Below are 232,376 nucleotides of genomic sequence, written 5' to 3'. Positions count from 1 at the left end.
ATTGCCACTCACCGGACCTTCTCTGGCACCTTGGGAACGTAGTAATCAAGTTGGGCCTGTGGTATGACAAGTCTGGTGGGCTATTCCTCACGTAATATGATGGTTGAAATAGTAGAAACTGAAGAGAAGCCAGCTCTGTACAACAGGTTTTAACTTTTCCTCGTTAGTCAGGTTCCTTGTTTGGTGTGTCCAGACACTGAGCCTCGGATTTAGACCACACATAGAATAACACATGTACTAATATAAATATGAATAATCTCATTGCTTCTATTAAATTATGCAAACAATAATCAGTACAGAAATGTGGATTAAGGATTGGTCATCACATACTTTGCACAACTGTATCATAGCAACAGGACTGTTGTGCCCAGTGGTTGCAGCGTTACTGCACAGACTGTGAAGGTGCATTCACTCAATGGCAGAAATAAGGAACGATTTAACTGCAGCTTCGAACAAGCTGGATTCTTCTCACAGCGCAATGATCACAGGCCGAACATCAAACGCTGTCTGACGATGGTTTGAGGAGCAAAAAAGAAACTATAAGGGATGAGGAACGTGCTCTCTGATCACCCGCACATCCAAACACGTGGTTTTTTTTAATGGGCAGAGCTGCAGTGGTGTAAACAGAGGCGAAAGTACAAACTATTTCAAGCTGTGAGTCACTGTGTCTGAGTCACACACTTGGACCACGGTCATGATCAAACGCAACAAATGTGTTTTCCCCAGGGTCACTGTTGAACCAAAACCAAAACCAGAAATGTTGTCCCTACTGAAAGGTTCAATAATCTGCTCCTGTTCTGACTGCAAGTTTACTGTTTTAATATGTAGTTAATTTTTAATGTAGAATATGTAACCCTTCCGATCAGGCATAACATTATGACCACTTTCCTAATATTGTGTAGGTCTCCCTTATGCCTCCAAAACAGTTGTGACTCATCAGAGAATGGACATGGGCCTTCTGAGGGTGTCCTTATGGTATCTGGCAACAGGATGTTGTTAGTGGGGGGGCTTTGGGTCCTATGGGTTGAGGGGAGGGGCCTCTGTGGATCATCCCATAGATACCTGATCAGTTTGAGATCTTGTGAATTTGGAGGCCAGGTCAACACCTTGTGCTGTTTGTCAGGCTGCATCCTGCTGGGGATGGCTGCTGCCATCAAGGAGTGTCATTGATATGGGGTGGGGGTGCCTGGTCTGGTCTAGGTGGGTGGGTCATGTCTGAGTAACATCCACATGAATGAATGCCAGGTCCAAAAGTATCACAAGATGGTCAATTTATTACACAAGATGGTCAATTTACAGTTATTTACTTCTCCTGTAGGTAGTCATAATGTTGTGTCTGATCAGTGTATATGTACAGTATTGCAAAAATGAAGGTTTGAGAACCTAGAGTGACAAGTAAGAGTATAATAGTACAATTGTTTGGTTTGGGAGGCTTACAACACTGCACTCCAGCATCAGAACCTAATCCCGTCTGTGAAACGTGGTGGTGGTAATGTCCTTGTTTGGGCCTGTTTTTCTGCAGGATGGCTTGCCATCAATGACGGACCAATTGATTATGAATTATACCAGATAACCCTAACAAAAAATATGAGGACGTCTATCTGTGAGCTGAATCTTAAGAGAGACTGGGTCATGCAGCAAGACAGCGACGCCAAGCACATGCGACAAATTTCAATGATACTAAATGAGCTCAAACCTGTATCTTAGTTCTTTCTTGTTGACAATCAAGGCTTGACAGGAGGTCCTCCCAGAGAGCATCAGGTTTTATAGTCAAACAGCGCACCCATGTGGCAGATAACCACACAAGCATGGAGGTTTATGGTTAATAGTAGGGGTTGGACGTCTTCAGAATTTTTAAAGTCGACTTTTCATTAATAATAATAATAATAATAACAATAATAATAATAAAAATAATAATAGTAATAATAATAAACGCGTTCCCACAGCAAAAATAAGTATTACTATCGTTTAATGATAATAATAATTAGGCTACTGTTGTTGTGGTTACAAAAATAAGTCTTATTGTTATCTTCATGTTATCTTATTGTGCAGACATGAGGAATGCCAGTGGTGACACTAACATTGTTACACTAACCCTCGGATCATTTCCAGGCTCCTTTCCCTTTAAAGCGTGACGCATTTCAACCACTGCTCCACTTGGCCGTGCGGAGGAGAGGCTGCAGTCTGCGGGATCCTGCGCGCCTTGTTGTTGGATACGGCTCGGCCCGGGGACGTCGGCGCTTCCCCTCACCGCCCTCACCATGGAGTTTTTAATGGGGAACCCGTTCAGCACGCCGGTGGGACAGCGCATCGGTGAGCTGGTTCACAACAAATCATTGCATTATTAATAACGAAAAGCAAAAAAAAAAAAAAAAAAGCTTCACTGGTGCTCAGTCACCTCTGCTCAGACGCTGCGCCTCAAACTATCACATCCCTGCCGCCGAGCTGGTTTTAATTCACCTCTTATTGACAACTACTGATTAGTTAAAGCGTTTGTGGTGTGAATGCATTACAATATAGAAATCAAGTTAAATTTAGAAGAACGACGGCTTAAGGTTTGATTGACGCGTCCACCGCACAATGAGTTGGCAGAGAGGCGGGAGGAAGAGGCCGGTTGGTTGAATTTGATTGGCTGCTGTGGTGTCCGTTAAAGTGGCCCACATCCTCCTGACCCACATTTGATTCGGGTTTGGATGTATCCAGGGACGGCACACGTTTCATTGATTGATGGAAATAGAGCGTTAAAGGAAATAGATCATCAGCAGATTAAATTAGAAGCTACATTAAAATGTATAAGCTTGTTACCATGTTTAATCAGAAGAATTGTTATTCTATTGTCAAAAACACGCATAAACGTTAATATGAGACACAAGCTTTATAGCAGTTACTACATGGTTGCGATTACCTTTTCTTAAAGAATACTCCAACACTTCGAAATTTCGAAAGTGCAGATTTTGTGTATCATATAGGAATCACTAAGGGCCCCAATGTTGATCCCTGTGGGACGCCACATGATCGCAAACTTAATGCTTGAGCTAAAAGAAAGAAAATAATACTGTGAAATGTAATGTTTACAAAGAAATGATTGCTAAACTGTTAGGAACGTTACTGAAAAGCAAAATCATTCTAGTAATTACTAAATTACTGCATCTTAAAAATCTACAGCCCTAGAAAGGACATAGGAAGCCGTACTACCGAGAAGGACTCCAATGGCATTTGTTTGCTTGTGAGCATGGATAACTGTCACTGGCATTTAAAATTTAAATGTTTTCTGTAGTAAAATTTGGATACTACAGTTTGTATTAGTTTGGAAGTTACATCATTAGAAAGAGCAGGGGGCCCCAGCATCGATCCCTGTGGGACACAAACTTAATGTTTGAACTTAAAGGAAAATACTGTGTGCTGTGGCTACTGTTAGCTAAATCACACAGTATTTCTGTAATGTTATGTTTAAAAAGAAATGATTGTATTGTTAGAAACATGTCATATTCATAAATAATTAAAAGAAAAACATCTTACTAACAATTATAAAGACATGCATGATATACAATTCTTCCATTTTCACAGAGCGTGCGACCGGCTCCAGCTTACCATCTGAGGACTGGGAACTCAACATGGAAATCTGTGATATTATCAACAGCTCAGAGGAAGGGTGTGTGTTTATGTGTTATCTGTCTGCATCAGGAACAAGCTTGTCCTCTGGAAGCTGCATGCCTCTGACCGTTAGAAATTCTCTGATTACAGACCCAGAGATGCAGTCCGAGCCTTAAAGAAGAGGATTGTGGGGAACAAGAACTTCAAGGAGGTTATGCTGGCGCTAACTGTGAGTGTCAGATTTTCTTAATGTTCCCATCAGTAGCGTGTAATCTGTGAGGTCTCTGATTCTCGGTGTCTCCGTTTGATTGCAGGTCTTGGAAACCTGCGTGAAGAACTGTGGCTACAGGTTTCACATCTTGGTGACGACGCGAGATTTCATCGAGGGAGTTCTGGTGCGGTCGATCATTCCAAGGAACAACCCCCCGTTAATCCTGCATGACAGAGTGCTCGGCATTATACAGGCGAGAGCGTGCGAAGTGGCTGCACATGCATAACAAAAACAATAGGTTAGCATTCCTTCTCATTGTTGTCACATTGTTGGTAGTAATTTGTGTTTTTCTCTTGTGTAGGCGTGGGCTGATGCATTCCGCAGCTCACCAGACCTGACAGGTGTGGTGTCTGTGTACGAAGACTTGCGAAGGAAAGGACTTGAGTTTCCCATGACTGAACTTGATGGTTACTCACCCGTTCAAGCGTCAAAAAAGGTTCAAAGAGGGCAGGGCACTTTGTCTCAGCGCCAACACTTTTGTGCTGCTTAACACGTGTGGTATTTTTTCTTTCTGCTCACACTTATTTATGCCTTTGCCTGTCAGACTTTGCCTGGGAATGGGCCTGCTGTTACTACTCTTCCCGCTGCCGTCCTATCCTCTAAACCTCCGCTCATCCCATCTCAGACTTCTGAGCTAAAACTCGCTCTTGAGGGAAGCAATGCCTTCACTCCCAGCCAGGTGATGGGACTAAAAAGGGATATATTAATATTTAAATTTCACTGCACTCCTGTTACTCACTGGTCTTTCTCACGACTCCTTTCTGTGTCTTTATGTTTTTAACTCATTTTCACGTCCGGTCCTCATGAAATCAATATTTGTCTTCCTCGAGGAGTTTCTCTAGAGCTGTTTATTCAGTAAGTACTGTTGATATTCCAGGTAAAAAAGCTGAAGATTGAACTGGGAGTGGTGCGGAGCAACCTCACCATGATGTCCGACATGATGAGTCAGCTGGATCCAGTCACGGTAAAACAAGCAGACATGGAGCTGCTGGAGGTAAAAAAAAAAAAAGAATCAATTTTTAAAAACGAAACTTGTATTGTGAATTGTCCTCTGTTCTTTCGGTCGCAAGAAATTCATTTTCTTTCCGTTCATGTTGAGTAACCCTGTTTGGCCCTTAACTGATCTCGTACTTTATACATTTTGTGTTGCATCGGCCCCTTCAATCCCCCCCCCACCCCACCCACACATTCTTTGTCTGATTGTGTCATTAGCAGTTATACACAGTGTGTAAGGAAATGCAAGACAGGATAGTGAAGATCGTCCCCAGGCTCAACGAAGAGAAGCTGATCGAAGAGATACTGGCGACTAACGATGAAATGAACACCGCCTTCAATCGCTACCACAGGTATTATTATAACATTAACTTATTTAATAACGAAATAAGGAGGGCATTAATAGATAAGGCAATAAACTGGATGATTTTGTTCTGTTAACAGGTTTGAAAGACGATTGACAAATGGTCAAAATACAGCACAAAAGGTAAAGAAAAAGAGTTGTTCCATACTTCAGCTCTCATAAATATGTAAAATGGATAATTATAGACTTTCAATGTGTTGCTTTCAGAGCCACACATACGTCAACCTAGCAGACCTTGATCTGAAAACCGAGTCTGTCGGCCAATCAGGGTTTGCATCAGTTACCAGTGATAGCTCACTCAGCTTGTCAAAAGCCGACAGTTTGTCCAGTCAGATGGCAAAACTAAGTAAGTTCTCCGGTTTACAACAATTTCCGCCTCATTATTATTCAAACGTCATTGATAAATTAGGGAATTGTGCACATTCCTTTATATAAACTGTACGTACTGCTTCTTATGTGTTGCTTTTTGCTGTTCTTCTTGCAGGTACAAGTGAATCAGATGACTTGTTATCACAGAAAATCGGTGACTCTACTCAACAAAGGCCAAGGTACAAAAATTGATTTGTGATCTTGAAGACATTAACAGAATAACTCAAATGTGTACAGGACAACAGCTGGGACAGTTTCTGTAGCTGCCAAAAAGTAATAATAAAAGTAAGTAATAATAAGCATTTTAAATAGTTGGCTATAAATAATGAGCAGTCAAAATAGTTTGCTAAAAGTAAACTATTTTGACATAATAAACATTCAAAATTGTTTGCTAAACACTTAATAGATAAACATTTAATAATAATAATAATAATAATAAATTTTATTTATAAAGCACTTTACATCAAATATCTCAAAGTGCTACAGGTTAAAAAGAAGAAGAAAAGGTTTTAAAAAAGAAAAAACATCTAAAGGGGACCAAAAGCTTTGCTAAAAAGAAATGTCTTAAGACCTTTTTTAAAACAGTCAGTGGATTGTGGTGCCCTCAAGGTGTCAGGGAGGGCATTCCACAGACGTGGGGCAGCAGCACAGAAGGCCCTATCTCCCATGGTCCTCCGTCTGGTTCTGGGTATGTGGAGGAGGTTTGATTGAGTGGAGCGGAGGGAGCGTGTTGTGTTTTGTGGATTGATGATTTCTTTGAGATAGGGGGGTGCGTGTCCATGGATGCATTGGTGAGTGAGGAGGGAAACTTTGTACTCAATCCTGGTGGAGACAGGAAGCCAGTGGAGTGAGTGGAGAATGGGGGTAATGTGCTCATGTTTCCGCACTCTCATCAGGATCCTAGCTGCAGAGTTTTGGATGTACTGAAGCCTCTGCAGACTCTTGCTAGGAATCCCGATGAGAAGTGCGTTACAGTAGTCCAGTCTGGAGGAGACAAAAGCATGAACCAGCTTTTCAGCATCTGAGAGGGAGAGAATGGGGCGGAGTTTGGAAATGTTACGGAGGTGGTAGAAGGAGGTCTTGCAGAGGTGATTTATATGGGCTTCAAACGTGAGTTGAGAGTCCATTTTTACACCAAGATTAGTGACTGTTGATGAAAGGGGGATGTTGGCGCCAGAGAAGGTGATGCTGGTTATGGATGATGATTTGGTCTGGTGAGGGGTGCCAATCAGTATGGCTTCGGTTTTGGAGCTGTTTAGTTGGAGGAAATTGTGCTCCATCCATGACTTTATCTCCTCCAGGCAGGAGGTGAGTTTTGATGGGGATGATAGTGAGGATGGGGTTGCAGCTGTGGCATTTACATAAAGCTGCGTGTCATCAGCATAGCAGTGGAATGAAATTTTGTGACGGCTGATGATTTGGCCAAGGGGGGTGAGGTAGAGGATGAAGAGGATGGGGCCAAGGACTGATCCCTGGGGGACACCGCAGGTGACTGTGTGTGGATGTGATTTGGAGTGACCCAGGGAGATGTATTCTGTCCGGTTTGTGAGGTATGACTTGAACCAACTGAGAGCAGTGTCATTGAGTCCAGTGGTGAGGTGGAGCCGGTTTAAAAGAATGCCATGGTCGACAGTGTCAAAAGCAGCAGAAAGATCCAGGAGGATGAGGAGGGAGGGAGAGCCACCATCAGATGACATGAGGAGGTCGTTTGTGACTCTGACGAGGGCGGTCTCTGTGCTGTGAGCGGAGCGGAAACCGGACTGGAATTTTTCAAAAAGGTTATTATGTTTGAGGTGGTCCAGAAGGTGGGTGGCAACTGCTTTCTCAAGTACTTTCGATATGAAGGGGAGATTAGAAATGGGCCTATAGTTGGATAGGACGTCCGGATCAAGAGTGGGTTTTTTGAGTAATGGTCTGATTATGGCATTTTTTAAGGCAGGGGGAACGTGACCAGTTTGGAGGGAATGATTTATAATAGCGGTGATCAGGGGGGTTAGGACAGTGATATGGGTTTTCACCAGGGAGGTTGGGAGAGGGTCCAGAGGACAGGTCGAGGATTTCATCTTCCTGATGAAATTGTTTGCTAAACGTAATGAAAAGGCGGAATAGTAAGCTGATGAATAAGCATTCAAAATAGTTTGCAAACTGCAATGAACATGCAAAATCTTTAGCTAAAAGTAATAAACATTTGAAATAGTTAGCTAAAAGTAGTAGACAGTCAAAATAGTGAGCTAAAAGTAACGAGCAATTGAAATAGTTAGCTAAAAGTAGGCTACTGTTCGGTCGTAATAGTTAGCTTAAAGCATTAAAAGTTGAAACAGTTAACTAACGTAACAGTTGAAGTAGTTAGCTAAAAGTAACGAGCAGTGTAAATAGTAAACTAAAAGTCATGAATAAACATTTGAAATAGTTAGCTAAAAGTAGTAGACAGTCAAAATAGTTAGCAGTTAGCTAAAAGTATCAAATAAACGTTAGCTAGCTAGTTAGAAATAGCTAGCTAAAAGTTGACAGAAAAAATAGTTTGCTGAAAGTAAAGGATAACTAGTTGCAATAGTTAGCTAAACTTAACAAGCAGCTGAAATAGTTGTTAAGGCTCAAAATAGCTAGCCAAAAGTAAAGGATTAACAGTTGAAATAGCTAGCTAAAAGTAATGGAAAATACAAAATACTACTAAATAGTTAAAACATACATGACTCTTGTGTTTCAGTGATCAGACTGATGCTGCAGTGGACGGCCTGGCTCAATCTCAGGACGGCACACTACAAAATACTGGAGCGGTAAGCAAGGATGCCATGTAATTTAAGTTATGTACAGTTTTAACAGGTTTAGTCACAGATTTCATCAGCTGCCATGATTCAATTTCTCCTTATTTGTCCTGTGACCTTTGGAAACACCAGAAATCTCAAGGCTTAAGAAGCTCAAAAAACACCACTCCTAAGTTAAAGTCTGAGGTTTTTGTTTGCAAATGATTATAGGGTTAACATATTCACGGTACTGTACATGAAATCAGTTCGTTTGTATGAATGCTTTCTCACTGTAACTCTTTTCCTCTTAAATGAACTCTCTATCTGTGCATAAAGGATGACAGTCCAGCCTCATCCCACAGCTCCTCACCAAAATTAGATTGGATGATTAAAAGGGGAATGGTGGGTCTCAGTCTAAAAAATGTGTCAGCTTCACACTGATTTCACCCTTCCACACCTCATTGTCTCTTGATTTTGTCATCAGGTTGCAATTTACTTTTGCTGTGGTCTGGATTGCTTTTTGTTTAGATCACTCTATGGGTTTTGGTGGTTCAGGTCTTGAGCTGAAGTGGTGATTTGCATGTTGGTTTTGGAGTTGAAGAGCATGACAATGTTTGGTTTGCACTGTCATATTAAGCCACATTGTTGTCATTCCTGAAATCCTCTTCATTTATGTGTATGGATGTGGTTTTTTTTCTTCCGTTTGGTGGTTTGGTAGCTCTACTACTATGTTTTTTTTTCTCCATATATACCTACACCAACCAACCTGTTCTGTTTTCTTTGTTAGATTCCTATCAACCAGTCCACTGTGATGGATGATATCGAGAAGTGGCTTGCATTGGATGATGAGGTATGAGGCTGTATTACTTTAAGTTTAATCAAGAGAGTAAATATATCTTGTGTGGACTGATTGCGCACGTGTCTGCATATTAACCATGTCGATGCATGTTTTTTTAAAACATGCTGCACTCTCAAATGTGCTAGCATTTCTGACTCTGGATCATTTTGGTCTCCGTTTCATTCTCTTTGGCGCCCCCTATGGCAACAAATAGTAATTGCAGATGTGTTTTCTAACCCGACTTCTCAAAGGTACAAGCAACAGAACATTAGCTCCGCCTACTGTCTCTGGCAGGGTTAGGGCTTATGAATTTGCCGGAAATGTTTCCACAGACACCCGGTTACAAATACTGTAAATACAAGAACTTTTATATCGTTGCATCATTTGACGATAGGCTCAGTCATCTTTTTGTTCCCTAAGACCTGACTCTACCTAATTGATTGTCCATTGCTTCAAACTTTTAAAATATTGTGTTAAATGCCTTTTTAAAGTTAGCTTGAGTTTGTCGGTGTTCACTTACAGTACTGAACAACCATAATTACATCCTATTCTGTAAATCTAAAGTGATACTTGGACAGTATTTTCACGCAAACCCCCTTGTAGTAAAAGTTTAAATGCACCATCCTCTGGCAGAGAAAGTAATTACACAAACATTATTGACACGTGCATTTAATGTATACCGACACTCTTCATGCAACAGTGTCCTTAGTTCTATGTAACTAAGGAATTCATTACATTAGTAACTGCCCTATTCATGGTTGCTCCTAATTGCCTAGCTACTCAGCAAACAATAATTGCCGGTTGACGTAAAACACAAAACTACTGTTTTCCATAAACTGTCGCCACAGACACTAGATTTAAAACTTATGTATACTGCAAAATTCAGACACATTTAGCTAATGCTGGTTAGCCTGATCAGCATTGTGTAAACTTGTTCTGCATTGGCTTGAATGACAGATGTTCATTTTTAAGCCTGTTACCTACCTGATGCCCTTAAATTAGTCAAAGATACAGTCATCTTGGTGTCACAGATGTCTGAAATTAACCTTTAACCGTGTTTTTTCTTTCAACAATATCATAAAAATATGTAAATCTGTCTTTTCTTTTTGCAGTATGATGACTTTGAGGACTCTGACGGTGTGACCAGTGAAGGTGAGGCTCTTTACATTTCCTGTTATGAAGAAGCAGCTGTTATTATCTGTTATTTTACTTTGCAGTCATGTCCACCTGCAGCACCTAAATTGTTATTTTAAGTTCAATATCTGTACTGAATTAACCTCCTGCTAGAGTTTAAGGTTCTTGACAAGATAATTTTTACTGGTCTCATGTCAGCTGCTAAATATTTTTTTTTACAAATCACCCATAGGTGGCAGCAGAGGTTTTAATAATGGATAAATGGTCCCTCATACAGTTTAACTACTTCAAGGACTATTTATGTAACATGAAAGATGTCTGCGACAAATCCAAGATTGTAACTTTACTAATCATGCTTCTCTTCCTCTGCAGAGTTCGACAAGTTTTTGGCAGAAAGAGCAAAAGCAGCCGAGCGCCTGCCGTCGCTGAGAGCGTCCTCGCAAGACGCAGACCACTCCGAGTCTTAACCCGCACTGAAACACGCCAGACTAACACTAACTCATGAATCTCCTGCACGGGAAAATGGAGATTTGTCATTGATCAGTGGTTGAATGGAACATTTGACGTGGGAACCGCGTCCCGCGTTTGAAGGAAGGACGTCAAAAATGTGTCGTCTGCTGTTTTGCTGAAGGGCAAACCTGTTTTTAACCGATAAAAAATTATGCTTTGTGACAAAGGACAGAGGTTTTTACTTGTGATGAGGGTTTGTCTTGAGCAAACGTTTGCACATTTTATATGGTCACATTCCTGCTGATGAAGGAGAGGAAAAAACTGTATTATATTGCTGTTAAATATATATATATATATTGTTAAACTGGATGGTTTACAGGAAACTGCTGCTGTCACATAAGCAAACACTGTAACATTGTAAGAGAAGCTCAGCTATAATATACTGTAATGGTTTGAGGCTTCACGTGCTGTCGGATGTTGAAGACGTGTTTTTTTTACATCCAAATTTTCCCTATGAAGATGTTTTACTTGAAGTTTAAGAGGAAATGATGACAGACTGCTGTCATATAATAAACTAAAACTATTAACTGTATGTTTTCCTTCTTATTTCAAGGTGCATTAAGTTTTCCTTTTACTTTTTTTGTGGGTGTTTTTATGTCTTTATTTGACAGGAAGTAGCAGAGAGACAGGATGTAGTTCCAGCTCAGAACTTACATCATAACAGATTTGACCCTTGACTTTGATCCTGAACATGTCTCACCTTGTAAGTGCATTCAGTTTAGCTTAGAGTATATTTAGAATGGACTACTTTGCAGGTTTTAAGTTACCGACAGTAGATTTAGTCATAAAGCAAGTAAGATTTATAGTCAAGTCTAATCGGGAGAAATTTCATCTTTATGCGTGTTGTAATTTTATCCAAAATTTGTTTACTTATAAGTAAAAATACCAATGTGAAAGTACCTAAACCCCGATTAAGTAAAAGCACATTAATATTAGCAGCAAAGCAGCAAGCATTTCTTTTTTTTTTTCTCAGTGTTTTTGGTGTTTTTTTTTGGATTATCTGAACATTTACTGAAATGAATCCAGAATTTAAAAGGGGGGGAAATAAACATTATTTGTTGGAGGTGTTACTGACTAACAGAAACTACCCGTGGAAGCTCTTTGCAATAGAATAGTCATAGTCTGTGCCCTATTATTGGGTTAATTTTGCACCTACTTCTATTTGCACCTCTGGTTAGATATACAATGTCAATAAAGTTTAATCTAATCTTAGTATTTTCAAAGCTTGCTATATTCTGCTTTGGTTTTAATATGAAATTACAAGATGAAATTATAATATGTCCCTCTGAAATATAGTTGAGTGGAAGTAAATTGCATAAAATGGAAATAGTCCAGCATAAGTACCTGGAAATGTACTTAAATACAGTACTTTCCATCAGTGTTTGGGCCTGTGTGTGTTTTCAAGTTGTAAAATACTCTATTATTATGATTTACTAACAATAAAAGATATAATAAGTTGTTTTAATGTGTGAAATATTGCTAAAATTAAGTCAAACACTGTGTTTTGTGTTCTCCGTTACCACGCTAGCGCTGACTCAATGCGGAAGTGCTCTCTAAATTTTGATTGGACGACGCGCTGGTCGTGTCCCACTGCCTTGTCCTCTGATTGGTCCGCCACATATACGCCTCCCAACTCTTTTAGAGTGACGCAACCACGCCAGGTCTTTTACAATCTTTTGCTGAGGGGCAACGTTTGACACGTTTTACAACGCGTTCACATTTCCTCGGACATGTCTCTCGGAAAAGCTGCCCGGAGTTTGGCGCAACCGCTTCGGCGCGTGCTGCGGTGCCCGAGCAGGAGCTACGCCGCCGTCGCCGACGCCAGAGCGGTGCTGGAGGACGAGCTCGAATCGATCCGAGCCGCGGGGACGTGGAAAGGGGAGAGGATCATCATCTCCAAGCAGGGTCCCCACATCAACGTGGACGGCAGCCGTGGCAGTAAGCGACAGTAGTTTATAGGGACAGCTGGTAATTTAAGACACTGCAAGATGTCATTAAACGCACCACGACATAGAGGGGTTTGCACAACAGTAGCTACTGTTTCTGTACATTGAAGTAGGGATCCGTACCCACAAATAACATAAACAAACACACTACATAACATGATGCAACAATTTGCATTAAAACTGTGTTATAAAATCAAAACTAAGCAGCTTTAAACATTAAAACTATACATAATCTCACTACAAAGTGCACAGAAGCAGCCAGTCCCTGCCTTGTTTCCTGTTCTGCCAGCAAAATGCAGATCAGTATTTACATTTCAGCATGAACTTGAGCCAAAGATTGACTCTGCTGATTTATGAATGGCTGCTGGCTCCGGGCCATGACCCCTGACTGTGTGTGAAAGTGAATTCATCTGCATGTGCATGTCCAGTGCATTGTTGTTGTTTTTTGTCTTTTGTGGACGTGTCTTTGTTCACTTTTTTTATTGTTCTGCCTTTTGCCAAAAAAAGAAAGAGGGGGGTGAAAAAACCTGGCAGCATTTGTCCTGGCAACACATTCTAGCTCTACCTGGCCAGACTAGATAAGATTAAAGCTGCATGCAACAGTTAATTATTATTTTTATTCAGACGTAATGAAATATGAATGAAAGACCCATTTCAAACTTCACGTTTTACCAAATGATACTCTTCCACACATGCTAAACGTTGCTTCCACCCACTTGAAGTCATTAACACTGACTGAAGATCTGCAGTGTTTTCATTTCATAGGTCTATATGTGCGGAATTCGTTTACAACTTGTGAACGAACTGGAAAGCAGCGCTGTCATACCAGTGATTAGCATCTGCTCTCGAGTCTCTGATAAGGACCCAACGACGACTCCCAGGCTCTGACCACCAACTATCCAACCACCACCTGCTACAGTTGGGAGTAGTTTGAATTTTATTAAAGGGGAATTACTGTTTTTTTTACAACCTGGACCTTATTTCTGGCATAAAATGTAATCTTTTACTCACCCACATATCTTTGGTGTCATTTGGAGTCATTCGGACGATATTTAGATCTGCGTATATCCATATAGTGGGAGTGACTGGGGCACCGAAACGCAGCCTCTAAATAACGCATTATCTGCCGCGAAACTCCTTCATTTCACCAATATTTTGTTATGATACCCTAGTGTTATTCCCTGTTGAGTCCAGAGTTACCTGTTATCTATTCGCGGACGTGCAGCTGTTTGTTGTTCTTTGGCCAGCTGTTCCTCTCTCTGCCTCCGCATCCTCCTTTCAACGAGCTCCTCATCCGTATACTCTGGCTCAAAATGGTAAGGACGTCCATCATAAATAAAGTCGTCGTCCACAACCTCAGAATCGGAAAAATATTCAGCCATGTTGCAAAAATCTAGCAGTAGCAAATTACACGTAGCACATACCCCTCCAGCTCAGAGATGACATCATCCAGGTCAGAGGTTAGTAGGTCAATCTACAGACCCCGGATGATGATAACAGGTAACTCCAGACTCAAAGGGGAATAGTACTAGCATATCATAACAAAATATTGGTGAAATGAATGAGTTTCGCGGCAGATAATACGTTATTTAGAGGCTGCGTTTCGGTGCCCCAGTCACTCCCATTATATGGATATATGCGGATCTAAATTTCGTCCAAATGACTCCAAATGACACCAAAGTTATATGGGTGAGTAAACTGATGTGCACTTTGCTTGTATTTTATGCCAGAAATAAGGTCCAGGTTGTAAAAAACGATAATTCCCCTTCAAGTGCGCCACCACATCTTCCTCTTCTTCTTTAGGGGTTCTGACGTCATAACGATGAGTTGTTGCAGCCTTATACGAGACATATAAACCCCCAACAGTGAATTCCCGGTGTACCCAGCTGGCCGTGCCCACTAAATCTCCTAAAGGAAACGTCCAGCAAGCATCCTCACCAGATATTTGAACCACCCCAAGTTCCCTCTGCCGCCCAACGAAGGAACCTAATTGCTTGTATCTGTGATGCCATTCTTTCAGTCACTACCCAAAGTTCATGACTATAGGTTTAGGGTTGGAACGTAGACCGACCGGTACATCGAAAGCTTTGCCTTATCGTTCAGCTCTAGTTTGATACAGCACTCGCGTTACTGCAGCCGCCGCACCAAATTGCCTCCCCAACTCCTGTTCCATTGTACCATCACATGTGAACAACACCCCAAAAGATACTTGAACTCCTTTGCTTGGGGCAGAAACTCACGTAGTTATATATCACCGGGGAGGTGCATGTGCATGTAACCCTAACCCTAACCCTAGGGTTGTGGATTACTCTAGTAATAGTACCCAAATTAAATTAACCTTTAGTGCTGATGGACACACTAGGTTATGCAAGGATTGGCTGGTACACAGCAATGGCCCCATGACCCGATACTCCCTTAACACTCCCCACAGAGTTCCAGAACATGATCATAAACCTTCTCCAAATCCACAAAACTCAGACTAGACTGGATTGTCAAAGGAGGTTGTGAGAGGGTAAAGACCTGGTCGCATTTTACTTCATTCATCCTCTCATCCCATCTTTCTCTCAGGCATATTGAATTTCTGCGCCAACAACTACCTCGGACTGTCCAGTCATCCGGAGGTGGTGCAGGCGGGCATCGACGCTCTCAAGACCTACGGTGCTGGATTGAGCTCTGTCCGATTCATCTGCGGGACACAAGTAATGGACCACCATCATCATCTTGTTGACACACGGATAACGTGCTTGAAACCGATTCGTTAATTTAGGTTTTTCTACGTGTGATTTGCAGGATCTGCATAAAAACCTGGAGCAGAAGCTGGCAGAGTTTCACGAGAGGGAGGACTGCATCCTGTACGCCAGCTGCTTCGATGCCAATGCTGGACTTTTTGAAGTATGACACAATTTGATCAGATCATTTCAGTTAGCATCCATGTAAACGGTTGAAAACTGTAATCTCTAATCAGATATGATTGATCGGGGCTGATATATTTGGTAAAACATCAAATTCCTCCACCTATAGGTGCTGTTGGGTCCAGAGGACGCGGTGCTGTCTGACGAGCTAAACCACGCCTCCATCATTGATGGGATCCGCCTTTGTCGAGCGAAGAGGATGCGCTACAAACACATGGACCTCGGTGACCTGGAGCAGAAGCTCAAAGAAGCTCAGGTATGTTTGGACCCAGATTTACTTGTGTAGGAACCATAAAAATTGACAAAGGCCAGGTCAGTGGTGCATTCATTCCATATCCCTGGTGTGACAGGGTCAGGTGCGGGTTACAGTATTGATTAGACTTTAATAGGATGGACATCACTGATCATCAGTGCTGTGTTATGTCCTCCTCAGTCTTCTCGCATGCGCCTGGTAGTGACAGATGGAGTCTTCTCGATGGACGGAGACGTCGCTCCCTTACCAGGAATCTGTGACCTGGCTGAACAGTACGGAGCCATGGTGTTTATAGACGAATGTCACGCCACCGGTTTCCTAGGGCAACGGGGCAGGTGGGTAAGATGCTAATTTAACCGAAATTGCTGCGTGCTTTACATTTGACTGTCAGGTGCACTAGTTTAAATGAATGCTCTCTAGTATAACTATAACTAATGAGAACTGTATTACGGCTTCCTTTAATTTGCAGAGGAACAGACGAGCTGCTTGGAGTCATGGACAGAGTTCATATTGTGAACTCCACTCTGGGAAAAGCACTGGGAGGTGCAGCAGGTATGTCTCCATCGGATCCAGTTCTAACTTTAAAGCTGCGTTGATTGAACACAAGAGCACCAACTTGGAAGCCAGACCAACTTTCCCCGCCATCCCCCTTTTTTCTCTGTATTGGTTGAAACACACTGTGAATTAAATCCAAATTGTGTTTTAACAGACTTACATTCTGGTAAGAATTCAGTCTGGCTACACTTCTCTATATACACAATTTAAGCTAGGAGTGTCAAACTTAGTTTGGTTCAGGGGCCACATTCGGCCCAATTTGATACCAATTGATACGGACCAGGATCACAATAGCATAAAAACCTATAAATAACGACAACACCAAATGTTTCCCTTTGTTTAGTGCAAAAAAAGTAGTAAGTACATCATGAAAATGTTTACATTTAATGAACAAGCCTGTTATAAAAGTATGAACAACCTCAAATTTCTTAAGAAAAATAAGTGCAATTTTGGCACATTGCTGCCATCTTCTGGTTTGTTCTGGGTCTGCAACTATGTCAGAAACTCTTACTAAAACAGTGCGACCCCTAGTGGACAAATTAGGACTTCGTGACAACTTTAATTTTCGCACTTTGCAAGATTAGACCCTCTGGCGGGCTGGTTGGTCCCCAGGCTGTATGTTTGACATCCTTGCTTTCAAGCTGTGACACTAATACGCAAGATGTGATGTAGCTGTTCACAGTTTAATCGTTTTTTTTTCTTTCAGGTGGCTACACAGTTGGTCCTAAGCCCCTCATTGACCTGCTGAGGCAGCGCTCGCGGCCCTACCTGTTCTCCAACTCCCTCCCTCCTCCCGTGGTGGGCTGCGCGACCAAGGCAGTGGAGCTGCTGCTCGCCTCCAATGAGATTGCGCAGAGCATGACGGCCAAAACCATGAGGTGCGTTTGTTCCAAGGACGGGTGGGGCTTCCTGTCTTTGCCGTGTTATGTTATCAGAAACACCCAGTTTCTTATCAGTGGGAATGTTGGGTCATATAAACTCCTCCAAAGCTGCAGGACTGTTTTTTTTTTTTGTTTTGTTTTTTTTATGAGTTGAAGATATGAGTTTGGATTTTAAATTCTGTTCTGGATTTTACTTAATTTTTATTTCTGTGCTGTCCAATTAGGTTCAGGAACAAGATGACGGAGGCCGGCTTCACTATCGCAGGCTCAGCTCACCCCATCTGTCCTGTGATGCTCGGCGACGCAAAGCTGGCCTCTCTGATGTCCGACGATATGCTGAAGCTCGGTGAGACTATGATCATGTTTTATTCTGGAAAAAAATGTCCTAAAATCCTGAGAATATTTCAGTTTCAATGATTCTGTTATCTCCACAGGAGTGTATGTGATTGGATTCTCCTACCCAGTCGTACCAAAGGGCAAAGCCAGAATCCGCGTCCAGATTTCGGCTGCGCACACGGATGAAGACATCGACCGTTGTGTCGACGCTTTCACCCAGACGGGAAGAAAACACGGGGTCATCTCCTGAGTCCAAGAACCGCTTTCCCTTTCAGATCACGCTGCCTGTTACTAAAGACTTATGAATGATATTGATGGATTTATCAGTTACACTTGCAGGTCAGAGGAGGTGAATGTTATTGTTGCGTTTGCTCAGCCAAATAAAGCACTTAAAGTGTAGGTGTTCGTAATAGAACAAAAAGGGCTATTTAAACCCGTGTTTGCCTCAGTTTATTAGGCTTGAAATGTTTCTATTGAGCTCTTAGATCCGTCTAGTAGAGATAAGTCTGTTTAGACCATTCTAATATTCTACAGATGTGATTTTAACAATGATTGTGAGGATAACAGTGACATGTTTAGTGATGCTGCACACATTAAACTCCTCCTTAAATTAAGAATTGGGTTTCTGGGTTTTGCCTATTAGTGAGAGATTTTTATGGTTGGTTTCATATTCATCTTCTGAAAGAACTCACCTGAAATCAAATTTTAATACGTGACAACACAAGTTTGTGGCATCGCAGCTAGTTTGGAAACCTGGCCAGTAGTGGTCGCACTACAGTCACTATTCTGAAAAATGTTCTCACAATGATTACTATGTAAAACATTGCAACTTAGTATCTCAATATAATGAAAAGTTTTCCGTACATGAGAAACCAAATCTGCAAGGTTCCAAGTCGTTATTTTAAGATATATCATCATTTTGAGATACTATGTCAAAAAAATGTACAATACCAAGCCATTATTTAGAGACGCTGTCAATTTTTGGGGATGCTAAGTCACTTTTTTGAGATATTGTGCCAAAAATTTGGATGCTATGTCCAAATCTTGAGATGTTATGTCAAATGTTTGGGATACGATGTCATTATTCTGAGATACTAAGTCATTATATCGAAATATGTCTTTATTTTGAGATACTATGTCACTATTGTGATATACTAACTTATTATTTTGATATTCTGACTCATTATTTTGCGATACTATCTCACTATTTTGATATACTAACTCATTGTTTTGAGATACTATGTCACTATTTTGACATACTAACTAATTTTGAGATACTATGTCAAAACCTGAGATACAAAGTCTTTATTTTGAGATATGAGTCATTATCCTGAGAAGCTAGGTCATTATTTTGAAATACCATGTCAAAATTTTGAGATACTAACTCATTATTTAGAGATGCCATGTCAAAACCTTGAGATAATATGTCAAATTTTTGAGATACCAAGTCATTCTTCGAGAATATTCCTCACTACTTTAAGAAGATTTCTCACTATAATGTCGCTCACAGGATCTTTCTTCATCTTGTTGGCAGAAATGTGCTTTCACATACATTAGTGTAACTTTCAAAATGAGAAACATTTGCATACACTGGATTTTACAAAGATGAAAGTGGAGTAGATGCAGTATAAGACTTTTGTAAAAAGATAACTGAACTTATTTATGTGACCTTTGTCATTTTACATAAGAAAAATAAACTTAGAAGACTTTAAACTTTACTTTTGACTTAAAAAAAAACTACACCGACTATTTAAACGTTTCATCTTTGTGGCACCCATGCCTCTTCCTCCCCTCCCCTCGTTGTCTTTTTCGCGCCACCAGTGCTCACTAGCCCCACCTCCACAATGTTGACACGCCCCCGGTGAGCCTCTCTAACCAATGGCAACGCTCGCTCTTTACGCTCAGCCAATCAGAGGACCGGAAGGACGCGTTGCGTGATGCAAGCTCGCGGGAAACAGACGGGAAGGAGTTTAGTTTTTGCCGCGAACCAGACACGCAGCAGCTTTGTCTCCAGACAGTTTTTACCTGCGGTTTATTAGTCTTCCTTCTTTGTGCCGTTTTTATCCATCGACCTGGTTCAGCATGTCCGGCTTTGACGACCCGGGAGTGTACTACAGCGACAGCTTCGGAGGAGGAGATGGGCCCGGCGGCGTGGACGAAGGCGGACAGAAGAGGATCCAGATTAAGAAGCGGTTCCGCGAGTTCCTTCGTCAGTTCAGAGTCGGAACCGACCGAACCGGCTTCACATTTAAATACAGGTGAGTTAGAAACGAGGGGGACGTAAAAGTAGTGATTGTGTGTTCATTAGAGAGGAGCAGAGGGGTAAATCTTTAGAAGTCCACATCTGCCAAAATATCCAACTTAAATTAAAATAAGTCCTGTAAAATAAGTGTAAATGCAGCATCAAATAATACTTACACTATACAGGCTTCACATAAAAACAGAAAGGCGTTAACAGTGAGGACACATCTGATCAGTGACTGTCAGTTTATTAAGAGTGGGGAAGAGAGGTGAAATCTATGGAAAACAAAAGTGGGCAAAATAATAAAACTAAATATATGCATCTGCCATTAAATGTAACAAATATGCCTACGAAATGTACCTGCTTCACATATAAATGTGTCGAATGAATGAATGTGCATTGAATATAGAAGGGTAAAATTCTATGGAAGACCAAAGCGGCAAAAAAACGCTAATAAATAATTAAATGTATCTGCCATTAAATGTAACAAAAGTGATTCGAACTCCACCTACTTCACAAATGAATGACTGTGTATTTAAAAGAGAATGCTGGATCCTACGGAAGACCAAAGCTGCCAAAAATATTAAAATAAAGTACATGTATCTGTCAATAAATGTAATAAAAATACCTGCAAAACGCTCCTGCTTCACATTCAAATACATCTAATTAATGACTGCTTGTTTAATAGTGAATCCTAGATGCACTTTTTCTTTCATTAGTTATTTTGGGTGACTTTGATCCTCCGTATTTTCAATTGTTTATTGTAGTAGTTTATTGTTACTTCCAAAATTTGTTGTTAAAAACATACAGAGGTGTGAAATACTGTTTCTCCTAGTCCCACTCAGAGAAAAACTATGTTTTAATTAAACTATAGAATAAATCGGTCAGAATGAAATTTTATGAAACTTGAATTTTTCAATTTTAAATCCTTGACAGTAGCTAATAAATATTTAAAACTAGTCTTCTAGCTTGGAGTATTTCCTTTGTTCTATATTGTTTTGTTTTTTTCTCAACATCACATTCTTATGTTTTTCCTTCAATCAGAGATGAGCTAAAGCGACACTACACTATGGGGGAGTACTGGGTGGAGGTGGAGATGGAGGACCTGGCCAGCTTTGACGAGGATCTGTCGGACTGTCTTTACAAGCTGCCTACCGAGAATCTGCCTCTGGTGAGTCTTCTCCTTTGCCGTCTTTTAAATTTAGTCACAGCGCCTGTCAAAACGTCCTCAAACAACGTGGTCTTATTCACAGCTGGAGGAAGCTGCGAAGGACGTGGCCGACGAGGTGACTCGTCCCCGGCCCGTAGGGGAGGAGACGGTTCAAGACATCCAGGTCACGCTGAAGAGCGACGCACACCATGCCTCCATTCGAGGCCTTAAGGTACCTACACAGCTCTTTGTGAATGATGTCGTACTCACCGGTGGCAGTTTGATCACAGCGTTATTTCTCCTCTGCAGTCTGAGCAGGTGTCTCGTCTGGTGAAGGTGCACGGCATCATCATCTCGGCCACAGCTGTGAAGGCGAAGGCTACCAGGGTGTGTCTGCAGTGTCGCGGCTGCCGCTCCGTCATCAACAACATCCCTCTGCCTCCGGGCCTGCAGGGCTACGCTCTGCCACGCAAGTGCAACAAGTGAGTATCGCCCACAGGAAATCTCAACTCCACTCATCGAGCTGCTTTTACAACAAACTCTCTCTTTTGTCAGTGAGAACGCCGGCGGCGTGAAGTGTCCCGTGGACCCTTACTTTATCATCCCGGACCGATGCGTTTGTGTCGACTTCCAGACGCTGCGCCTGCAGGAGTCTCCGGATGCCGTGCCACATGGAGAGATGCCCCGTCACCTCCAACTCTACTGCGACAGGTAAGGAGCGTTCCCAAGGCAACAACCAACCCCGGATTTTCTGCTAATATAAAATTAGACATGTGAGCTCAAATGTTTTTATTTTCTCAGGTATTTGTGTGACCGTGTGGTCCCAGGGAACAGGGTGACCATTATGGGTATCTACTCCATAAAGAAGATGGCTGCCGTAAAGGCCAAAGGCAAAGAGAAGGGAGTTGGCGTTGGAATTCGTGCGTCATACCTGCGAGTTGTCGGCATCCAGGTGGACACAGAAGGAGCAGGTAAAGTTTTTGCACTAAAACTGCATATTTCTAGAAACTTTCAAGCCCCGGTTAATTTTTTTTATTTTTCCCGTTTTCTCTTCCAGGTCGTGGCGCTACTGGATCAGTGTCTCCACAAGAGGAGGAGGAACTGAGAGCTCTGGCTGCTTCTCCTAACGTCTACAACTCCCTTGCTCGATCCGTCGCTCCCTCCATCTACGGCAGCGACGATCTGAAAAAGGCCATCACCTGCCTGTTGTTTGGAGGTTCAAGAAAGAGGTGATGCCTTCAAAAGCAATGTGAGGAGCGTGTACATTTTCCTCCTTGCACGTTTTGTTAATGCTTGTATGTCGTCGTCCTTTAGGCTTCCCGACGGTCTCACTCGTAGGGGCGACATCAACCTCCTGATGCTGGGAGATCCTGGTACAGCCAAGTCTCAGCTGCTGAAGTTCGTAGAGAGATGCTCACCTATCGGGGTATTTAACCAGTCTCCAGAGCTAATCTTGTCGTGGGCTGTGTTTTGCTAACTTGTAAATCTGCTGATACTAAGTCTCAACTCTGTCCCCGTCAGGTTTATACCTCAGGTAAAGGCAGCAGTGCAGCTGGTCTGACTGCCTCTGTGCTGAGAGACCCCGCCACCCGTGGATTCATCATGGAGGGAGGAGCCATGGTGCTGGCTGACGGCGGCGTTGTGTGCATTGACGAGTTTGACAAGGTAAAACGAAACCGAGTTGCAGGACATTCATGTTTGCCTTCATTTATTCCTCAGGATTAAATTTAAAAACTTGTCATTTAGATGAGAGAAGACGATAGAGTGGCAATCCACGAGGCAATGGAGCAGCAGACCATCTCCATCGCTAAGGTATTACCCGTTTTTAAAGCTGACATAATGTCTTCGCTGTAGTTAGAGGAAACTTAACACGTGTTCTCCACTCAGGCCGGCATCACCACCACCCTGAACTCCCGCTGCTCGGTGCTGGCCGCTGCCAACTCCGTGTTCGGCCGCTGGGACGACACAAAGGGCGAGGACAACATTGACTTCATGCCCACCATCCTGTCCCGTTTCGACATGATCTTCATCATCAAGGACCACCACGACCAGCAGAGAGACATGGTGAGGAGGCCGCGTGGTTTGATGCTGAAATGTTTGGCTAAAAGAAGCTAAGTTAGCAAAAGCTAAATAAATAAAAACAAAATGTTTGACCAAGTTTTATAAATTAGCTATAATAGTTGGCTAAAAATGGCTGAAATAGTTAGTAAAAAGTAATGTTCCATCTTAAATAGTCAGCTAAAACAGAAGAAATGACTATAATTTGACTAAATTTTATAAATTAGCTGAAATAGTTAGCTCAAAATTATGAAATGGCTGAAATGGTTGGTAGAAAGTAATATTCTTGCTTAAATAGCTGACTATAGCTAAAAAAGATCGATAAAATGCTTGACTAAATGTAATAAATCACCTGAAATATTTCTACAATAGCTTAAAAAGTTGGCTTAAACTAAATAAATGACTAAATTTAATAAATTAGTTGAAATGCCTGGCTAAAAATGATGAAATAGTTAGTTGAAAGTGATGTACTAGCATAAATAATCAGCTAAAACTAAAGATATTGCTAAAACATTGGACTAAATGTAATAAACTAGCTGTAATAATTAGCTAAAGTTCAGAAATAGCTTAAATGGTTAGCTAAAGATAATGAAATGGCTAAAATATTGGACTAAATGTAATAAATTAACCAAAATGGTTGGCTAAAAATACTGAAATAGTTGGTTGAAAGTAATGTTAGCTTAAATAGTTAGCCATTCCTTTAGTTTTAGCTAACATATTGGACAAAATTTAATAAACTCGCTGAAATGGCTAACTAAAAAAAGTTGTAGTATTTTCCTGCTTTTATTTTTTTAAATCCTTCTGTCTGTTAGATTATTGAGTTTAACGTTGACAATTTGTTCGTAGACGCTGGCTCGTCACGTGATGAACGTCCACCTGAGCGCCCAGACGCAGACGGAGGGCGTTGAGGGCGAGATCCCCCTGGCCACGTTCAAGAAATACATCGCCTATTCGAGAACGTGAGTCCCGCAGCATGTCATAAATACGACAACCTTAACGATTAATGCTCTCGGTCCCGTCTTCATTAACACTGATCTGTCTTTGCAGTAAGTGCGGCCCTCGTCTGTCTGCGGCGGCGGCTGAGAAGCTGAAGAACAGATACGTGGTGATGAGGAGTGGAGCGCGAGAGCACGAACGAGAGAGCGACAAGAGACCCTCCATCCCCATCACCGTCAGGTAGCGTTTAACTCTCTTCATATTAAGTTCAGAGCGTTTCCCTTTGTCCCTCCACCTTTGATGCACCGTGAATAATCATTTATGTTTCTGCGTTTGCAGGCAGCTGGAGGCTGTGATACGTATCGCAGAGTCTCTGGCGAAAATGAAGTTGCAGGCGGTGGCCGGAGAAGAAGAGGTGGACGAGGCCCTCAGACTCTTCCAGGTTTCCACTCTAGATGCTGCTCTGTCTGGCAGCCTCTCAGGTGTGTGGTGTTTTTAAAGTTTTATCAAACAAACATCAAACCTGCACATTTTTTTTTTATTTTAATGTCTCCCTAGCTATCAGTCATCCTCACACTGAGTCGGCTGTGACACCCAACAAAACATTGAACCGTTGCAATAATCTCCATAATAAAGCTGTGTATTTGTGTTGCACCATTACAGTTGTCCTGTTGTTAACATCTCTCCAACCTCATTTTGGTTCTAGGGGTGGAGGGCTTCACTTCTCAGGAGGACCAGGAAATGATCTCCCGTGTCGAGAAGCAACTGAAGAGGCGCTTTGCTATCGGCTCCCAGGTGTCGGAGCACAGCATCGTCCAGGACTTCACCAAACAGGTCAGTGTGGAAAAAAAATCTGCACATTTTGGGACCAAATATCCTGAAAATTTAATTTCCGTTGAGTATAAATGGGACAACAAGTCCTTGACCAACAAAGAAGCTAAATAGATTTAGTTGTCGGTGCATTCAGTGCTGCAGTCTCCTACTTTCTCAACCTACTATTTGCTACTACAAAATAAATTCAATGCTTTAAATTCCTCTACAGAAATATCCAGAGCACGCCATCTACAAAGTCCTCCACCTGATGTTGAGGAGGGGCGAGCTCCAGCACCGCATGCAGAGGAAAGTGCTCTACAGAGTCAAGTAGAGGAAACTGAGCTTGATTCATTCCCATGTTGTTGATGTAAATAGTTTTTTTTTTTGCTGTTCTATCCTTCATTGAACGTCTTTGAGTAATAATAATATGCTAAAACGATGAATAAAAGGTGGTTATAATGTTTTCTGTGAAGTTAAAAATGTCTCCATGTTCTGTTTAAAGAAAAATAAAGTATTTGAAGTTGTATTAAGAGACTTGTTCAGATTCTTTATTGGACACAAATCATATAAAGATACAAATATATTGATTCATTACATAAATCAGGCACAAATTTCAGTCATTTGATTTGTTTCATTTAAAGGAGTAAAGTGCTGTTAGTGCGTATCATCAGTATATACACAAGTAAAGCCTACAAGGCATAGATTCCCATTCCAATAGTGGCCACAGCGACGCATAACCCCACGGTGACCTGCACAATGGGTGAAGATCCAAGCCCGACCGCTGGGAATCTGGCGTTTGATTGGTCCCCGGTTTCCGTTGTGACACTCAACATTTTCTGCAAGTCATCAAAAACCTGGGAGAAAACAAATTTTAAAGATGATCAGCAACTTGGGAGGTTCTGCATACGTTGGATTCAGTTCCCCTTTCTGGATCGGTTTGAGAAGCACTTCTGCCTCTAAGGGACTGTGGGAGCAGTAAATCTCACCTGGATGTTGAACTCGAAGGCCGACACGGCCTCCTCCAGCACCGCCGCCTTCTCCTTCTCCGTCAGCTCGATGCTGTTCATGCGGCTCCTGTACAGCTGCTTGAAGCGGTTGGGGCTGGACACGCCAGGGAAGGAGAAAAACGACAGGCCCTCTTTGCTGCTCAACCCGAGAGACTTCTGGGTGATTTTTCCCAGCACTTGTCCCCCTGATAGGTCCCCGAGGTATCGGGTGTAGGCGTGGGCCACGAGCAGCTCGGGGTTATCTTTGCCGACCTAAAAAATTTAGAAACAGAAGATGACGGTCACAGAATATCTTTTCTTTGCCTGTCCTTTTCCCTAAACGTCTAAAAGTAATGTACTAGCATAAACTTTTGGCTAAAATGAATGATGACACTGCTGGGAAAGTCTATGCTAGTGCATACATTTTAATCAATGGCTATAATGAATAAAATGTCTAAAACTGACAAACGAAGCCGAATGTTTGGCTAAAAATGACAAACTTACAGGAATGCTATCTTAAATAGTTTGCTAATAATAATACTTTAGCTAAAACAGGCGGCTAAAAATAAGGAAATGGTTGAAAAAGCAATGTACTAGTTTAAATAGTTAGCTAAAACTAAGGATAAACTGAAACGGCTAAAAATAAGTAACTTGTTGCAGGCTAATAGTTAAAAGTAATGTAGTGTAGGCGGCTAGCTTAAATAGTTAGCTAATAGTAATACATTAGCTAAAACAGATGGCTAATAATAAGGAAATGATTGAAAAAGCGATGTACTAGTTTAAATAGTTAACTAAAACTAAGGATAAACTGAAATGGTTGGCTAAAAATACGGAACTCGCTGCAGGCTAATAATCAGTTAAAACTAATGTAGCGCAGACTACTAGCTTAAATAGTTAGCTTAAACTAAAGAATTGGCTAAAGTATTGGATTAAATTTAATAAATTATCTAAAATGGCTTTCTAAAAATGTTTAAATAGCTTAAATAGTAGGTTAAAAGTAAAGTACTAGCTTAAATATTTAGCTACAACTAAGCAATTGACTAAAATGCACAAAATTTCACAAATTAACTGGAAAGGTTGGCTTACAATCATGACATTGCAACAACAGTTGGTTAAAAGTAATGTACTAGGTTCAATAGTTGGTTAAACGAAAGAAATAGCTAAAATATTTGACTAAATTCAATATATTAGCTGAAATAGTCTGCTATAAATGACGTTATGGCTGAAATGGTTGATTAAAAGTTAAGTACCAGCTTAAATAGTTTGCTAAAACTAAAGAAATTACTAAAATATTGAACTAAATTTCACGAATTAGCCAGAAAGGTTGGCTTACAATCATGACATTGCAACAATAGTTGGTTAAAAGCAATGTACTAGGTTAAATAGTTGGTTAAAACTGAAGAAATGGCTAAATTATTTGACTAAATTCAATATATTAGCAGAAATAGTCTGCTATAAATGACGTTATGGCTGAAATGGTTGACTAACCAACCTCCTTTTCTGTGGAAGTCTAAAAAAAAATAAGGAACAAAGGTCACAAGCAACAATCTTTTTGGCTTTCTCTGTTTGAATTATTTTTAAAAAGGCACTTTCAATTTGCCTTTCTCATTGAATATGCCGGGTAGTATTTCTGCAAAGACTCTGAGTCATCCAGGTCATTGCAAAAGAAAGCTGATACAAAGGCAACTTGACTTGTTAAATTTCCTCGAGGATGTTTTATCTAAGTCGCTTCTTTAATTCTAAATGTCCGGTGGAACATATCTTGTGAATGGTTCACACTTGAAACATGCATTAGGATCTGATGACCAGATATATGCAACAAGTCCAGTTTGTTTTAGTTTGGCTTTTTGTTAGTTTGGCGTACGTGAGTGAAGGATAGGTATGAAGACCATCTCTCTGTCTAGCTACACCAGAAAACTGCTGCTAAACATTTGGAAAAAAAAAACTCTTCAGAAAAAGGAAATGCGATAAACTTTTTCAAATAGAGAAAGGCTCTTTTAGAAAATCTGACAAGCCGCAGTGAGTCTGTTAAATTTAAGGTGATCTAACAGACTGAATTTGTCATAAGGTCAGCTGCTTTGTGTTGATTTGAATTTAACAGCTCATCTTTCCCACTCACCTTTCGCAGTCTTTGCTCGTATCTGTGCGTGGCTGCAGGGACTACCACCCTCTTCCTCCAGTCCGAGCCGAAGAAATGCTCCAGATCACTTTCCAGTGATTCCACACGGGCGAGTTCCTGAGGGAAATATATCGGAGCAACAGCTGGATGGGAGGAATTCCTGTCCAGCTCTTCTTCTAGAGCCTTGTAGATCTCGTAGAGGGAGCACAGCAGGACCTGGCGAAAGCAGAACATACACCGTGAGAGAAAAAATAAATAAAATAGAAGACGTGGTGGTGGTGTACGTAGTTCAGTTTGTACTCCTTACCTTGTACTGTTGCAGAGTGATTTGTCCCTTCTGATAACTCAGCATCAGCTGCGTGTTCTCTGCTCTCACGTGGTTGTCTTTAGTGGCGGCTTTTATCTGCTCTGATAAATCACTGAGGGCACAGAAAGAGAACAAAGACACTGTATATAAATATACACATAAAAACCTAAAAAATCCAGCTAAAACTTTTATTTTGAAATCTATACTGACGTACCTGCCAGCTTCGCCGGAGTCATTTTTCCTTGCACTCTTCATGTTCTCCATCTGTCCCAGGTTTAATAAAGATCTTAGTAAAAGTCACACTTAACACGAATAAAGACGTTTTTGATTCGTTTTAACTTACATTGAGCAAACTGAAGTCTTCGATGGTTAATGCTGGCTGGAGCGTCGTCTTGTCAGTTGTCACTTCCTCTGAGCGGTCGATCCACTGTGGCCTCTCGACTCCGTCCTGCCTCATATTTATACTACCGTGACGCTGTAGCTGCTGACTCAAAAGGGAAGTGTGACTGCCGAGTCATTTTACTAGAACTTGAAGCTGCTACACATGACGAAGCAGACTTTAATGTGGCAGGATCAGAAAACATGACAAGGCAGAAATCAAAAGGTCAACTTAAAGTTGTCTTGTATCCGTAAAGAAAATCCTCTGTGGTGAAATTAAACTAACTTGTGGAGTTTGCTTGAACCTTACATGTTATTAAGATGATAAAATATACTTCTTACACGCTGATGCTTCAGTATTAATAATCTAACGGTGCTATGTAAAATATTATATCACTCAGAAGGTCAAAACGTAGCCAGGGAGCAAGACCAACTTCCCCCGCCCACAAATTTCCTGTGGTGGAAAGTTGCTCTGTTGGTCACTCCCTTGGGAACTGATTACGCTCCTGCAAAGATCTTGTAGGTGTAGCTTTATGCGGTGAAGTTGCAGCGTCATCCACATAATCTGAGCGCCATGGTGTTGAATTTGCTTACAACAAAACAGATAAGATATCTAAAACATTCAGATAACAGCGATTGAGGCATTAAGGAGAAGGAGAATAAAGGCTCATTTAGAGTACTGCGGGACATAGCCCAACCTACGGACGTAGCCTACGATGATGTGAGCCATTTATATGTGTGCTCTAACTTTAGTCAGCACTGTGTCGGGTTTGTCTTCGCTTCAGTTTTCAACAATGGTGATACAAAATGTTTGTATATCCGAACCTCCTCAGGTAACATGTTCCATCTTTATTGATCTAAAACAATCGATTCGAATATTGCGGAGATGGAGAAGCAGCCGGAAATACTAAACTGGAAACACGCTGCTACCAAATTGATCAATCACAGCTCTTGTGGCTGAAGTTACATTTCCAGGGAGATGCACATAAGGCTACGGAGTTAGTGTCTGTGAAATTGACGCAGAAGCCTAAACTGCTTGTAAGTGGCTCTGATTGGTTGTAGGACTATCCAATTACGTGTGTAGATATTTTTTCTCGGTAGTGGCTGAAACACTCCTCATAATGAAATCCAATTTTGCCATTTGAAATCTGTTTTCATGTTCAAGCTCAGATTAATTAGTATATGTACGATTAAATAAAGAAAAAAGTTGTAATTTCCTATAGTATCACACTTTTATTTAAATAAATTTTATGTAATTGTGTATGTAATTTTATGTTTTGTATTTCTTCTATTTATTATGCAACTTTAATATATATATATATATATACATATTTGCAGTGTGTTGCCGTGCAGCTTTAACACAAATAAAGTCTCATCTTAATAAATCAAAGCAGTGTATATTAAATAAACCATGCACTTCTCTTTTCTTCTGGTCTAATTTTTATTATTTTTTTATTTTTTTTATTCTGAGGTATTTTTCTGATCACGCCCTCTGATGTAAGCGGTTCCTCCATTGGTGTTTCACCACGCAGAGGGGAAGTGGGTTGAGCTAGTGGGTCTTATTTTCCAGAGGGGACACACAACACAACCCAAACGGATCGCGTTTTTAAAAAAAAAAAAATAAATGTTGAAGAGGAAACATGTAGCGACCCTGGCAGACTTCAGACCCCGGATGGTGCGCACAAGGCATCGGCTGATATAAAAAAAAAAAAAAAAGGTAACGAAGGCTTCTCCGTGTTTCTGTGATTTGTTAGATAATAAACCGACCTCACATCTGCTCCGGGAGGCGGCGCATCCCCAGCACAGTGATATAACGTCGGCTGGATAGTTCATGGAGACCCGGGGGATTCTTCTTACCCACAGCCCGCTGCTGCTGCTGTCTCTCTCTTCACCCGGTTTGAACTCCTTTGAGTCGTTAATTTATCTCTTTAGCGTCTCATCAAGCTTGGATTTGCTCAGAAATGCTTCATAACACGGAATTGATTGCTGCTGCTGTTGGCCCATCATGGCCCAAATACCTCTGCAGGCTGGGAGTCAACTAAATAAATAATAAAACTTGACATAACTTGCAAACATCTCTTCTTTTTGGGGGGATTTGAAACAACGACCTAACACTACCATGTTTATATATTTTGGTTTTATAGTCCCAAATCCCAAATTGTGTTAAAATAGATTTTCAGGTGCTGTTTGTTTATTGTTAAGGCTGGTGCGGCTGGTTAACCAGAAGGTTCTGGGTTCTAATCCAGGCCAAGTTTGCATGTTCTCCCTGTGTCTACATGTCTACTTCCTCCCACCGTCCAAAGACATGCTCTTTAGGTTAGCCCTGCGATAGACCGGCAACCTGCCTACCCCGCCTTTCACCCAATGACAACCGGGATAGGCTCCAGTCCCATATTATATTCATGCGTTTCCCTAATCCCTCCATCTTGTGCGGTAGGTTATGGAGCCGACCTTTTCTCGTTTCATCCTCTTCACCCTGACTGGCTTCGTCGTGAGCTCCTCTTTCGATGACCGCTACCACAACGGGACGGGCCGCTATGACTACTGTGTGCTCGGAGCCGGGCCTGCCGGGCTACAGATGGGACACTTCCTGTCCAAGGCCGGGAGAGACTACGTTATCTTGGAGAGGAACTCGGGACCTGGGAGCTTCTTCAACAGGTAAGGAACTCATGTGAGAGTTTTTCATGTGGTGCAGTAGTGGGGAACTTTTGGAACGGCAGGAACTTTTTAGAGTATGTAGCTTGATTTATGGTTGCATGTCTACGACGTAGCTTCCAGGGGGGCCCTGACACGCACCTCCTCTAAATGTAACTACACATTGAGAAGATGCTTCATGATGGTTCCACGAGTTTCTGTAGCTGGACAAGCTCAGACAGTTCTCCCTCGCTCGGTGTCCTTAGACGTCTTCTCTATGTTCACAAGTGAGGTCATGCTATCCCTGCTCTGTTTCGTTTCGTCCCAAGGTATCCCAGGCACAGGAAGCTCATCAGCATCAACAAGATCTACACCGGGAGGCGGAACCGAGAGTTCAACCTGCGCCACGACTGGAACTCGCTGCTGAGCGACAAACCCGACCTCTTGTTCAAGAGAGTGAGCAGCGAGTTTTACCCTCCGGCCGACGCCTTCCCTCTCTACCTGTCCATGTTTGTGAAGGAGCTCGGGTTGAGGGTCCGGTACGGGGTGGACATCGGGAGGATCAGAGCCGTGCAATCAGGCGCTGGAAGGAGCTACGTCCTAACCGATCAGCACGCGTCCGACTACACCTGCGGGTATTTAGTGTCACACTAAACCTCAGATGAAAGCTTTTAAATTGTAGATTTCATTGTGTTTCTTGTTTCCCTCAGCGTCCTCCTGGTAGCCACAGGTTTGTGGGTTCCTCAGAAGGTCGAGTTTGTCGGTTCCGATTTGGTGGAAGGCTACGAGTCCATCTCCACTAACCCAGAGGACTACAAGGACCAGGCTGTGCTAATTCTGGGAAAGGGGAACTCTGCTTTTGAAACGGCCCAGAGCATCTTGGGACGAGCGAGTCGGGTGCACATGCTCAGTTCCAGTCCCGTCAGACTTGCCTGGCAGACGCATTACGTTGGAGATCTCAGGTAAAGGGAAGACGCTTTAAAAGATAATAACCAAAAAGGTGAGGCAAAGAGGTATTTTAAACTAAACGGACTTCTTGTTTTTGTTTCTCAGAGCTGTGAACAATGAGCTAATAGACACGTATCAGCTGAAGTCCCTGGACGGGCTGGTGGAGGCGCGCCTGGAGAAAATAGTTATCGCTCAACGAAAGGAGGAAGGCCGGAGGAGATCAGGTGGAAAGGAGAAAGACAAGAAGGGACGGTTGTATCTCACTTTAAACAAGTACGTGCAAAACAAAGAGGAGACGAATAGATCTGAAGTGACAGGCGAAGAACTGCCAGGGCATCATATCGACAACTTCCCGATGCGGAAACCGTACGACCGAGTGATTCGATGTCTCGGGTTCCGGTTCAACTTCAGCATATTCGACGGGTATGGATTCACTCGTGTATGATTAAGTCTACATAATGCCAAGTTGTTTCATTTATATATATGAGATAGATAATGAAAAAAAATCTCCTCAGCTCCTCCTGCCCACCGAACAGTGAGAATGCAAAAGGGAGGTTGCCGGGGGTGACGGCCTGGTACGAAGGCAAGAACACGCCTGGCTTGTTTGTGCTGGGAACCGCTGCTCACTCAAGAGACTACCGCTCGTCCGCCGGCGGCTTCGTCCATGGATTCCGTTACACAGGTGAGACGCTTCGATTTGTTAATAAAGCTTTCCGTTCTCTACCGCCAATGCATGAGTATCAGTGTGATATTTAAAGGGAACCGTATGGACTTTCTGCCTCAGTGCGAGCCGTGCACCGGGTGCTGGAGCATCGTTACCACGGCAGCCCGTGGCCGTCGACAAAGGTGTTGACGACGCATTTGCAGTCCTGGATCCTGAAGCGTCTCGGCGAGGCCTCCGGGCCGTACCAGATGTTTGAGGTGCTCGGGGATGTTATACTCCTTCGAGGGTAAGCGGACGCTAGTTCGATGTGGCCTGTAGTGATTCTGAGTAGGGCTGGGTGTCGCTACCGACTTCCTGAATCGATTCAATTCAGTATCGTTTCAGTTTTTAAACAATTTTACTTCAAGATAAACATTGGTTCCAGAGACTTCTGGTATTTCCACAATATTTTACCTCTTTCTTATTTAATTTCTCCACTCAGTTGGTCGACATTAAGACGTTTACTGTCTTTAGCCACCCAGACCTCCATAGCTTTTAAAGGATTAGTTCAGTTTCTCTGAGGTGTTGCGTATTATTTCCAAGAGAAGTCGGTCAGCATGCCCCTAATTTAAAGTAGCTCAACGGCTGTGGATGGGACCAGTAGCAAAACATGTTCTAACCATCTGAAAAGACTAATATCAGTTTAAGTATATTCACCACTTGCTGTCAGGTGGCTTTAATTATGGGAAGTGACACCTGACTCCAGACTCCATTGATAAAAACAGTGACTTTACCTCACGGAGCACAGATCTATCACTGTTTGACTTTGGGAATTATAACAGGTTAATTTGGATCTGAACCAACACACCAACATCAGGTTATCAGTCCTGATCGGTCTCAGGGATCTAGGACATGTTAGCGCTGGAGTTGACTTTACCTGACCTTTTTGCTAACCGACAATTATTTATTTGTTTGTCCGTTCCTCTTTTCCTGACCCGAAGCTCTTACTGCGAGTACCTGGAAGAGTTCCCTCTCCAGGCCTTGCCTCAGTTCTCCTCCCTAACCGGCCGAGAGGTCTCCAACCATGGCCTGATAGTTGTCGTCATGCAGTACGGGAAGGAGAAGATAGACTACCTGGGGCGTAACAGGGCAGAAACAGACTGGACCAAAGCTTGGAAATCCAACTTTCTACACCCTGTTTTATACTATTATGACACGCTTCCTTCTGGTGAGTAGAGATTCTGCTACATGTACCATCAGAAAGTTAATATACTTTTTTAAAAATTTTTTTTTTTGTGGCAGATGAAGAAATGAAGCTGCGCCCCCACGGCTGGACTTTACCGAGGCCCAAGGCTATTCATCACATCGTTGAGGACTTCCTCACAGAATGGGACGGTCCCGTATCGCACATCCAGCCTCTGCGGCGCTTCCTGGAGCACTGTGTCCAGGCCGACCTCAGGGCCTTCTATGCAGGTAAAACTGACAGCTGATGTTCATAAAGTATTAAGGCATTGCTAAAAGAGGCCCAGTTAAGATATTTATGAGGGATTCAAACTGGACATTTGCTGGAAAACAGTTAAGTCCGGAAGATTTTTGTTAATGGAGGCACAAATGTTCAACTTTGTCACCTCTGCAACTACACCCCCAGAGCAGATTGTTTCCCTCACTGATGCCTTTTTTCATCCTGTCTTTTAGAATCATGTTTCCGTTCATCTCTTACGCACCGCAAGCCACCGCTGTTCTGCCAGCAGGGATACTTGAAGCAGCAGGGCGTCACCCACGGCGCTCGGCTGTCGCAGCACGTTCATAAGTCCGGACCGATGCCAGCTGATCAGGATGCAGGCACATCAGCGGCTGACACAGCGTTCCCCAACTACCTGGCACCAGCTGGAGCCTCCGTGTCTTCAGGACTGAAACTTGACTTCTGATTGTTTTATTAAACGTGGGTCGAAGCTACATGATGCTGTTTAAGTCCCTCCGAACTGCTACCTCCTGCGCCCATAGGCATTCCCCCTGCAAGACAGAGTATTTGCACAGACTGCCATCCTACATATCACTGGCTCCCACCCTGTTTATGGCTTGTGCGACTGTTTCAACCAAAGACCGACTTCCCTTTCTTCATTTTGATCACGTCTAAGTGTCACAAAGAAGTACAATTATTCTGTACTTTACCAGAAGAGAGTCTGAAACTATAAGCTTAAAGTGGCAATCTCGAATATTTCATCACTGTGGTTGCTTCATCTTGTTCCGTTACTTCATGAAAACTGATTTTCTGGCAGAAGAAGTGATGAAATACTACTTTGTAATAAAAGCCAACTTGTGTTTTGCCGGTTAAATCATTTTAGTGTGAAGCCGCAGAATTAGCCATTAGCAGTCTATCAACTGTTGCCTGCATTCATGTCCAGACATCTGTAAATACAGATTATGCTAGCAGCAACGTAATGCAGCAATTTTGCTGAAAAACGTCTCCACAGACATCAAGTTTTTAATAATGCAAATGTATAAACAGTGCAATACTTTAATCTGTGGGCTGTAGGCTCAGTCGCCATTGTTTTACCTCATGGATAGTGACTTAACGGAGATATATTTAAGTGAAAATCTTCAAGATGGCCACTTTAACTTTCCTCTTCTGTCCCCCTGACTCATCGTGTGACGTCTAGGGGTCCAAACCAACACTGGAGATTTGTCTTATCCTTTAAAAGCACCTATATTGTTGTTATTCTTCACAAATATACATTAAACTATTTTCATATCGTAGAGAGCTGTATTATGTAAAGGTGTACAGGTGGAGGGAGGCTGTCATGGCGGATTGTTATGCATTTTATACGACGTTAAATGATTAAACATTCATCAGTGACGGAAGACAGGCTTTGTTTTTTATTTTATTTGAATGAATACAGTTTTTGATTTAAGATTTTCACGATGTCAGAGTACCAAAACAAGTGCGAGTCATGACGTGGGGGCATGAGACACATTTTGGAACAAGCTGTGACGTCTCCCTGGAGGCAAAAAAGCACTTTGAAGAATAATGTTACTACTGAGCGTTTTGGCAGCAGAGAAAGAAATATCTCCGGTAATAAAGATAAATAGACTTAGACTTAGACTTAGATAAACTTTATTGATCCACAAGCGAAATTGCTTGGTCACAGCTAGCTTAGTTGTACATAAAAAACACTCTAAATAAAGACATAAGTAATCATTGAGGAGCTGATAATTAACCACATAATTTTATATGATGTTAAACGATTAAACATACAACAGTGTTAGCATGCTAGCTTTGTGTTTTTTTGGTTTGTTTGTTTTTTATGCTACTGATTTAAGATTTTCACAGTGCGCATGCCCGGAGCAACCGCCGCCTCTAACAGGACGCCAGTCTGATTGGCCTAATTAGAACAATTAACAACGCTGTTTGTTGTGTGTCCGTCATGACATGAGGACATGATGCTTATTTTGGAACAAGTTGTAACAGCTGAACACACACACACGCTTTCAGTGAGTGTATATTTAAACGATTACGTTTTTTGATTAAGATTTTCACAGCGCGCATACCCGGAAGGAACTGTCACTCGTCCAACACAGGAGGGCCGTCTGATTGGCTGCTTGGCTGCGCTGATCCTATTGGACGGGAGCGAATTAACAACGCGGACTCTGATTGGTCGTTACCGCTCCGAGGCTGTTGACTGCACAATGGGTGTGCCTTTTACTACTAGTATCCGATGAAATGGAAAATGTGACATAGGGGGACATTTTGGAGGAAGGTATTTACTGTTTTCATACTTAAAATTATCCAGGTGTAGTTCAGTGGGGGAGTTGCTGCGTTGACGCGCCGTGCAATGGCCCCAGGTGTCGCTGAGGGTAAACAAGCCGTGTTCAAAGTTGACTCCAGCTCTTACTGACGGTTGCATTTCCCTCTGGCTTTTGAGCAGGAGTTGCAAGCGCCGTATGCAACGAGTGTGAAGCATCGCTTCCCCGTGTTGCGGTGAAGTATGGACGGGTGGAGCTCTGTCGTCGCCTCGGATCATGACCGATCCAGCTCCGAGGGGGAGTACGTGGTGGAGCACGGACCCGAAGCCGAAACCGGGGAAGAAGACGCGGTGCTGCGGGGGGACATGGAGAGCAGGATGGACGATGTGGGCACCGCCGCCGCCGCCGTCGGGTTCGGCATAAGCGGAATAGGAGAAGGCAAAGTGGTGCTGGGTAGAGTCGGACAGAGAGACGACAAAGAGCTCAGGTACCTGCACTTGTTGTGGGAGCCGGGGCGAGGAGAGCCGGGACAAGCGGAGCTGAGCTCGGCGTGCAAGTTGGGGAAGATGACGGGGAGCAGGGCCAGGCGGTACCACAGAGCCGTGCGGAACCTGGGTCCTATTGGTAAAGATATTTACGGTAAGGGGCACCTTCGTTGTCTCGTTAAAAATGAAATAACTCACTGTTAAAGGTGTACATGCGGTGAGGGAAGCAGCAAAAGCACATGCGTTACTATGAAAATACTACCTGTGGTGACACCTGCATGCTTCAGCTACCTGTGTGCAAATAAATACCGAGTACCTAGTAGGATATTGTAACAGCTGCTGTTTTGTTTTTTGTTTTTTTAAATATATTTCTACCTACTGCTTTATCAGAATAATGACTAGCGCTGTTTGTTGTGTGCGCGGCATTATGTGGGGACATGATGCGCATTTTGGAGCAAGCTGTGAAGTCTGTTACGCCTACTGAAGGCACGCAAGTCAAATTATTTATTTATCTCCACCTCTAGAGACACAGATATAAGTTTCTGGAGATATTTATCTGTTGCTTCTCTATCTTGTCCTTTAAAAGCACCCAAATTGTTGTTATTCTCCAAACATACACGTTAAAATTGTGTGTTATTTTCATATCGTGGAAAGCTGAGCAATGTAAATGTGTGTGTGTGTGTGTGTGTATATATATATATATATATATATATATATATATATACGTAGAGGGTGGCTTTCATCACAGATTATTATGAATTTTATATGTTAAATGCTTTAATACAAACACACAAATACACAATTTTCACAGTGCCAGAGCACCAGGACAATGAACAGCGCCGTTTGTTGTGTGCGAGTGATGACGTGGGGATGTGATGCATATTTTGGAAAGCACACATGTACAAGTTATTTATTTATCTCTGTCCTGAGATTAGTTATAGGTCAGATTATAACCTTAATTCCAGGAGCTTCCACGCGCAGAGTAAGGTCACTGCTGCGCTTTTTGAGATATCTTCAGTAATAATGGTAAATAAAAACACCGGTCATCAACATGACCAAATGCATAATAAACCACTTAAATGTACGTTTGTTTTTGTTTTTTATGACGGATTCACACACAGTGTAATCGTCTTTAATTTAATTTGTTTATTCACGTTTTGATTTACTTGATTTCACGCGTCTCAGCTATGTTCACACGTGTAGTTTAAGCTGGCCACTTGACTAATAGAATTAATAATAGCTGTATAACGCTGTTAAAACACATTTAAAAGCAGTGAAATGCAACTAATATTGCACAATATCATCTTTACATCTCAGTAGCTATCTGCTCATCTCCTATTATCAGCATGGGATTTCCTCTTCCTACCCAACATAGCGTGGAATGAACAGTGTGTAGCGTCAGTTTCAGTCGGCTAATCAGCCGCCACCACCTCATTTGAAAGTGTTCCTGTAAATGCATACATTCATAAAGCAGTTTTTCCATCCCCTGTCACTATGAATGTCTCGTCTCTACAGCTGTGAAGAGACTGAGGGAAGCGGCGAACAGCAACGACATCGACACAGGTACGAACAGTGAGGTGATTAGTTGCAGTTAATTGTTTTGCAGGCAGTGTGAGGGAGGATTGAGAGGTTGTGTTTTGTGTTCACAGTGCGAAAGCTCTTGCAGGACGACATAGACCCCTGTGCGGCAGACGACAAGGGAAGGACAGCTCTTCATTTCTCTTCCTGCAATGGCAATGAGAGCATTGGTAGGTTTCCTTTTGAAAGACTTCAGAATGAGCAACGGCAGATTTCAATTTAACAGTCATTCTTTAACATTAATTGTAGTGCAATTGCTACTGAGCCATGGCGCTGACCCCAACCAGCGAGACAGCCTGGGAAATACCCCCCTCCATCTGGGTAAGAGGGAACACTCATCATCACCGATAAACCCCGTAGCTCAGTGTTCGGTCATGCATGTGGCTGTGGTTTCACTTTACAAATACAGTGAATGTGCGGCTGCTTGTTGCCCACTTCTGTAAAAATGTAAAAAAAAAACAAAACTATTTTGTCCTGTGTTTCTGCAGCGGCCTGCACCAACCATGTGCCTGTAATCACCACATTGCTGAGAGGAGGTGAGACAGCTGTGTTTATTTGGTTGTTAGTTAGCTGAAACTAAAGGGGAATTCCTTTAAACGAAAAATGTGGAGGACTGTTCACTTTTTTCGCCATTTGTTGCACCGAAGAAGCGTACGTACGGGTTTAATTCTTGGTTCCTTGTAAAGGCTCCAGAATGGGACGGAGTTGGTGCTACGCAGACGCACTTGTAGTGGTTGTAGCTTGTCCCAATAATACGCGTAATCACCAGAAAATAAGGCTATTCTTGTCTCTGTTGTAGTGAAGTGAAAACAAGTTTCTACCTGCAGCTGTTATCTGTGCACCTCTCTTTCAACCAGTCGATATTTGACTTACACAAGCTACAATCACCCAGAGGCCACATCTGTTGGCTGGAGGACTGCATCCTGTAGCCTCCACATTGGTTGACTTCTCACAATTCCTCACTCTGTGTGGATGGAGAGCAACACAAACTAACACCAACATGCTACCAGAGATCTGCCTTGAGCAGTTGCACCGATCAGCCACATCATTATGACCACTGACAAGAGAAGTAAATAACATTCACCATCTTGTGACAATACAATGTTCTGCTGGGAAACTTTTGGACCTGGCATTCGTATGGATGTTACTTAGACATGTAGCACCCACCTAGACCAGACCAGGCACCCCCACCCCATAGCAATGACACTCCTTGATGGCAGCAGCCATCCCCAGCAGGATGCAGCCTGACACAGGCACACACACACATGAAAAAAAAAACATGAAAAACAGCACAAGGTGTTGACCTGGCCTCTGAATTGACTAGAACCCAAACTGGTCAAGTATCTGTGGGATGATCTACAGAGGCCCCTCCCCTCAAAGACCCTCTCTAACAACATCCTGTTGCCAGACACCACAGGACACCCTCAGAAGGCCCATGTCTATTCCTTGATGAGTCCCAACTGTTTTGAAGGCACAAGTGAGACCTACACATAGGAAGGTGGTCATAATGTTATGCCTGATCGGTGTTCATAAGTGTCACTAACTTGCTGCGTGCCGTTTTGAAATATACCACGATTATCTATGAAAACTGTGCAGCAACTATAAAGCTGTAAAACTTCTTGTGGGCAAAAAACCCATGACGTACTGTAACCTAGTTTAACTGTTAGTGGCTTTATCATAGCTCATAATGTAAAACACATTAAAATGCAGCAGCGTGCCTCTATTTTACTCCAGGGTGAGCATGTGTAACAGAGAGATTTGTGTCGTTTCTGTTCAGGAGCCCGCGTGGACGCCCTCGACCGAGCAGGCAGGACGCCGCTGCATCTGGCGCGCTCCAAGTTAAACATCCTGCAGGAAGGAGATTCACGCAGCTTGGAAACGCTGAGAGGGGAAGTCACTCAGGTAGCGTTGGCGTGAGCTCGCCTGTCTTTGCATATTACGCCTCGGGGTAGATTTTTTATGTCTGTCTGTCTTTCGCCTGCAGATAATTCAGATGCTGAGAGAGTACCTGAACCTAATGGGCCAGAGTGAAGCTAAAGAGAGACTGGAGCACATTTCTACACAGCTGCAGCACACGCGCACCAAAGAGCAGGTGAGACCTACACTCTAACTCGCATAGTTGCATATTCAAATGCATAAGAAGGAAGTTACGGTGTAACTATACTCTTATTTTTGCATTTACTGGTTTATTACACAGGTTTTTTTCTCAGTGTTGGATTGTTTGTCTTGCAGGTGGACGAGGTGACCGATTTATTGGCCAGTTTTACATCGCTCAGTCTACAGAAACAGAATTTGGGCGATAGGTAGAAGATGAAGTGTATGGAGAGCTCCTTTTTTTTCTTTTTCTTTTCTTAAACAAGCCTCTCCTTTGCGTCACTGGCCTCGGTCAAGACAAACGAAGGCCGTACCGTGATGGCGGGGCTCGTCTGCCCCAAACACAGCGTTCAGCCAAAGTACTGCATTAGAACACCTTGTGAGCTTAACCAAGATAAGACTGTTTTGTTTTTTTGTGGTTAGCATTTACCAGCTACAGTACTACAATAGATAATAAAAGGGAGTGTCACATGTTGGCTCGTAAAAGGCGTAAAATAAACATTGAGAACAGGAAGCTAGACGCTAATTCAGAGGTGCAGCGGGACCGCGGCTCTTTAATGCGACTGAGAAAGATTAGACAAGCTCTATGATAATTGTTTGACACGATGATTTAACAGTTTTGTGTTTTTGGTTGTCTTATCAGCAGCTATGTTGTATCGTTGCCTTTTTTTTCTTGTAATGCATGTTATTACGTGAATTGTACTGTAAAAAAAACAATAATTGATATATGTGAATCAATAAATCGATATCTTTGTGTATATTCGTGTGTTTTTGACTTTTATTAAGTGTGAGTAAGATTCATGTGTGTATATGTGTAATATATTCATTTAAATACAGGCATATTAAGTGAGAGTTGGTTGCCGTTGACATTTTGGATGTTGGTAGACTAACATGGCCACTTGTGCTCTACGCTGATTGGCTACGTAGGCAAAGCCCCGCCCCTACCCCGACACGTATTGTTGTCTCGCCGAAAATAAAGATGGCTGCCGGACCCGCGTAAATTGGAGATCCCATAGAGGTAGTAATATTTAATAAATTCACTATTCCTCACATCCCAGTGTTGGTAAACTACACACGATATCACTGTAGACGAGATTAAGCCGGGAGAAAAGTTGAACGAACGCCCCGCGCGGTGTTCAGCCCGCTTTATGCGCCCGCGGCCTAGCCGTTAGCGAAAGCCTCGGACTTTCCTTAGCCGCTCTCACCGGTCAGCGGAGGCCGCACTCGGCGGAAGGGATTCTAGCCTTGGAGATGGTCGGGAAGCTCGAGTGTCAAAGTGAATAGAGAGGGGGTGTGTTTGTGTATCTTTACAAAAGTAGGCGGGAATTTGTTTAGGTATCATTTTGGTTGCTCCTTTGAAGATGATAGAGCAGAATACACTACAAATATAACGCAAATGGTATTTTTTTCCTCAAGTAGCGGCCAATCGTGGAGGACTAAACCTTCTTTTTGAGCACGTCCAGGTTACCTGCAGGTCCGCTGCTTCTTGTAGTGCTCCATGCTGGACTAAACAGAGATAGTTTAAGAAAGTCATCATGTGTTTGGATGAATACATGACAGAAAAGTCAATGTTATCCCAGTATATGTTTTACTGCAATGTTGAACTGCACTAATCTGTTTTGTTTGGGCCCAGAATTTGTATTGACTTGCATTTCATTTTCTATTTTCTCTTGGTGTTTATTCAATAGGTCAGCCTTAATGTTGTCTTCTACATCCCACGACAAGTGAAAGCTTTGACAAAGGAGGCACCATGGCTTTCGAGGAGATCAAGGGCAAAGGAGGCATTGGTAAAGCACACTTGCAGTTTTTCTAACGTATAGACTTGTGTAGTACGCAACATAGGCCGCGTTCAAGACCGAGTATTAACGTACGTCCTGAGCGATCTGATTGCAGACGGCCAGATTAAAGATGTCAACACATGTATTTTAAGATCTGATCACGTTTTGAGGTTGTCTGGGCCACTAGTTGGTTGTGTGAACACGCAATGAGTCCCGGCCACATTGATGGGCTGCCTACTCAATTGACGTCTTGTTTCGTAACCACAGTTTCAGAGAAAAAAAAAACAACCGCAGTTTTGAATAATTGCCTGAAAAGATAAAATCCCCCAATGTATTAAACAAAATTATGTGTTTAATTAGCCAAAACCTCATGTTCTTCAGTAGTGTGAACACACAATGTGTCCCGGGCCACATTGATGGGCTGCCTACTCAACTGATGTCTTGTTTCGTAACCACAGTTTCATAGAAAAAAAAACGACCGCAGTTTTGAATTATTGCCTGAAAAGATGAAATCCACCAACATATTTATCTGTAGTTGCTGTTAGCTAGCAGAATAGTAAGTAAATCTGAACATTAATTAAAAAACTAAATTATGTGTTTAATTAGCCAAAGTAGTGTGGACTCACAATGTGTCCCGGCCACATTGATGGGCAGCCTGCTCAATTGACATTTTGTTTCATAACCAGAGTTTCGCTTCAGACTTTCACAGAAAATACCACCGCAGTTTTGAATTATGGTCTGAAAACATAAAATCCCCCAACGTATTCATCTGTAGTTGCTGTTAGCTAGCAAAATAATTAGTAAATCTGGACATTCATTAATTAAAAGTGTTGATTGTTGAACACATATGGGCTATGTGTAATTGTGATCGGTTAGTTAGCCAAAACCTCGTGTTCTTCAGTAGTGTGAACACACAATGTGTCCCGGCCACATTGATGGGCAGCCTACTCAATTGATGTTTTGTTTCATATCCAGAGTTTTGCCTCAGTTATGTGTAATTCTGATGTGTATGTGTTTAATTAGCCTCATGTTGATGTATGCAAAGTAGACATGTGAAATTAAGTTAGGAAATACCCGTGAGATTACTGTGTGTATGGTCATTTCCACGGTTCAAGTTATAATCTGAGGTTTGTTCAGGCCTGTAGAATAAGTAACGTCAGAATGGAGACGAATAAATAATACTTTAACATCACATGTGTGCTTTCAGGGAGTGAGAGGTTCTTCACAGCTCATTACTTTCTATGATTTGTATCATGTCCCCATACTGGGCTGTTACAGTATTCTACTAAAATGATGTTGGTGTGTTTGCATATAGAGAACAGAAGAGCTTAGTTTGTGCAAGAAAGGAGGAACTATTTCATACCCACAGTATGTTACGTAATGCTCTTGTGGTGAAGAGAATCAAGTGTTAACTGGCCAAAAAAAGAAAACCATGTGACGTTAATGGTTTTTGTGTGCTTTAGATGTGGGGATGGAGGGAGAACGGGGCCTTGTGGCTGGACGCAGCCAGAGAGAGAAGAGGAGGTCGTACAAGGATCTGTTAAGGGAGGAGGAGGAGATCGCCGCCCAGGTACGAAAGTCATCCAAGAAACGTCCGAAGGTAAGTTTATCCGTCTTCGTCTTCCTAGTCCGGTATCGCAGAAGCATTTTTAAAGTCTGTGTCCAAAAAAATATCAAAAATCAGTCAGTATTTTAGAGTTTGTCATTTCCTGGAAAACTATTTTTAAATATTGATGACTCATCCTGCACTTGGGGGCGTGTACTAATTTTGCGGCCAATGAAACTCAGGCTCAGGCCATCGGAGGTGATCGCACTCGGCCAGATGTTTCTCTGGGACTTTAAAATGTGCTGTTAATTCCCGTTTAAATATAATTAATGAAATTGTTTCGTGTCATTTCAAAATCAGGATTCAGAGCTTTTCATGCTCGGAGGAGACTCCCACAAAAAGAAGAAGAAGCATAGTGATGACTACTACTACAGAGGTGAGAGACATTAAACATTAGGTACGCTAACAGTGAAAACAAATGCGTTCTGATATAATATTATATTCTTCATCCCCAGACCACGATGGTTCAGGCCCACCTCCCCACAAGAAGAAGCACAAGTCCGCAGACCGCTCCCCTACTCTTTCTTCGCCCTCGTCGTCCCACCCGACGGACACGGCGATGGGCCTCCTGCAGGCCATCACCTCTCCTCTGGCCACGGGCTCAGACCCCAGCCCCCACCTGCACAAGAAGCCCTCCTACCCCTCCTTCTCCACGCACTCGTCCAAGGACCGCAAACGCGAGAGCAGCAGCGGCGGCGGCGGCGGCGGCGGAAGCAAGAGCGGCCACTCCTTCTCTCACTCCCGCTCCACGTCCTCTTCGTCGTCGTCCTCCAAGAAGCACTCGTCGTCCTCTTCGAAGTCGTCCCTCTTCCACGGCGGCGCTCCCAAAGAGGAGCCCCTGACGCTGCGCGAGGCCGACGGGCTGAAGATGAAGCTCATCATGTCGCCGGAGAAGGAGGAAGGGGAGAGCTTCCCGTTCACGCCGCACTCGTCCAAAGGAGGCGTGAAGAAAGAGAAGGACAGAGAGAGGACGCAGCCCTCGAAGTCGCCGAAGAAGAAGATGCAGCAGAGTAGAGATCCGCTTCCTGTCGTGGGGAAAGAGGTGGAGGTGGAAGGTAAGAAGGTGCTCGTCTTAGAATGAATTAACTGGTAATAATTGAGATATTCTTCATTCGATTTCTTCTCCGTTCTGCAGGTCATTACGGAGGAGGCATGGGAGACGATAGCTCTTCTTCCGGGGGAGAACTGGAGGCAGGCGAACTGGTTATAGACGACTCGTATACACACTTGTCAAAGAAGAAGAAGAAGAGCAAGAAGAGCAAAAAGAAAAAGGACAAAGAAAAGGACAGAGACAAGGAAAAGAGTGGGAAAGACAAGAAGCACAGCAAGGGATTCGGAGGTGAGTTCACGCACTTTAAAGTCGTCTCTCCACTGAAACCTAGAGTCAAAGATCACGTCGGTTCGTTCTCAAACCTGACTCCGCTCTCGTCAGACTCGTCGAGGAGCCACGGTCACTCCCACCCCACCGTCACTCACAGCGCCGTCGGCCCGATGTACGCCATGGGCACGCCCATCCCTCCGCACCACCACCACCACCACCATCACCAAGGCAACGACGCTGTGACGGAGAAGAAGAAGAAGAAGGAGGAGAAGGACAAGGAGAAGCACGAGAAGGAAAAAGAAAAGGTCATTTGCGGTCACGTGTGTCTTGTTTTGGCTGTCGTCAAACCGGAACGATGTTTTAAAATGTTTGTTTGTTTTTTTTTTAGCCCAAGAAGAAGAACACGACAGCGTATCAGGTGTTTTGCAAAGAGTACAGGGTCAATATTAACGCAGAACAGCCTGGACTAGGTGGGTAAAACTTTAAAGTATTATAACTTCAGATAAAACCAAAAGAAAGAATTTAAATAAACCATGTTTGTTTGTCTGATCTGCAGTGTTTGGTGAACTCAGCAAAAGGTTGGCAGAGGTGTGGAAGGCGATGCCCGAGAAGGACAAACTGGTACGTTTAGTAAAGTGAGGTTTATTCTTCTCCCAGAGAATACTTTCGCCTTTTTGGCTTTAAACGTTCGCTCCACTTTTAGTCTTTCTGTTTTGTTTTGCCATGATTTTGTGTATTCAAGATGTTTATAGTCCCGTGCGTAGTAACAACACTGCGGCTCAGACCACGCAGCGGCGTTCCAACTTCAAAAGAAAGAAAGAAAAAGATTTAAGAGAAGCTGCACGGGAAATCGGGTGAATTAGAGGCTTGAGCCGGGACCCACTTTGTTATTCAAACACGTAGCCGTTAAACATTTATTAGCTCCGACGTGAACGCGGTTAGTTCCAGTCGCCGTCGTTCAAAGTGCACAGACAAACTGGCACAATTACAGATCAGTGCCTACGATGTTGTTCTCAAAGCTTAAACAGAGCTTACAGATGTTACTCCTCCAAGTTGTGGTGGTTGCACTTTTACACCACCAGAGCTTTCACTGATTTCTCTGACTTTCTAACTTCTTTTTTCTTCTGTGCAGGTGTGGAGGCAGAAAGCTCAGTATCTGCAGCACAAGCAGAACAAGGCCGAGGCCACCACGGTCAAACACAAGACCTCCAACGAGAGCAAAAGCAAAGGTATGTTTGAGTCCAGCTCGGACGGTTCAAATATGTCATTCTGTGTTATATCTCATTACATTAATTGAAATAATAGTCTCTTGTTGTGGCCCTGGTTGGATCTCAATGCTGTTTTGTTTCGTTGTTTAGTCGTAGGAACAGGAACGGGCATGGTGTCGCCGAGCCGAGCGGCCGGCACCGTGTCCCTGTCCCCGGCTCGAGTCCCGGACGTCGATCCCATCGATGCAGCCGCTCACCTGCAGCTCCTAGGAGAGTCCCTGTCCCTGATCGGACATCGGCTACAAGAAACGGAGGTGAGTTTTTTATGCAGATATTCATTCAAACCTGCAGTGATTTGTTTTGATGATTAAACCGTTTGGCGTGTCCTCCTCTCAGGGGATGGTGGCGGTGTCTGGAAGTCTGTCTGTTCTTCTGGACTCCATCTTGTGCGCCCTGGGCCCGTTGACGTGTCTCACGGCGCAGATACCGCAGCTAAACGGATGTCCTCGAAACGTCCTGGTACAGATAGCGTTCATTCATTTAACCAGCTTCAAAACACCTCCGCTGTCATTTATTTCATAAACTAACGACGCTCTTTTCTTTTTCCTCTCAGTCAAACACGTTGGACAACATCGCCTACATCATGCCTGGACTGTGAGTAAAAAGGATCGATCTGGAGGAACTTGGCGTCAAAGCGTCAACAGATTTGTCCGGACTTTAATTTAAGCCACTGCTTGGCATCTGAACATTTGGATATTTCTGGCGTCGACCTGTTTTTAAAGTGTATTTTTTTAAAAAAGACAAACTTTTTTTTCCCCTCTCTTAATTTTGTAATTGCTGTATTTTTAAACAAAAAACATTTTACTGAACATCTTTTGCAGCACGTCGGCTCAGTTTTACTGTTACTGTACAGCGGTCTGTTTTATGAAAGGGTATCTACTGTATGTACTGATCTGGATGTGTGTTGTTTAGCTGTTTAAGGACCAACGTGTTGGATTAACTGGCCTCTCGGGCCCAGGTGGACGGATGATGGGTTGTTCAAAATAAAAAAAAAATCTGATCTGGATTAAACCTCCAGTACGACTTGTTCAAAACGTTTTAGAATAACTGAGAGAAATCTGGATTACAGGAAGAAAATGTAATAAACTAGTCAAATAATCACGTGTCTATGTGGATCTGTTCGACTTTTAACAGCCAAATAAAATCCCTTATTTACTATATTTAGTTTAATTTGTCACTAGATATTAATTAGAAAGACACAATTCACTTTTAAAGGACCAACCTTTTAAAAGCAGTTTCAGCTCCTCAACAGTTTCAACAGGTTTAGGTGCATGACGGACAGGAATACTGGACCTAGTAGTGATTTTTATTTATTTGTTGAGGATGAGATAAAGACTCTTTTTAAAAGAAATGTTAAATATTCTGCTTTGTGACGGTCCCTAAAGGCTCATTTAAAGTACTGCGGGACATAGACGCCGTAACCTACGTACGTAGCCTATGCCTTTTGCTCTCGCTCTGTAGACGCTAGTAGGCGCTGTCTCTTTTTTTGGTAGTTTTTGTTTCTACTTTCTGCTTCACTTTCAACAATGGCGACTGAAACTTTTGCTGAAATTTCGCCGAAGATGAGTCGTACAAATGTTTCTATCTCCGAATCTCTTCAGTTAAGCTTTCCTTGATGTGTTCAACCTTTATAGATCCAAAACAATCGATTCGAAAATTGCGGAGATGGAGAAGCGGCCGGAAATACGGACCAATCTCAGCTATGGCGCTAGGTTCTGCGTATGCTCTACGTTGTCGCCGTAACCTCTGCGTCAACTTAACGCAGAATTATAAACCGCCTATAAACCGTTGCGAGCCATTTATACTTTGCACTCTGTAACAACATCATCCAAACACTAGTCCGCGCTGTGTCTTTTTTTACTAGTCGGGTTAATTTTTGTTTCTACTTCCTGCTTCATTTTCAACAATGGCACCTGAAACTTTTGCCGAGATTTTACCGAAGACACGTCCTACAAATGTTTGAACCTCCTTAGTTAACCTTTCCTCGATGTGTTCCATTTTTATTGATCCAAAACAATCGATTTGAAAATTACGGAGATGGAGAAGCAGCCGGAAATACTAAAGCGGAAACACGCTACTACCAAGCAGACCAATCACAGCTCTTGCAGTCTGCGTTGCCACGGCGCATAGTTACATTTCTGGGGAGGTGCATGTCAGCTATGGCGCTAGGTTCTGAGTATGCTCTACGTTGTCGCCGTGGCCTCTGCGTCAACGCAGAATTATAAACCACCTATAAGCGGTTTTGAGCCATTTATACTTGTGCGCTTGCTCTGTAACAAAACCATACAAACGCTAGTCGGCGCTGTGTCTTTTTTATCAGTCGGGTTAATTTTTGTTTTCACTTTCAACAATGGCGACTGAAACTTTTGCCGAAATTTCACAGAAGACGCATCCTACAAATGTTTGAACCTCCTCAGTTAACCTTTCCTCAATGTGTTCCATCTTTACTGATCCAAAACAATCGATTTGAAAATTGTGGAGATGGAGAAGCAGCCCGAAATACTAAAGCCGAAACGCGCTGCTACCAAGCGGACCAATCAGAGCTCTTGCGGTCTGGGGAGGTGGACATTAGCTACGGCACTAGCTTTTACGTCAACTTAACGCAGAAGTCTAAACCGCCACCTGTTAGTCTCATTTCGTGCAGTCGCAATGTGGATTTTTTCTTAAAAAAGGAGTTACAAGCAAAACGAGCCTGAACCATGATGCTGCCACCACCATGCTTCACAGCTTCTTAAGCTAAAATTTTCAAAAAAAGTCTTGATACTATACATTTGAATATATATATTTAATTGAAAATTGCTTGTTTTTTATATTATTATATATGCACACTTTGAATTCATCCAAAATCTTAAAATTGAACTAAACATCTCAACAGCCTCTCTGTTGGATTGTCTGGTGCCAGGCTTCATTTCCTTATACAGTATAGCGCCACAACATGAGGTTGACCTGAATTCGGGTGAAACACTACACTGTTATTGGCTGCATTACAATGAGACATTCATTCCTCGGTGTCATCAACACATCCCCACAACAGATGGAGCTGTGTTCACCTCAGATGGAGTTAACTTTAGTGCAGCCACGGAGGCAGAGGCTGAGTCAGCCTGCAGGAATCAGGAAGTCTAGGTTGTTATCCCGGGCTGAACGCACTAAATACGGCAGCGAGCAGGACCAAAAATGTCCGCATCTTCTTCACAATCAGGTACGTGGACGGGTTGATGTTTTCAATCTTCTTATCTTTACATGTGCCGTCTCAGATCTGTGTCAGTGTGGCTCGATGGGAGGTGGGGTGAGTGGGTGCGTCTGCGCGTTTTCGTTATTTCTGCGGCTTTGAGATGCGAGCTGCTGCAAAGGGCGCTGTCATTTCTTAGAAATGTGTCAGCGATTCTGAGTAAGACAAAGACATAATGTGTTTAATGCAAAATCAAAAGCGAAAAATGAACAAGATATAGCCTATCTGTTGAAATGTGTGCAGCGGAGAAAGTGTGGATTCAAGTAACTTTACTGTGATTAAAGCCACTTTGTTTGCTCCCGTTATTTATTTTTATTTATTTATATATATATATTTTTATTTTTTATTGTGTGTTATCGGTTCCTGCCGATCAGAGCTGAGGCTGGTGGTGCTGGGGCGCCCCGGAGCAGGAAAGAGATCAGCGGTCAGCGCCATCCTGGGCCTGCAAGACCGCGATCAGGGCACAGACGCTCCTGCTGTCCGAGAGTGCAGCAAACACAGCGGGGAGGCTGCAGGCAGACAGGTAAGAGGGCAAAGAGCAACACATCGTCAGATCTTTAATTAACAGCTGATTGCAAGACAGTAGTTAACAGCTATCCCTTCTGATATCCTATCTCAGTTTCTGTATGCAAATAAACACCTGTCTAATTTGTATTATATAACAGCTGCTGTCTGTAATGAGTGTCTGCAGCTATTTTAGAACCAGGAACAGCTCTTAGTTGTGTGTGTGTGTGTGTGTCATGACTTGGGGAGATGAGCCATATTTTAGAACCAGCCGTGACGTATCTCTGACTCACTGTTATTTTAAGTAAAGTTACTTATTTAATATATACTTATTTATTTATTGATATCTGCCCTGATGTTAGTTATTTACAATTTACTTATGTTTTAGTTATTTATAACTGGCAGCTCCACAGATGAGAAACAATCAGCTCCACAGATCAGAAACATTCAGCTCTAAAGATGAGAAACATTCTGCTTCACAGATAGGAAACAACCAGCTTCACAGATGAGAAACATTGAGCTCTAAAGATGAGAAACATTCAGCTTCACAGATCAGAAACAACCAGCTTCACAGATCAGAAACATTCAGCTTCACAGATCAGAAACAATCAGCTCCACAGATAAGAAACATTCAGCTCTAAAGATGAGAAACATTCTGCTTCACAGATCAGAAACAACCAGCTTCACAGATGAGAAACATTGAGCTCTAAAGATGAGAAACATTCAGCTTCACAGATCAGAAACAACCAGCTTCACAGATGAGAAACATTCAGCTTCACAGATCAGAAACATTAAGCTTAAAGATGAGAAACATTCAGCTTCACAGATCAGAAACATTCAGCTTCACAGATGAGAAACATTCAGCTTCACAGATGAGAAACAATCAGCTCTAAAGATGAGAAATATTCAGCTCTAAAGATGATAAACATTCAGCTTCACAGATCCGAAACATTCACTTCCACAGATGAGAAACATTCAGCTCCACAGATCAGAAACACTCACCTCTAAAGATCAGAAACATTCATCTCCAGAGATGAGAAACATTCAGCTTCAAAGATGAGAAACAATCAACTCTAAAGATAAGAAACATTCAGCTCCAGAGATGAGAAAATGTCAGCTCTAAATATGAGAAACAATCAGCTTCAGAGATGAGAAACAATCAGCTCTGAAGATGAGAAACATTCAACTTCACAGATCAGAAACAATCAGCTCCACAGATCATATTTAATCGTGATGCTTCTGCCACTTCTCTGCAGGTGGTGGTAGTCTCCAGTCCTGCCTGGTTCGGCTCAGCCTGCAACCCAGAGGAAAGGAGAAAACACATCTCCTCCTTTATCGCCTTATCCAGCCCTGGGCCACATGCCTTCCTGCTGTGTGTCCCTTTGAACCAGCCAGCTGATGGAGAATTCAAGGCTCTGGACGTCCTAGAGAAGCTGTTTGGCCAATCTGTCATCACCAGAAACACCATCATACTCTTCACCCACACGGAGGAGCTGGGGGAGGACGAGCAGCTGGAAGAATACCTCGCCACATGGCGCAAGGACCTCCGGCAGCTGGTGGAAAGATGCGGTGATCGCTACCACACTCTGGAAACCCGCAACGGAGAACCGGAGGAGAGGGATGCTGTGGAAGAGCTGCTGGAGAAGGTGGAGCAGGCAACGATGGAGAGTGGGTTGCAGCACTTCAGCTGCCCTCTGTACGAGGAGGCAGAGGAAAGAGTGAGAGAGAAGCAGGCGGAGATAGTGATGCAGAGGAGATTAGAGGAAATGAATGACCAGGAATCACCAACAGACTCAGAGGAAAACGTGACAGAAGAGGAAATGGAAGCAGTCCGGGAAGAGGCGGAGAGGAGCATCGGTGATCTGGACGTGGATGTGGATGATATTTTCCCTTCCACCTGTGTGTCATCTTCCCCCGCGGCTCCGTCTTTTCTCTGGGGTCTGTGGGAGAAACTAACCGGCTGGGTCAAGTGGCTGCCTACTCTTGTGAGAAGGGAGGCCCTGCTGGGGGCCTTGGTCGGCCTCTTTGTGGGAGGGCCAGCTGGAGGTATGGTAGGGGCCACCGTGGGGTCTGTGGCTACTGAAGTGGGCAGAAGAAAAACTCAGAAAACCAAATGAAACGTGACCTCACATTAATATATTATTATGCAGTGTGTTGCACCATAAAGTCATTTAACTGTGTTCACGGTCCACTAGCTGTCAAATATAGTATTTATGCCTTATCTCTAAGACCTTGATTTAACATCCGACCTGGGCGATCCGACTTTAAGTACCTGCGGACTCTAAATGTGGTCCGAGATCAGATCTGGGTGCGTAACGCTGGACTCTTGAGGTCGGATCAGCCGGGACGGATGTTAAAGCCAGGTGTGAACGGGGGCCAAAGCTGCACTACTTCTGTCAGAATGGTTACCATTCTTGCAAAAAGCTTAAAATAATTAATAAATCATGCTTTACAGATTAGTAATAATCTTTTAATAAGAACAACTTAGCAAAAAAATGAAAATGTCCTTATAGTAAATTCTTTCACACCTGCAGTAATTGATAGTAGCGTCTTTTGGCCACTTGGGGGCAGCAGAAACAACACGGACAGATATTACCACCTTTGAACTTGTGATGATTGAAAACATTTTTATGCTTCTGGGTCAGATCTCTGCAGAGCCTCCAGCTGTAGCCTTTGGGAGCGGCATTTATATTTGGGTGCTGGTGTGTCGGCCATTGTTCTCTTAAAACAGCAGTTGTTGGTAGCGGTAGTAGTTTCTTTGTGCACTTGAAACAACAGTAACTGGATTCGACCAGCTCAGGTTGGAGTTTGAGCTGATAAACTTGGTTTGTCAGAGGCGGAATGAGGGAGAATTTTTGGAGCTTGTCCGGGCCATGTGATGAGGACGTGATGAGGAAATTGCATTTCAGACCACTCGCAGTTGATGCAATCTGTGTCACCGCAACTTGCAGTTACATTTCTGGAAGCATAAATCGAGCTTAACTGGTTAACTGTTGGGCGTTTTCAGGATAACATGAGCATAACAGAGGATCTCTCAAACCTCACCTTCATTTTTAGCTCTGTTTTTGGTCTCCACCAGATTCGGAGATAGAAATATTTTTAAATGTTGGCTTCAAAATGCTCCTTTTGTGTATTTATCTGGTGCCGTACGGGTAGTTTACAGTATTTGTCTTCCCTTCTGTGAATGTAAACGATGTGTTGAGAGAAGAAGCTACTTGGATGAGCGGTGAAACGTATTCGGAAAAGTTCTTTGTTTCACCTCAGTCTTGGGAAAAACAATATATAATATAATAATGAGAAGTGTGTAAGGGTGAACAAATACGTTTCATAAAATTTCAAAAAAGCTTGCAGAGATGAGGTAAAGGTTATAATAACAATACTTTTTGCTGTGGCCAAAATAATTTAATTCATTATCAATGTAAACGTTATATTATAGCTGCTTTAATTAAAACTAAAACACCATACATCCACTACATAGATTATTTATAACCTGGAAACCAAGTTGTTCTCATTATTGGATCGTTACCCATCTCTAAAGGAGTCATTTATTAACCTTTAAATTCGTTTTTTAATGCTTTATTTTATTTTATTTAGAAAGGCGCACAGGAGAAAGCAGCAGAAACACTTTTTTTGTTACGAGGCAATACCAAGAAAAATCCACCAGGTGGAGACATTGAACTTCATTTTGGGAGTTTAAAGTTTAAAGCTTAAAACCAAGAGATAATTGTTTACTTCTGCTCACCACGCAAATAAAAGCTGCTGATTTAAATAAACTCCTCAGGTGTTCTTCTTTTTTTTTTTTTTTTTCTTGAGATCCCCGATTGTGAAATTACTTTTTGCAGTTTACAGTGGACAGGGACGTTTGTGTAATTGAAGGGTACCCCCCCATCCTCCTCCCCCCTTTTCCCCTGTGTATTTTGGACAACATCAATTAGAGCAAAGTGAGTGGATATGGATAGATGCGGCGCAGAGGAACAAAAGCTCAGGATTCATCCACTGCTGCGTCTCCCAGACTCTGTCCTCCTCGCACAATGGCAGGTTACAGCTTTGACACTGATGTAATTGATACTCTGCTAAAACCGTCCGTCATAACCCATCCTTACATCTCCTTTAGTCTCACCCCCCTCCCTCTCTCTCCCCTCTCTCTCCCCTCTCTCTAAGCTGCCGGCGGCTCTTGCCTCGGGAACAGCTAGGCGTTTCCGAATGTGGGTGGTCCGGCCAGGGTGGGAGGGAAGGAGAGCGAGAGAGAGATTTAGCCGAGCTCTCATGTTTCCCAAAAGGAGAGGGGAGGGAGGGATGCGAGAAAGAGAGAGTGAAGGCAGCGAATGCGAGGGAGAGAGAGAGAGAGAGGCGGAGAACAAGCTGTGGGCCTACATCTGTCCTCCAGATGTGGCCTCCTCTTGTCTTGAAACAAGGAGAAAAAAAGAAGGTTTTAAAAGTAAAGGAAAATTGGTGCTAAACAGTTTTTTATTGTCAGGGATTACGCACACGCACAATACAGAGTACAGGACACAGCACAGGCTCCACAGCCCACCTTCATTATTATTATTATTATTATTATTATTAATTATTATTTTTTTAATGAAACTGAAGTGAAATGCGCACAGTAGACCCCTTGAAGTTATAGGAAAGGAACACCTGTCCAAATATTATTCAGCCTTTAGTGGATACGCGTCATGGATAAGATGGAGAGCGAAGCGATGGAGAAATTAATGTGGATTTTTTTCTTTTTTGGGGGGGGGAATCTTATTTCTTCAGGAAGATATGAGACACCAAAAAAAAAAAAAAAAAAAAAGCAGAAAATTAAGGCCGGTTCCAGAGTTCACGTCGGTGGCGGCCAGTATCAGCTCCAGCAGGACGCGGGGAGACAGAGCGTTGATTTGTGCCTGTACGAGCGAGAGAGGCCAAAATCTGAACAAACATGTGAGGGGGGAATCAGCAGTGAGCCATCATTAACTCACAGGCCGTAACTCCTGCTCCTCTCCCTCAGAGCAAAAAAATGTTGTTGTAAGGGCCTTTGTGGTCCCTCGTCGGATCGGGTCTTAGGAGGAGAGGAGGAGGAGGAGGAGGAGAAAGAGGAGGCTGCGAGACGCGGACGCCGCGCTATTTTTTTCTGTTATCATCGCGCCCTCTGGGCTTGGAAAAAAAAAGAGCAAACCAGAGGAAAATCAACAAGATGACACAGTTTTTTCCTGCTCAAAGCGAGTCTGTTGCCAGAAATATCATTAAACTCCACAGATGATGACGGTCTGAAGACGCTTTTTAATTTTACTCTCAGGTCAGCGCATCTTCTCTGAGGAAGAAGTGTTTTTTTCTTTTTTAAACAATAACAGGAAGTAAATTTAACATAAATGTGACATAGGTGCAGTTAAAAAAAAAAAAAATTTGGTGTCATAAATATAAATATATATATATTTATAGCTGGATAGAAAAGAGGCGTGCGTAAAATACTAACTTTAAGGAGACACAAATGCTGCAGATTGAATCGATGCGAAGTAACAACAGTGCTCCTATCTGACCCCGGTGTCCGACGGCCGGCTTTTCTCCTCCTTCCTCCTCTCTCCTCCTCCTCTCTCCTCCTCCTCTCTGGGTGTGCTCACTCCGAGCCCTCTCATCTTTTTCCCATTAGAGCTGTTTTCATGTTCCTTCCTGGCGTGTGTGGCTGCAGTTGTTTATGAAGCAACGCTCGCTTCCATCCGACTGTGTTTGTGTCTGGGTGAGTGTGTGCTCAACGAAAGGCCCCTGAAATATATATATATAGTAACAAATATAAATATATATATATATAGAGAGAGAGAGAGAAAAAAAAAAAAAACCCAAACCGTAATTTAAAAAGTGAGTATAAATATTGGGAAATCATTTTCAAGCTTGGATATAGGATGTGAAATTGACTGCAGTGATTCCCAACCTTTTATTTTTTTTAAGTTGCACTCTATAAGTCATTATTTGAGATGAATATAAACTTAATATTGTAGTTTTCATGCATTTTTTTGTAATTTCAGCCATTTATTTATTATTTAAAGTCAACATTTCAAGGTTAACACCTGATTTTATGCTGTTATCTAATCTTTTTTAATTACTTTTATCTATTTTGCATGCCTGCTTTCAGCTCTCTGCCTGCTTCTCAATCACCATCTCTTTATAAATATTCATTTTTTATTATATTGATATAAAAGCCAATAACGAGCACTAAAGGCTTGAGGCTTGTAAGAAAGGAGTAATCAGAAATTCACATGTGTATCTGGATAAATCATGTCTACATGATACTAGTTGATGCTTAATACATGTAAACTTATCCATAAGAGTTAATGAGTTAAAGTTTTTGTGCCCCCTTTTTTCCCATTTCTGCTTAAATCTGACTCAAAGCATCAGCGGATTCTCTTGAAAGCAGACAAAGAGATCCAGATCAAACAAATGAAGCTGAATTATTACACTTTATGTGTATTTGTTTACTCTGGAAACACTGGGAAGTACGAGCTGAATCTTCACTGAAGCTGCTTCGAGCAGCAAGAAAACGACCCAAAGCACGCAGGCCGTCCTACAAAAAGAGATTGATTAAGGAAGGACAAAAATTAATGTTTAAGAGCAGCCCAGTCAAAGTCCTGACCTCAGTCCAATAGAAATGTTGTGGAAGGACCCCGAAGCAAGAAGTTCATGTGAGGAAACCCAGCAACATCTCAGAGCTGAAGCGTTTTCTGTCCTGAGGAACGGGATAAAAAAAATTCAGCAGTTACCGGAAATGTTTAATTGCTGTTATTGCCGCACAAGGGTCAATTCACTTTCGCAACTCACAGATGAGTAAAATTGGCTAAATTTCTTCAATAAACAAATCCACAGTTGTAATATTTCACTATAATTTCACTCTTTTTCTACTTTTAGGACTTGAGCTGATGTTTGGAGTCATTTTTTTTTATGTAGAAAATTCTGAGGGGCACTTTATGCACTTTTCATTGATGCTTTCTAATCTTTTTTCTTTTATTAAATTAGTTTTTGTTATATAAAAGTTATATAAAAGCATTTAAACTCTCCCCAAAAAGTGAATTGAAAGAAATAACATGGATTATAGATTTAAATCCTGAAAAATGTTGATGTAAGAAGAAGAAAAAATTCTCAAATTTCAAATAATTTGCAAAAAAAAAGGGGAAAAAAAGATGTCTGTGTGTTATCTACCTTAAAAAAAATCTTAAAATTAAGCCTCAGGTATAGAAACACTGTGCCTGACCTGATCCCATCCCTAATCCGTCTGGACGGTGAACAAGGTGTCAGGACACGACAGGAGGAAACAAGAAAACCCAACAGGAACGAAGCCTCCAGACAACACCAATACACAATCACACCCAGCTGCTGAGGTTAGGGCTCATTGACGGACACGTTGAGCACGTGCACCAGCAGCTGAAGCGCTTTGGGGGGAACAGACGGCCGAACGGAGCGCGAGAGTCATCCCCCCTTTTCGTCCCTTCGCTCTCGAACCCGAGCCCACGTCCAGATGTGACCGAGGAAGTCCGGGAGAAGAAGAAGAAGAAGAAGAAGACTCAGTCGACGTTGTGTGGTCTGGTTCAGGTTTTGCACGCGCCCTGTGCCGCGTCTCCAAATATGGTCGCCACATTTGAGTCGTTTGCTTTTCACTCGAAACAACCTTAACACGCGTTCTGTTACTTGGATACCAGAAAGGCACTGGGGCTTAACTAATACCCCGTGGCAACATGTCAGAATCAGATGACGGCAAATGAGTTCCAGTTTCGACTCCGGCTCGCTTGCCAAGGGACAGGAGAACAGGGAGTAGGAGGGTAAGGTCATAGACTGTTTTAACAGGCGAGCAGATCGGCTTCAAAGGACGTGCACGAGGATGACAATTACGTTAGCGTCGGGAGGATAAATTTTACAGGAGGACGAGCTTCTTCTGTGAGAGAACGATGCATGAAAGAAGCCGGAGCGATAGCGGCCTCCTGCTACAGATTTGAGGACTCCGGGAGGGGGCTTCAGTCAGAGCAGGAGACAACTCACTACTTGTGGAGCTGCGGTGCGGGCTCTGGACGGCCCCCCGAGCTCGCCATAATTGATGAATAGTGTGGTCCACATTAAGTGACATGCGCCGTTGGCTGTAAGTGGGTGCGATGATTGGGGGGGCCTTTTGAAGCCGAGGCCGTGGGCCGTGTTTGAACCGTCAACGGAGACCCCTCTGCTCTGTAAGGGACACCAGCCTGTGGTTTGGTCGCAGGCCTCGCACATGAAACGCACACACAAACAAACACACAGACACACACATGGGGGAAACTTCAGTAGTCTTACAGGGTTTTGGGGGAGGTGGCTGTATTATTCCTGCTGCAACACTGACTTAATTCAAGGCAGATCTGACCCGAGCTCGTTCTCCTCCACTTCTGCTCTATTGGATCAAGTCTTAATCCTGCCCTCACCACATGAATGGGAGACGCAAAGAGGGAGCTGCACTCGCTCCTGCCACATACATCAAATGTCACTCAGGTCCATATGCTGTCATGCAGCTCATGATGGGTATCGGCGTGTCATGTGAAAGCAGAAGGAGCTTAATGGAGGCCTAGGAAGCCCAGACCCGGAGACAGACATGCAGGAAGATTGGAGCCACATCTCCGCCGTCAACCTGGAACCGATCTTCTGCCGCCCCTGTTGTTTTCACAGATCGTGACACATCCTCCGCCGGGAAAGCCAGCGCGAGCTGACCCGTGTCACCACTTCAGAGTCGCGGCGCACAAAGCAATCTCTAAATAGGGGCGTCTTAGGAGGCACTTCACGGTAAGCTACGTCTAACAAAGCACCTCAAAACAACACTGGGAGGCGTCCAGCTTCCACCGCCAGCTCAGCCACGCACATAATAACTCCTGCTCAAGGGCCCTTTATTGTCATATCTTTTCAAACGATGCCAAACCCAAAACACTCACAACTCCACTCGCACAGGACCTTGAGCTAACAAGGGATGCAGGGAAGGCTGCGCTCGCCAGACGGCGGATCGCGGGGCTGAGGCACTTGCGGTGGGTTCAGCGTTTCGGTGTGTGTCACGGTCCGGCTCCCACGCAGTGGAAACACAGAGGCCCCCGGGGCGGCGGGTGCTACTGAGGCCCCCTGATCCCCACTGACGCCCCAGGGGTAGACATGCCCTTCAATCTCCATCTGAAATGAGAGACAGGCCATCGGTGCACAGGGACGGGCCTCTGATTTGTTCTGTGGTCCCTTTGAAACCATGCATCCTGCAGAAAAGGGGAGAGAGGGAAACATCGAGTAAACATGACAGGCAGGATGAAGGAAAAATAAGATTAAGATGTGCAGCTGCAGTGGCTTTGCTCTGGCCCGGAGAGGGCAGTGGAATCAATGTGGAAATGATAAGGCAGTGTGAAGAAAGTCGATCTATCTCAAAAAAAAGCTCAAATAAATACGAAGCGTCAGAGAAGCGGAGCAAAAAATCAACGTCAGCGAGTAAATCACTCGGGTTTCTGAACGCTATTTTGGAACGAATCCGCCGTCGGATGAACTTTGATCAAAGAATATGTTGAATCCGACTCATAACATGCTCTTACACAAATGTGTTTCAGTTTGTGCATGGTTTGTAGCAGCGGAGAGAGAGAGAGAGAGGAGTGTGTGAGAGACAAATCGTGAGAGAAACAGACAGATTGTGGTGGCTTTGATGTGAGCTCAGAATAGATACTAGGTGGAAAAAAAAAGCAGTATCATAGGACAAATGTCTCTGTGCAAACCACTACAGTAGAAATAAGGCTTCTCGTGTGTGTGTGTGTGTGTGTGTGCGGTGTCATTACTGGTAAATGGCTTGCACACACTCGTCCATGTGCGCTAGACGATCGAGACGTCAATCACGAGGAGTGATGAAGTGGAAAGAAGTTTTTTCTCTCAAATGTCCTCAAGCGGGGCAGACAACTGACACGCCTTTAAAGGGAAACAAAACAGCCCCTACCACATCTAAATCTCGTCGTATTCTCGTCTCCTCGGAGGAAAACTTCTGTGATCACAACTCTGCCGCCAATATGCTCCCCACATGTCCGAGTCCAGTCTTTTGTTTGTAGGGATTTTTTTTTTTGTCTTTTGTGGTGGATCTGTTTATCTCTTCTGTGTGTCCCGTGTATAAAGAGAAGGCTGTCCGAGTGTGAATGCTGACAGACCGTCACTTAGCACCGAAGAGATGACTTGGGTTTTTAAAAGGTTGATAGTTTGGAGATGGGGGGGAGGGGGGAAATAAGGTCTCACAAACGTTTTTCATTAAAAAAATGTTTTCAATTTCGGTAATTTTACTTCCAGATTTGCACCATGTGAATATTAACAGCACATAATTCAATTTAGAGTTTGGCAAAGACATTAAATCGGTGCTGGCATTGGTGCATGAGTGAGAGACGTTTAAACGCGAGGGGACACTCGTCGCAAAGCTATGGACGTCTACACCAAAAGCTGAGGACGTGAGCCGCGTGTGAGGGGCGAAGGGCGCGCAGTAGTTTTTATTCCTCAAGGAAAACCTTTTGCTTATTTTCTCTGGATCTCGCAAAAATCTTTTCTGACCGTAATCTGATTTTTTTTCCCCGTCCCTTCCAGGCCTCTGGTGCTCGCCAGCATCCCCACGCTAGGAACTCAAGTACTTGTAAAAATACACAAGTTGTCTTTCAAATGTTCTCATTTAAATGGATGACATGTAATTCTTTTAAATACCCTGGCTATTATTTTACTGTTATTCAGCTGTGTAGGTCGTGTTTGAACGCTACCAATTGGTGTGTCAGACTCTGGACGTTTCAACCATTGCTTTGAGCTAACTAGCTAATCTGTTATTCTGTAACTTTTAAGTTTAGCTGACAATTATGTTTAATTTAATATTTTTAGCTATTTTAATCATGAATCTACTAAATTAGCAAAGTGTTTAAAATGTCAATTCCGTGGATGTATCCTAAAAGCTTGCAATTTGCAAGCTCGCCACTAGAGGGCACTAAATCAAACACGCTGGTCCTTTAAATAAGACCTTAGGCCAACTTTAATTTAAAATATGTTTAATCATGTCATAATGTAATATGACATGCTATTGTAACAGTATGTTGATTCATTAGGTAATTTATTTACATCCATAGGATCTTAATCGCTGGCGTCATAGTACAAGAGCAAAGATTCTTTTTTAAATTTTACAATTAACCTATTGCTCTTAAAGGGGAATTACTATTACTTACTTTTTTACAACCTGGACCTTATTTCTGGCTGAATATTTTTCCGATTCTGAGGTTGTGGACGCGACTTTGTTTATGATGAACTTCCTTACCGTTTTGAGCCAGAGTATACGGATGAGGAGCTCGTTGAAAGGAGGATGCGGAGGCAGAGAGAGGAACAGCTGGCCAAAGAACAACAAACCGCTGCACGTCCCCGAATAGATAACAGGTAACTCCGGACTCAACAGGGAATAGCACTAGCGTATCATAGCAAAATATTGGTGAAATGAACGAGTTTCGCGGCAGATAATGCGTTATTTAGAGGCTGCGTTTCGGTGCCCCAGTCACTCCCACTATATGGATATATGCGGATCTAAATATTGGCCGAACGACTCCAAATGACACAAAAGTTATATGGGTGAGTAAACGATCGTATTTTATGCCAGAAATAAGGTCCAGGTTGTAAAAAACGGTAGTTCCCCTTTAAGGTTTGTACACACAGGAAGAGACTAGCAGTGAAGAGAACTTGACCACATCAACCTACACGGCTAAATAACAGTAATATCAATTATATATGGTAGATGTTATATGTTCATGCATTTTTGTTTATTTTTTGTTTTGCAACACTATTTCTATTTTATTCAGAGAACTTTAGATACTTCTTGGGAACTGCAGAAATAACTTCTGTGCTACATACAAGAGCTGACCAAGGTTGGGAATCTCTGGCCTTAATGGGCTCACGGCTCGGCAGTGCAAACAGATCGTGCAGATATGAAAGCACATCAAGCAACGTCAATGTTTTTTCAATCTAAATTCCACGATTACTTCATTTTTTTAGCACAACGCCAGGCCCCAGTCACAGCCAACATCTGAATTCACCATCGCTCACTGAAATATTGCAGACATCACAAGCAGCGGGGATTTGAGAAATGAACCTGGGCATTCACACGGCCCGATCTAATAATTAACGGATGCTATGACTCAACATGGTCATAGCACGGTAATTATCTGAGGAGGCTGTCATATTTATTTTACTAGGAAGCTAAGACTGCTGAAGTCCAGCCATGTCATATGTTAGATCGTGTCAGATTGAAACCATGACACATTAAGCTGATTTTTTCCCCCTTTCCTCTCTCTCTCTGTTGCAGCAGGGTGGTCCTCACTCTGGCTCCGACGTCGGTGTGTATGTGTGGTGTGTTTGTGAGACTGTCACAACAACATGACCCCCAGAAAATTTCAAACATACCCGGTAATTCTGCTCAGACACGCACATGTTGTGTTTCCACACGCACCCACACCACAACCTCCATCCCGTCTGCGGGGACAGAAACAACAAGGCTGCCATTGACACTGACCCTAACCTCCATCCCATCTCTCCATCCCCCTGGCCCTCATCACCCTCCCACGTTGCCCGTACGCGGAGCTGGCCACGAGGCCCGAGAGTGCGGTTCAGGTGCAGGGCTCTGCTGTTTCCAATTAGCGTAGTATAAATTAGCATCACTCTCCCCTGTCCTCTCTCCAAACATTGCTGTCTCTTCATCCTTGTCGACCCTGCACACTTCACTCTGCCTCTGACCTCCGCCTTGTATCACTCCGACACATAAATTCACCTCCTTTATGGCTCTTGTCAGCAACCTCTGCACTCCACTAACTCATGCTCGGCGCTGTTAATGTGCAGTGCATTCGGTATAAAACCTTCCACTTTCAGTCAATGAGAAAATAAATCCAACGCCATATATCTGACTTTGAAGGGAATATAACTTCTGGTTTTACTGTACAGTCTGGTTACTGTAACTGAGATATTTCACAGAAGACAAGGACATAACCTGACACATGCGCTCCACATTGCACAAAGTCATGTGTTGATAAGGTTACACTGGGATTCAATTACCCCATGAGAGGAAATGCAGCCTTATTCCTCGACTTATCTACACAGTGTGTTTGCCAGCGCTTGCCTCCACGGGTCAGTCTGTTAAACCGAGTGTTATTTTTCCAGGGCGGAGAGATCAGCTGCAGTGTTGCCAAGTAGGACCTGAGGTCACCCTGGCACTGGGAGTTCACATCTGTTCAAATAAATCCTCCACTGTGCCATCAGCAGTAAAAACACACGCATGCAAGCAATGGTGGAATGTAACCAAGTACATTTAAGTTTTAGGCATGCAAGTGATGATTGGGTTTCTATAACTCAAAACATTATAAATGATTAACTTATTTGGGAGCTTTATGTAGTTGGACGTGCTAATGCTACTATATTCAAGATTGTACCTACAGCACATATAACCTTATAAAATGTCATAATCAGTAAAGTCTTTGATTCTGCAGATATTATGCAAGAGGTTACTCTGCAGAAAAGTAATAAAATGATGTAGAAAAAAAAGAGAAACCCAGAGCGTGCAGTCATAAAATAACCCAGACTCATATAACTAGATTATATGAAGATTTTACAGGTAGTCACTCAATATTTAATAGCAAGTGTTGGCTCTTACATTAACAGTAAAGGGTAAAAATCAAAGAATAAAACTGTGTGAGCAGTGGAAATTATTAAAAATAGCTTAATTGTGAAAATGACAAAAGTATTAGTTTTAACTGCTAACAGTTAAAATGTCTTGCAGTTAGCTAAGTGGCTAATTGGTGAAAAGGTATTAGACAAATAGAGTGGCTAGCTAAAAGTAACGTATAAACTAAAAGTAAACCATAAAACAGTTAGCTAAATGGCTTAATGGTAAACATGTTGGATAAATAGTCAAAACGGTTAGCTAAACGTACTAGAAACAGTTAGTTAAGTGGCTAATTGGTGAAAAGTATTAGACAAATAGTTAAAATGGTTAGCTAAAAAAAACTAAAAACAGTTAGCTAAAAAGCTGGACAAAACCTTTAAAACTGTTAGCTAAATGGCTAAACTGGTGAAAATGGCAAAAGTATTGCATAAACAGTTCAAATAGCTAGCTAAAAGTAATGTGTAGACTAGAAACATGTCGCTAAAAAACGAGATGAAGCCCTTAAAACAGTTAGCTTAATGGCTAATTAGTGAAAGTGGCAAAAGTATGTTTAGTATGGTTAGCTTAAAGAAATCTATAAACTACAAACAGCTAGCTTAAAACAGTTTGCTAAATGACAAAAGTATTGGAAAAAACAGCTAAAATGGTTAGCTAAAAGAAATGTGCAAGCTAGAAACAGTTAGCTCAAAGCTAGAGGTAATTATGAAAAGAAAAAGGTTTATATAACAATAAGCCAAAAGCAGCAGATTAAAATGTCAACGTGCAAGTAATGGATAGACTGTGAGTCTTAAAGTAGGAGATTTTGTTAAAATAGCTAGCTAATAGTTATGTTTAAACAAGAATCTGTTAGTTGAAAACCATAAAAAAAGGCTAAATGTAAAAATGGTTGATAGTTTGGTAAAATCTGCTGTTTGAACTTGACCAAATTAAACATATAAGAAATTAACATCCAGTTTAAATGAACGCATTTACATCGCTGGAGGTGGTCCATGCAAAACTATATAAAATAGTTTAAGTTACTACTAGCGTCACAAAGTTATTAATTAATGTGATTTATGGAGTAGCTACAGCTAATGTCAATGTTTTTATTTTACTACTAATAATCTACATTTACGGCAGAGCACACGTGTACGCATTATCTCAGAAAAATAAATAAAAATAAAAGGGAAATAACCAGCGAGTGGTGTGATAATATTTCATCATTCACAGTTTCCACATTCCTGACTTTGGCACCTGTCATGTGTGCGGTTTTTCTTTTTTCTTTTTACAAGCTGCTGTTACTGAGAACACAGCACACGGGAGGGAGGGAAATTTACAGAGCGTGTCCTCTCTCCGAGCCGAGCAGTGTTCACAGGGATCAAATGCTCCGAAGGTGTGGAGAGCGTGTACATAACTCTATATTCCTCTCCGATGCCGCTACCAGCGCCAGGGCTGCCGGCTTTTACAGAGCCCGGGACCTCAGCGTGCCCTCTGAGTTTTCCCTTTATGAGCTCCAGCTCATCCCTCGACTTGTTGAGAAAACAAGAGCCGAGCAGACTTTTATAGGACTCCTGGGGGAAAAACACACACACACAAAAAAAGAAGTTTTAAGCAGTCAGTTTAAGGCTTCTGTGAAGGATGGCAGGAGACTGATAGAAGAGGTTTAGACAAAATGTTGTGCCGTTTACAGCAGCCTCTGACCTCCAGCTGCCTGGAAGATGTTGAATGAAGAGAATGAGGAGGAATTGAGAGCAGGCGAGAGGAGGGTGTGAACTTTCTCCCACCGACAAGAGCTCACTTATGTGGCCTTCCTCCTCCACGGGAGTCCCCAAGATAAACACGGGTGTTTCGTTTTAACATCCTTCACCTCTCCCCCTGACCTCAGTCCATCCCTCCCTTTCTCACCCACACACTCTCCTCCCTCTTCTCTTTGTCACTTCCTCTCTGTTTCTCTCTCTCCTGCTCTGGTCCAGATGTTTGGCCCCGGCAGAGGCAGCAGCAGCGGCGGCGGCGGCCACAGCGGCCACGGCGGCTGCAGCGTGGACCCGGGGCTAAGCGGTGGGGATCTCCAGCGTGGACTGGAATGCTGACCCTCTATCCATCTCCATCAGCGGAGACACATTTGTTTGACTTGTGATGTGATTGTGTTTTCTCTTCCCCACACCTGCAGCTTCCTCTGAACCGTGCTCTCTCTCTCTCCCCACCTCCCTCTGCAGACCCCCGTCCTCCTTTTGGACTCTCGCTGATCAATTGCTTTAACTTGGAAAAACATTCACGCAGCTGCTACCGCTCCTCCTCGCGCTCCACATTTCCTCGGGGCCGACTCACGCGGGAAGGAGCTGCGTCCCAGCAAACGGCGTATTTTTTAGGGATAAAGCCGTGCTCTGTCTCATTGACAGCTCCTGTCACTTCTGCTTTGACTGTCTGCTGAGAAAGCAGGCCTCTGGGGGAGTAGCATCGCTATCAGAGGCAGGCTCATGTGGGATCTGCATGAAACAATAAACCTCCTCTCCGGGGTTACGACGGTGCTCTCTCTTCGCTGCAATGTGACTTTCAACAAACTGTGGTTTGGTGCGGATCAAACGTCCCCCCCTCCCCTCACCCTCACCCCCTTGTTTTTGAATTTATCATGCGCCATACCCGCCCCCATTAGTCAGCGGCACTCAGCAAGTTGTAGCGTCTAATTCGGCGGGGCCGCCCAAACTTATCACCCTTCATTTCAACATGGTGGGCTGCCCTGTAGCTGAAACCCTCTCAAGTTGTTCCAGACATCTGACAACAGCCACATTTATTTATTGACTTCATTTCGCTTACGGGGCAGCCTTTACAGCTCCCCTGAGTGATGCAGAGTTAATGTAGAACTGTTCATTGCTCGTGAGTGTTTTTTCACTCCTCCTCCTCCTCCACCGCCATTGCCGCCGCCGCCGCCACCTCCTCTCCCTCCTTTTAAACTGTTCTTAAGTGTTTAAACACTCGGGTAATGACGTGCTGTTGTGGAAGCGAAAAACCATGTGGGATAATAAAAAAGAAAAACATCCATGTGGGCTTTTCCCCCCCGGAGGAGGAGAGAGTGAACCACCGAGGATGGGATGAGAGCGAGGAAGGCCCTGTTAATCAAAATGAATGAGCACCTCTCAGGGCCCTCGTGTCGACGGGGCCACAGAGGAGCTCTCAGGCCCGTTCGCTCCGGGTGTAAAGAGACATCCAGACGTTGCAGCGTTTACCTCCTGTGTGCTCATCTCTGCAGCCGGTCAGAAAACATAAATTATCAAGATATTTAACCACAAAAATATTGTTGGCAGTATTTCTCTTGCAATCGGAGCATCTTTGTTTTGGCGGTTTGATCAAATTTTGCATTAACGCATTTTTATTTTTTTTTTTATTATTCCACTAACATAATAAAGTTACACATATACACTCACTGGGCAGTTTATTAGGTACACTAGTGAAAATGAATGCTGTCTAATATAACAGCCCTCCACTAAATCTTAGCTTCATGACTGTTGATCGTTTAATGATCATTTTGGAAGATGTAGTTGTGGTGCCGTCAAATTTGATTGAATTAACCACACAAAGGAGCTCTCTGTCATTTTAAACAAATGCCAAATACCATAACCTTCACAAAGATAAAATTTAGAGCAAAACTTTTATATAAGAATTCATTTTCACTAGTGTACCTAATGAACTGGCAAGTTATTGTATGAAAAAACAATGAGATAAGAGAGGATCAATACCACATTTGTGTCTTTGCGGTAAGGCAGCTACCACTCAGCTGTTGGCTACATTAGCTTAGCATAAAAGCTGGAAACGCCTGGAGTCAGCTAGCCTTTCTTTGCTAGCCTGCTCACTGAAAGCTCACTAAATATGAAGTGTTAGTTTAATGCATAAAAAGGTCTAAAAACGTTTCCTGCCTATCTGGGCTCCTGTTTCTTGTCTTTATGCTAAGCTAATAGCAGAAGTAAGCTAGCGGGTAGTTTCATATACATGAGAGTAGTACTGATCTTTTCATTTAACTGTGAATGAGAAAGTGACTACAACTATTTTTTCTTATAAAGGAGGGGCATTTATTAGCTAGCTATTAGTTTAAAGACTCATTGTAGCATTTTTTTGTTTTAGCATTACATCTGATTAAAATAAACTAATACAGAAAAGTTAAGTTCATCTTAGGGGGAAGGGCCACGGCTAATCGTCTAATCAAAACGCTTAATCGCCTGCATAACGATGAAAAAATGATCTATGTTCGGGAGAAAATAAAAGTGGGCCAAGTACAGAGCCTTGAGGCACTCCGCTGAACCAGTTTGAGCTGTTCCCATTGACCTTTACACACAACCTGAGAGATAATTGCTAAACCAGGACTCTGCTCCTCATTAAATGAACTTCAGGACTGTCCAGCTGTTTTCCCTTTTACAGATGACATCTCTTCTTCTTGGGAGTCGGGAGCGGAGAGAGAGTTTTTATCTGGGAAAATCTGCGACAAGACACACGAGTGAAATACGAGCATTAAGATTACAGTAAGAGTGTTTTCACGGGCTAAAGAGAAATCACATTAACTTGGGATAGAAGAGCAGACATTATCGCCATCATTTCATTGAAAGAGCCATAATTATTGGTGGCCGCAGCTTACATTACCCAACTGTTATTATTGCATTGCAGTCTTATCGTGTTTTTGCTGTTTTTCCTTCTCGACTGATTGGATTTAAGCTCCCTCGCTGCCTCTCCTCTCCCTACTGTTGCTCCTGCTGCCTTTCACAGAACGCCTTCAGCTCCTCAGCAGCTTTTTCAAATTTGGGGCTTGCGACACTCAGCCAAAAGCCGCAAATTACCCCCCTCTAGCAGCAGCGAATTAGGAACAATTTTGTGTTCGCTATAAAAAAAAGAGAGAGAGAGCGAGAGGGAGAGAGAGAAGTGAGGGGAAAATATAGCTTACACCAGGGACCACCAACAGAGGCAGCATGGGATCAACGGCTCGCTGGGCCGACAGTTTGGGTGGCAGGGCGGTGCTAGAAAGCAGCCTCAGTGATCTTCAGAGCAATCAATCCCATCATATCACATCTACATAGCGCGGGACAAACATCCATTACCAAACACAAAGGCCTGAATTAGTGGATTTATGTTGCTGTTACAGGATGTTTGCAGGCCTGTGAATTGGTTTTACAGTTCCCTGAGCACACAGAGACCTGCAGCAATGATAGAAATATATGTATATGTATATAAAAAAGGGTCTGTCGTTTAACTTTGACAACCTTAGAGCACCTTACAGCACCTTACAGCTCTATTCACTCTGGTGACACCAACCAAAAAAATGAAAGAAAAGGACTTCTCGTATTAGGTGACAATTCACCGGCTGGGATTTTCATTCTCTCTTTCGGACAGGGTGGGATTTTTTGATTTCCCCCCCAAGCTATGCGGTTGGTCCGTAACTCCAGAGCATTAATGTAAAAAAAAGAGTCTTTTTCTTGTTTCTTACAAAGCGTGAGGTTTGGCATGCCCACTTAATCTGCTTCCCTTGAGCCAATCCATGTTTTTCCCATTCTGGCAACCCCTTTTTTTTCTACTTGCCTTTTAAAATCCACTTCCAAGTTGTAATATGCCACTGCAGACGTTATTGAGGGGAGAAAACCCCCAAAAAATAAAAAAAAAGTAATGGGGGAGCGAGGTAGAGAGAGAAAGAGCAGACGTAGAAAGAGAGAGTAAGCGAGGTGGAGGCAGTGGAGGAGGGAGGTTTCCAGCTATTAACTGGCTGGGTTTTGAAGCGTACCCTGCTCTTCGTGGCGATGCCTGGTGTGGGAGGCAGACCACTTTGTCTTCCTCGGAGATCAGACGGAGCGGGCCGGCTGCAGCCAGGTTGGGGTTACTGACTCTCATTAGGCCGTACGCCCGACCCGCCAGGTTTTGGACCGTGCAGCCGTAACAAGAGCCTGCACTGTTACAGTCTGACCCCTGTGTGACACATCTTGGCCCAGATGTTAATTGGGCTTCCTGCTGAACCCTTTGATTAAATGACACCGAGTTTTAAGTCTTTGTTTGTGCGGCTAATGGCTCTCATTTAGTGCAGTAAGCGGTTTAGGGGGCCGCTGTGGGTGACATCACACTCCCACGACGTTTGATCTCCACGCCTGTGGTTGGTTGGTGGGTTGGTTGGTTGGAGGGCTCCTTACCTGCAGTGCATACCGCCGCACATGGTGACGTGAACGCAGGCACGTGCTGGCTCAAAATACCCAGAGGACGAGGAGGAGGAGGAGGAGGAGGAGGAGGGACGTCAAGCTCTGCGTGCAGGGCGAGGGCATGAGGCCGCCAGCTGGGCACGAACTGCAGGGCACCGCCGGGATGATTGAAAATAGAGACGTGCCACCCAGCCAGTGAAAGTACAAATTAGGGATTGCACGAGTTCAGATTTTTTTTTTTTATTTATTTATTTGTTCTCTGGTGACGTCACTAATAAAAACACAGTAAAAAAAAAGTAATGAAATCTATATTCTTGACCTGAATACATATATGCTGAGATGTGCTACATACTGTGTGCCACATATATGCATAGCCTGTATAAAAACAGGCAGCAAGTCAGCACCATCAATTTTTTTTAAAATGTGGTATTTCTCTGATTCTTTTTGTGTGTACTACAGCTAAAAGTATAACAAGTTTGACAACATAATCCACCAGTAAATCGTTGATGTGCAGCCTCCTTGAGTTTGGTGAAGTTGTTAATTGACTGCTGTCCAGAGGATTTGGACAGTTTCCCCTGCTAACGTTAGCAAACGCCTTTTCAGATGCACCGCAGTACTAATTTTGTTGTATTTCAGGGACTGACACGTCACGGCAGCATGGGCTTCATCTTTTAGTGAAGTATTTCCACACAGTTCGCTGCGACGACCCACTGGGAATCTTTTCCTTTAACGTCTTGAACGCAGCAGTGGATTTTTTTTTCTTATGATGCCTAATGGAGCAACGGTGCATTTCTTCCAGAGAGTCTGAGGGTAAGATTAGAATATTTAGGAGGTTTAACATAGTTTGGTTTATTTGGAAATTATTAAAACACAATGTTCAAGCTTGGCCAGAAGCCTGAGGTATTTGAATAAGACATATTTTTTGGTTTGCTTCCCCTGCAGATCATTGACTTTGTGTTTGTTTTTTTATCCTCTTTCTACCTTTTTGTTTCCCCTCGCGTCTCTTTTCATCTTGATTTTATTGTCCCCTCTACCCCCCAGCTGTAGATCTCTCCTTCCTTCCCTCTCTCTCTCTCTCTCTTTCTCTTCTCTCGCTCTGTTTTCTCCCACTCCCTACGAGCGCGTGGCTGAGGTGTGAGATCATTCTCCTTCTGGGTGGCTTTCCTGCTATATGTCACTGTCATCTGTTGGCACCCGGGCTCGAGGGGGGGTCCCTTTTCCAAAAACACACCGCACTAATAAATTCTTGGGCACGAGACTGGAGAGGGGTGCACCAGCGGAGCGGCGTGTTTTACTGGGCTTGGCAGGGGCAGCCCGTGGACCGGTGAGGGGAAAGCAAGACGAGGAGGAGGAGGAGGAGGTGGAGGAGGAGGGTTGGAAGATTTATAATTGAATAACTCCCCAAAGCAGGGCAGCGGGGATCGACCCTGCCAGGAAAAGCAAACGCCAAGGAGCGAGCGAGGCCCGTGGAAGTCAGCCATTAAAGTGAGAGGAGAGCTCAGAAGAAAAAGGTGTGAGATTTACTAATGATAACTGAAAAACCACAGCACCTGAAGGCCTTTCTGTTGGCAGAGCTCTGCAAGGACCTGCGAGCAAATAGGCTACACTGAGACTCCTGATTTGAGGTTATTGTTGCTTCTTGGGGGGGGTTTCTGTGATGGGTGAAGCTTTTCTTGTAATGTTTATTCGGGTTGTTCAGACACCCACGATTTGATCTGAGCCTCCAAAACTCTTGTTAAGAAACAGCAGGAAGAAATATTTTCAGGGGAACTTATTTCAAATTGTGCATTTCCAACACCAGAGTTGCGTCGACTTTCCTGTCCTGCCTGAACCTATCCCAGAATGCACCACTCCCCCCTCTTCTTCCCCCTCTTCGGAGGCGTTTGAGGCGGGGTGCTGAACCAATGAGTTTATCTTGCCTGTTTGGCTTGGCGTTTGCGAGCGGAGAGTGAAAGCATGGCACAGCAGCGCAGTTCGGCATGAATGGAGTCCCGACTCACTTTTCCCAGAGAGGCGAGCTCCACACATCAGAGGGCCGCCTCCGGTGCGGGGCCCGGATGACTCGTGGCTGATCCGTCCGGCCGAGCAGAAAGCGCCACGCACCGCTGACACCCTGACACACATCCACTTATGCCGTGAATCATCTTAATGTGACACTGATTCGGGGGCCCTCTGCGGCGACATGTCCTCTTGTTCCTGAGTGACTTAACAGAGAATCCTTCAAACAGGAACAGAGAGAGAAAGAGGGGAAAAGAAAAGTGGTTGGAAACAGGAAAATCTTGCTGCTGATGATTAAAAAAGAAGCTTTTACTTGTAGTACAAGTGCAGATTTAATAAAGCATGTCACACTTAATGAGGGGAAAAGGGAAAGAGAAAGAGTTAAAGCAGCACACTGGCGACTTCTACCTCCTCCAGGATGGAAAACTGATGTGCAGTCGCAGCTACATAAGCCCAGGGTGTCTGACTTGCTTATTTTATCAGGTGCACTGACTACTCACCCCCCCACCTCCCCCTCCACCCCCCAAAAAATGACCCTGACTCCCCTCCCTGGCTGCCAATCAGAGTCTCTCTGCGAGTGTTTGTCTGCTTCAGTTTTTTCTCCTCTTGCCTTCTCACCAGAAGAACATTACAATAAAAAGATCTCTTCTTCTTCTTCTTCTGCTGCTGCCATGCTAGAGGTCACCAAACATCCTGACTCGTTTCCTCCTCTGCCGTTCTCACTTTCCACGTCTTCCTCAATTCATCATAATCGGATTAAATCATTAAAAGCAAATAGCTGTAAACGTGGGGTTTCCAGCGGGATAATAAGCGGAGGGGCTGTGGTGCACGATATGAATCTTGTGTTGGATCAGTTTAACCACAGCTCTCGCCCGCTCTGTTTAAGATTAGCCGTGCAAATATTAGACATTTGGCTACGTGTGTGTGTCTGTGTGTGTGTGTGTGGTGGAAAAAAAAAAAGATGATGAAGAAGAAAACCTCAGCGCAGATTGAATTAAATCCAAAAAAACTAATGTAAAATTTCCTGAATGGAGACCCAGCGTGTGTGCGTGTGTGTGTGTGTGTGTGTGTGTGTGTGTGTGTGTGTGTGTGTGTGTGCTCGCCATCAGGTAACAATCTCTTTATTTGTTTCAGTCCCTGCTACAGGACTGAGTGTGTGGCGTGATCCATCAGCAGCCGGTCCCCCCCTCCCAAGTCCAAGAGCTTCATCGTGGCAATCCATCTAACCCAGAATCAAAAATCAAATAAATACTTGCATGCTGCGAAACCTAGGGTTATTTTTTCTTCTGTCTTCCTCGACCGTAGAGAAAATCTTAAAATGAACCAGATATTCTGAATTAGCAGCGTGGAATAATTACATTATTATTATTATTATTTGAATAGATTATAGTTATTACTGATTTATTCTGTGTATGTGAAGGTTCTGCCTGAAGAAAAATAGGATTAAATACTTCTTTTTTTTTAAATTAACTTAATTCACCTGGTTTTTATTCAATTTATAAGAAAAAAATATATATAAAAATAAACACTTGTGTGTAGGTATATTTCTTGATAGGAAATACATTAAAAATGTGTTATTATATATTATTTTAATTAAAATGTATTCCTTATTTATTGCCCAAATAGCAACACTTTTAGGAGTGGATTATTCCACATAATAAAAACAAAAAAACACCAACCATAATTTATAATATATATACATATATAACTTTCTCTGTGACAAAATATAGCTAGGGATATTTTGAAAGGCCTCCTTTGTGGGAATAAATGAGCAGAAAGCAGAGTGTGATCACTTGACATGAGAATGTGTTGCACAGATTTTTCTGCGGGGAGGAAACAGGACGCGTGTGTGGCCCCGCTGGAAAAAACAGTCAATTACAGACGTGTATATTTTCAAGGTTGCTGCTGAAAAACGACAAACACCTGACGGACCTGCGCGCTCGGAGCTGGATCGAGCTCGTTTAAATGCTCCTGTAAAAAAAAAAACCCTCAGCTGACATGACATGAGTGAACTGTCAAGCATCATCCTGTAGCATCCAAACTGACTGTGAGATTTACGCGCAGGATTTTATTTGACATGATTCACAATTTGGGGCTTTTTTATTCCACGTGTAATTTATTTATTTATTTATTTTTAAATATTACGTTTATTTTTTCTATAAACTCTTATTTTTAGGAAGATTATTTAATAGCTTCTGTAAATTGATTAGCTAACAAACCATCTTTGCGCGTCTTAATCTCCCCGAGCGCAATCTACCTGGATTTTTACGCAGAGGAGATGCACAACTTCTCAGGGAGGGAGTGAAGCTTTTAGGCCTGTTTGGAGACGATTTATTCCTCATCGTTGTTTTATATTTAGTTTCTTTTCACCTTTAACCCAAACTCGCTTTGTTATTGTTTTAAAATTGAGATTAAGGCCTTATATTAATCCAGAACAGAAATACCCAGAACCCAGAGATTAATATATTTTTTTTGATGAAATCTTTGAACCTGAAGTCTTTTCTAAACTCTTCATAAGCTCAATAAAAAGTTTCCACGTGGATCTGTGCAAAATACAACTTAATGCAGAGTTTAAATATTCAACTTTATTTCTTACCAAGAAGAAAAGGCATAGGAAACTCGTCATTTAAATATTTAAACAAAAAAAAATGATAATTCAAGATTAAAAAAAAGGCGTCTGTTGAAAGATTTCTTTTTTTTTTTTTTTATGCCACAAAGGGGAGAAGGAGGTTGATTATTTGTTTTTTTAAACATATCTACAACATTATTTCAAAGTCAGATCCATCCGTTTTTTTCCGCTGCTGGAGAAACTGTGGTCTTTCTGCTTCAAATGTCTCTGTTACCTGAGAAAACACGAGTTCAAAGTCTGGGTTTTAAAAGCTGCTATTCGTTGTTGGTGTTGATGTGTTTGACCAGGTCGCCGCTGCCTCGCTGTAGTTTCTGGTACTCCTGGTGTAAACTGAGGAAGTGCGGAGACGCCGCCGGGTGAAAGAGCGCGGGGGACGCGTAGGCAGCGCTGGAGGTCAGAGGAGAGGAGTACGCGGCGGCGCACTGGGCCGCGGAGAAAGCGTCCATGCCGGGCTGCGACTGGAGGAAAGCCTTGGCAGTGAGGGCGCCGCGGGAGAAGAAGCTGGAGAGAGCCGGTAGGATGCTGCTGACAGGTGGGATGGCTGCGGGGCCGCACGGCGACGGCGTGTGGTGATGGAGGTAGGGGTAAATCTCCAGACTCGGCAGCTGCAGGGCAGCCGCGCCGAGCCCGTAGGTGCCGTGCGGGAAGCCGTGCAGTCCGCTGGGCTCCAGGTGCTGCTCCTTGAGCGGGTCGAAGCGAAAATGCTGCCGCTTGAAGCGCTTCCTCCGCCGCAGGAAACTCCCGTTCTCGAACATGTCAGAAGAGTTGGGATCTAGCGTCCAGTAGTTGCCCTTCCCCGGGTTTCCGGGCTCCCTGGGCATCTTTACAAAACAGTCATTAAGCGACAGATTGTGTCTGATAGAGTTCTGCCAGGCGGGGAACTTCTCCCTGTAGTAAGCGAAGCGGTGGCTGATAAAGTCACATATCTCGCTGAGGGTGAGGCGCTTCTTTGGACTCTGCAGTATGGCCATCGTTATCAGCGCGATGTACGAGTACGGAGGCTTCACAGACGCGGGACCTTTGGTTTTGGGAGTCGGAGGACACGCCGGTGCAGGGCTGTAGGTGTCCCGCTCTTTGCTCGGGCTGCCGGGAGTCTCCGTGCTGCGGTCCAGCTCGCTGCGAGACACATCCAAAGGTAAGAGCTGCTCCTCTCCGCTGTCTTTGAGTCCTTCCCCCACCACGTCGATAACAATATCCTCCATGATTTCCAAACCTAATGTCATAGTAGAAGTCCGCGAGTGAAGCCAACACCACCTGGCAACAGGTGGGAGAGTGACAGCTCTTCTCTTAGATGTGATGAAAAGATATTTACGCACGACCCATATCCATCCACAAAAGACAGAAAAAGAAAGAGAGAGAGAGGGAGAGAGAGAGAGAAAAAATCCCAGCGCAGTCCAGCTCCTACTTCTCAAACATCAGACTCTCCAAACCGCAAAGCATCCGCGCGCTGATATCCTTGATTTCGGTGCCTTTGAGCGCAGAGAGCGGTCCGCGTGTGATTGCGCGTAAAAAAGTGCGTGCGTCCTCGGAGATGTCCAGCATCATCTGTAATCTGCTGTTGCTTCCCTGCGGGTCGGGTGGATGTGATGTCACGTCGAGGCACGAGGAAAAAGGGATCCTGACCAATGAAAACGGCGCAAAGGGTGCCATACCAAGAAGGCCTATAGGCTCCCAGGCACCCAGCGCACCTTCATCACAGCCATCATCATCATCATCATTATCATCATCAAGGCACCAGCGCTGCCAAGTCGACGCGGACACTAGAGGTCCATTCAGAAGAAGAACTAACAGGTTTTATGGGAAAGTTCGCTTTGGATAAAATGAAGTTAGTCAACGAGAAGAAAAGTTTCCAAACCTTCCACAACTTCAAGCTTAATCTCGAGTAATTCTTAATCTTTTATTCTAAAAAGAAAAATGATTGAAGCGATTGTGGAGAAAAGTTTGGATAAATTCTTAAAAGAAAGTTCGTAAAAAAAGTCAAATAACTTTAGAAGTGGATATATTTCTTCCTGTGGGACATAAGACAAGACAAGAGCAGGGCAAAGTCTTTAAACGCGCAGCTCTGGTGGGAAATTATATTAAAGGAAAACAACAATCAATTTTAATTTCAGAATATTCTGGCTGACGCGTTGGGGACCGGCAGAATTTAACAAGTGAAGGGGAAAATCCCCAAACACTTCTCCGACGAGAGGCAGGGACTTAAGCCTTAATCCCCCTGGAAGGCTCCCGCAGCCGCGCTCTATGCACACACTTGACTCTGGACAATTACACGTTTACAGACGTACAACAGAGGATAAACCTGGAATGACTGATTTTGTGCCGCTGCGAAAATAATAATTTGTCGCCTGCATGAGGGCCTCGCCGAACAAACTGATAAGAGCAGACTCGTTTTGTTTAAAAAAAGAATCTAAATGTCACCATGTGTGAAATGGAGAAAGAAATATTATTTCTGCGACTTGTGAGGAGAAACTCTACACCCTCTGTTCTCCATCCGAGCGCAAACCCGTCGGAGTCCGTCAGATTATCTTCTTTAATAACGGGCAGCTGAGAGCAGACTGGTGATATCTGGATGAAAGTAATAGATTTTCACTTGCTCAGACATAAAAGGGACTGGAGGAGCGGGGGCCGCTTTTGGTATTGTTGGGAGGCCTCTGGTTGTTTGTGTTTAATGATGGAGCCCTTTGTTGGGGATTCCCACATTTCCTGCCTCTAATCGTATTGATACCCCGGGGCAGAGAGAGGGGACCGAGTCCGGGCTGGGTGGGCTATACGGTACCAGCAAAGCTGCAGATGATTTCCCAAATTCATCACGCATGTCCTCAGATTGGAACCAGGCCCCGTGTGCTCGCTCTGCGGTTTCAATAAGGCGAGAGCAGGAGCGTCAAAGCGCTGCTAAGGTTGAAGGTACGGCACCGGGGGACGCAGACGCTTCTTGGGGACCAGTGATGGACAAGGTATTTTCAAGCTTTCCCCGCAATGCGCCATCCCTGATGTTAAATTTCCAAACCTGAGCTGCAAATTGTTGTAATTTTACAAGAACCATGAAATCATAAAAGTTATACAACATTACATTTTTTGGTTTTACGGTTCTTTTCTTTATATGAAACTGGCAAAACATGGAAATCAAACGGGCCTGTTTTACCCATTACCACACGTTTTACCAATAACAGACCTGCTATCGAACACAAACGTCCATTGTGGGGATCTTATTTGTTCTGTATCGCAGATGCGTAAAGAGGGAGAGCGAGCAGCCACCAAGGACTCGCTGTAATAACATCATTTGGCAGGAACTGAGCCGACCTGGGGGATCTCACTGGATCATTCCGGAGAAATGAGCACCCCGTATACGTGCGGGGTCAGAATCGGGGGGTGCAGATGAAGCTGTCACGGGCTACTTCAGTTAAAATGTTATCGCGTCGCAAGTGAAAACTTTTTACGCACGATTCGGTTATTTTAAAACGAAAAAGGAGAAGCTGAAACTGCTTCAAAGAGCCGACGCTGCCCCCCTCTCCTCTATCATCTTGATTCCCTTAAAATCTTGGCAGCGCGCTGGACATTAATATAACGCGTAATTTAAGGTGTCATGAATCATGTGAGGCAAAGTCACAGGACGCGGAGGTGCTGAGCCAAACATCTGAAACACACACATACACACACGCACCATTTAAGGGAGGAGACATGTGTAAATTTCACGAGCTGAACTGGTCATTAACACAATATTTATGGGCTGACAAAAAAAAACAACAACACAAAGACACAAAGCGATGCAACCTGTGCTCTGCATCGACTCGTGTCAGTGCGCTCTTCTTGAAACGCCACTCGGTCAGTGTTATTGTGCGTTGTCTGGATCCATTTACGAGGAGCGGGGCATCGGAGGTTCCTATCTGTCAGGGGACAGTGGCCCTCTGACTATGTGGCGACACCTTGTGGCGTAAAGGAGAAACGCATCTGCAGCTCAGCTCAGAAGAGAAGCACAGAAAACTCCTTCTGGACTTTTACGCTAAATTATTACAGCTGAAAAATTCTAGTTTGTATTTTCATCCCATGATGAACATGAGCTGTTCTGGAGACTCCTGCATCATCGAGATAACTTTCATGACTTTCATTATTTGGTTGGGCTCCACCTGCTCATCACTACTTTGTGCTTCATTTTTCAAATCCTTGCTGAATTGACTTTGTGTCGTCCATCCGTCCCTTCCTGACTTGTGTCTTACATTTGGGTTCTCCCTTTTCCTCCCACATTACGACAATAGCGCTCCGCTTTTTCTGCAGGATATTCTACATTTCTGCACAAAAATGACCCAAAATTTCAGTAGATTTTCACACAAGTCCTAAGAGTAGACAAAGAGAACCCAATTTAACCAATCATTTTAAGAAAACTGAGCCAATATTAGCCTACATATCAGTGAGATGCAAAAGTAAATGAACCATTATATATGTATATGAAAAGGTGAATTCAGTCCTTACCTGTGTGTACTTACACTGTGGTGGAGATTTCAGGTCGAAGTTAAGAAATCAGAAGTCTCTGCTCCTTCTGTGTAGATCTCATTTATACTTCTTGGCTCCCAGGACCTGAAATACTACAAGAATACCACAGAACATGTGACACACACCTCAACAGACGTATAGTTTAAAGCAGCATCTACAACATATCATTTAATTTAAAAAAAGGAAAAAAGCCTGAGAAGCGTTCAGGCTCCAGATTGGTTCTGCAGAGTTGTTGCGATCTGCTGCCACATGGGGGCAGTGTCAAAACGTACAATCATTAGGCTATCCTGGTCTGAGTTTTATTTATTTATTTATTTTTTTCTCTGTGATCAACTGTGCTTCCTCTTTCTTCATTTGTTTATTTCCTTTGTCATCATTCAGACCAACCTGTTGCATGCATGCATTAAAATATAAAAGTACCTACAATATAGATAGACAGATATTAAGGTATCAACCTAGATGTTACTGTCAGTTTTTTATATTGAAGTTTACATCAGCTACTTACCAGCTAGTCCTAATATCATTAAGTACAATAACAAAATGTGTTCAGACTGTCAGTTTTGTTAGCTTCAACCTTGCTAGCATAAAGCTAGCTGGCATCAACTGAACTAGCTCGTGTCAGCTAACTGTTACTCGCAAATTAGTCTTATCCCACATATTTGGACATACATCAGCTATTTTCTGTAGTAATACTGGGTAACGCAGTATTATAAAACATCCATGTTGACATTATCATATAAAAATATGAGTAACACGAATATTAAGGTTGTTAAAGAGTTGTTAGCCACACATGCTAACATTCAGACAGTTTTTTTAGCTGAAACTTTAACTAGCCTATCTTAAAACCAGCTGACTGACAGTAGCTAGTAAGTTACTGTACCTTACCATTAGCATACATATAAAAGTACCTATAATATAGGGTGACCAGACGACCCCGATTTCCGGGGAAAGTCCCCGTTTTGGATGACCTGTCCCCGGTTAAAGCTGTCCCCGAAAATGTCCCCGATTTTAGCATTTTATGAATGAGAAAAAAAAATGTTGCGTTGTTGTTAGTACACAAACCAGATGTAGCCTAACGTTTATAGGTGTTTGAGCACAAGTAGGCCAAATGCATCAGTTCAGGTGCCCACATAGCAGAGACACGTGGCCCAGATCTGGCTTGAAGCCGGCACAGGTGGCATTTACTCGGCACTGGCATACGGAATGTGAGCCGGACATGGCCCTGCATGCGGCAAAGGGGGCACTGTCTTGACTCTGTCTAGTAAGTCTAATGTGATATGTGGGCCAAATACTGCGCTCCACAAGTGGCCCACATCTGTCTGCCAGAGTTGCCACATTTGGGCCATGTCTGGTTCACATGCCGTATGCCGGTGCCAACTGAGCGCCTCTGTGCCGGCTTCAAGCCAGATCTGGGCCACATGTCTCGTACGTTACTACACAAACCAGATGTAGCCTAACGTTTACAGGTGTTTGAGCACAAGTAGGCCAAATGCATCGATTCAGGTGGTGAATGAAAGAACCAGTCTTCAATAATCTGATCTGATTTTAGCTTAAAACCCGATTTATGCTTGTTTATTTATAAATAAATGCCCCCAATTTATTTTATTTAATTTTTTTTTTGCTCGCTCACTGGAATGGATAGGGGCCCACTGACATTAAGAGTGTATAGGGCCCAGAATTTGGTGCTGCGCCCCTGTCCTGTAACTACCTTATTATAATTATAATTATAATTTTTCCTTCGTTCTACTCCAGAGAATCACTGCAATCTATTACTACTACTACTACAGCAACTACTATTACTTTATTCCTTTTATTCCTTTTAAGAAATGCTAACAACAATGAGAGTCGCATTCCTGCTGGTACACTTATTGTTGTTGTTTAAATATGAATAAATATGTCAAAAAAAAAAGAGAGAAAAAATGCACTTGCACTTCCTTTTCTTTTTTTTTTTTTTTTTATCTCCGAGCTGGAAATCTCCCCAGATTTCATTTCAGAAATCTGGTCACCTTACTATAATACATATATTAAGGTATTATCATTCAAGCCAACCTGTCAACCAGTCAGGAATTTGACCCCTGGGCTGATGTGCTTCTAGCTATCTATAGCTAGCCTAACCTTGGTGTAGCCAGACTCAATTCTTATCAGAATATGAGTATTACTCCATCTGGATTTCATTATGTTTCATACCGATACAGAGGAAAAACAAAATTGGATAGTTCTACAACCAATCTGAGTCATTTCCTGGTTAACAAATTCACCTACACATGGTTAAAACTAGTACAAATAGAAAATGGCCCATTTGAACTTTGAGTAAAGCACAAATTAAAGGAGCACACTTGAAAGCTGAGCTATATATTCATTAAACTAATGCATTTCAGAATCAGAATACTTTATTCGTCCTTCAAGGAAATTGTTTTGTTGCTGTTGCTCCCATAAAGCTCCCATTTAATTGGGTTTAAACAATGTCAGGGGGGAAAAAAATAGGCCAAGATTGGATAATATTCATATTTAAATATTACTCAATCCACAAATTCACAAACAAAATTGCAACTAATTATTTAAGAACCATCCAAAGTTGGGTTTTTATTGATTTAGAGATTTAAAGAGTTCCTTGATTTCACCAATAGAGGGAGCTCTTACACCAATGATCAACTTTTAGTACTTTCGTTTCAAATCTTTTGAAACTGACCTGAGACAAAACGTTCACATTCATACTTACTTGCTTCTTTATCTTTTTGAGACAAGCTTAGGAGCTGACTAAAAATCTGCTGTAATTCTGTCAGTCATCGTGAGGCTGTTAAGTGAAGCTGATCTCATAAAAGACGCTTGCACACCAGTGCCCTACTGACCTAAGACAAGGTTTTTCTGCATGCTTTAACTTGGAAAAACTCCTGCACCAAAGCCAAAATGCCTGAGGATCACAGGGCTGAAATGTTCAACTGTATTTTCTATTGGAACTGACAGCGGCGGTTTGTCTGCAGAGTTGAGAGCTGCTGTGAGAAGAGGCCTGAGGATGGAAGGAATGTGTGTTTTAAAGCTCAGCATGTACCACGGTGACTGATCTGCAGAGGTCAAGGTCCTGGCTGGAGCAACTGGCACGCTATTAGGGTATATTGAGAAGTCACTGTGGGGTGCCTGCTGTGTCTGCACCGTCTTGCGGGCTTTTACAGTCAGCCATGGTAGATGAAGAGTGATAAACTGACACAATTTTAGGTTAGACCTTTTTTCACTTCCTGTTTGCTGCAACCTCAGATAGGATGCAAATCTGTCGCCATCAGCTTCTTGACTGGCATAGCTCTGACGACATGTTACAGCTCGTCTGAAAGGGACGCAGAAGAAGTCATGTGGAGTTTGTTGAGACAAACATCTCCTGAGAAACTGAACCAAGAGACGAGATCTAGGCAGCTCGGTGCTGCGGGTGGGTGGCAGCGAGTCTGATACTGCAATGATACTCCTGAACCCAGTGTATAAACACGCCCAGCAGAGCTGCAACCACACACTTTCTTTCATGAGGCTTTCCAAAGTTTGGATGTGAGAAATCTCAAGAGGACAGCAGGGTTGGGCCACCTGGATTTGGTAATCCTAAACAAACATAACGATGAAATGGTTTAGACTCAAACTTGGGACAGCCAAGCGTTTCCATTTACTCACTGTGCACAATTTTCCAAACTGCTGTGAGAACGGGAGGAAAAAAGAAAGCTAGAAATGTTTTCAAATCAAAGCACTAAACTCGCATATGCTCCCACATCCTGTTTCGCTCAATAAGTTCTAACACTTGTCAAAGCTGTTGGTGGGACATCAGACAACCGCAGTAAATTATTTTCTGACATCCGAAGCAAGTGTTTCCGTCACATGCACTGACCCCACTGATCTCTCGTGAGCGGAGAGGGGCTGAACAGCAACTGGTCCCTGGACACCCTGGGGTCCCGACCTCTGGGCGCTCGGGTGTGCATTTACATTGACGCCTTGGTGCTCACCCCCCCAACACTGGCCCCTTCATAATTCATCTACAGCCCTCTGATAGTGTGGCACATACGTACACCTGTGCATGCAGACATTTTATTCTATTTTTATTTTATTTTAAACAGATCTGGATCTTGTATATCTTGTTATGAGCTTTGACAGTACACTAACCACAAAATAACATGATGAAACTAGGTTATGGTCTACGGTCTGATGGAATAGTTGTTGTTTCAGTTCTTTTTGTTGCTGAAATTGTAAAGTTGCTGCATTAAGCTAGCTGACGTCAACAGAACTAGATAATGTTAGCTAACAGTTACTAGTAACTTTGTAGCATTATGACTGTCAACTAGCAGCTTAGCTAACATTTTTGGACGTGCATTAGCTAGCTGTAATGCTGTAGCACAGTATTATAATTCATCAGTGCTGACACTGTAGAAAAACTATCATCAACATGAATATTAAGGCGTTCTTCTTGGTAATTGGCTAGTTAGCCAGACAAGCTAATGTTTATATTACACTTTGTGAGCCCAGCTTAAAACTAGCTTCTTGAACTGAATTAGCTAACATCAGCTCAATGTAGCTAGCTGATTTTAAAAGATGCTAGAAAGTTAGCCCTTATTAAGAGTATAGGAAAACTGTGACTGTGAGCTAACAGCTTATTTTTTGGACCTTTTAACTGCGCTGTTCTCAAGTGTAATCGTGGGTAATGCTGTGCTATAGTACCTTAATGCATCCATGTATATATCAACGTATAAAAGTACCAATAACCTGGATATTAAGGTATTCAGAGCTAATAGACTAGTTAGCCAGACTTGCTTCATTAACCACAAAATCAAACTAGAAAGAAAATTATGTCTTCGAGGTAATGTATGAGTCTGAGTGTACACAGAGTGACATGTGTGGTGCAGGTTTATGGTGCTGTCACCAATTTAGCCAACTAATCCCGACACCTTCAGCTGTGACACGAACACATTCCATACCAGACAAGTTCAACGCTGACGGACGCATTCCTCCACTCACATCCCATCAGCACCTGGTCTCCCTTTCAGCTTCCACATGTCTCACAGGCCCGTGACCTTTTTCCAACATCCTTGGATAGCAGCAGAACAGCCACTAAAGCACAGGTGTTGGATTGATTGAGATCCGGGATGTGTTGCATTTGTTTCATTTTGTGGTTCAAGTTTGTGCGCACGCTGCTGGTTCTTCACAGCTGCTGTCTTGTAGGTGTGTTTTTGTTGGAGTCTGCTTTGCTTTCTCTGTAAATGTGTGGGATGGTGAGGGATTAGAGTTGGTTCCAGTTTTCTAAATGTACAGTACTGCACCAAACCGTCTTCCATGCCAGGATGTCCTCACCACATGGACAACGTAAGACGTAATTAATGCAGACTGGTCCACATTGCTCAGGGTCTGTTGTTGAGTCTAATGGCATCTTGATGAGAGACTATTATAGATAAATGCACAGTGTTCTCACAGAGTGGAAATGACTCTTTTGGAAGATTTCCTCATTCTGACTCAAGAGTCTTTAAGTGTAAAGTCGGTGCTGTTTAAACAAATAACGCTTTCACCACAAAGTTGAGCTGTTCATATCCCTATCAAAACGTTGCATTGTTGCACTTGTAGTGTGAATTCGAGCATGGATTAACTGTTAACACTCACAGGAATCCTCTAAACAATGGGGCCTAGGTTTCAGACAGCGACAGATCAAATCTGGCTCCTTGATTTCTAGGTGTTGCTGTCAGTTTTTTCAACTGAAGCTACTAGCTAGTCCTAATGTCTTTAAGTACGATAACAAAATCTGTTCAGACTGTCAGTTTTGTTAGCTTCAGTGGTACCCTTCCGAGCATAAAGCATAAAGCTAGCCAACACCAACTGAACTAGCTCATGTCAGCTAACCTTTATTCGTAAATTAGTCTTATCCTACATATTTGGACATACATCAGCTATTTTCAGAAGTGATACTGGGAAACGCAGTATTATAAAACATCCATGTTCATCAGTAACACAAATATTAAGGTATTCTCCTAGGTGGTAACATTTAGACGTTAACTAGCCTAGCTTGAAACTAGCTGACATTAGCTAAAAGCTAACACCAACTAATATTAGTAAGTTACTGTATCTTACCATTAGCATAATGCATACATGTATATATTAACATATAAAAGTACCTATAATACAGATATTAAGGTATTATCTAGGTAGTAAGGCAGTTAGCTAGACATGCTAACATTCATGCTAACATGCTTAAAACTAGCTTAAACTGGGTAGTAACGGTTAAGTAGCCAGACACGCTAATGTTTGTAGGTTTCAGAAAGGCGAATAGTCTCTTAAAATGTTAACATTGCTAGCATATGTTATTGCTAGCTGATGTCAACTGAATTACCTTATATCAGTTACTAGTAAAACAGTGCAAGTATTATGGCATTTAAGTAGCTTCTTAGCTCACATCTTTGAACAGGTGCACCAGCTATTTGTGGAAGTAATGCTGGAATAACCTGGGTAGCGCTGTAGCACAGTACCTTAATACATCCATCCTTCCTGACACTACTACCAAGTAAAGCCAATAGCAATAAAGACTTTATTCAAAAAAAAAGAGAAAAGGAATGTGTTTGACTGTTTCACGACACAAAAGACAACATTCTTCTGTTTCATAACTGTTTTTCTTGGCTCATCTGTGTGTTGGACAGGCAACAATAGGCTTGGACATTGGAGCCTTTTGGAAATACACTCTTCATAATTGGCATATCTTTGGTCTTTTACACAGCCAAGTTCACCATTTTCCCACACACACAAAATGAAAGGCATTCCTTCTCTAAAGTCTACAGTCAATAAGCTGTCATGGCATGTCATAAATCGTTTTCTCTTCATTTGAAGACTGTTGGAAATGTTTCTGAGGTATCTTGTAAACAATACAAAGTCACTGTGCCAACCTGCGCGACTTGTCTGAACCTGAATGCCCTTTGTCACAGTGGAAGAAAGATGGATGGATACGCCTACTGGTTTCAGAAGAATTTGCTGATTAAACACTGAGGAAGGATTTATTTTTTATTTTTTTTAGCATTTCTGGTCAAGTGTTAGGTCTTATCATTCTCATGACATCTGTACGAATGCATGTGTGTGTTTTTATGTGTGCCTACGTGTGCGAACACATGCTTACATTCAGATTAGCACCGGGGGCTGAGTGGCAGGTGACCTGGATTTCCCATCGCTGGACACTCATCCCCAGGAAGGAGAAAGGGAAGCTGCTGTGGGTTCGTCAGCACAGATACCCATCGTGACTGATCATCGGCGCTGTGACACGCTGCTACCGCACATCAAGTGATTTCTTGGAAAAACACTGCTGGACACACCGGTGGATAAAGTTCACATGCTATTTTAAGAGCACAGATTTAACAGTGTCAGAGGTAATGCCCGTGGCATTGGATTGACATTTAATTGACTTGGCTGCTATAACAGCAGGATTGAAAGCTTTGGATGCTACAGAGGTGTAATTACAGAAAGAGTATTAGATTTTGGGCGGTGGTTATCTTTTTTGAATCTCTTTGAATCCAAAACATAAAAGGGCAAACATTACCGGCAAACATTAGCATGTCTGACTAATGAGCACCTTACTCATTTCAGTGGCATTTTTATACGTTCTATGGATGTTCTGATAAGTATCATGGCCTATCCAGCCCATTTCTGTAGTAGAGAACATAGGTTTTCACCGTCTGTTAAAACTTCCGGAGCCAAGGTAGGAGCTACCGTCTCAACTCTACCATGTCAGCCACAGCTGTACCTGACCTTTACCACGAGTTTGGGTTTAGACGTTACTATCGCATTGACTTTGACAGCCCTACTTACAAGTAATAAGAACAGTCTTTATGAATCGCCACTGGAGGAAATTTTTGTTTATTTTAATGGGAACTACTGTTTTTTACAACCTGGACCTTATTTCTGGTATAAAATACGATCATTCACTCACCCATATAACTTTTGTGTAATTTGTATTCCTTCGGGAGATAATTAGATCAGCGTATATCCATATAGTGGGAGTGACTGGGGCACCGAAACGCAGCCTCTAAATAGCGCATTATCTGCCGCAAAACTCACTCATTTCACCAATATTTTGTTATTGTACGGTAGTGCTATTCCCCGTTGAGTCCGGAGTCACCTGTTACCTGTTACCTGATGTCTTCTGACCTGGATGATGTCGATGATGTCGATGATGTCGTCTCTGATAGCCGCGCACACCCACGATTGTCGGCTTAATTACCTGTAATTTGCTTCTGCTAGTTTTTTACAACATGGCTGAATATTTTTCCGATTCTGAGGTTGTGGACGAACCAAGTATAGAGGCTGCATTATTATAATAATAATAATAATAATAATAATTATCTCCCGAAGGAACACAACTTACACAAAAGTTATATGGGTGAGTAAACGACTGTATTTTATGCCAGAAATAAGGTCCAGGTTGTAAAAAACAGTAGTTCCCCTTTAAGATCGGATCAAGACCGGTCAAAAAATAACATGTTCATGATGAAACAGGTCTATTAAGGTGCTGTACTTTACTGCTTTACCCAATGTTGCATCCGAAAACAGCTGTTAAACTGAACTACGCTGTTAGTAGAAAATCCAAACTCTCCTTAACTTACTTATAATGCTCGGACTGACTTAAAGTATAAAGACTGTCCATCTAAACTATTAGACTGGATTAGTGTGAAATTTATCATGGAGGGCCCAAGGTTGCCAAAGGATAATCCACTGGCAAATCAAAAGTTTTATTTACCCAGGGAGATGTCTCAATATCCCTCAACATGAAGAGATTGACACAGATTTTCTTTAATCCCAGAAGATGAATTCTTTTGTATGTGTTGACTCCCTCGTGACTCTTAATGTTACGTAGATAATTTCAGTCTCTTCAGCACTTTACTGGAGATATATGATAAATGTCACCAGAACAAAAAAAAAAAAAGCTTCCCCAAACCGGCATTTATTACGCCACTGTGTTACATGTACACTGCTGTTATCGTGTTCAGCGCTAGCGTTGCTATTTTTACGATGATGGAAATTGATTGCTCATACTGGAAAACAGATGCACAGTAACGTAGGCCTATTTGAAAGTTTTGGATTAGGAGTCTTTATTTTCTAAAGCAACACAAGTACTGTCCTGAATTCAGCTTTTAATTCTGATGTGTGAATGCATTTTATAAAGAGAGAGAGCCTTTATTTGTCATTATATTATACAAGTATCATATAACGAGATTGCATTGTCAGACATGGAGGGTCGGTCCTGAGCCGCTGCACTTGCGCGCGCCGCCACTGTGGGCCAACCTGACTGGTGCCTAACACCTAGCATGTTTTGATGATGGGAGGAAACCGGAGTGCCCGGAGAAAACCCACACACACACGGGGAGAACATGCAAACTCCACACAGAAAGGCCTTTGAACCAGCGACCTTCTTGCTGTGAGGCACCAACGACGTCCAGTTGCTCTTAAAGGGGAACTACTGTTGATTTTTACAACCTGGATCTTATTTCTGGCATAAAATACGATTGTTTACTCACCCATATAACTTTGGTGTTATTTGGAGTCGTTTGTCAGATATTTACATCCACGTATATCCATATAGTGGGAGTGACTGGGGCACCGAAACGCAGCCTCTAAATAACGCAATACCTGCCGCGAAACTCGCTCATTTCACCAATAGTTTGTTATTGTACGCTAGTGCTATTCCCCCTTGAGTCGTGAGTTACCTGTTATCATCATCCGGGGTCTGTAGATTTACCTAAAGACCCTGGATGATGTCTTCTGACCTGGATGATGTCATCTCTGAGCACCGCGTGCACCTGCGACGGTCGGCTTGTTTACCTATAATTTGCTACTGCTAGCTGCCACTAGCGTACAATTACAAAATATTGGTGAGATGAACGAGTTTCGCGGCAGATAGTGTGTTATTTAGAGGCTGCGTTTCGGTGCCCCAGTCACTTCCACTATATAGATATACACTAATCTAAATCTCCGCGTATATCCATATAGTGGGAGTGACTGGGGCACCGAAACGCAGCCTCTAAATGACTCATTATCTGCCGCAAAACTTGTTATGATATGCTAGCGCTATTCCCCGATGAGTACGGAGTTACCTGTTATCTATTCGCGGACGTGCAGCAGTTTGTTGTTCTTTGGCCAGCTGTTCCTCTCTCTGCCTCTGCATCCTCCTTTCAACAAGCTCCTCATCCATATACTCTGATTCAAAACAGTAAGGACGTGATGATAAAAGTCAATGGGGAATAGCACTAGCGTATCATAACAAAATATTGGTGAAATGAACGAGTTTTGCGTCAGATAATGCGTTATTTAGAGGCTGCATTTCGGTGCCCCAGTCACTCCCACTATATGGATATACGCAGATGTAAATATCTGACGAAGGACTCTAAATAACACCAAAGTTATATGGGTGAGTAAACGATCGTATTTTATGCCAGAAATAAGACCACATTGTAAAAAAAACAGTAGTTCCCCTTTAAGTGGGCATGTGTCTGGTTTGTTACTTTAATCTCTTTAGAAAGGGGATTGAGTATTGGCCTATATACCTCTTTCACTCTGAACCACAGCACGTGTTCACAGCACAATGAAGACATTGAGCAGTGGGATCACCCCCCCCGAACTCTATAAATGCTCCCTGTGGTTCAGAGGAGACTTCCTCTATAGAATCTATACCTCACTTTGGTTTCGTCCGATCATGATGGGTTTCAACACCGCCACTCTCGCCCACTCACAACACAGACGCTGGCGTCATTTTATCACCAACCTCGTGGTATCTGTTGAAAACAACATGTTAGCAGAGTGTCCAAATGTTGGCAATAAAGATGTCAGACGGGACCTGAGCTGGAATAAATCACAGGAGATGATCATGCCGACAGTGTGGGAAGCTGTTCGGCCTGTTCGAGTGGTCACGGTCTAAAACGTTTAAGCTTTCAGCTGTGTCTGGAGAAAGTCGGACGTCAATTCGAGCTACGCTTCTCAAATGAGACTTTTTAAACACACGGACCAACACACATGTGGCCATACGCACACATGACTAAAGTAAATCTGAGCTTTTATCCTCTTGCCCTCTCTGTGCTTGGCGGCAAAAAGCCTCAATCACACGATACCAAAATCCCTCTCACGCTGCTTCAGCTGTATGCCATCGACAACTCCTCTACTGAATTCTTTCTTTTGTGCAACTGGAGCTTTGTGAAAGTCCAGGTCTTTACAAGCACCTGACTTAACAAAAGGAGTCATGTGCAATGGAAGTAAAACAGACTAAAGTTCAAATCAAACCAATGGGTTTAAGTGGCTATAAATCACGTGTGCCAATGCAAAACATTTTTTCTGACAACAGTTTGCTGACATGTAGGTTATGTTTCACTCCCAGTGGTCTGTTTAAAGGCCTGAGCTCTGTCTTCACTCACTTTTAAAGAATGTGTTGTTAAAATGGTACAAATTTAGCCAGTGAGGCTTTCGGTTAGGTAAAGACCTGCATAGCTTTAGGACATACAGTATGTGGGTGCAGACGCTTGGTAACGTGTGAACAACTTGTGCACTTGAACACACCGCAAAGACTACAGTCAGTGTCCAACTAACACATATAAGTTCTGCTTCTTTGTGAGAGGAAATACCCCTTCACCGGCCTTCAAAAGGCCTACTATTAGCTAAGGAGGCTACAAACCTAGCAAGAGCTTTTTCACTGTTGTGTTGCTGGAGGTCCAACTAGAGCCAACTGCCAAAAAGCTCTAGATACATCGATCAGCCATAACATTATGACCAATGACAGGAGAAGTGATTAACATTGACCATCTTGTGACAATTCAGTGTTCTGCTGGGAAACTTCTGCATCTGGCATCCGTATGGGTGTTCCTTAGACATGTAGCACCCACCTAGACCAGACCAGGTGCCCCCCCACCCCATAGCAATGACACTCCTTGATGGCAGCAACCATCTCCAGCAGGATGCAACCACAAAAAACGGTTTAGGAACAACTCAAAAAAACATGAAGAACAGCGCAAGGTGTTGACCTGGCCTCCAAATTTACTAGGTCCCAAACTGATCAAGCTCCGTCTTCACTCACTTTAAAGGATGTGTTGTTAAAATGGTACAAATTTAGCCAGTGAGGTTTTCAATCCTGTGCGGGGAGCAGTAGACGTAAAGCTGGACTAAAGACCTGCATAGCTTTGGGACAAACAGTATGTGGGTGCAGATGCTTGGTAACGTGTGAACAACTTGTGTACTTGACACACCGCAAAGACTACAGTCAATGCCCAACTAACACATATGAGTTCTGCTTCTTTGTGAGAGGAAATAGCTCTTCATAGCAGCCTGTGTTTGTCATTCAAAAGGCCTACTATTAGCTAAAGAGGCTACAAACCTAGCAAGAGCTTGCTCACTGTTGTCATCGATAGCTGAAAACCCGCTGCCGGAGGTCCAACTAGAGCCAACCGCCAAAAAAAAACAAAACTGAGTCACAGACGTTTACAGACTGACCAACGCCAGCGACTTGCCAACCATCCGTTATAACAGAATACACTACAAATCACTTTGTGTACCACTAAGAAAAAAAGCTGTAGATACATCAGTCAGCCACAACATTACGACCAATGACAGGAGAAATGAACAACACTGACCATCTTGTGAAAATTCATTATTCTGATTGGAAACCTTTGGACCTGGCACCCTAGACCAGACCCCCCACCTCCGACCCCATAGCAATGACGCTCCTTGATGGCAGCAGCCATCCCCAGCAGGATGCAGCCACAAAAAACGGTTTAGGAACAACTCAAAAAAACATGAAGAACAGCACAAGGTGTTGACCTGGCCTCCAAATTCACTAGATCCCAAACTGATCAAGTATCTGTGGGATGATCCACAGAGGCCCCTCCCCTCAAAGGCCCCCACTACCAACATTATGTAGCCAGACACCACAGGACACCCTCAGAAGGCCCATGTCCATTCTCTGATGAGTCAACTGTTTTGGAGCCAACAAGTGAGACCTAGACAACATTAGGAAGATGGTCATAATGTTATGCCTGATTTTTTTAAGTGTAGATAATTTACCATTTAACACACACGGCTGTGGCTCAGTAGGTAAAGTGGGTTGTCTGCGAACCAGAGAGTTAGCAGTTGGATCATTTACTGTCCAAGCTAGAACTTATTTTAAAAACTTTCTTTAACTGTCACTGATCAACATTTCAAATTTCGTTTAACTTTACTTACACCACCGTGCTAATTTCGAAATTTGGTGTTATTAAAGCAGAATCTTTTTCAGGACGTTTGTGTGTTACACTGAATGTACTTTTTTCGTCCATATGTGAGCAAGGCGGCCGTGATTAGAGGGTGGCACTGCACTGTTCCCCTCGGGCCATTTCACCCTGTTATTTTCCCCTCGTCAGCCTGTGCTCTCTGCAGGGAGGGTGGGTCCGTGACCTCCCTCCCACGCACAACCACGAGCGAGGGAGGCACCCGTTTCACACACAACCCCCTCTTAAGTCACCGTTGCGGATTCAGAGAGTTCACAAGCCCCCCCCAAGGCCTCCACATCCCACTGGTAGAGCTCCACATTTCACATAAGGCAGAGCTTATCAAAGCCCCAGGCCTCCATCCTCAAACCCTCCTCACTGTAACACAGTGACAGCTCTCGTCACTGCTTTCCATCTGGACTCATGGAAGTCGTCAAAAGCAATGAACTGGTGACACTGAAGCAGGGTCGAAGCAAACCATTACGGATTTGGACTCGCTTCCCTTAAACTTTACAAACTGCAGCAGATGCATCAAAGAGACAAAGACAGGCCAAGTGGTGACACAAGCAATATGTCTTGCAAGCTTTCTTTGGCGTCTTTTCTTGCTTTTGCTCCCACTCTTTTCCTCTTCTGTTTTTTTTCTTTTCTTTTCTTCCCCCGCTGTCTCTCCCTCCCTGTTTCCCACCCACCACATTCAGAAACCCTGAAAGAAAAAGGCTCCACCGTAAAACAAACAGCCCAGGGCCTCGGTTTGCCCCGTGAAGTGAAGGCAGGGAACCGTTTGAAGGATGAAGAAGAATTAAAAACAGCCACTGGGAAGCACGTAGTGGACTCTGTTATGCTGAATGTCTGAGGTTTGGGTTCATTAAGCTTTTAAGACGGGTTGAACAGTACTGACCAGTAGGGAGACTGCGCTCTACAGCAGCACAATGATTGGCAAGAAAAGACTCGGCCCCGCTGTCTGCACTTGGCAGTCTGCTGCTTCCAGCCGAACAAACGATTCAAAATGTCACTGATTTTAAAATGACGTTCAGCGGCTTTTGGTAGGCAGGAACTGGAAACCACAAAGTCAGGTCTGGCAGAAAATGACTTTAGACAGAGCAAAGCGACGCATGTGGCAGAGCTGACGACGCAGGTGGATATTTCCAGCTTGTACAATTAGTAATCCTTGTAGTTTTAGCTGTTAAAGTTTACATTTAAATTCAAGAAGCACTCACCGTGGGAACTAACCCACACCTCAAACATCAGAGCAGGGTCGCAGGGTTTCAGTTTAGCTCTGAGGGACTGATTCACCCCCTGCAGTTAAGAATACATTACCATAGTAAATGCAGGGGTTTTCACCTTAAGGCAAGATGGCATCACCACAGGACCTCTTAGCCAGGCCATCAAAAAACAAGACACATATCGCCCTTAAACAGTTTTCTGTGCGTGGTTTCCAAAAGCAATTATTGAAGCTGCACTAACCATTTACCTAACCCTAACCCTAACCCAACAAAGCAAACAGATGGCACGAGTGTGAGTCAGTTGTGAGAAACAGAACTCTACAAAGTAGCTGGGCATCTTTCAGTTCACTATTCTGGTTTTACAACCCACAGCATCACCCTTTTTGGTCGAGTCGCGCTGTTCACATCAAACGTGTTTCCAATAACGGCTCATCGTGGAGATGGTGATAAACCCACTGTGCAGCGCCTTTGCAGCAACAAACTGTCAGACAAACTCAACGGCCCGCTGGTAAACACAGCAGAGCGTTTAGCTAGTAGTTGGCAGAGAACGAGACGGAGCTAAAGCGGTAAATATTGGGGTTGAATGGTGTTTATCAGTGCCAATCAGAGCTGTGTAAACTCTTTGCTATCGAGTTAGCCACATACGTTAAACAGTATTCTACATCGTGGACATGTGCTTTATTCGATGCCCCTAGTGGAAGTAGATATGTAGCTTTACTGTATTAGAAAGTCATAACCCACTGTTTATTATTATTTACTGGATTTAATTGGAACCTTTACCATCATATTGACTTTATTTGGAGTCATTTGGTCTGTTTTAGTAAAGTAAACCTAAGTAACAAAGCATAGCTGTTGTAAGAGTGAAGATGATTTGTGATGTTTTCCCCTTTTGAGCTCAAACAATGTAAATATTAGTTTACGGAGAGGATTTGACCTTTTTTTCCCCACTTCAGCTCTGGTTGCATCCAACATTTACTCAAGCACGCAGCCCACGGTCAGTCCAAACATTCTTGCCGCAGCAGTTCCCAGACAGCAGCTTCTGCAGAACTGTAAAACATCATAGGAAACACTAAAATACTCTCCACTACAAACACTCCTCCTCCCACTTGGCTGTCTGGTTTAAAAAAAAATAATTGCTGATCAAGTCAAGTCAAGTCACTTTATTTCGTCTCCCCAGGGAGAAATTTGTATCGGGTATAAGGGAAGTTACTGCATCAACTAACAATACATACACATACCACAGACAACAAACAGCTGATGATAAAGGAATATATTATGGTGCAGAAGAATGCGAGAGTGTTTTCGCTTTTACAAAGAATATCCAATATGAATCTGGTATTTTGACAATTCTGGTAGATCACAAACATGCAGAAGTGACAGCAGATGCCAGCTGTGGCAAAGAGAACGGACCGAAACAAAAAAACAACACAGACACGTACACAGAAGACAAAAACAAGATTGGGCGAGAGTCTTGCCACCTTCTTAAGAAAACCACATGGCAAAATGGCACGCCGTCTAGCTTCTGACGATCAGAATTGTGGCTGAAAGCTGCTATGTGACTAAAGCTGAAATATAAATCTGGGTCAAACCCCACCCGTGTTTCTCGTGCCCCCACAGTTTCTGCAAACCAACTCGGAGTACAATACATGCAGTCGTTTTAACTCTCAGTTTTAAGAAGCAGATTTGCCTGTGAGTGGTTCTCACAAGGACTCTATATTTATGAAGCCATGCCAGTCACCTCAGAAATGACAGTTATTAGTCAGTGTTGGACGTCTAATGTCATTAAACTGTGTTTTGTTTTTGTTTTTTCCCACAGTTTGCTACGCAAACATCTCCAAGGCATCAGTTCCTAATTCAGTTATCTAGATTAAATTGGAGGCATTTATGAGAAGTCTTTAAAGGAGGAAACATAGGGGCCTATAATATCACAATGAAGGGAAACCAAATACAGAGAGAAGCGAGGTGTTCAATTAAAAAAAAAAAAAAAAAAGTTCAGACCACAGATTTCATGTTTTGACACCAGCGCTTTGTTGTTCTTTTCACTTGTTTCCCCCGCAGATCGAGGGCCCCAGTAATCTCCCAGGCTTTGACTGAGCATTAATCTCGTACAGTTTATTTAAGAACGTAATTCCCATATTTAGCAAACTGAGAATCCTGTCATGCTATACGACTTGCGATTAACTATGACATAAGACAGAAGAAGTGATAGTGAAGAGGCAGAGGCCCTGGAGAAACATGACTTGTTTGCAGTTGGCTGACTTATCTTATCAGGAATCACATGCTCTGTGTTGTATCTCCAGCTAGAAATGCAGAAAACAGGTTTACAGTACGTTGCGGGAACTCTACAGCCCTGCAAGCTTGTACCTGTTGGCTGTAAATATATAGTCATCTTGATATCCTGATGCACGCATGTTTAACTCTCTGTTGTACACCACTTAACGTGACCGGATGGAGGTTAACAGTTAGCAGTGTTAGCTGAAATTAGTTGTTGAACTACTGAAAAATTGTGGTTGTAAAGAGTTAAATTAGCCAAAAAATATTAAAGTAAGTAAATGGATGTAAACAATTGCAATTGTTAGCTAAAATTAATGGAGATAAAAAGCTGAAACAGTTAGCTAAAATGCAAGTAAAGAATTTAAAGTAAAGAGCTAAAATAAATGAAAGCAGAAGAGTGAAAGGGCTAGAAAAATATTTGATATGAGCTGCTGGAACAGTTAATTGAAACTAATAGATGCACAGTTGAAAGAGCTAACAATGTTTGATATAAACAGTTGGATTTGTTAGCTAGAATGCATAAAAGTAAAGAGTTGAAACAGTTAGCTAAAATTAATGAAAGTAAAGAGTTGAAACAGAACAGTTAGCTAAAATTAATGAAAGTAAGGAGTTGAAAAAACTAGCTAAAATTAATGAAAGTAAAGAGTTGAAACAGCTAGCTAAAATTAATGAAAGTAGAGTTTAAAGGATTAGCTAAAATTAATGAAAGTAGAGAGTTGAAACAGTTAGCTAAAATTAATGAAAGTAAAGAGTTGAAACAGTTAGCTAAATTTAATAAAAGTAAAGAGTTGAGACAGTTAGCTAAAATTAATGAAAGAGTTGGAATAGTTAGCTAAAATTAATGGACGTAAATAGGTGAAACAGTTAGCTAAAATTAATGAAAGTAAAGAGTGAAATAGATAAAAAAATATATTGGATATGACCAGCTGGAACAGTTGAAATTGAAATCAAATCATGAATTGAAATTAATCAATGCACAGATGAAAGAGCTAAAAATGTTTGATTTAAACAGCTGCAATTCTTAGCTAAAATAAATGGAGGTAAACAGTACATGAGCAAACCAAATTAAACCCAGACAGTTCATAAAATTATATAACAATATCTACTTTTACATATTTGGTAACGCTGAATAACATGCATATTAAGTTAGCTAGGAGGAGCCTTATCTTTGACTGAAACCACATGGGTGAAAAAAATGTGTGATATTAATAAGCTTTTACGTGATAATGGGGTAATGGTGTGGCAAACTCATCAGACGCAAACAAGAAATGACTTGATAACCACCCTCATAGTTTTCTGCATAAGACTCGCGTGTCACCACAGTCAGCTGCTATAGGCATAAGCAGAGTTTGTAGGGCATGGTGTGGATATTTCTGTTCTCGACCTCTCACTAATAGAGAATTTACTTCTCTATTAGAGCCTATGTGGGCACTGCACAATTTTCTTACCAGTGTCATTTATTAGGAAATCATTTCAGTAATTCAACACAGCCGTCTCCAAACAAGATTCAACCATCAGGAATGTGAGTGGCTGCAGGCACCTCAACCACAGCAATAAAACATGTTGTAAAACAAACTGCTGCACTGGGAAAACCAGTGGAGACCTCTGACATTATGTAACTGAATTGAAGTTAGTTAAAAGTCACTCAGTGTCTTGTTTTAATCTGACTTCATCTAATCTCTTTATATGAAGTTTCAGGAAACAAAACAATCATGACCATTAATAAAGGAAGAGATGATGGATTCCTGAGGGCTAAGATGCCAGAGGTGAACAAGGACAAGCCAAGCAGAGCAAGTGAAAGTATACATTTAGAGTCTCTTGCTCCATGTCCATCATGCAGAAGAGTATGTTCTCCAGACCTGGACCTATGCCTTTCCAAACAACCCCCCATCTGTGTCTTCAACTGACCCCACAACTCATCCCCTGATCCCCCAGACGTCATACAAGGACACAGCTGCATCCCAAGACTAAGGAAAAGAGTGCGCCAGAGGTGGAAAAGACTTTCCCCCTTTTAGTTTCAAGCCAAAAAAAGAGTTTGTGGTTCAGAGAGGGAGCACAGTGTCTTGGCCCTGTCACCACATGGCCGTTCTTTATTAGAGGGAGGAGGGGAACATGAGGGTTGGATCGGGTTTATATCTACAGCTGGGAGGTCGGCTTTCCTCTGGGACAATGTGAGGATATGAGTGTTTGATGACAACTTACGATAAGGGACCTAGTGTATGTGTGTGTGTGGGAGGTGAAGGGTAATGGGTACACGGGTGACCAATCTTTTCTTCAATCTCCTTCTCTGAGATGTGTCGCCATGGGTCTATAAAATTTTTAATTTTATTTAAAGGACAATTACACTTATTTAAAGTGGGGTTGTGTGAGGTATTTATCCGACAGTAGATGATGGTAATTATGCCCCAGCTTTGAAGATGCTTAAAGAAATATAACTTGTTGACAGCTGAAATAACTAAAAATATTGGACAGAAAAGGCTTGAAATTAACAGCTAAAATTAATGAAAGCAAAGTTGGAAGTTATCTCAAATTATTGAATGTTAATGGTTGAAACAGCTAAAATTAATGAAAGTAAAGAGTTGAACTAGCTAAAAATATTGGATACATTGGAATAGTTCACTAAAATAAATGGAGGTAAACAGATGGAACAGTTGGCTGAAATTGATAGAGGTTAATAGTTGGCATAGTTCGCTAAAATTAATGGATGTAAATAGTTGAAACAGCTACAATGGATGAAAGTAAATAGTTAAACTTGTAAAAACATTGGCATACATTGAGCACTTGGCATAGTTAACTAAAATGAATGAAACTAAAATAAGTGCAGAAATACAGGCACTCAAACCAAGCAATGACGTCCTGTGGATAGATGTTCTTAGATTAACAAAACTCTAGACCCCAGTCATTTTTTTTTTGCTTGGTATTTTTTGAATTGTACTTATTGTTGAGCCTCTGTTCTTTGTTTTTCACACAGTAAATAACATCCTCTCCGTTTCTTTGTCCAGCTGAGTCGACTTGTCAGAGCTAAAGTGCGTCATACCAATGAGCAACAGAATTCCGTTTCCCAGCCGTGCTGTTTGTTTTTTGGACATAAACTGAAAATAAACCAGTAAGCTGACAATTTACGAGCTTCTCGATGAGTCTGCTCGCTCCTGGTTGACCTCAGGCCGCGGATATGCAAACTGTTTACAATCACTGGATACGTAGTTTTTGCTTGTATACACCCAAACGCTGTGAGCACTAAATAGCTCGTCATGAATTTTGGATGTGTGTTGCTTACGGTATGTACCTGGCCCGTTTCCTGTGCAATCAGAGGAAACGAAGAGGGCTCATCAGTGGTCAGAGGCCATGTGTTTCCTGAACTGCTTTCAATAATGAGCAAACACACATCCTTCTGTTGATATTTTATCTGTTCCCAGAGACCACATCAAGGCCTTGGACTGTCCTCCAAACAATGGGCTCAGGAATCCCACTCTCCACAAGAAATCAGGCAGTAATTTAGATAGCTGTATCTCTCTGTCTAGACACACAAGGCCTGTCGGTGGTATCACTTGTTGAAACAATGCAGTGTTAATTGCTATTCGAGTGACTCTGGGGCAAACAACAAACACTTTGAGGAAGGGACGGGGAATTTTAACATTACTTAAAGAAATTTAGTTGGTGTTTGCTCAGAGGTCTGTAAGCAGTCGTCTCTGTCGAACGTTTACAAAATTTACAGTGAGTAAAAAAGAAACCGGTCTACTGCGGAATCCAGCTTCCAACATGAGGGGATTTCTAAGATCAAATGTATCAGCAATAAAATCTTGCGGGGTGAAAGGACACCCACGCCATTCCAGCCCTTCGCAGACAGAAAGAAACTAGTAAATAATGACTTCCTGTTAAAATGCATTGCAAGATGTGTTACTTCCTTTCAGTTCCCTTCTCATCTTTCATCTGGACTTGTAATAATCCCAGTAGACAATGTCCAAAATCCCAAGGCAAGCAACGTTTTGGTCATAATTAGTTGGACTGGCTCCAAACTGTAACAGAGAGGAGGCGGCGTGGGTGGGAAAGGTTAAAAGTGGGCTATTTTTGAGTCGTGTTGTGGAGGGTGGGTAATTCTGAGGTCCACTGCTTTACTGTAATTTTCTGCAAAGTGAGAAACCTTATGTGGTTAACCAACCGCCTGCTGTTGCTACTCTTGACCTCTACTGATGGATAGAACAAGATGGAAAAAGTCTGTAGGTAAAAAGGTTCGTTTGGCACATTCGAACACATTCTGTCAGACGTAGTGGGAGACTGGGAGAGAAGAGAATGTAAAAAAAATGTGGCAGTAGACAGCAATGCAAATATATTCTCAGTAAAGCAAACCAATGTGTGATTAAGGGTTTTCTTCATGTGCAAGAAAAAACTGGTGCAACCCATAGAGGCTGAGACAATGCATTATTTCCGTTAAAACAGAAGTGTCTTATAACAGCAACACTGCCTTAAACATGACAGACATTTTGTTTTGTGGCTGATTCTAGCACACATAAATTATACTTCTATGATGTCCATTAATGCAGTTGGCACTGTTAGCTAAAATTAATGGAGGTAAACGGTTAGTCGTTAGCTAAAATTATATAAACAGGTGGAATTGTTAGCTAAGATTGGTAGACATGAACAGCTAAAAAAGCTAAAAATGTTGGATATAAACAATTGAAATGGTTTGCAAAAATGAATGGAGGTAAACAGTCGGGATAGTTTAGTGAAAAAAATAATGGAGGTAAACGGTTGGGATAGTTTGCTCAAATTAGTGGACATAGACTGCTGAAGAAGCAAAAAATAAATAAATAAATGGCTACAAACAATTGGGACAGTTGGCTAAATTTATCAAGGTAAACAGTTGGACGTTATCTCAGATCAGTGGATGTTAACAGTCGGCAACTGTTTGCTAAAATGAATTGATATAAACAGTTGGAAAAGCTAGCTAAAATTGGTGGACATAAACAGCTCAAATAGCTAAAAATGTTGGCTATAAACAGTTGAGATTATTTCCTAAGATTACTGGGCGTAACCAGTTATTAGTTAAAATGAATAAACCAACGAAACCTAAATTTGAATTAAAGTAACAAAAGCAAAATTGAAAGTAATTTGAAAGAGCTAAAAACGTTGGATATAACTGAACTTTGATATTATCCGTTCATATTGAAAAATGTTGATGTCATGGGAAAAACTAAAACAGACACACCCACCTCAGAGTGGACAGAATGACGCTAATCACGTCTTCTTTTCTTCAGGAGGAAGACATGCCGTGGCCAGGAAAGCCTGACTTGAAGCCTCAGCACTGAAATTCTCACACGCAATGTAAACAGACATGAAGCCACCTGCTGTGAAAATGTGACAAGAGGCAAAAAACCCAAAAAGTGTTAGAAACTATCCTTTCAAGTGCTAAAGTATTTAGTGAAAGGTGTCAAGTAACAAAACACTTACATCTTGCGTGGCTTGTGAAACCTCGCGTTCTCAGTCACACTGTAAGGCTGCGACTCAAAGGTCACGACCTGCGTCAGTCACCAGCAAAAATAGGAAAAGAAAAGAAAGGCGTGTTGTGTTTGAGATGGCAGAGACAGCCAGAACTGCACTGTGTGTGGGATCCTTTAAATAGTTTTTTATGACAGCCTGAAAAAAAACAAAAGAAAACACTGAGGACGGCACAGTTCTCTCAAGCTGTCTTGACTGAGCTCTTTGGGATTCGGGCTGTCAAATCAAAATAATCCTGTTCGTCGCTGCCAATAAACTAGTGTTTATTGATACAAACCGCATCTAATTAAATATACAAAGTTGTGTGTGGAGATGATAATGACTGTTTCCTGAACCTCTGCTTTGAACAGCTGTTGAACAGTCATGGTTTAGTAATGATTCATTCATTACAGGAAGTTGATTTATTTATTTATTTATTTATTTATATAGTGAGATATATTCTCATTTAACTGCCGCCTTTTAGCTTTTCTCAAACAATTAAACTGCGATTATTAGCATGTTCAGCTAACTAGCCTAATAACCATGCTAATAGCCGAGCTAGATGCTGAATAGATGATGCCGATCATTTGTTTGTGGGGTTACAGGTCATGTTAAAATAAAAATAATAAAAAAACAAATAGCTACAGAGTGGTAAAGTCCTGCTCCTTCTGTTGAGCCATTAATGTGGGTAAAATCTGTAACAAGAGATGAATGTGTTTTTGTTTTGAGCCAATACACATGTAATTCTTGTCAATTTATGTGACAATATTTTGGATCAAGAAAGTTGGAGTTTGTTGTAATACTAATTAGATAGTTTAATTAGAGAGTATTCACGCTAGCAGTGAGAGAGCGACGAGCTATGATACATTTCCAGTGAAAGCCAGCAATGTGAAATGAAAGTTAACATCTCACACTTGTTGCTATGTGTCGGGCAAGATGCGACATGAAAGTGGAGCTTTGTTGCGACTCTAACCTCAGGACGTTCTCTATCCACAATCTACAAGCTACCCACAGCCAAAAGAAATCTTTTAGATGAACTGCGACCTTCCTGAGTTTCAATATTATCTTTTAAATTGAAAAATGGCCCTATACATTTTTTGTAAAATTGTCTCTCATTGGCCACCGTATATATGATTTCAAATAAAAAGATCCCACGCTGACACCCAGAAGAGTCGGAATTTAACCTTTCTGTTATTTCCCTACTGTGTAGCCGATGGTGCTGGATGCTTTGTTAGGATTTGTTTGCTCTTCATCAACCAAAGCAAATGCTACCCGATAGTGGTGTGTGTACCATGGGTTCAGTCTCAACCTTTCTATTTTAGGATCAATTCTTGTATTTAACGTCTGATACCAAAACAGGTGACACAAAAAGGAGTAAATATCTTGAATACCTTCACCTCTCGTGAGGCTTCAGTTTGTGTGTTATGTTCAAACAATGTGAACTTTTCCCTGCGATATTAAAACTACAAAATGCCTTTTTATTTAAAATTATTAAATAAAAACGCCAGCGCAATATGGTTTTCAACTAAGTAATAAAATAAACAAATAGCTATATAACAAATCTGGGCTGAAACTTGGAGTGAGATTTGTTTCCTGATTAAGCCTAGGTGTCTCAGAGAGCAGAAACAGTCACAAGTGGCCTGGGAAATGAAATGGGTGTAGTCTACTATTTATTTCCCTTTTTCTGAACAAACTAAACTTTTGTGTACAAGTATCGGTATCAATATTTGTCAGCATCAGTGGTACCAAACTGGGCTGTAGTTGGTTTCAGATTCATTATTGTATCTTTGCAAAAAAAAAAAAATAGAAATTTGTCACTGAAATAAAAGTCTTTTTTTTTAAAGAAATAAAAAGATTTAAGATTAAAAGCAAAATGTGCATTTATTCTGGTAGTATTTTTCATCACTTCATTCTTTTATTTTGAAGGCACTTCCTGTTTAGATATATTCTTACGTCTAAGGGAAGGAAAACTGATGGTTTTACGGAATGAAGGACAGTTGAGCATGTTATTTTAATGTTTACATGTCTTCCAATCATTTATACACAATTTATTGTGAATTTAATGGTTGGAAAGTGTTCGAATATATTAATATTGTGAAAGTTTTGGTGAAGCTAGCATTAGCTTAGTTGCACGTGCCTGATGTGCGCGGTATATCGGAGGCTCTGTAAGTAATGCTGGTTCAAAACGTTGTTGCAGTGTACAGTTTTTTATGTTTAATGTTTTTTCTAACAAATGTTTTTTTACTTTATCTGTCCGTAAGTTCTTACGGTGTTTGCAGAAGAAAGGCATGAAGGCTGAACATAACTAAAAGCTTCTGACCATTGCTGGTGACGCCATATGTACAAAAAAATAAAAAATAGTGAAACAAGCACATTTGATTGGTTGGTGTGTCACTGCGTCATTAGATCATCAAAATAAAGTTGAGGCTAGGTTTAACTAGGTCAGCTTTAATATGTAGTGCAACTGCTGACGTAGCAACAATTGTTGGGCGCCAGTGTGACTTGACTTTGTAGCTTGTTGCTCATTTGCCGCGAACGTTAACGTAGCATAGAACATTAACAGTTACGGTCAGTAGTTTTGCATATAGACATTGTATATTTAGGTTATTAAAACAGAGCAGTCTTGAAAAGTCAACTGGACTAGAAAGTCTAGCTTAATTAGCTAGCTAGCATGCTTTTCCAGGAAATATAGTTCAAATAACTGCAAACTTACTCAAGTAATACATTTCTGTTTGAGTCTTACCACTGAGCTACTGTGCATTATCTGCTCTTGAGTGATGATATTACTACACCTGAAACTTAATACTTGTTTCAAGTGCTGTAAGTGGGCTTCAAGGGGACAGAGTCACTGTTCTGACACTAAACTGCTCAATTCAGAACCTGACGCACATTTAATGTTGTTTGCAGGAGGTAGGGTTTTCATGGGAAGAAGGCCAAACATATTGGCAAAAGAGGAAATACTTCAAAAGGGAGAAAAAACATGAAACCTTTACTTATGCTTGTTGACCCTTACACCTCGAGGTAAGCTAGGCTAATATTGGCAATAGGCTAATGCTAATATTGGCTTATCTAAATCCAGATATGCTGAGATATTGAGTGTAAGTCAATGGTTATTTTGTTTTGTTTTTCTGCATTCACGTAATTTTGTCAGAAAACACTTAACAATAAACTTTACTGCAACTTAAGAAATATTAAGACGGATCTTATTTTAGTAAGAGAAAACAACCTCTGAATTTAAACTGCATTGTCTGGAAACTGGTTTGCGGTTTCTCTCTCTAAAGCACTACGGCTGCTATCAAAAGGCACTGACACATTTTCATGATCGCAAGTAAGATCACCAGTGTGGGTCTAAGTGTGATAGTTTATTATTGCGCAAAATAAACACCTGCTCCACCCAGAACCACTGTTCCTCTGTCAAGTGAGATCACTGTTACTGAGCCACCGGCCTCCTGCGCTTGCAAAAAACCCCTCGTACTCGTAACTCCTGCGCACCCGTAACTTACAGCACACAGTGGTACACATTTTATATTTCACACAGTGTTGCAGAGAGGAAAGATAATGCCTCCCCCCGCCACGCTATCAGTTTAAAGCTCGAGAAATAATGCAGCGGTCTAAATCCCAACCCTACGAATGCATTGCTGTACCTCTTGATCTGACTCACGTACCCAAAACTTGTCCAACCTGTGTCTCCGCATCAGTGATCCTGCTGACTACTGTTTTCTTTCTACCTGTTCCTTTCTTTGCCCTACGGTCCAGTATGTAAAAGTAAAACCATTAGTCTCTGCTGGCGTTACATGGGGTCTGAGGTGACAGAAAATTTGTGGTTGAGAGGAAACCAGAGTACGAAAGCTTGTGTCTGCATAGCGCGGCATGGGCAGCCACAGTTGCTGCACAGTGTAAACATTTCACCCTTCATCGAAATACTGTCCCTTTTACTGGCACAAAGACTAGGCTAGGATTCTGAGAAACAAATCCTCCCTTTGTTTTCCGTCAGTGGCCCGTTTCACGTTGCTCTTCACTTTCTCATGTCTCAGGTGTGCCTGCTGTTACACAGTCCAGACTTTGTCACTGTGCCATTGTACGTACTCACTGTGACACCAGTATGTGACTCAGTGACAATTAGTGGAGGCTGTCTGCTATGAAAAAGAGTTATTTTATGTGTGTACGCAGGCTTCTGGTTATGTGTGCGGGGCCATTAAAATCCAAAAGAATGATTCAGACGCCTCGACTGTCGTCACTTCTTTTTCAGACAAACTGTCCCACCCAGAGCAGAGATATTGTGTCACACGGTGAAGGAAGAAAAGAGGAAGAATCTCATTTATAAAAGGCGACTGACTGAATGTGGGATTTGGCATATTAAATAACGTGTTGTCATTTGAATTATATGTGACGCAGTGAAAAATGTTTTAAAAAAAAAGATGTTTGATGAAAGTGTGTCAAAGTGACAATGTTACACCAGAAAGGAGTCACTTTCTCCTAAAATATCTTTGACTTACCTGTGGTGTGGATGCGTTTTGTTTTTTTGCATTTCCTTCCATTTTACTGAAACACACAGTCAGAAGTTAGTATTGAGTAAAACCACAAAATTAAAAAAAAGAAATGGGCCACCCTCAGACTCTCTCCACAACAGCTTCCTGAGGAAATTACCCAGGCCACAGCTTTGCAAACCTCCAAAATGCTGTGCATGTCTGAGACGATAGGGTTTACTGCTTCCTCATAGCATCTTCCTCCAGCTGGGTTTAAGGCTCTGTAAAGCTCGAGCCGGTGTGGCATATGAAAATATTAGCACGCTAACTTGCGCTAATTAGCATTAAACATAAATGGGGCAGGTTGTCCACGAACCAGAGGGTTAGCGGTTCGATCCCTGGAATGTGCCACATGCCGAAGTGTCCTTGAGCAAGACACTGAACCCCAAGTTGCTCCCAGTGCGTGGCACTGGTGTGTGAATGCGTGAGTGCTTGTGTGAGCAAATGGGTAGATGTGTCTGTGACTGTAAAGCGCTTTGAGTACCAATAGGTAGAAAAGCGCTATATAAAAGCAAGGCCATTTACCATTACCATAAAGTACAGACATGGCTAACAGGATTATTATTTTTATGCTAATCTAAACTAACTGTCAGCGAGGAGGCAATAAGCAAGCTATCTCCCATTGTTTTTAGTGTGTAGGCCTAGAAAGCATTGAACATAAAGTACAGACACGGCTAACAGGTTGATTCAGCTAATTTTTATGCTAATCTAAACTAAGTGGCTGCTGCCGAAAAAGAAACTAGCTAAAACTAGCTAAACACAGCTAACTAGCTGCCAGGAAAACTATCTGCAAAGAAGTCAACAACCTAGCTAAGCTATTTCCCCATAGTTTCCAGTATTTAGGCTAAGCTAACTGGCTTCTGGGTGACTGTCAGCGAGGAGGCAATAAGCAAGCTATCTCCCATTGTTTTTAGTGTTTAGTCTGAGAAAGCATTAAACATAAAGTACAGACACGGCTAACAGGTTGATTCAGCTAATTTTTATGCTAATCTAAACTAACTGGCCACTGCCGAAAAAGAAACTAGCTAAAACTAGCTAAACACAGCTAACTAGCTGCTGGGAAAACTGATTGAAAAGAAGTCAGTAACCTAGCTAAGCTGTTTTCAGTATTTAGGCTAAGCTAACTGGCTTTTGGGTAAGTGTCAACAAGGAATAAGCAAGCTGTCTCCCATAGTTTTTAGGGTTTAGGCTAAGAAGCCAATAAGCTAGCTAGCTAACCAATAAGCTATCTATTTTCCATTGTTGTCCGTGTTTAGACTAAGCTAACTGGCTTCCAATAAAGTATTTTCCAACAGGTTAACCTATTTATTTAACATGTTTCCAGAAACAAAGCTTAATATGGTTACCGCAACCACAAGAGCTTTATTTAGATTTTACTATAAACAGGCAGAACATGTTGTTGGCAGAAAGCTGGGCCACTTCAAAACTGAAAACTTCTATAAATACACTGAAGACTGGCCTAATATACAGAAGAGTAGAAGTGAAACGCTCTTTGGAAAACCCTGTTACCTACGCTGTCTTCTGTCACTCAGTCTCATTGATTTATGGATTTGACGACTCCTTTGACAAGCCACAGTGGACAACATTAATTACCAAGCTGCTCATTTCCAACCACATATACCAAGTTATGTGACAGCAACATAAAGTAAGTGGGTCAAATATTTATAGCTCGGGGAAATCTGTATGTGTGACATAGCCTTGGGAGAATCATGACCAATGACCTGTGCATTTTAAAGAAAAATGCGCTCATCATGTCTGAGTATGTACGGCCCATGTCTCGACAGGCGAAGCTACATGTGCGATCCAGACGTTGCTTGCTTTTTGTGCCGTCGACCAGAACACGTAAATCCTAACAACACACACATGGCAGCAGGGGTTCATCACTAGCTGAGCTGGCTGAAGGCAGGATCATCTCATTAAAACCGCTGGTATCCAAACAGGACTAAAAACCCAGCTCCCTATTCTTCCTGCACTGCTCAATCATCTCCCGCACAAGCTGCTCCAATAAAACCTTGTATTTAAACAAACCCATGCCATCTGATCTTCTAACCTCATTCAGCTCGAACACCGCAACGATCTGTTTACAGTGATTAAGGCCAGCATCTGCCTAAAACCGGTGAGAGAACCGTGCATAAACATGTGACTCACAGGGGACAGTGGGAAAAAGATTGAGGAATAATTGGCTCGAATTGATACAAGACGAGGACTCTGGAGCCATTTTCCAAAGCTCCGGCTGAAATCTCAGAGGCTAATCATGATAATAGTAACAGCAACCATGTGTTTAAATAAATTATCTTCTCCAGCAATGACACGTTGCACAGCTCGTCATAATAAACAAGTGAAGTAGGATAAGATTAATCAGAAAGTCGTCAATTTCCAATGAACGTCAGCAAAAAATATTAAACACAATATGGTTGACTGGAGAAGCAGCTCTTCTCTGTTAAAGCGTAAAAGCTGGGCTACAGTTACTCAACACCAAGGGTTACACGTTAGCGGTGGGTAAGAATATACTCTTTGTCTTCTTGCTTGGTTTTACAGAGGAATGCCTTACATAACTTGACAACCCACAGTAACACAAGCAGCACTCAGGCCAGCAGGGTGTTAGGGTCCCCTGGTTTGCCATGTGCTGGGCCCCGTCACAGTTATGTTGCACAGAGTCACGGAGCATGCATCACTGACAGCAACTGGGGTGCCACAACTGTTTCGTATGTGTTACACACCTAATCTACTGAAACCATACATCACCGGAGAGTCTGCGGTCTGGCGACGTCTGCTGCCAATTTGTTCAAAAAGCACGTGTATTCAGAGTTCACTTTAAAAAGGGGAACTACTGTTTTTTTACAACCTGGACCTTATTTATGGCACAAAATACAATCGTTTTCTCACCCATATAACTTTGGTGTTATTTAGTGTCATTCGTCAGATATTTACATCTGAGAATACCCACATAGTGGGAGTGACTGGGGCACCGAAATGCAGCCTCCAAATAACGCATTAAATAACGTTTACCTGTAATTTGCTACTGCTAGTTTTTTGCAACATGGCTGAATATTTTTCAGATTCTGAGGTTGTGGACGACGACTTTGTTTATGATGGACGTCCTTACCGTTTTGAGCCAGAGTATACGGATGAGGAGCTCGTTGAAAAGAAGATGTGGAGGCAGAGAGAGGAACAGCTGGCCAAAGAACAACAAACCGCTGCACGGCAAATAGACAACAGGTAACTCCGGACTCAGCGTGGAATAGCACTAGTGTATCATAACAAAATATTGGTGAAATGAACGAGTTTTGCGGCAGATATTGCTTTATTTATAGGCTGCGTTTCGGTGCCCCAGTCACTCCCACTATATGGATATAGGTGGATGTAAATATCTGATAAACGACTCCAAATAACACCAAAGTTATATGGGTGAGTAAACGATTGTATTTTATGCCAGAAATAAGGTCCAGGTTGTAAAAAACAGTAGTTACCCTTTAATGTCCCTCCAAGACAGAACAACAACTCAGAACAAGTCGGTACAAAGTTAGGTCTACGACTGGACGAGAAATTTATGTCACAGATGCAGAAACATGGTAGAGAAAAATAAATGCTTGATGGCACGAAAATAAACGGTGCAGTACTTTTTTTTTTTTTTACTACTGGCTGCAGGTACAAGAACACATTTCACTGTGCATTGTACTATGTATAACTGTGCATGTGACAAATCTATCTATCTATCTGTATGTGTTGCATAGCACTACTTTGCACTTTTGTGCACCCGTCAGTCTGGCTTGCTCTTTAACAACGTCACCCCAAACGCTGTGTCATTTTTGCCAGTCGGGGTAATTTTTGTCTAAACATCCTGCTTCACTTGAAACTATGGCGACTGATCACATCCCACAGCTCTTGCATTCTGCGTCACACACATTTCTGGGGAGGTGCACATCAGGCTACACCACATCGTCCATTTATATTTAACCTCCTCTGATGGAGAATCATTGACTCCACCAAAGATAAAAGTCTTTCAGATGTGGGATAAGAGCTGATATTACCGGTATGTAATAAATAAGTAAATCTTCTAAATAAACTGTCTGAACTTGCACAGTTAGTGACCAAGCTAAGCTAACAAACCTAATATCTGCCAGTTTGGGGTCCTGTTCTTCTTCAAAAACTCTATAATGACTTATTATATGTAGAATTTCAAGAGAAAGGACTCCCAAAAAGCTAGCATGCGTGTTATGCTAGCAATTAGCTCGCTAGCTAGAGTCACTCACCAGATTTGTTTGCGCCGCAACAGTTTCTCGTCCATTCGTAGCTTTTAAATCCCAAGCTCATTTCTTTTCCTACTGTAGGTCAGTTCATAATTTAGCGTTTTAAAGAAAGGCAAAGTCATTTCCCCTGATATACGCAGTTATTCAGATTAATTCATTGTTGGTTTTAGTTTTTTGGAAAACTACTGACATAGTTTGGGATAAGATTACATGGAATTGTTTTGGTTTTGAGATAAAGTTCACCGGGATGTTTTGAGTCATGGTTTTTACACAACCTCTTTCCTTTTGTACATATTAGGCCCACAACACCAGCCTATGTGCGAGTGTATAAAGATAAGTGAGTGTGTGGGCGTTCGATGCAAGCAGATAAAAGAGAAGTTAAACGTGCAGATGGTCGCACGTCGCAACAACACAATCACGCTGGAGAGCGAAGATGTAAAATTCAGCTTTCAAATTACAGAATACGGTGCGACATATACGGCGTATACTATGTAAGTGTGACTGTGTGAGCGTGCACACTTTCTGATTATGTGTGTGAGGGGGGCGGGTGGGAGGCAGGCTGAGCTGGTTTTAATGGCTTCCAGAGGTTGGATATGTGTCAGCCAGTAAAAACACAAGAACCTGTAAAAATGTTGAGCAGTTCGGTCTCTGCATTAATGGGTTTATCAGAGGTTACGAGTGCCAAAAACAGACGACCTGTTCTGCTGGTTATGTGCGCCATAGTACTTTTACACACATTTCTGGCAGGAGCCACAGGAAATAATGTATGAAGTAACATGAAGTAACCTCTGATCCAAAATCCTGCAGCCGAGGTGAAAGAAAACCCATCTATAAACCACTCATTTCAAAAAATTCATCCTTGTCTCATTCTTACAATGCATATTAGACTGATTTATATAACATAAATCATGCACTTCAAAGTGACGCACTGATGCTGAAAGTGATTCTAAATCCAACCCAAGTGCCAGCTCTTCTATTTCTCTTCTTTTTTTTTTATGGCAGACGTGCATGAAACCAGAGAGGGAATAACAATACTTTTGGTTTCAGTTAACTACAGGATCAGTGGAACGTACCCCGGCCTGGCCTCTGTGATGGTCTGGGTGAAAGCAAACAGCCCCGCTGGTTTCCCCTGCACGGGCCCACGGCCGAGCTCACAGAGCTTGCTCGCTTTCTCTTAATGAAGGGTTTCTGCTCGGCTTTTTTTGGAGCCGCCGCGGAACAATGTACAGATTTTACTGAGAGAAATCGCGTCTCAGATCTAAGCATTGAGACACAGACGACGAGAGGAAGTCTGACTTCAAGGGTGTCTTTTGTTTAGCAAGTCAAATATTTTCCAAACGACTGTGGTGACGCAATAAAAAAACTGTTTATCTATCTGCAGAGATGCGCAAAGATAAATACTTATTTTTGCTCTCGCTGCTGAGTTATAAACAGACATAACATCACGCGTGTGGCTTGGTGTCGCGAACTAGAATACAAATGGCCGCAGGAATTGATTGCATCTGGCGAACGGCGCTAAGTTTGTACACAAACGCGAGCAAGAAACTAGCCAGCAGACAGTTTCTGCATTCGCTCAAAAATACAAATAATGAAGTTTGGTTTTCGCATTGCACAAACATAGTAAACAGTGATAATCGTGGATGCTTGTTACACTCGAAGCAATTGTACCTTGATTTTTAATAGATGCAGACAAGAATTCATTTCTAGCAGTCACTCTAACCGTTGTGGCTCAAACATTCATATGCAGCAAAAACTGCTGTGTCTTATATATTGTTGGTTAGTCACAACTGCTAAACTCATTTTTCAGGAAGAGGTTTAGCTTGTGTTTGGGTTAATAAAAAGATTCACTTCATCCAGAATAAGCTTCCCTCACCATAACACCTTTATATCAGAGCAAACAATCTGCACAGATGGCAACTGTGTTGTCACTTTAAATAACTTAGAGGAAAGGGCGCTGGCGTTAATATACATGATGCGGCTCTCTGATGAATCATAGGAGACATTATAAATAGCCACAGGAAGTGATCTCAACGCAGGTGAACGGAGTCAAGCTCAGTGCAAACTCATGCAAGAAACTATACCGCAGACTGAGCTAGTCTAACACCTTTCTTGCATTTCGCAAATATATACATAGTCCTAAAGCAGTTGGTCCTTGAGGTTGACAAAAACGCTGGCCGATTTAATCAAAATCGGTTTAATATTATGATAAATGCCATTTAACACAACTCTGTGTGGCTAACATGTGCATTCATGTGTTTATTTAGGGGGTGGGGGGGTGGGGCATCGCTATCGGAAGCAGCCATTAAGGATAGACTCATGTCTATAACGTCTTTTTCAGAGAAAGACAACCCTTGCACTGCACAATACAGAGGTAGACAAGAATTAATTTCTACGTAGCTACCCAGCCCTTGTAGCTTAAATATTTGTATGCATTAAGTTTTAACATTACAAGCAAATGCAGTTCTAGCAGTTGGCTAGCTATAGCTGCTAAACTTGCGATAACCTTTCAGGATGTGGCTTAGGTTTTTGTATCAGTTAACAATACGTCATCCAGAGTAATAGTTTCAGTTATTTCTGATTCGCAGAAGAGTTGCAGCGTTGGTGGTTGCACAAACAACATAAATCCAGAATGATGAGCTTTTGTCTTTGGACGTAGCCGTTCATTGCTGCGCCGGTCATTTGCCAGCGCATACAACAAGTCGCTTGTGCATCTTGACAAAACAAATCTGAAGCCAAGTCATTTTTACTTGCGTGACTGTAGCGCAATCAAGGCAGCTAATACTAGAACAACCATTCAGGCACTTCCTTAGCCCAGATTGTCACGGTGCTATTGCTAGCTAGCTGTTTGTAAAGCTGTGTGCCACCGGTAACTTTCTCACTTGGGGTCTCTACGCTAAAGAAAATTAATGATCTATAGCCATTGAGTGGGGTTATTACACCATCCTGCTGCCGGTAGACCGAGGGGACATGACTGAAAATGGATCAAATCTTGAACAAATTACTCGTATTAATGTCTTTAGGTAATTTGCAAACTATTTTAATTCTGGTGGTTTTGGTTTTGTTTTGTACTTCTATGGTACATTAGAAGTCTATGACGAATGTTGGGGTTTTTTCCCGTTAATGGGGTGTGCTAGAAAGCCAACGTTCCCAGATGTGCCGGTCTGACGTACGAGCAATGTTTCCTCATAAAATTACGGAATGAGCAAATGGCAAATCTGTTGAATCGCATGAAAGATTTAAAGAGGAGACAGTTTGTTAAATGGACCTTGAGGCAAGTTGTTTAAACTTTGAGATGGAATTTCCTAAGATGTTTGCCTTTTTCTAGTGTGTTACAAGATTCTTCCTTTTTTGTTTTTTTTTTGAAGGTTTTCAATGAGGTAATGTAGGAACAATAACAAAAACAAAAATGCTCCGAACCTGCAGAAATACCGTATGCATCTTAGTGCCAAGAGGTCACTTGTTTTGAAGGGCCAAAATCCAAAATGGCTGGATACCACAGAGTATAAATCCTCATACCTTATGTGGCCATGCCTCTCATCTTATCAGCCCCTTTGCGTTTGTTGCATATTTCAAAGAAAATGCTTCCTCATAGGAAGTCGACCTCTCGAGCCCGGCCCTGTGAAATTCACAGCTTTATTTTTATTGGAGGTGAAACACTTATTCAGCCGCTGGGTGAATAGAAACGTGTGTGTGTGGCGACTGACTGCTGCATGCTGAAAGGTAGGAGCTATTGAATGCAGACAATGGAGCTCGGCAATGGGGTATTTTTAACTGTCACGCTAAGTACCATAAAATCACCATTACATCATTTGCTATGGCAGTGATACTCTCCACTTGTGCTGATATCTCTTGACATTTCCTGGGTTGATATTAGCCTGGCTATTGTATTACTAATCTGCCTCTACCTGTTTGCTGCCTGGCTTCCTTTATATACAGTACAGTTATGTAGACGTTCATTCACTGACTAACACCCTGGTGGAAGTAATTCATTGTTTTGTGCTGGGAAAGGTAATAAATAAAAGAAAGCGCATTTGGTTTTGGTATTCTCACATCGATGTGTATCTACAGCAGGGGAAAACCCATGTTTAACCTTTCTTAACTCGTATCAGACGCTAGCTGAAGTCTAAAGGGATCTGTCCCATAGAGGGCCGTTGGATTTCCCAAACTCTGTCATGACACAGTAGGAGCTGTTCAAGCCTTCTAACAAGCCCACGCTCCCCTCGATGGAGCTCTTCCGAGAATCTGACCCCCGCCAAAGAGCGCTGCCGGTCTGAAATCGAAAAAGTTTGAATAAATCACACTGAGACCGGTTGCTCTTTCTCATGACTCACCCACACCACGCACCCCGTCATACACCCCTCCCCCGTTTCCCCACACCCACATAATTTTTTTTCTCTCTTCCCCGATGTGGGAACGCTCTCTTTGCTCTTTCTTCCATTCTGTCCTCCAAGATGAACTCATCCCAAAACCGCCGCTGTACGAACAAAACAAGCTTTCATAAAACTGCCCCTTCGCATCAAACCCCCCGGAGAGCTAATGTGGAAAGAAATACATATGTATTAAAACATGAGCGGGCCGGCCAGTGACCAGTGTGTGACAGCCAATGATTTTTGAATCACAGTGGAGGGTATTGTCACTGTGGAAACCCCTCCGATGTCAGGACAAACGCTTCAGATTGACCATAGCGGGTTTGAACACAGGATCATTTCATCCCTCGTTTCAGGTTTACTGTTAGAAAGCCTTGATTCTCTCAGAGAAACCCAATTAGGAAAGAATGCAGGTTTATCGAAGATGACCCTGGGACTTTTTGAGGCTTATCAGCAAATGAAGGACAGTGAATGCGTAAAGGGTGGAAGGTTAAATGTTAAAACCTAGGAATGCAGAGGCTGAGAGGAGGAAATGCCTGAAGATGAGACACGCAGCGGAACAAAGCCCTTATGGTTTATGGACTGTAGGATGAGAACATAGTTGTAAACTTGTGTTTTAGCTAACTCATTTGAGAATATGCATTGTAAAACCCAGAAAAGCTAGCCAGGTATAGCCAGACTTTGCCATTATAAAAAGTTGGATAGTACTACAACCAGCCAGAGCAACGGATTATGTTGACGTAAGCTTCGTAATTCATAAAAAGTTATTCACAACAGACGTAGTAGCTGGATCTAAGCATAACTACGTTGCTAAAGCCTACACAAATGATTTGATCGGTCTGGCAGATACTCGTTGATTAGTATTGAATTAGTAAAGTAATGTTTTGTGGGAGAGGGAACTTTGGGCTGGCTTTCAGGCGACAGAGAAACATGAAAATGGCCAACTTTGATTATGACAAACACCCTATTGCTTTCTGCTGGACAGTTCAGGTGCCGTAACTTTCGTAAAACCAACATTTTTTGTACTTATCAATCAAACAAGCTATAGTGTTCAATTTAGTTAGTTTTTAAAGGTTCTGGACGCAGTCTTTATGCTAAGCTAAGGTGCCGGTTGTTGGTTGGAGCCGCTGGCACTGACAGGTAGGGTCAATTTTGTCAAAACAAGAGCTCGATACACAGCGTGGTTAAAAGTGCGTTCACAGTAGCAGTGACAGCGCTGCAATACATTTTCAATGGAAGAGAAAAGATGGTGTCAGATACTTGTCGTGTTGGTCGGGACTGTGACACTTTTTTTTGTCATTCCTCCAATGCGGTGAAGCATCCGCCAACCACATGCATTTGCTCGACAGCAATGTTGACGAATGAAAACACTGACCGAGTTGCAGCTTTTGTCACCCGTAGTGTGAACGCACACCACCAGTACCATCAGCCAGTTAGTGCAGTGGCACAGACTGCAACAGCAATGATCGGAGCAAAGGGAATTTCCTTGTTTGTGTCTCTCACTGGCCGAAAAAGCACAGAAATTTCTCTTCTGTCATCGTAGGCCGTACAGTAGCGTCTTTTTTTCATGCTACTACGAGGGCCTAAGGTGGCTAACTTCAAAAATCTATATCATGCGGTCTAAAACCTTAAATTTGCTGGCGCAGACTCTTAGAAAAAGTCTGACACAACTTGTCAATCAGATTTTTGTCCAGATTGAAATGATCAAGCAATGCCAGCTGTTTCACCCCGTTTCGTTTTTTTGTGTGTTAAAACTAAGCTAAGCTAACGCTCACCAAGAATTCAGACAAGCAATTTGTCCAAGTATTAAAGGGGAACTACTGTTGTTTACAACCTGGATCTTATACTTACCCATTTAACCTTTGTGTAATTTGCAGTCGTTCGGGAGATAATTAGATCAGCGTATATCTATATAGTGGGAGTGACTGGGGCACCGAAACGCAGACTCTAAATAACGCATTATCTGCCGCTAAACAGATAACAGGTAACTCCGGACTCAACGGGGAATAGCATTAGCGTACGATAACAAAATATTGGTGAAATGAACGAGTTTCGCGGCAGATAATGCGTTATTTAGAGGCTGCGTTTCGGTGCCCCAGTCACTCCCACTATATGGATATATGCTGATCTAATTATCTCCCAGCTGACTACAAATTACACCAAAGTTATATGAGTGAGTAAACGATCGTATTTTATGCCAGAAATAAGGTCCAGGTTGTAAAAAACTGTAGGTCCCCTTAACTTATTATTTTAATAAGACAGTACAACAAAATTCAAATTGTGAAGGGGTTAAAGATGCTGTGCATGACTCAAGGTATTTAATGGAAATTCAAATGGGAGACCCAGTGGATATGTGACTAATGAAGCAGAGAGCTTTCTTTAATAAAGAATAAAACACTGTTTCTTCATGCAGGCCTAAAAGCTCAGCGGTCAAACTAAAACTCAGCTCGGCACGGCCGTACTGGGATTAACTTTCACTTTTGCCATTCCTGATCTTAATAAACACAGCTGCAGGTTGTGTTGAGGGAATACCCTGAATAAGCACAAAATGACTAAACAGTCTTTTATCTGCCGTGTGGAAGCCTCATGTCTGGAGCTCAAACGCAGCCAAGCACCAGGTTGAGTGTGAGAACTGGTGATGGTGTGCTATACATAGGAAACGGGGATGTTTGTGTCTGCATATAGACACAACTGACGTTCCCATATGCTACGTCGATGCCTAATCAAAAAGGCCTCTTCCTGTGTTTATTTGTGCCAGAAAATCCCCCACAGACCAACTTTTTTTTCTGCCTCCTAAGACGAATATCTGCTTTGTTCGAATCAGGGAAAATAAATGATGCGTTTTAAAGTGTAGCCGCTCTCTCTAAAAACCGAAAGGCTTTGACAAAAAGGGGAAAAACTTCAAGTGTGTTCTCCTCGTAAAAACATGGGAACTCGATCAGAGGGAGACATTATTACAAGGTCTGCACTGGTGAAAGAATTTACACATTCCTCGGAGCCACTACATAAAGCACACACTGTATGTAAATGTCACTTCTTCTTTTTTTTACAACAATCGGAGGCCAGTTTTAAACATTTGCATCTGTTTGCATGGCAGACAAAACACTTATTAAATTAGCAGAAACGTCAAACCGGGCTCCGAACTCAAAGGACAAAGTGACTCGAGAGCGCAAACATGCTGCAGACATGAGCAGCTGGAAACTGCAGACCGAGAGGCAGCAGCTCCCCTGACAGAAATACACTGGACAACATGGAAGCAGTGGAAAAGAAGCATGTCCAACATTTACATGTGTTCTCCCCATTTCCTCCCTTATTAGGAGCTCAAAGTGAGTTCGCTGCCCAGCACAGCTGCACATGAAACGGTGTGGCAGTGAAGCAGGACTTTTGACAAAGGCGAGCTATTTCTAGGATTCCCATAAATCTCTGGCGGCAACTACAGTACAGGACACTTCATTTGGGTTTATATAGTTCCAGTGTTTTCTCTTTTTCTTTTTTTTCCTTCCTTTCTCGATTGGGCCGTGTTTTAAGGCTTTGTTTTCATCTCTGTGGAGTAAAACATAGCCTCAGTTTAAACTTACTAGTTTAAATTAGCTAGGATCATTTGTTGATCTTTTTGAGAGTCAGTCCCTAGATATTTTAGTAGAAGCTAGCAGCTGGTTAGCCTAGCATAGCATTAAGACTAGAAAGGAGCCAAAAGGGAATAAAACTGTTCAAAAACAGTAAAAAAAACCAAACATTATATTTTGCTTAGATCTGAACAAATCGTGCTATTGGCTAAAAAAACTCCATTAAAGTTTCAAGTGTTAGCCACCAGTTGTTTAATATTCACTTTACGGATTTTAGAGTAAATGATCTCACCCGCAAAATAAACACATATTTCCCAAAGCTTTTCCTTTGATACTGTTTTAGAAGCTAGCAGCTCGTCAGCTTAGCTTACCTTAGCTTCCAATTTAAGACTGGAAACGCGGCCTTAAAGCCATGCTAGGAGTTTTCGGTGTTGATGTTAAGCCACAAATTGGTCTACAGGCGATAGTTTGATATTTACTTTGACTTTAGAGTCGACGATTTCATCTGCAGAAAAACATATATTTCCGAAAACTGTCCCTTTGACACCTTAGGCCGAGTACGCCTTTCAAAATTTCCTCTAAAACGAGTTTACTGAACTGAGCAGCGATGAAAAGCCACAGACTCTAGATTCAGTCCAAAACAAGGGACTGCCTCAGTTAGAAAGGTGTAAGATATTGCTATTGTCTGAGCCGAATGACATTTCATTTCGGTGTGTGTTAACCTGAGGTGAGAATTTCATTTTGAAGTGTGATTCTTGCACCGTATGCAGCTTGTTCACTGTGGTATGCAAACGTGCTAGAAAAGTGTGTGAAATGAGCCCGACGCGTTTGATTAAAGGGCAGCCAAATGGAAAGAGGAGGCAAAGGTGCACGTCTCAAAGAGGACAAGGAGTCACAAACAACAGCCAGAGAAGTGAAACACAAACAGCAGTAAATCCATGCCAGAGGCAGGACTGAGTGAGTGACTGACTTCCTTTCTGCAGGCGCATTAACGTCACAGGAAAATCACTCAGAGCCAGGCGTGTTGGACTGAACATACCAAGTGGAGAAACCCCCACCCCCTGTCTCCCAAAAGGGAGCAAGAGACGACAGGGTGGGTCCGGACTGGTCACTCTGTGCTAAAAAGCTCGCGGCCTGAGGGGAGAAGCAGTGACGGAGCAGCTCCCTACTGTGGGAAACAAAAAGGAGACAGGGCAGAGAGTCCTGCTGTCGGGTCTTTGTGTGTTAACTAATCAGAGGTGACACGCTGAGAGCTTGTCACAGTGTCCCTGCAGGGGGTAAACTGCCACTTGGCTGACGGGGCTCATGAAGGGAAGAGAGAGCTCTGCAGCCTGGTTGTCACTTGGGTGGGCAGGGGGGTCTCATCAACAGCCAGGCAGACACCAACTGGAAACCACTTAAAGTGCATCCCACGCAGGCAGGTGTACCGAGGGGAGCTGCTGAAGCTAAAATAAGAGCAGTCCAGTTGAGAAAACGGCTCTGTCTCAAGGCCTCCCCGCTTGACAGAACAAAGTCCGTAAACAAGTTTCGTAAAATCTCTCAATAATGCAGGGAGTGGATATGAGTAACCTGCCAATTATGTGCCCCAGCAGCGCGTCACCCTGTAGTCACACCTCGGCCGCGCTGTGTGACTTCATCTGTGTTTTTATCAAGGATATCCCTCTCCTTTCGAGGCACAATGAGGCAGCTTCCTGTTTAGAGGAAAAAGTCCAGCTCAGTCCCTCGCTCCCCTGCCCGCCCGCCCGCCCCGCACCTTTACGCAACTTCCCCGCCGCTCTCTCCCCTTTGCGTTCTCTCGAGCTCACCGAAATAGCTTGGAAATTTTCCTCACCGTGGCTTTTACTGAAAATACTGATGACGCCACAGAGAGCTTACTATTGTCCTAATTTCGGCAAAGACGTCGGGTGACATGATGAAAATTCAGAGTGAAGATTAACTTTCACTTTCAGGAGGCTGAGAGGATATTTAGGTCACCGAGAGAAAGTTCGTGCGCGTCTACACCGGTTGTGGACAAGCTTTCAGTTCACGCGTAAAAGAAAAACTCAGCGGAAATGGAGATTAATCTGCTTGTTTTTCGAGAAATCTATTTGAAAATGTAATGTTTTTGCTTAAGTTCACAGGTTATTTCAGAAAAATTAACACTAAAACTAGCTAATGTGATAAAGAAATGTGTTCTTTTTTACTGTGGATCAGTATCTGTCCAACTGCTTTTGCTAGAAATGTATAAAGTGGATAAATTCTGTTGAGCAACGTATGGAAAAAGACCACTATCATCTTTTTTAGCACGTCTCCCCACACAAACACATGCAAACCTGAGCTTTAAATCCCTTCTCCACATATTTAATGAGTCGTTCATCTTGTTATTTATAATGCCAATGTAGGTGTGACACTAAAAGACCCTTTACACACAAGGCTTTGTGAAATCTAAGCCAGTGCACGTTCAGTAGTCAAACTTTTCAGTGACACACGAACAATATGAAAGAATAAACACATCAGACACAAATTATTACCCTGATCAGAAACATGTTTGGGATTTAAACAAATCTGGAAGACATCTATTTTAAAAAAAAACTGACATAAATATCACGTTTGCCACAAAAAAAAGAAGAGTTTTGATGTGAGCTACAGGATAATTACAGCTGAAGCCTATATGGGTAAGTTATTTTCTGGAATCTGGGGTTTCTGGACTGCAAAACAGATCCAGCTGCAGCACTTTCACAAATGCTCGTTTTTCCACCGACAAATCAACTTGTGGGTTTTTATTTTTGAGTGCACTCCTCGGCGTGCTGATTCTCTTTTATTAACTGTGGGAATGAGAGAGGGAGAGTGAGGGAGAGTGAGAGAGAAAGGGAGAGAGAGAGATTTCCACATAATCTGAGAAACCTGACGAGCAGCTTAGAGTCATAATTACATGTGTTGCATACAAACGCGTTATGATTTAAAAAAAGAAAAAAAAAACGCACTTGGCAGACCTGCCATGCAGCCTGAGGGCAAACTGATAGATAAGGTTGAAAAAAATCTCACTTTCTTCCTCTTCTGAGCCGGCGACAAACAGAAACACGTAATCTGTCACCGAGCTGCAATTTATCCTGAGGGCGAATCAAGGAGGAAAAAAACCCGAAGGGGTCAGAGGGGAAGGAGGGAGGAAAGATCGTTGAAGGGCACAAACACCGAAGACCAACCCACTGCATGTTCAGTCCTGCCCTCTACTATTCCCCTATCACACTCGCATGTGGCTGTGGTGCGCGGAGCCTGCGTCCTCTCCTCCGGCCGTGGGATCGTTCCTGTAGCGACCAGACTTTTGGGTGGATATTTGCGAGTTTTAACAGGTGCGTGGGAAAGCTTTTTAACGTTGCATTTTTATTGCGTTGACGCGTAAAGTGTTTGTGCGTTGCGTTCTATTAACCGTAGAAATAACTGGGCAATCTGTGATATTTGCCGGTTCGCATATATTGTGCGTATTTACGCATAGAAACGCATATTTATGCACAGCCGGCACATACATTTAAGTTACGCGTATTTACGCATATGAAGGCGTATTTGCGCACGACTAGTACAAATTTATATATATATGTATATAAAGTATGCGCATTTACGCATATAAGAGCGTTTTTACGCACGTCCGGCACATACAAGTAGGTTGTGCGCATTTACGCACGTAAACGTGAATTTACGCAAAACTATACATACAGTAAATGTAAGCTGTGAGTAAGTTGATAGTTTTTGCAGTGTAATAAAAAGTTTAAACTAGTGGGAAGACACAGCAACTAAAGCCAAAGGACTGAGAGAAAAAAATGTTTAGTTAAAACTTTATTTTTTTTTAATCATTTCCTCCACCGAAATGTTTTATTTAACTTATTACAGAAAATGTTCATTTTCCACTTTGCAGACTTCCCGTCATTACTCACAATAATGTGTTGGCCATTAAGTGTAATCAAATTTTGTGCATTTTGGACACTGGAGAAGTTTATAAATGTTTATTTAATAGTCTGTTTCCTCTCCTCCACTTTAATTCCCCGTGTGTATTTTTGTCCATCAGTACTAACTTTCCTTCTCCCCTCTCTTGTCTGATGCAGGCTGACTCTGGTTGCCTCCTAGTGAGCGCTGCCGGCACTGAAGGAAAAAAAAAAGGAAAAAAAGAAGCTATTTGGAGGAAAATTCTCAAACCACAGGAAATCCTACTTGGTAACATCACAAAGAACTCTTTCCGTCCTGAATACGTAAGTTTCAAGAGACAAAAGAATGCGTAATCAGAGGACTATCTGAAATCTTGTCTGTGGATCTAACGCTAAAATCACCAAAGAGCATCTAACGTTTTGGAACTACGACAAATGGCCAATGAGTCATTCCATGCTCCCTATGCCGCTGTAGCCCCGTGTCCTGCCTCCTCAATGGCTCCCTCCACAGGATTATTTCGCATGTTTCGCGCATACCAGAGCAATGCCGTCATAATAGAACACTACAACTATACAGGAAAGTTGAAGGGGGACAAGTACACTGAGGGTCTTAAACCAGTGGACATACTTTTCCTGCTCGTCTGTCTGCTTATTGTTTTGGAAAATCTCGTGGTTCTTGTGGCCATCTGGAAGAACAAGAAATTCCATGTGCCCATGTACTACTTACTGGGCAATCTGACTCTCTCCGACCTGCTGGCAGGCTTCGCCTACATGGTAAACATCATGACGTCTGGTGCCAACACAATGAGCATGACCCCGGTACTGTATTTTCTAAGGGAGGGGGGTGTGTTCATCATGCTGGCTGCCTCTGTCATCAGTCTGCTGGCCATCGCCATAGAGCGCCATGTCACCATGGTGAGGATGAAGCCGTACCAGGGGAACAAACAGGGGCGGATGTTCGCTTTGATCGGAGCGAGCTGGTTGCTGTCTGTGTTCCTGGGCATCCTGCCGATGATGGGTTGGAACTGTATAGGTCAGCTGGAGCGGTGCTCCACGGTCCTGCCGCTCTACGCCAAGAGCTACATCCTCTTCTGCATCACCGTCTTCAGTGCCATCCTCATGTCCATTGTTGTCCTGTACGTGCGCATCTTCCGGATCGTCAAGGTCAACACGCAGCGCCTCGCGACAGTTCCGCATAGAAAAGGTCTTTACCGCAAGTCGCAAAAGTACATGGCCCTGCTGAAGACGGTCACCATCGTCCTGGGGGTCTTCATCATGTGTTGGCTGCCCCTGTTCGTCCTCCTCCTGCTGGACTTCGTCTGTCCAGCCAAAAGCTGCGAGGTGCTCCTCAAGGCCGACTACTTCCTGGGCATCGCTATGATCAACTCGCTCCTCAACCCGATCATCTACACCCTGACCAGCAAGGACATGAGAAAGGCCATCATCAGGCTGCTCTGCCGACCCTGCCTCATAACACCAGACGGACAGGTGAAGAAGTTCGGGATGCCCTTCCTGGACTGCAGCACCACTAAGACTGACGCAGCTTGTCATAGACTGGAGGGGCTGGAGACCACGGTGTCTTCTGGTAACTTTACACCCTCGACCATTAAGGCCATTTATCCCAGGATATCTAGGACATGATCCAGTCGCTCACTTTGACTTTTAGCACTGAGATAGAAAAAAAAAACAAAAAAACATTCAGACTGAGAACGGGACCTCTGGTAGGGTTCTTTCTAAACGGGTTTCGAGCAAACACGGGACAAGAGATGACGTTTTGCTTTCCACTCTGCAATGGTTTCAGTATCAAGCCTCATGAACGGACTACGTTTGCGCTAAAGACTGAAACTGGGAGAAACCCCTTTCTGGTTAAGCATTCACTTTATTATATATATTTTTTAATGTTTCTAAGCCTATTTCTAACAGCTGTGTGATAATCCATGCCTTAATAGTAGCATTACAGTTGTGTTTTAGATTCTAAACAAGGCCAGTATTTGTCAGAGGATGTTCCTTTGTTGTGCAAAAAAAAAAAAAAAGACATTTCATCGTCATCGACGTTTGCACATAAAGAGGAATCAAAGACTGTCTGGCAGATGTCTCACATAAATACAGCCATCTGATAGAAAGCCCAAGCATGTGATTTATCCTTATCTCCTCTGCCTGTGTAGATTATAATGATATGTCGTTGCAAACACGGAGCATCCACACCCAAACTCTGCAACCGAAACCGTGTAATTTCTGCCATGTGAGTTCTGGTCAGCAGTGGAGCCGGGTAGAGGTCCCGGCTCGACCGACATCAGAGGCTCGGCGGAGCTGCGAGACGCACTGAAGACGTCATGAGGAGGGGTTGAGCTGGGTGGTTTGCAGCTTTGGAGGTCCCCTCGACATATGTAGCGACACATGATGAATGCCTACAAGCAATAAAAGCTGACAGTGGAGGCTTGTCGACGCCTTCTCGGTTTTACAGACTAGAATATCACAGCACTAGGCTATGGCTTGTGGACAACTGAGACTATCTTCAGATCTCTCTTAGTCTCTCTTGTGAGAGATCGTCTTGATTCCGTGAAACGCTCGATTTTTCTTTTTATCTAATCTCATCCCACATAACAGACGATCCATCACAACCCAGGCGACTGTGTGGGCTAGGGGGGGGGATTTCACTTTAACAGTGACATAAACTGACTCCTAAAGGTAATATTGTACAGAGAAAATTTTATATTAACTGATGTTTATTGTACTTTGTAAATATCTATTACCTTTTTCGAGCTCCATTTTTGTTTGTTTTGTAAAGTGCTCTCTTAAGTTATGACGCCAGTTTTATATCTGCACTGAATAAAGATATGTGAACGATTTCTACATGCAGGTTGGTGCAAATTTGTTTTCTCGACCGCATCACATTAATGTCTCAAAGTGTCACATCCTTCCCGTTTCTCATTACAAAATTAAACTGAGCAAAAACACGTCGGTTTATTATGCGACAAACCAGCAGAAAAATGCTGTTTTCAAGAAACATGTCACATTTGTTACACAAGAGAATGTGGCTTTGCAGTAAATTATATGATTTGGGAGCCTCTAAACTCTACCTATCTTAAATTTTTTTACAAGTTCCTACGAAAGGTTGCATTTGACAAGGCAGGCCGACTTAAAAGATGTCTGAGGAGCAATCAATGGAAAGCCAAACAGATCGGGCCTCAGTCTGAGCTGACAAAACCCCACCTACATAAAAACCACTTGTTAAAACCATGATGCACTTCTGTGGCCCGGGATGTAGATGAAGCTGCAGAAACAGGCTTCTGCACTTGATGCTCTGTTTACCGAAAGGAAAACCACACACTCATATGTGTGAGCGTAAACCTCCACAGCTCTGTATGTCATCCTGCCCACTCTGAGCCACCCTACAGCACCCTCAGTACTACACAAACATGGCTCCTTTTCAAAGTAATTTCTGTTCTCGTTTCAGGGCTGTGGGTGAGAAACTACACAACCCGTGGGCACACATATATGTGGGCCATCAAAGCTGTCTGGTAGACGCTTGTATCTGAGAATCTTGCCTTCACTGCTGACAAATGATTTTGCCAATTCACTCACGTGTGAATTTTAACAAATAAAGAGACGAGTTGGGTGAGCATTGATTAAACCAGAGAATAGATGACTAAGACAATCCTTTAATTTATCCCACAGTGGGGAATAATGGGAGTATAATGTAGAAAGCTCAACTAGTAAACAAATTAGTTAGAAGTAACCAATAATCTACTTAAATTAAATGGTGTCTCCACATGTAGACGGCTAAAAGTAAAGAACTTCTTAAATCTACGAATAAATGGCTTTAAAAAATTAAAATTCAAAAAAAAAAAAAAAAAAGGTTTTAAAATTAACAGCTAAAACCGTTAGCAACATAGATGGTTAGCTAAACCATTAGCTCGGTAGATGTTAGCTAGACCGTTAGCCAGGTAGATGGTTAACCAGACTGTTAGCTATGTAGATGGTTTGCTAGACCGTTAGCTAGGCAGATGTTAGCTAGACCGTTAGCAATGTAGACGGTTAGCTTGATTGTTAGCCAGGTAGATGGTTAGCTAGACCGTTAGCCACGTAGATGGTTAGCTAGACCGTTGGCTAGGTAGATGGTTAGCTAGACCGTTAGCTAGGTAGATGTTAGCTAGATGGTTAGCTGGGTAGATGGTTAGCTAGACCGTTAGCTAGGTAGATGGTTAAATTGTGAAATAGCTTCTGTCAACAGGTGTACATAACTGCAAAGATTTGATTAAAACAGTCTGATTATAAAATAGTTAATAACCAGTTAATGAGAATGACTTTGAAACATAACTGGTGCAGCTCAAATCATAAGGCAGAAAAAAAAGTAATTATTCTGCAATTACAGCTCTAAATGAACTATTCTGATTTACCCATGCACATTCTTGAAATTCATTATTTCTGATAAAATACTAATTTATGAAATCTTATCTTCATGAATGTTCCGGTATTCAACATTTGTCTAAAATACCCCAGAGAGCTATTGATTCAAATAGGTTTCCATTTCAGAGGCTGTGGTTTCTAGCTATTGCATTGTACCATGTCACACTGACACATTTTTCTTAGTAAGTGGGTGACGATAGACAGGCACACTTTTAATCCAACCAGTTGAACAGCACCACAAACTACATCCGCACGCGCATGACTGTTTCATAAGAAACAGCGAGTTCAGTATAGTAAAATGGCATAAAACAATATATCATCTAGTCGGAATATGCAGTAAAGGAAAAGGCAGTCCTCTTTTAAGATGTGTTGAGATTGTTTATTATATATAATTGATGACTATGAGAAAGAAGAAACAGAGGAAAAAGGCAAAATCTAGTTACACTATTTATATCAGTTTGTTTTCTAAAATTAACTCTTTTAAACAGTGCACACTTGTCAAAAGCTATTTATTTTAAATCAGTTAAAAGTGAAAACGGGTAATAAATATGAGCAGAAATTGTGGTTTCTGTTTGACTCCGAAACAAACGTAGCTCAATATCTATGTCACTGAATCATAACCATGATGTTCCAGACGGTTGCATGCGGGAACCTTCTCTGGCTTTTAAAAACCTCTTCCAATTCAATACCAGATGAGCTTTTCTAAAAGCATTAAATTAGTCCTACAGCGACATCTAGTGACAAACACAGGGACACTACAATGTCCAAGTTGCTGAACACGGAGAACAACTAAAACAAAGGTTTGAGATATTTAATCTTTTAAAAGTGTTTTATAGAACATAAAAAACAACAAACACATTCACAAACAAAATATAATGTACACAACTCAAGACACCTCCGTCCGTCATCTACAGACTGGTGTTGACGAAGCTCCACAGCTGGTTGCTTACAGCGCTCCGAGATTTAGAAGAGGTGTCAATGTTGATGGGGGTTGCCATGTCTGCGCCGTAGTGGACTGTAGAGGATGACAATCAATGGATATTTAGTTTAGACATAGTAGACACTGAGACGACACGAGATATTAAGGATCGGTGCTACCAGAAAATAAGGTAGCCAGTCGATTTAGTGTTTTTATTTGACAAATGAAAAATAATAAAGACACACATACACATTATACAGCCGTCAGACACAACATTTGACATATGAAGTCAAAGGAGAAGAACACGGACTACCTGTCAGGGTTATATTAGGCATCACGAGTCAGTTCTTTATGTTTATGTTTAATAAGTTTAGGATCTGAGCGACTTATGGCTAGACGACTGCTGCTGCTGCTGACGTCATGGTTCCAGATGTCACAGCACGCCTTCAGAGAGGTCTGAGACGTTTTAGCAACTATTACATTACATCAGTATTACACAATGTTAGGCAGGGGGTTTAAATGTTGTGGCTGATTGTTTTTTTGTTTTTTTTTTATAAACAGTCATGACTGTAACCTGCTAATGTTATGCGCTATTGCTTCATTAGCTCAAACAAGATAAATTTAGCGTTCGTAAATGTTGTGCATGTCGCTAATACAAATTTAACAAGCGGAAGTCGCTCACCTTAAATTCTGTCAACAGATCAGGACTCTTGTCTTACAACGTCCTAGGTAAGTTTGACACGTTTACGACTTTTGTTCAAAATACTCGAAACAACGTTTGCATTCTCGATCACAAAATGTCAGACAAACGTTGGTAAAAATACCACTGCCACACACGTTGTTGTTATCGTCTAGAATCATCACTCCTTACAGCATCAACAAAATCTTGGGTACCACAGAAAAACAAGTACCGTCACATGTGCAGAATACTTGGCACCAAAATATCGTTTCTCATGACATACACAACAAATTGCAAAAGAAAACAAAACCGTACCTCCTTTTAAAATGTTGGGTTGTGTATCGTATTCCCACTTGATCTTGGTTATTAGGTGGTACAACCGAGCCACGTATCTGTTGAGGGAAGATTTGATAAAAGAAGAAATTGTCACTAAAACTAAACCTTCTGTTTCTTTTTTTTTTTTGCAGAATTTCAAATAAATAAGCATAAAGAGAAAAATTGCTCAATCCCAATGGAGAAATCGCTGAATTATCTATCCGCCGCACACATCATCTCCGGGCAGGAATAAACAAGTCAGACGGACACTTAAATATGGGTTTTACAGACAGTAAAAAGAAATATACATGATGTAGTTTTGTCACAGATTTTGAGATACTCACACAGCTGAAGGGATGACCTCGGTGGTGTCTTCGTCCACCTCATTCTGAAGAGTCTCCAGCTCGTGCTCGGTGTTTCTCAGACTCTCCAACTCCCTCTGCAGAAACCTAAAGGAGGGTTAAGGATTCAAACATATAGAAGAGGATAAACACGGGCGGACAGGACCATTTTCACTAATGTCTACCCCTTAAAGGATACTGTATTTCCGAGTCACTGATTTGGCTCTTGGCTGAGCACTGCCTCAGCTGCTCCTCCAAAATCCCCAGCTCCTTGTCCTTTTGCTTCTTCTCCTCCTCCTTGTCCAAAAGCCTCTGGCCTGCTCTCTCCTCAATCTGAGCCAAATCTGTGCACGAAGGACGGCAACATACAGATAGAGACAAAAACAAAGACGTCTGAGATGCTGCGATCTAGAAAATCAAATGTAAAGGGACAAATAAACGTGTGATCGCTCACCTTTTAAGATCTGCGTCGCCGTCTTTGTCGTTTCTGTGTGTTGATCGAAGAGCGCCAGGTGTTCGTCTTTCACTCGTCTCAGGTTCTCAAGCTGGCTGCTGTTGATGAAGGCCACCAGAGTCTCCCCCGACTCCTCCAAGTCGTGAAATTTATGACCTTGAGCCATTGAGAGCAGCTGAAAAGAGCAAGAATAAAAACTCAAAAATGTGCCTCTTTTGTCAAGCAACATTAACTTAAGCTTCATAAATAATCAACCAAAACGGTGGTGAAAGATTTAGATTAGTTAATTTGATGGTACCAGTGTAACAGTAGCCCATAACAAGTAAACTTCCTGTCAAACAAAAACATCCAAGTGAGTGTATAAATAGTACATTTAGCTTGCTAATATGCTAATAAGTGTACGTAAATAAACTGAAATACAAACCAGCCAACTAAAACTACATTATAGTAGCTTATTTTAATGTGTATCAATTATTTGCCGTTTTGCACACATTAGTTAAAGCTTATGAAAGACCGTTTTGTTTACATTGTTTACGAGATATAGCTTCTTGTTACGTAGCTAGCTAAGCTACGACAAAACATATAACGCTAACACACAATATAAGAGTAAGTGAACATTGCCGGGTCTGTTCCTGCTAGTAAAAAATAATGTTTACGATGAATTAAGAACATTTTAGTTTGAATTTAAGCAGAAAACTTACCGGACTTTTCGTTTCCGTGATTCAAATTCAGACCCTGAGCGCGCCGCTTCTTTTTTCTTCTTCTTCGTTGGATTTTGAGGAGCTGCTCATGCGCAGACTGCCGCCTACAGTACAGGAGTGAAGCGGCATAAGGTGTCTACTGTGAGGCGCCATGTTGGATTTGACTTTTAGAGGTTTTTTTGTGTTATTTCACGCAATTATGGGAAAGAAATGCATTTTATTCCACATATTATGAATTAAATGCACTTAACGGCCACATAGACTGTAATTAAACTAATTTTTAATACATTTTTGAGTAATGCTCCTTCAAAATCCCTCTTCAACATAGTGATTAGCTAACAAAAAATGTGTTTTAGAGCACATTTGAATGTTTATCAGTGTGTATAAAACAAATTTAAAACAGACTGCAGTCTTACAAGGAAATTGGTAATGACAGATGTCAGGAATATAATATGTACTTTAATTACATGTCTGTATTTAATCCCTGGTTGATGTTTTTGCTCAGCTGCGTGTTAGTGGGTTATTTGAATATTACATGTTCCTGTATTTGTTGGTGAAATTCACCAGAAAGGTAAAATGCACCCATTGATCCCTGGTTTTCATGGAAATTTCCTGCTTTGTTCAAAACATACCAACTACAGACAAAGCACTGATATATGTTTATTATTGTTCCAACAAAATGGTCCCTGTAAATATTAGATAAATCACACTGCTAATTGGATTTAGCATTTAGCATGTATAAATGACTAAATGGCAGGTATTTAAAGGGACTCGTTTGCACTATGGGTTGAACACTGTAAAACAGGCTAGGTCAAAACACTGTAAAAACCTGAAAAATATAAATAAAATCCAAATAAATCAGAATGGATCCAACTTTTCTGGAATGAAATACCTTCAGTATGTGCAACAACAAATCCTAACGACTACTGTACACACTACAGTGTTGTTTATGATGCAATTCTGCATAGAAATTCTCAAATTTATACATGAGTGGAAAAATAACATCCTGCTTGTCGACTGATTAGGCCAAAATATCAAATATTTCATTCTCAAAATAACAAAGATGGAGGACCGTCATTGCCCAAATGACTTAGCAAATGGCTAAGGGGTTCAAATTGTGCCCTAAACGTGAAGACACCACAATCTAATATCTTATTCAAATGTAGCAGGGAAATTACAGGTAAAAATTCATTTTACAAAGTTTATATTATTGAGGATATTTAACAGTGGGAGAAAAACTGAACAACCACTTCAATTCTGTATAAAGTCTTAAGGGGGTTTGCACAACAAGTCTGCATTTATTGTCCGAAATCGTTGTACAGCCTCATGTTGTGTTTACGTTTATGAAACACGCCGACGTGCTGACTTACAGACTCGCTGTGCAAAAGTCTTTCCATCATAAAAGAGACCAGGTTTGACAGTAATCTCTGGTTTATTGGCTCACTGACAGTCACTTTCACTCCTTGGCTTTCTGCTTTTCTTTCTTCTCTTGTGCTTTCCGTTTCTGCCTGCCCAGCTGCCTGAAGTACAGTCTCTTGGGGTTCAGACCGTACGCCTTCAGTCTTTGTCTGCTGAACTCCCGGCCACCTATTTTCACCCTCGTGGTTCCTGACAAGAGGCGGCCACCGGAAGGCCTGTGCTTCTTCTTGGACCATTTTGGTCTCTCAGTCCTGGTTTCATCAGGTTTATCCGTGGCCTCCTCTGCAGCAATCTGCGTCTCCTCTTCGAGTTTCACCTTCTTTTTCTTGGGAACCAGAATCTCCTCCTCCTCTTCTTCTACGCCGTCCCTTTCCTCCTCAAGGGCGCCGAGTTTCTCCTCGGCAGAGTCCACGATGGAGGCAGCATTGCCGTCTTCTTCGCCGCCTTGTTTCTCGGCATTCTTCAGACGATCTCTTCGCTTCTTCCCCACCTTGTTCTTAGCCTCTGCCATTTCTTTGTCGTCTCTGCGGATGGAATTCAGACAAACACTGTCACGCATCTGTGCATCGATTCACAATCGGGGCGCATCTCATTGACTATACTCACTCGGAATATACAGAGCTCAGAATCTCTTTCTTCTTCCTTTCGTTCTGGGCTTTGATTTTATAGTTCTTCAAGTCACTCATCTCCTCCTTGTCAGACCTGAGAGAGCGAATAAAAGACGATTAGAGTCGGGAACGACCTCAAGACGAACACGAGTCGCCGCTTCAGGGGCAGTTACCTGAACATGCAGGTCTTCTTCAGAGAGCACCAGTGGTTCAGCTCCTTGTCGTTGGCGGTTAAAATCTGAGGACAGAAGCAGCTCTTCATTAGTTCAAATCATTTTTTTTTTTTGGGACACGTTTATTTCTGCTCAGTCTGATCTGTTGTGCTCAGAGAGAAGATTTAACTGAGATCATTCCCTGGTCAGAGCTCTCCCCGGAGGGAAGCAATACCAGATCAGTCACCTCAATGCTCATCACTGCAGCGGTAGTAACCGACGTCCTGCCAGCCTGCATTACATCGACTGTTTTCTACCGTTTCTTATACCGGATATACCTTTTTCATATATATTGATGATTGTTATTCTTAGAACTACGTTTTTAGGGTCCTACTTTAAGGTATTTATTCTCTGTGAACAAGAGGAACCTTGAATTGTAGCACCATGCTGAACAAAATCAACAAATGCAAAGTTCAAAGCCGCTGAGAGGTGCAGGCTTTAGGGACGCATCGGTTCCACGTAACAGACAGCGCTCCAGTTCTCACCTCGTCCGTAGTGAGGCCGAAGTCGTTGGGCAGAACCTGCCTGTAGCGGAACCTGCACGGGAGGTCGTCGATGATGTCCTCGTAGTCCAGCTTGTAGTACTCGTCCAGGTACTGCTCGAAGCTCTTCTCCTCTGCAGTGACAACAGTTAGACAACTACTACAACACATATATTACCGTGCGTTCGAGACGGAGGATGATGTTCAGTGACACTTACGAGGATCAAATACAGGTTTGTCTTTGGTGATGACCTCTGCAAAGTGGGACTTCTTTCTTTTCTTGCCCAGCTGTGGTATATCCTCCTTCTTCATCTTCTTCCTTTCCTTTTTCTTTTTCTTCTTAGAGGTAGACGGCTGGCTGGGGTCAAAGTCGGCATCCATCTAAAGGGACGGGATTTAAGAATCTACTTAAACTTCTCTCTTTACTGGAATCAAAAGCAAACAGACGACCATCTGTAAAAGGAGTTGACTTGCGTTGAAGTTTTCATCATCGCAGTGGGGCCCAGAGGCATCGTACTCGTCTCCATCGTATTCCTCGTCGATGTCCTCCTCTTGTTCCTCTCCGGTCCAAGTGTCCCAGTTCCAGTGCTCTGATATGAACACAAGAAACCACAGGTTACAACTTCAGACATTCAACTATCCCACCCACCACTAGGAATACAGATATGTACAGATTATGTGTTGTAATCAGAGCCGTCTGCTGCAGTGGTGCATCGGCTTACCCCCCAGTTCATCATCGTCATCAAACTGAGGCTTCTCCTCTTCTTCGTCGCCGTAGTATTCATCCCCAAAGAATTTCTGCAAATACAAACGGCTGGTGAGCTTAAAAGCTGAACTTCTCAACTCATACTACGAAATAATGTTAAAAATAGAACTGACAAACATTGTCATCAAGTTGCTCAAAGCCTCTTTTAATTTTAGGTTAACAGTAGGAACCTAGAATTACTAAGACAGTACGTTAATGCCAGTGCCCTACAGAATAAATTAAAGGGGAACTACTGTTTTTTACAACCTGGACCTTATATCTGGCATAAAATACGGTTGTTTACTCACCCATATAACTTTTGTGTAATTTGTAGTCCTTCCGGAGATAATTAGATCAGTGTATATCCATATAGTGGATGTGACTGGGCAACGAAACGCAGACTCTAAATAGCGCATTATCTGCCGCCAAACTCGTTCATCTCACCAATATTTTGTAATTGTACGCTAGTGGCAGCTAACAGTAGCAAATTACAGGTAAACACGTCGATCGTCGCGGGTGCACGCGGCGCTCAGAGGTGACGACATCCAGGTCAGAGGACATCATCCGGGGTCTGTAGGTCAATCTACAGACCCCGGATGATGATAACAGGTAACTCTGGACTCAACGGGGAATAGCACTAGCATACGATAACAATATTGGTAAAATGAACGAGTTTCGCGGCAGATATTGCGTTATTTAGAGGCTGCGTTTCGGTGCCCCAGTCACTCCCACTATATGGATATACGCTGATCTAATTATCTCCCGAAGGACTACAAATGACACAAAAGTTATATGGGTGAGTAAACGGTCGTAGTTTATGCCAGAAATAAGGTCCAGGTTGTAAAAAACAATAGTTCCCCTTTAACTGTGTTGTCTGTGGTTTTTCTGAGTTTGTGCATACACTGACCTGCATGAGCTGGTTGTGTTGGTTCGGATCAAAGTCCCCGTCGAGGTCGGCCTGACTGAAAGCCAGCTGATCGTTTCCAGTCAGCTCCTGGAGCCTCTTCAGCTTCTCCATGATCTCGTTCCTCTTCAGGTTCTTCAGCTGCTTCAGCTGCTCCCTCTTCTGCTCTTTCTCCTGAAAAGGTTGAGGAGACAAAGAACAGGTAGGTTCGTATTAGCTGATGAATGAGTGAAGGAATATTACGATTTAAGGATTTTTTTTATTCAAACCTTTTGCTTCCTTTCTTTCACTTCCTCCCTTTTGCGTTTCCTGCTGTCGTCCTTGGAGCGTACGGAGGTGGCGATGGTGCGGGGGTACGTCTTGATCTGCTGCCCGTCGGGCTCCTCGAAGCGGAAATTGTAGCTCCTCTCGAAGTTCTCCTGGAGCTCCAAGAAATCCTCCCCCTCCTCCTCAGAATCGTCCACGCCGTCCTCAACCACCTCATCGTAGGTCGGGATCCTGAATGCATCCAAATCATTTACTGCTGTTGTTGTTTATTTATTCATTTAATCATTTATCGCTTCACGTCACAGGTGAGGAGAAAATAAATCCGATCGGCGGCGTACCGTTCATCGTGGTCGTCCTCATCTAAGTAGCCCTTGTTAAGCATGTAGTCTCTCAGGAAACGCTCCCTCTCATCCAGCTCTGGGTCATTCCAGTAGTCTCTCAAGTATTCCTGCCCGACACAAACCAGTCTCATTAACAAAGATTGATTCATACTTCTGAAATCTGCACGTCACTACCGTAAGAATTCATATTTATGCACTAGTGTGTCAACATAGTTCTGTAACTACGTTGCTATAACATCAATGGTTGCTGTTGTAATTTCTGTGACACTGTGTTGGGTTTTTACGTGTCCTACAGAACAGGAACTGATGGGATCACACCGGAGATGAAGCTAATAAACGCTGAGAAATGTTTACTTTTGAGTAACCAGCGTGTGCGACTGAGCCACCACTTAGGATCATATCCCAAACCTTCCATTAACATCCGTCCTGAGCAGCTTTAACTACCTGAGTTCACACCTGGCCAGCACGTGAAATCTGATCTCAGTTTCCAGATAAATACTTTTGGGGCTTTCTAGAATATTCCAACAGCTGCTGTCTGGTACTGGATCTCTGTCTACTGCTGTTTCAGAACCATGTTTGATTTGGGGACATGAGAAATATTTTGGAGCAAGATGTGACATCTCTCTTTCTCTCTTTCTCTTTCTCTCTCTCGCTCTGTCTCTGTCTCTGTGTGTGTGTGTGTGTGTGTGTGAGTGTGTGAGTGTGTGAATGCACACGTATTAAGTTATTATTTCAACCACTATAGGCGGTCTATAATGCGTGTTCGCACCACCAGAAGAGTGTGGTCACACACACCGCCTCCAAATGTGGTTTGAGATCACATCCGACGCGTTCTGGGTGTGTTCATATCTGTACTTTAAGCTGGCTGCCTGAGATTGAATTCTCCAGGACAGACGTTGAGGCAAGGTCTGAACCAGGGACTCTGATTCACGTTCTGCAAATTAACACCGACCGCATTTGGGGTTAGCAGCAGATTATTTTGCACAACCGACGTCTCCAATGAGTCACAAACACGCAGACCACAGAAGCTGCGACTGGTCCGCTTGGTAGTAACGTGTTACTGCTTTAGTATTTCCATCTGATTCTCCATCTCCGCAGTTTTCGAATTGATTGTTTTGGATCAAAAAAGATGGAACACATCGAGGAAAGGTCAACTGAGGAGGTTCAGAGATACAAACATTAGTAGGACTCGTCAGGAAATGGAAACGAGCGAACGCACAAGTATAAACGGCTCGCACCGGCGTAAGCTACGACGTCCATGTTCCCTAAAAGATCCATTAGTCATCGGGACATGATACAAATTTTTAAGCAGGAGCTGTTGATGAAAGCACCTACGTTAAGTTATTCTATTCATCTCCGCCCTGAGGTTAGTTATTTTAGAGACCTGCACAAACCTCACTAAGCTAATCACATGCTAAAAAGTTTTAGGACAAATACTATCTGGTAATTCTTGACCACAATTCATTTCCTGGACTCTTTTTAAATCACTCACCATGTCCTTCACCTCCTCCGGTCCCTCCAGCTCAGCCTGACCTTTCAGCCAGTCCACGTAGTCGGCCTCTTCTTTATCCTACAGACACACACGGACGTGTTTGACCCAATCTGTGAAGCCCTTTAAACGTCTCAAATATCAGCTGGAAGGAGCTTCTGACCTTCTCTTCCTGTGTTTTGATCCTCCTCGTCAGCAGCTTCGATGCTTCGCCCCCCTCATCATCATCGTCGTCGTCATCGTCACTGTCCTGGATGAACTTCCGGAAGCTGCAAAGAGATTTTGATTTTCATAAACAGTTCATTGAGTACAGGAGCAGGACACAAGCGGATTGAGTCATCTTACCTTTCTTTGAGCTGCTTCTGCTCCTGCATGTAGCTCGGAGAGGCCGCTCTCTTTAAAGGAAGCGATATCGATTAATAATCAGGTCATTCCCAAACGAACAAAGAATCTATCGGCAGCTTCGCCTACCTCTCTTCTCTTGGCGGCTTCCTCATCATCGCTCTCGTCGTCGTCCTCGTATTTACTGCAAATAAATAAATTAAAATGAGGATGTCATTTAAGACATTTTATAAACACACACCCTGGCATCTAATAGTGATGCATTCAAGCGCACGGATTCACTCACCCTTCCTTTTCAAGAATAACTTTGCGTTCGTAGTCCTTGAGGTACATGGGCTTTATCGCTTTCTTGGAGGTCGAAGGCTTCTCATCGTCGCTGGACACGTCTGAAAGCAAAAGATAAAAAAAAAAAAATGTTGAAGAATTATATGACACTCTTTTTTACCAATGTTCCCTGAACGTATCACACACAAGTTATCAGCAAAGGAGTTAAAACTGATAAAAACACAGCAGCATTTGAATGCAGCAAAAACTGGGAAAGGTAAAGGTGTGTGTGTGCAAGTCAGATATAATTCAACAAACACGTGTCATGTAAAATTATTAAAGACTGATGAGCTGATTAATCACCTTCTGAGTAGAACTTGGCATCTTGCTCGTAGATCTTCGGGTCTCTCTTCTTCAGCAGAGACAACGTCCTGTAAAAATCCCTCTCAACAGCTGGATCCAGCTCCTGAAGGAAAAGAAACAATAATAATAATAAAGGAAAACAAAACTCACGCCAACCTGTTGAGGAACTCAGCTCGTTAAGTTAATATTGTGGTAATGATGCTAACCACTTCGCTGTCATCCGAGCTGGACTCTGAAGACTCGGACTCATCCTCTTGGTCTCCGTATCGGTCCTTCACTGCACAAACACACAATAAATCCCATATAACACAAATAACACCGAACACGTTAAAGCTTTCTAGAGTAGACTCCCCCCACGTTGGATCGTTAGCATGTTAGCCACCTAGCTATCGGCGGCACACTTACGTCTCTGCAGCTCTTCCCTCTGTCGGTATTTCTCATATTTCTGCGCGAACTGGGGGTTGATTTTTAGTTCCGACTTGCCGGACATGTTTTAACTTAATTAAGTCACCAGACGTTACATATATTACAGGTAAACACTAGCGAGGAGAAGTCATGCCAGCTGCTAAGGCGCAGGACGCATGTCAGAGATGAACCACGTGGTTTCCGGTACACGCATTTTAAATTACGTGGGGTTTCCTGCAGGGGGCGCACGGACACTGGTCAGATCGTGTTTGACAACAAATACTGTATCTTATCTTATTTTAATATTATTAAAATAGTTAAATATTTATATTTTTTGAATGATAATTTAATAATCTTGCTCTTAGAAATCGAAAATGGCTCAGAAATATAAAATATAATATGATAGCCTATTTAAAGTAATGAATTACTTTAATATATATATATAAATATATTTAATTATTTAGTTTATTTAGTTATTTAATTTCTATTTCAGTTTTGGATCCCTGTCTTATTTTATTTATTATTAGTTTGTGTATTGGTTTGTTATATTCTACTTATATTCTATTTATAATTTAGGTTTTTAGATAGATAGATAGATAGATAGATAGATAGACAAGAATTGTAATATAAGCGAATGTTAAAAAAAAGAGAGAAAGAAAATTTTTTTAATTGCAATAAAATTAAATTAATTTACAACCAGTATCCAAGCAACCAAGTGCAAATGTGCAATAACAATAGCCCAGTAGAGTGTCATCTGTCACACACAGATGAAGTGTTGTACGAGGCGGACTGGCTTGAGGCAAGAAAGATTTCCTGTAGCGTTCTTTTTACCGCATTAAATGTTGTTTATTTATTAATGTCGAGGTACTTTTCTGCTTTATTTGCGTCTTTATTTGTGAGATATTTTAGTTGCTGCAGAAGCCACACTGACATTGAAATATTCTCTATCATCAAACACTGAGAAGTTATCTAAAACATGCTACTTTTATTGACCTGGACAGATTCTGACAAGAACTTGGCACCAATCATGCTGCTATCAGCACAATATGTCAGTACAGCTCAGTTTCATCGTTAAGTCGCTTGTTGCCCTCTCTAGCTGCTAAAAAGTCGACACTCTGAAATTTGTTGACCTACAAACATCAACCTTTGCAATGGTAAAACTCTCTTTTTTATCAGCGAGTCAGCTATTTAAATAACTCATTCCACAAGTGTTAAATAATGCTGCTAATGACTAATGTGAGTTTGTTTGAGGAATCACTGATCTGGCATGGAGAGGATGTTTACCGGAGGTGGGAGGTCCTGAGGGGGGCGAGGCCGTGGTATGTGTGACACTGAATGACGACATACTGTTTGAGACCAGTCTGGGACGTACAGGATCTGTCAGATGGCCTTCTAGAAATGTTTATTTATTTTCTATGTGTTTTTCCTTTGGATTTGATATTTTACTTGACCAAGAAAATATGCCTTCTTATCCTATTCTTATAAGATCTGGACACCTTAAGAGGCAGTGAGAAGTATGCAAAAAGTTGCAGCTTAACAACTGCAGTGTAAATCATTTTACCTCAAAAAAACAAATAGAATTTAGGTTTGATAATGGAGAAGTTATTGGTTGTGTATTTTCATTCATCTTCTAAGGTATTTCACAATGATCTAATAGGACACACTGTGTTAAAGTAAAATATCCCTTTTTAATAGCTAGTGTGTACTGTGGGTGTACCTCAGGGATGGGTGTTAGGTCCCCTAATATTTACTGTATGTTAGTAAAAACACAATGGAAGAGCCAATGACCCTGTTATACACAAAACAGATAATAAACATAAAGCTAACAACAATTTCTTTGGGGAATATGTCATGGCTTGACAAAATATAAAGCTATATCCAAAAAAAAAACAAAGTGGAAAGAAGGGAAACGTGACTTTCTTGAAGACGTTTCAGCCAAGTAGCTTCTACAGTTCTGAAGGACTTGGGGTTTAGAAAGTTCCCGTATACATGGATAGATGTTCCTGTTAACTCCCGACCTGTCTTTTAGAACTGAATCTTACAGTCTTGTAAATAAGATAATATATTTCACAATAGATAAGTCTTAAAAAATAAGAACAAAAAATCTGGACAAATCAGTCTTGTTAAGGATTCAGCCATATGATTTGATCTTTCCAAATGTGGCTTTGGGGCAGCAGTGGAGCACTGGAGAAATATATATATATATTCTTTCATTTATTTACTTTCTTATTTCATTTCAGATGCAAGAGCTTTTTGCTAAGAATCCAACACACTCCTGTTCCTCTGTCAACAACTTTGATCAGTCAAATGTCATTAGCACCAGGCTGGTGGGCATCGTGTCCCTACAACAACACACAGCCTGAGCAAAGGTTGGTGGAGGTCTGGGTATTCATTGGTCACCCAGCTGACCGGTGTTGTTTATTCAGGATCAGGTGAGCTGTAATGTCATATCCTCACACGATGGGAGTTTAAACGCCTTAAACATCAGGTGAAATTTACCAGAGCCTGCTGAAAACCTTTGTCAGAATGTACAATTTAAACATGTACAATATACTACGCAGTGCACATCTATAATGAAGGCGGTTGTGGGACTGTAGCCTCCTGTGTGTGTTGAACTTGGAGGTGGGCGTATCGGCATTCTTCCAAACAGAAAAACGTGCAGGGAGTAGAAAAACACCCCGTGACATGTGTGTTATTCCGATCATCTGTGGAGGAAACTACAGCCATCCAGTCGTTGGTGCGTGACCTTTAGCGGTTAAATTAATGATTGATGACGACAGGGGATTCAGATAAAAACCTCCCTTTGAAAAGCAGACATTTTCTGCACTGCACCAAAAGTTTGAGAGTCTCGCACAACGTCCGTTTACAGCTATCCACATGTGTTATCGACCACTATTTACCCTTTCCCCCCCCAATCTGCTTTTTAATCTGAAAGTTTATCCGCATGTCTACGTATGTGTCACACCACCTTCCCACTCATCGGCTCAACAATACTTCTACTCTTCCTCAGCCTTGGACTTTGCACGTGACATGTCCGTCGGACGGTTTGACCAACACACGTGCACAGTCACACAGATAAAGAGTTAATCAAACCATATGTTTGTCAATGTAATTTAATTTTACCTGATATCAAGTTAATAAACCTTTGAAAATGCATGAAAAAACATCTACTTTTACTATATTACTCAGTTATTAGTCAAAAGTATGTGTTCATCAACACGTAAAATAAAATATTGCCAAACTACAAGGGTATTAATGAATGAATTAACTTTCTAAAAGACTCAGTAGCTCCCTCTTTATTGGTTATTATCTGTTAATTTCATGAAAACTAAGGAAAAACAACAAGAGCCACATCATTTTGTTTTTTTCTACTACTTGTAATCTCACACCGTTGGAGAATTTCTAAGAAACTGTGGGGTTTTGCTTTCCACTATGACGTCTCTAGACTTTCGAAGAAAAAGGTTTTGTTTTCTGTGCAGGAGCTTTGCCAACCCCCTCACCCCCACCCCCAAAAAAGAGGAAAAACAGTGTCAAATTTCCTGCCATGTCTGCGTACAGAAGCAATACGGCCATGATGACAGCGCTGTGGAAGGGAAACTGTAGCGAGTCAGAGGATTTGCACTATTTAGAAGGAAAGATTTCCCTCCCACCCTTCACCTTTCACTAAACTTGAGATATTTGAGTGGAAAAAACTGTTCGAATAATAACCCATAAAGTTGTGTGCATGAATACTAGTGGAAACTAGCATGACTACAAAACAACAAAAGCAAAAAACTGGATCCAGAGAGTATTGGTTCTATAATAAATAGAAGCATTTATTTATGTACAGCAAACGTTTAAAAGGCTTCAACAACAGCATCATCAAAAACAGTTAAGAACAAATATGTACATTTATGAACATCGTATTTACACGTTAAATCTGCTCTGTTAGACAGTCCTCCCTCTGATTGTTCATCGTCAACAAGCAGACACGCTGATTTTGTACAAATCCACTGAGTTCAATAGCACCAACATGAACATGTGAACAAAATATGTCATTAAAAAAAAAAAAAGGCACACGTTTGTCAGCTACACAAATAAATCGATTTAAATTCAGATCTAAGACACTACAAGGGCACATGGCTTTTTTTTTGTCAGGAATGGTGGTCCTGGGGGGGGCACATACATGTACACGTGCTATAGTACAGAGTGTTAAACATATTGGCCACACATGGTTGCATCAAAGCCTTTTGGCCTTTAAGGAATGCACCCCTCCACCTGAGAGCGGGGGCGACGAGAGGGAAAATTTAAAGTCGGCTGTCAATTTCGCGGACAGTTCAGGAGCTGAGAAGGCATCGTGAAAGGAAACTGCACACAGCTGCTGGAGGATCTTACGGTGACATGAGGAATCTGAAGGCCACCAGTGCTGTACAGTTAAGGCACAAACACAGTCTGTGCTGTGTTTTTTTCTTTGAGGCTGACTACAGCAGTGACATTACGTACCTTTAGACGATGATTTTGCACAACTACTGATGCTAAACTCAGTTATATACAAATATAATCACTACTGAGGTCACACTGGTTAAACTGTCAGATGGAAAACTCTCAATATTACATTCACCTACTACTGCACACTCACCTCAACTGTTCACATTTTGGGAAATATTCATTTTCAGTACGCTAAGAGGGATGTTAGCCATTAGCAAATTATCCTACTAGGTTATTATCCATGCAAACATCTCTCTCTACTTAAGGAAGTAGAAAGACAGGCCTGTGATATGTTAGCTTTAGAGGCGCTAGGCTAATTTTGTTTGTTTTGGACAAAGCTAGGCTAGCAGCTTCCCTTGATTATAGTATCTGTGCTAAGCTATGTTAGCAGGCTGAAAAAGACTCATCAGTTGTAGCCTTGTTTAGCTGTTTCCATCTGATTCCAGTCTTTGTGCTATGCTAAGTTAGCAAGTCGTAAGATCTGTGTCTAGCTTGCTGTTAGAGAATAATTTCTCTTCCCTATGGAAAGTTTGTGTGATTACTGCTGGCGTCAGTTATCTGCCCCATTTTCTCTCTGAGGAACATACCAAGACCAAGGTCCCTCTTTGGCATCTTCAATCTCACTCTCTGGGGGATACTTTGCGTTACAGACATAGCTGTAGAGTTAGATGATAATGCCCTCCATCACTGTCTGACAATTTGTATTTCCTAGCTGGTGTGAATGCTTATCTTCATGTTTATGTACAATGGCCAATTGGATGATTAACACATCTCCCGTTTGCTGCCTCGGCCTTGCTTGCTAGTATAAGAATCTGAGCTTTACTGTTGTCCCTTAGAACTGAGGTGGACTCATGCACTTAAGTTGTGATGACGAATCTTCTGTTCTCCTCGATCGAGCCTAAATAAACTCCTTCAGCCTAAGACATACAGGACTCTGGTACTTCTTCTTCTTCATCGGCATCACCACAAATTCCTCCCTAACACTTGCCTTACACGGAATGAGAGCGGTATCATTACCAAGAATTCGCTAATTAGCTAGCGTGCTTCTCAAAATGTTGGCCTTTTTGTTTAAATCCAACGCTTTGTTTAGAATAGTGTTATTTTTTGTCGAGAAATATTTAGTTTCTTACTTGACAAAAAAGCAATTTTTTTAAGGCAATTAGCTTAGTTAAGCATAAAGACTGATAGGAAGCGGAAACAGTTAGCCTGACCAAACAAAACCAAATCTTCTTGTTTTTACGTTGTCTGAGAGCTTTAGATGTGCTGGAGGATATATTTTTGAACTAGGCACATAGCTAAGCTAGTAGTTACCTGCTGCATTGAGTCTTTATGCTATGCTAAGCTAATCACCTCTTGGCTTCAGCTTGTAGTTAGGGGTGGTATCAATCTTTCCTTCTAAATTTAAGGTAAAAAAAGTAGCAACAGTATGAATATTTCCCAAAATATCATATTATTGAACTATTGTTTTAAATTATAAATAGTGCAATGTATATTAATGTTCCATCAACGGATAAAAAAATATGTTGAAACTGAGGAACCCAACATCTGGTGATTTGGTAGTTTTTGTTGAGAAAGTAAATGTAAAAACGTGCGCTATGATTAAAAAAAGTTGTGTACTGATGATTTCCATTGCAGTGAGCTTTTCTCTTTTTTCTGTGAGGATATAGTGGTTCAAAGCCGTCCTTCCTATCTTTGTGCTGTGTGAGGTAAAAAAGCTACAGGACGCTGACGAAAACATCTTTCAGTTTTCTGTGAAGGTGGGATTGTCCGCTTCCTCATCCAAGCTCACAACTTGTCTCTGACAGGACAGTAAATAAAAAGGATGTTAGACATAAAACTTAAATTTTAACCATCATATTAGCAATTTTGCATTTAGATTAACGTTGACATAGTATGAGTAACTCCTTTAGGGCTTACTTTTGGGTAGGAGTAACCGTCAGGGCTGTGGCTCCGCCAGATGTGCACTTGGTCCTCAGTGGTTTTCTGATAGACGGGGTTGTCGAAATGAATGGTGTTGGTGTTTTTCAGTCTGTAGTTCCTCCACAGCAGCACACTACCCGCAGCCACCAGGCAAACAATTGCTATTTGATGGAGAGAGATGATACCAGATGGCTGACTGTCATTATTTTTTCAAATGGTTGGTATCTTTTGAGAAGCAGCAGCCGCTAAAACAAACTTACCCAGAGGTAAAAGGATGTAAACAGCTGTTGGGGTGGTGGGGGGAGTCTCGGGTATGACTGCTGCAAATTCACGTCGGACATCTGAAAGAAAGATAAACACAACCACGTCAAGTAATGATTCACAGAAAGTATCTCAACCAATGCTGTGGTACTTCAACTTGCCTGTAGAAGTGACTGGAGCATCTGTGGTGGTTTGGGGGATTTTGGGGTTCACTGTCTGAGGCGGGATCCTCCTCGGTTGAGGTGTGCTGGCCCTGGCTGGAGGCTTGGTGGTGCGTGGCACTGGCTTGGTGGTGCGTGGTGGTAATTGCTTGGCGGTGGTGCTGGTGATGACTAAAGGCACAGCGGTGGTGGTGCGGACACGGGGCTTCTCTGTGGTCCTAGGTGTGGTCCTAGGTGGTGTTGTTTGCAGACGAGGCGGGGGGGTAACTGGAACTTGAGGAGCTTCGGGTGTTGGCACAGCTGAAGCAACGGAAGACAAAAAATTAGCCGAGCTAATGGGAATTTATAATACAGGATGTATTTAATTAAAATATGTTACGTACCAGGTACGCATGTCCTCATATCCGTGGCTAGCATCATGTTGTCTGGACAGACGCAGGTATATTTGGGGGGATGACTGCCCACTTGTGGAGCCGGCAGACACAAGAATTCACAGCCACCATTGGACATCTGACACCAGTCCCTTCCTGCAGCGCAGAAGAAGAAGCCATTAGTACGCACATGAAGCTATGCCTATGCTTGAGTTGAAACTGTGAGGGTGAATGGTAAGTTAATATATTCCAATACGTCTGAAGCCTAAAGGCCTCATCCTTGCATTTCAACAAGTTATCTGTAAGTTTGCCAACTGTTAGCCGTGGTGGCATCTAGATGCCTAACAGCGCTGTTCTCACAACTCACTGCTGACGTTACCACTTCCACGTCAAGTGGTTTGTGTGTCCAACTTCTCATGTTGCAACCATGCACTCTTGAGTTCCACATAAAGGCAACAAAAGGTCATCAATACCTATAAAGCTAGCTACGTTATGTCAGTTTCCAGTACTTGCACTTACTGAACTCTAAGTGAGAAAGCTGTTAAGTGCATTTCGAAATGTAAAAGTAGTGTTTTAAAGCCATTGATATTATGGATGTTGTGGTGAATACATTTCAGGACAGTGCATTTTTTCTCCTACCGGTTGGCTGCTTGAGGTTATGGTACAGAATGATGTCTTCTGGTGATGACAGGTGCTCGGCCACTGGTGCAATGTCGTCACCAGTCAACCTGTTTGCGCTGAGGATGGCGTTGTTGCTGACATCTGTCCAGAACACTCTTTCCTAGACGCAGAGAAACAGCAAAGTTTGAGTATTTACGAGACCAGGTACCATTTATTATTATTATATGTTACAGGCCTGCGATTAAAAAAATATCTACCTCGAATACAGTGAGTCCCAGTGGGTGAGCCAACTTGTGCTCGTCAATGATGAGGGTGCGTCGACCACCGCCCTGCACATCGATACTGGAGAGGGTGTGCAGCTTAGAGTCCACCCAGTAGAGCCGCTGGTTCAACAGGTCTGGGTAGAAAGAGAGGGGGAAGGGTCAGCAAGTTGGACCACATTGACCACAGGTATTCAAATGGGTTAGGGTTATAGGTAACACCTTGAAACCTAAAGAGACATGAGTGCTCGAGTTTACCCAATGTGATGCCGTTGGGCCACTCAATGTTGTCAGTGACGAGAGCGGTGCGATCACCTCCGTTGAGACCTCCCTTCTCTATCTTAGCTGGATTTCCCCAGTCAGTCCAGTAAATGAAGCTGTGAGGTGAAATATATAGTAAATCAAAACACTCAAATACTCAGATTCTTGTTTAGTGTTCATGTCGCTAAGATTTAGGAGTGTTATTAGCTTACTTGCTATGGGGGTCGACCACAATAGCGCGGGGTTTCGATAATCCTTGGTGGAAGAGGGTTTTCCGGCGGCTACCATCAGCTGTTGCCACAGAGACAGTGCTGCGAACACTGTCAGTCCAGTAAAGATTACCATGGACCCAGTCGAGGGCGATTCCTTCGGGAGCGTCAATGTCACTCCCGATCACTATTTGGTGATGCGTGGCGTCTTCGGCCGAGTCCATCGGAGTTCTGGGTCGAAAGTTAAAAAAGATGTGTTAAACAGGAAGTGAAGGAAACAAAGGACGGTCTTTTCGTTCTGATTTCGTTCTTACTCACTTGTAGATTTTCTTCTGGGAGATGTCAGACCAGTAGATCTCTTTGGTGGCCATGTTCATGTCAAGAGCCACGACGTTCTTCAGACGGGGGATTACTCTCGTGTATTCGCTTTTGTCCAAAGTCATCTTTCGGACCTCATGCCGGTTGGTGAAGAAGAGGTAGGCTATTGTACCTACGTCACAACCAACATGATTTTTTTTTTATATTAGTATTGTATAAATTACAGAGTGTATAACAGCTGCTTTTTGAAATAACAACAACCAAAAGTAACGTCTTATTGTGAAAAGTGCTAATGTTGGTAAGCTAGGCTACCTAGCTTCCACTTTGTGACAAACCAAAGATCCTATTAAAAATGATAAACCCATCTTGATGTACATTTTTACACAAAGGCAGTAAAGAAAATCTTTATCTCTACCATTAAATGTGTACATTCAATGGGCAAACCCACCATAACTTCACGATTGGATTTCTGAAGAGCTAGTTTGAAGCCCAAAGTGGGCGGGGACAGCGGACGCCATGTTGGTTGTGCTTTACTCCGCCCCCATTTGAATAATCCAAGTGGGGTGAAGTGAATGAAGCCTGGCTGTTGAAACACGGCCACCTAACTCTGCACTAAAGTGTTAGCTCAGGCTAACGAGCTAGGCTAAACACTATACGAGATGCTAGCAGCTGGCTAACGCAGTGGACTCGCTCCTTGGTCCTGGTTTGATGCTAGCTGTCCCACCTCACATTACTTAAGGTAAATTAAGCTGAAGCGTTCACCAAAATATATATATGCATAACATCATCTTTCAACATCTAACCATTGCATACTTATGTAAATAGACAGTATGCAGATTGTGATCGAGCCTGTACATACCGATGGCCTTGCAGGCTTTGGTTGCAGGGTCAACTTGGTAACCCTCCTCACACTCGCATTTGTAGCTGCCTATCTGGTTGATGCAAATTTGACTGCAAGTATCCGGGTTGGCACACTCATCGATATCTGGTGGAAAGACAAATAAATGAAACAGGGGGAATGTTGAGTCACTGTGTCCAAAAGAACTATGAGATCCCTCTTTATTTGAGAACACAGTCAGCGACAGGGACACCAGTTTGCATCAGAGTAAACTGACTGTCTGCACCGTTTGATAATCGGGGTAAAGTTCACATCAGAATGAAATCTGAGCGCTCACCTTCACAGCGTTTTCTGTCAACTAGGCTGTACCCCGACGGACACAAGCACTCGTAGCCGATCTTCAGGTCGTTGCAAGTGTGGGAGCATCCGCCGTTGCTGTAGAGGCACTCGTTGGAGCCTGCGGTGGGGAAAAAGAATAGGCTTTAACTTGCATTCTGAAGCTGCACACACCGTGATTAAACACAGAAACGTAGTAATTAAGCAGACAGTCTTGAACGAGAGCGCTCTGCACTCACCGCATTCTCTGAGTGGCTCGTCTGACCAATCCCTGCAGTCGCGGTGCTTGTCGCACACCTTCTCCATGCTGATACACTCCCCGCTGCGGCACTTGAACCTGTTCGGTCCCTCGCAGTGAGTCGCTGTGAATGAGAAATTAAAGTTAGACAACAAATCCTCAGAGTTTTATTTGACTTCCGAAGGGTATGTAAGGGAGGAGTTTTGTACCGTTCACGCAGCCAATTTCATCGCTCATGTCCTTGCAGTCATACTGATGGTTGCACTGGCGGCTGCCGTGGATGCAAGTGCCATCGCCACATTTAAACTCATCGGGGCGGCAGGTGGACGGAGCTAGAGGGAGGCAGAGTGTAAGAGATGAGGGCCTGAAGCTATCGTGATGAAAATGTAAAAGCAGACGGCGGCAAGAATTTACCACAGTCAGCTTCGTCCGATCGATCGAGGCAGTCCACTCCTCCGTCACACTTCCAGCTGCTGTGGATGCACTCCCCACTGCCACAGTGAAACTCCAGGGAGGAGCACTGGAGAGTGGGAGCAGTGACCGGGCCCTTTGCGCCGCAGTTCTGGGGCCACTCGTCCGAACCGTCCGGGCAGTCGGCGTCGCCGTCACAGGCCCAGAGCCGAGGAACGCATACGGAGTTGTTGCATTGGAAGGAGGCGCCGCTGCAGGTGATGGGTGGGCAGGAGGCCTCGTCGCTGCCGTCGTCGCAGTCGGCCTCGTCGTCACACACGAAGGAGGAGGATACGCATTGACCGTTCCTGCAGCGGAACTCGGAGTCTGTGCACTGCTTGGCCACTGGGACAGAGAAGACATGACAATTAACAAAGGAAAACCAGACAAACGTTATGAAGTTACTACTGCAACCGCGCCTTACCACAGCCCTCCTCATCAGCTCCGTTCTCACAGTCGGGTTTTCCATCACACTGCCAGGTGCTCGGTACGCACTGGTTAAGGCGGTCTGCGCATTTGAACTCTGATGGCCGACATGTTTTGGCCACTAAAGTGAAAATGCAGAGAAAACATTCAGTGTGGCTCAGTGTGCACAGCCATCACATTTTGGGAACCACCAAGTTCAGCCATACGTCAAGTCATGGTACTCACAGCAGGTACCAGGAAGTTCATCTGTGCCATCTCCGCAGTCATCTGTGCCATCGCACACCCACCTCACCGTCATACACTTCCCGTTGCCACATTGGAACTGATTGGATCCACACGTCGTCAGTGCATCTATGAGAGACAGATATAAAGATGCTGAGCATTGTTTTGAGCTTCAAAGCGGGTTCATTTCATGCTGTAAATTCTGTAATTCTGTAAATTCTGTAGTTTTTGTGCTTAGATTTTTGTATTTATGGCTGAACTGACCAGTTCTCTTGTCCACAACGTTTCATTTCACTGTGTTAATCCTGCTCATGAAAAATTAACCTGAATCTGAATCATCTATAAAGGCCAAATTACTCTACAAAACTACAGAAAGCTAGCTGCGAGCTGCACAGCAGTCGTTTGAGCTAAACATTTAAGCTAGCATAGCAGCACACTCCTGTTTATCAGGTTTACTGCTTAGGCGTATACTGTCATAGATTAGCAGGCACAATCATTAGGTAGCATTTATTAAACACACATAAAAAAAAAATTTTTTTAACCTAATAGCTTGCTTATGCTAGCTAAAGGCTAACATGGAAGCTAGCTGATGCTTAGCAGGATATTTACGGTTGACCTAGCGACCTTTTCTATCGCAGTTTAGCCTGCTAGCATGCTAACATAAGACAACACAAAATACATCTGACGTTGAAATCACTGAGTGTTTGAAGACTTTCTAACTTTTCCTGAGACCTGTTGTTGAGACATTTCACTCTAGCACACAAAAGTCATCCTCGTGCAAGAAAAGTCAGCATCTTTGCCAATTAAAGGGAATAACGCTGAAGACCATAAATGGATAAATAAACTAAAATGATGCCAGTGCATCCATTAGCTGTTGGGATATTTCATTCAAGATCACAGCGACGCGCGCTAACATCGAGCTACGTCTGCAGCGAAGGCAAACATGATGATAAGTTTCCAGAGGAGTGTGTGTGGCCACTCTGACACGATGTAAAGACACATGAACAAACACACGTGTGCATGTTTCTGCCTGTTTAAACATGGCAGATAAACCACACGTCAAACTGAGCTGTGTACAACGCCTATGCAAAGCAGTCCAGCCTTCCTTCATCCTGGAGCTGCTCGACATGTTTACAATCACCAAGTATTCATGTTCACTGCCGGCAAAGGTTTTCTGATGATATATTGACACAGCGCTCAAATGATTATTTTTATAAAATTTGAAATTTACTTCATTCCCTTTAAAAACATTACAACCGCCAAGTAAAATCCTAAAGTCATATTTTTATTAATACGTTCAGACATTTTTCTTGAAAATTTACAACTTTTTTCCAACATATTCACTCTTCTCTCAAATTATTTTACTGTTTTTATCCAAAATCTTTCCCTTTTTAATTTTTTCTTCAACTGCTGGGACTTATTTCCATTTATTACGTTTCCGTCCTAAAACATGAGCTCACCTACACCTAAAATAAACTACAAGATTCCCTGCATTGCTACCGTGGCATCAGTACTTCGTCATAAGGGCTGCACCTTTGTCAAATTCAAAAACCTTCTAGTAATATACTTAAAAAGGCCATAGCGAAATTAACGAGGCTTTTATTGTCATATATCTCTTCCTGATTTGGGGCCTGTCATAAAATCTGCATGCTGCCGTTACAGGTTCAAAGTCTCAACCTCATGTGGATCCATAGATGCACAGAGTCACCCTCCCAGCCCCCGCCTTTAATGGACTCCGACGAAGCCACTGAACTGGAAGAACCAATTAGACTGTACATGAAAGAAACAGCAGTCCATGAAACACATGAAACAGTACTGGAGGCCATTTCTTCCTCCTCTTCGGGCCCCCGGGGACTGAAAACGTATGCTTTTAAAGCATCTTCAGAGAGAAAGGGGGAAAATTTGTGCATGTGGCCCATAACAATGGACGGATAGAAGACATAAATTATGCATCTTAGCAGGTCTCAAACGTCTGCAGCTTCTGCAGGTTGAGGAAATTGTTTCGTCGCCTGCTGTAGTATTTTTTACGACGCTATAATCGCAAACCAAACCCAGAGAACTGCAGGGTTATTAACTTCTTTATGGCTCTAGTAAAAGCCGGTGCATTATCGCCCTCGTTGTAAATTTGGTTCATTTCAGGCTTTTCTTTCAATGATTGTGGGTTTTTTTTTTTTTTTTTTTTATAGTTGTCACCTTTCCCTGAAGCTCGTGACACGTTAGCCAAAGCGCAGGTTCATTGCGGGCTGTTTACTTAATGGGCTTAAAGTTCAGACCTTGAAAGACAAACTGGACCCTATGGCAGAGTTATTGATTGAGTGGGAAAATAGCACATGTGCACATCCTGCTCGTGTCTGCTGCCAGCTCTCTAACTCCTTACCGGTTAGACAGATGACACACAGAAGAGACACGTACCGGTAAAATAAAATAAAAAGCACTGGGACGTCCCATCGGGATGGCAGACAATGTGACCGTTATGAACTGAATGGGACACGTGTCTCTGTGACTTGTGTGGAAATGTGGACAGGCGACAACCAGTTCCAACACGTTTCACCACCAACAAACTATTTCCCAGAACCCGGCTCACTGGGAACAGGTCTGACAGCGACTTGACGTCTGGCGACAGGGAGCACTCCATCAGAGGGCGAGGTGCCGAGCTGAGCTGAGCCCATTCATTTCCATTTGAATGTCTGGGCCCCGGTGCAAACACGCCGGGCGTTGCATCAGACTGGTGACCACTGGGGGAGATGTAAATGCAAAGTGGTGCCCATTCCCAAATTACTTAAACCCCCCCTCTCCCACAAGCATGACATCCCTGCTCAGCCCTCATTGGCTGCAGCAAATGAATGACACCAATTCAAAATAATTCAAATCTAAATGAAATCTGCAGCCATACAATATATATACACATATATATCTAATTAAATCTGATTAATAGAAGGGTTTGAGTGTTGAATTATGGCAAAATATAATTCTGATTGAATGTTTTTTTCCTCGATTTCACCAGGAAAGAAAGGAAGAAAGGGATTTGACCTACATTCTGGCACAAATCTGCGCCCTCCCCCCATCACCTTGCATCCGGTGCTGTCAGAGGACTGGGCAATTTAAACCCACAGAATACCTCGCATACATTAAATTCATATTATCTTATTTAATTTATCATTCAACTAAAGCAGAATATTAACGTAAGATGAAAATAAAGATAATTAAATGAAGAAAAAGTTACTTACTTGTGTGAATAAAGTAGCAGATGAGAAGCAGCAGAGGGGCGACGCAAGGCATGATCTCCAGCCGCACTGTGAGACGCATCTACGGTGAAGGCTGTGAGGTTTCTGATTGGTTAAATTACAACTGTAATGCGGCTCTACCTGCACCTGCAGTGACACTTTTATTAGAGGCTGTCTCCTCCTTGCGCTCTGTTATCAAAGATGCTCCTGCAGCTGGAAGATCTGATGAGGGGAAGCTCCGCGCACTGTAGTTGTTTGACAACATCAGACCCATTTCAATGTGGTCCAGGGTGGGTGGGGCCGAGAGGGGCCCGGGGTAGGAGAAGGCGGGCCCCGGAGTGGTGTGATTTCTGAGGAACGCAGCCTCAACAATTGTGGGGCGGAGCTGCGTGGAGGTGGGTTTTTACTACGAGTTTAACCCCTTCAGGGAAACGACGTGACACAACGGACGTGCTGAATTAGTTTCATTCCTACAGGTTTGACAGGGGCGTAGCCCGGAACTAGGGCGACCCGAGTGAACGTGTTTCAGGATCAGTGTTTGGACACACACACAAAACAAATCTGTGTTTTAAAAATCCACTTATTTATTTATTTTCTTTTAAAAAAGTGAATGGAAAGATTAAAGGGGTGAAATCTTTACAAAATGTACAAATTTTTCTTGTCACCTTTCTGTAAACTAATCAGATGGTTGTCATGCTTCATGTTTGGACAAAAAAATTCATTCATTCTTTCATTCATTCCTCTTTTGAACTGAAAAATGTCACATGTCACTGACAATCTCTAATCTGTGAGAATAAAGTGTTTTTTTTTTAATATTCTTTACTGTTTTTGTTTGTTTTTTAAAGAAAGTCAGTGGGAAGTTTGAGTTGGAAAAATTGTTTTTGTCATTTTTCTTTCCCCTTAACTAATCACATGTTAGCCATATGTCATGTTTGGACAGAAAAAATGAAAAATGAAAAAATGTCACAACAGTGTCAGTGTCAATCTAATCTGTGAGAATAACGTGTTTTTATAGTCACTATTTTTCTGTTTGTCTGATTTTTAGAGAGAGTCAATGGGAAGATTAAAGGGTTGAAATCTTTACAAAATGTACAATGTTCTTGTCACTTTTCCCTAAACTAATCAGATGCTAGTCGTGTTTCATGTTTGGACAAAAAAAAAAAATAATTTAAATTAAAAAAAAATAAGGAAGTCAATGGGAACATTAAAGGGGTGACAATTCACAAAATCTAGCGACCTTTTCTAGATTTTTGTAGGAGTGATACTACCCCTACAGCATGAATAATAATAAATACAGTGCTAACAAAGATTTATTATTTTAATCTTACAGCATATTGTCAAATATTAAGTTTTACACTAAATATTTTATCAATTTCTACACTTGAAATATGTCAATTTTGTCACAAAAAACATTTGGAATTTCTGTCACAAAAATGTAACATTTATTTTTTCAAAAATATGTTTTTAATGACGTTTTATGACTTGCTTTCAAGAAGCTATATCACTTTCTCAAATAAGGAAACTCTTTCTCAAAATATTCTGTCATTTCTAGAAACCTACTCAACCTGTTTCCCAAAAAATTTGGAAAAAATAAAGAAAAAAAAAGTTTTCTTTTTTTTCTAGAAATTTCATTACGCCTTGAAGAGACACCATTTTATTAATATGTTCAGACTTATGTCCAAAAATTTAACCACTTTTTTCTTGAAAATTTACAACTTTTTCTCTAAAGTAGTGACTCTGCTCTCAAATTATTTTGCTGTTTTTACTCTATAAATCATAAAGCATCGTTTCACCACTAAAGAAATAGCAATTTTTTTTTGTTTTTTAATGAAATTAACATGGCTTTTTATCTTCATATACCACTTCCTGTTATTGTTATTGTAACGGGTTCAAAGTCTCAACCTCATGTGGATCCATAGATTAAGGTGACATTTACATCATACGAGGATCAGAGATAAAGAACAACGAAAAACATAAAACTTAAATGCGACAACGTTGATCCAAGCAGACAGAAAAACATTAGAGACACTTTTTGTAGCCGAGAACAGTTGGGACTTTAAAAATAACAAAAGAAGCTAAAGCACAGTAAAGCTAAAGGGAAATAAATTTGGTCATGGTGATAAGTAAACATACTGACCCTGCTCCTATCACAGCAATACATTCAGATAACATGGACACCCCCCGGATAGCCTCTGCTGACTGAGTCTGTTTTGTGTTGTGTGACCTTCAGCGTAGTGGCGGCGCTGATAAATCTCAACAAACTATTGAAGTTTCAACGAATTTGAAGAATGAAGCGAACGAGCAGTAGGATCCTGATCCTGTTCCTGAAAAACAATCATCCAGTCAATCATTACAGGACCCCATTGACTTCTTTCTTGCTGTTCTCACAGATGAAGACCTGGAGCAACGAATGGAAATGGACAGTGTCTGGCTGGAGATAAAATATACACAGACAGCGTAGTATTTATCTTTAGACCTTACATCGACGTCCGACTGCAGGTGTGAACATCCCTGGGACGTATTTGGCCGATCTCACGCATTTAACCTCATTTATTTGTGAATGAGGTCAAATGTTGGTCCATTGCCGAGCACGTCACACTCTTAAAGGATGTATTAGGTTAGGAATAATAGAATTACATGTGTAATATTAGTGGAACAGATTGTGTTTGTTCAGAAATGCTTTCAGACAAATGTCTCACAACGTAAATCTGAGAGCTTGCCAGGTGACGAAGTGAGGAGGAAAGAGGCCGAAAGTAAATTAAACACGTCGTTATCTCATCTTTGACTCGAAATGTACGATATTTAATCCTCATTGGGGGTGATGCTCTAACAAGAAGTGACAAGGAAGTTTCAGGCCTCTACTAAAACCAGGTCCTTTTTGAACTTTTGTGAACGATGACCGGTTTCTAAACTGCGCCCAATGGCATGCACAACCATTATCTTGATGATCGAGCAGATAGTTCCCCTCCACAGGTACATCTCCTCTCCTTTTTTTATATTATTATTCGGCAGAAAGTCGAACACACCCCGAAGTACAACTGATTAATCGTAACTTCCTCAGCGTCTTTTCTGGTTCTTCCAGTATGCTCACCACCCCCCCCCCCCCCCCCCCCAACAGCTCGTTTTACACAATCTGCTGCATCCCATTGCAAAACAAACAGTACTGTTGGCTGCAACTGCTTCTCTTTCCCTGCCCTGAAGGTCAAATCAGGTTCTCCTAGATGCAGTCAGGCCTGTTTTTTGGCTCCTGGTCCTGAATCGCAGGAAAGCAGAGCGAGGGAAGTTTCGTTTCTGCAGAAGAGGACAAAGAAGGAAAGCTGTCCAATGTGGTATTGGGTGGTATTATGGCCCAGGGAGTGACTGCTTGGACAGGGAGAGCACCTCAGTAATGCGTAGGAGGTTAAAGTTGGCCCCTGGATGAGACGATAACACAAATATCTTCCAAAACTTTTTTGGTGAGCAATAAAAATAGATCTAGACGGAGAACGTCTTTTAGGAGAAACTGCCGTCAAATCCTGGATGAATGATGACCGCAAATGGGCAAATGGGTCTGTGGGGAGAATCGTTCAGGGGTGAACGCAGCTCCAAAACGTCTGGGAAAAGGAAGATGTGGGCGTGCCGGGGTCTAGTAGGGGATGGTGACGAAAGCATGAGAAGTGGAAAGAATGTGTGTGGAGCCTTGTTTCCAGCATTCGCCGTGACCCTCTTGAGCAGCAGCTAAATGCTTCCGGGAACTGCTGATCTATCGTCTACAGAGGGACTTTAGCTCATTCCTCAGAACAGAACCGCTTCATTTCTGAGATGTTGGTGGGTTTCCTCAGATGAACTGTTCGCTTTAGGTCCTTCCATAATATTTCTATCAAATCGACTTTGTTATTTCCTTCAATCATTATTTTGCAGAACGACTTGTGTTCTTTAGGTCGTTGTCCTGCTGCATGACTAATAATGGGGATCCAAATAAAACAATAAAACAATAAACAAAGACTCAGTTTCTCTTTACTGATTAACTGATTTTGATTTTCTTCTTATTTCTAGGGTTGAAATTTAGAATTTCAAGGTATTTCAATGAGCGTCCTGTAGAGGATTAAGATTCAGCTCCTGACATTTAATTTTATAAATTCTCAGGTATAATTCAGAACTCATTGGTCCATCAATGATGATGGACGAGACGTCCTGGCCCAGACGCAGCAAAACGGGCCCAAACAAGGATATTGCCATCAGCAGGTTTCATTCATTCATTCATTCATCCATTCATTCATTCATCTTCTGTAACTGCTTGTCCTGTTAAGGACAACGGAGAGCGCTGGAGCCTATGCCAGCTGTCATCAGGTGAGAGGCAGGGTACATCCTGGACATGTCTCCAGTCTATCACAGGGCTAACACAGTGAGACAGACAACCATTCACACCTACGTCCAATTTAGAATCACCAGTTAACCTAACCAGCATGTCTTTGGACGGTGGGAGGAAGCTGGAGTAACTGGAGAGAACCCACGCAGACACAGGGAGAACATGAAAGCTCCACACAGAAAGGCCCAGTCGAACCTGGGACCTTCATGCTGTGAGGCATCAGTGCTAACCACCTCGCCACTGTGCCACCCCTGTGCCAGGATTTTGAAGCTGAATTTGGGGAAAAATAAATAAATAAATAAAAACATTTCTTTATCCATGATCTTCTGCTTCTTTGGGGATTTTTGCTCCTTTGAACACTACAGGGTGTATTACTGCCCTCTGCAGGGCAAGATTATCCACTGCACTTTAGACTCTGCTTGCTTTCCACAGCGTAACTGCTGCTTTGATCACCTCCAAAACTACAGTTTGGGCCGAGGTTGTAATCAGGAATAAATAATTAACTGCTTTGACAGTCATAAATTAAGTATAAATCTAGCAGTAAAAATATAGCAGTACTTTTAGGTTTTAAAACAGGCCCCCAGATATTTTTATTTTTTATATAATCTCCATACATGACGCCTCTCATCTAAACCAAATAATTCTTACTTTGGGACATTTGTCCCAGTAGTCTTCTGTCTTGTCCACATAATGTTTAGAAAACTGCAGATGGGAAGAGTAGTGCTATAGTTGTTCAGTTTTCTCCTGATGGTTGATTCTTTAAGTTGATTTGAGCGAGGCGTCTAGTTGTTTAGAAGTTACCTTGAGTTTCTTTCTGACCTCTCAGACTATTACACATCCTGCTTTTAGACTGATCTCTGTCAGTCGACCTGTGGAGGGCAACGTTTTTAATGTTAGAAACTCTTTAGAGATGGTTTTCTAATCTTTCCCAGCCTGATGATCGACTACAATTTTTTCTGAGGTCTTCAGAAACCTCCTTCATCCGTCCCATCATCAAACACGTGTCGTGAAGATCTGACCGAGACAAACACCTTATTTTTTTAAAAACAAACAAACAAAAAAAGGACGCCCGAGTCTCGTTACATTGACTAGAAACACTTCTGAACAGCTGGACTCTTAATTTGTCCTTGTGCTTCTCCATTATGCACCTGTCAGATATGTAATATTGGCTCAGTTTAGTATAATATTTCAGTTTTATTTCTTTGAATGGATTCTCTTTGTCTAATTTCAGGACAGGTGTGAAAATACGCCGATATTTAAAAATCTGAGGGGCACAGAAACTTTAAAGTGACACTATAGCAAAGAGACAGTTGATTTAAAGCAATGGACAGCTTATATCTGTCTTAGGTATATATTTAAAAATACCTAAAAGTGACAGAACACAGGACATATTGATACAGTATAATCAGTATCAAGCATCAACGGTTTTAAAACAAGTTGAAGTTCTGATTCATGTGAAACTGGTATTAAAAGACTTAAACAAGCCTCAAGTATGTAATGATCTGCTCTCAGTGCGCCACCTAGTGTCCAGATGTCTTCAGTACACGATAAAGAACAACAAAGAACCACAAAGATTAATAATGAGATGCCTTTATTGTACTTTTTGGAAAATCCAGTGACACCGACACGAGAAAATGGTCCTATCCCTCCCTCCCCCTATTCCATACGCGACCTGAGAGGGAGGGGCTGCAGGGTGGGACGTACCGTGATCCCGCTTGTAGTCTTAAATTAAACACAGAGATAATAGCGAAGACACATCCAGGTGCATTTCCACAGACACGCACGACATGCATTCAAAAAGGGGGGCTTTGAAAGGGGAACGCAGTGACTCCTGGTTTTTCGCATGTACGCTTTTGTCTCAAAAGTAAAAGACGACAAAATCAATACCACTTTAAAAAACAAACGCTTTTTATGGCCCATGATCAGTCTATAATAATTCAGGCTCTGTCAATTTTCCACTTACAGGAGAAAACAAAAAGAAAAAGAAAAGGCAAAGAGACACACTACTATTCATACTGGGAAAATGGTTTAAATATGGAAGTGGATGGTTCGTAGCTTTCTTTTTCTTTTTTTCTTTTTTTAATTATTGGTTTTTAATTAATGGTATACTTTAATGAGAATACAATTGTCTCACTAAAAATCAGCTCATCTAGGTAAAACTAGGCCTTTCCACTGAATGTTTCCCTGCGGTATCTAAGTAAAATACGTCCGGTCACGGACTGAGTGGGTCGTTGGTCCAAATCAGAAGAGGTTGGTTCAGTCGTCATCGCTGCCACTGGCCGAACGCTCCTGACACACAGAGGAAAAGATTTAGAGAATATGTACGGAGACGAGAGGCCACATGAGAATATAGCATACATGACAATCTGACATTTAATTATCCAGAGTGAAAATGATATTGACGACCTAGCATGAGACTGATCTGTGTAATAAAGAAAAGGTTTTAGAGCTGCTTAATTAACATCACCAGTACGGAAGATACTCACACTTTACTTGTACTTTTAAGACAAATGGAAAACGTTCAGTATTTTATTTATTTCTAATGATCTAATGCATTAAATTATCCGTTTATGAACAAAACTGGAGCTGCAATTAATTACTGTCTTGTGACGTGCTCTTATTGTGATCCCTTGTCCCTACTGTCTACTGTCCCCATCAAATAAATCAATAATAAATAAATAACTTTCATTTTAAATCAATCAGATTCTATTTAAATCAGCGCCGTCAATAAATCAAAATGTTTAATTAAGATTCATCACCTGATTTACATAGCTGACAAACATTAATGCAGTTTAATCAGACTTTATTAAATGTACCTTAAAGGGAATTTTTTTTTTTTATTTGGTTATGAACTGAGTTACGTTCAGTTCATAAAAACATTTCTTTATCCATGATCTTCTGCTTCTTTGGGGATTTTTGCTCATTTGAACACTACAGGGCGAATTACTGCCCTCTGCAGGACAAGATTATCCACTGCACTTTAGACTCTGCTTGCTTTTCACAGCGTAACTGCTGCTTTTAATCACCTCTAAAACTACAGTTTGGGCCGAGGTTGTAATAACAGAATGTGCGTGCGTTAATCAGGCATAAATTATGACTCTGACAGTCGTAAGTTAAAGGGGAATTATCGTTTTTTTACAACCTGGACCTTATTTCTGGCATAAAATACCATCGTATACTCACCCATACAACTTTTGTTTCATTTGCACTCGTTCATGAGATAATTACATCGGCGTATATTTATTCCATTTAGCAAGAGTGATCAGGGCCCTCTAAATAACGCATTATCTGCCGCAAAACTCGTTCATTTCACCAATTTTGTTATGATACACTAGTGCTATTCCCTGTTGAGTCCAGAGTTACCTGTTACCACCATCTGGGGTTTGTAGATTGACCTACGGACCCCAGATGATGTCATTTTTTTGCAGGTTGTAAAAACTGTAGTTCCCATTTAAGTATAAATCTAGCAGTAACAATATAGCAGTACTTTTATGTCTAGTTTTGTCTTCGCTACACAAGGTATTTAGTTTTCAGTGTTTTAAAATGGAAGGAAGCAGCAAATTCAGAAACAGTGGATGCTGAGATGTTCTTTAATTAACCTCATTGTTTTTAAACATGCTCTAAAAGTGCCAAGAAGAAACTCGTCTCACCTCTTCCTGTTCCTCATCGCTGTCGTCGTCGCTCACCACGGGTTTAGCCCGGGCGCCGCGTCCTCTCCGCCGCTGTCCTTTACCTCCTCGATCCCCCTTCTCTTTGCGGCTCAGCTTGATCTTCACCTTCACCGAGCGAGCTGCAGGGAATCGGAGAAACGCACACAAAACGTTCAGGTGACATTCAAATCTCCCGATATTCTCAAAAGCTTCAGGTTTAGACACTCACATTCAGACTCGGATCCCTCGTCCACATCGTCCTCCTCTTCTTCACTTTCCTCTCCCTCGCTCTCGTCGTCCTTCTCGATCTTCTGTCTCACACTCGTGAAGACGGACTGGAGCACGATGGAGTCCTCGTAGATCTAAAAGGTGAAAAACCTTTAACTTGGGAAAGAAAGAGTCCGACTTGTAACTGTGTCTGATTTGAACCGTTACATATAAACTCACCAGAGAGCCTTCCAGGTTGAAGGTCTGGGCGTTCTGACACAGCAGCATCACATCCTTCTCCAGGTCGTTCAGGCTGCGGTATTTATGGCTGCGGATCCTCTCCTAGTGGAAGGAGATGATACAGAAAGGCGACAGTCAAGACGTGCAGGTGGGAGTAAGACGAAACATAAAGAGGAACAACGGCTACTCCTGTCCTCCTCACCTTGATCTTCCTGAAGTCCACCGGTTTGCGGATGAGCTCGTAATACTCCGGCAGCTCCTTGCGAGAGGGGAGCTGTATGAAGACTTCACTCAGCTGCCGACCATTGCTGCTAAAACAAGGATTAATCTTAGCATGCATCAAGATCACCACCTGCCAGATTACTGTTATTATTTTAATCTAAATGCGTTTACTGAAGCGCCCTCACCCGTCCTTGTATTTGATGACGGCATCCACGATTTTCTTCATCTTCTTCGTGAGAGACGGAGGGTTCGGCGAGAGCTTCTCCGCCGGCGGGCGACCTCGCTTCTTGGCCTTCTTCACCTCCTCGTCCTTGTCCCGCCCGCGGCCGCTGCTGGAGCTGGGCGTCGACGGGCCGCCGTCGTGGTCGCGGTCTCTCTTGCGCTTCCTGGTCGTCTTTTTGTGGCGCACCTCCTCCTCGATGTCCTCCAGGTTCCCTTCCTCTATGGCCTGTGTGCGGGGAGAAATCAAAACTCACTTCGAGCCGGCTCAACAGAAACGGAAGTCCATTAACGGTTGCAGCTCGTCCCCCCACCTTGAGCCACTGCTTCTCAGTGAGCGAGTCGCTGTAGTCCACCTCCTTCCTCTGGCGGGACCCTCTGCCGAACATCTTCTCCTCCTCCTCTTCGCAGGTTAGCCTCTCGACCTCGGCGTCGTCTTTCAGGATCCAGGCCGGCATATCGTCCTCCTCCATGAGACGAGGTTTCCTCTTAGGGTTGCGGGCCTCCTCGCGGCGTCTGTCTAGATCCATGCGCTGGAGCGGGGAAACACGACGCAGCAGAAGCTTAGAAGAGTCAAGATTTTAAACACGACAAAATATCCAAACAGGGAATCTGAGACTAACCATGAACTGTTCAAACTCCTCTTCACTTCTGGCAATCATTTGATTGACAGTCTCATCATCGGGGACTTCGTCTTCCTCCTGCGGACCAATGAGACGAAGCCAATGAGAAAAAGCGGACTGCAGATTTATGTGGCACCTCAGAGCTACACCTCTGAACTAATGACTCACTTACACAAAAAGGGGAAAAAACAATTCAAATATCACGTTTTAAATGTGGTTTACATGCCTGAATCTGCCTGTGGATTAAAGCATTAAAAAACAAGGAATATTTGAAAAAACAGCAGAAAGAGGAAGAAAAAAAGAGTTGGAGTGGGGGGAAAAAAATACTAAAAAGGGTTTCATGTTAGTGTGAAAGATAAAGTATCATATTAACCATCAAAGGTTTGTGCAGAAGCAGAAATACATAAGGGAGAGAGGGAGAAGTCTGGATTGATGAAATCCTGAGAAGAGAGGGAAATAAGGAAAGGAGAGAGAGAGGGGGGAGGAAAAAAAGGGAAGAATGAAGAGGTGGAGAAGCGCACAGGCAGATGTGGGTGGGTGGGCCAATTTGGAACAGGTTCGGATCACACCCACCCACGCCCCCCTACTGCGGCAGCCTCCACGAGCCCCGACCTCATCCTGTTCCTCGTGCTCCAGAATGGCCTGCAAGAAGGCTCGGCGCTCATAGCCTGAGGACTTCTGGTCGAACATGCCGGCCTGGATGACCTTCTGGTCCACGTTCAGTTTGTACTTGGCCGCGGCCAGGATCTTTTCCTCCACGCTGTTGACGGTGCACAGGCGGAGGACGCGCACCTCGTTCTGCTGACCGATTCGGTGGGCTCTGTCCTGGGCCTGCAAGTCCTGTAAAGGTGACGTACAACGTGATTAGTTTCTGCTGATTGTGGGAAACGTGCGCACAAGGCAGATGTTACATCTCTTGTCTGGATCCAGTACCTGATGAGGGTTCCAGTCGCTGTCAAAAATGATGACAGTATCAGCAGACTGCAGGTTCAGGCCCAGACCTCCAGCCCTGGTACTGAGCAGGAACACAAAGTACTCAGAGGCTGGGTCATTGAAAGTCTTCAGCAGCATACCACGATCCTCAGCTTTGGTGGTTCCTATGTGGAGAAGATGTTTGAGCGTTATTATTAGTGAGTCTGAACTCCTCCAGGTGACGGTGCAGCCATTAATCTACAAGTTAGATATGAAACAGGTCTCTCACCATCCAGACGCAGATACTTGAAGTTGCGGTACGCAAAGTAGTCCTCCATGATGGTCATGAGGGAGGTCATTTGACAGAAGAGCAGCACTTTGTGGTCGGTGGCCCTCAGCTTGGGCAGGATACGATCCAGCAGCTCAAACTTTCCGGAGGAGCGGAAGAGGTCAGGGCTGGACGGCAAGAAGGGAGAACATGAGTAACATGTAATAAACACACACACACACACACACACACACACACACACACAAAAAGATAAATTCAAGCGTTACATACCCCGACACGATGCCGCCAGAATAACCAAGATGCTCAGAGAAAGATTCCTGTCAAACAAACAAGCAGAAATTAAAATCAGTACAACTAGACAGAAATGAATTTACCGTCATCCTCATTAAAGTTTGTGTTTGTTACCTCAATGTGTTGGAACATGTAGGGGTGGTTGCAAATCTTCCTCAGTTGCATGATAGTGTTCATCAGGGTCTTCGTGCCACCTTTACCCTGGAGATTTTAGGATTAAAACAAAACAAATAAATAAATAAGAAAACACACTTTCTACTCAACTGAACTTTCAAATGAGACTCGTAAGACTTCTAACCTTCTTGTCCTTTTCTGAACCGTCCGTGAGCAGGACTCCCTTGGCCTGCATGTGTCTGTACAAGACTCTCTGCAGGGCCGACATGTCGCACTTTATCACGTACTCCACCTGTGAAACGCAACGTTAGGGGGAAAATGTCAGGAGCAGCATCGAATCGATTCGTCAGTTGCTTTCACGTCTTAGATGCATTAAAGCTACTTAGCAGGTGGAGGAGTTAAAGGGACTAAATGGCGTGTGTGTGACAGACATGTATGACACATTGGCTGAAAATGATTATTATTAATTTTTTTTTTAGCTAAAAGTAAGAAAATACAGCTCAGATGATTCTTAGCTTTAAGTAAATGGAAATGGTTGAAACGAGCTAAAAATATCAAAATATGGCTGAATTTGTTCACTAAGAGTGTTACATAGCTTAATGTAAATTAAATTACAGTTTAAATTGTTAGCTTAAAGCTGAATTTGTTAGTTAAAGATGTTAAGTGCCTTAAAGGTTGAAATTGTGAGTTTAAATTGATAGAAAAATGGTTAGCTTGAGGTAAATTACGGTTGAAATCGTTAGCTAAAGGTGTTGAGTTTCACATAATTGAAAATAATTAAAATTACAGAAAAAAAACTTCAGCTAAAAACAATTAAATTACAGTTGAACTCGTTAGCCATAAGAGCAAAATACAGTTTAAATAGTTTAACGTAATGAAACCGTTCAAACTGTTAGCTGAATGTGTTGAGCTTAAAGCTAAAAGTGATGAAAACATTCAATTCAATGCAATTTTATTTATATAGCGTCAATAACAATACAAATTGTCTCAAGACGCTTTACAAAACCCGGCCTGAAACCCCCAGAACAAGCCTGAGGGTGACGGTGGCAAGGACAAACTCCCTTTTAACAGGAAGAAACCTTGAGCAGAACCCACCTCATATGGAGGGACCCATCTGCCTAAGGCCAGCCTAAGGCCAACCTAAGGCAGATGGGTAAAACGTGTTTACATATGTGGCTGATTTGTTTATTATTTAAATTTAAATAACATAATTAACTTAAAGTAATGAAAACACTCTTGCAAATTTGTTGTAATCCACCAAAAACAAGAGAGAAACTACGTCCATGTAACCGAGCGCCGTGTGCGGTCACATCAAATAAATACGGTTTGGAAACACGCCGGTTTAGAGCGTTGACATTTATGCAGGAACTAAAAGCTAAAGTTCAATATCGCTGAAAGCAAATAAGAGCAGACTGACCTTCTCAGGCAGCTGGGCCTCGACTTCTTTCTTGAGTCGGCGCAGCAAGAACGGTCGGAGCACCTTGTGTAAACGTCGAATGATCAGGATGGTCTCTTCTTCGTTCAGGTCAACCTGGAGGAAAAAGGAAAATCGAGTTACTTAATGATAAAATACCCCTCGCCACTTTACACCGTCACCACCAAAACAGATCGTAACTCGCCTTCTCTCCGGTCATGGCGAACGGAGCGTTGAACCACTGCTCGAAGGTGCTGCAGCTCTTGAAGATGGTGGGCAGCAGGAAGTTGAGCAGGGCCCAGAGCTCGGGGAGCTTGTTCTGCAGCGGGGTACCCGTGAGCAGCAGGCGCCGTGGGGCCAGGTAGTGTGTGTTCAGGACCTGGGTCAGCTTACAGTGGTGGTTCTTCATACGGTGACCCTCGTCCACGATCATGTACTTCCAACGGAGCTTTAAGAGGATTTAGAGAGAGTGAGTGACAAGAAGCGACAGGACTAGAAGTAGAGAGATGAAGTGATCCTTACTTTTGCCAAGACTTGCTTGTCTTTGATAATGTACTCGTAGGTGGTGAGCAGCACGTTGAACTTGCCGCTGCGCAAGATGGGGACGAAGGCTCGGCGAGCGGCTGGAGACCCCTGAAGGAAAACAAAATTAAAAACCAAACTGTTTAATTATAAGCGACTCGCCGTGACGTGCGTCGTTAAAGCTCTGAGACAATATCCACGAACCTTGTAGGAGACCTTCACGACAGATGGAGCCCACTTATCAAACTCGTACACCCAATTTGATAAAGTTCTGCAAACAAAAGACAAAAAAAAAATGGGTTCAGACCAAACAGATTTCAGCAGAAACATTTTATATTTTTCCCTCCGAGACACTTGTGGACTTACGAGAGAGGTACAATGATGAGGAAGGGCCCGTTGAGGCGCTTGTACTCCATGAGGTAAGTGATGAGGGCGATGGTCTGGATGGTTTTTCCTAGACCCATCTCATCAGCCAGGATGCCGTTCAAGTTGTTGTTGTAAAGTGACACCAGCCACTCCAGACCTTTAACCTGAGCAACGAACACTTACACTTAGCGTTGGTTCACTTCAATCGACTCCACAAGGCTTTAATCTAATAACATTCGTGTTATTTACCTGGTATTGCTTGAGCTGCCCGTTGATCAGCAGTGAGGACTGTTTGTCCACTTTTTCAGTGACGGCGTGAGCCACGGCATAGTAGGACTGCAGGCCTCGGTTGAAGCTCGCGTTGCCGTACTCGTCGTCCACATCCTGCTTGGCGTGTCTGAGGGAAGCAGGAGGGACGGCGGTGAGATATTTGTGGGCGCGCGGAACAGAAATTAAACGGCGCAGATGCACGAGCCCGTAACACAATCGTCTTACTCAATGATATGCAGGACATCCACTTCGGACACGTCTTCGCAGTCGGGGTCCGGGATCTTCTTCTTGTCCTCTGTTGGAGCCGAAGACGGCTGAGGATGCTCGTCGTCGTCCTCCTAAGAAAACACAAAGGACGTCAGAAAAAATGGTTTGCAAGCTATTTTTTTTAATTCTTCGAGTCTCGGGCATTGTTTACCTCGTCGTCTTCCTCTTCTGAACCACTGTCTTCACTGTCGGAGCGCGGCGCTACCTCATATCTGCGGAGGAGCGTGTTGCACGAGGTTAGAAACATTCACAAGGACGCAGCACTGTGTGTTTTTCGATGTAATCTGTGATGTTGCAACTTTTAACAAGAACAAAGGCTTCCAGCTTTATCAAACCAAACAGAATTAAGAGGACGTGTGAAAACAAGGGATTTCTTTGGGGACTGAAGCGTCACTTGTAACAGACACGACCCTTACCCTGGGTTCATTTCAAGCCAGGTCTCCAGCTGGCCAGCCTTGGGGGCCTCGACGCCCGTCAGGATCTTTCCACTGTCCACGTGGATGACCTTGACTGGCAGGTCACTCATTTGACTGGTCTCATCTAAAGGCTGGGAAAAGAAAGTAAAGGAGGAGAAAAGGGATTAATAAGCGGTTTGGGCTTCTGCGTCAACGCCTGACTTCCACCTGCCCAGCGTCATGGTGACACAGACAGCAAGAGCTGTGGTTGGTCCACTTTGTAGCAGCGTGTTTCCGCTTTAGTATTTCCAGCCGCTTCTCCATCTCCACAATTTTCGAACTGATTGTTTTTAGCTCAATAAAGATGCAACACATCGAGGAACGGTTAACTGAGGAGGTTCGGAGATACAAACATTGGTACAACTCGTCTACTGCGAAATTTCGGCAAAGGTTTCAGTCGTAAACTAGCGTTTGGGTGCCGTTGTTAACAGAGGGATCCAGACTGACGAGCGCACAAGTATAAATGGCTCGTACCGGCGTTGGCTAGGTGGGTAGGTTATGCCGTCCAGTCCCGCTGTACTTTAAAATGAGCCTTAAGATTATAGTCAGGATTGCAAATCTGAACCTCATACCGGAAGAGATCCCTGAACGTAGGGCTGAGGATCGCTGCCGATTACCGGAATAGATCCCGATTCAAAAGATCCCGATTTGATTTGATTCAATATCAGTTCATTTTCAAACCTATTTTCCTTGGTTATGAAAGAATTTTTCACAAAACTTATGGGTCTCAATCTCAGCAGTCAGATCGGTGAGTTGTACACCAACCAACTAGCGAACCGTTGGAAACGTTTCGGGTAAAGAGACATGCCCCAAACAAAAAACCACATCAGGAGGAGGGGATTTTTTAAAAAAACCCAATCATACTTCAAAAGCTTGAAAGTTATGTTCTTCTTTCTCACTCACCTCTCCATCAGGTCCCAGACCAGCAGAACCACCCTCGACAGGCTCTGGCTTCTGAAAGCATTAAACAACAATTTTAAGATTGTGGAAATAAATTTTTAAGCACAGACACACTGTACGTCTTCGCTCAAACACTCACCTTCTTTTTCTTCTTCTTCTTCTTCTCTTTGAGAGCTTGTATGGCTTTGTGGGCGCGCACCAGCTCAGTGAGGTTGGCCACGTACTCGTCCGTCTGTTGCAGCAGGTAGGCCAGACGCTTGTCTTTCTTCTGGTCGATGAGTTTACGGTAACCTTCCTCATCTTCAGCCTGGACAGAGACACGCGGAGAGAGTCGGACGCTTGAGTCGAACAAACAAACGGACGGCAGCAAATGCAAGGTATTGTCTCGTGTAGCGAAAGTCTCACCATCAGCCTCCGCATTCTCTCCTTCTCGATGCGCTCATTCTCCTTCTTCTGCTCGCGCTCGGTGTTGGCGTGGTAGGTGGCGACCGCTTTGGTGGCCTTCTGGATCTTCGCCGTGATGGAGCGGTGGTACTCCTTGAAGTCCTTGGCGTGCTGCAGGATGCTGTTGAGGTATTCCTGTTGATAGTAGGACACATGAAGATGTTACTCTCTTTTCATTTTCACCTGTGTTGCTGCAGCTTAACTGAAAACACTACTAAATACGGCCACTACAGTCCTTTCTTTCTGCGTACCTGGTGTTTCTGGCGACGTTTCCGCTCTTGTTCGATCTTCTGCTGTTTCTCCAGCTTCTCCGTGATGCGGGCCTCGCGCAGAGACTGGCGTTTGCTGCGCTTGTAGGCTTTAGCGTTGAGGGCCGTTTCCAAAGCGGTGTCACGCCGCATGCAAACCACCACCTCCTGGCGCAGCTGTGAGCGCGCAAAGAGTTCAAAACGATGAGGACACGAGGCAAGAAACGGTGCGTAACTCGGTGCGATTTAAAAACACTCCCTGCGGCTAATTTCACACCTACCTGTCTCTGGAAGTTAAGCAGCCGCAGGGCCTTGAGCTCGATGGTGGCCTTGGTGCGCAGGTCTCCAGCCAGCGAGCCGGGCAGATTCTCCAGCTCCTGGATGCGGTGAGCGATACGAGCCTGTAGCCTAAGGAGCAAAACATTTGATTTTACTCCCACATATGCTCATAAGGAGTTCACAATGGTTGTGACTGTGTGTTAGCAAAAGGGCTGGATTTAAATATCAATCTTTTTCCCAATATCATAAAATCCTCGGCTCTATTTTTAAAATACAAGCCGTTCTCTGCATCCTCTTGTTAGAAATCTTGCCGTCTTTGAATTGGAAAATTGATATTTTAAACCCAGCACTAGTTTACATGGTTGAACAAGTCCGCTATCGGTGGAAATTTTAGTAAGTGGTCTCTCACCTGTACTCTCTCTCCTGGAGGATCTCCACTGGGTCCAGCCCACGGGGTTTCTGGATGGGGGTAATGCGGTTCTGCTTTTGGTGTAGCATCATGGGAGGTGGCTGCGCCGGCTGCCCCGGGGACTGCGTCTGAGGGGGCATTACTGGGGAGGCAGCTGGGGGCACAGAGGGAGGAGCAGGAGAGGGTCTGCCAGTGGGTTGAGGTGGAATGAGTTTCTGAGGGGGGTTGGATGGAGCAGCAGCGTTCACCATTGGTCCTGGAAGAGGAATAAAATATTTATTTTTTAATTTCCTGCATGTGCACATAAAAGGACATTGGGCTGAAGTTAGCGCCATGACTAAGTTTACCTTCAGGCCACGATTTAGGGGGTCCGTTGGTTGGCTGCCCTTGCATACCTGGGGGAACTCCTGCAGGCCCAGGAGGCACCATATTGGGGCCTACCATACCTAAAATTAAAAAAGTAATATAGTTAAAAATACAATCTTTCAAGTGCCTAAATGTCACAAGTTCAGTTTCTTTTTTTTTTAAGATTTGTATTTTACTAAACAAGCTCCCTGAACTCACCATGTGGTCTATTGTAGTTTGCCTGAGCTGGTCCCGGGACAGCGCCTGGTCCACCTCCAGGACCGGTGGTAGGTGGCATATTAGGCATCGGCGGCTGCTGCATCCCTGGCATGGGCCTCTTCCCCTGCACGGCCATCTGCAGGTGCTCTGGTAGGGGCTGACTGCGCGCCAGCATCTTGTAGGCCATGATCTGGGCCCTGAGTTGGTGTAGCTGGTTCTGGTTGAAAGGAGTGGGTCCACCCGCGACGCCCGGCCCCACTGCTGCGACAGGGGGTCCGCCGGGAACCTGGGGGGGAACCCCACGGTTCGGCTGACCCATACCCTGATTAGGATCCCCGCTGCCCTCCATAGGTCCAGCCCCAGGACCGCTGGGACCTCCAGGCATCATGGGACCAGAGGGAGGGCCGTTGGCTGGGACGGGGCTGGGTGCGTGTTCTGAGCCTCCCAGTGGAGAGGGGTAGCCTTGGGGAAAAACAGATGTGTGGTAAGTATAACAAAAATGATTTTATGCATTGAGGAAAAAAAGCTATCCATAATTACAGTAAACAAGCTGCTTTGGTTTAAAGTCCAAACACACTAAAATGTAACACAACCGTCAGGGGAACTCTTGTCATATCTCGTCTTTTGCTAAGTGGCTGTGTGGTTTTGTAGACGCAGCTGGCTCTGTTGTCATCTGAAAGGGGAAGCCCCCTCCACTGCTGTCTGTGCATGCTGCCGAATGAACAGCAACACAACAGGAGAAACCGGCTGGATGTGTTTTCTCTCTCTCTCTCTCTCTCTCTCCCTCACACACACACACACACACACACATACTCTGTCTGCATGACTAAATTATCTGTTTCTCCTGCAGCTCTTCAGGGATTAGACAAGGCTTATTCATTCCACTGTAAGTTATGGGGAAAAGAGACAACTTACAGAAGGCCGCTACAATCTTCTTAGTGTGAACACAGTCTACATAACATATATAAATGGAACAGTTGACATGCTACCTTGAGAATGTTGATCCATTGGGCTTGGCGGGGGTCCCATCCCACTGTGCCCCCCTGGTCTCATGCCCATGCCCTTCATCTGGCTGTAGCGAGGGTCATCAGGCATTACCTTCTCGTGCATGGCTTCCATTGGCTGCAAAAAAAGACAGAGAATAATCACGGATGATAGAAACGTTAGCGAGAGATTGGAATATTTAATCCACCAACATATCTCGCTCTGCAGGCAATAATAATGTGAATAAACATAAATATTTACTCAAGTTAAGATAAAGGTTAAACAAAAAACTGGTTTGTACTTTGTGCATCTGGTGCATGTTGTCCTGAGGATATCCTGAGGGTCCCTGTGGAGGGTGGGGGTGTCCAGATCCCGGAGGTCCCGGGCTGGGCCCCATCATGCTGTGGGCTGAGCCCGGGGAGGGCCCCGGACTCGGGCCCATCATGCCTCCCGGAGATGGCCCTGGGCCTGGGGAGGGACCGGGCCGAGGTGTCCCTCCCATCGGGGGGTCAGGAGTGGACATCTCTCACCGGAAAACTGGGAACCTGTGGCAGCAGCAAGAATCCCTAAATCCCACAGGGGACGACAGAGGTTAGATAACCGGAAGATTTCACATTCACATATACAGTACAACACGTAGGGGAATGATTCATTGGATACAGCTAGCACGTGGTCTTATTTAACAAATTTGCTTGCACATGTACATACGGAGCTATATATGAATACACCAGCTGTACACAAGCATTGGTTTAATCATTAATGTTATTTATATATGCAGATTGTGTATTTTCTTCTTTTATTTACCGACTAAATAAAGTAGATCAAATGCTAGAGTGTAAAACGAAACGTATTTTGAAACTGCAGCAAATCACAGAAGATAGCAGTGAACGTGCAGTTCAATCTTAGTCTCATTTAAGGAAATATATGCATTAAATATCAGAAAATTGAAAATATAAAAGGTAAAAATGGATCCACTTATGTTATACGTTACGCTACATCGAAGCTGGTGTCTTCAAGTCAAAAAATATAAATTTACACTAATGAAATAGGCCAATAAGTAAATGATTTGAAAAGATCTTAAATGTATAATTGACCAGTAGAATAACTGGCTAATTGTTTTTGTGACGGTCGTTCACTATACTCAGAAAGCAGCTCTGTCTGAGTGCTGCAGGTCATTGTGAAAAAAATGCAAAGTATTTACTCTAAGAAACGTGCTTTTGTTGTGTTTATCAAATAGCCCCGTCTGTTGCTTTGAAAAGAGAGAACTACACACTAAAAAGCCACTCGGTGTTGTTATGTGTGAACTCGATCAAACGCCTCCGAACCCTGACATCACTGACTCATAAGAGGAAACTGTTTGTTGTTAAATGAGTGGTCCTTTTAAATATGTCCAGGGCTCAATTCATAACGTGATAGACGTCCATATGCATGAAAAGACCCAATTATTAAAACAGTTTATATAGAATATTTGCTTTAATAAACTCGGCCACTAAAAGGGAGTGAATATAAACTGAAAAATAACATAATAATAATAAAAAAACACACAATAAAGGACCAAGAAATCATCTTAACTGTCACTTCATGGGACAAAACAGTGACCAAAAACATCCGTGGCTGAGGCCTAATTCAACAAAGGTACAAAACAGTATTTATAATAAACTATTTTTATTTTAAAACAATGAGAAAACAGCGGTTTTAAAGTAAAAACACCGTCAGCCCGGTTCTTACAATGTTTACATTTACAGTTTAGTAACAGTTAGGTTAGCTATTATTAGCATTCGGAGCTTCGCTAATGTTAGCATGGCCTAGCCGGGGTTTTTATAGTTTACATTATTAATTAAAACCCATTCTTTTGACTTATTCGTTCTCGCAATGTGAAGTGGTTTTGTTAACGTTCACTTTGTAGTATTTTTCAGTCGTAAAACGTTAACGAAATTGAGCTAAAGCTACAAAGAACAGAAGCCGAGCCGGGCTAGCATGCTAAGTCAAAAGCCTGAACTAACACAACAACATTAAGCTGGCTGGCGACGGAGCTAGCATGCTAGTGGGAGCTAGCCTAGCCGGCCATGCTCTCCAAGGCCAATTAGGCACAAAAAAGGAGCCGTTTCAGGGGGACGGTTGAGCCGAGGCGGCGACACGAGAACGGGTTAGAGCATCCCTCATCGCTGGGGATGATTGATCCAACGCGCCTCCCGTACCCTTGGCTCAGTGCTCCGCTCTTAGCACATTTCCAAAAACAATTTCATTCATTGCACACTGTCGCGCCACAGCAGCGGCACTCTACCGTCGGTCTTTTTCCCCCAACAGAAAGCAAACAAAAAATCCACGTAAAAGCGCATTTATCCACGGGGGGAAAAAACACACAAAACTCTCTTTATCAAAGGAGGAAATAAACGCGGACTTACACGAGCGGTGGAAGTTGATGTTTAGAGTCTCGCCGGTTGCAACGTCTCTTGATTTTTTCCTCCTAGCCAGAAACAAAGAGCGACCTACCCAGTTGGTTTTTTTCCTTCAACCCCCTCTCTCGGTAGATGTGTATCGCAGGGACCCGGCCTGTGATCGGCCTCAACAGCGCCCCCTGCCGCTGCCTCGCTCTGCGCACCCACTTCGCGCATGCTCAGTGAACGTTACAGGAAGGAATGCAGAGGAACCGGCGTGGGGGATGGTAGCTGCAGTTCAACACAATACAGTGGAGGGAAAAAAACACAAAAAATATGATTTAACTGCAGGAATATTCATGTAAAAAATACTAAAATGAGTCCAAGGAACTAAAATAAAAGAGACAACGGCCAGACAATTGTGTATCATTATTTCCCTGCTCATAACCAGAGCTCCATTGCTTGTTTTTATTAAAGAAGACGCTTTATTGTCATTGTACAAGAATACAACGAAATTCCGTTTGGCAGCATCTCTTGTAGCAGCTACATGTCACAAGCATAGAAAAAAATAAAGGTAATATAAGTTATAAATATTAAGGTGCAGTAAAAATATTATATATAAATAGTCTGTATTAACACTAGTGCAAAGAACAGTTGTAATTTTTTTTTGACTGACACTCTCTGAAGCAATTGATATGTCTTTTAATCTATAAAATGGCAAATATAAAAAAAATACATATTTTCAATGTGCTATCATATAAAACAAAGAAAAACAAGAACATGTAGTCAGTTTAAAATGGATTCAGTTAGGTCAAATTGTTGTAAATTGTCTTTTTTGGTAGTTAATTAGTTAACTGATTAATTAATACAGTGCAAGAATTCACAAAACTAAGTGATAGCCAGAAAATTGTCTATTATTATTTTCCTTTTCATAACCAGACCTGTATTGCATGTTTTTATCGTTGATTAATCTGACTACTGCTTCCTGGAATAATCTATAAAATGGCAGAAATTAGTAAAAAAAGGTCACATAAACCAAAACAAACAAGTGCATTTTATCACACAAAGTACAAGAACCACCACGGACCTTCAAAGACCTTAAACCATTGGCATATGTTGTTGCAAAGAGATTTGTTTGTTAGTCAATTAACTGATTTAAAAATACAGTGGAAAAAACTGCACAAAATATGATTTAATTGCGCATGTATTGATGTGAAAATACTCAAATACATTGAAGAAACCAAACTTAAAGATGCTGTGGCAGGAGAATTGTGTATTTCTGTTGTGATGCTCATTTTGTATTGTATGTTTTTATTGCGGATTAATTTGCCTAACACTTCAGGGAGAAATTCATCTTCTGATCAATCTTTTGATCAACAAAAGTATGTTTTGTTTTCAGATTCCTATCATATCAAACATAGAAAACATGAACATTTTAGTGTATGGAAGGCTACAACCAGTCTTGTTCTTGTAGTTTTCTTTAGCATATTTACTGTATATATGCATGATAAGTAAGCTAGTTAGCACTGAATGCCAAAGGCTCTTTGACCCTGGCTCTGTGACTGATCAGCTTATGGTTAGATCACGGCTATGTCCCTGTCTTTAAGCCGCAGTGTACACAATCCTATGCTGTGGAGCTCTTCATGTTATGCTGCTAGAAAGGAAACAACCAGAAGGCAAAGTTTGGTGTAGCTAAAACCTCTGAGAAATGACCGGCCACTCTTTGGTCACCCTGGTTTGGAGGTACCGTGTGGCAGGCCTCATGGGGATCTTAGGTGCCACGTTTCTGCTCGTACTCATAGGTACTCACTTGGTGCAGCATTTAAGGTAGGTAATAGGATGTAATGCGCTAACTCTAATCTCTTTTTTGTTGCCTTAGGTCTGTAGGAATGAGAAGTCTGAGCACCGATGCCGAATTAATTCATGTGAAAGTGGTTTGTTTGCTTTTCACAGTGCTAATAATATGCACAAAGGTTGGCGCAAGTTGCCAATGATGGAAAGACCTAATGACCTTTACCAAGACCAAGATGGAAGAAGTGACTCTTGGTCCTCCGATGTACAGGCGAAAAAGGATTCCCATCTTTATAAAGTACTGAAGAAGAGGAAACACATGCCACCCGTAGTTTTCATTAAAACACACAAGACAGGAGGCAGCACCGTCCAAAATCTGCTGTTCCGCGTAGGGGAGAGGGACAGGGCTACATTTGCTTTCCCCCATCACACTTACCAGTTCAGCTATCCAGATAAGTATGTCAGCTAAAATCTCTACGATGGTTCTGCTTTTCAGTGGTTTAATGTTATTGTCGCTGTCGTCAACATTTTTGCTCTGTTTTCAGATTCAGGGAAGATTTTGTGGAGGAGTTACCAGAAGGCTCCTCTCATTTCGACATACTCTGTAGCCACATGCGCCTCAACATGGGACCGCTGAAACAGTTGATGCCACCCAACGCCGTCTACATCACTATCATGCGTGAACCTGTACGGACATTTGAGTCCATTTTCTCTTCTTACGCCTCAACAGTTCCTGCCTTCATTTTAGCCAAGAAGGCAGCAGTGAACGGATCAGCACTGTTGACGTTCCTGGAGTCACCAGAGTCGTTCTGGGACTCTACAGAGCCTGGTAACGGCCTTGGAAATAACCCTGTGAGATTTGATTTAGGTCTTGACACCCAGAAGTGGAACTTCTCCTGGTATGCTGACGTGACTCTTCTCAAGGAAACCTTCCAGCTGGTCATGATTGCGGAGCACTTTGATGAGTCCCTGGTCCTCCTGGCGGACCTTCTAAGCCTAGAACTTGAGGATCTGGCTTATGTCCGGCTCAACACTCGCTCCGCTAAGGATATCACTCAACTGGACGGCATAACCAAAGCCAAAATACGAGCCTGGAACAGCCAGGACGCGTTGCTCTATGACATTTTCCTCCAGTTGTTCTGGGAGAAGGCAGCGCAGTATGGGCTGGAGAGGCTGAGGAGAAACGTGGCTCTGCTGAGGGCATCCACGAAGAGAATCAGACAGAAATGTGTGGCCAGGAAAGAGGTGCCCCCTGAGGAACTGGACGACTCAATAAGACCCTGGCAGACTGATTCGGTCACTATTTTGGGTTATCAAATACAGAAGAATATGACCAAGCAGGAGCAAAGATTCTGCATGCGGCTCGTACTGCCTGAACATCAGTACCATGCCCATTTGTATTTCCAGCAGTATGGCCAAGCCATGAGGACTGTGTGAGACTCATTATTGGAGGATGTCCAAAAAATAAAGTGAAACAAAGGCAACTGGATGTTTAGAGTTTCTCACAGTTTCATCCAAGTAGCTTCTTCAGCTCTGAAAAGAAGGTTGTTGGAGTATCATAGACTGGGGAAGGAAAACAGCATTTTCCTCAAACTATCTGATCGTTAACAGACCTTAGACATACAAGTTTTAGGTGGACAACACCCACAGATGTTCCTATTTAAATCCGAACTCCCCACCAGCCTTTTACAACTGAGGACTTGGATGAAACGTCTCCAAGAAACTCTACAAGGCCAGTTGACCTTGTTTTGATGGGCATTGAGAAAGTAGATGCTTTAATTTCAAGTCACGAGACGGTGTTGCTGATATCTAAAACAAAAGCCGCAGGACTTGTTTGAGCTTTCTACTGACTGACAGGGAGTTTAGTTTTTATTTGGAACATCTGTTGGTGGTTCCCACTTAAAAACTCACATGAGTAGGGTCCAGGGTCGACCAGATTAGAGGACGTTGCTCAAATTAACCTGGGTTGGCCTTTTGTCACAATTAGTGGCTCTCTAAGGACCCATCAACAGCCAAACATTTTCACGCCTTGACTCTGGAGAGTGTTGGGTCATTAAAGGGGCGAATGGTTAAAATTCTTTCCTAAAGAAAGCTGAGACAAGTCCAGTTGCCTTTGTTTCGGTCTTGTTATAAATACACTGATCAGGCATAACATTATAACCACCTTCCTAATATTGTGTAGGTCTCCCTTGTGCCTCCAAATCAGTTGTGACTCATCAGAGAATGGACATGGGCCTTCTGAGGGTGTCCTGTGGTGTCTGGCAACAGGATGTTGTTAGTGGGGGGCCTTTGCATCCTATGGTTTGAGGGGAGGGGCCTCTGGGGATCATCCCACAGATACTTGATCAGTTTGGGATCTAATGAATTTGGAGGCAGGTCAACACCTTGTGCTGTTCTTCATGTTGAGTTGTTCCTAAAGCGTTTTTGTGTGTGTGTCTGTGTCAGGCTGCATCCTGCTGGGGATGGCTGCTGCCATCAAGGAGTGTCATTGCTATGGGGTGGGGGTGCCTGGGCTGGTCTAGGTGGGTGGTACATGTCCAAAAGTTTCTCAGCAGAACATTGTATTGTCACAAGATGGTCAATGTTATTTACTTCTCCTGTCAGTGGTCATAATAGCTGATCAGTGTAAATTAGCATCCTATCAAGCAAACGTCTGTTGAACAGCACTAAATTATAGGTGTAAGTAGAGTTACATATCACCAGTTAAAGGAAAGTATTGGACAATTTTTGTTTTACAAGATTTCATTTCCAATAAAAATTGCTGCTAAATGGGAATTAAAGGGTGATGAGATTCAGTATTTCATTGCATTGCATCATTTAATTTTTCCCTGCTCCACCATTACATCCAACTCATTTTAATGCAGTCGCTAAACACTAGGAATGCTGTACTCAAAGTCTTCACTGCATTAACATTGTTTTTTATTGGATTTAAGAATGACTAATTTCCTAAACTGTTTATTTAGATAAAAGACTGCAAAAACAGTCAAGCCCATATATATATATCCGTGCATTATTCCAGTTCAGTTGACAAGCATTTAACTTAGCAATTTTTTTTTTCTTTCAGAAAGGGCAACCTCTTTTTCTGTTTCTCTTGTGTGACTCACATGTTCGCAGGAATCCAATTTTCTAATCCATTCAAAGTGAAGCACATCTTGTCACATGACACAAAACAATGTGAGGCTGTGTATCTCATTTTAACTCATGCCTAAAGTTTCTCTCGGGTGAAATGAATAATTAACTTTGAACGGAGGATGGTTGGTTAAACTCAAAAACACTGATTTAAAAATCAGAAAACCTTCATAATTCTTTTTAAATCTAAAACATATAAAAATAGAAATATGAGCAAAACAGCAATAACAATCTAGCAGTGTAATTACAAATACCTGACCACTTCATTAAACAAACAAACAAACAAAAAAACTATAAATAGTATTCCTCGTACTTCTTGACAACCTTATTATGTTCAGTAGTAATTGCCAGAAATGCAAATGTCACATTCATCCCTCAGGATAGATTCAATGTTCTTTAGTTCATAACAGAACAAACTCATCCATGCTGTCGCTAGTGTCAGCTCTTCTCAGTTCGTTCTTCCTCTGTAAAAAGGTGGTGGTGTTCGTGGGACGGCCGCTTCCCTGGTTCTCTTGACTTCCTCCCTCAGCAAATGTAAACATGGCGTACCTCCCTGCAGAATTGGACAGAGCCTTAGGGAGAGAGAGAGAAGACACATTAACTTTCTGTCATTTTGTCAACGCCCCGTGTGAAGAGAAATTGTCATCAGATTGGGTGCAAATCATATTATAAAAGCAAAACAGCAGCATTTTTAAAAGGTTCCAGGTTCCACGGACCCAAAAAACAAGAATGCATACCTCATTAACATCCACGCACAATGACTCAAAGTCCTTTTGTCCCTTTGCGTAAAAGCCTATGGTACAGCTGGGGTCCATGCGAGAGAAAGCCACTTTCCTGGGGTATTTACAGTGAAATGACTGCAAGCGGGGCGGAAAGAAATGTGGAAAGAAAAAGATCTGATTAGATTCAGAACCTAACCAGTGATATCTGATCCTGTGGAGGAACATCATCAGTTACCAGGGGGAACACGAAAAGACTGAGGACAGCTCAAACTAATTTAATTAACAGAAATGTATCGAATTGAATCGTTAAATTTACACACATCCACGTATTGAGCCGGCTGTATCACTTGAAAGCTATGCGTTGCAACAGAGAGTGCAGAAAGGTCAAAACAGTTAGCGAAAAGTAATGGATAAATGGCTAAAACAGCTTGAAATGTTAAAGTTTTAGTTAAAGTAATGTGTTGAAATAGCGAAAAGTAATGAATAAGGGTTGAAATGCCAAGAAGTTGCCTAACAGTGAAGTTTGAATAGCAACGCAATGGATAACTGGTTAATATAGGTAAAGGTAGCTTGATATATCCATGGGCAAAATAGTTAGCTAAAAGAAAAGCACAAATTGCTGAAAAGGTTAAAACTAGACTAATGTAAATATGGGCAAACTAGTTAGGTAGAAGTAGAAATTATTTAAATATACAAATGTAATGTATAAATAGGTGAAATGGTTAGCTAAATGTAGTGTACAAATTGGAAAAATGTTAGCTAGTTGGCTAAAACTGGCTTAAATGGCAGACATTGCTAGCTAAATAGTCTAAACAGTTGATAATGTTGTGTTCAATAACCTCATTTCACATTAACTGAACTTAAACACGACTGGTGTCTGGCGAAGTATTTTAAGAGCACTTCAGTTTATAGAACTGTGCGGTTACTTCAGGAAACCACTCTTTCAAGCGACTTTCATGTAGCAGCTGTCAGATGATGAGAAATCAAACACACCACATACCTCCAGGGGAAAGTTTTTCTTTGTTACATCCACTGTGGGCTGACAGTAGTGAGGGTCCAAGTACAGCAAATGTTCATCTTTTTTTCAAACCCAGAAGAAAGAAAAAAGAAAATTTAAGCAAGAGACATCAACGGGACGAAAAACACAGTGGTCGCGAGCGGCGCTGCACCTACCCTGGAAGCCAACGAAGAATAAAGAGTGCTTCGGTTTGCCGCCGATGATTCCGATGCAGCACGGCAGCTTCAAGAGATTCTGTGGGGGAAAGGTTTGGTTTTAATTTTTTGCTAATTCAGTAATACTCAGCTCTACTATACTCATACTCTGTTTTCAGACCACAGTCAAACTCATTGAGGAACTGTACAACTGCACTCTATCTGTGAGAGGAACCCCCCCCCCCCCCCCAACCCCCCGGGGTTGAAATACTGTAAACAGCTGAAAATTCTTTGGAACTCCGCAATGACCTCGCTGCAAGACGTTTCTTCATACACTACAAAGAACACGTCTGCGAGTTAAAGGGGAACTACTGAACTTTTGCGTCATTTGTAGTCGTTCGAGACATATTTAGATCTGCGTATATCCATATAGTGGGAGTGACTGGGGCACCAAAATGCAGCCTCTACAGTCGGCTTGTTTACCTGTAATTTGCTACTACTGTAGTTCGTCCACAACCTTAGAATTGGAAAAATATCCAGCCATGTTGCAAAAAACTAGCAGTAGCAAATTACAGGTAAACAAGCCAACCATCGCGGGTACGCGCGGCGCTCAGAGATGACATCATCCAGGTCAGAAGACATCATCCGGGGTCTGTAGATTGACCTACAGACCCCAGATGATGTTAACAGGTAACTCCGGACTCAACAGGGAATAGCACTAGCGTATCATAACAAAATATTGGTGAAATGAATGAGTTTTGGGGCAGATAATGTGTTATTTAGAGGCTGCGTTTCGGTGCCCCAGTCACTCCCACTATATGGATATACGTGGCGCTCCGCTGGAGCTTAATATCTTCCGAATGACTAAAAATGACACCAAAGTTATATGGGTGAGTAAAAGATCGTATTATATGGTCCACATTGTAAAAAGCGGTAGTTCTCCTTTAAATATCTTAACAATTTTGGCATGGATAAACATAAAATTTTGGTTCAGTTACAAACAATAACATATGGTCAGCTTGGCAATCTCTTGATTTTTGCACCAGGTGCCACAAATGCAGGGAAATGTCTCAAAACCTATTTAATACAAATCTGGTTTAGCTCCCCATGCTCCCCATCCACATGTGGACAATTTACACTGTAAAAAAATAAATTGTTGATCGTAGTGAAGCTCTCAATTTAAACTCATCCACATGTAAAACTTCTTGCAACTAACACTCATTTTCCTTGATGGGGAACCTGTAAAGGAATCTAAATATCTACATAACGACTACAAATGACGCAAACGTTATATGGGTGAGTAAACGATCTTATTTTATGCCAGTAATAAGGTCCAGGTTGTAAAAAACGGTATTTCCCCTTTAATGCATAGAAACATAGTTTGAATACTTTAACGCAGTTGATGTAGGCGGGATTGAGATCTTGTCCTCCAAGTCGCACAGGAACCAGGATAATGGCAGACTTCCAGGAGTAGGGAGGAGGCTGCTCACACAACCTCTTCACATCCTGCAAGTAGACTGAGGACATAAAAGAATGAAAGGTTAAAGTAATCCTCTAACAACCAGTTCAAGCTATTTCATAAGATAAGAAGAAGGCATATTTCCCTTTGCCCCTTTAAATGCGTAATCCAATATTTAGCAACACAGCAAATGAAAGAAAATACTCACTAGTGCAATCTTGTGCAACATACACAACTAGATTGTGGATGTCCGCTGAGGCTGCCACGGCTTTCCTGAAAAGAAGAAGGTTCAGTGTTACAGCTCGATAAAAGCTTTCCATGATCACCAGACTGGTGCGTTATCACTTCAAGTCTCACCGGAGGATATGAGCAGCAGTGGACGGGCCGTACCAGTCCCCAGCCTTCTTCCCTGAGCTTTTGCCCAACTCCACAAGCTTGTGTATCCCAAAAGGTGAACTCGGGTGGTCAGCAAACCAGGACACCATCTTCCTGTGCGTAGCCTCGCGGGACATGTCCAGGTGTGAACCCAGGCTCAGTTTCCGACCTCGCTTATTTGCGTTTTCATTCAGGTTCCATTCACACTCGTCACTGACTGTAGGGCGAAGCAGGTCCATGTCATCTTTGACCGCATGGTGGCTCGCAGACCAAGTCCAATCTGAAAAAGACACAAAGAAGTTCTTTTCATCTCAGATAAAAGCCCAAGGGACTGAAACTTTGAAGTGACTCGGTGCACTTTCATTGCACGGATCTGGGTCTAAATTAAGCTGTGGGAAAATTACTTCATTTTAACGATCTGTGTTTTGTTTACAGAAAAGTCCCTGCTTTGAGGCTAGTACTTCCCAAAAGAACAGGGACTTTGAAGGTGAGGTTTGTCTGGTGAGGGAACAATGGTAAAGACCAAAACCAGAGTCTGACTTTCTGACATCTGTTTTACCACATGAAAAAAAATCTAATTATGCCACACCATGTATAATTTAAAGGTCTCATACTGTCCTCTGTTTAACAAGTTAATGCGAGTCTCACATGTCCCCAGAATTGTTTCCAACAAGCTTCAGCTTTAAATACCACACAGATTGTTCATTCATTCATGCTTTTGTTCCCGTGGTTTTCAGCTCTGTTCACAACAGTCTGTAGCTTTGCTGGCCACGCCCCTTTTTGGAAGAGATTTGTCTCTTTTCCTGACAGTGCATGCAAGAAAACCAATAAAACTATAAAAGTTACACGTTAGAAAAAGGCACGCATGGTGTTATCAACTTTTGACATTGTAATGACTTGCAAACCTGAATAGCCTCTTCAGATATACCTTTTTTTGAACCACTGAGAGAGGAAAGAAACAAATATATAGTCTTTTCTCATATTTTGTGGGTATCAGACATGTATTTATGTTGAAAAATAATAAAGTTCCTTAATACGTATGTCCAACTTAAAGCAGCTACGAAATAAACTGTAGTGACCGCACTCTAGCTATCACAGCTAGCATTCGTGGGTGCTAGTTTACATACATCTTTCAAACATTTTCCCATAAAGGGAATAGGTTATGCCACATAAATAAGTCGGAAACTAAATCTAAAGAAGTAGAAGCAGCAAAGCCACTAATGTTAACTAGCTTTGGTTAGCTTCCCTTTGGATTGTCCAGAATCTTATTTCATCCGACTATTACATGAAAGAAGAGAAGTAGAAAATCACCCTAAAGAGGCGAAACAGCTCAGATTTTACACCTTAGTTTCCCATCAGAATATACTGGTTGCATATTTAAGGGGAACTACCGTTTTTTACAACCTGGACCTTATTTCTGGCATAAAATACGATCGTTTACTCACCTATATAACTTTGGTGTCATTTGGAGTCGTTTGGACAATATTTAGATCCACATATATCCATATAGTGGGAGTGACTGGGGCACCGAAACGCAGCCTCTAAATAACACATTATCTGCCGCGAAACTTGTTCGTTTCACCAATATTTTGTTATGATACGCTAGTGCTATTCCCCGTTGAGTACCGGAGGTACCTGTTATCATCATCCGGGGTCTGTAGACTGACCTACTAACCTCTGACCTGGATGATGTATCCTGGCTGTGTTTCGGTGCCCCAGTCACTCCCACTATATGGATATACACCAAAGTTATATGGGTGAGCAAATTATCATATTTTATGCCAGAAATAAGGTACAGGTTGTAAAAAAAACTGTAATTTCCCTTTAACATGATGTACAAGTATTTTGCTTCTCTGTGAGTCAATTTCTACGAAGATATTTTATTAACTGATGTCTGTTCAGTCACTCATTGGATTATATAGGTCGTATTGCGGTGTCTGTGAGTGTTGTCACCTGGTGACATCAGATGCAGTATCAGCCCACGTGCCAGCAGCATCTGGCTCGTACGTAGAACACAACCCCAACCGCTGTCCGTGGTCAGAGAGCAGCCAGCCAGCTGAGGGAAACCTCGTCTGTAGGTCAACCACAGGAGAGACGCAAAGCAGCGGCGGAAACACTCCCTGTCGCCTGGCACAGTTACAGATACATTAAAAATTTCTCCCATGCATTTCAAATCACACAAAAGAGATCATTTCTCAAAACATGACGAAGGCCTCACCTTCGTTCTTCAGCTCATAAGTCTTTCCAAACATGATCAGAGAAGAGCTCTTGCTGAACTTGGATTTCTGCTTCAAGGGCCAGCCTGATACAATAAACACAAAGTAAACTGGTTTTACAAGAGAGCAAACCCATCTGCTCAGTAACTAAATAATACAGTTTCAAGGTCAGTAAGATAAAACTAACCATATTTGACACTGTTCCATGCTGAAACAAGCTTGGATTTGAGTTTGCCTCTGTCTTCTGTCTCCAGATCCTCCGTGCTCACTTCTTGGCGCTGAGGTGGAGCAGATTCAGGGGAGAGGAAGAGCCAGTCATCCATGGGGTCAGCTGCCGCCGACTGTCCGTCACCGCGACCGGAGGAGGTGCTAGGATCCATAACGAGCGGAGATGACCACGAACGAGCGAAGAAAATTGCTCCTTATCGCCACAGCAGCCTAGGCAGGTCAAATGACACGGGTCACTTCTCATCATATACATGTGACAAAAAGCAGTCGCATACAGTGAATTACATGAAATATTCCCCCAACAAACCAGTACTGCCCCTGGATTAGATAAAAAGAGACAACATGTGACTGCACCGTGTGACTGAAGGAATTTCAGATATGTCTTTTAGCAGCAGCTAGAGCGGTGCCTGCTCCCACCAGCATTTGAACTGTTCTTTTTTTTGTCATACAGGTAGATGCAGGCTGGTGCCCCTAACCCTAACCCCTACATGCAGCCGTTACAAGAATATAAGTGTATATGTATACTAGTATATGAGCAATACAATCAGTGGTGGAGGACGGACTCAAACCTTTGTGGCTGCAAAAGTATCTGAAGGTTTTATCAGCAAAAAGTATCACCATATCTTATCTTATTACTACTTTGTTTACACTGTTTGTTTACTGTATATCAGAGTATAAGCATTATCTTACCGTTGAAATTGGTTGAGATCACTTTTAAAACATTTTTTGTTTTAACTTATCCAGTATTTCACGCACAGAGCAAAGTTAGGAACATGTCATAAAACCAGACCTTTATTTTTCTTGTGTCCTACTCCACCCTGTGACCCTTTAGAGGGCCCCGACCCACAGGTTTGGAACCACTGGACTAAAGGATGCAAGCTATATGTCCTTATGAAATGAGATTTAGTAAAATTTAAATTTAAAAGTAAAATAGCATTTGTGTTGCACTTGTTTAAATGTACACTAAGACTAATATATACCTAAAACCTAATTTTATTTTACTTATTAACCCTGTGAACTCACATTAAAGCTAAAATATCAAATTTAAAAAGCTCTTTTGCGTCATTTCGATATTTTACTGATAGAAGACACATTAATGGCAACTCTGTCACTTATTTCATAATTTTCAGTCATTTCTTATGAGATTTATTAAAGTAAACAAGCTAAAACATATTTTTATTACTGGTCAAAGAAGACGAGACAAAACGGTGGTGACACATTACGACAAGTCTAAAGAAAGAGCAAAATAAACGTAAAACCTAAATATTCTTTTACCTTCATTGCGGCATCTTCTTTCATTAGAGAAAACCCCTGAGTGAATCTGCCGAGGATGTCCGTATGTTCTCGTTTTTAAAGTGTCGCTTTTTAATCGGCCGACTCGTCGGAACCGAGGCGGACGAGTGTGAACTCGCACTTCCTGTTTACACGGGTCACGTGTTCACGCCGTGTCCGCTGTGATTGGTGAACGGAGGACCAATGAGAGCGAGGCTGCTGTGTCAACGACAAGGAAGCAAGGAAGTCAAACAAAACAAAATCAGGAGTTTCTCTGCGTTTTATTACTTCACTATAGGCTTTTTTTTTTTTTTCTTTCTTTTTTGCATTGGTTTATCACAACAGTGGCTATTAAATATGTAGCATTGTAATGAACAACAACAGTCAAAGAGATAGCTGCTGTAAAACATAAAAATAAATAAATAAATAAAGTACAACTTCAGACTTTGTGGAAGGTCAATGGGGTTAGCCACACAGATTTGGTAGTTTTCCTCGTCTAGATGTAAAATTCATACATTTCAAAATGATCCCACCCAATGTAAGTAGTAAAGCAGAGTTAAATAATAATAAAAAAAATGAATAAATAGAACAAATAGAAAAAAATAAATAATATTTGACAACATAAAGTGCAATTTTCCTCACATCACATACAAAAACACTTTGTCCAAACATTGGGTTAATGACTGTTCAAACCACTACGTCTTAACAGATAAAATAAAAGTGATCTTGTATTAAAAAATAAATAGAAAATAAAAACACACTAAGAACTGGATGTCTCCTTAAATATACACTAATGTTTGAACCTCAGGACTTCAGGTGTCGACCACAGGGTGGCAGTCTAAGACGGGTCTGGGTTCCCCCAAAAATTTTTGAAACACACTACTACACTACTACCTCAACACTAGGACGCTCGTGTGAATCTAACCTGGTTTCACTGACACGGATGCTCAGTTTTTATGGAACCGGGCACTCTTGGATTGCATATTGTTATAGTACAAAAAAAAAAACAAAAAAAATAAAACAACTTCACGTTATTATCCCTAAATTAAAAACACTGGCACTTTTCCTTCACACGTGACAACACACGACAAACTGCATAACAAGAAAAGAGTCGGTGAAAGAGGACACACTCCTGTAAGTGCTGCTTTCACGATGCTTCTTTACCCACACTTATATAGCCACCTAAAACGTACAATTGCACATTTAACTATGATCAGCGGACTTCTAAAACAGTATGTGTTTAACTGCCTTTATTGCAACCCTCACCCCCTTGTTTTTGCTTCTTCTTCTTCTTCTTCTTCTCGAGAGCACAATGTAAACTTAGGAATTGGGGACACCACCCCAAAAAGAAAAAAGAAAAAAAGTGGCATCATTAGCACATTGCATATTGTCCCTGTGCAAGTTAATCTGCGTCTTTTAATCCCACAGAGATTCAGCCCTTAAACAGATCCGAAACAAACCTCCATTTCCAGCATTCTCCACATCTTCGTCCAGCCTTTATTTGTTATATTCTTCGGGACGCTACTAAATAGAAAAACCCTTTCCCGTGCCCGATCCCCTTTCACCAACTGAGGAGCGTTGTACCGAACTAAACGATGGCACTGGAGCTGATCTGAAATGTGACTCATTTCAAAGTTTGTGTTCAGTCGAAAAAGTTGTTCACAGTGTTTTCTACATTAAGGTCTGCTGTATATTTTTCTTTTTAAATATTCTTTTGTCTTCAGTGTCGGACATGCATTATGTACACACAACACGTGGTGATGGACATACGGCACATACACAGGTCTACATTATGACACCATGTGCACACATTTTCCAACAGTAGCTGATGCATCTTTGTTCTTAATCGTCTACATATTTGGTGGTTTTTTTTGTTTTGTTTGTTTTTTCTTCTGCAGGCATTTCTGTCTCCTCTTCATTCAAAGTCATGATATGTCAGAATGACGCTACAGTTAAAAAAAAAAAAGGCATTACACGGGAGAGTCTCGCTCTTCCTTGCATCATGAGTGATGCTTGGAGCTCCGGCTGCTTCCTTTATCGGACGGGACTGCGCCGGCGCTGGTCGAGGCTGAAGTCTGAGCCCCCCGGCGGACGCCCCCGGTCGAAGGCTCCGCTCTTCCTGCTGCATTCCCCCGCCTCTCCTCACCCGACTTGGGGGTGTCCTTGACCTTGCCTCCCTCTTGCGACGCCCCTTTCATTGGCCCGAGCACCGTTTTGGCCACACTTGTGAGCTGAGTGACGAAGCTGGATTTGTCCCCAGGAGACATGGGGCGCGCCTTGCCCGAGCAGGGGGAGGCTGCATTAGACGAGGGCGACGTGGGATTCTCCTCCAGGACCTCCAGGTGCGCCCTCTCCTCCTTGGCACCTCTGAGGCTGCTTGTTGGCTTCTCCTCTTTATGTTTGGCCGTGCCGTGGGTCGGGACTGGAGGTGCAGGTCCTTTGACTTTGGTTGTGTCGGTTGTTTTCTCGCTGCCACCGAGGCCTCCTTTCTCCGCCGTCTCCGAGCCTTTGCGTTGCTTGGGCTGCTCTGTAGACGATGATTTCTGTAAACTACCCTTGTCACAACTCGCAGAGCTTTTCGCTTTCTCCTCAGTCTTCTCTGGAGCTTTAGTCGCAGGTCTGCTGTCTGTTTGTGCACTCTGCTGTTTGCTGTCTTGTTGCTGCAGGCTCTTTGACGCGGCTGTGACCTTCTCGCTGGGTTTACTCTTTGAGACTGTCGCCTCAGCATCTGGAGTTTTGCTCCCAGGACTGGGTTTGATCTCTGCAGGTGAGACACTGGACTTTATCTCTGTTCCATTTCTCTTCACGACCTCAGCTGAGGATGCTGTTTTACTCTTATCAACAACGCTGGGCTTAGAGTCCGCTTTAGGAGCGGTGCTCTCAGTGTGCGATCCAGTCGGCTCAGACGTCGCGGTCTGGGCGTCTTTCTCCCTTCCTGTTAGAAGTGTGTCACGGCTGAGCGGTGACTCCTGCCTTCCCAGCCTCCTCACGGGCTTCAGACCTCCAATCTCACCTCCCATGGGAGGAGACGGAGAGGAAGACGACGAAGGAGACGGAGGAGGAGGTCCGTTCTCTCCTTCTATCTCTAGCAGACTTTGCAGACTGTGCTCACAGTGAAAAGAATCTCTCCTATAGTCCCCGTGCGTCACCTCCAGGCTATGCTTACGTAGTGACACCCCTCCCGTGAGAGGAGAAGGCGACGATGACGAGGAGGAGGAGGAAGGCAGGATCGGCGCCCCAAGCTTCTCCGACGACTGCACCCTCTGCAGCAAAGGGGACCTGGGAGGCTCAGCGCTCTTGGGGCGAGGGCGGGCGACGGGAGGCGAGGAGTGCAGCTTGGCGGGAAACATCTGGGTGGTGTTGGAACTCCCGACGGTGTGGCCGGAGAGAGGCGGGGGAGAGGAAGTGGTCGGGGACGGGGTGTGAGCCAGCGGGGACAGAGGGATGTTGCCGGCAGATTTGCAGCGCGCAGAGCGGTACTGGCGGTGAAGTTTGGGGGAAAGGCCGTGGAGGGAGCTGGGCCTCATGTGGTGGGAGGCGGCCGGGGAGTTGGGAGTGCTGGACGCCGGGGAGCTGCTCTGGGATGAAGTGCCTGAGGAGAGAGGAGGAAAATTTAACTGGGTTAAATCACAATATGTCAACGTCGTCTTTCTGTGGCGCCGGGAATTTAATCTGACACAGGTGCTTTCCAGAAAACAACTTTTCTTGCAGAAGTGAACTAAAGGTGTGGTTATATATTCCAACCAGAGACGGAAGTGAAACACAGCTGTTTATCCATCTATTTGTGTCACCTTGTAAAAAACATTCAGTATCATTTCCTTCCTCATTTAAGAATCGACAAAGCAGATTTTTTAAAAAACATTTTAAAATCCTGCACACTTGATGTTCATGTTTGCTCATCTGCTCCTTTCACGACGCGGCTAATTACATGCCAAAATTAAAAACTGCTTCAAAGCGCTCCTTCAAAAAGTGAGAGCCTTTTATAAAAGCCTTTAATAACACCAATTATTAATTTCTGGCTGTTGAATTTAACTTCAAAGACGGGCGGGACGTGACTCTAGTTGACAACATGCACGGCACTCGTGGGCCTTCCACACTAACCCAGGTGAGGGGATTCGAGAGCGGAGCGGTAGCTCTGAGTGGGCGAGCGGGCGGAGATGCTGTGGGTGGGGGAGCCGGGGAGGCTGTCTCCAGAAGACAGGGAGCGATTTAAAGAGGAGAGGCTGCGGCTGGTGTGAAGGAGGTTGGACTGTTTGGTGATTTTCCTGAACAGGGAGTTGCGCTTCTTACTGTAAGACAAAAAAACACACAACAATGAAGAGAGTAAATGCAACCAAAAACTAAAGAGGTGCATATAAATGTTTTGCTTTGCAGCAACGCACTCTTGCCCCTCCTTGGCTCCTGCCCTCTTGCTGCGCCGCGCCATCTTGGCTTTATAGCTCGACTTGCGAGCAGGACCCACTTTTATGGAGGTGTTCTCAAAGGGCGTCGTTGTAACGGTCACCTTGTTCCCGCTCTGAAAACGACAAAAGATTTACGTTTAACATTTTAGAGATCGATTTCATCTCGTTTTTTTAATTTCAGGCAGATCAAAAGCTTCTCACCTTCAGGATGAGCTCCACCACCTCCGTGTGGACCAGACCGTGGACCGACTCCCCGTTCACATGAGTGATGAGGTCGCCAGCGCTAAGTCCAGCATCTTGAGCGGGACCTCCGTCCTCCACATGCTGCGGTTAAAACAGATAATGTCACCGATTTGACCATTTAGACAGATTCCCATTCAAATTGACTGACGGCATTCCACAGGGGTCTGTACTTGGTCCACGGCACTTTTAATTTTTGCTCATTTTCAGGCAGATTTTTATGGAGCTGCAGTAAAATAAAAAACTGAGGCAATTAAACACTTATTTGTGGGCAAACAATACCTATTCATAGGTTCCTGTTAATGGTATGCCCATGTTTACAGGCCACTCTGTAATAATGACTCCTTGCAATTTCGTTTTACACAATTTGATGCAAAGCTTGAAGCTGCTGCACAAATAAGTAGTGGAAACATGTTTCAGTCATCGGCGTCAGCTCCGCTCTCTCACCCAGACCATGTGATGCACGCTGTAAATGTCGCTGTCTCCCATGTAGACTCTGATCGCTCGGAGAGTGAAACCATACTTTTTCCCGGAGCGGTGGATGGTGATCGGAGAACGCAGGACGTTGACCATGGGGGAGTAGTCTCGGCTGGGGGACGAGTCCCGAGACGAGGGGTTGGACGAGAGGGAGCGGGGAGACATGGGACTCGCCAGAGGGGAGGCGGCGTGTTGCTCCACTGAGGAGAGAGCGATGATGATGAGGTTGCAATGCAGGATTTATTTCTATCTTGTTATATGAGACGCGTCCTTACCTGCAGGAATGATGACAGACAGGGCGGTGGCAGAGGCAGATTTGATAACTTTGGTTCCAGGTCGTGAGCTAAGTTTTTCTCCCTCAGCTGAGAGCTGGTGGTGTCGAACTCTTCGCAGGACAAGGTCTGTGGTGGCCCCGCGGGACACCTGCGGGTCTGGAGGCCCCAGGACGGCAGCACTGGCCGGCAGAGGCAATGACGCATCAGCGGGTCTCAAAAGTTTATCTGTGATACGACAGAGATAAGAGAGTAAACAGAAGCTCTTCATGTCCGCTGTTTTCAAATAATTAATGACGACATGCCGCCTCGTCCCTGCTTACCTCCAGCTGTATGGCCGTTACCATCTTTAAGAAGCGTCCTCAGGTCGCCTTGAGAAGGGGTGGCTCCCTCCAGGGAAGTTCCTCTCATCTTCACTGCAGGTTGCTTTCCCGGTACAGGCAACTCAGAGTCCAACTCCAGAGGGGAGGCCATGCGGTACGTATCCATGAGAGCGGAGAAGCGTCTTCGGGCCCCAGCCGGCTGGCTGGAGTCGCCCTCCATGAAGGAGGACTCAGAGCAGGACAAGCGCTTCCTGAAAAAGCATCAAAGCAAGTCGAACTTTGAAATGAAGCTTTTGTACATAAGCTCAATCAAAGGTAGTTGATAACTGAATAGGCAGCTCTGTTTGTTCAGTCATCCCTGCACTCACATTTCAGGTGAGCCAGTCCTCCAGCTCTTGTCTCTGAGGGTGACACTTCCCAGACTTTCTCTCTTGGCCACTCGATCCTCCCGGGGGACCTTGTGCTCCCGGAGAGTCACGGTGTGGGGTTTATGCTCCACCTGAGACAGATGCTCCATGCTGCTGTACACCTACGGATGCACAAAACAAATTTTTGGCAAAGACTGCGTGGGCTGATGAGCAAAGATTTTTTTTTTTTAATACAGCCGTCTGGTCCTGACCTTGCTGAAGCGAGGTGAGCAGGATGAGAAGCGATGAATCTCCACAGGCTCGTCGTCATTGGTGTCGTCCTCGTCGTACGAATGCACGTGATGGTAGCGCTCGGAGCGGGCTAGAGATGAGATGAAGCAAGACATCATGGCTTTAAAACCGGAGCGAATACAGTCAACAGTGGGTCGTTGACAGTTTGAAGTGTAGAAATGTGAATTTTACTAATAACTTTCTGCATTTCCACCAGTTATCCTAAAGATATACATCCAGAACTTGCATTAACATCCGTCCTGAGGTATCAGATCACACATAAAACAGCACTGTTCATGGTTCTGAAACAGCAGTAGAGATCCATTAGAGACAGCCGCTGTTAAAGTATTCTACTGCGCACCAAATGATGGTGATGACTGGCTGTAGACGCATGTTAACGCCAAATGTGAACACAGGCATTGAGACTCGTTACTTGTGATCTGATTGCCCAGGACGAATGTTAATGCGAGGTCTGAACACGGCCTTAATGACGGCGGTGAAGATGATTCAGAAGATGACTAAGGCTCTGTCGCCCCTGCTCGGGATCAAAGTTTCCCCGAGAATCCTGCATCCCCGAGACGTGGACTTACTGTCAAAATAACTGGTGTCTTCCTCTGACTCGAGGTGAGGGATGAACTCTGCCTTCTGCCTCAGCAGGCTGTTCCAGTCCACCTCTGTGAAGAACGAGTGCTGCTTCACTTCAAACGCACCACCTGGAGGGCAGAGGAATGGACGGAGACGGGAGCACGCACGGAGATGGAGAGGAGGGGAAAGACAGACAGGTGAAAACTGCAGCCCCGCGGCATGTCGACTCATTTTGAGGAAGATGGGAGTTGACTCATGTGGGTAAACTGAAACTGTGAGCCAAAGTGCAGGATGACAGTTCTAGGTCAGTGATTCATAATCAGGGGTAGGTGTACCCACGGGGTACTGTGAATAGTGGAAGTGGAGGAAGTATTAAGATCTTATCTGTGCTTAAACTAATTTTAGATGGATTAAATGAAAGCCCTGCACAAAAATGTTACCCAAGTAAAAGTATTAAAAGTACAAATTTCTTTCATGCATTGGTGAATTTTGAGATTTTGGGCCATTCTGCCTTTCATCGTCTTTTTTTTTTTAGACTAGTACATATTGCACTGTGTTTATTGTAAATTTGTACAAATTGGAACATATTTAAGAAAATAAACATAAGAAATCATTGGGTGAGTTTTATACCGATTAGTCCGATCTTTTACCAACAATTTCAAGGTACAACTTCAATCAAAACTGTACCCAAGCGCAGTATTTTGTAAGACCAACTTCCCCGGCCACAATTATTTTGTGGTGGAAAGTTGGCCTGGAGTCTTTCCGTTGGGAACTGACTAGGCTCCGGCAAAGATCTGCAAGGCCAATCGAATAGTTTGGCGTCAACTAGCCGTCAAACAGCTCTGGTCCGTTGGAGGACTATCCAGTTGTGTGCAAAAGTATTTTTTCACCTTGTATCAGGGTTACCAGACGCATAACAACCATGGAAGTATTTGTATGTACAAATTCAACCACTTCCCAAGAAGTAAGTGGAGAAATTATGGAGTAAATGTTTATAAAGGTGTACAGGAGTTCATCTGATGGGCCTAGAGCCTAGGGCCTAGGGCTTAGGGCGACTAACCTGTGCCGAGTCGAACCAGGGAGTTTGTCTGCAGGAGGGAGGAGATGAGGTGTTGTGCATCAACAGGGAGAGCCTCATCCCCCTCTGGCCACACAATGTCGTCTTCCAGATGAAGCAGAGACAGAGAGAGGAGGGCATTAGGGAACACGTTAGTGCGAGCAGTGGTGTAAGACAAAATGCTTGGTTCATTTATTAGCAATGAAGAGTATGAAGACACTTATGAACCCTCACCTGTAATGACCTGGCCAAACAGCTCCTCTGGAGTGTCTCCAAAGAACGGCACGCAGCCCACCAGGAACTCATACAGGATGATGCCCATCGCCCACCAGTCCACCGGCTTCCCGTAACCTTGCCGAAGAATAACCTCTGGGGCGATATACTCCGGAGTTCCACAAACCTACAAGCAAAAGCAACACTTGATTTAAGATCTCAGTTTCTGTGACTTGCAAACCTGTCCTGATTACAAGTATGTGCGACTGTTGCAATCGTAATTTATCACATCTAACTCAGTCGTATTCACCATTGAAAGGTCCAGTGTATTAGATTTACCAACTATGAATTGTTATGTTTTGTTTAAATTAAAGGAGTTGGTCATCTTCCACTGAGGCTGTCATATCTCTAGATCAGGACTTGAACCGTTACAGAGAATTAATCTGGTTGCAATCTGCACCCTCACCACTAGGTGTCACTTGTTCCTACACAGAGGCCCTTTAAAATTACACAACTGCAAAGTGAGTCAATCCCGAGCGTGAATGCAGCATGCGTATTTATTCACAGCCAAGTAGATCGCTGCAGAGATGCCAAGACAAGATGAAAGGCCCGGTGAGCGTTTTTCATGTGCAGATGGCCATGCACGGAATGCTAACAGACTTTTCTGACGGCTTCGGATTCAAAGCATGAGCGCCGAATGAAAAGCCTGAGAAAAATAAGCCTTACCTAAAAGAGAAATTATTATAATAACTGAGGAGACACTGGCCTATTGTGCTGCCAACTGTCTCATTTTGTTATGCTTCAGCTATGCCTGCTGCACAATGTCAGGGAATATCTTTGCATAGAAATGAAGACATCAAAGGATATTTCATGTTGAAATTTACTAGTCTTATCAATCTACTTCCAATATTATATTCAAGTCCCTTGTTGGAGGTTCTTTAAACTGACAAGAGTCTACTGTAATTAGATTCATGTTGTCTTTACCTGTTTATCCAAAAACTCCCGAGTATCCTTCTCTATGTGTCCTTCATACAGGTTGGTGGTCAGACTCATCAGACCCATCTTAGACAGGCCAAAGTCAGTAAGTTTGATGTGGCCCATTGACGTAATCAGGAGGCTGAGAGCAGGAACAAAAAGAAAAAAGTAAATTTCAATGATACAAGCATTTATTTAATGTTTTAAAAGAACAGTTTGGTGGAAAGTGAATACATCTTACTTGTCAGGCTTCAGGTCGCGGTGCACAATGCCGTAGTTGTGCAAGTACTCCAGCGCTAGCACCGTCTCTGCGAAGTACATGCGTGCCATTTCTACAGGCAGGGCCCCGATGTTCTTCAGCAGAGTGGCACAGTCCCCACCTGACAAGGATATTCATATTTGATGATATTGAGAAATCGCCATCACAGCGGCGCTAACAAAATACAAACATGCATAAAATAATCAACAATATTCACTCACAAACAATCCCATTCACAATATATTATGGTTTTATCGTTACTGTATATATATATATGATACTAGTGATCTAGTGCTGTTGATTCACAACTCAACGGGGAATAGCGCTAGCGTATCATAACAAAATATTGGTGAAATGAACGGGTTTCGCACCAGATAATGCGTTATTTAGAGGCTGCGTTTCGGTGCCCCAGTCACTCCCACTATATGGATATACGCGGCGCTCCGCTGGAGCTTAATATCTTCCGAATGACTAAAAATGACACCAAAGTTATATGGGTGAGTAAAAGATCGTATTATATGGTCCACGTTGTAAAAAGCGGTAGTTCTCCTTTAAATATCTTAACAATTTTGGCATGGATAAACATAAAATTTTGGTTCAGTTAAAAACAATAACATATAGTCAGCTTGGCAATCTCTTGATTTTTGCACCAGGTGCCACAAATGCAGGGAAATGTCTCAAAAACTATTTAATACAAATCTGGTTTAGCTCCCCATGCTCCCCATCCACATGGAGAAAATTTACACTGTAAAAAATTAAATTGTTGATCGTAGTGAAGCTCTCAATTTGAACTCATCCACATGTAAAACTTCTTGCAACTAACACTCATTTTCCTTGATGGGGAACCTGTAAACGAAGTATATGTGCTCAAGAGTCTTATCTAAATCTGTGAAACTTGTCAATAACAGTAAACTAAAGCTGAGAAAAGCCAAAAATCTTTTGCATCATGTTGCTTACAGATTTTACAGTGTACTATTTGGTCATGGGAACAAATATCCTCCCCTCCAGTAGGCTGCTCTGGTGAATCGTGTCTTCACACACCAACACATCAAGATCTACAGCACATCTCCACATCCTCACCTTCCACGTACTCCATGACCATGCAGAGGTGCCGACGGGTTTCGAAGGAACAAAACATGGATACAACGAAGGGGTTCTCCGCGAAGGTCAGGATGTCCCTCTCCACGAAGGCCTGCTGGATTTGGTTCCTCAGGATCAGGTTTTGCTTGTTAATCTTCTTCATGGCAAATCGCTGGCGCGTCTCCAGGTGACGCACCAAGTAAACAGCGCTGGTTCACACAGACGCACAAATATGGTTGCATGTAACACATCCTCATTGGCAGAATGAAGAGGATCGTCTAAAGCTGGACTCACCCGTACGCTCCGTTACTGATGAGCTTGATGGTCTGGAAATCTGCTTCTCCTGGTGGTTTCATGGCTCTGATCTTACCCTGTGGATAAATGATCACAATGTGTGCAACTTTATGTTCGGTAATACACATTTAAACATAAATAGAAAGCTGCTACAGTTGTGTCCACTCTTTCCTGTTTCTTGATTTTCTTTTTTTTTTTTTGTCTACATAGCTTAATTTTGACAGTTGGAGGTGTGCCTAATGCTTAAGGGATTTAAGGAGAGGGATATCCCGTTTTCAGAAGCTCAGCATAAACTAGATGGATAGAAGTATGTATGCCAAGTCATTAGCAGATGAAGCAGACATTTTCACTGAGAGCAGCAACAGTAACCTTGGCAGGTCAGACGTTTTACTGTCTGAAAAAGTAAGAAAAGGACTGAGCACCGGAGAAATGACGACACCGGGGATTATTCTTACCTCTGTCGAGTCATCAGTTTCAGGCGTTATTGGTCCTTCGCTGTCGTAGCTATCAAGGTTTACCGTGTCTGGTGACAAGCATAGAAATAAAAAAGTCGTTTTATTTTTGAAAATGTTAAATCTGTCTGTCGTGCAAATGTATGAGTCTCTGCCCCACCTTCAATCAGGTCTCTGGTCAGTCCCAGCTGGCTTATGATGTAACGAGGAATGTCCGTTTTCATCAGATGACCTTCCTTGGCGTGGTCCTCCGCTGCCTCCAGCAGATGGTAAAACTCCTCTGGGTTAAACTCCTGCAGACCAGAGCCATGAGACTTAAACCGACAGTCAGTTGTATTTCATCCATTAATATTACATTTATGACTTTAACCAAAACAAACAAACAAACAAAAAAGCGGAAATGCCGTGTCCATGGCTGAGGTGCCCTGAGCAAGCATCTAACCCCCAATTGCTCCCCGGGCGCAGTCCTTAGAGGCAGCAGCCCACTGCTCAATATCCACTGGGTCAAACAGCAGGAACTGAAATTTCCCCATTGCGGGACAATTAAGGGTTACAATTAATTAATTATTCAGTTCTAAAAGACCAGTGAGGAGTTGGGACTGTATGGGTGAAACCGGCATAACTAGAGTCTGTTAACAAGCAGACGCTCACCTGTTATCGGAAGACTCCGTTTTAATCTGTCGTAATGTGACGTGACGTCATGCTATGTCTCATTACGATGGATTAAAATATAACACAAAGTAAGGTAACGTAATGTAACATGGCATAAAACGTAATATAACATAATGTAACGTAATATAACATAACATACATAACATAATGTAATGTAGTGTTACATTTGTAATGTTGTTATATTATGACATAATACAAAACAAAATAGCGTCATGTCACATAATATGACATAATTACGTAGCATAATATAACGTAGCATTACATCAAACATAACACAATATAATGTAACGTAAAGTAACGTAATAACACACGTGACATACTGTAATGTAATGTTACATTTGTAATGTTGTTATATTATGACATAATAAAACAAAATAATGTAATGTCACGTAATATGATAAAATATGACCTAATGCAACGCAATATAATATAACACAATGTCAGATGCAATGTAATATAACAAAATGTAACGTAACATAACGTAACATAACGTAACATTGTTACATTGTAATATTATGACATAATACAAAACAAAATAACGTAATGTCACGTAATATGACATAATTACGTAGCATAATATAACGTAGCATTACATCAACCGTAACACAATATAACGTAAAGTAACGTACTGACATACGTGACATACGTGACATACTGTAATGTAATGTTACATTTGTAATGTTGTTATATTATGACATAATACAATACAAAATAACGTAATGTGACGTAATGTGACATAATATGACCTAATGCAACGCATATAATATAACGCAATGTAATATAACAAAATATAATGTAACGTACGTAACGTGACGTAACGTAACGTAACGTAACAACATACAAATGTTACATTGTAATATTATGACATACTACAAAGCAAAATAAAGTAATGTCATGTAATATGACATAATTACGTAGCATAATATAACGTTGCATTACATCAAACGTAACACAATATAACGTAACGTAAAGTAACGTACTGACATACGTGACATACTGTAACGTAATGTTACATTTGTAATGTTGTTATATTATGACATAATACAATACAATACCGTAACATAAATTAGCGTAATATAAAATGTAATACAATATAACAAAACGTAACATAATGTAGCATAATATAACATAACATAACGTAATACAGTCCCTGACAAAAGTCTTGTCACTTATCCATTTTGTAGAAACAACAGTTTATAACCTGACTTTTAATTAATCCATTGGTTTTAGAAATGGCTCATATGAAAGCTAAAACCCTCCCAAATTATGTTTGATATACTAAAATAAATTTGCTTCACTGAAGAAAGATTGATCATTTAATGAACACAGAAAGATCAGATTTTGGCAAGACAAAAGTTTTGTCGCCTACAGAAAGTAATGTGAAAATTGAACAAATCATTTACTTCAAATACAAAAATATGATGCATAACATCAGTGAATTAAGTACTGGTGCTGTGAGATCCATATTTAATATCTTGTATGACTTCCATGAGCTTGAAGGACTGCATCCATGCGGTTCGACAATGATTCATACAATTTATTGATGAAGTCATCAGGAATAGCAAAGAAAGCAGTCTTACAAGAATAAGAAAAAGATTTGAAGGGACTGGAGATGTTTTTGACAAGCCTAGGTCCGGCAGACCCCGCAAGACAACTGCTCGGGAGGACCGTTTGTTGGCTCGAAAATCCAAGGCCAGCCCCTTTTCCACGGCAGCAGAGCTCCACCAGGCCTGGTCACCTCAAGTCCCCGTGTCAACCAGAACAGTTTGTAGAATCCTGTCTCGAAATGGCCTCCATGGTAGAATCAGTGCCCAGAAACCAGCACTAAACAAAAGGCAATTAAAAAAACGTGTGGCATTTGCCAAGGCCCACAGCCTGCTAAAAGGATGGACGCTGGAAAAGTGGCAGAAGGTGGATTTCTCAGATGAATCTTCGGTTGAATTACATCACAGCCGCTGCAAATATTGCAGGAGACCTACTGGAGCTCGCATGGATCCGAGATTCACCCAGAAAACAGTTAAATTTGGTGGCGGAAAAATCATGGTCTGGGGTTACATCCAGTATGGGGGTGTGCGAGAGATTTGCAGGGTGGAAGGCAATATCAATAGCGTAAAATATCAAGTATTAGCTACCTCTTACATTCCCAACCATAAAAGGGGTCAAATTTTGCAGCAGGATGGTGCTCCATCGCATACTTCCATCTCTACATCAAAGTTCCTCAAGGCGAAGAATATCAAGGTGCTCCAGGACTGGCCAGCCCAGTCACCAGACATGAACATCATTGAGCATGTCTGGGGAAGAATGAAAGAGGAAGCATGGAAGACGAAACCAAAGCATCTTGATGAACTCTGGGAGGCATGTAAGACTGCTTTCTTTGCTATTCCTGATGACTTCATCAATAAATTGTATGAATCATTGTCGAACCGCATGGATGCAGTCCTTCAAGCTCATGGAAGTCATACAAGATATTAAATATGGATCTCACAGCACCAGTACTTAATTCACTGATGTTATGCATCATATTTTTGTATTTGAAGTAAATGATTTGTTCAATTTTCACATTACTTTCTGTAGGCGACAAAACTTTTGTCTTGCCAAAATCTGATCTTTCTGTGTTCATTAAATGATCAATCTTTCTTCAGTGAAGCAAATTTATTTTAGTATATCAAACATAATTTGGGAGGGTTTTAGCTTTCATATGAGCCATTTCTAAAACCAATGGATTAATTAAAAGTCAGGTTATAAACTGTTGTTTCTACAAAATGGACAAGTGACAAGACTTTTGTCAGGGACTGTATAATGTAATGTAATGTAATGTAGCACTATGTAAAACATAACACAATATAACATAATGTGACACAATGTAACGTAATGCAATATGATAAAATTTGTTTTGTTCAAGGTCACACTCAGAAACGTCAGTGTGGTATAAAAAAAACACAGAGGGAAGATAGTATGAATCATAAGAGGCTGCACAATTGAAATTGAGTTATGAAACACAGTCACACCGGGCTTTATGGTCAAACAGACAGTGACAGACATCCTCCAACTTCAAATGACACCACATTCATGGTCTGCCTGAGTCAGACTGGAACGCGGCTCAGCAGCATGGGGTATTATCTGTACTGTGGCGCTGCAACTTTTAATCTAAATGCAAATGCCTTCAGACGGACTGGACTGAGTCTTATACTACTGCGCTTGCTTGTTTTGATTCTCTACCCCTGCTGTGTAATACATCATGCTGCTTAAATGCTCATAATGGGATAACAAATGAGTATCTGTGCTCATGTTTATTTAAAGAAAACCAATTTGCCTTAAGTCACACTAGCTGTGAAATGTTCTGCGATGAATAATGGGGCTGCAGGAGGATAGTCTGATTGATCGAAGCAGCAGAATTGTGTCAATGGGGAGGGTAAATACTGAAAAGTAACAGCGTGATCTTACCAGACACTCCAAAAGCCTGGCAGGACGGGAGATGATGATAAGGAGCTTTTTCGCCAACTCTGTGACGAAGGCGACCTCAGAGCTCTCTGAGCGCTCATAGGCCTGACAAACAGACAGAGACACAGAGAGAGGATAACATTTAGAAAAATCTGTCGCACAAAGAAGAGAGAAACTCTGTCAGACAGAAGGGAGACAAAGGAAGAGCAAGTGTTCAAACTGCTGCGAGACGCGATAAAGTCGGATCACGAAATTCGCAGCAGATGTAATCAAAGTCAACCCAGGCAACCCTGCAATTTAATCAAGCTGTCAAAACGGGGACTGTGATGAAAACGCCTGATACCTGTTATCTGCTCTGGCAAATCACGAGCGCAATTAGCCTCCGTCTGCCACAGCCATTCCAATCTGAATCTCACCGAAGGCATCGAGCGTTAAAAAGAAATTAGGGAGAACTGAGCTGCACCTATCTGTGAGTAATCTCTCACAGTGTCAAATCATCTCAGCGAGCAGACGATACATGGATATGTTTGTGTTTTGGTTGTGATGTTACCTTAAGAATCCTCTCTTTAAATAAGATGCATTGCCTAATACTCAGGAATTTACCAGTTTTGTTAAATAATATGCTAAGTAACTAGTAACCAGCAGTGACACCATTATATCGTCTTAACTCACATCATTCAGCAGCTTTTCCAAATTCTCCTGTAGCTCAAAGAAGTAGACAGACGTGATGAGGCCCTCGCGGGCTTTGGCCAGGCAGTCTCTGGACAGCTCGGCTATCTGGTGATGGATGAAGCTGAGGACTCCATCGGCCAGCGGAAGGACGTTTTCAGGCGAGAAAACCTGGATGAACTCGGCCAGCCTCCCCTCCATCTGCGCCGTGGCCTGAACAAAGGGCGGGTGCCATCAGAGGTCGGGAGCAATAACAGGGAGACGGAGGGAAAAGGAGGAACGACGGAGATTAGGTTTAGAAAAAGACAGAAGTTCTCCAGAAGAGCCATTTGTGTGCGACAGAAAGGCCAGGAAGCCGTTCCGTTTGTGACTCAGACACTTGTTGGTGATTTACTGCTGCACAAAAACAACAAGCCCGAAAGAGCTTTCGCCTCAGATGAACTCCAAACTCTAATGCCCAATTTCCTACGGCTTGATTTTTATCACTGTGGAAGCTTTCAGCCCATTTCCTCTTGATACCAACGCCGGCCCACAAAGAGACTCTGTTCGTAGCTGTGGCTGTATTTACAATATTCTCTGGCAGAGTGAACGGGGCTCACATGATCTTGTTTGTTGTGGTTTAGCAGCCCCATGGCTCGTTTTTATTACTCGGGATGTGTGATATAAAACATTTGCATGAACGAGTCTCTGATAGTTATTGAGTATAAATGGATAAATGGAAGTCTAAGGCTTACAGTTGTGTGTGTGTGAGTGTTTTACCTTTGGAAAACGTTCTTTGTACACATGGTTCATCATGACTATCTCATTATCGTAGCAGGAGGAGGAGCGTCCTGGGCTGGAGAGGGAAACAGGAAGAGATGAAACACTCATGGGCTCATGGTAACGACGTGACGGGTGAAGGTAAATGTACAGAAGAACAATTTTATATAGACAGTTTTGTGTTGTTGTAATTTAAGCCATTTATCTGTAAAAGTCCTGAACGTAGACAAAGAGAACCCAATCAAATAAATGAAACAGAGATATTATACTTGTTTTAAGTATCTGTTGTGACCTCCTTGTGCAGCAGCTAAATGTTTCTGGTAACTGCTGATCCGTCGTCTACAACGGCTCGGAGGAATTTTAGCCCGTTCCTTAGAACAGAACCGTTTCAGTTCTGAGATGTTGGCAGGTTTCCTCACATGAACTGTTCAGATCTATTGGATTAAGGTCAAGACTCTGACTTGGCCGTTTCAAAATGTTACTTTTGTTCTTCAGGAACCGTCCTTTCGTAGACCGACTTGTGTGCTTGGGGTCGTTGTCTTGCTGCGTGACCCAGTTTCTCTTAAGATTCAGCTCACGGACACGTGTCCTGACATTTTCTTGTGGAATCCGCTGCTATAGTTCAGAATTCATTGGTCCGTCGGGGCTCGTATAAGGACACCACCCCCATGTTTCACGGACGAGATGAAGTTCTGCTTCTGCAATACATTTGTTTGATTGGATTTTCTTTGTCTGGTCTCAGGGTTTTGCCAGTGTTTTGAGTTTGAGTACATTTTTACGCAGGAATGTAGAAAACTCTGAAGGCTGCAAAACCTTGAAGATGCACTGTATGTCCCTAAAGCTTAGTAACACTAGCTGAAATCATGTGTTACTCAATCTCTATTTCTAGGAGATGTGTTCTTCAGTACAGTCCATCTTAGAAACAAGATAACTGCAGAAGAGGTTATATAAAAGCAATAATAAGATGAGCCAGGGGCAGCCCTGTAAATCTGCTTTTAGAGCGACTTTTTAAAAAGAGGATAGTGCCCTCGGGCTGCAGACGCTGCCCTTTAATCTCATGGGAGCTGCTGCTGCTGCTGACCTGAGACTGCGGGAGCGTGGCCGCATGTGTGGAGAGGAGCGTCCGTCGTCATCATCCGTGATGCTCTCGGTGCTGCCAAAGTGCTTGGATAAGAAGTGGAGCTCATCCATGGTGGGCTGGAAGGGCAGGGGGTGCAGCCGCTCCTGGGAGGAGCTGGAGGACTGAGGAAGCAGATGAAGAAGAGGAGGTGGAAGCATGGGGGAAGCGTTGGCAGACAAAACTTCAGCAAATGACGTCCTGATGCAACTGATGCTCTAAACTATTAGTGTCTTGTGCGCTACAGTTTCCAGTTGTCACCATGAAGACAAACCAAGGACTGAAATGTTAATGAAGTTGTCCAATGAGCCTCAGGGTCAGACCTGTCTCTCTGCTTGATTTGTCTTCAGCACAACTTTTCTAACTGAAGAATCGATCACAGGTGACAGACAAATGGGAAAGGTCAGACCCAAGGCTGGGACCAAGGGTGGAGTTTTTCCATTGCTGTAGCGGTTTTGTACGTCACCTTATTGTCTTTTCCATAAAGTTGTACCTCTTGTTTTACAGTTGTATATGTTTCAAAGGAAAAGAAGTGGAGGTATTTACCGTTGAGCTGGGAGTGTTGGTGCCATAACCAGAAGACGGCAAAGATGCTAAAGACCATCGCCGTCCGTCGGCTCTGCAAGAAAACACGAATGTCGTTTAATTTTTTCTCCATAAATAATTGATATCAGCTGGATAGTTTTGTATCCTAAAGGCAGAAATAATAAATTTGCCAAAGCCTGACAACCTAATTTCACATACTACACGGACACATTTCAATTTCGGCAGCGCCATAAAAACTCATTGAGCAGACCAGTGACTTATAACAACGTCCACTCCGTCCCTGGAGCCTTCCTTAGTGAGCGGAGCACCGAGACTCATTCGGTTTGTATTCCTCAGTCACGCGGTGACAGGCAGGCAGATGGATTTGACGAACGAGGACGGAGGATTTACGGGAGCGCCGGGCTGAGAGAGAGAGAGCCTCCAGTCGCGCCGCCGTGTCTGACTGTGCAGAGGCGAAGAACATCTTTCTTCACGAACATCTCTACTTTTAAAATGGTTCTGGAAAAATCTAGCTCCTGTCTAATGCAGCAACCTGACTATAAGTTTGGCTTTTTATGTAAGCATTTAAGTTGAAAAATATTATATTATATGCTAATCTACAAGAATCTACACCGATCAGCCACAACATTATGACCACTGACAGGAGAAGTGAATAACATTGACCATCTTGTGACAGTTCAGTGTTCTACTGGGAAACTTTTGGACCTGGCATTCATTTGTATGGATGTAGCACCCACCTAGACCAGACCAGGCACCCCCACCCCATAGCAATGACACTCCTTGATGGCATCCTGTTGCCAGACACCACAGGACACCCTCAAAAGGCCCATGTCCATTCTCTAAAGAGCCACAACTGTTTCGGAGGCACAAGGGAGACCTAATATTAGGAAGGTGGTCATAATGTTATGCCTGATCGGTGTATAACTTAATCAAATGTTTCAATACACGGCTCAAAGTATGTGCACGTCTGAGCATTAAAATCAAATTTGTTTTCCTTAATCTGCTCATAGATTGGTACGTATAATAATCTCCTTATAGACCAGAGGATTTCTGAATGCGGCTGTATGGATTTGGTTTAGGAGCATGGGTATTAGGTATGGTGCCATGACGAAACAGGAAACAGGCTTTCTCCAAAATGGACTCCACTCACAGCATCATGTTTGCAAAATTAAACCTAACCAGCAGACCTAATCTGGGGCGTAGAGACACATCCACCACCGTGTAAACACTCTCCTCCCTCCTCCTGGAAGCAGTGTGAGTAAACACAGAGCCACTGTGAATGTAATGGCTTGGCCCCGTCACACATGAGTCAGCCTGTTAGAGCCTGAGCGGTGCACCGAGAGGCTCCCCGATCTCCAGGAGGTGTGAGCCCTCTCACAGTCGATGCTCACTTGTTCCCTCTCCTCCTCCTTCTCCTCCCTCCACCCCCTTTTGTCTCACGCTGACTTGACTTCTGTCTGCCTCGTTTTTTTTTTGTTTTGTTTGTCCGGTGTCACCACACTACATGTAGAGCCGTAACCAAGCGCTGACCTTCTGGAGGAGGCGAACGAGAAGTGTGCCGGGTTGCTGGGAGAGAAGTTTCGCGGGCTGTCCAGAGGGCTGCTTCCTGTTGGGACAACAAGACGGGATACAGTCATGACACCGTGGTAAAGGCTTTTATAATGTGATTGAATGAGGACATCCGGTGAAGTGTGGCGCTAAAGCCGAGCTGCGGTTCAATATTGGTTTGAAGAGAGGAGTATTTCCAGGCCGCAAGAGAGAATTATAGATTTTCTAAATTTATTAAGATTTATGTTTGTGCCGCTTGGGTCTGTGGACGGCTTGAAAACTTGTGAAAGGAAGATTTTTTCACAGTTTAATGAACCAAACTGGAGAATTGAAGAGAGTTTTGGGTGAGAAAGTGTCTCATGGCACTAATACTCAGAATAAAAATGGCAGTTTCGATCAGATTAAGAGGGGTGGTGTAAATATAATAACCACGTGAACACTTGATCTGATCATTTCTCTCTGGCTGGAATAAATCCATTCTTTCTGAGCGTGTTTGCTCATCAGCTGGAGTTTCTGGGAGGGACAGGAACAAGGAGGCAGCAAACGAAATACAACAACATTTGTTCAAATAAGTGTTTGAGGATATGAATGAAGTACGAATCGATGTGTGGTCATCATTGCCAATAACGTCGTGTGAACAATTTCTGCAGTTTTCATTGCAGGCAGATATCTTGACTTATCAGATTGTTTTATTCAACGCCCTTGTTAATAGTTAAAGTCATAATCTCTAATCAGAACTGGTTTCGATAAAAGCCGCTGCACTGCAGAAGAAGATGAGTTATTTTAAAATATAACTGCCAGACACCAGAGAAATAACTTGAGCTAAGAGTATAAATCAATAAAAAAGTATTTTCTGAATACTTTTTGAAGTTTCTAGAAGATGTTTCGTCTAAAAGGCGGTTTAGACTTTGGCAATTTGATGTCCCAGCTACGGTGACAGTGCAGAGCATTGCAGACCCTACGCAGACCCTAACGCCGTAGCTGACCTGCACCTCCAAAGATACGCACCGCGGCAATGCAGGCCGCAAGAGCCGTGATTGGTCCGCTTGGTAGTAGCGTGTTTCCGCTTTAGTATTTTTGGCTGCTTCTCCATCTTTTTCTATTTTCAGATTGATTGTTTTGGATCAATAAAGATGGAACACATCGAGGAAAGGTTAAATGAGGAGGTGCAGAGATACAAACATTTGTACGACTCGTCTTTGGCAAAATTTGTGCAAAACTTTCTGTCGTCATTGTTGAAAGTGAAGCAGGAAGTGGAAACAAAAATTAACCCGACTGGCAAAAAAGACACAGCGCCGACTAACGTTTGGGTGGCGTTTTTACAGAGCGAGTCCCACAATACTCTAAAGGAGCCTTAAGTGAGGGTTGGGGTTTAAAAAGGAACATCTGTGGGTGTTGAAACTGGCATGACTAGTGTCTGTTAATGACCAGATTCTTGTCTGTAGTTGGAGGAAACAGTTTTGACCCTAGTCATGCCAGTTTCAACAGATGTTCCTGTTCAAGCCCAACTCTCCACCAGTTTATTAGAACTGAAGACTCAGTTAAAACGTCTTCAAGAAACTCTACAAGTCCAGTTGTCTTTGTTTTACCTGGCTGACTGGGAACCTTTAAATTGGACTATTCTTTCCCTGATAAATGTTACTTTAACATCCCATTATCAGCCAGAGGCTCAAGTCTCATGGTATAAGAAGGGGTAAAAGTTTATAAAAAAAAATCATAAAAATTTATGACTGATAATAGCTCAGTAGGTCCTGGGTTCGAATCCATGGGCCGACTGGGCCTTTCTGTGTGGAGTTTGCATGTTCTCCCTGTGTCTGCGTGGGTTCTCTCCGGGTACTCCGGCTTCCTCCCACCATCCAAAGACATGCTGGTTAGGTTAATTGGTGATTCTAAATTGGCCGTAGGTGTGCATGTGACTGTGAATGGTTGTCTGTCTGTCTGTCTTGGCCCTGCGATAGACTGGCGACCTGTCCAGGGCGTACCCTCGCCTCTCACCCAGCAGACCCCCGCGACCCTTAACAGGAATAAGCGGGTACAGAAGATGAATGAATGAATGAATAATAGCTCAGTCTCCTCCTTTAAACTATCTTGTCTTCTCTGGCTAAAATGTGAATGTCTTCAAAGTAGTGTCCTTTATTTGTCCTTCAGGTGTAGGTGGACTGCTGAATCCCGGCCTGCACATTCCTCACTGGACTCACAGACGATCACAGGCGTCTTGCAACATACGTACCAAGGTGTCCTGGGAGAGGCAGGGGGGAGTGCGGGCGAGGCAGCGTGGGGGACGTGGTCGTCAGGATCAGACTCTTCCTGTTGCTCGCGCGACAGCTGCAGAGAAAAAAAAAAAAAAAAAAGTGACAAATGTAAACTCAAGGGAACGTCAGAGGCGTGTTTGAGGCTGTGTCTGTAACGCCGTGCGGGAATAAACATGTTCACGGCTGCATGTACGGGAGCGGGAGAGGAGGACGGAGCAGAGATATGCTAGAGAATTCAATTTCCCCAGCCATCCATCCCTGTCTGCCTCTGCTTCCCAGACGAGATAAGAAAACGAGGAGAGCGAGGCAAAGCTGGAGGAGGGAGGATGAGATTACCAGAAAAAAAAATATATATATATGTGTGTGTGTCGTAAAATATATTTTGCAGAAACGTCCACTTTACCGTGACCTCAGTTAATTACCTTTGGGGGAATTTAATAGCAGTCACACTGAGTCACTTCAAATCTGCCCGTGGACTCCACACCCATTCATATTTCACATGATATCACCGTATACTCACACACCATTAGGTAGTTAAGTGGCCGAGCTTTTTATGCACTTACAAGACCCGCTTTTATTTGACCAGAGTCTCGCTGCGTGATTTAATTTGAAGGCTTTTTTCTTTTGGAAACGTGGCGGTTTGAGCTGCACAAGTAAATGCTAAAATGCACCATCTCCTCTACGCTGCCCCTTCTCTTCTCCATTTGGCCCGCTGTCACATGGGGTCGCATGTGAGCGGGACGGCCAAGACACACATACACGGACACACACTTTCATAAATGCAGTGCAGTGACGTGAGCTCACTGAGATCAGATAAGCAAGGGTCTGCGCTCTCCCGCAAAAAACATCACCCGCAACCTCTGACAGAAAGCTAATGACACCCACGACATGCCAGCCGGACAGAAACATTTAAGCCAGACACCTTCGCTGCTGCTTCTTCTTCTTCGATCCACCATGAAACGCAAATGAACATGAGAAATCACACTCACTTTCAGGGCTGTGTCATAGATGAGGAACAACAAAGCTGTGACCCATCTGTTTAGGTCGCAGATAAAGGAAGTGGAGCAAAAGATTTTTACGAATAAAAACCAAGATGGATGATGGAGGCTGTGCATGCAGCGCATTAATAAAGGCAAAGTTTGAAACACTTCTACAGATATAAATGCACTTAATGGGAGCGGGAAAGACCAGTTCTGACCTACTCAACATTAAACTGATGTAACTGCAGTAGACTCTCATGTGTCTGCTGCCTCCTCTAGAGTCACGACTCATGTCTGCCTGCAGCCTACTGCAAATCCAATACATCCTTTTATCAGAGCTGAGGTCACCCACCATCACCCCAGAGACCACCTATGGTGTAAATGCACTCATTCGCCACTTTGGTCTTGCTCTAAATACGCTGGGCTGATTTTACCACCCTCTGCAGTGCTCTGCGTCCGAGGGCGGTACAGTTGCCATACCAGGTTGTGACGTTCCCAGCCAGGATACTCTCGATGGTGCACCTGTAAAAGCTGGAGAGTATCCTGGTGTCCAGCTTTTACAGGTGCACCGTCAAGAGTATCCTGCCTGAGAGGAGGTTTTGGAGCACCCACACATGTATCCACAAACCATCAGGATACTGACCTGCTGAATTGCCACACATACACACAAGCACATGCACAATCTCACTTTATTGTGTTTTTATATATTTATCTAATGATGCTGCATTGTTATGGAGTATCTGACAAGAATCTTGAATCTAAATCTTATCTTCGTGTAAGTTCTGGTCTTCAGCATTTGTTTAAAATAACAGAGAAAGGTTCAACTTTTCATTTTTGAAGGCTGTTGTAATGACTTGGGGAGATGATGCGTATTTTGGAACAAGCTCCAGTGTGTCTCTCTCTTTCACGGAGAGCCAAAACCTTGGGTCATTATTTATTGGTTGATCTCAGCTCTGACCTTGGTGGTTTTAGAGATCTGCACGAAGCTCAGATTATAACTCTCAAACCCTCAAAGCTTCCATACGCACAAGTAACGTCACTGGACGTTCATGGAGGTTATGGTATTCAGCATTTGCTTGAAATAACAGATTTTATTTTGAAGGCTGTCATAAATAATTAAAGAAATTTTGTGCTGAATTCATTCCAGTTGAATTACCGGCTGTCTGATGTAGTTTGAACATAAACTGAACATTATAACAGTCTTGAAGGGGAGATTTAGTGCAGGACTGTTATATAAGAATGCACTGTTTTCACTAGTGTACCTAATGTTTTGGCAAGAGAGTGCATATCATTAGCGTGACTCTCTGTTGTGCAGATTTTGTGGCTATTTTAATGCTAATGGAAAAAACAGGAATATATAAAGTACTACTCGTGTTACGTCCATCGTCCAGTTTATGAATTATTTTATGAAAAGGCACAACATGCAGCTAAAAAGAACCGTGACACCTGCTTAGAGATGTGTTGAACCGACACATGTTCCTGTTAGCTTGGGCAGCGGGCTAGGCTAAATAACAGAAACACATTTAGTTCAAATCTAGTTGCACAGCACCACAAACTACATCCTCCCCAATGATCATCCAGTTGAATTCCCTTAGCAAAAAGTAGTATACTTGAAGTTCATTTTATTAAGTATACTTGAGTATAAGTATAAGTATAGTAAGTATACTACAGACCATGTACTTGTAGTGTACTAGAAAGTATACTAATGTAATACTTCTTCTGGCTAAATTGGAACATTTTAAGTATATAAAAGTGTACTTTAAGTGTACTTTTATAAACTAAAATGTAGACTAGAAGTATATAACTAGTACACTAGTAGTATATAGATGAGTGTACATGTAGTGTACTAGAAAGTATACTAATTTAATACTTCTTCCGGCTAAATTGGAACGTTTAAAGTATACTTTAAGTATACTTTTATAAACTAAAATGTGGACTAGAAGTATATACCTAGTACACTAGCAGTATATAGATGAGTGTACTTGTGGTATACTTAGAGTATACTTTTATAAACTAAAACGTGGACTAGAAGTACATAACTAGTACACTAATAGTATATTGAAGAGTGTACTTGTGGTATACTTAAAGTATACTTTTATAAACTAAAATGTGGACTAGAAGTATACACCTAGTACACTAGTAGTATATAGATGAGTGTACTTGTAGTATACTTGAATAAACTTCTTTTTGCTAAGGGTTACCACCTTTCTGATGTTAAAAATAAACTGATATAGTCGAAATACAAGGAATTTGTTCTCTGCCTTTAACCCATCCATTTAATAAAGGAATAATAATTAAGTATTATTGGAGCACACAGTGAGTAGTGAGCTCACTGAGAGCAGAGGGCAGGTTTTAGGGCTTAGCTTCCTCACTCAAGGGCACTTCAGCCATGGACACAGAACTGGTGATGCAATCCTCTTCTCTAACCATTAGTCGATGGATGTGCAGACATCATCCGTGCAGTAAGTTAGCAGGAAAAAAAAAAAAAAAGACCCAGCGGCTGAGAGGTGATTGCGTGTCGGAGTTCGTCCAGCAGCTAATCACTCCAGCCGCCTTCCTGCTCATGAGCTAATACCACTGACTGTGACTCAGGATGCACACAACTCAGCAGCAAATTTAATGTGTGCATAGGAATACAATAGGGCCACGAATATGACTACGCCTCATCTGTCTGGTTTCATTGGTTTAACTGCACACAGGAGGCCCGGATCAATCAGATAAATAACTAGCCTTATGGATATTGATCGAATGTGCCAATAGGTTGGATTTAAAGTGCAGGAACAATAGCTGCTGTCGTTTTTTTTTTTTTTTCAAATTGGGATCAATTATATCTTGACAGCCACCGAAAGCTTTTTGTCTCTGAAGCTGTGATAATCTCACTGTAACACACATCCTGGCCTGAAGCCGATCCCGGCGATAACAATCATCTCGCCGAGCGAATGCATGTGTGTGTACATGCTCAAAGCGGTTCAGCATAGTTTCAGGCTTTCGTTGCTTCAATAATTGCTCTTTCGGAGTATAAAAAAGAAATAAACTGAGAGGAAAAAAACAACAACTGTTCTTGGTTAATGGATTTTTACTGCTGCAGGAAATCAAAGGAGGTCCGTCTGTAAAACTCACAAAAACACAAAGCCCTCGGCCTTCATTTTCCTCGGTACGGCTCGATTCTGAGACGCCGCCTTATGCGTAAACACGCAGACACGTACTGGTGTGTAATCGCCACAAATCCAGCAACTCCACAGAGCTGCAGCTGATGCAAAGCCCAAAAATTTCAGAGCGAAGCCCGGGGCCTGTTTCTTGCTGGATGGTCAGACAAGATCAAGAGAGGAAAAGAGAGTGCACTTCACTGCACTCTGTAAAATCTGGGTTGTACTGGCCAGCGGCTCGAGAAAGGGCGATGGGGGTGGGGGGCGTTGTGAAGGTATGAATGATGCAGCGAGGAAGATGGTAGCATGACATCAAAGCAAAATAAGAGAAAGTGAAAGCAAAATGAGGCGACTGCAAACTCGAGTTAGATGCAGGGAAAGGTTTAGAGAGCTCCCAGTGGTGCTCGTCATCCACGCACAAGGTAAACATGACCCAGTTTTTTTCCACCATTACACACATATGTGCACGCTCGCATATGCGTTCGTGCTGCAGAATGCATAAACAGAAGTATCGTTCAGTGGGATCTAACAAAGCCAGACAAACCGGAGCCTTCATCCTCTGCACTCCTCCTTCTACCTAACAGCAGGGGAACCGTTAATATTGATCAAACCAATCCGCCCATTTGTATGAGACCTCACAAATCTAACTGTGATATACAAAGACAAAGAGAAGGAGATCTGAGGGGAACTGATGTGCTGGTGGAAAATATTAAAAAGGGTCAGTTCAGGGAGGATTTCATCATCTAAATGAAAAAAATAAAAAAAATCTAGATAAGATTTACAATGTCATGAAAAGAAATCAAAATAAATTTAGCCGGCGTCTACAACCCTGGAGGGAATGTGGTGGAGAAGAGGGAGTTGTGATCACATGATGGTTGTTGCTACGCAGCGTGCGGGGGAGAAATACAGCTCATTATAGAAGTCTCTCAAGTTCACTGTTCAAGGACGGAGGGAGAGGCAAAATACGAGGGTAGACACACAATGAATGAGTCAACTGTGACTTGTCGTGAAATGTCAAAACAATCTGCTATGAAAGGAAAAGGGAACTAGCAACAAAATCAGTGGCGGTACTCAACAATTACAAATAAGGGTCACCATTCATATTAACCTATTAACGTGCATGTCTACGTGAGAGGAAACACAGCAGACACAGTGAAAATGTTTAAACTCCACATAAAGACCCTAGACGACCAACAGGTTAGAACCCAGAACCTTCATGCTGTGATGCTAACTACTGCTAATGTGTGCTTCCGCCCACATAGAGTGGGACATTCTTGGAAATCTGCCTGGTTTAGTCTGTGCAGGTTCTCATTCATGCAGGTCATGGTATATCCAAAAAGCGTTTAAGAACGGCAACTGGACTTGTAGAGTATCTTCTTCAGTGCTAAGGGACTGGTGGGAAGTTGACATTTAAATAGGAAACTCTGTGGGTGTAGCTGAAGCGGTCCACCTACACCTGAAGGACAAAGGACATTCCTTCCAAGATAACAACGTCCAAATCTTAGCCAGAGAAGACAGATGGTTTGAAAGAGGAGTAAAGGAAGGCATCTATGTCAGATTGGAAAAACCTTCTCTAAACAGACGAGATGGACTGAGATATAATGTGCCATCACCATTCACACTTTGAGACTGGAGACTCTGACTGACGATGGGTCGTTAGAGCACCATTCATAGGGAAAGAAGACAGGGACAAACAGTCCCCCCATCAAGGACAGGTAAGTATCTAGCCATTAATGGACACTGGTTGTACCAGTTTCTAGCCGTAACAGAAACAAATCAAGCAAGTTTTCTGATGGGTTATACCCACAGAGTTTCATATTTAAACCTCAACTTTCCACCAGTTCCTTAGAACTGAAGAACCTACTCAGACGAGTGGCAAAACATCATTAAGAAGCTCTACAAGTCCAGTTGCCTTTCTTAAATGATTTTCGGATATACCTGGTTTAGGTTTAGAAGTCTATATGTGAAGAAACAATATTTTTGTGAATGCACTAGAAAGCAGTGCTGTCATTCTAGCAATTAGCACCGCCATTAGCAGCTGCTCTGAAGGACAGAACAACCACTTCCAGATTGTGACCTTCAACCATGCATCAGTATAAGTTCACTGTAAGTTTGCAACCACTTCATTGTCTTCTTCACAGGTTTTGTCAGTTTTGAGCAACTGGTCGTATTAATGCCTCCTGCAGGATGGAGATATTAACAACTACAAACATCTCGATGATGTTAATGAGTCATTGCAGCCTTAAACTGAACCACATGTCAAGTTCTGTAAAAGAGCATCATGCAAAATGGCACTGAAGTGGAAAGAACAACGTATGTGCTTGTTGTCCAATCACTGTAGGTGCATCTACATATATATGCATTAATGCCGCAACATGAATTACATAAATACATGTGCTGATATCTGCTGTAGGATTTCTGACATTCTGCACATGAGACCCCTTTTGAGTCAGGTGCCATACCAATTTTGAGGCCCTCAAAATAGGGGATTGTGTATAAAAATGGTTCCCAGCTTCAAATAGCAGAGTTTGCACCTCAAGGCCATATTCAATATACATAACCGTAACTGAAATATATTTAGATAAACTGCTAAAATAACAGAAATATTTATGACCAAATGTATATGGATCTAGCTGTAATTCAGTACAATTAATATAGTGGTGTAACATAGTGTATTGAGCACTTGTCCACTGTCTAAATCTCTTTAAGTAACTCTAACAGTATTGTCCACCGGGTCACATGACCTGCACTAAAAGAAGGACAGAAGTTAAAATGGTCACGGTGAGGGCCCGAGGAAGAACACTGTCCTCGCTGAGCTCAAATCACAGCTCAACTCGACTGCACCAATCATTGTGTTAAATGTCAAAATCATCATCTGGCCAGGATAAAAGTGACGCAGACACCGTGACCCTTTCCTTTGCATCTTTCATTCTCAGTTTCCTCGACTCTCTGGGTTACAAATCATCTCAGGCAGGACTTCAAAGCGGGGATGAAACATTGTTTTCTGTTTGTTTTTACCTGTAATCTTCTGTCTCAGTCTGTGGAACTACGCAGCAGCTGACAGTAGCAATAACTATCAAGGTAAATTTAGAGCTATCCAGAAGACAGCGGAGGAGAAGGAGGATCAAAGAGCCCTGTTACAGGAAAGGACGGACAGTGCCCTTTTACTGAAATCAAGAGTTAATGGAAGACGTTGCACCTGAAATATCTGCTCGTGGATATTGAACCCTGGCTTCTCTTGGGGGAAGGTTTAGCACTTAGCAGGCCAGACTCCACAGTTTGACACAGGGGCCTCCCACTGACCTCCTCTGGTTTGCACATAGGTGGTTTAGTGACGTGTAATGACTTATTTAGTTACAGAGAAGGAGTGTTCATGAGCAGAAGACGTGGGCATGGGTGTATGTCGGTGTGTAGAGAGGATCTATGAGGATAGGGTGATTATGTCTTTGTGTTTGTGTCGTCTGCCCCACGGAGAAATGCACTTGAGCCATCGCACCAGAGGGAATCACACACACGAACACACATTTCATCTCCCCAATTACTGCATCTACCATCCACTCACTTCCTACTGTCCCGTAGTATCTGGCCACTAACGAGGCAACGCTCCCCTAAGTTATGGCCGGCTACACCTGTCACGATAATGATAATAATTAAAACAGCAGTGTGGGACTTTTTACATGCAAATGAACATCTGTTACATTCAAGCCCTTGCCAAATTAGCTCACACATTGCTAATTAAGCTAGTCAGCACCAGGTAAAGCTCTCTGTACTTCTCAGGATAGCAGAGTTTTAAATTTGGTGTCTGTGGTGACATTTCTGCTGTGGTGCAGCGATGCTGATGATGTGCTCTATGTCAATTAGAAATGATTGACTGACAAAGCTGAAGGGGGAATGGAAAAGGAGTAGCCTACAGCAGCTAGGAGTAGGCCTATAGGCGACAAAAGACAAAATTTACAAACTAGGGTTCTCGTTAGAGAAAACAAATACGTACTACACTGATTTACATTCATTTCCTGGAGACTAACCTTTACATTGACAATAATGATTACTTATAATAAGTGACCATACCTTAGTCTTTGAAGAACTCTTTGCCTTAAAATTATAATGATTTACAATGTGGAGACCTTTTGTACCCATAAGGAAATCTAGTCCCCACAATGTAACTGTGCAAACAGACTTAGGTCCCCACAACGTGAGTAATACCAACACACACAACGAAAAACGTCTTTAAGCTAACATAACCATTTCAACAAGTGGCAAGTAAATCTCTCTGTGGTTTGTATTATATCAACGTTGTAAATCTGTAGTTTGCGGCATCAATCCAAAACAACAATTGTGGCACCTATAGAGGAAATATTAAAGTAACTATGCTTCTATGAATTCATCAGTTCAGGGAATGGGAAATTGAAGCTTGGAAGGGTCCTAGAAAAGTTTCTGATGCTCCAGATTAAAAAGGAAAATGGAGAAGGCAAACACATATTACCAGTGACGTGGCTTTTACATGTTGGATTAAACAAGAAAACAGAAGACAGAAGAGAAGGCACATTATACACATGTGTCAATATGTCAATTAAAACAGTACAAACAAGAAAAAGGCTTTCATTTCTTGTTGGCAACTGTACATTGGCTGACTGAACTAAAATCTGGTTAGGGTTTGACAAAGGTTAACTCTTTGAACTCCTCAGTACTCTTTGTGTATCTCAATAAATTGGCATATACATAGTAGATAACCTATTTTGGAAGCCATGTCCACACAATGTGATTGAGTAAAAAGATTTCTTTACCCAGATCCTCTGTACATTAACCATCATAACCAGCACCAACTGAATCTCTCTGTATTTTATGTTGCATGTGTTGATACTCCTGGCACAGCAGCTCTGATGCATTTTACATCATCCAGAAACGATTGATTGTCAGAGCAGAAGACGGGAGAAACTGTAGTGATAGAGACAGAGTAGCTCACAGCAACTAGGAGTATGAAAAGCCTACGGCAGAAAAACAAGAATTATGAATGTTGCCATGGTGTTCATGATAGACAGGAAGAACTGAATTCAATCTTAGAAGTGATAATAAACAAATGTACTGTTAACAGGGGAAATGACATGTCCGATCCCAACCAATGTACCCTTAACCCTAACCTAAACTTAATTCTACCCTTAATTCATCATCATGCCCTAAGTCTTAAACTCTTCCTCACAAAGAAGCAAATAAACCTAAGGGAGACTCTGATTCAATGACTTCATGATTACATGAACTGTTATATCCACATCTTTCCTCACTTATACATGAAGAAAATGCAGAAAGGATGAATAAATAAAAGCAGGGTGAAAAAAGGAACAGTGTGAAAGAGAAACCAAAGAAAAGGAGCTAGTATGAATGTACTGCATGCTCACATAACCTTAGTGAGTTGGTCTCTAATGGAACAGCAGACACAGATATCACCCCAGGGCCCTGAGCGCTATCTCCTCCCTTCACCTCTTGCACAGCCTCCTTCTTTTTCCACCTCCTCTTTCGCTTTCATCGTCTCACCCATTCCCTCATCCTTCTCCCTTTCCTGGCTACGACTTTGCTTCGTCATCTCGCTACCTCAGCAGCTGAGAAATTTATTTTTACCAGATTCCTCTTGGACTTAAGCACCACTGTAAATCACGCCATTTATTGTATATTTATAGTACATTACTGGCAGCACTGTTGTCAGTAAACATACTGTATTTTAATCTTGGTGAGCTACTGTAATTGTACTATAATGCAATTTATGGTATATAGAACAATCCTGTAGTACAACAAAATGGTAGTTTACTGTATTCTTAGTATGTAGTAGTACTTACAGAAAACTTTATCAACCACATCAGTGAAGGGATGCTCTCCTCAGAGTGCAAAGACAACTGTATCATACATATACTATAAAAATATAATTCAGTTTGATTCAGGGTTGCTTTTTGAGTATGTACCGGCTATAACTCCAAACCTATTATATACACCAAAAATAGCATCTAGCCTAGCTAGTTAAAGCTAATTGACAAAGAGCGACCAAACACAAGTTTTCTCATTAAAAAACAAACAAAAAAAAAAAATCAAGATTTGCACACTCAAAGTTAGCTAGGAAACCACTGGGTTAGCTAGCGAGCTGCCTGTACCCCAAATACAAAACTACTCTGTTGTACCCAAGAGTATGAAATCTTGTAAAATGGTAAACGTAAAATAAACCAAACTCACTGAACTCCCGGAAATTCAAGGCGTCAAAAGCGTGACATCAGCCTATTCATAGTGTATTTATACATCTCTTGATCCATATACTGTGCTGGTAAACATACAGCAAGATTTAACAGTGTAGCAGGCATTTAAAAGGCTCAAACTTCACATTATTTCAATCTGGAGGGTCACTGAGAGAGTCTCCTCTGTAATCAAAGCCAGTTTAATCCCCGAACAGCAGGGGACAATAAAGTCTCAATGCAACATCCACTCGCACTGCAGCATAAGAGGACACCTCTGATGCTTGAATGTCAGCTCCAATTTGCATGTTGTTGACATTAGAGTGATTAAAAGTATCAATTATCAGCACAAAGCAAACACAACTCTTAATATTAATTTAACATAATGCGATAATGAGATTTTATTTATCTTATTCCCTGTGTTGCCAGGTTCAATTAAAATTAAAGCAACAGTGGCTGAGAGAGAATACAATATCTTACACAAGTAAACTTCCCCCAAAATAACCCACTTAATCGTTCAACTCTAAGCATCAGTGAATCACACAATCACTGACTGATCGTTCGAGTCTGTGAATCAGTCTACCTGCAGCTCCGCCAGAAAGGTCACGAAGATGAGTCACGGTCGCAACGTTTCAATAACTTCATATTATATTCACAGCAGGGTCAATCTAACCCTGATCAAGTAGAAATAAATAACAATTTCAAGGTTTGACTAACCTTTCAAAGATCCATACATTGTTCGCTCGGGTATATATTAGAGAGAGTTCAGAAATGAGGCAGCACACTTATGAGTCACTTCCTGTATCTGCGTCACATGTGGTGCACCACTGCCCCGCCCATTTAGCAAAGTAGCATCAGGTCTTGAGTCAATAAAAGAAAAAAAAATCTGTTTCTTTCGCCCCATTGTCAAACTTTTAGAAACAGTTTTCTCTACATTGAATGCATGATAACATTTTTTCTTAAACATCTTTATCTTCATCTTAGTTACTAGTTTAGCATTAATGTTAGCCAAAATCATGTTATTTGAAGCTTTTGCTGCCATCAAATGAAACTTGTGAAGTCGTGTTCACAAAACACTTGGAGTTCAAGAGATAACATCAGTTGTAAAGTCGTGGGTGCATTGCTGCTAGGCAACGGTTGGCATTTAGAAGATAAGAGGCCAACAGTTTAGAAAGCTAATGTCAGGGATATCTTAACTTTTGTCAGAGATACTGTATTACATTAGACAAATAACCAAATATAATATCTTAACATCCACCTCCACCATTTCTGAAACTTTCCACTTACAGGTCAGGTTTATACTGAATTTTAACAACAACACCTAAGCTAGCTCATGCTAGCTGTGTAATATCAACAGCTACCAAAAGAAAATCTTCATCCATCTGCAACATTTCACAAAATCCCTACAATACAATACAATCTTAGGAATCTAGGGGTGGCTATATTTATTTTGTTTTACTGAAGGTCTATAGCCATGCTACATAGACTCTGTGAAGCTTGTTTAGACACACCTGTGCTAACTGGTAAGTTGCATGGTTAGCAAGCTAACACAGTGAACAGCACATTTGTTGGTAGCCTAACGATAACGAGCAAGCAACACCCAAGCAAGCTAATGCTAGCTGTATAATGTCAACAGCTATCAAAACAAACTCATCATCCAACTACAGTATTCCAGACGATGCCTACTTAGAAAACAGGAAGTGTTTCAACTTGTACGTCATCTTAATGTATATTTTTGTTTTACCAAGTGCCTACAGCTATGCTACAGAGGCTCTGTGAGGACTCACCAGTGTTCAAGGATAAATCGTAAGGTTAGCATGCTAACATGCTGATGTTGAGTAGGTAGCCTATCTCCTTAGCATGTTAGCATGATGCTAATATTCGCTAATTCTGCAATTATTTAGTCAAAACAGCTTTTGAACACAGTGAAATTATGACACGAAAGTAACACACAACAAAAACTGCACCGCCTGTTTTGCACATCAAAGCGGTGGAGATGAAAGGTCAGGAGATGATCAAAGTCATTACGATTCATTCTCAGATGGACCAGATTTCATGGCAATCCGTCCAACCATGCTACGACAAGAAGCGATGCAGAGTAATGACTCGACTAAAGTGGTTTAACTCTCAATTGATTTGGCAGCCTATCGCCTAAATAGCACATTATGAAAGCCTGTAATGCAACTTTAAAAGATGCTGCAAGGTTTCACATTCTATCCATCAGCAGTAGCTACTTTATGAACACGTACTCTCAGCAGAAGAAAGCCGGCATCTTAAACCCAGCAAAACACTGACACGCACACTCACCCTGTTTGTAATACAAACTGCAGACTCACGCCAAAAGAGGAAACAAGCATCACATCACAGAAACAAAAACCTGACCACTGCAGCCTCTTGATATACCTTTTAGTGCGTCGGAACATGTTGGGTATCTAGGTGTAGCTCTGAGCAACAGCAGCAGCAGCAGCAGTAATAGCTGGGTGAAGTCGTCAGAAAATAGCAGGTCTCTGGCGAAATGTAATCGCAATGCAACTCATGCTGTAGCTCCCACAACCTTTCGATGTGCGCTGGTGTCTGGGTGAGAGTATCCGAGAAAGAGAGGGGAGGAAGAGAGAGAGGAAGAGAGAGAGGAAGAGAAAGAGAGCAACAGGGAGGGAGGGATGGAGGGAGGAAGGGTGGGTCTGTCTTTTAGAGAGGAACAACAAAAGGCGACTGGGATTGTGGGCCATTTTCTCAAGGCTAAGGTGCATTGGTACACAGTGCTGTTTTGTGACTTCTATTTTGTGTTTTCCTCTCGATGCAATGAAAGGACTTGATGCAGAGTTAAAAGCTTTTACTGCAGGCTATTAATGCCACAAATGAAGGAAGGAGAGAGCAGAGAGGGAAGAAAAGACTAAGGGGCAAGATCATGTGGGCTCTTACATAACTGTGAAAAACAAGATCATGAATGAAGTCAAATATTAAAAAAAAAAAAAAAAAAAAAGCTGGTGATGTATGCCAGACATGCACGCACACATAAACTCTGAATGGCCGTGTTTACCCATGAATGGATGCAGTAGTCTGATTGAAAGTGAAGCCAATTCCACGGAGCTCATCTATAATAGATGGTGGGCCGATAGTGCCCTACAGAAGGATGTGACGCGAAGGCAGAGGAGCGACACGCTGAATCCAAATGGAAAACCGTCTCAAGAGAGGAGAAGGAGGAGGAGGAGGGCAAAATTAGGAGGTAGCGGGTGGTGAAGGGACGGACAGCGGGGAAATGGATCGCAACCAGAGTTGATCTGTGGCTTCATTTCGTGTTTGATTACCCGTGATGACTGGCGATGATGGGGCAGTGAAGAGAAGATGGATGGGACAGGGAGATGGGGATGGGTACAAGAAGTCAGATGTAGTGGACCGTGACCACGAACACACAACAAATGACTCTTTTATTACGAGCAAAGAGATCATAATAAAAAAGCTTGAGAACCTCATTATTAAGCTACTGCTCTTATAAGATGTTCTCCTCGTAATACTGTTTACATCTTGTGATCGTGGAGGAAGTAATCAGCTGTTATACAAAAAGAAATAGTTGAATAGAAGAAACATGCAGTACAAGAAGTTTATAAGTCTTACTTAAACCACTCGAGGGCAGTAGAAAAAACCTGTACACATATGATATTGCAAATTTGCCTGTTTCCTTTTTGCTCCTATTTTGGTCTCCACCTCATCACAAGATACACAAGCACAAGCGTTTTCCATTACACTTACAATATAAACTGCAGACACTGTATGCTCACTGAAAAAGAAGAACAAAAACCAAATCATCACCACCTTATCTCAAGCTTCTCAGATCATCAGAGGCATAGACTGTATATAAATATGGACAATGCTTCTCCACTTCCTTGCATTGGCCAAACTGACGCTATTTTCCCGGGAATACGGGCGCCGCCATCTTGCAATCCCATTATGTCACATCCTGTTTCATTCATTCATTTATTCATTCATCTTCTGTAACCGCTTGTCCTGTGAAGGGTCGCATGGGAGAGGGGGATGGAGTCTATCCCAGCTGACATTGGACGAACATCATGTTTCTGCAGCGTCAAATAACTAACTAAAACAAAACGTTTCCAAACAAATTGACACTTGAACATGCGTCAACATTATATTAAGTACCTAAAATGATTGAAACCATCCTTGAAAAACAATGATTTGACGTGTATTTTAGTGTTTTAGGTCGGCCCAAGTCCCATCCACTAACATGGAGGAGGCGGAGCTTATGACCTATACTGCAGCCAGCCACCAGGGGGAGCTCTACTCGCTTTGAGGAGCAGCTTCGCCATCCATCTTTATAGTAACTCAAAACAACCTGTGCCCTTTTACGGCAGACTTATTTGCTTATATTCCTCTGTATTTGGTCTCCACCACCTCACCATTTTCATTAGCTTACACTCTCCTCACAGACCTTTTGTAATAAGAAATTGCACACTCACTCAGAAATAAGAAAGAGGACCACATAATAAAAACTAAATCATCACCGCCCTGCCTCAAGGCTCTCAGTGCTTCTGAGCATGTTGGATATCTAGTTGCAGTAGCTCTGTGCAGCAGCAGCAGCAGCAGCAGCAGCAATAGCAAGGTGGTTGGGGAGAGCAGTCACAAAGCAGCCGGTCTCTGTCAAAATGGCATCCTGTAGCTCCCACAACCTTTAGACGTCTAAATAAAATCACCATAAAAGGTCACTTCATAAAACTGGCTCAAACCTGCAATAACTGATATTTCTGCGCCCTTGATGGCAGCAGACAGGCAAAAACCTGTGGCCTTATAAAGATCTTACGCCAGACTTTTTTTTTTTTTCAACGTATATTCAGTCTGTTTTTGCTCTGTTTTTGGCCTCCACCACAGACATTTGCCTCTTTAGCTGCGGTTCTTCAAACACTACACAAGAGTTTTTTCCCATTAGTAGTCGCTAGGCAGTGGGGTATGGTTTAACTGTGAGTGCTGCTGGGTTTAATCATTCATAAAAATACATTCTCAGCCAAAACTGCATAAATCCTGTAAAATGTGGTGGATAATCAAATGAAAGTACTTTAAAAATAGTATTTAAAGTACATATGTATGTGAGTAAATGGGATTTAATAGCACTGTGTCACTCACACCATATAGAAATAAATATTTAAGACAGAGGGAGGTAGAAGGAGAATTGGGAATTAAGGGACAGAAGGTTAGGTAGCTAATGAGCGTGGAACAGTGATGGATTCATAATGAAAAAACTCAAAGAAGAAGAGTCGAGACAGAAACTGGAAAAGGCAGAAAGGCTTTCAGCACCATGGACAGCATCCAGAGATCCCAGCCGGCGCTAATCAGACCCCGGCGCTCTCCAGCATCACTCCAGGAGGCCTCCACCTCCTCCTCCACACGAGGACTACACACTCCCCACCACAAGGGCCGCTGAAGCATCCTCAGAGCCATCAAACAGAACGTGCAAATCACGCTGATGAGCGCCCCCCTCCAAATAAATAAATAAATAATAATTGATAGAAAACCCTGTCAGGCTGATGTAAGCTCAGGAGGAGAGACCTTGTTGATGAACAACCAGATGCACGGCAGCTTGGTGCGATTGTTTTTCTTCACGGAGAGACCCGGGCTCTCCCCAGAGAGGAGAGAGGAGAGGGCGGGAGGGAGAAAGGGAGGGGGCGGGGAAAGAGGGAAGAGAGAGGTAAACAAAAAGGTGAGACTCACCTGCTGTTTTTGCGAGGCAGTGGCAAGTCCTTCTAGTAGAAACGCAGAGAAGAAGAAGAAAAAAGAGACAGATCAGGTACAAGAAAATACGAATATATAGGTACACTAGTGAAAACAAATGCATTCTGAATCCCCCTTCACAACAGTTTTAATGCTACAGTTACAAAATTTATTTGACGTGTATTTCAGTGTTTTAATGTGTCCCATTGACAAACATGGAGGGGGCGGAGCTTAAGACCTATACTGCAGCCAGCCACCAGGGGGAGCTCTACTTGCTTTGGCTTCACTTTAGAGCACTCCATCCCTTTACTGTCTATGGTATCCATAGAAACAGGCACCATAATGAAGTCCAAATGGCAGGCTGAGAAAAGTTTATAGGAGAAGACAAACAACCCTGACGACTTATCTGGGATCATTTCAGGACCAATGGCGCTACAGTGTTGAATTTATTTGTGTGTGTGTGCACAGTTTGTGTATTTGAATCCCTGTTTGTTTAGAAACCAGCTGGTCTGTTAATTTTCTGACGCCGCTGCGAGCCGCACCCCACCCTCCACCCTCCACGCTCCATCTCCTGAGTCCAGATGGACCGGGAACACCGGGCTGGAACAGCAGCAGACGGTCACTGCACCAAACACAAACAGTACGAGCGGCGCCAGATCTCATGCCAGCTCAGCCTGGCTCTTTACACACCCTGCACGCTGAGATAGGGAAGGACAGAGTGTAAACAGGAGGGGTGAGAGGTGGGTGGTGGTGGTGGTGGGGGAAGGGGGGGGGGGGTTTACGCTTTCATGCCTGCAGTCATATCCTTGAGCCCGAGTGTTGTGGCCTTCAGCTCCATGTGTCTGTGTCATACGGTTAATGTGGCTGGAGCGTCTCCACGATGTGAGCCATTACTCAGTGCAGAGCAACAGATGCAATTAATGCATTAGCCGCTTCACACCCTCTCCTGTCACACCCAGGCTTATGTTGTTAAGGTGCAGTTAGCATCGCTTCGACCTCCTCCTAACCCCAGTCAATGTAATTATTGGGTTAACCTTCAGATTAGGATCGGGTGCGCGAGTGAGCATGTGAGCCGACCTGCCGCTACTCCAGAAGCACGACGCGCTTCTCATGCTTTTATGCTGCGGCTGCAAAGCAAGGACAAACCTCCAACAAAGCAGAGTGTCTTTGTGTCGTCAGTCACAACGCACAAGGTTGAGTCTGTGACATGGATAACATACTAGCAGAGGTGGAAGCTGAGTGGAGAAGCTCCTTCAACAGAGGAGATAAGCGTGCCTTCCCCTCGCCTCGGGATCAAGTCGGACTACATTGAGTGTCCCGAGGGTTGACACGTTAACCGTGGCAAATCCCTCTTTACAAGGGCGACTGAATATTCAACCCATCGATCCCTCGTCACTTTGTCCTTCATTGATCCGGCTAATTGACCCCGAGTTGTCAGAGCAGAGGAGAAGATGACTTACAGGAGCTGGGCGCTTTAGGAAAGGCTCCTGATGTGATGAGGGGGGTTAACTACACACACAAACCCTGACTGGACCTGACACTTAGCACTCAGCGCCACAGAGAGGCTATTCAGTCCAGAGCAAACAAAACCACATTAAAGCTCTTTTCATTGTACAGTTCTGGAGGAATCAGCTGGGCCGTAGCCAGGAATTTAGCAACACTGAAGGCATAAGGGCCCCCAATATTCACGTTATTACAGTAATTTAAAGACATGCAGCCACTTAATAGGGGGGATAACATCATAATATAATAAATAATTAATATTACTTTGTTTACTTTGACATGTTAGTCGATGAGACAAATTCCCCCATGGGAAATACTGGTAGCCACTCTCAATCAAATCCAAATGGCATGTTACCAGACTCATTCGGACAACAACTGAAACAAACAAAAAAAAAAAAACTCGCCATACAATTTGAAATCCTACAACCTATTAAAGCCAGTCAACAAATTCAAATCCATGGTGCTTAGATGAGGTGTATGCCTGCGCCGATGTTACTCTTTAGTCCATCCCCACACACCAAATGCTTTGACTGGTCCCGCTAATCTTCGCCAGAGCATAATCAGTTCCCAACGGAGAGATTCCAGACCAACTTTCCGACTTTTCCAAAGGTTCGGTCTGGCTTCCAGGCTACAATCGATCATGATCATTTAAGATTCATGTCCCCCCCCCCGGGATGATTTTAAACCACCGCCTTGCCAGCCTGCATGTGAGATGAGGACGGTATTGGTAAGAGCTGCTAATGGTTTCTGACAGATTGATGGTGAACAGTGAGTAAATACTGTACGTCTGCTGCAGTTTGGTTGTAGCTTTATAATATCTCTGAAGATTATGTGTTTGCATTTTCTACGTTATGGCTGTTAGCTTGCTGCACCGTCTGCCTACGATGTCCTCATGACTGAGACCCGATGCCACCGCATGAACGTCAAGCATTTTGTGTGCGCACAACGGCCTCCTCACGATTTGAAGATGACGCAAATAATTCTCAGTTCCCAGCCGCCTGCTAACAATAGATTTCTTAGTTATTTTAGTGCATGAAGATTATCTATGATCAAGAGCCGTTTCTCAGGAGGAAGAGGAGGTCACCGGCTGATTACAAAGTGGTCCATCCCCAGAGCCACGCGTGATCTGACCCCAACGTACTCCTGATGGTCAGGCCAGAGATGAGCAGCAAATCCTATCCAAACTGGATCCTCTGAAACCAGCAGATGCTTTATCATTCATGAATCAGTTATTAAAATAGCTGCCAGTAATTGCTGAATTAACTGACTAATCATTTCAGCCTCACACAGGACCTGACCTCTTCACTGGCAATAAAACATGCCGGTGACAAAATGTAGAAATTCAACCTTGCATTTCTTCAGGAGCCGCAGGTCTGCATTTCATAGCTAACACAATAAAATCCAAAACCTACCCGGGGCAGGCAGTTATTCAGGCTCGTCTAGACAATAAAAGAAGCAGCTGGCACACTAAACAAAGTGCAGCCATCTATTGATGTCTGAGAGAATAACCAGGCACCAGATGATGTCTTTCAATGGTTTGAGCTTCCACACAATGAACAATAAGCCAGAAAGAGAAATGTGCAGTGAATGTACGGGTGCTGCACATTACAGCTCCACAGCTCAGGTATTAAATCCTAAAAATGGCATGGCCTTTATTAACCCGGTAAAAAATCAGATAAGTCGGTTAAATCTGTCACCCTCACTTTACATATTTATATTTCTCAGTAGCCGCCGTCACACAGTATCGGCCTGAATTTCCCTGATATCCTCAGTTCCACTTTCATTTGTAAAAAGGTCAACTCGCTTCCTCGCTCTAATCTCGACTTCATCGGCGGCCGGCGAGGCGAGAGACGAGCGCGCCGGTCGGCCTCTGAATCCGCCTTTGTGACTCACTCTCTCAAGAAATAACAGACAAACATATCATTAAGGAGAGTGGATCTTCGCCCTGCGCCCGGGCCTCGCGACGTATCCCGACTTAACTCTCCTGTGGTATAATTAGTTTGTCAGGATGCCACGCTTGCTGCTCACAAAAAAAAAGGAAAAAAAAGTCGGATGTGTCTCCCGGCGCAGACTAAACGCTCTCTAATGAAGTCTGGCTGTCTTGAGCGGTGACTGACAACAAATGAGAGGACTCTGTCACGGACATGTCATGCCCACCGATCACAGATTAGAACACAACTCCACGCTTTATTCGCTGGCTGTTCTGACAGGTGCTCTTTTTATCCAGGTTTATAGCTGCATCCTCTTGGAGGGATGGGGGGAGGGGGGAGGGGAGGATGTAAAGCTCATAAATTATTATCTGATCCCCTTTAGTCCCAGGCGCGTCACCCTGACAGGAGAGTATGTGCTGCAGTGTTTGCGGAAAACTGGGGGGAAGCTGTGCAAACACGTATGAATATTCAAATGGTCTCGCCGGAGGTTAGGGCGGCTGTGCTTCTGAATCGTGGGCTTACGCACAAGCCTTAAGATTAATGCGGGGGAGGGGAGGGGAGGGGGGGTAATACCTAACCAACAGATTTCAGCCTATTCCTGTCAAAAGATAACCTTGTCTATAGCTTAAAGGCATCAGTTTACGTGTCCGTGTTCTTACGACTGCCTCAGGTTTTGAGTCACTCACTGAATAATTTGTGAATTCAGTCGTCTCCAGGCAAAAATACGCAGCGACCCAGAGCATTTAAGTCCTTTTCATATCTGTCCGGGATGCTGCAGTTTCACAGCGGGTAGTAAACAACCTGAGAGTTCACGCGACACAACCATAAAACCTCCTTTGCTATCCCATCCCTAAAGTCTTATTGGCTGCACTGAAGGGGGGTGGGGGGGCGGATGGTGTTAGCTGAGCTGCATACCTATAAAGCACATTGCACCGGCCACTCCAATCATTTTTTTTTTCTTCTCAGAAGAAAACACCGCAAAGACTAACGGAGGGGAGCTGGCCGGGACCGGGAGACGAACAACGGGGATCAATCAAAGAGAGGCAGGCTGCAAAAAGACAATGACCAGAGCAGCAATCATCTCCAGCAGACACGGACTGACTGAAATGGGTCTGACAGAAGGAGAAGGGGCTGTTGGGGGATGGATGATGCATTCGTGTTATGCCTGAGTAGTAGTGCTCTTCATTTTTCTGCAGCCATTTAGGCGATTATTTTCTGAGCATGCGAAAGTCTTGCATGTAGTCACGACGAGTGCTTGAAAAATAGAAAAATAAATTGTTTTACTTGCCAACAAAAGAGTAGATGTACAGAGATTTTAGATGGCTGTTACCCTCGCCGGGATGGGTCGACCAACAAAGATCAGTTCAAAAGCAGGACTCATAATAATCCAAGAGGCCACGGAGGAACCCAGGGTAACTTCTAAGCAGCAAAAGGCCTCTCTGACATTGGCTCATGTTGCTGTTCATGAATCCACCATCAGGAGAACAATGAACAACCATGGTGTCCATGGCAGAGTGGCAAGGACCAAGGACCTTTCTGAAGCTGGCTAAACATCATGAAACGTCAACTGGGGGACGATGCACTGAGCACATGTCCTCCATCTCTTCTCTCTCGCACCGAGCTCCTGACCTCTAATTTCTTTTCTCCGGCACCAACCTCCTGTCCTCTAATTGCTATTCTCTCACACTGAGCTCCTGTCCTCTGATTTCTATTCTCTCACACCGAGCTCCTGACCTCTAATTTCTTTTCTCTCGCATCGACCTCCTGTCCTCTAATTTCTATTCTCTTGCACCGAGCTCCTGTCCTCTAATTTCTATTCTCTCACACTGAGATCCTGTCCTCTAATTTCTTTTCTCTTGCACCAACCTCCTGTCCTGTAATTGCTATTCTCTCGCACTGAGCTCCTGTCCTCTGATTTCTATTCTCTCACACCGAGCTCCTGACCTCTAATTTCTTTTCTATGGCACCGAGCTCCTGTCCTCTAATTTCTATTCTCTTACACTGAGCTCCTGTCCTCTAATTTCTATTCTCTTACACTGAGCGCCTGTCCTCTAATTTCTATTCTCTCACACCGAGCTCCTGTCGTCTAATTTCTATCCTCTTACACTGAGCACCTGTCCTCTAATTTCTATTCTCTTACACTGAGCTCCTATCCTCTAATTTCTATTCTCTTACACTGAGCTCCTGTCCTCTAATTTCTTCTCTATTACTAGCCATGCTATTTTGTGCAACTACTGTATAGCATGTTAACTGCTGTGTCCCTCTACCCTCCTCCCCTCCTCCACTCCCATCCTCCTCCAGCCTCTTGTGAGTGTCTCTGGCCTGGAGTTGTGTTTCCTTTAGAGCTCCGTAATACATCTGTGGTCCTGGTCCTCATCAACCTGCCCAGTCTTCATGGCCTCCTGCAGTCATCCACTCCTACCTGAACGAACAATCCTCCAACATGCCTATGATTCCTCTTATATTCTCATATCATCGGCTATATCTTGTATTTGTGTCACCTTCAGATTCCACGTGTACGCTTGTAGTCAGATGTATGTATCTACGACAGATGTATGTTTATCTCGTTCCTCCTATCCTCTCTCGTGTGTGTGTGTGTTCTCTCTTTTCTGTCTCTACCCGGCCTTTGGCAGATGGCTCCATATGAGCTTGAGGTCCTGCTCAAGGTTTCTTCCTGTTAAAAAGGGAGTTTTTCCTTGTAACCGTCGCCTTCAGGCTTGCTCTGGGGGTTTCAGAGCAGATTTTGTAAAGGGGCTTGAGACAAATCGTATTGTTATCGACGCTATATAAATAAAATTGAATAGAACTGAATCATGAGGGCAAGCCAGAAGACTATTGGGAAAATGTTTTTGTGGACGGATGAGACCAAAGGAGAATAGTTTGGTTTAAATCAGAGACGTCAGGTTTGGATGGCGTCATCAGATCCTCGTCCCATCCGTGAAGCATGTCCTTGACGTACATTACCACCTCATTATACTGTTTTATAGTTCATATTCAAGGCGTGCCGATACCTTCTGTCTCCTACTGATGCTACTAGATACTCAATTTCCCACGGGAACAATAAAGTACCTATCCACCTGCCCATCTATCTATCCATCTATGTAATTTAATTCCCCTTTAACTTTATGGATGGCATTTTTCTCAGCAGCCATTTCACACAAATCAAACCCAATTATCTCTCCACGTCTTCTGTGCGGGCCTATTACACGTGGAGCGGGAAGCCAAATGGGAGGCGGCGGAGTCACAGAGAGGAAGAGGCGCAGAGATCACGTTCATTTCATGTTAGTCATGTCGAAGCAATGCATCATGGGTGTGACCTCTGAACTCAGCTGCGGGGGACCGGGGCGTGTCACCATATGGAGCTTAGAGAACGACCGTGTGTGTGTGTGTGTGTGTGTGTGTGTGTGTGTGTGTGTGTGTGACGGTTGGGATGATGAGACCCGAGGGACTGTCAGAGCGGTTGAATGGCACGGGCAGAGCCAATCACACGTCAGCACACAATTTCATAGCCACGCACAGCTATAGAGTTAACACGCGGGCATTAAACGTGCAGATAAGCTAAATGTAAACTATAAGTCTCTACCACGCTACACACGTATATAGGACACTAAATCATTCCACCTATATCTATAAACTGCCAGTGACTTTGTGAGTCTGACTCTATGGTGATTAATTCCCTTGCAGCTCCTGTCATACATCACGGCCGCAGAGCAGGAAGCTGAGCAGTGGGGATGATGAGACGCACACCTCACTACTAATCCTCCCTTCATACCCTAACCCTCACTCTCTCGATCTCTCTCCATCTCTTTGCACAACGATAGGGGTCAATTCTTCTCCCTCTTAAGACGACAAACTGGACCAACGAGAGAAATCAAACGCACAGGAGGCTGCAGGCTGCTCATCTCTGCTCAGTTCACTTGACTGAATCACACAAAGATGGAGCTGGGGGAGGAGGAGGAGGAGGAAGAGGAGGAGGAGGAGGAGGGTGTACTCCATGACCCCGTGGTTAAGCAGGCTGCTTCATAATGGATGAGCAACAGTCACTGGAACAGATCGACACGCGCGAGTGATCGGATTTCAAAAGCAGCCGCATGTGAGCTAAATAAACAAGATCCTAAAAAAATCACACGTCTGTGACTTATCTGCAAATATATTCTGTTTGTTTAAGATGAGATAACAGAGAAACGTGAGAACAGTTGAGAGTGACGCTCATCAAGGCATCAGGATTAGGAGTATTTGACATATTGTAATAATGAAAGTAGAGCTAAAACTCTAATTAACTCTAAATGAATTGCCAAATTGTTGAATTACACTCATTAAAAGGGGCTTCCCAGCCTATTTCCCACACTTACACTTGAGTAAATCTGACTTTTGCAAAGAAATTCAGTTTTTTCACTAATATATAATGAATTCACAATATCCTATACGTTTGCAATATATGTTATAGCTTATTTAATGTATTAAAACAAAGAGCAACATAGTTAATGTCTATGGAGTGAGCTGATTTTAAGTAAGAGTTAATATATAGAGAGTGAATGAGAGGTGATGCATTAAAGTGGAAACAACACATAGATTTTTTTTTAAGTGGATGGTGTTCAGCATTAAACTCTAGGACTAATCCTCACCTGCAGCCTACGGCGCCTTATTATCCCCGAGTCATCCATGGCGTGGGGGATGAGAGGTGTGGGGGTCCCGGCGTGGATTTCTCCACCTTCCTCACTGACACAATCCTTTGACTAGTCTGTGATTCTGATCCAGATGGATTGCGGCATCAGAACTGCACAGCAGCAGCAGCAGCAGCAGTAGAAGCGGCGCACCAGGAGCCAAGAGACTCAAAGAGGGGGTCCGGTGTCACGTCAAAGAAGCCCAGGAAAACACACCCGAGACGTCAAGAGGTCTCATTCTTTCTGGTTTAAAAACAAAAAAATGTCTTATAGTGGTCCCCTCAGCTCCACTTGTGACCTGTCTGTTCTGCTCCTCCTCGGAGCATCCTTGACATTTTGCCAGAGGTCTGTGCGCTTTGGTGCCGTCCAGCTGAGCCACCGGAGGCCTCGACAATCACTGCAAACACACAATGTCCATGTGGGATCAGACCCTGAACTTCTCCAACCAATGTTCTGCTTTGAATCTCAGGAAGAACCGTGGACTCTCTCTCGCATTTGGCCACAAAAGGACA

General features: G+C 42.8%; 17 protein-coding genes across 25 annotated transcripts; 9 read left to right on the top strand and 8 right to left on the bottom strand.

Annotated features, from left to right (window-relative positions):
• Positions 1–1,989: 1,989 nt before the first annotated feature.
• On the top strand, positions 1,990–12,093 carry tom1 (target of myb1 membrane trafficking protein). Of its 3 annotated transcripts, none has more exons than XM_084571375.1 (15): positions 1,990–2,313; positions 3,568–3,652; positions 3,745–3,823; positions 3,909–4,058; positions 4,167–4,301; positions 4,743–4,859; positions 5,081–5,211; positions 5,303–5,345; positions 5,430–5,568; positions 5,707–5,770; positions 8,299–8,368; positions 8,672–8,737; positions 9,123–9,185; positions 10,286–10,325; positions 10,680–12,093. In XM_084571375.1, exons 1-15 carry the CDS (start codon positions 2,262–2,264, stop codon positions 10,772–10,774), a joined length of 1,329 nt encoding a protein of 442 aa, XP_084427501.1. In that variant the 5' UTR covers positions 1,990–2,261; the 3' UTR covers positions 10,775–12,093. The 3 variants fall into 3 exon arrangements, with proteins under 3 accessions (XP_084427501.1, XP_084427500.1, XP_084427502.1); XM_084571374.1 differs by having other exon boundaries at positions 1,992–2,313; positions 5,078–5,211; XM_084571376.1 differs by lacking the exon at positions 8,672–8,737 and having other exon boundaries at positions 1,994–2,313; positions 5,078–5,211.
• A 176-nt stretch (positions 12,094–12,269) lies between these two features.
• gcat (glycine C-acetyltransferase) lies at positions 12,270–19,445 on the top strand. The gene is made up of 9 exons (XM_084571377.1): positions 12,270–12,755; positions 15,332–15,462; positions 15,554–15,655; positions 15,785–15,931; positions 16,109–16,263; positions 16,398–16,480; positions 17,190–17,361; positions 17,589–17,710; positions 17,799–19,445. The coding sequence occupies exons 1-9, from the start codon at positions 12,548–12,550 to the stop codon at positions 17,948–17,950; spliced, it is 1,272 nt and encodes a 423-aa protein (XP_084427503.1). The 5' UTR covers positions 12,270–12,547; the 3' UTR covers positions 17,951–19,445.
• A 223-nt stretch (positions 19,446–19,668) lies between these two features.
• Positions 19,669–25,429, top strand: mcm5 (minichromosome maintenance complex component 5). Its single transcript, XM_084571245.1, has 16 exons — positions 19,669–19,958; positions 20,987–21,113; positions 21,196–21,324; positions 21,402–21,574; positions 21,648–21,803; positions 21,894–22,063; positions 22,150–22,321; positions 22,407–22,518; positions 22,614–22,757; positions 22,839–22,904; positions 22,980–23,156; positions 23,997–24,109; positions 24,198–24,326; positions 24,426–24,568; positions 24,793–24,920; positions 25,129–25,429. Exons 1-16 carry the CDS (start codon positions 19,783–19,785, stop codon positions 25,228–25,230), a joined length of 2,217 nt encoding a protein of 738 aa, XP_084427371.1. The 5' UTR covers positions 19,669–19,782; the 3' UTR covers positions 25,231–25,429.
• Positions 25,430–25,572: 143 nt separating this feature from the next.
• On the bottom strand, positions 25,573–29,013 carry hmox1a (heme oxygenase 1a). Its single transcript, XM_084570217.1, has 6 exons — positions 28,655–29,013; positions 28,526–28,575; positions 28,312–28,423; positions 28,005–28,220; positions 25,886–26,158; positions 25,573–25,753 (listed from the first exon to the last, which is right to left on the bottom strand). Exons 1-6 carry the CDS (start codon positions 28,766–28,768, stop codon positions 25,589–25,591), a joined length of 930 nt encoding a protein of 309 aa, XP_084426343.1. The 5' UTR covers positions 28,769–29,013; the 3' UTR covers positions 25,573–25,588.
• Positions 29,014–30,239: 1,226 nt separating this feature from the next.
• foxred2 (FAD-dependent oxidoreductase domain containing 2) lies at positions 30,240–35,950 on the top strand. The gene is made up of 10 exons (XM_084570925.1): positions 30,240–30,406; positions 31,127–31,347; positions 31,653–31,958; positions 32,034–32,285; positions 32,377–32,694; positions 32,787–32,953; positions 33,056–33,221; positions 33,916–34,142; positions 34,217–34,387; positions 34,610–35,950. Exons 2-10 carry the CDS (start codon positions 31,130–31,132, stop codon positions 34,840–34,842), a joined length of 2,058 nt encoding a protein of 685 aa, XP_084427051.1. The 5' UTR covers positions 30,240–30,406; positions 31,127–31,129; the 3' UTR covers positions 34,843–35,950.
• Positions 35,951–36,145: 195 nt separating this feature from the next.
• On the top strand, positions 36,146–41,573 carry ankrd54 (ankyrin repeat domain 54). 2 transcript variants are annotated; one of them, XM_084570930.1, is made up of 9 exons: positions 36,617–36,672; positions 36,841–37,297; positions 38,659–38,706; positions 38,793–38,891; positions 38,971–39,042; positions 39,210–39,257; positions 40,499–40,623; positions 40,706–40,813; positions 40,954–41,573. In XM_084570930.1, exons 2-9 carry the CDS (start codon positions 36,901–36,903, stop codon positions 41,026–41,028), a joined length of 972 nt encoding a protein of 323 aa, XP_084427056.1. In that variant the 5' UTR covers positions 36,617–36,672; positions 36,841–36,900; the 3' UTR covers positions 41,029–41,573. The 2 variants fall into 2 exon arrangements, with proteins under 2 accessions (XP_084427055.1, XP_084427056.1); XM_084570929.1 differs by having other exon boundaries at positions 36,146–37,297.
• Positions 41,574–41,686: 113 nt separating this feature from the next.
• Positions 41,687–48,569, top strand: hmgxb4a (HMG box domain containing 4a). 2 transcript variants are annotated; one of them, XM_084570927.1, is made up of 13 exons: positions 41,687–41,833; positions 42,504–42,602; positions 44,057–44,193; positions 44,500–44,575; positions 44,655–45,254; positions 45,335–45,538; positions 45,632–45,825; positions 45,909–45,990; positions 46,077–46,141; positions 46,653–46,749; positions 46,879–47,042; positions 47,125–47,247; positions 47,342–48,341. In XM_084570927.1, the coding sequence occupies exons 2-13, from the start codon at positions 42,566–42,568 to the stop codon at positions 47,384–47,386; spliced, it is 1,824 nt and encodes a 607-aa protein (XP_084427053.1). In that variant the 5' UTR covers positions 41,687–41,833; positions 42,504–42,565; the 3' UTR covers positions 47,387–48,341. The 2 variants fall into 2 exon arrangements, with proteins under 2 accessions (XP_084427053.1, XP_084427052.1); XM_084570926.1 differs by having other exon boundaries at positions 45,335–45,825; positions 47,342–48,569.
• Positions 48,570–49,667: 1,098 nt separating this feature from the next.
• LOC311507002 (GTPase IMAP family member 7) lies at positions 49,668–54,276 on the top strand. The gene is made up of 3 exons (XM_084571190.1): positions 49,668–49,987; positions 50,392–50,540; positions 51,778–54,276. Exons 1-3 carry the CDS (start codon positions 49,963–49,965, stop codon positions 52,636–52,638), a joined length of 1,035 nt encoding a protein of 344 aa, XP_084427316.1. The 5' UTR covers positions 49,668–49,962; the 3' UTR covers positions 52,639–54,276.
• Positions 54,277–74,909: 20,633 nt separating this feature from the next.
• On the bottom strand, positions 74,910–76,572 carry foxd7 (forkhead box D7). The gene has a single exon (XM_084570405.1). The coding sequence runs from the start codon at positions 76,175–76,177 to the stop codon at positions 75,209–75,211; it is 969 nt and encodes a 322-aa protein (XP_084426531.1). The 5' UTR covers positions 76,178–76,572; the 3' UTR covers positions 74,910–75,208.
• A 44,903-nt stretch (positions 76,573–121,475) lies between these two features.
• Positions 121,476–125,093, top strand: s1pr5a (sphingosine-1-phosphate receptor 5a). Its single transcript, XM_084571471.1, has 2 exons — positions 121,476–121,669; positions 122,417–125,093. The coding sequence occupies exon 2, from the start codon at positions 122,672–122,674 to the stop codon at positions 123,875–123,877; it is 1,206 nt and encodes a 401-aa protein (XP_084427597.1). The 5' UTR covers positions 121,476–121,669; positions 122,417–122,671; the 3' UTR covers positions 123,878–125,093.
• A 1,943-nt stretch (positions 125,094–127,036) lies between these two features.
• spc24 (SPC24 component of NDC80 kinetochore complex) lies at positions 127,037–130,102 on the bottom strand. 2 transcript variants are annotated; one of them, XM_084571303.1, is made up of 6 exons: positions 130,056–130,102; positions 129,355–129,529; positions 129,100–129,244; positions 128,904–129,008; positions 128,560–128,636; positions 127,037–127,661 (listed from the first exon to the last, which is right to left on the bottom strand). In XM_084571303.1, exons 2-6 carry the CDS (start codon positions 129,518–129,520, stop codon positions 127,555–127,557), a joined length of 600 nt encoding a protein of 199 aa, XP_084427429.1. In that variant the 5' UTR covers positions 129,521–129,529; positions 130,056–130,102; the 3' UTR covers positions 127,037–127,554. The 2 variants fall into 2 exon arrangements, with proteins under 2 accessions (XP_084427429.1, XP_084427428.1); XM_084571302.1 differs by lacking the exon at positions 130,056–130,102 and having other exon boundaries at positions 129,355–129,541.
• Positions 130,103–130,702: 600 nt separating this feature from the next.
• On the bottom strand, positions 130,703–138,076 carry kri1 (KRI1 homolog). Its single transcript, XM_084571301.1, has 18 exons — positions 137,897–138,076; positions 137,698–137,768; positions 137,492–137,594; positions 137,151–137,250; positions 136,994–137,048; positions 136,868–136,917; positions 136,686–136,791; positions 136,526–136,603; positions 135,031–135,140; positions 134,695–134,923; positions 134,429–134,599; positions 133,499–133,574; positions 133,251–133,366; positions 132,995–133,157; positions 132,780–132,910; positions 132,256–132,320; positions 132,081–132,176; positions 130,703–131,998 (listed from the first exon to the last, which is right to left on the bottom strand). Exons 1-18 carry the CDS (start codon positions 137,979–137,981, stop codon positions 131,512–131,514), a joined length of 2,292 nt encoding a protein of 763 aa, XP_084427427.1. The 5' UTR covers positions 137,982–138,076; the 3' UTR covers positions 130,703–131,511.
• Positions 138,077–141,756: 3,680 nt separating this feature from the next.
• Positions 141,757–152,757, bottom strand: ldlra (low density lipoprotein receptor a). The gene is made up of 18 exons (XM_084570924.1): positions 152,483–152,757; positions 149,259–149,384; positions 149,032–149,154; positions 148,572–148,952; positions 148,367–148,489; positions 148,159–148,281; positions 147,921–148,040; positions 147,605–147,730; positions 146,746–146,917; positions 146,431–146,658; positions 146,216–146,334; positions 145,955–146,094; positions 145,716–145,857; positions 145,089–145,232; positions 144,706–145,005; positions 144,544–144,624; positions 144,281–144,444; positions 141,757–144,161 (listed from the first exon to the last, which is right to left on the bottom strand). The coding sequence occupies exons 1-18, from the start codon at positions 152,559–152,561 to the stop codon at positions 144,105–144,107; spliced, it is 2,748 nt and encodes a 915-aa protein (XP_084427050.1). The 5' UTR covers positions 152,562–152,757; the 3' UTR covers positions 141,757–144,104.
• A 5,627-nt stretch (positions 152,758–158,384) lies between these two features.
• Positions 158,385–173,269, bottom strand: smarca4a (SWI/SNF related BAF chromatin remodeling complex subunit ATPase 4a). Of its 4 annotated transcripts, none has more exons than XM_084570167.1 (34): positions 173,122–173,269; positions 171,018–171,282; positions 170,722–170,854; positions 169,733–170,194; positions 169,516–169,614; positions 169,169–169,424; positions 168,762–168,888; positions 168,484–168,657; positions 168,194–168,367; positions 167,928–168,095; positions 167,792–167,842; positions 166,850–166,980; positions 166,585–166,645; positions 166,392–166,504; positions 166,146–166,293; positions 165,897–166,060; positions 165,735–165,801; positions 165,531–165,641; positions 165,214–165,456; positions 165,012–165,125; positions 163,779–163,886; positions 163,595–163,681; positions 163,460–163,506; positions 163,190–163,356; positions 162,922–163,085; positions 162,562–162,828; positions 161,989–162,066; positions 161,680–161,898; positions 161,332–161,594; positions 161,127–161,235; positions 160,925–161,026; positions 160,707–160,839; positions 160,478–160,617; positions 158,385–159,116 (listed from the first exon to the last, which is right to left on the bottom strand). In XM_084570167.1, the coding sequence occupies exons 2-34, from the start codon at positions 171,237–171,239 to the stop codon at positions 159,084–159,086; spliced, it is 4,935 nt and encodes a 1,644-aa protein (XP_084426293.1). In that variant the 5' UTR covers positions 171,240–171,282; positions 173,122–173,269; the 3' UTR covers positions 158,385–159,083. The 4 variants fall into 4 exon arrangements, with proteins under 4 accessions (XP_084426293.1, XP_084426294.1, XP_084426295.1 ...); XM_084570168.1 differs by having other exon boundaries at positions 161,127–161,232; XM_084570169.1 differs by having other exon boundaries at positions 162,601–162,828.
• Positions 173,270–174,575: 1,306 nt separating this feature from the next.
• Positions 174,576–176,487, top strand: LOC311506432 (galactosylceramide sulfotransferase). Its single transcript, XM_084570383.1, has 2 exons — positions 174,576–175,341; positions 175,431–176,487. Exons 1-2 carry the CDS (start codon positions 175,058–175,060, stop codon positions 176,320–176,322), a joined length of 1,176 nt encoding a protein of 391 aa, XP_084426509.1. The 5' UTR covers positions 174,576–175,057; the 3' UTR covers positions 176,323–176,487.
• A 1,022-nt stretch (positions 176,488–177,509) lies between these two features.
• LOC311507046 (cysteine protease atg4da-like) lies at positions 177,510–185,972 on the bottom strand. The gene is made up of 11 exons (XM_084571244.1): positions 185,442–185,972; positions 184,126–184,376; positions 183,941–184,024; positions 183,676–183,849; positions 181,705–182,002; positions 181,556–181,620; positions 181,278–181,405; positions 179,910–179,988; positions 179,737–179,813; positions 178,752–178,871; positions 177,510–178,586 (listed from the first exon to the last, which is right to left on the bottom strand). The coding sequence occupies exons 2-11, from the start codon at positions 184,316–184,318 to the stop codon at positions 178,416–178,418; spliced, it is 1,389 nt and encodes a 462-aa protein (XP_084427370.1). The 5' UTR covers positions 184,319–184,376; positions 185,442–185,972; the 3' UTR covers positions 177,510–178,415.
• A 725-nt stretch (positions 185,973–186,697) lies between these two features.
• mast1b (microtubule associated serine/threonine kinase 1b) lies at positions 186,698–231,864 on the bottom strand (the record flags this gene model as incomplete). Its single annotated transcript, XM_084571088.1, has 27 exons — positions 186,698–189,030; positions 189,540–189,727; positions 189,821–189,954; positions 190,043–190,165; positions 190,529–190,758; positions 190,834–191,058; positions 191,154–191,404; positions 191,522–191,682; positions 191,773–191,882; positions 192,382–192,504; positions 193,437–193,538; positions 193,668–193,833; positions 194,631–194,763; positions 194,863–195,001; positions 195,961–196,169; positions 196,255–196,331; positions 196,710–196,777; positions 196,867–196,999; positions 200,823–200,924; positions 201,492–201,701; positions 202,248–202,323; positions 203,329–203,489; positions 203,911–203,983; positions 205,441–205,516; positions 207,689–207,783; positions 223,767–223,798; positions 231,826–231,864. The coding sequence occupies 27 exons, from the start codon at positions 231,862–231,864 to the stop codon at positions 187,439–187,441; spliced, it is 5,028 nt and encodes a 1,675-aa protein (XP_084427214.1). The 3' UTR covers positions 186,698–187,438.
• Positions 231,865–232,376: the final 512 nt, after the last annotated feature.

The sequence above is a fragment of the Chelon labrosus genome (genome assembly GCF_963514085.1).
Source record: "Chelon labrosus genome assembly, chromosome: 21".
Lineage (NCBI taxonomy): Eukaryota > Metazoa > Chordata > Actinopteri > Mugiliformes > Mugilidae > Chelon > Chelon labrosus.
The sequence above is the reverse complement of the archived record's forward strand: the minus strand, read 5'-3'. Positions and strand labels throughout refer to the sequence as shown.

Bases quoted from the DNA above. Each gene is read 5' to 3' on its own strand.
- spc24 (XM_084571303.1), bottom strand. From the start codon at position 129,520: ATGGCTCAAGGTCATAAATTTCACGACTTGGAGGAGTCGGGGGAGACT. The intron at 129,245-129,354 runs GTGAGCGATCAC...CTTCGTGCACAG, and splicing joins GGCGACGCAGATCTTAAAAG to ATTTGGCTCAGATTGAGGAG. The intron at 128,637-128,903 runs GTGAGTATCTCA...TTCCCTCAACAG, and splicing joins GAGGTCATCCCTTCAGCTGT to ATACGTGGCTCGGTTGTACC.
- hmox1a (XM_084570217.1), bottom strand. From the start codon at position 28,768: ATGAGGCAGGACGGAGTCGAGAGGCCACAGTGGATCGACCGCTCAGAG. The intron at 28,576-28,654 runs GTAAGTTAAAAC...AACCTGGGACAG, and splicing joins AAGACTTCAGTTTGCTCAAT to ATGGAGAACATGAAGAGTGC. The intron at 26,159-28,004 runs GTGAGTGGGAAA...TAAATTTTTTAG, and splicing joins ACGAGCAAAGACTGCGAAAG to GTCGGCAAAGATAACCCCGA.
- LOC311506432 (XM_084570383.1), top strand. From the start codon at position 175,058: ATGCACAAAGGTTGGCGCAAGTTGCCAATGATGGAAAGACCTAATGAC. The intron at 175,342-175,430 runs GTATGTCAGCTA...CTCTGTTTTCAG, and splicing joins CAGTTCAGCTATCCAGATAA to ATTCAGGGAAGATTTTGTGG.
- gcat (XM_084571377.1), top strand. From the start codon at position 12,548: ATGTCTCTCGGAAAAGCTGCCCGGAGTTTGGCGCAACCGCTTCGGCGC. The intron at 12,756-15,331 runs GTAAGCGACAGT...TCTTTCTCTCAG, and splicing joins CGTGGACGGCAGCCGTGGCA to GCATATTGAATTTCTGCGCC. The intron at 16,264-16,397 runs GTGGGTAAGATG...TTTAATTTGCAG, and splicing joins TTCCTAGGGCAACGGGGCAG to AGGAACAGACGAGCTGCTTG.
- hmgxb4a (XM_084570926.1), top strand. From the start codon at position 42,566: ATGGCTTTCGAGGAGATCAAGGGCAAAGGAGGCATTG. The intron at 46,142-46,652 runs GTACGTTTAGTA...TCTTCTGTGCAG, and splicing joins TGCCCGAGAAGGACAAACTG to GTGTGGAGGCAGAAAGCTCA. The intron at 47,248-47,341 runs GTACAGATAGCG...TTTTCCTCTCAG, and splicing joins GATGTCCTCGAAACGTCCTG to TCAAACACGTTGGACAACAT.
- foxd7 (XM_084570405.1), bottom strand. From the start codon at position 76,177: ATGACATTAGGTTTGGAAATCATGGAGGATATTGTTATCGACGTGGTG.
- kri1 (XM_084571301.1), bottom strand. From the start codon at position 137,981: ATGTCCGGCAAGTCGGAACTAAAAATCAACCCCCAGTTCGCGCAGAAA. The intron at 136,604-136,685 runs GTCAGAAGCTCC...GTGTGTCTGTAG, and splicing joins TCAAAACACAGGAAGAGAAG to GATAAAGAAGAGGCCGACTA. The intron at 132,177-132,255 runs GTAACTGCCCCT...TCGCTCTCTCAG, and splicing joins AAGAAGACCTGCATGTTCAG to GTCTGACAAGGAGGAGATGA.
- ldlra (XM_084570924.1), bottom strand. From the start codon at position 152,561: ATGCGTCTCACAGTGCGGCTGGAGATCATGCCTTGCGTCGCCCCTCTG. The intron at 149,155-149,258 runs GTGAGTACCATG...TTTTCACTTTAG, and splicing joins TGAACTTCCTGGTACCTGCT to TGGCCAAAACATGTCGGCCA. The intron at 148,282-148,366 runs GTACAAAACTCC...TCTCATTCACAG, and splicing joins TGAAATTGGCTGCGTGAACG to CGACTCACTGCGAGGGACCG.
- foxred2 (XM_084570925.1), top strand. From the start codon at position 31,130: ATGGAGCCGACCTTTTCTCGTTTCATCCTCTTCACCCTGACTGGCTTC. The intron at 32,695-32,786 runs GTATGGATTCAC...AAATCTCCTCAG, and splicing joins AACTTCAGCATATTCGACGG to CTCCTCCTGCCCACCGAACA. The intron at 34,143-34,216 runs GTGAGTAGAGAT...TTTTTGTGGCAG, and splicing joins TTATGACACGCTTCCTTCTG to ATGAAGAAATGAAGCTGCGC.
- LOC311507046 (XM_084571244.1), bottom strand. From the start codon at position 184,318: ATGGATCCTAGCACCTCCTCCGGTCGCGGTGACGGACAGTCGGCGGCA. The intron at 184,025-184,125 runs GTTAGTTTTATC...TTATTGTATCAG, and splicing joins ATGGAACAGTGTCAAATATG to GCTGGCCCTTGAAGCAGAAA. The intron at 179,989-181,277 runs GTATTCAAACTA...TTTCCCCCACAG, and splicing joins CCTACATCAACTGCGTTAAA to AATCTCTTGAAGCTGCCGTG.
- mcm5 (XM_084571245.1), top strand. From the start codon at position 19,783: ATGTCCGGCTTTGACGACCCGGGAGTGTACTACAGCGACAGCTTCGGA. The intron at 24,110-24,197 runs GTGAGTCCCGCA...CTGTCTTTGCAG, and splicing joins TACATCGCCTATTCGAGAAC to TAAGTGCGGCCCTCGTCTGT. The intron at 24,569-24,792 runs GTGTGTGGTGTT...TTTTGGTTCTAG, and splicing joins TCTGTCTGGCAGCCTCTCAG to GGGTGGAGGGCTTCACTTCT.
- LOC311507002 (XM_084571190.1), top strand. From the start codon at position 49,963: ATGTCCGCATCTTCTTCACAATCAG. The intron at 49,988-50,391 runs GTACGTGGACGG...CCTGCCGATCAG, and splicing joins CGCATCTTCTTCACAATCAG to AGCTGAGGCTGGTGGTGCTG. The intron at 50,541-51,777 runs GTAAGAGGGCAA...ACTTCTCTGCAG, and splicing joins GGGAGGCTGCAGGCAGACAG to GTGGTGGTAGTCTCCAGTCC.
- s1pr5a (XM_084571471.1), top strand. From the start codon at position 122,672: ATGGCCAATGAGTCATTCCATGCTCCCTATGCCGCTGTAGCCCCGTGT.
- ankrd54 (XM_084570929.1), top strand. From the start codon at position 36,901: ATGGACGGGTGGAGCTCTGTCGTCGCCTCGGATCATGACCGATCCAGC. The intron at 37,298-38,658 runs GTAAGGGGCACC...TCGTCTCTACAG, and splicing joins TATTGGTAAAGATATTTACG to CTGTGAAGAGACTGAGGGAA. The intron at 39,043-39,209 runs GTAAGAGGGAAC...GTGTTTCTGCAG, and splicing joins AAATACCCCCCTCCATCTGG to CGGCCTGCACCAACCATGTG.
- tom1 (XM_084571374.1), top strand. From the start codon at position 2,262: ATGGAGTTTTTAATGGGGAACCCGTTCAGCACGCCGGTGGGACAGCGC. The intron at 4,302-4,742 runs GTTCAAAGAGGG...TTGATATTCCAG, and splicing joins CCGTTCAAGCGTCAAAAAAG to GTAAAAAAGCTGAAGATTGA. The intron at 8,369-8,671 runs GTAAGCAAGGAT...CTGTGCATAAAG, and splicing joins CACTACAAAATACTGGAGCG to GATGACAGTCCAGCCTCATC.
- smarca4a (XM_084570167.1), bottom strand. From the start codon at position 171,239: ATGTCCACTCCTGACCCCCCGATGGGAGGGACACCTCGGCCCGGTCCC. The intron at 170,195-170,721 runs GTAGCATGTCAA...TTTTTCCCCAAG, and splicing joins AATGGATCAACATTCTCAAG to GCTACCCCTCTCCACTGGGA. The intron at 161,027-161,126 runs GTGAGGAGGACA...TCCTTCCACTAG, and splicing joins TGGACTTCAGGAAGATCAAG to GAGAGGATCCGCAGCCATAA.